A 288,358-nucleotide genomic window follows, 5' to 3' on the forward strand; every position below is an offset into this window, starting at 1 on the left:
CTTCCTCTAATGGGTATACACATATTTTAGTTGTTGTTGATTATGTTACTAATTGGGTAGAAGCTATTCCAACTAGTAGTGCTGATCATAACACCTCTATTAAGATGCTTAAAGAAGTTATTTTTTCGAGGTTTGGAGTCCCTAGATACTTAATAACTTATGGTGGTTCACATTTTATTCATGGTGCTTTTCGTAAAATCTTGCTAAGTATGATGTTAACCATAGAATTGCATCTCCGTATCACCCACAGTCTAGTGGTCAAGTAGAATTGAATAATAGAGAGCTTAAATTAATTTTGCAAAATACTATTAATAGATCTAGAAAGAATTGGTCCAAGAAACTTGATGATGCATTATGGGCATATAGGACTGCATATAAAAATCCTATGGGTATGTCTTCATATAAGATGGTTTATGGAAAAGCATGTCACTTACCTCTCGAACTAGAGCATAAGGCATATTGGGCAATTAAAGAGCTCAATTATGATTTCAAACTTGCCGGTGAGAAGAGGCTTTTTGACATTACCTCACTTGATGAATGGAGAACCCAGGCCTATGAGAATGCCAAACTGTTTAAAGAAAAAGTTAAGAGATGGCATGACAAAAGGATACAAAAGAGTGAGTTTAATGTAGGTGATTATGTTTTGCTATACAACTCTCGTTTAAGATTTTTTGCAGGCAAACTTCTCTCTAAATGGGAAGGTCCTCACGTCATCGAGGAGGTCTATCGTTCCGGTGCCATAAAAACAACAACTTCGAAGGCACAAATCCGAGGGTGGTGAACGGTCAAACAATCAAACATTATATCTCGGGTAATCCTATACATGTTGAAACTAATGTTATTGAAACTGTAACCCCGGAGGAGTACATAAGGGACACTTTCTAGAACGTTTCAGACTCCGAAAAGGAATAGGTATGTGGTACGGTAAGTAAACGACTCCAAAACAGTTCTAATAGCATTTTTTTTCTTTGTTTTGGAATATTTAAGAAAATAGGAAAAATAATAAGTAGTCCGGGAAGGACACGAGGTGTCCATGAGGGTGGAGGACGCGCCCCCTACCTCGTGGGCACCTCGTGTGCTCTTCAGACTCTGTTTTCTTGCACGATACTTCTTTTGGTCGGTAAAAATTCATTATATAATCTCCCAAAGGTTTTGACCACCGTATCACGCAAATATCCTCTGTCTTTGTTTCGAGCTGTTTTTCTAACAGATCTAGATCACCATGACGTCTCCAAGTGCCCCAAGGACAAGTTCTTCGATAAGGTTATTAACCCCTACCTCGCGGAGGTGCTGCAACACCCTCAAACCATTGAGATGCGTGAGGGGTTGCTGCACATCCGCGATGTCGAGGGACCAAGGAGGACCGGAAGCGTGGAGACAAGACTCGAAGCAATGGAGAAACAAGTTTTCAAGTGCCAGGAGATGGTGGAACATGGACTCGACACCAACCACATAATGATCACGGAGTTCACCAACACCGCCAAGCTAGATGCCAGAAACATCGGGGAGACCATCTTCAAGCTTCACGAGAAAATTGAGCATCTCCAAGCCCAGATCTATGACCTGTAAAACCAAAACTATGAGTATGAATATAGATTCAAGAGGATGAGTTTGGTTGCAGATTCCAGGATCCCGGAGGCTCGGTCATCCTTCTATGATGGTGAGCCTATGCCTTGGAATATGGACGACAAGCCTACATCATCAACAACTCCCTCATCACTACCTCCGAGGAAGGAGACATAAACACATGGGTATGGGCACTCCCCTTGGCAACTGCCAAGCTTGGGGGAGTGCCCCGGTATCGTATCACCATCACACTTTTATCTTTACCGTTTTCTTAGTTCGATCCTTTTGGTAATATCTTGATCTAGTAGAATAAAGTTTTAGTATGATCTAGTTTTGAGTTTTTGCTTTATGATCCTTCTATCAATCGAGTCTGTGAGCTATATATAATAAAGATTAGTGCTGAGTCAAGGGCTTGATTATCTTGCTATGATCTTGAGGGAATAAAATAAAAGAGAAAGAGAGGTTTTCACATATAAATATACTATCTTGGACATCTTTTATGATTGTGAGCACTAATTAAAATATGACATGCTAAAAGGTTGAGGTTGGACAAGGAAGACAACGTAATGGGTTATGTTTTCTTACACCTAAAATAAATTATATTGTCATGGATCATCCAACATGTTGAGCTTGCCTTTCCCTCTCATGCTAGCCAAATCTTTTGCACCAAGTAGAGATACTACTTGTGCTTCCAAATATCCTTAAACCTAGTTTTGCCATGAGAGTCCACCATATCCACCTATGGATTGAGTAAGATCCTTCAAGTAAGTTGTCATCATTGCAAGCAATAAAAATTTCTATCTAAATATGTATGATTTATTAGTGTGGAGAAAATAAGCTTTATACGATCTTATCATGTGGAAGAAATAAAAGCGATGGACTGCATAATAAAGATCCATATCACAAATGGCAATATAAAGTGACGTTCTTTCGCATTAAGATTTCGTGCATCCAACCATAAAAGCACATGACAACCTCTGCTTCCCTCTGCAAAGGGCCTATCTTTTATTCTTGTCTTATACTTCATACAAGAGTCATGGTGATCTTCACCTTTCCTTTTTACATTTTATCCTTTGGCAAGCACAATCTATTAGAAAGATCCTAATATATATAGCTAATTGGATGTGAGTTTTCATGAACTATTATTGTTGACATTACCCTTGAGGTAAAAGGTTGGGAGGCAAAACTATAAGCCCCTATCTTTCTCTGTGTCCGATTAAAACTTCATACCCATAAATCACTACAAAAAAATACACTTCCATGATGATACATGTTTGTCACAGTAAGTCGCATTTTCTGTCATGCATGTACATTCATGACGATTTTATGACAGAATCAAGATAGTCATACCTATGCTGTCATAGAAATGTTCCATGACATTACCAAAATTATCATCATGGAAGTGTCCACTTCCATGACGATAAATCCCGCGTCACAGAAGTGCTTTCATCAAGGGTGACCGACACATGGCATCCATCGTAACGGAACGCCGTTAAGCTATCGGGTCGGGTTTTGGATCCGATAACCTGTTAACAGCCCCGACCAATGGGGATTTTCCACGTGTAAAATCATCATTGGCTGGAGGAAACACGTGTCGGCTCATCGTTGGGACAGATGTCATCCACTCATTGGACAGAAGGCGCCTATGATACGTCGACACATGGCACGGACCAATAGAGGCCCAGTCCTATGAAAAGGCCGGCCAGTTTGACTTGGTCAAAAGGTGGCGGGTCGGCCCATGTAAAGCCTGTTAATAGCATGTTCGCATATAGCCCATTTACAGCCTGCTAACCCAAGGCCCATTACGCCCTATCCGAATTAGGCCCAGTAGCGTCATCTGGGCCACCCAATATGATTCCAGCCTGTTTTCACTTCTGGCCCATGTATGGCCCATGACGTCTTTTGGCCCATATGAGGCCCTATGTAACTCTTGGCCTATTAATGGCCCGTGGTGAAACTGGCCCGTAATGAACAGTGTATCACTTTACACCCATTAACGGCCCGTGGTGAAACTGGCCCGTAATGAACAGTGTATCACTTTATACCCATTAACGGCCCGTTATTCCGTTGGGCCGTTTCCAGCCCATGTTATCTTTCGGCCTTCTCAGAGCCCATTTATTCTTGGGCTCATTTCCAGCATTCGTTTACTTACGGCCCGTTACTGTCATTTTCTGCTTGTGGGCCAAATTCAGCTAGTGGTTACAGTCGGCCCGTTTGTGGTCCGTTAATACGTTGGGCCGATTTCATAGCATCATCAAATACGGCCTATTAACGATGGCCCGTTATGGTCGGCCCATGAACGGACGATTCCAACTCTAGCCCGTTTACGGCCATAATGCAGTCTGTTTGGCCCATGTTTAGCCAATCGATCATACGGCACATATAAGGCCCATTGATGATACGGCCCGCAGAAGGCCCGTTGTTTCTACGGCCCGTAGAAGGCCCATTGTTCTACGGCCCGTAGAAGGCCCACTGTTTCTACGGCCAGTAGGAGGCCCAGTGTCACTACAGTAAATATTAGCCCATGGTTATTGTGGCCTAGTTTTAAAAAAATAGGTTATTGCAGCCACAAGCTAACCGCGGAAAAAGAACTTCAATGACTACAAGCAAACAAATAAACAAGACAACAAGGAAATAAATAAGCAAGCAACTAACGCTAGGCTATCACGACTATTACACATATTACATCCACTGGGCATCAAAGTTCGCCACCAGTGCAAATATAGGGAACAAAGCAGCATATCATATACACTGGTTGTCAAAGTTGGCGACCAGCGCAAATAAACGCCATAGCAAAACAAATCCGGAACCAAAACCACTTCAGAAGATCTCAAGAAACAATATACTGGGTAACCATAATGCTGGCAAGATGCTTAGCAAGCCTATTAACTTTCTCTTGTTTGGCGCTTAAATCCTCCAGCGCTTGCTGTTGCACCAGAAAATATGCATCTGAATTCTGCAGGGACTTCCTTAGTCCTTCAGCTTCCTGTCGTAGCACATCTGATCGATGTCTTTCAACTTGAAGTTGAGACTCAAGAAGACGAACTGATTCAGGCAGCGAGTTCGAAGAGCTTGTGCCAGCAGTAGTGGCCAGTAACTCGAACACTACATCAAGACAGGACTTTTGGGTTCCCTCACTGTCGTCAAGATAGTTTTTATCAGCTTTCTTGGAGACCAACATGGATGTCTCACTATCTTGAACCTTATCTGCATTACTTCCTTTACCATTGGATAACATGGTACTGTTCTCCAATATTTTGTCCGCATTCTAAAAGAGAAACAAGCAGACACATCACATGTTTACCTATGTACCATGGTCATTTTGTTAAATGAGTTCAGTAGTAAAGTGGACAGGATAACAGCATGAAACAAACATATATCTATGTACCATGGTCACTTTATGGTCTATATCATTCTAGTTTTTGTTGCCAAATCAAGATAGAGACACAGTTCAAATAATATTTGTTCAAGACAAAGCAGAATAGATATAATATAAGTGTGGGTAACTATAGAGCAATAACAACACTTGTAATGTGCATGACATGAGAACATAACTGTTTATTCAATTGAAACTGAAATCAACATAGAGCAGGTTACAAAAGCAAACCAGTTAAAGAAACAGGTTTAAAACATACCTGTTGCGCCATTGGAGTTTCAATTCCATCCTTCAAATTTGAAAATAGTTGGTATGAGTAAATACAGTAATGCAAGAGCAAAGGACTATGAACCATAGCTACAGAACCTGGCCTGAGAACAAATCTTCTTCTCCTTTAAGCGTTGAGTTGGGATTCGGAGTGGTGGTCCTCGTGCTTTGGGCACTGCAGTTCCCTTACTAACTGCTCATGTTTGGGTGCTCTGTGGTGGAGACGGTGCTATGTCAACTGGAATTGGGTTACTATTTGCCGGGGTTGGGGTTAGAAGGGGTGTAGCTGGTTCTCTGTCCAACTGGGTAGGGGTACAATCTGTGAGAGTCTGGGTTATGTGTGGTGGATCTGGTCCTTGGGCAAGTACAACCGTGGTTCTATCTGCATCAACTAGTAGCACTATCTTTTCTGAAGACCGTGTTGTTACTCCCTTAGATACTGCCATCACGCTCTCCAATTCAAATGGCTGATAAACAAGAAAATTAATTGAAAGTATAGACATTGTATGATAGACAGGTGCAATGGATAGTGGGGAATAAAAGAGGGCATGAAATAATTCATATTTATGTTGTCTAACCAAACATGATAGCATGACACAATTTCACATATATGATGGCTAACTAAACAGGATAGCATGACACAATTTCACATTATGATGGCTAACTAAAAAAGATGGAAAGACATAGTTCAAAATATGAGACTATGTAAACAGGCTGACATGACATAACTATATAATGTGTTTATTAAATAGGTTGGCATGCCATAATTCACATACATTCACGGATAGAATGCCATAATTCAAAATATGATGACTGTAAACACTAAACAGGATGAGATGATATAACTATATGATGTCTTTATTAATGGGTTGCCATGCCATAATTCAGATAGATGATGTGTATGTACTATGTAAACATGATGGCATGATATAATTCAAATATATGATTTATATAGTAAGCAAGTAAGCAGATGGCAATCCATATATGATGTAAAAACTAAGCAATGCAAGGCAACATGCATGACATGGGTAATATAACCCTGCCAAGTTTGAGCATAGACCTCAGGGGGGAAATAGGACTGGCCATCAGTCTCTGAATCCTCCTCTGAGGAGCTCTCTGTAACCAGCAAGATGTCTGCTTCAGCAGGTAGCATTGTCTGCTCTGAATACCTTGTTTTCACTCCAGATACTTCCATCACCGCTTCAAATGGCTGATGCACAGGAAGAGTAGTTGAATATACAAACGTTGTCGACAAATGGAACACGTAATACAAAAAAATGATAGCATGATATAATTCACATACATGATGATTGGCTAAACAGCATGGCATTGCATAATTCACATATATAATGCCTTTGCAACAAGATAGCATTGTATAATTCACATATATAATGTCTTGCAACAAGATGGCAATGCATAATTCACATATATGGTAATTAGACACTGAACAGGTGGCATTCACACAAAGCATGTCTAAACTAATCAAATGACATAGCAATGCGAGACACCATACGCATGATATGAGCAACATAACCCTGCCAAGTTAGAGCATACACCTCGGGGGGGATAGGACTGGTCATCTGTCTCTGAATCCTCCTCTGAGGAGCTATCCGTAACCAACGAGATATGCGCTTCGTCAGATAGCATAGTCTGCTCTGAAGACCTTGTTTTCACTCCAGAATTTGCCATCACCATGTCAAATGGCTGATGCACATGAAGAGCAGTTGAATGTACTAACATTGTTGACAAATGTAATATGTAACGAAAAAAAGGATGGCCTGATATAATTTACATATAAGATGACTGGCTAAGCAGGATGGCATTGCAAAATTCACATATATGATGCCTGGCTAAACAAGATGGCGTTGCATAATTCACATAAATGATGAATAAACTAAACAGATGGAATTCGCACAAAGGATGTCTAAACTAAGCAGATGACATATTTGATGTATAAAGTAAGCAATGCAAGACACCATATGCATGATATAACCAACATCAGCATGCCAAGTTAGAGAGAAGACCTCAGGGGGTAAATAGGAGTTGTTCTTGTCTTCTCCTTCTGAATCCCCCTCAGAACAGATATCTTCCTCTTGATTACAATCCGAAATGCGTGGAGGGGGGCTGCCTTTGCGCCTACCATGGAGCGACGTCTGCACAAAATTTTATTGCCACGCAAGGCTCGTCTCTTTTGCTCTACATGTTCAGTTCCATTGTTTACAATAACTGTCATCCATAGGAATAAAACATAGTGAGATTATGTAAGGAGTGCATGCAGAAATCCAGAGTGATGGTAGCAACCTGTGTATAGACCCAAAACCAATAATAGCAGGCAGATAATGGCTTCAGTTAAAAAATACAGATAATGGCTTCTTTACTATTTGTTTCCCACCCAACATGAAACTCATAGTAGACACCGGAGATTAACCAGATAGTAGATAGATACTATTGATAGCGGCCCCGATATGTACCCCACAACCATTTAAAAACTCAAGTTTGACCATTAGTTTGGAGCTGACTCAGAGTCTAATCGGTGGACAGGATGATAAAGTAGCATGTAATATTAAGCGATGCATAACGTAAGCAGACACGAAAGAGTGCGACCTCTCTTGCGGACCCGTGTAGTCCTCGAGGTCATCTGCTCGGTTGATGATGGTAATGCAATTTTTATGGCTGCCAGCGGCGGGGAAGAAGATCTGAGGCGGCAAAAGACAGTCTGGAGGCCGGATCCCTGCTGTGCTGGACCCTTCTGTCGTTGGAGCAGCTGAGCTGGGGTGGACGACGGCGCAGCAGGAGCGGGACAAACCACACAAGGTTTTCTTTGACAACTATCTATAAGAGAAGTAATTCTGTAAGGGCTCGTTTGAATTGGAGGATTCCAACAATGCAGGGATAGGAAATAGACAAGAATAGGATAGGAATGCATGTGCAAAACAGAGAATTTAAAAACACAAGATTTCTGCCAATCTGGGTGTTTGATTCACAACAATTGGAAGATCACAGGATGCAAAGAAGCATGGTGAGATTAAGTCAAACCACAAGAAAATGTACGGTTATAATGCTATTATGCTACTATCTCTTAGTCTTGTGCTTCATGAATAGGAATTTGAAAAGGAGGACAAGTGAAAATTAAAATTCCTACGTTTTTTCTTTCAAGGAGACACTAAAGGAACAAATCTGTGTGCTCAGTGGACAATATATATAACATGTAGAGTAAAAAAGAGATGCAACAAGTGTACAACCTCTTTGGTGAAGCCATGTCGATCTCAGCATGATTGGGTTGGCCGGTGAGGATGCTCCAGCTGACTTTGCTGTCAGAGAAGGGGAAGAAGATCTTAGGCATCTGGAGATGGAGCCCGAGGTACTACTCCGCTGTGATGGAGGGTTTCGTCGTTGGAGCAGCTCTGATGAGTTGTACGACGCCGAGGCTGAAGCAGGACAAGAGAGACAACGAACAACGTTAACCTGAGTGGAATTCTAATAGCATCTCCAATACATGACGTAAAATACATAACCACAAAGTGCTAGATGTAAAATACATCAGCCGCTCATCTCTGAACTTAACTGTCGAAACTGAACTTAACTATCGAAACTGAACTTAACTGTCGAAACTAAACTTAACCGTCGAAACTGAATTTTGCTGTCGAAACTGAATTTTGCTGTCGAAACTGAACGCACTAGCAAGGTGAGGCTACACGTCGGTCGACTGACTTTTTCATCTTTGGTCAGTTGATTTTGCAGCCATTGGATACGAAATCAAGGGCCTGCGGTTCATCTTCAACCTCCACCCCCCTGAGCCGCCAGCCACCACCGGCCAAACAGCAGCCCCCCGCCGCTCGCGGCCGGCGGTGCGCCGCCCTGCCCATCCCGAAAACACTCCCCACCGACGGTCCACCGCCGCCCCGGCCATCCCTCTAGGCCCCCCCGTGCCGAGCTTTTTCTCCGGCGATCCCCACGCCACCACCCCGCCAATGCACCGTCACCGCCGGCGACCACCGCCCCCATCCTGAACCCTAAGATAGATAGTGGGGTACCTCTCCGGCGAGCCCCCTCCCTGCTGCGGCTAGTTCTTCCTTCACCCCGGCGAGCCCCCCACCCCCTGAAAATCGACTGACCCAAAAGTCGAATCAGTCGACTGAAGTGTAGCTAAATCGGAGCAGCATCACAAGCAAGGGCAAGAGCGAGAGCAGAGGCGTGAGCAAGAGCAATAGCAAGAGCAGACCATGCAGGGGATCGAGAGCAAGAGCAGAGCAGCAACACGAGTGAGAGCTAAAGCAGCAGCAGCTCCTATTGATGTGGACGTCGCCGCCGAGGGAGCGACGCCGGGGAGGAAGTGGCCGGCAACGCCGCCGTGGATGGAGCCGCCGTGTCGGCTCGGGACCGAGCGCCGGCAGCACAATGAGATCGAATCAAGAAGAAAATGCGGTGATTAGTGTACAACCTCTTTGGTGGCGCCGATTAGGCCACAGCTTCATCCGAGGAAACGGTGATGATGATGCTCTTCCGATGGTGCAGGTGAAGACGGCGGTGTGGGAATGGAGGTGGCGCGAAAGACGAGGGGAACGTCGGGGCAGCTCCTTGGAGGTGGAGGACGGGGTGGCTGAACCGGCGGGACGATGAGATCGACGACAGATCCTCATCTGGTACGGTGGATGAGGGACGTCAAGGTGTTGCTGTGGACGACATCGTCGGGGAAGAGGCTCCGGCTGGGTGGCGGACGGAGCAGGGTGTGGGGTTTCGTCGCGGGTTTTCGCGGCCTCAGTGTACGAATGGGTGGGCGGATGGGATGGCAGTGGGGAACCATGGCTTAGAGACACGCTTGTCCGAAATGTGGGGTAAGTTACGAAAGTACCCCCACTGATTTGAGGCGGTTCTTTCGGTTCAGGGGTACCACGGGCATTTCACGTGTCGGGATTTCACAGGAGGTGGGAGTTTTCGCGCGTGTTGTAATTTCAGAATAGCAAGGCGCGGGTTGAGATGGAGGGAGTTGTCGGAGCACAACGAGACAAAGATATATCTTAAATATTTCGGGCTAACAAGGCGCGGGTTGAAATTTCCGGACAAGCCTAACGTGTACTGTACCAAATCAATGCACACTACAAATGTCATTCAAAACTTTGAATTCATGTTATGTTCAATTAAAATATTTCGCTACGTGTATAATGCATGCAACCTACTACTCAAATGAATGTTTTAGTGCATTCCAAACGTATATACTACCGCTTCAATATGAACTAAATTTGAATTTGTTTCTCTATTTGAATAAGATCTACAGTAATGATTGTTGTGAAGTCAAAGCATTTGAATTCATTTCTCTGTTTTAATAAGATCTACAATCATCATTATTGTCAAGTTAAACGATCGTTTGTGTATTATCTTCACAGCACACCACATGATTAGTCTCGAGTTACATATGAACTATGTGTACTATATGAACTCGAACTAGATTTTTTGAATCCACTTTATTTTGATTTCAAATCACATTACATTTCTAGCTCTATCTAGATCTTCATAATCTAAACCATGTCTCATATGTATAATGTGTTTATCACATTATGTATGGTGCCCCGCCCCCTACGCCTACAAGTATTTAGATGTGAGTTGCAAACACCACACATTACCACAAATTCAAATAAAATGTGAGAATGTTCGATATATAGTATTGTTTAGATTGTTCAATATTTAGTTGTAAGCTGCAAATGCCACACATTATCACAAATTCAAATAAAATGTGAGATTGTTTGATGTATAGTATGGTTTAGATTGTTCGGCATTTAGCTGTGAGTTGCAAACGCCATGCTTTATCACATTATGGTATAACATGTGCACAGCACGTGTATCACCGCTATATTCATGCATGCAATGTTTAAAACACTATGATCTCCTATTCAAATATATGAATCCGCTTTCATATCAAATTATGATCTTTGTTAGTCTCTTACACTGATAACCCACAAGTATAGGGGATCGCAACAACTTTTGAGGGTAGAGTATTCAACCCAAATTTATTGATTCAACACAAGGGGAGCCAAAGAATACTCTCAAGTATTAGCAGCTGAGTTGTCAATTCAACCACACCTGGAAACTTAGTATCTGCAGCAAAGTGTTTAGTAGCAAAGTAATATGATAGTGATGGTAATGGTAACAAAAGAGTAATGAAAGCAAAGTAATGTTTTTGGTATTTTGTAGTGATTGTAACAATAGCAACGGAAAAGTAAATAAGCGTAAACTAGTATATGGAAAGCTCGTAGGCATCAGATCAATGATGGATAATTATGCCGGATGTGGTTCATCATGTAACAGCCATAACATAGGGTGACGCGGAACTAGCTCCAGTTCATCAATGTAATGTAGGCATGTATTCCGAATATAGTCATACGTGCTTATGGAAAAGAACTTGCATGACATCTTTTGTCCTACCCTCCCGTGGCAGTGGGGTCCTTACGGAAACTAAGGGATATTAAGGCCTCCTTTTAATAGAGAACCGGAACAAAGCATTAACACATAGTGAATACATGAACTCCTCAAACTACGGTCATCGCCGGTAAGTATCCCGATTATTGTCACTTCGGGGTTAACGGATCATAACACATAATAGGTGACTATAGACTTGCAAGATAGGATCAAGAACACTCATATATTGATGAAAACATAATAGGTTCATATCTGAAATCATGGCACTCGGGCCCTAGTGACAAGCATTAAGCATAGCAAAGTCATAGCAACATCAATCTCATAACATAATGGATACTAGGGATCAAACCCTAACAAAACTAACTCGATTACATGATAAATCTCATCCAACCCATCACCGTCCAGCAAGTCTACGATGGAATTACTCATGCACGGCGGTGAGCGTCATGAAATTGGTGATGGACGATGGTTGATGATGACGACGGCGACGAATCCCCCTCTCGGAGCCCCGAACGGACTCCAGATCAACCCTCCCGAGAGGTTTTAGGGCTTGGCGGCGGCTCCGTATCGTAAAACGCGATGAAATCTTCTCTCCTATTTTTTCTCCCCGAAACTCAATATATGGAGGTGGAGTTGGAGTCGGAGACGTAACAGGGGGCCCACGAGGTAGGGGGCGCGCCCTAGGGGGCAGGCGTGCCCCCCACCCTCGTGAGCAGGGTGTGGGCCCCCTGGTCTTCATCTTTGGCGAGGATTTTTTATTATTTATTGTAAGGTATTCCGTGGAGTTTCAGGTTATTCCGAGAACTTTTATTTTCTGCACATAAAACAACATCATGGCAATTCTGCTGAAAACAGCGTCAGTCCGGGTTAGTTCCATTCAAATCATACAAGTTAGAGTCCAAAACAAGGGCAAAAGTGTTTGGAAAAGTAGATACCACGAAGACGTATCAACTCCCCCAAGCTTAAACCCTTGCTTGTCCTCAAGCAATTCAGTTGACAAACTGAAAGAAATAAAGAAAAACTTTTACAAACTCGGTTTGCTCTTGTTGTTGTAAATATGTCAAGCTAGCATTTAAGTTTTTAGCAAAGATTATAACTAACCACATTTGCAGTAATTCTCATATCTCATAATTACTCATATCAGTAGCATAATCAACTAGCAAGCCATAATAATAAATCTCGGATCACAACACTTTCTCAAAACAATCATAATATGATATAACAAGATGGTATCTCGCTAGCCCTTTCTGAGACCGCAAAACATAAATGCAGAGCACCTTTAAAGATCAAGGACTGACTAGACATTGTAATTCATGGTAAAAGAGATCCAATCATAGTCACACCCAATATAAATTAACAGTAATGAATGCAAATGACAGCGGTGCTCTCCAACTGGTGCTTTTTAATAAGAGGATGATGACTCGACATAAAAGTAAATGGATAGGCCCTTCGCAGAGAGAAGCAGGGATTTCTAGAGGTGCCAGAGCTCGGTTTTTAAATAGAGATAATTAATATTTTGAGCGGTATACTTTCATTGTCAACATAACAACCAAGAGATGTCGATATCTTCCATGCTACACACATTATAGGCGGTTCCCAAACAGAATGGTAAAGTTTATACTCCCCCTCCACCAGCAAACATCAATCCATGGCTTGCTCGAAACAACGAGTGCCTCCAATATACATCAGGTCCCAGGGAGAGTTTTGTTTGCAATTATTTTGATTTAGTTTGCATAAAGCATGGGACTGGGCATCCCGGTGACCAGCCATTTATCTCGTGAGTGAGGAGCGGAGTCCACTCCTCTTGAGAATAACCCGCCTAACATGGAAGATACAGACAGCCCTAGTTGATACATGAGCTATTCAAGCATACAAAACATGATATTTATTTGAAGGTTTAGAGTTTGGCACATACAAATTTACTTGGAATGGCAGGTAGATATCGCATATAGGAAGGTATAGTGGACTCATCTGGAATAACTTTGGGGTTTAAGGGATTGGATGCACAAGCAGTATTCCCGCTTAGTACAGGTGAAGGCTAGCAAAAGACTGGGAAGCGACCAACTAGAGAGCGACAACAGCCGTGTACATGCATTAAAATTAATAAACATTGGATGCAAGCATGAGTAGGATATAATCCACCATGAACATAAATATCGTGAAGGCTATGTTGATTTGTTTCAACTACATGCGTGAACATGTGCCAAGTCAAGTCACTTAAATCATTCAGAGGAAGATACCACCCTATCATACCACATCATAACCATTTTAATAGCATGTTGGCACGCAAGGTAAACCATTATAACTCATAGTGTAACGCCCCGGACACACCCGCCGATGGTCGTTACTCCTGGTAGGATCTAGACTGGCCCCACAGATCAATACTAGTCTTTTCTGCGCACTTTGTCCTCACTCGTGCGCACCCGGGAGCAACTTCCCGGTCGGTCACCCATCCTGACACTACTCCAAGCTGAGCACGCTTAACTTTGGAGTTCTGTCCGAATGGGCTCCCGGAAAAGAAGGAATTCCTTATTGATATGAGTAGTCTATCATCCCTAATAAGTCAGGCTATCACATACACCACCACTCAGAGGAACCGACGTCCTCGTCGGTCCACAGGAATGTTCCCTCTTGGCACATACGTCTGTGCATCCAGTCCGGTACATGTGCCATGACGGGTGCCATGACGGGTCACAAACGTCATGAACAACATGACTGCGCATCTATCCGCAAACATCCGTGTAACCGCGAGGGTCGGTTCTGATACCAACTTGTAACGCCCCGGACACACCCGCTGGTGGTCGTTACTCCTGGTAGGATCTAGACTGGCCCCACAGATCAATACTAGTCTTTTCTGCGCACTTTGCCCTCACTCGTGCGCACCCGGGAGCAACTTCCCGGTCGGTTACCCATCTTGACACTACTCCAAGCTGAGCACGCTTAACTTTGGAGTTCTGTCCGAATGGGCTCCCGGAAAAGAAGGAATTCCTTATTGATATGAGTAGTCTATCATCCCTAATAAGCCAGGCTATCACACATGGCACAAGCAACTATGATCTCTAATTGTCATTGCAAACATGTTTATTCATAACAAGCTGAATCAAGAACAATGAACTCATCATATTTACAAAAACAAAAGAGGTCGAGTTCATACCAGCTTTCTTATCTTAGTCAGTCCATCATATATCATCATAATTGCCTTTCACTTGCACGACCGAACGATGTGAATAATAATAAGAGTGCACGTGCATTGGACTAAGCTGGAATCTGTGAGCATTCAATAAACAGGAGAAGACAAAGCAATATGGGCTCTTTTGTCAGATAAACAATAATGCATTAAGAGCCACTTCAACAATTTAATTATGGTCTTCTCCTATCGACCCCCAAAGAAAAGAAAATAAATAAAAAGAAGAACAGGAAATCTTTTTGGGTTTTCTTTTTAGCTACTACTACAAGCATGGAAGGTAAATTACTACTAATTTTTTTGTTTTTCTTAAGGTTTATTAAACACACAACAAGAAAGCATAAAAGTAAATAAAACTAGCATGGATGATACAATGAAAAAGTATGAGCACCAACATCTAGCAATGAGTGTGTGTGAACATAAATGTAATGTCGGCGGGAAATACGTACTCCCCCAAGCTTAGGCTTTTGGCCTAAGTTGGTATATGGCCACGGCTGGCCTGGCTGATATCCATAATAATAGTTGTTGGGGTCGTACTGTGATGCAGCGGCTATCGCCTCCTGAGCTGCAGTGTGGCGACGAGCGGCCTCCGGTCTCCTCTCGTACTCATCTGCCTCCTCTCTGGTAATAGTATATCCTCCTCTTGCCTGATAATCAAAGAAAGCAGGAGTAGGGAGAGTAATATGGACAGCATGGCGTTTCTCAAAGATTAGTCGGTACTGGAGAGGTGATTCGTTCCTCTCGACAAAATGGTGGTGAACCATAGCATTAAAATCTAGATAGGCAGGAGGTAATTCAATATCATCTTCGCGTACATCTATACCAAGAAAATTAGCTACGCGGGTTGCATAAATTCCACCAAAGAAATCTCCATTACGTCTATTATGATGCAACCTACGAGCTACTATGGCTCCCATATGATAATATTGGTCTCCTGACACAGCACTCCTGAGAATGCTAAGGTCAGGGACACACATGTGACATGCTTCATCCTTAGCATTTATGCATCTACCTATGAAGAGAGCAAAATAATGTATAGCAGGAAAGTGAATGCTCCCTATGGTAGCTTGTGTAATATCTCTAGATTCTCCCACAGTTATACTAGCAAGAAAGTTTGTAAATTCAGATTTAGGAGGATCCCTAACACTACCCCATTGTGGAAGTTTGCATGCAGTGGCAAAATCCTCTAATTCCATGGTATAAGATTTATCATAAAGATCAAACAGGACAGTTGGAGAGTTACGTGAAGTGGAAAATTCAAACCTCCTCACAAAGGAACTAGTGAGGTTATGATACTGACTGCACTTCTCTTCCTCGAAGCTCACAAGATCAGCATTACGCAAATATGCGTTGAATTCTTCTTTTATTCCCACTTGATCCATAAAATTTTCAGTAGGCCACTCACAAGGACGCACTGGAGCGTCTCTTGGTGGCTCTTCGTCAGCATCACGCATTGCAAGCCTGGGTCCTTGCTTCTTTGAAGAACCACCTTGGAACATTTTCCTAAACATTTTTTCCTCTGAAAAATTCTGAAAATTTTTAGTAACTTCAAAATAAAATTAAAACGAACTCAATAATATTGATAGAAACTACTCCTACAAGTGCCTAGAGCCTATATCATGCGTCAAAACTACTTTTGACCATATAAATTTGACATGCAAGCTCAAGAATAGGGTCACTTAAGCAGCAAAAATTTGCAATGAATAAAGCACTAGAACAAAAACTAATTGGACCAATGGAGGAGTCACATACCAAGGAACAATCTCCCCAAGCAGTTTTGTGAGAGGTGCTTTGAGCAAGGAGATCGAAAATGGCAGCAAAGAGGGCTGGAACTCGTGCTTGAGTTGGTTTTTCATGTTTGTGGGAGGAAGAAGAAGAAGAGGATGGGTGCAGGAATAAGTGGAGGGGGGCCACCGTGGGCCCATGAGGCAGGGGGCGCGCCCTCCACCCTCGTGGCAAGGTGGCTGGCCCCCTGGTGTGTTCTTTGTTCCATAAATCCTCAAATATTCTAGAAAAATCATATTTAATTTTCAGGGCATTTGGAGAACTTTTATTTTTGAGGTATTTTTATATTGCACGGATGATCAGATAATAGATAGAAAATTATTTATTTTATTTTATTTCAACTAAATAACAGAAAGTATAGAGAGGGTACAGAAAGTTGTGCTTCTAGTTTCATCCATCTCATGCTCATCAAAAGGAATCCACTAACAAGGTTGATCAAGTCTTGTTAACAAACTCATTCCGATTAACATGAAACCGGAGAAATTTCGAATAACACTAGGTTACCTTAACGGGGATATGCACATCCCCAATAATAAGTATATCATATTTCTTCTTGACAGTAGGAAGAGGAAATTCAAAACCTCCAAATATAATCGATGAAAATTTTCCAATAGAGTTGATTCTATGAACTTGAGGTTGTTTCCTCGGAAAGTGTACCGTATGCTCATTACCATTAACATGAAAAGTGACATTGCCTTTAGTGCAATCAATAACATCCCCTGCAGTATTAAGAAAAGGTCTTCCAAGAATAATAGACATACTATCGTCCTCGGGAATATCAAGAATAACAAAGTCCGTTAAAATAGTAGCGTTTGCAACCACAACATGCACATCCTCACAAATACCGACAGGTATAGTAGTTGATTTATCAGCCATTTGCAAAGATATTTCAGTAGGTGTAAACTTATTCAAGTCAAGTCTACGATATAAAGAGAGAGGCATAACACCAACACCGGCTCCAAGATCACATAAAGCGGTTTTAACATAGTTTCTTTTAATAGAGCATGGTATAGTGGGTACTCTGGGATCTCCAAGTTTCTTTGGTATTCCACCCTTAAAAGTACAATTAGCAAGCATGGTGGAAATTTTAGCTTCCGGTATCTTTCTTTTATTTGTAACAATATCTTTCATGTAATTAGCATAAGGATTCATTTTCAGCATATTAGTCAATCGCATACGCAAAAAGATAGGTCTAATCATTTCAGCAAAGCGCTCAAACTCCTCATCATCCTTTTTCTTGGATGGTTTGGGAGGAAAAGGCATGGGTTTCTGAACCCACGGTTCTCTTTCTTTACCATGTTTCCTAGCAACAAAGTCTTTCTTATCATAACATTGATTCTTTGATTGTGAGTTATCAAGATCAACAGCAGGTTCAATTTCTACAACATTATCATTACTAGGTTGAGCATCATCATTAACATTTTCATTAGGTTCATGTTCATTGCCAGATTGTGTTTCGGCATCAGAAATAGAAATATCATTTGGATTATCAGGTGGTTCAGCAATAGGTTCACTAGAAGTTTGCACAGTTCTATCATTCTTCTTTTTCTTCCTTTTAGAAGAACTAGGTGCGTCAATTTTATTTCTCTGAGAATCTTGCTCAATTATCTTAGGGTGGCCTTCAAGATACAAAGGTTCCTGAGTCATTCTACCATTTCTAGTAGCCACTCTGACAGCATAATCATTTTCCTTACTATTCATTTCATTGAGCAATTCTTTTTGAGCTTTAAGTACTTGTTCTACTTGAGTGGTAACCATAGAAGCATGTTTGCTAACAAGTTTAAGTTCACCTTTGACATTAGCCATATAATCACCCAAGTGTCCAAGCATATTTGAATTGTATTTCAATTGTCTACCAAAATAAGCATTAAAGTCTTCTTGCTTAGCCATAAATCTATCAAACTCATCTAAGCATGGGCTAGCAATCTTAGTAAGAGGGATTTCAACTTTATCATATCTATAGAGAGAATTTACCTTTACTACCTATGTCGGGTTATCGAGGTCTGGAGGTTCTTCAATAAATAAAGGATTAAGATCATATGTTTCTTCGACAGGCGGTAAATTAAGACCATGTATTTCTTCAATAGGAGGTAAATTCTTAACATCGTCAGCTTTAATACCTTTTTCTTTCATAGATTTCTTTGCCTCTTGCATATCTTCGGGACTGAGAAATAGAATACCTCTCTTCTTCGGAGTTGGTTTAGGAATAGGCTCATTAATTGGAGCAGGAGCTAGCTCAGGAGCTGGCTCAGGAGGTGCCCAATTATTTTCATTTGTCAGCATATTGTTCAATAAGATTTCAGCTTCATTTGGTGTTCTTTCCCTGAAAAGAGAACCAGCACAGCTATCTAGGTAATCTCTGGAAGCATCGGTTAGTCCATTATTAAAGATATCAAGTATTTCATTTTTCTTAAGAGGATGATCAGGCAAAGCATTAAGTAACTTGAGAAGCCTCCCCCAAGCTTGTGGGAGACTCTCTTCTTTAATTTGCACAAAGTTGTATATTTCCTTTAAAGCAGCTTGTTTCTTATGAGCAGGGAAATATTTATCAGAGAAGTAATAAATCATATCCTGGGGACTACGCACACTACCAGGATCAAGAGAATTGAACCATATCTTAGCATCACCCTTTAATGAGAACGGAAATATTTTGAGGATATAAAAGTAGCGAGATCTCTCATCATTAGTGAACAGGGTGGCTATATCATTTAATTTAGTAAAATGTGCCACAACAGTTTCAGATTCATAGCCATGAAAAGGATCAGATTCAACCAAAGTAATTATATCAGGATCGACAGAGAATTCATAATCCTTATCAGTAACAAAGATAGGTGAAGTAGCAAAAGCAGGGTTAGGTTTCATCCTAGCGTTTAGAGATTGCTTATTCCATTTAGCTAATAACCTTTTGAGTTCAGTTCTATTTTTGCAAGCTAAAATGGCAAAAGAAGCTTCTTGATCAAATAAATAACTCTCAGGAATACAAGTGATTCTTCATCATCATAATCAGATTCCATATTTTCAATTTCTCTAGCCCTAGCAAGTTGTTCATCGAGAAAATCACTAAGTGGCATAGTAGTATTAGGCATAGAGGTAGTTTCATCATAAGTATCATGCATAGCAGAAGTGGCATCATCAATAACATGTGACATATCAGAACGAATAGCAGAAGCAGGTGTAGGTGTCGCAAGCTTACTCAAAACAGAAGGTGAATCAAGTGCAGAGCTAGATGGCAGTTCCTTACCTCCCCTCGTAGTTGAGGGATAGATCTTGGTTTTTGGATCTCTCAAGTTCTTCATAGTGTCTAGCAGATATAAATCCCAAGTGACTCAAAGAATAGAGCTATGCTCCCCGGCAACGGCGCCAGAAATTAGTCTTCATAACCCACAAGTATAGGGGATCGCAACAGCTTTCGAGGGTAGAGTATTCAACCCAAATTTATTGATTCGACACAAGGGGAGCCAAAGAATATTCACAAGTATTAGCAGCTGAGTTGTCAATTCAACCACACCTGGAAACTTAGTATCTGCAGCAAAGTGTTTAGTAGCAAAGTAATATGATAGTGATGGTAATGGTAACAAAAGAGTAATGAAAGCAAAGTAATGTTTTTGGTATTTTGTAGTGATTGTAACAATAGCAACGGAAAAGTAAATAAGTGTAAACAAGTATATGGAAAGCTCATAGGCATCGGATCAATGATGGATAATTATGCCGGATGTGGTTCATCATGTAACAGTCATAACATAGGGTGACGTAGAACTAGCTCCAGTTCATCAATGTAATGTAGGCATGTATTCCGAATATAGTCATACGTGCTTATGGAAAAGAACTTGCATGACATCTTTTGTCCTACCCTCCCGTGGCAGTGGGGTCCTTACGGGAACTAAGGGATATTAAGGCCTCCTTTTAATAGAGAACCGGAACAAAGCATTAACACATAGTGAATACATGAACTCCTCAAACTACGGTCATCGCCGCTAAGTATTCTGATTATTGTCACTTCGGGGTTAACGGATCATAACACATAATAGGTGACTATAGACTTGCAAGATAGGATCAAGAACACTCATATATTGATGAAAACATAATAGGTTCAGATCTGAAATCATGACACTCGGGCCCTAGTGACAAGCATTAAGCATAGCAAAGTCATAACAACACCAATCTCAGAACATAATGGATACTAGGGATCAAACCCTAACAAAACTAACTCGATTACATGATAAATCTCATCCAACCCATCATCATCCAGCAAGCCTACGATGGAATTATATTACTCACGCACGACGGTGAGAATCATGAAATTGGTGATGGAGGATGGTTGATGATGACGACGGCGATGAATCCCCCTCTCCGGAGCCCCGAACGGACTCCAGATCAGCCCTCCCGAGAGGTTTTAGGGCTTGGCGGCGGCTCCGTATCGTAAAACGTGATGAAATCTTCTCTCCTATTTTTTTTCTCCCAGAAACTCAATATATGGAGGTGGAGTTGGAGTCAGAGATGCAACAGGGGGCCCACGAGGTAGGGGGCGCGCCCCCCACCCTCGTGAGTAGGGTGTGGGCCTCCTGGTCTTCATCTTTGGCGAGGATTTTTTATTATTTATTGTAAGGTATTCCGTGGAGTTTCAGGTCATTCCGAGAACTTTTGTTTTCTGCACATAAAACAACATCATGGCAATTCTGCTGAAAACAGCGTCAGTCCGGGTTAGTTCCATTCAAATCATACAAGTTAGAGTCCAAAACAAGGGCAAAAGTGTTTGGAAAAGTAGATACGACGGAGACGTATCATACACCCACACAATCCTCTAACCTTTGTAGCTACCACTAACTTTCTCTCGTGCATGCACCCGCCCTCCTCGCCCTCCCCCTCCCTCAGCATTCTATACACCGGGCACATTCATTTTTTCCTTTAGGTCGTTCTCCCAGAGTCTCCACAACACCTTTCTGACACACGCCGATCGATAAACCTCTCCAGCGATGCCTGCCTACAACATACACACACACCTTCAATCTCCTCCTTTACGTGTCCTTGCCTCGTGTCTCTCATACGGTCAGACACACGTGTAAACTCTCGCCCCTCTTTTCATCGATCTCACAACCGCACACTCCTCCCCCTATCTAGCTAGTAGTTGGGCCTCTCGCACCACCTCCTAGCTCCATTCTCTCTGTCTATCCGTCTCGCTGGGCCTTATTTGCCTCTAACAAATGGATGTACACCGACCGATCTCTCGCTATACATATAGCTAGCTAGGTCCTTATAACTCGTTTTTATCCACACGTTAATCGATCTACCTCATTAGTTGTGTCTCTCCCTTCCTCCGACGAACAACAATTGATCTACCGATCTAGTTAGGTTTGCTTACCAAACACATGGTTCCCCTTCATCATCCATGGATGCGTCCCGACAGATCTATCACGCACAGGCACACACAGAAACACATCCCCACTCTTATTGATAACATTTCAGTTCCATCCTCAGTTTGTCTAGTAGGCCTCTCCCACCATCTTCGAGAAGCAACTCCATCACCCATCCAGCACTCTACCCCTCTCCCTCTCTCTCCCTCCCTCCCTCTCTCTCTCCTCTCTCTCTCTCTGTCCCATCATATTTCCCGTCCTTCAGTTATGTATGGATGTCGACCGATCTCCCTCAAGACATAGCTGGGTCTCTCCTTCTCAACACATATACGAGTCGTTCTACCTCTATAGTTAGGCCTCTGCCTACCCCTCCCCCCACCCCCCTCCCACCCCCCACACACACACACCGATACATCGAGCGCTCTAGTCATGTCTCCCTGCCACACACAAACTTGACATGTGCCCTCTAACGTTTTGGTAGGCCAGTCGCCCTATATCTTTGACTTGCACACACACAATTTCGATGGCTCTCTTCATCAACCTCGCACCCACCCACTTGATCCTCTCTTCGACTCTATCGATAGCTATGACCCCTCCCTCTCTTCTCGTGGATTGCCCGACCCTCTATGTATGATATGGATAGGCCTCCATTTCACACACATTGCATGCAAAATTTTGTTTGAGATGTCATCGACACATATTCCCACAAATAATTCATGAAATCAACCCCCCACCCCACCCCCACCCCAAAACAAAAAACACTCACGAACGTGGTTTGTATCTCTCACACACACCCACGTAGGTGGGGGACGTGCACGAAGAGAAGAGGTGCATGCACGGCGCACGTACTCCCGTCTCTTTCCCAACCACACCCGCGCGGGTACACGGTGGAGCTCATTTCTGTACGAAAAAGGCAGCCCACGTGGTAATTTGGCACGTGTACTGGTTGTCCACTTGGTGGAGGGAGGATCGTCTACCACAGGTGAACAAACAAATTGTGACTTGACGTTTTATGTTAAAAAAAGAGGCAAACCATGTGGGGCCTACCTTAGAGGCAAGGCTCTATACACTGGAGTACTTTTGATGTGTCCTGTCAACTCGCAGAACGAGGAGAAGCTTGCTTAGTACGCTGTCTCCCCCGTTCGTAAATATAAGTCTTTGTAGAGATTTCACCATGAACCACATGCGGATGTATATAGATGCATTTTAAGTGTAGATTCATTCATTTTGTTCCGTATGTAGTGGAATCTCTACAAAGACTTATCTACTAGTAATAGCTAGCCCCCACTACTAGGAATTCTCTATCCTCTCCTTGAGCCACATCATCAAAATTGATGTAGCCAATAGATGAAGTAAATCAGTCCATAATAGCCGTCTGAACTAGACGTTGAGAGGCTCCGCACTAAGCCACATGCAAGCATGCAGAAATACCATGGCACATGCATGTGAGTGGGTTTTAAATCACATCAACATGTATGCATGCAATCATGCACCGGTAGCATGCATGTAAGAGCTTTTAAGTCCCATTAACATGTCAAAAAGAAAAATATAATCCCATTATGCAGTAGGAGTTGGCTGATCTTTTTTCCTTACGTGGGATGATCATGATGATGGGAGTTTATTTAGTTTGGCTACCACATTTGTCATGCGGTTATAGAGTTTTTTTAGTTCTATGAAATCGATAATTTTGCGCAGAGAGATATACCGCTGTTCCGCGGCAACGCACGGGGACTCATCTAGTAATATTTAGGAACGGAGGGAGTACTATGTAAAGAGTTAGGTGTCGCACTGTGATAGTGTGAGGTGGGCCATGTAATCACCGAGCCTGCGTGTTTTCACTGCTCTTGCACGCCTCCGCTGTAAGAATGGAGAAAATTGTAATCTAGTAGTAGTACCTCCTTTCGCCGAAAGCGTGGGACATCCAGCAGTCCTACCACCTCAGTAATAAAGACCAATGAGCCATCAAATCACATAGACCCAGCAGTAAGTTGGATGGACGAAGCAACCATCACTCTTGCACCAGTGAGAGGTCGCGTCCGCTCTACCCGGGCATGAATGCGGCATCGATTCTTTGGAGTGGCGCTGACCGTTTTGGGCGGGAAGCGCGCGCGGGCGATGGAGGGGCTTTGGGTGGGCCAGGCTGGTCAGGAGCGGGAGTGGTAGCTGTCCGCATGTCCCTACCGGACACGCTCGGAAACGAGAGGATGCACCGACTCTCGCGGCTAAAATCGTACACTACACAACATCTCTCTGTAGGAGTAGGTCGATCTGTCGCTCTCTCTAACACACACATGATGTTAAACACACACACACACGCACGCACGCACCTTGGTCCCGTTGCACCTTCTAACGTGACTTATTACACCTATACGGAGGGAGTAGTAAGTATACGAGATACGGTGGCACACTGACTTAAGACGAATACAAGTGCCCAAAATTTGTGTGCATGTTATAATAAGGATTCACTTAAAATAGTACGTGAGCGAACAGAGGGATCAATTGGACAGTGTTCCCGAGCAGTAGCAAGATGTGTGAGGTAAGAAACACCGCTGGCGCTTTTAATTTTTCTTATTAATTTGTTTGTTTCACCCTCTGACTGGTGGGACCCAACGTACTACGTGGAGAGAGGTAAGGTGACTAAGGCTGCATTATTTCTGCACCACTGTGGATAGTCTTACCACCAAAGCCACATGACACGATTATGATTGAAATCCCAATGACTCCCACACACGCACACAAAAAACACGGCATGCTTGTCGCACGAATGCAGGAATGTATAAAAAGGTTATTTCCCTCTCGTTGAACATAATGGGAGGGTTGTGTAGCTGGTTAGCATGTTCGCTCATCAAACTTGAGGTCTCGGGTTCGATAACTACACTTGAGCATAATTTGTGCCAGGAGGATTCTTTGACTGGACAAAATGTTTCTAGGGTTTGCACGCTTCGCACTCTCTCTCCATCATATATATACACGTTGGAGCCTCAGCGCTTGTAGTTGCTCTCTTCACACTCTCTCGCCCTCTCCCGCTAGAGCCTCAGCGCTTGTAGTTGTTCTCTTCACACTCTCTCGCCCTCTCTAGATCTAAACAAGACTTCATTGGCCTCTCTCTCCCCTCACTGCTGCTCAAAGAGCCGGCAGGATCCGTCCGCCGGGAAGGGAAGGAGGCTTAACGCTGTCACCATCGGCGAGGGACTACCGGCGTAGCTATTCACTTTCCACCCAGCGGCGGCGCGGGAGGGCCTCCGACCCCTTCTTCTTCGCCGCCGTCCCGTCGCCCACCAAATCACGCCCCAAGAACCTTAAGGTATAATTTACTTACTCCACATGCATTTCTCTAGCTGCATGTATACCATGAATCTAGGACGTGGTTCAAAGAGGAAAGGAGTGGGGGAAAGTAGTGGGAAAAGTTGTATATAGCATGAATCTAGGATGTGGTTCAAAGAGGAAATGAAGGGGGAAAGTTGTATAGCGTGAATCTAGGATGTGGTTCAAATAGGAAAGGAATGGGGGAAAGTAGTGGGGAAAGTTGTATCGCATAAATCTAGGACGTGGTTCAAAGAGGAAAGGAAGGGGCGGAAGTACTAGTTCAAAAAGGAAAGGAAGGGACAAGGCTGTAGAGTTTGAGCAGGACTAGATTTGTTGCGCTCGCATAGGGAAAGGTGTCTAAAGATAACAAAACTGGGACCAACACAAATATGCTCCTTGGTTGTTTCTTCTTTGTTGCAACAGACTATGCATGACCACAGTACATCGGTAGATGCACATGGTGCTGGTGCGTCCACTGTCCTGTGCAACTCATTAGCTGTTGTTAATCTAAGGCCCTGTTTGGTTAAAAACTCCCTAGTCCCTACCTGCTTGGTTCCAGGGACTAAACATGGACTAGAGGTTATTAAATGACATGCTAAAAGACCATGTTACCCCTAGTAATGAACTAATAGAGACAAGGTGCGATGCGTGGTAGGGGCAACTGTTGGAAAAAGTCCCAAAAAGACTCCCTCGAGGTCTTCTTTCTTTAGTCCCAAATGCCCACTTTTAGTCCCTAAAAGTCCCTCCTATTTGGTTTAGATGGGACTGACACGGAGTTTTTTTAATCCCTACACCAAAATGTCCCTGTGAACAAACACCCTCTAATAATGCCGCTGGAAAATTGATGAAATGCCACAGTTAAAAGCAAATTACATGTTTAACGAATTTTATTGTTAATATAATCTCTATGTTAATATTAATCAATGCCACCGTTTGAGAAATGCTACGGTCTTGCTTTCTTTCCCATTTAGATAAGGTAGATGCTTCTTTTTGTTGGCTTCTGTGTCATCCACCGTTATTGACCACTAATTGTTTCCTTTGCACCTCTGTGTAAACAGGGTTATCTACTTCACCTCGTTGCCATTGTGACCTTTTGTTGCACTGCACAAAACACTTTTGTTTTAAGAGTGTTTTATGCAGTTCAACCAAAATGTCACACCGACACGTTGCTTGATTGCTTGATCTTAGTGGAGCTGCACAAGAGGAGATCTTACTTCCTATCCGTTAAGGCGAATTTGGTTCAGATCTTCTTCTTGTGAGTTGTTTGAATTCCGCATCATGAGAGATCAGTACTAGCCTTCTTTCACATGATTTTGCAGTGTGCTTTCATATGTTGTGCTACTTGTACGATAATGTTGCTTGATTTTAGTGAACTGCACAAATGGAGACAAGACTTCCAATCTGTATGTGCACCGTAATATCCCATTGAGGTAAGATAAGGATATTTCACAACTGCTGGCCTGTATTTTGCCACTTTCATCAGAAAATTAAGTTTAGTACTATACTTGTGCTCCCTAATTGACATGCCAAATCTTACATTGAAGGCGAAGCTTGTCTGTTATTGAACCAAGTGATGAAGGGGAAGAACAAGCGAAAGAAAAACAAAAATCAACTCCCGGTGCTGTAATGAAGCACTGGAACTGTGATGACACAAGTAATGATATAGTTTTGCATCTTAATTTATTGCTATGGCTGGAACGAGCAATTGTTTTGCCACTGATTTGATGCCACTCTTAATGTAATATGTAATTATCTCAACTTGTGCAAACAGGGATCTTCTTTGAAGATACCATATATTTTAGTGGAACTGCACAAGAAGATGTTGGAAACATTAAACTAATCGAGGAGTATATAGTAAGCATGGACACCACCGTAGATAGCAACAGATGGTTCCGAAGAAGTGCTTCATCTGTATGCTCTACACAATAAGCCTCCTGACAAAGGTTGGTACTCGCCCACTGATTTCATCCATATGATTGAGCTTTGTCATCTCTATTGGTGTTGTGCTACTGTTTAGATATTGTCATGAAAAAGTGGTATTGTCCTTGAGAAGTGCTTCATCTGTGTTGTTTTAAATATTTCCTTTCCTTTTTTTCGAGCAAACAGGGATGCTAGCATTTAGTAGTCCTCTTGTCTTTGCACAATAGGATCATCTTCCTCTCAAGAAGAATATGGAGTACATGAAGTGACTAGTTCCGATTATGCCAGGATGAAGAAGCCATGTCTATCTTCTCATTAGAAGGAGCAGTTGAAGGATGGTTACATTACTCCCCACAAGACCAAACTAACTTCAGCTCAGAAGGACTGACAAATATCAATTTTTTTGCTGTGATGCACGAGTACAATGTTGTTCTAGGATTCTTTCTGGTGAGTTCCATTTTTCTAAAAGTGTGCTCTACATGGTATGTGCCTGTTGAAACTGTCAATTCATAGTATAGTTTGCTTTATACTAATCACTTTTTTGTATTTTTGCAAACAGGGGTGCTCAGCTTGATTTCAATGGGAACTGCACAAAATGTTCATGAATACATCGAATCATTCATTTCCACCACAAGAAAGGAGGTGCCGATAAGTTCAAGGCGTTGCAACATATAAGGGCGAAAACTTACAAGCTACACGCGAATTTGGTTGGTTTTGGTGGAATTGCACAAAAAGAATAGCTGGTTTATTTAGCATGAGGTGCCATGTCAATGTCTGAACTGATGGCAAACCCTGCCCATTCCAAAATCGTAGGCATTTGATATTTTGGAATGGGACAACCTTGTCAAATTTTGCTCATTGATTTTAGCAAGACATGCGTTTGATATTTTTGAATGGGACACCCTTTGCTGTCAGCAGCGTCGATCAATTTTTTTCTTTTTTCTTTAGTTGTGAAGTAAATATTGCCTGTGACATGTGAGTCGCTGAGATGCATTATCATCGATTGTTTTTAATGTTCTCTATGAATTGCCAGGCCTGTGTGTTTGATTGCAATGTACAGAAACGCTAAAAAGCTGCTCAAACTCTTTCTACTCCTTCTGTTCCTTTTTACTTTGCACATTGTGAAAGTGCATACTTTTTTGTATAAGATTGGTCAAAGTAGAGATACTTTGACCGCAGACAAAACTTGTATGCAGACTAGAAAGGATCGGAGGGAGTACATGTGAAACTGCTGTAAACGAGGTGATCACCCTGGGAATAATGCTAGTACGTATTGTTTTGCATCTTCATCCAATGCCAGTGATACAGGAATTCGAACTAATTGACATAAATTCATTCATACACTGTCGGATTTCATATAAACATGTCGGATTTCATTACATTTCATACATTTTTCAACTAAAAAGGGGTGCGTTGGAGGTATAATTAATTAACCGAAGCTACCCACCTGTGTCCCGCTGAGCCGAACAGAACCTTCAGTGACTTAACTGCAGGTGCAGTTGCGTAACTAACATGTGGCCTGTTGGGCCCACATGTCAGTCAGCCAACTGCACCAGCAGTTAAGTAGAAGCAGCGTTCTTCTCCAGCGCAGCTCTCCGACTCCACGTCACCGCCAAGAAGCTAACCGGCCGTCAATGGTCAACCCGCCTAGCTTGGCTTCAACCGGATGGTAGCAGCGGTGGCCTTACTTGGACCTAAGCGGCAGCGACCTACCGTGTTCTACTCTTCCTCGTTTTCTGTGTGGCGTGGCCTCGTTGCCAGCGGGGCGGGGCCTCGGTGGAGCCGGCGATGTCCTCTGTCTCGTTGCCGGCAGGGTGGGGCCTTGGCTGAGCCGGCAATGTCCTCTGCCTCATTGTTGGCGGGGCGGGGCCTCAACGGAGCCGGGGGTGTCCTATGCCTCGTTGTTGGCGTCGCGGGGCCTCGGCGGAGCAGGGCCTCGTCGACGCCAGCGGAGTGGGGACTCGTCGGAGCCTGCATTGTCCTCTGCCTCGTCCTCAGTCTCGCCAAATAGCACCTCGCCCGCTTCATCGCCCTCGTAGCTAGCCTCTTTGTAGGCGGCCGCAGCCTCCGCCACCTGCATGCGGTACCGTCAGCACTCGAGGCGGCCCTTGCGGGCGGAGCGGTACGAGTCGAGCAGTGCCTCCTGCTCCTCCCGCTCCGCGGCGATCTACTCCTCCGCCTGCAGGTGCTCCTGGAGGAGATGGTGGTTGTAGGCGGCGTCGGCATGCGCCTCCCGGAACTGCTCCTCACGCATCTGCCTCATCCTGTCCATATATTGGGCACGGGCCTCGTTGATGGTCATGGTGCAATGCACCAGCGAGGATGGCGCGGAGGAGGGGGTTGGCGCCGGATCGTCGACTACCATGTTCTCCATTAGGACATCGTTTTCCTCCAGCTGCCTGTCGGCCAGCCGGTCGGCAGCAATGGCCGCCATCTCCTTGTGGTCCGTCGTCCGCCCGTCCCGAAGAGCGCTGGAGCGTGAGGAAGCCATGGTGGGTAGTAGTGGTGTGGATAGGAGGAATGGAATGGATGCGGATGACTGCGGCTATGGCCGGCGCAGCAGTTTATATAGCAATGGTGGGCGGGCGGAGGGACGGACGTGTGGCGCCGGAGTAGCCGCCTCTGCAACCGCGTATCATTAATGTGGGCGGCATATGGACGGACGGCACTTGTGTCGTTTGAAGGCGGAGCAATCGCCTGCACCGGGAAGCGGGGCGGGCGGCGCTGACTGTTTCGGGCGGAAAGCGCGCGCGGGCGAGGAGATGACTTTACTTGGAGAGGATGACAATGGGGACCCACCAGGTCCATAGCCTCACGTACGCAAGTGCCTCCTTATTATATATATATATATATATAATTTATTTTGCTTCCTCCTGGTTTCTTGACATCATGGTCTCACACCATTGTCAACCTATGTAGTACTCCCTCCTTTCCGGTTTATAGGGCTTATCTCAAAATTTTAGTTTTTCCATTTTATAAGTCTCAATTTGGTTGTTCCCCATCACATGTTCAGACTTCAAGGTGCATTAAATCATTGCATGCAAGTATTAAGAGAAAACTGACCAATGCATGCATGCATTGCAATTAATGCATTAGTAAACATAATTTTTTGAGAAAAACAAGAGTATTAATTGGGTGCTTTTGCAAACTACAAAAAATATTCCACCACTCATAATCTACCTTGGTTGGTGAGATTTTTGAATTAAGCCTTATAAACCGGAAAAGAGGGAGTAGTCAATAAACGAGAGAATTGCACAAGAAGCGGCCGACAGCTGGGACCAAGCAGCTCAAGCAGTATTTGTGTTTTTGAGGTGTGAGCACTACAGAGTTTTTCGATGTTTAGCCCAGATATTAATTTTTCTCCTCTGAACAACAACGAAAACATCACTGCAGGTATTAACTGGGCGGGCTGTGGCCCGTCTAGCCCAGGCCAGATATCCAGCCCAGATATTAATTTTTTTCAAGCTGAAAATGGCTAGCCCAGCTATACTTTTTTTAGGAATACCCAAGCAAGGTCAAGTTGTTATTCTTCGCTCTGCTGGGCTGCAAATCTTTCCTAAAGGGATGCATTAGGAGTAACAAGAAAATGGGCTTTAAGTAATAATAAATGGGATGTAATAATAAAAACTAGGGAGTAACTATAAAAAATGCACCAAACACGTGATTACTTTATAAAATATTATTTTTGGATACTGAAAATTTTAATTTCATTAATTGTTGCGAACGCAATGTTTCGTTGGATTTGTACGTAATATAAATTTATATTGAAATTGTATTTAATCTGACTAGAAATTTTGGGATAAAAATATTTCGGATCCCATCAAAATGTGGGAAATTTTATTGAATTCTGTTTTGAACGGTTGGTTGAAATGGGTTGTACTTTTAACAAACTGTAAATGGGCTGTAGTAAATTCCATTAGAATTCAAAAATGGGCTACACATTCTTACAAATCTCAAATGGGCTATAAGTTCTCTGCCACACACTTCTGGCCTTACTAAGTTGACGCGTCCCTTAAAAAAACAGAGTTGACGCATATGCAAGGCTTTGTCAACTTATAGTCAACACACGGTTCTAGCGGCAGTGGTCGTTGGATGTCCATCCAACGGATGCCGTGCTTCTTCTTCAATCTCGGATATTCTAGCTTCACCCGCCCAAAAAATGATTCCTCCCCCTGACATCTGGGGTGCACCGTTTCGGAAGCTGGCCTGTGGGCCTACTAAGTTGACGTACCAAGGGCTTTGTCAACTTAGTCAATATAAATGATTCTATCTGCAGTGGCCGTACGATGTCCATCCAACGGCCGTCGTGCTTCTTAAACCTCTGATCTTCTTGCTCCAGCCGCCCAAAGCAGCACCGGTCGTGTCGCCTGCTCCTGCCTCTCGTGGCCGGCTGTGCTGCCGCAGAGGCCTCACCGCCCCCTACTACTCCCACCGTTGGCCAGGCCATCCCTCCACTCACCCACACCCCCTGTTATTCTACGGCGACGGCAGCGCAGCCGAACCAGTGAACCATCGTACTCCTCTCCGCGTGTGCATCCACTGCCGCGTCTTCCCCGGCTCCGCGTCGTCCCCTTCCTAGGCCTCGCCGTTGTCCACCGCTCTGGTGCTCTCGGCGCGGCGTGGTCAACGTGGTCAAGGAACGACTTCCATCGGACGTGGACTGTACGTGGAGAGGCTGACAGCTGGGTCCATGGCAGCCGCAAGGAAGTGCCTCCTTATTACACGCAAAATAATTATTCCTCCACCTGACAGCGGGGACCCACCGGATGGGCCACCGTATTTCACAAAAAATGATTCACCCCCTGACTGCTAGGACCCACGAGCTACATCTTCACACGCAAGGAAGTGCGTCCGGAAAAAAAACGATTCGCCCCCCTGACTGATGGGACCCACCAGCTACATCTTCGCACACAAGGAAGTGCGTCCGAAAAAAATGATTCGCCCCCCGACTGCTGGGACCCACCAGCTACACCTTCGCACGCAAGGAAGTGCGTCCGGGCAAAAAAAAGATTCGCCCCCTGACTGCTGGGACCCAGCAGCTACACCTTCGCACGCAAGGAAGTGCGTCCAGGAAAAAAACCAAACAAAACGATTCGCCCCCCTAACTGCTGGGACCCACCAGCTACATCTTCGCAGGCAAGGAAGTGCCTGACAGTCGGGACTCGGGACCCACCTGGTCGAAGCGTACGTAGCGTTGTCATTCTGGTCGCAAATGTGTACGTACATACTGGTCGATGTAGAGGCGTGCACGTGTCGTAGTAGGGGCGCGCACGTGTCGTAGTAGGGGCGCGCATGTAGCATGTACACATACGTACAGCGGCCAGGGTGCAAGAAAGAAAATACGGCCACGTATGTGTACATACGGGCAGGGTCTCGAACGCCTACTCGCGCATACGTACGGCCATGGCTCGTGTACATGGCTGGGTCGGAACGGAGAAACGACGTCGTCGCTGTGTTCATGGGGAGGCAACGGAATGCGTCGTGTTCATGGGGAGGAAGCGGAATGCGTCGTGTTCATGGGGAGGCAACGGAATGCGTCGTGTTCATCGGGAGGCAACGGAATGCGTCGTGTTCATCGGGAGGCAACGGAACGCGTGGGAGCCAACCGGCTGGGTCGAAACGGAATGCGTGGTCGTGTTCATAGGGAGGGCTTGGACGAAACAGGCGATGGAAATTAGGCCTAGCGTACCGCAGAACGGAGGAAACAGACCTCCTACGGTCGAAATGGGGGTCCTGTTGATCGGGAGGGGTGTGGCGTACCGCAAAACGGAGGAAACGGACCTCCTACGGTCGAAACGGGGGTCTTGTTGATCGGGAGGGCTGTGGCATACCGCAAAACGGACGAAACAGACCTCCTACGGTCGAAACGGGGGTCCTGTTCATCGGGAGGGGTGTGGCGTACCGCAAAACGGGACTCCACGGGATATTGTTCATCTCCACCGTCGACCTCCTCCAGCCTCCACGGGCTACCGTCGACCTCCTCTAGCCTCCACGGGCTCCTGTTCATCCAGCCTCCACCGCGCGCTACTCCACCGGCTACTGTTCAACCACCCCTCCACCGTCTACTGTTCATCCATCCCTCCACACCACGGGGTCCTGTTCAACCACCCGTCCACGGGCACCCCTCCACCGTCTACTATTCATCCAGCCCTCCACACTACGGGGTCCTGTTCATTCAGAGGCAATGCCACCGCTCACTGTTCATCCAACCCCCCCCTCCAACGCTCACTGTTCATCCAATCGATCGGTTTCAGTTAGCAGCAGTAGCGAAGGAATCGCTCGATCGGGTTCAGTTAACAGCCATCGATCGATCGCTCGGGTTCAGTAACGCGTAGCCTGCAGTGCAATCGCTCGGGTTCAGTTAGAGCCCAACGCCTCGCTCAGGTTCAGTTAGAGCCAACGCCTCGCACACACGCGCGTACGTGTACGAGAGAAACGCGCATCGCTCGGCCCCCGACCTCCCATCATAACTGGGAACTCCCTGAAATTTTCCTCGCCCTCGCTTCTACCACGGTTTTTTCCGTCATGGACAGTCCAAAGAATGTCATGCAGCTACGTCTCCGGCCCGCCCAGGACGAAAAGCCCATTTTCTATCATGATTTTTTGTCACAGATGTAGGAGCCCACCACATCTATGATAATACCGGGTTTTGTCACAATTATCGTCATAGAAGTGTCATATGTATGACAGAAAAAAAATTGTTTGGCCCAAAATGTCACGGATGTGTCTTTTTTTTGTAGTGAATATTGCGTGAGTATTAGCAATTATGAAAGACTAAATGATAGTTGAGTATGTGGACTTGCTGAAAAGCTCTTATATTGACTCTTTCTGATGTTATGATAAATTGCAATTGCTTCAATGACTGAGATTATAGTTTATTAGTTTTCAATGAAGTTTATGATTCATACTTGAAACTTTGAATGAATTGTTACTTTATCATAAGAGATCATATAACAATATATATATATATATATATACATATATATACATAGCCGGTCTATTCTGGTAATATTATCAGAATAGTTATTTTTATAACACTTCCGCACTGCACGCTCAATGCAAGTGCACGTCATTGTTTGAACCAAGTGTGTTGCAGTACTCACACAAGTGAACTTCGTGTCGAAAAAAACTGCACGCAGTGTTTTTCTGGTACTGTTTTCGCTCTAATTTTTTAACCGTTTATCGGAACGAGGCGTATAACATATCGTTGAAAAGCTATTGATTAGGCGCAACTTCGCCATGTTGAACACTTTTCGAGATTCCTCTCGGTTTAAGAGCAGTTTCAAAAATGGTATGGCGGATGACGAGTGGCAGCAAGCGTATTTTCGTGATTTTTTCTAAACCGCTCATCGGAATAAGGCAAATGATATGTCGTTGGAAAGATATTGTCGAGGCGCATCTTTTTCGTATTTATTATTTTCTCTAATTCGTTACGGTTTAAGAGCAGTTTCGAATTTACTAAATCGCGAAATTACGTTTTTTTTTTGAAATTTTCGGTACTGTTTTCGCTCTATTTTTTGAACCATTTGTCAAAACCAGGCGTGTAATACATCGTTGGAAAGCTATGGACAAGGCGCAACATTCATATATAGAAATGGTTTTGAGATTCCTTACGGTTTTAAGTTAATTTTGAAAATGGTGCGGCGGATGACAAGTGGCAGCGGTCATTTTTCGCAATTTTTTTACAAACCGCTTGTCGAAATGATTCAAATGATACGCCGTTGGAAAGATATCGACGAGGCGCAAATTTTTCATGTAGAACACTCTCTCTAATTTCTTACCGTGTAAGAGCAGTTTTAAAATTAGCGAAATGCGGACACTATTTTTCGCGACACTCAAATCGACGAGTGAACTTCATCCGACAGAAAACCACACTGCTTTTAGACTGAAAATGCACTGCATCAGACAGTCAAGTGAACTTCATGGTTTGTTTCATCATTTTATTAAAAGTTAAGTTTACTTTTTTCTCTTTTTTTCTAACGAGTGGACCGTAGGGACTAAGCGAGTGACCTACATCCGATAAGAAGAGAACTTCTTCGAGATGTTTTTGTTTCTGTTGAATTTCTTTTAGTCTCATCCGAACTATTCGACGTGCGTACCGCATCAGACAGAAAACCGCACTGCATCAAAGAGTCAAATGAACTTCATGAATTCTTTTGTCGGACGTAAATTTTTCTCAGACGAGTTTTTGTTGTCTTTTTTCAATATTTTCTATGAATGAGAGTGGACCGCAGAGACGAGGGCAAGTGAACCTCAACATATATCCAAGTGAACGGCACTACTATCTTGTTGTTTCGCTAAATTTTTCGCACTTTCATCTTGGGAACAAGTGAACATCGTCGCTCTCAAAAATGAACCACATCCGAGGACCAAGTGCACTGCATGTGTTTGACGGAATCGACCGAGTTTTGAAACACACAAGCACATCGTGCACTTCATAGTATCGACCGAGTTTTGAAACACACGAGCACATCGCACACTTCACACACCAGCCGTGCAAACCGCAAGCAGTTCCCAAACGGACTGCATATACTTTTACAAAAAATAAATGCATTTGACTGAAGTGGACCACAGTACTCCTCAAAGTGGTCTGCATCAACCTTTTTTTCATGAAAAATGAACCTCTCCAACATACCAAGCGGACTGCATGCCGCGACAAGCCGAGCTGCAAGCCGAGCCGCGACGAGCTGCACGCCACGCTCTTCATCGTCGTCGCGCGTAGGTGCAGCCAGTGGGCTGGACCAGTGAGAGTGTCGTACTGCATGCCGCTGGGGGGAGGACTGCGTGTGCCAGCGAGCTGCACGACCATGTGGGTGTCGGCAAACTGAAAGCATTCGCGAGCTGAACCGCCGGTCTACAGAGCCCTTCTGGCCAACTACATCTATGCAGGGGAGAGGCAGATTCTTGCCAGTGAACTGCAAGGCCAACCTAGAATCTGTTCAACACACAAACAAAATTAAAATCAAGGTGCGGCGCACTGCTCGCGGCATCCGACTGCACTGCACATCCAAAGTTCAGAAAAAAGGAAGAAAAACTTTCTGAACTGAACGGGTTCGTCACTGCTGTTTGACCTTCACCGCGTGGGATCCCAAGCACGATCGGGAGGAGGGCAGAAGGTCGCCGCTGGGGAACGAACCACCACGCTGGGTATGGACTGCAGCAGGCGTCACAGCCAACTGCCACCGTCGGGGTAGCGAACGTCTGTAGCAGGAGACCATGGCGCCCGAGACCTTGCACGCCATGTCTGTAGCAGGAGACCATGGCTCCCACGTCTGTAGCAGGAGACCATGGCGCCCACGTCTGAACAAGCCATGGTGCCCGAGACCTTGCACGCGAGCCACCGGGATGGACGCGTCGTGGACCTCGCCGGGGTGATTTTGCACTCCTCGCGCCGAGAGTGGAGGTCGGGGTTTGACATGGCAAGGAAGGGAAGGCCGTCGGACACCCCCACGCCCCTCTGGATGCGCTCTATGGTGGTAGGCAGGAGGTGGAGGAACTGGGAGGGGAGAGTCACCGGCGACCGTCGAGCTCACCGGCTGACCATCCGATCTGCGAAGCCAAGTTACCCTTCATATGGGGACGGAGAGGACGCCCCCAGGATGTCTTGGCGTGGATCCGTCGTCGAGCAGCCGCGGGAGGATAACGACAGGGCGGATCCAGCTGCTCTCGGCCAAGTGGTTGGCAGGGACGGCGACGCGCGGATTCGACGCCGACCACGCGTGGGAGGACTGCGATGGGCGGATCCGGTGGCTGGCCTGCGCGGGGGCAGGTCGGCGTGGAGGGTAGGTGGTTCGAGGTGGTGCGGTGGCGCAGGGGGGTGGAGGTGGCGCGAAGGTGTAGGGGAGGGAGGTGGCGTGGCGGTGAGAGGTCGCCAGCCTGGGGACGCGACGGTGGGTTGGTGGATCGGGGGCTGGGGCATGGGAGGAAGAAGGTGGAGGGGATAGGGGAGGAGTGGGTGGAGGTGGGGTGGGTTTCTTTTTTTTGCGTGGGTTAGTCGGGGTGTTATCAGAATAAGACGAAAATGTTATTAGAATAAGGTCTTAAGGGATGTTATTAGAATAGACCCATCATATATATATATATATATATATATGTTGCTATTATAAAAATGATCATGATGCCATCATGTTCGTATTTTATATTATCGACACCTCTATCTCTAAACATGTGGACATATTTTTCGATATCGGCTTTTTCTTGTGGACAAGCGAGGTCTAAACTTGGGGGAGTTGATACGTCCATTTTTCATCATGCTTTTATATCGATATTTATTGCATTATGGGTTGTTACTACACAATATGTCGCAATACTTATGCCTATTCTCTCTTATTTCACAAGGTTTACATGAAGAGAGAGAATGCCCGCAGCTAGAATTCTGGACTGGAAAATGAGCAAATATTAGAGACCTATTCTGCACAACTCCAAAAGTCCTGAAACTTCACGGGAGCACGTTTCAGAATATATAAAAAATATTGGGCGAAAGAAGTACCAGAGGGGGGCCACCCACCCACCCATCATATGATTCACGTTCGATATTTTGATGAGATGTATGTTGTCTTTCCTCTAGTGGTGTCATGTGAACGTCGACTACATGACACTTCACCATTGTTTGGGCCAAGGGGAAGGCATTGGGAAGTAATAAGTAGATGATGGGTTGCTAGAGTGACAGAAGCTTAAACCCTAGTTTATGCGTTGCTCCGTAACGGGCTGATTTGGATCCATATGTTTCATGCTATGGTTAGGTTTACCTTAATACTTATTTTGTAGTTGTGGATGCTTGCAATAGGGGTTAATTGTAAGTGGGATGCTTGTCCAAGGAAGGAAAGTACCCAAGCACAGGTCCACCCACATATCAAATTATCAAAGTACCGAACGTGAATCATATGAACGTGATGAAAACTAGCTTGACGATAATTCCCATGTTCCTCGGGAGCGCTTTCCTTTATATAAGAGTTTGTCCAGGCTTGTCCTTTGCTACAAAAAGGATTGGGCCATCTTGCTGCACCTTATTTACTTTTATTACTTGTTACCCGTTATAAATTACCTTATCATAAAACTATCTGTTACCGATAATTTCAGTGCTTGCAGAGAATACCTTACTGAAAACTGCTTATCATTTCCTTCTGCTCCTTATTGGGTTGGACACTCTTACTTATCGAAAGGACTAGGATAGATCCCCTATACTTGTGGGTCATCAATGTCCTATTTACTGAAGTAGATTGCCAAGTGTTTCGTAGAGATAATCATAAAATGGTCTTTACCGGTATACGTAGAGGTGATCTATACATTGTTGATTTCACTAAAAAGGCTCAACCTAGAACTTTCTTAATTGCTAAATCTTCTAAAGGTTGGTTGTGGCATAGAAGGTTAGGCCATGTGGGCATGCGAAATCTTGATAAGCTTATTAAAGGTGATCATATCTGTCATGGTTTTGTCACGGCAGATGTCCTAGAGAAAGGACTTAGTCGTGGAGCCATCGCGACGGGTTAGCTTGAAGGGGTTAAAGCGGACACAAGGACGCAAGTGAGTTTATACTAGTTCGGCCCCTTCGATGAAGGTAAAAGCCTACGTCTAGTTGTGATGGAATTGATGGGTGTTTCGATGACTAGGGAGCAAACAAGCTTCGCCTATGTCTCGAGTTGTTGTCTGTTGTCCTTGAACCGCTGCCGGGTCGTCCCCTTATATACATGGGTGACGCCCGTCGGTTTACAGAGTCCCAACACCGGCTCATAGATGTGTCCGGTTTGGTCTCTACTTATTCCTAACTTACAATACAAGTTACATATTCCCGCCGGTTTACGGCTATAGGCTCTCAACCGATTATGGGTCTTGAGCCCTCATCTACCTTCATGGGCTTTAACATACTTAACTGCTGATGAAGTTAACCCGGCCCAGATAGGCCGGTTTACGCCCAGTAGTAATATCCCCAACATTAGGCCCCGGATTGATTTGAACAGGTTCATGTCAATCCTTAGCAAAAACTTCAGCTTCAACATCTTCTTGTAGTTTGGTGAACCGCCATGATGTCATCTTCTCTGATTGCTGTAAACCGGTGTGACGTCATCTGTCATCAAGAAACTATCCATGATACCTTCTTGTTTAATATATCTGCGATAATCGAGGCGATAGCTCTGTTTCCAAACTTGTGGCCCCTTGATTTTCGCGCCTGACCCATGTCCCTTGCTTTATAAATAGGACCGAAGGGTCATTTCTTTTTCCCCTTCGTGCCCTTCTGCTTCTTCTTCCTCGCGTCGCCCAGCTTCAGAGCTCCGCCGCCGCCGTCGACCTCTGCACCAGCTTTGGCCGCTGCATCGACCTGAGCGTACTAGAGCACCACGGCGACCTTCCGCTCCTTCCTCAGCTCTGGTAAGTCTTCTATCCTTTTCATCATAGATCTGTTCTAGGGTTTCCATGTTCTCTAACGTTCGTCGCTTGTTTCTTGTTCATGTGATAGATCCTTAGACGAGTCTGTGAATCTTCACTCTGTGTAGCAGTAGTTTTTATCCTTCGTTTTCACTTTCGCATATTAAGACCATAGATCTTATCCGTACCTTTGCTTATTGATTCGGCACTGCTCCTTTTGGGCTTTGAATATTTATCTCCTTTATAAACATGTTCCAGATCCAAAGCTGTAGTATAATCTTGTGAAATCTGTTTTTGCGTACTTACTCATCTGCAGTCTTGACTGTTCAATGCTTAGATCAGGCGGTTTAACTTTGTAGAAAAATTTGACAAACCGGTATATACCATTAGTCCCCTTGTTGAACCGCCAGATGTTGGTTGCTTCATGAAACTCCGGTTCAGATAGTTCTGTCTCCGGTTTAACAGTGCCCATACCAACGTACCTTGATCAAGTGCATTTTTGAACCGGGATCTTCTACCTTGTAGATTCCACCATGGCCAAGCAAGTGTATGAGTGCAATTGGGTCCCTTCTCGCGTCACAGAGGATCAACTGGACGATTTAGTCCTGATTGGCGCCTTGGGCAGCAAAGATACCATCCATTGGAGGGCTCTTGGCAAAGAATGCCCCCCCCACACCTCGTGAAGGAGAGGTTGTTGTTTTCGTAGATCACCTAGCCCGGGGCTTTAAACCGCCCGGTTCTAAATTTTACCAGGATGTTTTAGCTGATTTCCAACTCCATCCGCAAGACACTGGCCCCAACTCTGTTACAAATATGTGCCACTTCCAAGTGCTCTGTGAGGTGTTCTTTCAAGAGGAACCCACAGTGGAATTATTCAGAGATCTTTTCCATCTAAACCGCCGTACTGAGTTTACTGATGGCTCCAATACGGAGTTGGGTGGCATGGCGATTCAAAAAAGGAAAGAGGTCACATACCCTCACGCCAAGCTGCACAGTCACCCCAAGGAGTGGAATCAGACATGGTTCTACTGCAAAGACACCTCCCCTGCTGGTGAGAATCCCTTGCCTGGCTTTCGTCCAGAGCGGCTCAGCAATACACACCCTTTTCCTCAAAGATTGACTGCCCAGGAGAGAAGCAAATATGCTCCCCAACTGTCAAAGCTCAGAGCCTTTATGGCCAACGGTTTGACAGGGGTTGATCTCGCTCGCTGTTGGATATCATGGAGCATACTGCCCCTTAGTCAGCGCTCCGGTTTGATGTGCGAGTATACTGATAGTGTTGATGACCCACTGCGACACTCAAAACTCCAGCTCTCCGGTGAAGAAATCACAGAGGCTGTGCGTAAAATACTGAATGAACCGGAACACGTCTGCGCTAGAACCGGCCTGCTTTCCTTCTGTGCTACCAACAAACCGCCAGCTGTAAGACTTTGATTTTTTTCTTTGCTGAATTTGGTTTATTTTCCATGCGTCTTATTGATGATGATATTTGTCAGGATGATGCCGAAGCCAGCCACGCGGATGTTGCAGAGGTAATTATTCTCTCTTCCGATTCAGAAACTTTGCCTTCACAAAAAATCCGTCAGGCAAACCGGAAAGTTAAATTTTCTCATCCTCTTGCTTATTTGGATCATAAACTTCTTATGAAGACTCAACAACACGAAGCTCGCCGCACCACCCGGCACAGCGGCCAGATAGTTACCTCCGCCGATTTACCGAACAGTCCGGTTCAGAAACGTCATTCTGAGGTCTCTAATTCGCTTGTCAGTGCTTGTCCTAAAGCGGGCTGCTTTCATCAATCTCTTAATCCGTCTGACTCCGATTACCAGGTTATTTCCCACTCATCTTCTGGCGAGTCATCAACTAGTCAGCTCCCGCCGCTCAAAACGATGCTTGGGTAAGCTATATTTATTGTGATGTTTGCAGTACATTGCCTTAGAACACATGCTATATTTAATTTGATTATTCTTCTCAGGGCCAAACCTAGGCCAAGCAAGAAGGCCCGCCTGGACAAAGCGGCCGAAGAAGATGTCATTCTTGAAGCGGCTATCTCTGAGGATATTCCCAACAATCCACCGCAGCCAGATGATGATCTTATTGCTGAAGAGAGACCTACTGATACCTCAGGTCCTATCCATCAGCCCATAGGTTCCATCCGGATTGAAAGCTCCACCGGTCCAGCAAAACCTACTGACAAGCCAACAGCTCCAGTGCAAACCGGTGGTACCAAGGATGATGAGGTTGTCATTACTGGCACTGGTCATACTGAGCCAAGCAATCCTGTCGCTTTATCCAAACATTCTGCCAAGGGAGAATTTGCTGCTTTTGGCAAAGGCACGTGGAACACTGATCTGACGGCTTACGCTGCTCTGAACGCCCAAGATATCCATTCCAGCTATCTGAACCGGCTGTATACCAGCCGTGACTACGAAGCCGTTCTGGTTAATATGATGAAAGATAAATATGAGGTAACTTCCATATGCTCCTTCCTGCTTGTATGCTTTGATTCTTGCTGACTCTCCTAGCCCCCAAGGGCCAGTTTGAACTATCCTTTCAAACCGGGACTTAATAATATAAATCTCGATACTTTGAAATTTGCTGATGTAGCCCCCAAGGGCCGGTTCAACTTAGCGTAGTTAAACCGGTACTTTAAGTAACTGAAACTGCCGTATCAGAATACATATGATCAAATAGCCATTAGCCCCCAAGTGCCAAGTTGAATGCTTGTATTGATCTTGGGACTTTGTAAACAATTTTGAAAGATGAGGATCGAATATGCATTAGCCCCCAAGTGTTAAGCGCATAACTTGTTATGTGGTTGGTACTTGAATCCTTCTACCGATTCGTTGAAACATATATCTGTATGCCTGCAGGCGGAGCTGAAGGTGAAAGAAAACCAAGTCATCGATCTTCAAGAAAACCTGAAAACCCAACAAGCTGAAACCTCCAAAGCAAAAGAGGAATTGGCCAGTGCTTTAAGCGCCATGGAACAACTTAAGGAGAACTTCAAGAAGAAACGGGCGGATTGGGCCACTGAAAAGTCCGCTTTGATCAAACGAGCAGAGGATGCCGAGGCTGCACTAAAAGCAGTGACGGATGAACTGACCAGCATAAAGCGGCACGTTCATGCCATGACCACTGCTATCTTTTGTAAGCCAGCTTGCCTTCTGAATTGGCTCTGCCTTCTTACAGAGTCGCCGGTTTATTAACCCTTTATGGTATTTCAGGGACACGCATTGGTCATTTGGGGTCAGACGTGCGGAAGAAATTGAAAGCCGCCTATACATTGGTTGAACAATTGTATACTGGTGCCCAACGGATCATTTGTACCGCATCTCATAACAAACCGGCGCCCAGTTTGATTCAAGATACTCTGATGAAACTGTCAGTGCTTCCTACCCGTGTTGAAGAGCTGAAGAAATCTGCTGCTCAAACCGGTGCAATCAATGCTTTAATCCGGGCAAAAGCCTGGGTGCTGGATTTTGATCCTATTGAAGCGGCTCAGGGTTATCCCAGCTTGAAGGAAGACGGGTCAGAATTTGGTGAAGCGGATTTGCGAGCCATAAACCGGGAGGTACGTCCGCTAGCTTGTCAACTGGCTGAGGAAGTAGATTTGTCTCATTATCAAGCCCAATATGACAACCAGAACAAGCGAATAGCTGCACCAATCCATGAATCGGAAAATCTGATCCCTCCAATCCGTAAGCATACTTACGCTCCCGATATTGACCCGTCTTCGCTAATCCATGACGAAGCTGTTTTTCAAGCATTAATGGGAATCGACTGGACAATTGTGGATTTCCAGCCACCGGGTAGAGAAACGGAAGCTGAAGCGGCGCAGGATGACCCGCAACCATCAGGCCAGGCTGGTGGCCAAGCTTAAACCGGAAGCCGGTTTTAAAACTGCCTCTCCTTTGTGAAAAACAATTATGTTATTATGGGCACCATGTTGCCTTGTAATAGGCTAGCTGATACCTTTGTTGTTGATATGCCTTCGTGCATAACTTGTTCTTCCTGTGGTAATGAACTTTCCAAAATACTTTCTGAAATAAGAAATTCGTTAAGTGCCACCGCGGTTGTACCGTCAGGCGGAATATGATGTCTGTATATATAAAGTCAAAACATCCAAAACAAAATTTTAAGTATATGATCAAAATTTTGAGATACATAATACCTGCCACCGTTGAGTGTGAAGTTGGCTTGGCCAACCTTGAAGCGGAGTTTTGCAAACCCACACTGTTGGAGGAAATAACAACTCCTGTATATGTATATGACGCTGGTTACCATGTAAACCGTGCCGGGTTATAATAAACATCGTGTTACTCCATAAGAGGATGTTAACAACAAGGATCAAACCGGACAAATAGTCTCCGGATTGACGTGAACTGTGTTTCGTCAATTGATTGGTTAAAAAACTTTGTCGGTTTAAAGAACACAATAAAAAGCAAAAAACCCCCTTCAAAGAAAAGTATGAAGCAAAAGCAACGACAAAAAGGTTTGCCAAAAAAGATTTATTTAAGCTGATCAAATGGCGTAACCATGGCCAAACACGACCAAGCTCCCGTTAGGTGTAACTATGGTTCTAGTTAGCCAGGTCCCCAAGTGATTCTTGTGGCATTTATGCCGACCAAATGGCGTGGTCATGGTTCGGGTTCGACCAATCCCCCAAGTGATTCTGTGGCCTTAGGCCGATCAAGAGGCATGACTGGTTTAGACATGACCAAGTCCCCAAGTGATCTGGTGGCTTTCGCCTATCAAGAGGCATGGTATTGGTTCGGACACGACCAATCCTCCAAGTGATATAACACGATGCTTTTAGCAAAGCGAACTCAAGGGGTAAACCGGAGGCCGCTTTAGAGCAACTCCGTGTAACCTCACATGATGTAAAAGAACAGATACCCCACTTTAGCTGAGGTTCCGGTTTATTATCATAATATATACATTGTCGTAATATGTACATAAGTATAGCCAATGGCTCAGGTATAGTAAGGTCGAAGATGAGCTATATTCCATGGCCTGCTAGTCTCCTCCTCTGATGTACGTGAGTCCTTATGCTCTCGAATATCGATCAGATAGTACGACCCATTGTGCAGATTCTTGCTGACCACGAAAGGCCCCTCCCAAGGTGGGGATAGCTTATGCATACCAGTCTGATCTTGGATGAGCCGAAGCACCAAATCTCCTTCCTGAAAGGCTCTGGTTCTGACTCGGCGACTGTGATAACGACGAAGATCCTGCTGGTAAATCGCCGATCGGGCGGCTGCGATGTCACGCTCTTCATCCAACCGGTCCAAAGCATCTTGCCGTGCTGTCTCGTTGTCCGCTTCAATATAAGCCGTGACACAAGGTGAATCATGACAGATATCACTGGGGAGAACCGCCTCCGCTCCATAAACCATGAAGAACGGTGTGTATCCTGTTGATCTGTTGGGTGTTGTATTGATGCTCCATAACACAGATGGTAATTCTTCTACCCAACAACCCGGCTTCTCTGCAAAGGAACCATGAGTCGGGGCTTGATGCCTCTCAAGATCTCTTGATTAGCTCTTTCTGCTTGACCATTGGACTGTGGATGTGCCACTAATGAAACGTCGAGCCGGATGTGCTCCCGTTCGCAGAACTCCTTTACAGCACCTTTGGACAAATTGGTACCATTATCTGTGATAATATTGTGCGGAAAACCAAACCGGAAAATCACCTTTTTGATGAACTAAACCGCCGTGGCCGCATCACACTTGCTAACAGGTTCTGCCTCCACCCACTTTGTAAACTTCTCAACCGCCACCAGGAGGTGGGTCTTCTTATCTTTGGACCTTTTGAAAGGCCCAACCATATCCAGCCCCCAAGTCGCAAACGACCAAGTAATTGGAATCATTCTCAATTCTTGAGCCGGTACATGAGCACGTCTTGAAAACCTTTGACAACCATCACATCGTCTGACCAGATCCTCCGCATCAGCATGAGCAGTTAACCAATAGAAACCATGGCGGAACGCTTTAGCCACCAGAGACTTTGAACCGACGTGGTGACCACAATCTCCTTCGTGGATCTCACGCAAAATTTCACGGCCTTCTTCAGGAGACACGCAACGTTGAAAAGCTCCTGATACACTGCAATGATGCAACTCACCGTTGATGATAGCCATGGACTTGGATCGCCGGATTATCTGCCGGGCCAGAATCTCATCTTCTGGCAACTCGCTCCGGTTCTTGTACGCCAGGTAAGGAAGCGTCCAATCCGGAATAACATGAAGAACTGCTACCCATTGAGCCTCCGGATCAGGAATAGCCAAATCCTCTTCACCAGGGATCTTCACTGATGGGTTGTGCAGCACATCCAGAAAAACATTGGGCGGGACCGGTTTGCGCTGAGAGCCCAGCCGGCTTAAAGCGTCCGCCGCTTCATTTTTCCGCCGGTCCACGTGGTCCACCTGATAGCCTCTGAAATAACCTGCAACAATATCTACCTCACGATGATATGCTGCCATGAGTGGGTCCTTGGAGTCCCAAGTGCCAGACACTTGCTGAGCCACAAGGTCCGAGTCACCGAAGCACTTAACTCGACTTAGATTCATCTCCTTAGCCATCCAGAGACCATGGAGCAAGGCTTCATACTCAGCTGCATTGTTAGTACAAGGGAACATTAAACGGAGAACATAACAAAACTTATCACCTCGTGGGGAAGTTAATACGACTCCAGCCCCCGAGCCTTCCAACTGCCTGGATCCGTCAAAATGGATGGTCCAATACGTATGATCCGGCTTTTCTTCAGGTGCTTGCATTTCCGTCCAGTCATTGATGAAATCAACAAGTGCTTGAGACTTAACTGCTGTCCGAGGCACATACTTCAAACCGTACGGCCCCAACTCTATGGCCCACTTTGCAATCCGGCCAGTTGCTTCCCGGTTCTGGATGATATCTCCCAAAGGAGCAGAACTGACTACCGTAATTGAGTGCCCTTGGAAATATTGCTTAAGCTTCCGGCTTGCCATAAAAACTCCATACACCAGCTTCTGCCAATGCGGATACCTTTGTTTGGACTCAATGAGCACCTCGCTGATATAATAGACCGAACGTTGAACCGGGTGCTCCTTACCTGCCTCTTTTCGCTCCACCACAATAGCTACGCTGACCGCTCGAACATTAGCAGCAACATACAGCAGTAACGGCTCCTTGTCAATGGGAGCGGCGAGCACAGGCGGATTGGCCAATTGCCGCTTTAAGTCTTCAAATGCTTCATCAGCAGCAGAACTCCAGACAAACTGATCCGTCTTTTTCAACATCTGATACAAAGGGATTGCCTTCTCACCCAGGCGACTGATAAACCGGCTTAGCACAGCAATCCGGCCTGCCAAGCGTTGAACATCATTGATACACTTCGGTTTAGGCAGGGAGGTGATAGCCGTGATCTTCTCCGGATTAGCCTCAATTCCCCTGTTGGACACTAGAAAACCCAATAGCTTGCCCGCTGGTACACCAAAGACACATTTGTCCGGATTAAGCATCATCTTGTATGTTCTCAGGTTATCAAAGGTTTCTCTCAAATTATCAATCAGAGTCTCCTTTTCCCTGGATTTAACCACGATATCATCCACGTAAGCATGTACATTACGGCCAATCTGCTTGTGAAGACAATTTTGTACACACCGTTGGTAAGTTGCCTGGGCACTCTTGAGCCCGAAGGGCATAGACACATAGCAGAAGGCTCCAAAGGGAGTTATAAATGCTATCTTCTCCTGGTCCTGAACTGCCATTTTGATCTGATGGTAGCCAGAATATGCATCCAAAAAACTTAAACGCTCACAACCCGCCGTAGCATCAATAATTTGATCAATACGGGGGAGGGCAAAAGGATCTGCTGGACAAGCCTTATTAAGATCTGTGTAATCCACACACATGCGCCAGGTGCCGTTTTTCTTAAGGACCAGCACCGGATTGGCAAGCCACTCAGGGTGGAAAACTTCAATAATAAAGCCAGTTGCTAAGAGCCTGGCTACCTCTTCTCCAATCACCTTGCGTCTTTCTTCATTAAACCGGCGGAGGAACTGTTTCACCGGTTTATATTTAGGATCCACATTAAGGGTGTGCTCAGCGAGTTGCCTCGGTACACCTGGCACGTCAGAGGGCTTCCATGCAAAAATGTCCCGATTCTCACGGATGAACTCGATGAGCGCGCTTTCCTATTTTGGATCCAAGTTGGCACTGATGCTGAACTGCTTGGACGAATCGCCAGGTACAAAGTCAACAAGCTTAGTTTCTGCTGCCGATTTGAACTTCAGGGCCGGATGATGCTCCGTAGTTGGCTTCTTCAACGGAGTCATGTCCGCCGGATCAACATTATCTTTATAGTACTTCAACTCCTCGGTGGCACAAACCGACTCTGCATAAGCCGCATCTCCTTCCTCGCATTCCAAAGCAATTTTGCGGCTTCCGTGAACCGTTATTGTCCCTTTGTGACCCGACATCTTGAGCTGCAAATACACATAACAGGGCCGAGCCATAAACTTGGCGTATGCCGGTCGCCCAAACAGGGCATGATATGGACTTTGGATTTTCACCACTTCAAACGTCAATGTCTCTGATCTGGAATCATGATCATCCCCAAAGGCCACTTCCAGAGCTATCTTACCAATGGGATATGCTGATCTGCCAGGCACTACACCGTGGAATACTGTATTAGACGGTTTGAGATTCTTATCTGTTAGTCCCATACGATGGAAGGTTTCATAGTATAGGATGTTAATGCTGCTCCCTCCATCCATGAGCACCTTGGTGAACTTATAACCTCCCACCTGAGGCGCCACCACCAGAGCTAACTGACCCAGATTATCGACCTGGGGTGGGTAATCCTCTCTGCTCCATATGATTGGCTGTTCAGACCAACGTAGATAACGGGGTGTGGCCGGTTCAACAGAGTTGACTGCCCGTCTCTGAACCTTCCGGTCTCGCTTGTCCAAGCTAGTGGTAAAGACATGGTACTGCCCACTACTCAACTGCTTTGGGTTGCTCTGGTAACCTGACTGTTGCTGCTGTTGGTTGTAACCACCCTGGTTGTTCTGATTATTTTGACCATTATGTCCGCCCGGATTACCATTAAATCCTGAACCGGAACTTCCTCCACCGTAACCCGGCCCGGACCCTGAGCCACCACCAGATCCGTGATCATACCGGAAATTATTAGAATTCTTGAACTCCTGCATAATAAAGCAATCCTTCCAAAGGTGGTTTGCTGGCTCCTCCTTCGTCCCATGTCTTGGACAGGGCTGGCTTAGCAGATAGTTCAGGTGGTTTGGGTTAGGGTTGGGTGTTCCACTATGATTTTTTGGCCTACCCTTGCGCCGCTGGCCATTGTCCTGTGCGTTGGTATTAGCCACAAAATCCATGTTACCATCCGCTTTACGCTTGCCTCCTCCGCCATTGCCTACCCAGTGATGCTGCTGACCTTTGGAGCTGCTATTCTTCTTCCCCTTCCCTGTCTTGTCATCATCAGATTCGGGATCCTTGGTACTATCAGAATCAGCATATTTTACCAAAGCGGCCATGAGAGTCCCCATGTCAGTGCAATGACGCTTCATCCGTCCTAATTTCAACTTCAGGGGCCCAAACCGGCAGTTGCCTTCTAGGGTTAATACTGCAGTGTCAGCGTTGATGCGGTCCGAGGAGTGCAACACTTGTGAAACCCGGCGCACCCAATGAGTCGTTGATTCTCCTTCCTCCTGGACGCATGCAGCTAAGTCCACTGTCGACATAGGCTATTTACAGGTATCCTTGAAATTGTTGATAAATCGGGCTCGCAATTGGGCCCATGAACTGATAGAATTAGCTGGCAGGCTTTTTAACCAAGTACGGGCCGTTCCTTCAAGCATCATGGTGAAGCATTTCGCACACGCCGTGTCATCCACATCCAACATCTCCATGGCCATCTCATAGCTCTCCACCCATGTCTGTGGAGGTTGATCTGCCGTGTAATTTGGAACCTTGCGCGGGCCTTTGAAATCCTTGGGCAGGCGCACATTGCGTAAAGCGGAAATAAGGCAAGGCACCCCCAAAGAACTAGAAGTAACACCAGGTTCGATCGAGATGGTTGGACGAACCGGCATGAGCTGCCGAGCCTGATGATGTGTGGCTAACTCGGCCTCCCTGCGCGCTTGGGCCCGGTTTACTACTTCCTGAGCGTCATCAGCACCACCCGTCGGGTTGTTGCCACGGGGTGCTCCACGTCGTTCATTACTCGACACTGCTGGCTCATCCATATGTCTGCTATAGCTCCGGCTTGGACGGGGGGTCGAGTGGATCCGGTCGCGGCTGTACGAGTATGCTTCCTGTTGGGCCAAAGCTGTCCTCAGAAGTTCCTTGACCCGTCACGTCTCTACTGCCTGCGGCGAGTCACCTTCAATTGGAATGGCCTCCAGTCATGCAGCAGCGGCAACAAGATTGTCCATTGGGTTGGAGTAGTGACCCGGAGGTGTTAAAGCATCCTGAGGTATAACGGTGTTTTGACGAGGTGGATCCATCTGACGGGGCTGAACCGGTGCATCGGTCCCAGGGGCTTCTGCCCGGTTCCCCTCCAGCGGATTGCCGGCTCTTGGCCCTGGAGTGTTAAAAAGGTCTCTAGCCTCGAAAATCGGAGGTAAGCGGGATCGGTGCTTCCTCCTCATGACTTCATGCGACGCGCTCTGGTCCAACATAAGCATGTAGGCCTGTGCGTCTAAAGCGGCCCGCTTTGCGGCCATCCTGGTATCCTCAGCTGCCAGATCCGTCTTGGCCTGGGTGATTTGTTCCTTTACCTTTGAAATCTCCATGTTGTGAACGTCCTGATCTGGCGGATTAACTTCTGCCATAAGCACAGCCAACACATCAAATAGTTCTGATAGAACCTGAGCCGGCGGGCGCACAGGGCCTCCTGCCCCGGCAGCCGTCGTCGCTGCTGAACCGGAGACCGTTGCCACGGCTGTCGAAGAATGAAACGCTGCTTGTGTTCCGGTCATGAATATTCCAACCCGGTTAGGCAGATCGGAGGGGTCCGGAATACTGTCGCCATCGGAACAGCTCTCAATCCGGCCATCTTGTAGCTGATAAAGAGATTTGGTTTCTCCGGCCGAAGATTCGTCACCGGAACAAACGACAGTCGCCCCGCGAAGCTCCGATCTGTCCTCATGACTTCCTCCATGGATCACTCCCACGAAGGTACGCTTCATGGCCGGTTTAACCCGGGCGGATTGCGCACGCTGAGCCGTCTCGACGAGATCGGTGCAGATGTCTGGCTCAGGGCCCGGTTCTCCGATCTTGCCAATGAAAACGTGAATGCTACCAAAGGGGACCCGGTACCCGTACTCAATTGAGCCAGCCTCGGGGCCCCAGCCTGCGTCGTCGATGTAGAGCTTGCCACAACGACTCTTAGTCATCCGGCCTACAGCGTAACCCTCGAGTCCTTCAAAGCGGCCCTCCAAGAACCGGAAACCATCGTGTGATAGCCCCACGGTGGGCGCCAACTGTCGTGGTTTTGTCACGGCAGATGTCCTAGAGAAAGGACTTAGTCGTGGAGCCATCGCGATGGGTTAGCTTGAAGGGGTTAAAGCGGACACAAGGACACAAGTGAGTTTATACTAGTTCGGCCCCTTCGATGAAGGTAAAAGCCTACTCCTAGTTGTGATGGAATTGATGGGTGTTTCGATGACTAGGGAGCAAACAAGCTTCGCCTATGTCTCGAGTTGTTGTCTGTTGTCCTTGAACCGTCACCGGGTCGTCCCCTTATATACATGGGTGACGCCCGTCGGTTTACAGAGTCCCAACACCGGCTCATAGATGTGTCCGGTTTGGTCTCTACTTATTCCTAACTTACAATACAAGTTACATATTCCCGCCGGTTTACGGCTACAGGCTCTCAACCGATTATGGGTCTTGAGCCCTCATCTACCTTCATGGGCTTTAACATACTTAACTGCTGATGAAGTTAACCCGGCCCAGATAGGCCGGTTTACGCCCAGTAGTAATATCCCCAACAATATCCTTGGAGTGAAAGATGTTATATTTGACAAGGATAGATTGTGCAGTGCTTGTCAAGCAGGAAAACAAGTTGGAGGAAGTCACCCCGTGAAGAACATCATGACCATGAGAAGACCGCTCGAGCTACTTCATATGGATCTTTTTGGTCCCAATGCCTATAAAAGTCTCGATGGAAACTCATTTGGTCTAGTCATAGTTGATGATTTTTCGAGATTTATGTGGGTGGGTGTTCTTTCTTGATGATAAATCACAGGTCCAAAATATCTTCAAGAACTTTGCTAGGAAGGCCCAAAATCAATTTTAAGTGAAGATCAAGAAGAATCGTAGCGACAACGGAACGGAGTTCAAGAACACTAATGTGGATACCTTTCTTGACGAAGAAGGGATTTCACATGAGTTCTCGGCTACGTACACGCCTCAACAAAATGGAGTTGTTGAGAGGAAGAACCGGACCCTTGTTGAGATGGAGAGAATGATGCTTGATGAGTACAAGATGCCAAAACACTTTTGGGCAGAAGCGTTTGAGACAGCTTGTCATGCAACAAATCGCTTATATCTTCACAAGCTACTCGGCAAGACAGCATACGAGCTTCTCACCGGTAACAAACCCCAAGTTGGATACTTTCGAGTATTCGGCTCAAAGTGTTACATTCTTGATAAGCATCGTCGTTCTAAATTTGCTCCTAAATCTCATGAGGGTTTCCTACTCGGTTATGGCTCAAACTCTCACACCTACCATGTCTACAATAATTTCACCTGAAAGGTTGAAGAGACGGTAGATGTGAAGTTTGATGAAAATAACGGCTCGCAAGTAGAGCAATTGCCAATTGATGTAGGAGACAAAGATCTTTCGGAAGCAATCCAAGACTTGTCTATTGGCAAGATACACCCAGTGGAGGTGAAGGAGAGTACCTCGTCCATCCAAGTGGGAGCTTCTACCTCACGACAATGTGAACCAAGAGTTGACACGGAGGCATCCACAAGTGGGACACGCCAAGATGAAGAGAACGAGGAAGTACACCAAGATTAACCTCATCAACCTCCTTCTCCACCTCGACAAGAGAATGACAACGTCAACAATGAAGAAGGCCAAGAGGAAGAACAATATGATGAAGAAGATGTTCCACCCTGACCCAAACAAAAGTCTCACGAGTTAGAGTAAGAGTCACAAGAGACCATCCCATCGAACAAATCTTCAATGTTATCCAAACCAGGAGAATCACTCGCTCTAAAACTCATTTGGCAAATTTTTGTGAACATTATTCATTCATCTCTAGAATTGAACCTATGAAGGTTGAAGAATCATTGGAAGATCCGGATTGGATAAATGCCATGCATGAAGAACTACACAACTTTGAGAGGAACCAAGTGTGGACATTGGTTGAGAAACCCGACAACAACCACAACGTCATCGGTACCAAATGGGTGTTTTGCAACAAGCAAGACAAAGATGGACAAGTCATTCACAACAAAGCACGTCTCGTTGCCCAAGGTTACACTCAAGTCGAAGGTATGGACTATGGTGAGACATATGCCCGCGTTGCTAGACTTGAGTCCATCCACATCTTACTTGCCTATGCTAATCACCATGATATTACCTTCTAAATGGTGAAATTGAGGAGGAAGTTTATGTTAAACAACCTCCCGGCTTTGTTAATCCTAAGAAACCCGACCATGTTTACAAACTTCACAAAGCTCTTTATGGTCTTAAACAAGCTGCTAGAGTGTGGTATAAATGCTTGACCAAGTTCCTTATTGAAAAAGGCTTTGAGATTAAAAAGATAGATTCTACTCTTTTTACTAAAGGGGTTAATGGTGAATTATTTGCGTGCCAAATTTATGTTGATGATATCATATTTGGTTCAACTAACCCTCATTTTAGTGAAAAGTTTGGAAAGCTAATGTCGGAGAAGTTTGAGATGTCTATGATGAGTGAACTCAAGTTCTTTCTCGGGTTGCAAATCAAGCAAACTAAGGAGGGTACCTTTGTTTCCCAAACAACGTATTCCAAGGACTTATTCAAGAAGTTCAACATGCAAGAATGAAAATGTATGAATACACCCATGCCTACTAGTGGACATCTTGACCTGACTAAGGATGGTAAACCAGTTGACCAAAAGTTTTATCACTCTATGATTGGTTCATTGTTATATCTATGTGCCTCCCATCCTAATATTATGCTAAGTGTGTGCATGTGTGCATGTTATCAAGTGGCCCTCAAAGAATGTCATCTTAAGGCTGTGAAAAGGATAGTGAGATACTTAATACATACACTAAATTTTGGCATTTGGTATCCTAAGAGGTCTTCTTTTGATCTTGTTGGCTACTCCGATTCGGACTATGCCAGTGAAAAGGTTGATAGAAAATCCACTTCGGGTACTTGTCAATTTCTTGGTAGATCTCTTGTGTCTTGGTCTTCCAAGAAACAAAACTCGGTATCCTTATCCACCGTTGCTACCTCTTGAGCACTGTGTTGGTTTTCCGTTGAAGAGGAAATGGTGATGCAGCAAAGTAGCGTAAGTATTTCCCTCAGTTTTTGAGAACGAAGGTATCAATCCAGTAGGAGGCCATGCACGAGTCCCTCGCACCTACACAAACAAATAAACTCCACGCAACCAACGCAATAAAGGGGTTGTCAATCCCTTCACGGTCACTTACGAGAGTGAGATCTGATAGATATGATAAGATAATATTTTTGGTATTTTTATGATAAAGATGCAAATTAAAGAAAGCAAAATAAACGAAAAAGGAAATAGCTTGTTGATGGAAGATTAAAATGATGGAAAATAGACCCGGGGCCATAGGTTTCACTAGTGGCTTCTCTCGGGAGCATAAGTATTATGGTGGGTAAACAAATTACTATTGAGCAATTGACAGAAACAAATTACTATTGAGCAATTGACAGAATTGAGCATAGTTATGAGAATATCTAGGTATGATCATGTATATAGGCATCACGTACGAGATAAGTAGACCGACTCCTGCCTGCATCTACTACTATTACTCCACACATCGACCGCGATCCAGCATGCATCTAGAATATTAAGTTCAAGAGAACAGAGTAACGCTTTAAGCAAGGAATATGCTCCGGAGAAGGCATTTCAGAGTCCAAAACGATGACTACAACTGCCTACTCTGCCACCATCCGCCTGAGGAAGATATTGTTCACCTCTTCTTCGCCTGCCCCTTCAGTCAGAGATGTTGGGATGCTTTGGGGATACAATGGCCAAATGACACTGACTGGGTCAGAATGCTGCATGAGGGCAAGGCCAGATGGGCTAGGCCGATGTTCTTGGAAGTTTTTGCAGTGGCAGCCTGGGGGATCTGGAAGGAGAGGAATGATAAACATTTCAGAGGAATTCAACCTTCATTTGATTCTTGGAGGAGCAGATTCAAGCAGGACTTTGCCATGCTGGTTCATAGATCAAAGCAAGAGCAGGGCCCTTGCATTCTATCCATAGTTAGCTTGCTTTGATTTTACCTTATGTCTGTGTTAGGATACTAACCTAACCCCTCCCCCTCTCTATGTAACTTGTACAGTGCTGGACACTCTAACCCCCCCTAATTTTGTCTTATTAATATAAAAGGCAGTGAGAGAATCTCACTGTCATCAGTTCTCAAAAAATGCTTTAAGCAAGATGACATGATGTAGAGGGATAAACTCATGAAATATGATGTAAACCCCATCTTGTTATCCTCGATTGCAACAATACAATACGTGCCTTGCCGCCCCTACTGTCACTGGGAAAGGACACCTTAAGATTGAACCCAAAGCTAAGCACTTCTCCCATTGTCAAAAAAGATCAATCTAGTAGGCCAAACCAAACTGATAATTCGAAGAGACTTGCAAAGATAAACAATCATACATAAAAGAATTCAGAGAAGATTCAAATATTTTTTAAAGATAAACTTGATCATAAACCCACAATTCATCGGTCTCAACAAACACACCGCAAAAGAAGATTACATCGAATAGATCTCCACAAGAGAGGGGGAGAACTTTGTATTGAGATCCAAAAAGAGAGAAGAAGCCATCTAGCTAATAACTATGGACCCGAAGGTCTGAAGTAAACTACTCACACTTCATCGAAGAGGCTATGGTGTTGATGTAGAAGCCCTCCGTGATCGATACCCCCTCCGGCGGAGCTCCGAAAAAGGCCCCAAGATGGGATCTCGTGGATACAGAAAGTTACGGGGGTGGAATTAGGGTTTTGGCTCTGTATCTGGTAGTTTGGGGGTACGTAGGTATATATAGGAGGAAGGAGTACGTCAGTGGAGCAACGTGGGCCCCACGAGGGTGGAGGGCGCGCCTGGGGGGTAGGCGCGCCCCCTACCTCGTGCCTTCCTGGTTGATGTCTTGATGTAGGGTCCAAGTCCTCTGGATCACGTTCGTTCCTAAAATCACGTTCCCGAAGGTTTCATTCCGTTTGGGCTCCGTTTGATATTCTTTTTCTGCGAAACTCTGAAATAGGCAAAAAAATAGCAATTCTGGGCTGGGCCTCCGGTTAATAGGTTAGTCCCAAAAATAATATAAAAGTGTATAATAAAGCCTAATAATGTCCAAAACAGGATATAATATAGCATGGGACAATAAAAAATTATAGATACATTGGAGACGTATCAAGCATCCCCAAGCTTAATTCCTGCTTGTCCTCAAGTAGGTAAATGATAAAAACAAAATTTTTGATGTGGAATGCTACTTGGCGTAATTTCAATGTAATTCTCTTAATTTTGGTATGAATATTCAGATCCGAAAGATTCAAGACAAAAGTTCAATATTGACATAGAAATAATAATACTTCAAGCATACTAACTAAGAAATTATGTCTTCTCAAAATAACATGGCCAAAGAAATTTATCCCTACAAAATCATATAGTCTGGCTATGCTCCATCTTCACCACACAAAGTATTTAAATCATGCACAACCCCGATGACAAGCCAAGCAATTGTTTCATACTTTTGGTGTTCCCAAACTTTTTCAATCTTCATGCAATACATGAGCGTGAGCCATGGACATAGCACTATATGTGGAATAGAAATGTGGTTGTGGAGGAGACAAAAAGGGAGAAGATAGTCTCACATCAACTAGGCGTATCAACGGGCTATGGAGATGCCCATTAATAGATATCAATGTGAGTGAGTAGGGATTGCCATGCAACAGATGCACTAGAGCTATAAGTATATGAAAGCTCAACAAAAAGAACTAAGTGGGTGTGCGTCCAACTCGCTTGCTCACGAAGACCTAGGGCATTTTGAGGAAGCCCGTCATTCGAATATACAAGCCAAGTTCTATAATGAAAAATTCCCACTAGTATATGAAAGTGATAACATAGGAGACTCCCTATCATGAAGATCATGGTGCTACTTTGAAGCACAAGTGTGGTAAAAGGATAATAGCATTGTCCCTTCTCTCTTTTTCTATATTTTTCATTTATTTATTTATTTGGGCCTTTTTTTATTTAGTCCGGAGTCTCATCCCGACTTGTGGGGGAATCATAGTCTCCATCATCCTTTCCTCACTTGGGACAATGCTCTAATAATGATGATCATCACACTTTATTTACTTACAACTCAATACTTAGAACAAAATATGACTCTATGTGAATGCCTCCGGCGGTGTACCAGGATATGCAATGATGCATGAGTGACATGTATGAAAGAATTATGAACGGTGGCTTTGCCACAAATACAATGTCAACTACATGATCATGCAAAGCAATATGACAATGATGAGGCGTGTCATAATAAACGGAACGGTGGAAAGTTGCATGGCAATATATCTCGGAATGGCTATGGAAATGCCATGATTAGGTAGGTATGGTGGCTGTTTTGAGGAAGGTATATGGTGGATGTATGATACCGGTGAAAGGTGTGCGGTATTAGAGAGGCTAGCAATGGTGGAAGGGTGAGAGTGTGTATAATCCATGGACTCAACATTAGTCATAAAGAACTCACATACTTATTGCAAAAATATATTAGTTATCTAAACAAAGTATTACATGCATGCTCCTAGGGGGATAGATTGGTAGGAAAAGACCATCGCTCGTCCCCGACCGCCACTCATAAGGAAGACAATCAATAAATAAATCATGCTCTGCCTTCATCACATAACGGTTCACCATACGTGCATGCTACGGGAATCACAAACTTCAACACAAGCATTTCTCAAATTCACAACTACTCAACTAGCATGACTCAAATAGCACCATCTCCATATCTCAAAACAATTATCAAGTATCAAACTTCTCATAGTATTAAACACACTCATAAGAAAAAAATATTAATCTTGAATGCCTAACATAATTAAAGCAAATTACCATGCTGTTTTGTAGGACTCTCAAAATAATCTAAGTGAAGCATGAGAGAACAATAGTTTCTATTAAACAAATCCACCACCGTGCCCTAAAAGATATAAGTGAAGCACTAGAGCAAAACTATATAACTCAAAAGATATAAGTGAAGCACATAGAGTATTCTAACAATTTCCGAATCATGTGTGTCTCTCTCAAAAGGTGTGTACAGCAAGGATGATTGTGGAAAACTAACAAATAAAGACTCAAATAATACAAGACGCTCCAAGCAAAACACATATCATGTGGTAAATAAAAATATAGCTCCAAGTAAAGTTACCGATGGAAGTAGACGAAAGAGGGGATGCCTTCCGGGGCATCCCCAAGATTTGGCTTTTAGGTGTCCTTAGATTATCTTGGGGTGCCATGGGCATCCCAAGCTTAGGCTCTTGCCACTCCTTGTTCCATAATCCATCAAATCTTTCGCCCAAAACTTGAAAACTTCACAACAAAAAACTTAAAGTAGAAAATCTCGTGAGCTCCGTTAGCGAAAGAAAACAAAACACCACTTCAAGGTACTGTAATGAACTCATTATTTATTTATATTGGTGTTAAACCTAATTTATTCCAACTTTTCTATGGTTTATAAACTATTTTACTAGCCATAGATTCATCAACATAAGCAAACAACACACGAAAAACAGAATCTGTCAAAAACAGAACAGTCTGTAGTAATCTGTAGCTAATGCAAGTTCTGGAACCCCAAAAATTCTAAAATAAATTGCTGGACGTGAGTAATTTATCTATTAATCATCTGCAAAAATAATTAACTAAATAGCACTTTCCAAATAAAAATGGCAGCAATTCTCATGAGCGCTAAAGTTTCTGTTTTTTACAGCAAGATTAAAAAGACTTTCCCCAAGTCTTCCCAACGGTTCTACTTGGCACAAACACTAATTAAACACAAAAAACACAACCCAAACAGAGGCTAGATAAATTATTTATTACTAAACAGGATCAAAAATCAAGGAATGAAAATAAAATTGGGTTGCCTCCCAACAAGCGCTATCGTTTAACACCCCTAGCTAGGTATAAAAGCAAGGATAGATCTAGGTGTTGCCATAATAATAGGATAGATCACTAAAACTCATTTTATGTTCTCTACGTTTGGCAGCAAGTTTTCTTTGAGGCAAGCAAAAGTAATCAAAAGGGCTAAATTTAATGGGACCAAAGTCCCCAAGATCAACTTTAGGAGGAATAGGTTCCTCCTTTGGCCCTTCGTATTGCACAACCAATTCATCATTATAAGCATTCTTTTGACAGAACTTTGTGAGCCTATATTCGAGAGAATATCCTAGCTCATTATTTCGAATAGCCAAATCATTATTAAGTTCAGAAATTCTATCAACTAGAACATTGGTAGGAACCCTTTTTCTAGGATTTTCATTGAAAGAAACAATGTCTAGAGATTGAAAACGCATTATTTCTTCTTGATCAAAAAGGATAGCCTCTATGGGAGGACGGCCAGCGTCCATCCTATAATGCGCAAAGATTTCTTTGGCCTCTTTTATTATAAATCTAAACTCATGAGCCAAAAATATAGTAGTGGCACGCTTAACAGAAGAATGCTCAATATTAGAAAAATCTAGGAAAATCCTTTGTATGCAAGGATGCATGTGCATAAATTGTCTTTCAAGTTCAACTACAAGCATGGCGATAGCGTCCGCAAGATTAGTAGTGCTGTGAAGAATAGAACTACCCATAGTAGGCAAAGCACCGGCACAAGTAAAGAAATCTTGGATAACTCCTTTTCCAATAATATTACCACTACCAATTTGGAATTTTTTTTGTATGTAAGATAGGGGGTTCTTCAGCAGGAGCATCCGAATTTTCTATGATATTATTATTGTCCAAATCGACAATAATTTCCCCAATTTCAGACATAACAGCAGAAGGTGCAAGGGGCAAAAAGAAGGAGGAAGGCGAACGGAAAGAGGGGGCGAATAAAGCGGCAAGGATGAAGTGGGGGAGAGGAAAATGAGAGTCAAATGGCAAATAATGTAATGCGGGAGATAAGGGTTTGTGATGGGTACTTGGTATGTGGACTTTTGCGTAGACTCCCCGGCAACGGCGCCAGAAATGGCTCGTTGTCGGGAGTCAAATCTTGACTTGACTTTGCGCGAACCTCCCCGGCAACGGCGCCAGAAATCCTTCTTGCTACCTCTTGATCACTGCGTTGGTTTTCCCTTCAAGAGGAAAGGGTGATGCAGCAAAGTAGCGTAAGTATTTCCCTCAGTTTTTAGAACCAAGGTATCAATCCAGTAGGAGGCCACGCACGAGTCTCTCGCACCTACACAAACAAATAAACTCCTCGCAACCAACGCAATAAAGGGGTTGTCAATCCCTTCAGGGTCACTTACGAGAGTGAGATCTGATAGATATGATAAGATAATTTTTTTGGTATTTTTATGATAAAGATGCAAAGTAAAGAAAGCAAAATAAACGGAAAGGGAAATAGCTTGTTGACGGAAGATTAATATGATGGAAAATAGACCCGAGGCCATAGGTTTCACTAGTGGCTTCTCTCGAGAGCATAAGTATTACGGTGGGTAAACAAATTACCGTTGAGCAATTGACAGAATTGAGCATAGTTATGAGAATATCTAGGTATGATCATGTATATAGGCATCACGTACGAGATAAGTAGACCGACTCCTGCCTGCATCTACTACTATTACTCCACACATCGACCGCGATCCAGCATGCATCTAGAATATTAAGTTCAAGAGAACAGAGTAACGCTTTAAGCAAGTAATATGCTCCGGAGAAGGCATTTCAGAGTCCAAAACGATGACTACAACTGCCTACTCTGCCACCATCCGCCGAGGAAGATATTGTTCACCTCTTCTTCGCCTGCCCCTTCAGTCAGAGATGTTGGGATGCTTTGGGGATATAATGGCCAAATGACACTGACTGGGTCAGAATGCTGCATGAGGGCAAGGCCAAATGGGCTAGGCCGATGTTCTTGGAAGTTTTTGCAGTGGCAGCTTGGGGGATCTGGAAGGAGAGGAATGATAAACATTTCAGAGGAATTCAACCTTCATTTGATTCTTGGAGGAGCAGATTCAAGCAGGACTTTGTCATGCTGGTTCATAGATCAAAGCAAGAGCAGGGCCCTTACATTCTATCCATACTTAGCTTGCTTTGATTTTACCTTCTGTCTGTGTTAGGATACTTACCTAACCCCCCTCTCTATGTAACTTGTACAGTGCTGGACACTCTAACCCCCCTAATTTTGTCTTATTAATATAAAAGGCAGTGAGAGAATCTCACTGTCATCAGTTCTCAAAAAACGCTTTAAGCAAGATGACATGATGTAGAGGGATAAACTCATGCAATATGATGTAAACCCCAGCTTGTTATCCTCGATGGCAACAATACAATATGTGCCTTACTGCCCCTATTGTCACTGGGAAAGGACACCGCAAGATTGAACCCAAAGCTAAGCACGTCTCCCATTGCAAGAAAGATCAATCTAGTAGGCTAAACCAAACTGATAATTCGAAGAGACTTGCAAAGATAACCAATCATACATAAAAGAATTTAGAGAAGATTCAAATATTGTTCATTGATAAACTTGATCATAAACCCACAATTCATCGGTCTCAACAAACACACCGCAAAAGAAGATTACATCCAATAGATCTCTACAAGAGAGGGGGAGAACTTTGTATTGAGATCCAAAAAGAGAGAAGAAGCCATCTAGCTAATAACTATGGACCCGAAGGTCTGAAGTAAACTACTCACACTTCATCGGAGAGGCTATGGTGTTGATGTAGAAGCCCTCCGTGATCGATGCCCCCTCCGGCGGAGCTCCGAAAAAGGCCCCAAGATGGGATCTCATGGATACAGAAAGTTACGGGGGTGGAATTAGGGTTTTGGCTCCGTATCTAGTAGTTTGGGGATACGTAGGTGTATATAGGAGGAAGGAGTACATCGGTGGAGCAACATGGGCCCCACGAGGGTGGAGGGTGCGCTTGGGGGGGGGGGGGGGGGGGGGGGTAGGCGCGCCCCCTACCTCGTGCCTTCCTGGTTGATGTCTTGATGTAGGGTCCAAGTCCTGTGGATCACGTTCGTTCCGAAAATCACGTTCCCAAAGGTTTCATTCCGTTTGGACTCCATTTGATATTCTTTTTCTGTGAAACTCTGAAATAGGCAAAAAACAGCAATTCTGGGCTGGGCCTCCGGTTAATAGGTTAGTCCCAAAAATAATATAAAAGTGTATAATAAAGCCCAATAATGTCCAAAACAGGATATAATATAGCATGGAACAATCAAAAATTATAGATACGTTGGAGACGTATCAATCGCCAAAGCGGAATACATTGTCGTTGGTTCATGTTGTGCTCAATTACTTTGGATGACCCAAACTCTTAAAGATTATGGGATCTGTAAACATGTTCCATTGCTTTGCGACAATGAAAGTGCTATTACGATTGCTCACAATCCCGTGCAACATTCTCGAACTAAGCATATTGAAGTTTGTCATCATTTCATTCGAGATCATGTTGCTAAAGGGGACATTGATCTTAAGCATGTTCGTACCGACAAGCAATTGGTGGATATTTTCACCAAACCGCTTGATGAGAAAGTATTTTGCCATTTGAGAGGTGTATTGAACATCATTAATGCTTCAAACTTGGAGTAGAAACCCCACTTGGATACATGCAAGGAATGAGCCTTTGACTAATCCTTGATATTTCTCTTATGATGATGATCATATGAAAGATCGAGGATGTCGCCTAGAGGGGGGTGAATAGGCGCTTTAAAATAATTACGGTTTAGGCTTGAACAAATGCGGAATAAGCCTAGCGGTTAATTTGTCAAACACAAAACCTACAACAACTAGGCTCACCTATGTGCACCAACAACTTATGCTAAGCAAGATAAACTACTAGGTGATAGCAAGATATATGATAAGAAACAATATGGCTATCACAAAGTAAAGTGCATAAGTAAAGGGCTCGGGTAAGAGATAACCGAGGCACGCGGAGACGATGATGTATCCCGAAGTTCACACCCTTGCGGATGCTAATCTCCGTTTGGAGCGTTGTGGAGGCACAATGCTCCCCAGGAAGCCACTAGGGCCACCGTAATCTCCTCACGCCCTCGCATAATGCAAGATGCCGTGATTCCACCAGGGGACCCTTGAGGGCGGTCACTGAACCCGTACAAATGACAACCCTTGGGGCGGTCATCGAACCCGTACACTTTGGCAACCCTTGGGGGCGGTCACCGGTACCCGTCAAATTGCTCGGGGCGATATCCACAACCTAATTGGAGACCCTGACTCTTGCCCGGAGCTTTACACCACAATGATTGAGCTCCGAACACCACCAACCGTCTAGGGCGCCCAAGCACCCAAGAGGAACAAGCTCAAGGGAATCAAGCACCCAAGAGTAATAAGCTTATCAACTTGTAACTTCCACGTATCACCATGGAGAACTCAAACCGATGCACCAAATGCAATGGCAAGGGCACACGAAGGGCCCAAGTCCTTCTCTCCCAAATCCCACCAAAGAAACTAATGCTAGGGAGAAAAATGAGAGGAAGAACAAGAAGGAGAACACCAAGAACTCCAAGATCTAGATTTAAGGGGTTCCCCTCACATAGAGGAGAAAGTGATTGGTGGAAATGTCGATCTAGATCTCCTCTCTCTTTTCCCCCCAAAACAAGCAAGAATCCATGGAGGGATTGAGAGATTGCAAGCTCGAAGAAGGTCAACAATGGGGGAAGAACACGAGCTCAAGAGATGGGGTCCAAAGGGGAAGAAGACCCCCTTTTATAGGTCCCCACGAATCTGCCCGTTATGTGCAGAAAGCTGTAGAACCGGTGCATGAACCGGTACAACTGGTCAAAGCAGAGGAAAAACTAACCTGTAGGAAAAAACCCTAAGCGGTACAACAGCCTGGGGAAGAGATAGTACCGGTTAAACTGAACTAACCGGTACAACCGCTCCACAACCGCCCAAGAACCGCTCCACAACAGAACCCAGACCGGTGGTAGAGCGGTACAGGGCCGGTACAATCTTCGGACCAATTCTGGAGCGTTACAACCGCTCCAAACACCGGTTGTACCGGTCAACCGGTACAACCTCTCTAAGGGCCAGTACAACCTCTCTATGTAAAACAGGTAAGATCAAAACAACCACATCTTTTGCATACGAGCTCCGAATTCGACGAAATCAAGTTTGTTGGAAAGCTAAAGACAAGAGCAAACACTATCTTGGTAGAAATATCAAGAAATAGCAATTGAGAAAAAACCCAAAATAAAATGGTGAGAACCCTTTCTCAAATAAGACTGGTAAAAACTCCAACACCAAAAACACAAAAGAAGATGCAAATGAAATCGGTTTTCGATGAACTCAAGCTTGTCATGAAGATGACCATCAGCTCTGAATCTCACAAGGAGAAGAAACAAACAAGAACCAATAAATATGATGAAAGGATGCAATGGTTTGAGCTCTCGATGAACGATACGATCAAGCTACTCACTAGAGAGCCCCCCTTGATAGTACGGCAATCGATCCTACAATTCGGTCTCCCAACTACCACCACGAGACTGGTAAAATAGAAAACCTATCAAGGGAAAACCTTTGCCTTGCACATAGTGCACTTGAGCTAGATGATGAGGATCATGACTTCCTCAAGTTGGACCATCTTTCTTGATTGTGTTGGCTCGATGAAGACTAGTTGATTGCTCCCCCATACTCCACTATGGGTGAGCCACTCTTCAAGACATCTTCACAAGTCTATTGACACCACAATGGACGACATGCTTCAAGCACCATGATCTGTGGCGCCCCGAGACCGATGTGCCAGGTGTCCTCTAGTTATTCGCTGTTGTTGCCTTGTCTTTTGCTTGCGTGTTGCATCTTGCCATGTCATCATTGCATTGCATCATCATGTTTTCAAAACTTGCATCCTCCGGGTCTCCTCGTTCTCTCCGTTGTCCGTTCTGAGCCCAGACACACTTGCACGCGCCCGCGGCACGTCCGAAATATTATTTTATAAGTGGCCAGAAAATGTTCTCGGAATGGGTTGAAAGTTGGCATGCGGTGTTGTTATGTTGTAGGTAGGCCGCCTGCCAAGTTTCATCGCATTCGGAGTTCGTTTGATAGCCCAACGATAACTATAGCGGCAATATAGCGGTCTAACGTCGGACGTTTTCGGTCTCCAGAAACAACCGCCGGGCCTCTTCTTCTCTTCTCTGCTCTCAGACCACCTAGTTCCCCCTCCGTTGCAGACCACACGATCGCGATCCGAGGGTCCAAACGGAGCAAACCCCTCTCCAAACCCTAATCCTATCCCACCTACTATAAATAGACCACTTCCCCTTCCAAATCGGGTCCAAAACCTAGCCTAGCCCATTCCCAAACCTCCAGCCGTCCGCATCAACCTCGAAACCGTGCCGCGCCGACTAACCAGATCCACCACCTCCTCCTCATTTTCCGGTGAGCTCCCACCCTCCACCCGCCACTTGGCCGCGCCACCATGCTGCCGGCAGCGTCGCGCGCCCGCCCAACCAGATGAGGCCACGTCGCCCCTGGGTCTCCCCTCCACCGCGCGGCCCTGCAGGCCCACGGGGAGCCCATCCCTGGGCCCGTCCCAAGCCCGACCGTTGTGCCCCGTCGCCTCGCTTGAGCTAGATCGGGAGAGCTCGATCCCGAGCTCCCTGCGCCGCCGCCTGACCTCTCGCCGGAGTTGAGGACCCGAGCACCCTGTCTCTCTCTCCCTCCCCTGCCTCCTTCTTCATCTCTCTCTCACAGAGCTCTCTCTCTCCCCGTGTCGCGCAGATCCTCGTGTTTCGTCGCGCCGCCGCATGGAGTTCGCCGGGAGCTCGCGACCCCCGCCGTTCTTCGCCCGGATCTGTGCCGCCCTCGCCGTCCTTGCCCACATCCGGTCAGATCCGGTGACCAGGGGCCGGATCCACCCATCCCCGTCGCCTGGAGCCGCCAAGTTCTGCTCCTGCCTCTTGTCGAGAGGAGGAGGCTGCAGTCGTCGCAGCCGCGTTGACCACTCCTCTGCTTCCGCTCGCCCCCGCACGATCCATCCAGCGCCCAGGCCCAGCCTCCCCTCCAGCTGCGCGTGGCCCGAGAGCCCATTGTGAGCAGCTCCCTTTTGGCCTAGTATAGTTTTTTTCCAACTGCTGTGATTTTCTCTTTTATCCAGTAAAGACAGAATTGCATAAAAACCCCTCTTGTTTCATGCATATAATAACTCATCATTTATGCACCAGATAAAAATGTATTATATATGAAAAATGCTTAGAATTATGTGTAGGTTAATTATATCCAACTTTCATCTATGTTTAAATGTTTAAAATGCCGTTTGTTTAAATTTGCTTAAATAACTTGCTAAAATGATTTAATTCATAACTAAATTTAACCGTAGCTCGAATTTAATAAACTTTATATGTATATGGGGTAGAAAAATGCCTAGTTTAACATGGTGTGCTTGTTTTGCATGTTTAACAACCTAAAATTGTGTTTAGGGCAGAACAGTACCAAATCTATAATATGCATATGGGGATTTACCGGAATTGTTGTTCGTTGTTTCCGGCCTCATTTAAACTTGACTAGATAGGTAGTTTCATTTGCTTCACCCTCTTGCCATGCTAACAACATTTAATCTTGTTGGGTACATAAACGAGAGAGAACTAAATAAGTCATGTGGTGTTTTCTTCAATATGCAACTCCGTTGCATAATGAGCTCCACTTAATTTGTAATTTGTTTGTGCACTTTGCCATGCCATGCTTCCTTAAACCGGACATGCATCATACTTGATTGTGCATCATGCCATGCTTGTGGTGGTTGTTTACCATGTTGTTTGCTTCTTTCCGGTGATGCTTCTTCGGGTTGGTTCTGATAACGTCGCTTGTGAGGAACCGTTCGACTACGTTCGTTTATCTTCTTCATGGACTCGTTCTTCTTCCTTGCGGGATTTCAGGCAAGATGACCATACCCTCGAAATCACTTCTATCTTTGCTTGCCTAGTTGCTCGCTCTTTTGCTTGCCTATGCTGCGATACCTACCACTTGCTTATCATGCCTCCCACATTGTTGAACCAAGCCTCTAACCCACCTTGTCCTAGCAAACCGTTGTTTGGCTATGTTACCGCTTTGCTCAGCCCCTCTTATAGGGTTGTTAGTTGCAGGTGAAGTTTGAAGTTTGTTCCTTGTTGGAACATGGCAATGTTGTTCCTTGTTGGAACATGTTTACTTGTTGGGATATCACAATATCTCTTATTTAATTAATGCATCTATATACTTGGTAAAGGGTGGAAGGCTCGGCCTTATGCCTGGTGTTTTGTTCCACTCTTGCCGCCCTAGTTTCCGTCATATCGGTGTTATGTTCCCAGATTTTGTGTTCCTTACGCGGTTGGGCTATTATAGGAACCCCTTGACAGTTCGCCTTGATTAAAACTTCTCTAGAAATGCCCAACATTGGTTTTACCATTTGCCACCTAGCCTTTTCTTTTCCCTTGGGTTCCGCAGAATCAAGGGTCATCTTTATTTAAACCCCCCTGGGCCAGTGCTCCTCTGAGTGTTGGTCCGACCGAGCAGACTGCGGGGCCACCTCGGGGCAACTTGAGGTTTGGTTTTACTCGTAGGATGTCTCATCTGAGTGTGCCCTGAGAACGAGATATGTGCAGCTCCTATCGAGATTTGTCGGCACATTCGGGCGGTGTTGCTGGACTTATTTTACCATTGTCGAAGTTTTCTTATAGAACCGGGATGCCGAGTCTGATATGAATGTCTCGGGAGAAGGTTTATCCTTCGTTGACCGTGAGAGCTTGTGATGGGCTAAGTTGGGACACCCCTGCAGGGATTGAACTTTCGAAAGCCATGCCCGCGGTTATGGGCAGATGGGAATTTGTTAACGTCCGGTTGTAGAAAACCTGAAGTTGACCTTAATTAAAATGCATCAACCACGTGTGTAACCGTGATGGTCTCTTTCCGACGGAGTCCGGGAAGTGAACACGGTGTTGGAGTAATGCTTGACGTAGGTTGTTCTAGGATCACTTCTTGATCATAGTTTCTCGATCGTGCTTTGCCTTCTCTTCTCGCTCTCATTTGCGTATGTTAGCCACCATATATGCTAGTCGCTTGATGCAGCTCCACCTCATGCCTTTTACCTTACCCATAAGCTTAAATAGTCTTGATCGTGAGGGTGTGAGATTGCTGAGTCCGCGTGACTCACAGATACTTCCAAAACCAGCTTCCAGGTGCCGTTGAACCGTGCAGATGACGCAACCAAGCTCAAGGAGGAGCTCAATGAAGACCTTGTCCTTTGTGTTGTTTCGTTCCAGTTGAGCAGTAGTGGAGCCCAGTTGGGGTCGATCGGGATCTGTGTAGCATTTGGGGTAGTCTTCTTTTATTTTGGTTCCGTAGTCGGACCTTGATTGTATTTGGATGATGTAATGCTTTATTCATGTATTTTTGTGAAGTGGCGATTGTAAGCCAACTATGTATCTCTTTCCCTTATGTATTACATGGGTTGTGTGAAGATTACCTCACTTGCGACATTGCTTTCAATGCGGTTATGCCTCTAAGTCATGCTTCGACACGTAGGAGATATAGCCGCATCGAGGGCATTACAATTTGGTAATCAGAGCCTTCCCCGACCTTAGGAGCCCCCCTGCTTGATCGAATTAGCTGGTGTTGTTGAGTCTAGAAAAATGTTTTGAGTCATTTAGGAATTATATATCGGAGAGTCTAGGAATTCTTTTTACTCCCCAGTCCCTTCATCGCTCTGGTAAGGCATCCTGACGTAGAGTTTTGACTCTTCTCTTCTCAAATTTCACTAAAAAAAATTTAGGATCACGCGGGTATCTTGGAATCGTTCCGATGGTTTTGTGACGAGAACATTGTTCTTGGTGCCTCCTGACATTTAGGGGTTGTGGCAGTGTCCCGGGGAGTTGAGCTCCGAGGTGTTGTCGTCACAATTTTATCGTTGCAGTTCTGGAATACCTGAGTTTAGTTTCACCGACATCGAAAATCTCTTTTATGCAGTTGTTGGTGGGATAACCTCGATGCCACCCAGTACTGGGGCGGGAGTTCGGGAGTATTACCATAACTCGTATAACGGATGCTTTTTGAAGGTTGAGGTAGACGATTTCCGAAGGTTTCTTGGTTATGTGTTGAAGGATGGATACAGCTGGATGTAGGATTTGCTAGTTTTGGGTGAGATATTATGCTTCCCCTGTATCCCCAACACTTGATTGCATAACCGAAAAATTTCGGGAGTTTATAAGTGGGAATTCAAGTAGCTCTTAGGATATCTTTCCGACAGACGTATGATATGAAATTGGGGTTCGATGTCTAGTGGTCCGCCTATTCACGGTTGGTTTTACAGTGGTCTTGTTGTGTCTTAAAGAGTCCTTGGCTATGCCGACTCGGGGACGCTTCGTATGTCATGTGCACTGCCTTGTACATGATGGTGCTGTACGATCGAGCCCGTGTAGGCCCCACCACGAAAACTTCGGACGAAATCTCTATCATATGTTTGTTCCGGCTTATTCTGCAAGCCAATCCTTTGTTTTGTTTTGAGTTGTGGTATTCGAGTTGCTTCAATGTCAAGTGTTGATTCCATACCTTCCCCAAATGGTGTTCTCATACTCCTATGTGAATACTAATCCTTCATGATCATCGAGATTGTCATGTCAATCCTTTTCAACCGGTGTGCTTCTCTTCAAGTGGGTCAAATCTTCAATTTCGCAAGATCAATTATCAGTCCTTCTCAACGTTGTTGTTTCATCTGTCCTCAAGTTGCCTTTGTTTTTCCCACCCACCCACCCTTTTTCTTCAAGGATTCAGATTTCTTAATCACTATCCATTTTATTGATGGAAGTCCTCCATTCTATTTCCTTCATGTTCTTATCCGGTGTTTCTCATGAAGATGCTCTACTCGTTCTTCATTCTCCATTCTTTTCTTCTCCGGTGGTTTCAATTCAAGTTTTCTGTGTTGATCATATTCTTTTCCTTGCTTCAAATGCCTTCTCATACCGGTGCACCTCATAATATTTCACTTCTCGCTATTCATTTGTTCCGGAGTGCTGAAGATATCTCAGAAGGCTCGTTTTTCATTCAAGATCCGTTCAAACCTATTTTCGAGGTTGTTATCTCATTCTAGCCATTTAATCTACGGTGCATCTCTCTCTTTTAAATCTGTTCAACGGTGTCTTTTGAGTGGGCCCTAACCCACAGGTCTTTTCTAGGATCTTACCTGACTCTTCTTATTTTCCCGGAGCTATCCAAATTTCTTTTCGAAGTGTGACGTAAGAATGAATTTTCATCAGTCAGAGGGTTTCTCCAAGATCTTTCAAATTCTTTTCATCGTTGGCTCAACCTTTATTCTTGACTCTCGGAGTGCCTAAATTATTCTTGGTGGTGTTTCTCGTAAGTCATTCTCAGAATTGAAGACCGAAGAAGATTTCCTCTAAATCTTGCTCCTTTCTCTTCAAGATTCATAGCTCTAGCTTGTACCATCCTCTCATAATTGTTTCGATTGTGAGAATTCTTTTCACCTATCCGGAGCAATTCAAGATTCTGTTCAGTTTGTTCATCCGGAGTCCATCATCTCAGATTTATTCATTCTCAGCTTTCAGCTCTCTTTCTCCAAATCTTACCGGTGCATCATTCAAGTTTTCTCTAATCAGTCGTGATCTCTTCGTTCTCATGATCTAAATTCCCTCAAGCACTTCGTGCATTTGCATAATTCTTCCCGGTGTTTCTTTATATTTTTCTTTCGTTTTTTTCAATTCTTACGGTGGTTCGTTCAAGATTTTTTTTCCTTCTTCTTATCCATATCAATTCATTCATTGTTTCAATTCTATTTTTCTTCTTTCATATTTTATTCGTTGTTTCAACCCTTCCGGTGGTTCGTTCAATACCTTCCCAAGTCTGATGCTATATCTCTCTTAATCCTTGATACGAGAATAAGTAGTGTGCCAAATCCATTGTTTGTCATCAATTTAAATTGGTGAAGGATAAGCATAATGTAATTCTTATTCTTGTTTCATCCATATGTAATCTTTCCCCGGAGTTTGTTCACGATGATTAAATTCTTGGGTTTCAAGTGCTCATCTTCTTTTCCCGGAGATCCAAGACTTCTAATTATATCACCACGAGCTCCATCTAAATCAATCGCAAGGTTTCACCTTGTATTTTCAACTTCTCTTTCTTTCGTTTGATCATTCTTTTGTTTACCGGATTCTTCATGAGGCTCTACATGATGGTTCACAAGGATTTATATCCCTTCTCCAAGTGTTCATTGAGATTCTTTTCTAGAGCTCAAGCATTCTTCATCTTGCTATCCGGAGTACAATTCTTTCTTCCATGTATCATTGGAGGTGGTATTATGTCATTCTTGATAATTTGAGTTCATGTTTCATGATTCACATGTTGTTAAGAATGAGGTATTTTAAATCCATCCTCTTCGTTGGAGTTATCTTGGGTTATATTTTCACCTAAAGCTTCCCTAAGGATTGTTGCTATTATGGTGCTTATAATGATCCAAGTTTCTTCATTTATCCTCTCGGGTATAAGTTTCTCGTCTCCTTGTTCTTATCAATCCAATCTCTTTTTCCGTAGTGGCAAGTTGTCACCTCCTAAATTTGAGACGTTTTTTAGTTGGAAATATGCCCTAGAGGCAGCATAATAAAATTGTTATTATTATATTTCCTTGTTCATGATAATCGTTTTATTATCCATGCTAGAAATTGTATTGATAGGAAACTCAGATACATGTGTGGATACATAGACAACACCATGTCCCTAGTAAGCCTCTAGTTGACTAGCTCGTTGATCAATAGATGGTTACGATTTCTGCATACAGATCATACGGGACTTTCCTGACCATGGACATTGGATGTCGTTGATAACGGGATCACATCATTAGGAGAATGATGTGATGGACAAGACCCAATCCTAAGCCTAGCACAAGATCGTGTAGTTCGTATGCTAAAGCTTTTCTAATGTCAAGTATCATTTCCTTAGACCATGAGATTGTGCAACTCCCGGATACCGTAGGAATGCTTTGGGTGTACCAAACGTCACAACGTAACTGGGTGGCTATAAAGGTGCACTACGGGTATCTCCGAAAGTGTCTGTTGGGTTGGCACGAATCGAGACTGGGATTTGTCACTCCGTGTAACGGAGAGGTATCTCTGGGCCCACTCGGTAGGACATCATCATAATGTGCACAATGTGATCAAGGAGTTGATCACGGGATGATGTGTTACGGAACGAGTAAAGAGACTTGCCGGTAACGAGATTGAACAAGGTATCGGGATACCGACGATCGAATCTCTGGCAAGTATCGTACCGCTAGACAAAGGGAATTGTATACGGGATTGATTAAGTCCTTGACATCGTGGTTCATCCGATGAGATCATCGTGGAACATGTGGGAGCCAACATGGGTATCCAGATCCCGCTGTTGGTTATTGACCGGAGAGTCATCTCGGTCATGTCTGCATGTCTCCCGAACCCGTAGGGTCTACACACTTAAGGTTCGGTGACGCTAGGGTTGTAAGAGATATTAGTATGCGGTAACCCGAAAGTTGTTCGGAGTCCCGGATGAGATCCCGGACGTCACGAGGAGTTCCGGAATGGTCCGGAGGTAAAGATTTATATATAGGAAGTCCATTTCTCGGCCATCGGGAAAGTTTCGGGGTCACCGGTATTGTACCGGGACCACCGGAAGGGTCCCGGGGTCCACCGGGTGGGGCCACCTATCCCGAGCCAGGGCCCCGGGGCGAGTCTCAGCCCTGGTGGGTGGTGCCACCTGCCCCGGGGGCCACATGGGCTGTAGGGGGTGCGCCTTGGCCTATATGGGCCAAGGGCACCAGCCCCAAGAGGCCCATGCGCCAAGAGATAAGGGAAAGGAAGAGTCCTAAAAGGGGGAAGGCACCTCCGAGGTGCCTTGGGGAGGATGGACTCCTCCCTGGCCGCACCCTTCCTTGGAGGAAGGGCCAAGGCTGCGCCCCCCCTCCCCTTGGCCTATATATAGTGGGGGGAAGGGAGGGCAACCATACCTAAGCCCTGGCGCCTCCCTCTCCCTCCCATGACACCCTCTCCCTCCTCGTCTCTTGCGGTGCTTGGCGAAGCCCTGCTGGAGTACCACGCTCCTCCACCACCACCACGCCGTCGTGCTTCTGGATGGAGTCTTCCCTAACCTCTCCTTCCCCCCTTGCTGGATCAAGGCGTAGGAGACGTCACCGGGCTGTACGTGTGTTGAACGCGGAGGTGCCGTCCGTTCGGCACTAGGATCTCCGGTGATTTGGATCACGACGAGTACGACTCCTTCAACCCCGTTCTCTTGAATGCTTCCGCTTAGCGATCTACAAGGGTATGTAGATGCACTCTCCTTCCCCTCGTTGCTGGTCTCTCCATAGATAGATCTTGGTGACATGTAGGAAAATTCTGAATTTATGCTACGTTCCCCAACAGTGGCATCATGAGCTAGGTCTATGCGTAGTTTCTATGCATGAGTAGAACACAAAGTAGTTGTGGGCGTTGATTTTGTTCAATATTCTTACCGTTACTAGTCCAATCTTGATTCGGCGGCATTGTGGGATGAAGCGGCCCGGACCGACCTTACACGTACTCTTACGTGAGACTGGTTCCACCGACTGACATGCACTAGTTGCATAAGGTGGCTAGTGGGTGTCTGTCTCTCCCACTTTAGTCGGATCGGATTTGATGAAAAGGGTCCTTATGAAGGGTAAATATCAATTGGCATATCACGTTGTGGTTTTTGCGTAGGTAAGAAACGTTCTTGCTAGAAACCCATAGCAGCCACGTAAAACATGCAAACAACAATTAGAGGACGTCTAACTTGTTTTTGCAGGGTATGTTTTGTGATGTGATATGGCCAAAAGGATGTGATGAATGATATATGTGATGTATGAGATTGATCATGTTCTTGTAATAGGAATCATGGCTTGCATGTCGATGAGTATGACAACCGGCAGGAGCCATAGGAGTTGTCTTTATTTATTTATGACCCGCGTGTCAACATAAACGTCATGTAATTACTTTACTTTATTGCTAACCGGTAGCCATAGTAGTAGAAGTAATAAGTTGGCGAGACAACTTCAAGGAGACACAATGATGGAGATCATGATGATGGAGATCATGGTGTCATGCCGGTGACGATGATGATCATGGAGCCCCGAAGATGGAGATCAAAAGGAGCAATATGATATTGGCCATATCATGTCACTATTTGATTGCATGTGATGTTTATCATGTTTTTGCATCTTATTTGCTTAGAATGACGGTAGTAAATAAGATGATCCCTCATTAAAATTTCAAGAAAGTGTTCCCCCTAACTGTGCACCGTTGCGGAAGTTCGTCATTTCGAAGCACCACGTGATGATCGGGTGTGATAGATTCTTGTGTTCGAATACAACGGGTGTTGACGAGCCTAGCATGTACAGACATGGCCTCAGAACACATGCAAACACTTAGGTTGACTTGACGAGCCTAGCATGTACAGACATGGCCTCGGAACACAGAAGACCGAAAAGTCGAACATGAGTTGTATAGAAGATACGATCAACATGAAGATGTTCACCGATGTTGACTAGTCCGTCTCACGTGATGATCGGACACGGCCTAGTTGACTCGGATCATGTAATCACTTAGATGACTAGAGGGATGTCTATCTGAGTGGGAGTTCATAAGATGAACTTAATTATCCTGAACATAGTCAAAAGGTCTTCGCAAATTATGTCATGGCTCGCGCTTCAGTTCTACTGTTTAGATATGTTCCTAGAGAAAATTTAGTTGAAAGTTGATAGTAGCAATTATGCGGACTAGGTCCGTAAACTGAGGATTGTCCTCATTGCTTCATAGAAGGCTTATGTCCTTAATGCACCGCTCAGTGTGCTGAACCTCGAACGTCGTCTGTGGATGTTGCGAACATTTGCCATACACATTTTGATAACTACGTGATAGTTCAGTTAAAACGGTTTAGAGTTGAGGCACCGAAGACGTTTTGAAACGCCGCGAAACATATGAGATGTTTCGAGGGCTGAAATTGAGATTTCAGGCTCGTGCCCACGTCAAGAGGTATAAAGACCTCCGACGATTTTCTTAGCCTGCAAACTAAGGGAGAAAAGCTCAATTGTTGAGCTTGTGCTCAGATTGTCTGAGTACACCAATCATTTGAATCGAGTGGGAGTTGATCTTCCAGATGAGATAGTGATGTTTCTCCGAAGTCATTACCACCAAGCTGCTAGAGCTTCATGATGAACTATAATATATCAGAGACATATATGATGATCCTTGAGCTATTCGCGACACCGCAAAAGTAGAAATCAAAAGGGAGCATCAATCGTTGATGGTTAGTAAAACCACTAGTTTCAAGAAGGGCAAGGGAAAGAAAGGGATACTTCATGGAACAACAAATCAGTTGCTATTCTAGTGAAGAAACCCAAAGTTGAACCCAAGCCCGAGACTAAGTGCTTCTGTAATAAGGGGAATAGTCACTGAAGCAGAATTACCCTAGATACTTGGTAGATGAGAAGGCTGGCAAGGTCGATAGAAGTATATTGGATATACATTGTGTTAATGTGTACTTTACTAGTACTCCTAGTAGCACTAGGGTATTAGATACCGGTTCGGTTCCTAAATGTTAGTAAACTCGAAATAAAAGGCTGCGGAGTAAACGGAGACTAGCTAAAGGTGAGCTGGCGATATGTGTTGGAAGTTTTTCCAAGCTTGATGTGATCAAGCATCGCATGCTCCCTCTACCATCGAGATTGGTGTTTGCATTGAGCATAGACATGATTGGATTATGTCTATCGCAATACGGTTATTCATTTAAGGAGAATAATGGTTACTCTGTTTATTTGAATAATACCTTCAATGGTCTTGCACCTAAAATGAATAGTTTATTGAATCTCGATCGTAGTGATACACTTGTTCATGCCAAAAGATATAAGATAGTAATGATAGTACCACCTACTTGTGGCACTGCCACGTAAGTCATATCGGTATAAAACGCATGAAGAAGCTCCATGTTGATGGATCTTTGGGCTCACTCATTTTTGAAAAGTTTGAGACATGCGAACCATGTCTATTGGTGTATATGCATGAAGAAACTCCATGCAAATGGACCGTTTGGACTCACTTGATTTTGAATCACTTGAGACATGCAAATCATACCACATGGGCAAGATGACTGAAAGCCTCGTTTTCAGTAAAATGGAACTAGAAACCAACTTGTTGGAAGTAATACATTTTGATGTGTGCAGTCCAATGAGTGCTGAGGCATGTAGTGGATATTGTTATGTTCTTACTTCACAGATGATTTAAGTGGATGTTGAGTATATTTACTTGATGAATCACGAGTCTGAATTATTGAAAGGTTCAAGTAATTTCAGGGTGAAGTTGAAAGATCGTCGTGACAAGAGGATAAAATGTCTATGATATGATCGTAGAGATGAATATCTGAATTACGAGTTTGGCACAGAATTAAGACACTGTGGAAATTGTTTCACAACCGATACAGCCTGGAACACCATAGTGTGATGGTGTGTCCGAACATCATAACTGCACCCTATTGGATATGATGCATACCATGATGTCTCTTATCGAATTACCACGATAGTTTATGGGTTAGGCATTAGAGACAACCACATTCACTTTAAATAGGGCACCACGTAATTCCGATGAGATGACACCGTATGAACTATGGTTTAGAGAAACCTAAGCTGTCATTTCTTAAAAGTTTGGGGCTGCAACGCTTATGTGAAATTTTTTCAGGCTGATAAGCTAGAACCCAAAGCGGATAAATACATCTTCATAGGACACCCAAAACAGTTGGGTATACCTCATGTCTCAGATCCGAAACCAATAAGGGATTGTTTCTAGAATCGGGTCCTTTCTCGAGGAAAAGTTTCTCTCGAAAGAATTGAGTGGGAGGATGGTGGAGACTTGATGAGGTTATTGAACCGTCTCTTCAAGTAGTGTGTGGCAGGGCACAGGAAGTTGTTCTTGTGGCACCTACACCAATTGAAGTGGAAGCTTATGATAGTGATCATGAAACTTCAGATCAAGTCACTACCAAACCTCGTAGGATGACAAGGATGCATACTACTTCAGAGTGGTACGTAATCCTGTCTTGGAAGTCATGTTGATAGACAACAATGAACCTACGAGCTATGGAGAAGCGATGGTGGGCCTGGATTCCAAAATGGCTCGAGGCCATATAATCCGAGAGAGGATCCATATATGAAAACAAAGTGTAGACTTTGGAAGAACTACTTGATGGTCGTAAGGCTGTTAGGTACATATGAATTTTAAAAGGAAGACGGACAATGATGGTAAGTATCACCATTAAGAAAGCTCGACTTGTCGTTAAGATGTTCTCCGACAAGTTCAAGGAGTTGACTACGATGAGACTTTCTCACTCGTAGCGATGCTAAGAGTCTGTTGGAATTATATTAGCGATTACTACATTATTTATGAAATCTTGCAGATAGGATGTCAAAAACCATTGTTTCCTCGACGATTTTCTTGAGGAAAGGTTGTATGTGATACAACCGGAAGGTTTTGTCAATCCTAAAAGATGCTAACAAGTATGCAAAGCTCTAGCAATCCTTCTAAGGACTGGAGTAAGCATCTCGGAGTTGGAATATATGCTTTGATGATGATCAAAGATTTTGGGTTTATACAAAGTTTATGAGAAACTTGTATTTCCAAAGAAGTGAGTGGGAGCACTATAGAATTTCCGATGAGTATATGTTGTTAACATATTGATGATCGGAAATAACGTAGAATTTCTGGAAAGCATATAGGGTTATTTGGAAAGTGTTTTTCAATTGAAAACCTGGATTAGGCTACTTGAGTATTGAGCATTAAGATCTATAAGGATAGATCAAAACGCTTAATAGTACTTTCAAATGAATACATACCGTGACAAGATTTTGAAGGATTTCAAAATGGATCGGCAAAGAAGGAGTTCTTGGCTGTGTTATAAGGTGTGAACATTGAGTAAGACTCGAAACCTGACCGCGGCAGAATAGAGAGAAAGGACGAAGGTCGTCCCCTATGCTTTAGACATAGGCTCTACAGTATGCTATGCTGTGTACCGCACCTGAAGTGTGCCTTGCCATGAGACAGTCAAGGGGTACAAGAGTGATCCAAGAATGGATCACAGGACAGCGGTCAAAGTTATCCTTAGTAACTAGTGGACTACGGAATTTTCTCGATTATGGAGGTGGTAAAAGAGTTCGTCGTAAAGGGTTACACCGATGCGAACTTTGACACTAATCCAGATTATTCTGAGTAGTAAACTGGATTCCTATAGTAGAACAGTTATTTGGAATAGCTCCAAATAGAACATGGTAGCTGCATCTGGGAGATGACATAGAGATTTGTAAAGCACACACGGATCTGAAAGATTCAGAACCGTTGACTATAACATATCTCACAAGCATAACATGATCAAACCCAGAACTCATCGAGTGTTAATCACATGGTAATGTGAACTAGATTATTGACACTAGTAAACTCTATGGGTATTAGTCACATGGGGATGTGACCTTGAGTGTTAATCACATAGCGATGTGAACTGGATTATTAACTCTAGTGCAAGTGGGAGACTGTTGGAAATATGCCCTAGAGGCAATAATAAATCAGTTATTATTATATTTCCTTCTTCATGATAATCGTTTATTATCCATGCTAGAATTGTATTGATAGGAAACTCAGATACATGTGTGGATACATAGACACCACCATGTCCCTAGTAAGCCTCTAGTTGACTAGCTCATTGATCAATAGATGGTTACGGTTTCCTGACCATGGACATTGGATGTCGTTGATAATGGGATCACATCATTAGGAGAATGATGTGATGGACAAGACCCAATCCTAAGCATAGCACAAGATCGTGTAGTTCGCATGCTAAAGCTTTTCTAAATGCCAAGTATCATTTCCTTAGACCATGAGATTGTGCAACTCCCGGATACCGTAGGAATACTTTGGGTGTGCCAAACGTCACAACGTAACTAGGTGGCTATAAAGGTACATTACAGGTATCTCCGAAAGTGTCTGTTGGGTTGGCACGAATCAAGACTGGGATTTGTCACTCCATGTAAACGGAGAGGTATCTCTGGGCCCACTCGGTAGGACATCATCATAATGTGCACAATGTGATCAAGGAGTTGATCACGGGATGATGTGTTACAGAACGAGTAAAAGGGACTTGCCGGAAACGAGATAGAACAAGGTATTGGGATACCGACGATCGAATCTCGGGCAAGTATCGTACCACTAGACAAAGGGAATTGTATACGGGATTGATTAAGTCCTCGACATCGTGATTCATCTGATGAGATCATCGTGGAACATGTGGGAGCCAACATGGGTATCCAGATCCCGCTGTTAGTTATTGACCAGAGAGTTATCTCGGTCATGTCTGCATGGTTCCCGAACCCGTAGGGTCTACACACTTAAGGTTCGATGACGCTAGGGTTACAGGGAATAGATATACGTGGTTACCGAATGTTGTTCGGAGTCCTGGATGAGATCCCGGACATCACGACGAGTTCCAGAACGGTCCGGAGGTAAAGATTTATATATGGGAAGTCCTGTTTTGGTCACCGGAAAAGTTTCGGGTTTTATCGGTAATGTACCGGGACCACCGGGAGGGTCCTGGGGGTCCACCAAGTGGGGCCACCAGCCCCGGAGGGCTGCATGGGCCATGTGTGGGAGGGGACCAGCCCCAGGTGGGCTGGTGCGCCCCCCCACCAAGGCCCAAGGCGCAAGGGAGAGTGGAAGGGGGCAAACCCTAGGCTCAGATGGGCCTAAGGCCCACCTAGTGGTGCGCCCCCCTCTCTCCCCCCTTGGCCGCCCCCCTAGATGGGATCTAGGGCTGGCCGCCACCCCTAGGGGTGGAAACCTAGATGGGGGCGCAGCCCCTCCCCTCCCCCTATATATACTTGAGGTTTTGGGCTGCCATAGACACGATTCAATCTCCTTGGCGCAGCCCTACCCCTCTCCCTCCTCGTCTCTTGCGGTGCTTGGCGAAGCCCTGCTGGAGTACCACGCTCCTCCACCACCACCACGCCGTCGTGGGCTGCTGCTGGATGGAGTCTTCCAACCTCTCCTTCTTCCCTTGCTGGATCAAGGCGTAGGAGACGTCACCGGGCTGTACGTGTGTTGAACGCGGAGGTGCCGTCCGTTCGGCACTAGGATCTCCGGTGATTTGGATCACGACGAGTACGACTCTTCAACCCGTTCTCTTGAACGCTTCCGCTTAGCGATCTACAAGGGTATGTAGATGCACTCTCCTTCCCCTTGTTGCTGGTCTCTCCATAGATAGATCTTGGTGACACGTAGGAAAAATTTTGAATTTATGCTACGTTCCCCAACAGGCTTATCCAACTTTGGGGTGAATGTGATCACGGGATCCTAATGTTAGAGTTAGTAAATTCATTAACCCAAATGAAAGAGAGATCAGAATCCCAGAGTAAAGATCGAGGAGTAAAATATCCTAATACCACCCATATGGCGACGTGGGCCCGTAAGACACACATCCATGATAGTAAAAGTTTTTGCAGTGACTAGACTCAACTTCGGCCAAGGAGTTGTAAAGGGGGCTATCCTACAGGCAGTCGGCTCTGATACCAACTTGTGACGCCCTCGATTCAATCGTACACTAATCATACACGCAAATGTGTACGATCAAGATCAAGGACTCACGGGAAGATATCACAACACAACTCTAGACACAAATTAAAATAATACAAGCTTTATATTACAAGCCAGGGGCCTCGAGGCTCGAATACATAAGCTCGAATACACCAGAGTCAGCGGAAGCAACAATATCTGAGTACAGACATGAGTTAAACAAGTTTGCCTTAAGAAGGCCAGCACAAAAACAACAACGATCGAAAAGGCAAGGCCTCCTGCCTGGGAGCCTCCTAACTACTCCAAGTCGCCAGCGGCCGTCATGTAGTAGTAGTCACCCTCGGGGTAGCAGTAGTCATCAGTGGCGTCATCTGGCTCCTGGGATCCGTCATCTGGTCGCAACAATCGGGTATGGGGAAAAGGAGGTAGCAAAGCAACCGTGAGTACTCATCCAAAGTACTCGCAAGACTTACATCAGATCTAAACTAAGTATGCATCTGTATCAAAGGAATGGGTTGTATCTGTGGACTAAACTGCAGAATGCTAGAAAAGAAGGGGAAAGCCTAGCCTATCGAAGACTAGCATCTTCAAGCATCTTCAAGCATCTTCCAGCATATAGAAGAGTACATATCGACATAATGTAAAGTAGTAATAGTGTTATCAACCTCGGCCAAAGATCCTTTCTCGACTCCCTGCGAGAAAGCAAACCCAGAGCCATACTATCCATTTCTCATTCACAATTCATTTCTCATCACAAGTATCCAGTTCTAGTTGTATCGATCAGGATACAACTCCAAGTGTCCGTTACCGTAGGACAGGCTATCGATAGATGTTTTCTTCCCTGCAGGGGTGCACCAACTTACCCACCATGCTCGATTAACTTCGGCCGGACACACTTTCCTGGGTCATGCCCGGCCTCGGCCAAACAATACGCCGCAATCTGACCTAGGCTTAATAGAGAGGTCAAGCACGCCAGACTAAACCTATGCTCCCAGGGGTCTTGGGCCATCGCCCCGGGAACTCCTGCACGTTGCGTGGGCGGCCGGTGAGCAGACCTAGCTACCTCCTTAAAAAGGTAGGAGCTTACCAGTCCAACCCGGCGCGCGCCGCTCAATCGCATGACGTCTATTAAGCTTCGGCTGATGCATACGACGCAGAATGCCCATACAATGCCCACGTGATGGTTAGTGCTATCAGGCCAGAGGCTCCTCGGATCAAATATCCAAACCGTTAGTGCGTTGGCAGTGCGGTCACGAGCAGAGACTCACGAAAGATGTGACCCCGTCGCCCCGTCTCGAGTACTTGCGGCAAGGGCTAAGGATGCCCGGCCACGCCTCGTAAGTATCTCGCGGGCACCTTCTAGGTTAACCCGACTGCACATCACTCGCTATTAAGCTAGCGTGGGTACCCCTCAGGGCCGACCCGTCCTTAGTAACATGGCTCAGTGCAAAGTCATAGTAACCATAGTAACTGTGTGTCTAACACCAAGGGGAAAACCCGAGGAATCACCCCCAGTGAATTCCACTCGATGTTATCATCAAGGTGAACGTAAGAGGATCCACCCTCGAGATTCACACTTGAGGGGTTGCACGACAGAGCCGTAATGGAAGTGGTTAAGGAGGAAATCCCCCTCGATGACCACGACCGGATAGCTACACTACAGAGATCTCATCAAGAGTGATGTATGAGGTTCCACCCTCGGCACTCGATAGTAACTCTACAGAGTTGAGCAACAAAAGGGGAAAGTGATGTGCAGTGTCGGGGCCTGGACGTCGATCACGTTCATCGAGTCATCGAACATAAAGCGGGGCAACTGGGACAAGGTGGGGGTCACTGATGGATCTCTAACCAACCTATACTAAGCAGTTTGGGATAAGCAGGTAAGGTATGAAAGCAGGTAACAAAAACAGGCTATGCATCAGAGTAGGATCATACATAAAGCAGTAGCAGTTCTAATGCAAGCATGAGAGGGAAAGAAATGGGCGATATTGGAATGCTCAAGGGGGGTTTGCTTGCCTGGCTACTCTGGCAAGGAGGGGTCGTAGTCGACGTAGTCGATCACAAGGGCATCAGCAGCGGTCTCAGGGTCTACCGGAGAGAAGAGGGGGAAGAAACAGTAAATACAAAGCAAAAAGATGCATCACTAAGGATTACATGACGACAGGCAGAGATAGGGTTGTCCTAACGTAGTACTACATGTTGCAGACGGAGGGGATAAATATCCGAGGATGAATCCCCGGCGTTAGACGAATTTCGGACAGATGAAAGAGAGGGGACGGTTCCATATTCAGCATGCTAGGGGCATGTGACAGGTGAATGGACCACGCATTCGGATTCGTGGGTTTTTTCTGAGCAACTTTTATATAGAAAACATTTTCATCGGAGTTACGGTTTAATTTCTACGAATTTTCGAAGTTTTAAACATTTTTGGAATTAATTAAATTAACAAAAATGAAAATATGATGTCAGCCTGACGTGTTGATGATGTCAGTAGTCAATAGACTTGCTGACCAGGTCAAACTGACCAGTGGGTCCCACCTGTCATAGAGAGGGGCTAACAGGGGGTTTATTTTAATTAAACAAGGTTAATTAGCAGTAGGGCCCCACATGTCTGTGAATAATTAGGTTAACTAATTATTTTTATTTATAAAAACATTTCAATTAAATTAATTGTGCGGTGGGGCCCGCTTGTCAGTGACACGTGGCTGCCCAGTCAGCAGTTGACTGGGTCAACCCAGTCAACTGGTGCCCGTGGGGCCCACTGGCAGTGAGCCAGGGGTGGGTCCGGCTAGCCACGTCGGCGGAGGTAGGCGCCTCGCCGCCGGCGACGCTAGGATGCGGCGAGCCGCTTGGGCCTCGTCAGAAACGTGCTAGGGGCGACCGTTTCACGTGATGTTGGCACCGTTCGAACACGCGCATGACGGCGCATCGACAGGGGGCGGTGGAGTCGCCGGAGTTGGCCGGAGCTGCGCCAACGAGCAGCGAGGGCGGCGGTCGCGCTCGGGCGACGATGAGGATGGTGCTATGGGACACTGTTTCGCGCGGTTTTGCCTGCGTTCAAACAGGTACTCCTCCGCGTGTCGATCTGCAGCGTCGGAACGGGCGGAGGTGGCCGGCAGAGCCGTCAGCGATGAGCAAAGGCGGCGACGGCGGCTTCGCGCGCGGACGGGTTCGGTGTTAGAGAGCGCAAGTGAACAAAGTAAACAACTAGGCGGGGTCTACGGCGCACAAGGAGCACACCAGGGCAGTCGGCCGAGCTCGTAATGGCTCAGGAGCACAACAACGACAACAATGGTGGCGGCCGAAGCACGGTTGTGGTGGCGGTTGCGCACGTGCGCGAAGGCGAGCAGGAAGAGGAGGGAGGAGAGGCGGAGCTCACCGTGCGGGTGCAAGGAGGCCCCGTGAGTGAACGGGAGCGCAGAGGGAGGCCGCGGTCAACGGGAACCACCGGCAGCCGAGGCGGAAGGGGACAAGGTGGATCCGGCGCTGTGGTGCCTTCCGTCTCCAACGGCGGGCACCGATTGACATGGAGGAGGACAGCGGACGCCTACGGCATGTTGGCGATACGGGGGGATGACGGTGGCCGTGAGGTTGATGCGGCGACAGCGGTGAGCGCGCTCGGGCAGTGGGGAGAAGGAAGCGAGCGAGCGGGAGGAGAGGGGAGAGGTGGAGAGGACGAGGGGGGAAGTGGGATAGATAGGAGAGGAGGGGAGCGAGGCGTCGGGGCCTTATCCCCTCGCCGGCGTCGGGGCCTTATCCCCTCGCCAGCGTCATGGAGTATGGGGTGGCGCGCCCGGTCTGGCGGGGACGAGAGGGACGCGCCTGGTCGGAAAAACAGGGGGAGGGGGAACAGTACCAGGGAGAGGTAGGTGGGCCGGCCTGGGTGAGGGGGAGTTGGGCCGGCCCAGGTGGGCTTGTCCCCAGGGGGCAGGGGCACTTCTCTCTCTCTCTCTCCCTTGCTTTTCCTTTTTCTTTTTTAAAGCTTTTTCTGTTTTAGCTATTTTAGGTCACTTAGGCATTTTGCAAAAATGTTGGTTCACCACCAAGATTACCAGGAGAATATTTTACACATGATGAACATTTTAGTTTTCATGTTTGAGCATTTTGAATTTCACTCATAATTTGAAAATGAATTCAACTGGAATTTGAAAGAGAGAGGAGACAATGATGATCAAACACTTGTTTAGCAAAATTATTAACTTAACCCTAGGGGTTACTGTAGCATCATTACACCGGGGTGTTACACATCCATTATCAAGAACACGTTCCTTTCCTCCAGCCATGTAGCCGCGAAGATTTGCCATAAGACCAAAATGTCTCATAGACTCATCGAGATCAAAGTCACTATCATCATTCTCATCATAGTATCCACGTTCAACATCGTCTTGTGATTGATCAATTCCTATAGAGAGTTATTCATTAGATATGTGATCATCACAATATGTTCATCTTTATGAATTCTAATGGCTTCGGAGATGATATTGCTAATGATTCCAACATCTCCTTTGTCACGCATGAGGTTAGTAAGCTCAAATAAACAATCACCAAACTTAGGATCATTGGAATTCATCTTACTCAAAGCAATAGACTTGTGAAGAATCTCATCCAAGTTTCGCATGGACTAATTTGGAAATCGTTCCTCAAGAAAGGTGTAAGCACAATCAAGAGTAGGCAAGCTAGAAATCAAGTTTCTAGGTAATCCTCTAGTGATTAAATTAACAGTTCTAAGATTATGGATCATGTTAGTAGACTCATCAAGGGTAGGATGCAAGGGGTCAACAAGGCGCGCACAAGGAGTAGTAATGTACTTGTTCAAGTGATATTCATTGAAAATCTCAAGCATCTCAATTTTCCACTCATGAAAGAACTCTCCATCAAGTATAGGCACTCTAGTCTAAGACTCCCCAACGTAAACTCATCCATCTTCCTCCAATGGTGATTAAACCAAAGCAATGGAGACCAATGCACTGATACCAATTGTAGGATCGAGAAGAGGTGTCTAGAGGGGGGTGATTAGACCCTCACCAAAGAAAAGTAGCAGTTTTTAATTTCTTTAAGTCAAGGTGGAGTTTTAGCACAAGTTTAAACATTCACAATACATTTCAAGCAAGCATGGCAAGAGTATAAGAGCAGCGGAAAGTAAAGCATGCAACTTGTGTCGGTGTACAAAAAGAGGGGTACACTTTTTGTACCCCTATAACTGTGCATGGGCAGTCTGAGCCGCGGATACCACCACACCAAGCAAGGCAAGGGAGGTGAGCCAGGGTAAGACTGAAGCTCAAGAGAACTAGAACGGACGCCAAGGCCAAGACCACGAAGAGCAAAGGGGATGAAGCGGACTCCCCCGGCAAGATCCTTTCCGGGAGACAGTTTTAGCAACCCTAGCAAGACCCTTGCCGTGGCGACTCGTCCTGCGCCTACGAAGCAAATCACCCTTGAGTCCACTGCCCCCAAAGGGCAAGGATTCGGGAGACATCCCCGTGGCGGCATGCAGATCTTTGTGAAGACATTCAAGATCAGATAACTAAACCTCCACCACTGCATGCATGCAGCTACCGACCCAACCAACTGGGCAGGCACCTGCGTGGCGGCATCCAGATCTTCGTGAAGACCCACCATTGCGCCACCTCAGCTGCCTGCCTACCTACGTGGCATCGCAGGCGTCGCTGGCCAGGGCGCGTGTCGACACAAGAAGGAACGGCGACGGACAAGACAAGTCTCTCCCCGTCCCCGATAAAGCAAGGACACCTAAGCAAGACGCATTAAATGCGCCTTGTCATGTAATGCGAGGGATAACCTCGCATCACCGTACCCTTTCCACCTCCTGTGTGCCACTGTGGCAACCCCTTTTTCTATAAAAGGAGGCCCGAGGCGACCAGGAGAAGGATTCAGCTTTTTGGAGCTCCTCACGCCCCATAGCTAGCTCAAGAACATAGATATACAATCCACCAAATCAGGAGTAGGGTTTTACGCATCCTCGCGGCCCGAACCTGGATAAATGAACCGTGTGCTACCTGTTAGATCCGCTCTTCTCACGACTCCACGCCCCACTAACCACAGTAGGGATTCTTGTGATCCCATAGGTGTCGTTCCCACCGACAACTTGCAAGAAAGTAAAGGGATGGGATTGGAGTGTGCAAACGCAATTGGAGACACGGAGATTTTTGGCGTGGTTCCGATAGGTGGTGCTATCGTACATCCACGTTGATGGAGACTTCACCCCATCAAGGGTAACGGTCACGCGAGTCCACGGAGGGCTCCACCCACGAAGGGACTCCAAAGAAGCAACCTTGTCTATCCCACCATGGTCATCGCCCATGAAGGACTTGCCTCACTTGGGTAGATCTTCACGAAGTAGGCGATCTCCTTGCCCGTACAAACTCCTTGGTTCAACTCCACAATCTTGACAGAGGCTCCCCAGTGACACCTAACCAATCTAGGAGACACCACTCTCCAAAAGGTAATAGATGGTGTGTTGATGATGAACTCCTTGCTCTTGTGCTTCAAATGATAGTCTCCCCAACACTCAACTCTCTCTCACATATTTGGATTTGGTGGAAAGATGATTTGAGTGGAAAGCAACTTGGGGAAGGCTAGAGATCAAGATTCTTGTGGTTGGATTGGAATATCTTGGTCTCAACACATGAGTAGGTGGTTCTCTCTCAGAAAATGTATGGTAGAAGTGTAGGCACGTTCTGATCTCTCTCTCCACAAGTGGAGGAAGGGTGGAGGGGTATATATAGCCTCCACACAAAATCTAGTCGTTACACACAATTCACCAAACTCGGTGGGACCAAATTGAGAAACTCGGTCAGACCGATATGGTTCAAAATGTGAACGTTAGAGTTTTCGGTGGGACCGATATGATCAACTCGGTGGGACCGATGTGCTAGGGTTAGGGTAAAACCTCAACTCGGTTTGACCGATTACACAAAGTCGGTGAGACCGATTTTGGTAATAAGCAAAATAGAGAGTTGGCCAAGCAAACTCGGTGGGACCGATTGCATATCTCGGTGAGACCGAAATAGTTCCAACAGGCAACAGAGAGTTTGCAAGCCCATCTCGGTGAGACCGAGATCCCATCGGTGGGACCGAACTGATTAGGGTTTCTGGCAGTGGCTATGTCAAGTCAACTCGGTGGCGTCGGATAGATCGAGTCGGTGGGGCTGAGTTTGACTTTTGGCTTGGGACATATGTGGAAATGAGAAAGTGGTTGAGGACTTTGGAGCATATCACTAAGCACTTTGAGCAAGCAAAGCCATTAAGCAACACCTCATCCCCTTTTCATAGTATTGGCTTTCCTATGGACTCAATGTGATCTTGGATCATTAAATGAAAAATGTAGAGTCTTGAGCTCTTGCCAATCCTTGTCCTTAGTTTCTTGAAGGGGCTCCACATCCTCTTGTCCATGCCACTCCACTATTGAACTCATCTGAAATATACTAGATAGAAGTATTAGTCCAACAAGAGATATGTTGACATCAATTGACAAAATCACCCAGTGAGCACTTGTGCTTTCAATTGGATCTGGTGGTTCTGGACTCTACGGCGACTGGATGAATATTTCGTCGAACTTCCATTGGGTTTTTGGAATATTGGGGTATTTATAGAGCAAAGAGGCGGTCCGGGGGCACCTGAGGTGAGCACAACCCACCAGGGCGTGCCTGGGCCTCCTGGCGTGCCCCGGTGGGTTGTGCTCTCCTCGGAGCACCCCCCAGGGGTAGCCAGGGCCCATTACGTGTCTTCTAGTCCATAAAAAATCTCCGTAAAGTTTCGTGGCACTTGGACTCCGTTTGGTATTGATTTTCTGTGATGTAAAAAACATGGGAAAACAGCAACTGGCACTTGGCACTATGTCAATAGGTTAGTACCAAAAAATGATATAAAATGACTATACAATAAACATCCAAGATTGATAATATAACAGCATGGAAGAATAAAAAAATTATAGATACGTTGGAGACGTATCAGCATCCCCAAGCTTAACTCCTACTCATCCTCGAGTAGGTAAGTGATAAAAATAGAATTTTTGATGTGGAATGATGCCTAACATCTCATATCATATTGTTTCTTTATAACATGGACATTTGGACTTTTATATTGTTCAAAGCAATAGTCTAGTTTTGACATGATAATTTAAATACTCAAGCATATCAACAAGCAACCATGTCTTTCAAAATATCAATGCTAGAATAAGTTATCCCTAGCCCATTATGCTCAATCATTGATCCATTCATAAACACACCCGCATATTAGCTACACCCAATACTCAAGTACGATCATATTGCCTCCTAGTTGGTGCTTTTATAAGAGAAGATGGAGACTCAAATTCAAAATAAAAATTGCATAAAGTAAAAGAAAGGCCCTTCCCAGAGGGGAGTAGGGATTTGTAGAGGTGCCAGAGGTCAAAGCGAAAAACTTAGAGATAAAAATATTTTGGGAGGTGTATCCTTCCCACCAACAAAAACGACTTAGAGTTCCCAACACTTTCCATGCTAGATATATCATAGGCGGTTCCCTAAACAGAAAATAAAGTTTATTCCTTTTTCAACCATACTTTCACTTTCCATGGCTAGCCGTATCCACGGTTGCCCTCCATACCAACACTTTCCAAGGAATTCATTATTTGACAACATAAAGTAAATTCATTTTTCATTTTGGGACTGGTGTAGGATCGAAAGTATGTCTAGAGGGGGGGGGGTGATTAGACTACTTGACCAAATAAAAACTTAACCTTTTCCCAATTTTAGTTCTTGGCAGTTTTTAGCTATTGTAGGACAAGTCAAGCAATCATCACACAATTCAAGCAAGCATGCAAAGAGTATATTGGCAGTGGAAAGTAAAGCATGCAACTTGCAAGAATGTAAAGGGAAGGGTTTGGAGAATTCAAACGCAATTGGAGACACGGATGTTTTTCCCGTGGTTCGGATAGGTGGTGCTATCCTACATCCACGTTGATGGAGACTTCAACCCACGAAGGGTAACGGTTGCGCGAGTCCACGGAGGGCTCCACCCACGAAGGGTCCACGAAGTAGCAACCTTGTCTATCCCACCATGGCCATCGCCCACGAAGGACTTGCCTCACTAGCGGTAGATCTTCACGAAGTAGGCGATCTCCTTGCCCTTACAAACTCCTTGGTTCAACTCCACAATCTTGTCGGAGGCTCCCAAGTGACACCTAGCCAATCTAGGAGACACCACTCTCCAAGAAGTAACAAATGGTGTGTTGATGATGAACCCCTTGCTCTTGTGCTTCAAATGATAGTCTCCCCAACACTCAACTCTCTCTCATAGGATTTGGATTTTGTGGAAAGAAGATTTGAGTGGAAAGCAACTTGGGGAAGGCTAGAGATCAAGATTCATATGGTAGGAATGGAATATCTTGGTCTCAACACATGAGTAGGTGGTTCTCTCTCAGAACATATGAGTTGGAATTGTGTATGTGTTCTGATGGCTCTCTCCACGAATGAAGAGGAGGTGGAGGGGTATACATAGCCTCCACACAAAATCCAACCGTTACACATAGTTTTCCAATCTCGGTGGGACCGAATCAACAAACTCGGTCGGACCGAAAAGGTAAACCTAGTGACCGTTAGAGATTTTCAGTGGGACTGACATGCAACTCGGTAGGACCGATATGGTTAGGGTTTGGGCATAACGTAATCTCGGTGAGACCGATTACACAAACTCGGTGAGACCGAGTTTGGTAATAAGCTAACCAGAGAGTTGGTCAGGTAAACTCGGTGGGACCGATTTGCTCTTTTGGTGAGACCGAAAAGTTACAAAAGGGAAACAGAGAGTTTACATTGCAATCTCGGTGGGACCGATTCACTCTTTCGGTGAGACCGAAAAGTTACGAAAGGGAAACAGAGAGTTTGCAACCCCATCTCGGTGAGACCGAGATCCCTATCGGTAGGAACCGAATTGCTAGGGTTTGGCAGTGGCTTATGACAAGTGAAACTCGGTGGCGCCGGATAGAAAGAATCGGTAGGACCGAGTTTGGCTTAGGGTTTAGGTCATATGTGGATATGGGAAAGTAGTTGAGGGTTTTGGAGCATATCACTAAGCACATGAAGCAAGAGGCTCATTAAGCAACACCTCATCCCTCCTTGATAGTATTGGCTTTTCCTAAAGACTCAATGTGATCTTGGATCACTAAAATATAAAATGAAGAGTCTTGAGCTTTTGAGCTTGAGCCAATCCTTTGTCCTTAGCATTTTGAGGGTTCCACTTTCACATCCATGCCATGCCAATCATTGAGCTTTCCTGAAATAGTCATCTTGGAATAGCATTAGCTCAATGAGCTATATGTTGTTATGAATTACCAAAACCACCTAGGGATAGTTGCACTTTCAATCTCCCCCTTTTTGGTAATTGATGACAACATATAGATCAAAGCTTCGACAAATGATAATAAGCATGAAATATATCGTCGCTTTGAGAAGTATCTGACAAGTAAGAGCTCCCCCTAAATTTGTGGATATTTAAAATTTGCTTTGGACTGCAAATGCACAAAGAGTTAGAGTCATGGGTTACTCTTCCATGTCACATACATCTTGGTGGAGCGCTTAAAACGATAAGAATGAAATACATGCACTCATCACCAAGAATAGTGAATGATCACATAAAATAGATAAGATGATAATATTAAGCAAACATTAAGTGTAGCTTATGATCAAACATATGATCATCAATGTCTCACGAGCAATGACATAGTATCTCACACAAAAGCAAACAAAGTTCAAAAAACCACCAAATAAAACAAGAGAGAATAAAAGGAACACTCTCTCTCGAAGCCTATGATCTATACATTTCCTCCCCCTTTGGCAACAAGTTACCAAAAAGTTCCTAGAAAATGCATAGTGCTAAGTCGACACTCAGGCTTGATTTTCAGGTGGTGGTGGAGTCCGGAGCACTCCAAGGACGAAGCCTTCTGTAGACGTGGTCAGAGTCGAGGCTGAAGTGGACGCTGGAGCTGGTGGAACTGAGGCTGTAGCTGGTGCAGACGTGGTGGCTCTGGGGTCAGCAACTGGCACTGCAGACGACCTCGGACCTCGTGGCACTCTGGCAAAGGCATCAGTTGTAGTCTTGCCTCTCCTCTCTTGCATGTCATCCTGGAGCTGCTCCACTGCAGTCTGAATCTCTGTCACTTTGACATCCAAGTCATAGAACTTTTGTTCCATGATCCTCTCTAAGCTTGCCTGGTTCTGAGTTAGGGTGGCTAGTCCTTGCTCAATCCGCAGGGTGGATGCAATCAAGTAACCAAGCTGCTCCTGTTTGGTTTTCAGGAAATATTCAGATGCCTCCTCTTGAGTAGGCATCTTGGCAGCTTTCTCCTTCCTCGCCTTCTCCTTCTTGGCTTGTGCTTGGGCAGATGATGGCTCATTCTCAGTCATGACCACTTGATTATCTTCAAAGTCTAGACGGATGGGCAGGTGTTCCTTGTCCAATAAGTATATGCCCGTGCCCATCTTAGAGTTGATGAGCTCCTGAATCTGTGGGGCATATCCACAGCTCCTCTTCTGGTCTGCTGCTGTCCTCTTGATTGTTTCAATCATAAGGCTCATGACTTTGAATTTCTGTGGCAGGTCAAAGATATGAAGCAAATTGATCGCATGGCCCCTGATCATCTTGTGATCTCCAGACTTGGGCAATAGGGTGTGCCTAAGAATCCAGTTGATGGTTGGCAGCCCTGACAGAAGATAGTGTACTGAGCCAAACTTGAACGTATCAAGTGCTTCATTTGGAGTCTCCTTGTACATGTTTGACATTGAGTTGTGGTCCATCTTCTTCTTGGCATAAATGTCCAAGTCATCGTCATGCTCTTCTGGGGCATTAATCAGCTGAGCCCATTCAGCAACTGTAGACTGGTACCTCGTACCCTCTGACATCCATACAATCCTGCCATCTGGATAGAAATGGGCTGTGGAGTAGAACTGCATGATAAGTTCCTCGTTCCACTTTGTGAGCTTCTGCCCAACAAAGTCCTCTACTCCACATGCCTTGAAGCTGTCCTGCACTCCAGGGTAGTACTCTTTGTTGTCCTTGATGTATTGCCAATCAACCCATCTCATATCACAGACAATTGGCTTCTTGTCTAGCAGCACTATCTCATAAAAGTCTTGCTGCTCCTTGGTGTGAAACCTGTAGTCAACTGCAGTCCTTCTCCTTGAAACATACGGGTCTGCTTCTCTCCACTTCCGGAGCCCTGAATCTCTCCTGAGTTTCATATCCTCAGCCACAGGATGAGCATCGTTGTGGTCTGGGATCTTGGGCTTGAGCTTTCTAAGAACATTCTCTCCTTCTTCTTCTGTAGCATCAAGCACTGGGGCCTTGTTCTTCTCAGTAGCTGGGATGCTTCTTGTGTTCCTCTTTAGCTTTGGCTTTGGAGCTGGCTTGGCCTTGGAAGCAGCTGCCCCTGTTCTTATGGCATCACCCATCAGCTTGGGTGCCTTAGGTGCTGGTGCAGCTACCTCTTCTTCTTCCTCCTCATCTTCCATGATGGAAGCCTTGCCAAGCACTCTGGCTACAGTTTTCTTCACCCTTTCTTTCCTCTTCTTGCCTTCAGCAGCAACTGGCTCAATGGGAGTGGGCTTCTCAGTTGAAGCTCTGGCCTTTTACATAGGCTGCCTGCCTGCTGGCCTTTTGATCTTCATCCCTGGTTTTATGCCCTGTGCTGACTCAACTCTCTTGGAAGTTGCTTCCTCTTCTGCCACATAATCCTCATCTTTTGAGTCTGAGGTTCTCTTCTTTCTCTGTCTTGTGGCAGCTTTAGGCAGATTGCTAGGGGTGCTCCTGCTGCCATCATCTGAGGAACTTGAGGGACTAGTGCCCTCACTCATCTACACTTGCTGCTCTGACAAGTTCTGGCTATCACTTTGGTCTGACATGATGCAAACTCTGACTGCTGACCCTGTGAATAGGTTATAGATGAGATAGAGTGGATAAGCATCACAAAATACAGAGATTTTTGCAAAAGAATAATTCAAAAACTTAGTTTTAGTTTCCCACTGAAAGCATCTCGGATCTACCGATTTCTAAACTCGGTGATACCGAAGCAGTTTTGGCACCTAAACTAGTGAACTCGGTCAGACCGAGTCACACTTCGGTGGCACCGAGACTGCTAGGGTTTCACAGAGTTCCAAAATCGGTCACACCGATAAGTAATTCTCGGCCAGACCGAGTCTCACTTGTGCAATGGCATAAGCCAAATCGGTGGGACCGAGTTTTTCAACTCGGTGGGTCCGAGATGGTTTCGGCGGAAACCTAACCCTAAAATTTTCGAATTAAACCTAATCTACGAGTTCATTGACTGGATAGAAGTTTAACAAACGTGGGAAGAATCATGATGATCACAATGTGCTAAGAATCGGATTGGGGAATAGCACAAAGATCGAGTCCATACCCTAGTTCGGCGGAGACTCGCTACGGCGGCAACGGCGGGGTTGAATTTCCGTTGACGGCGACGGAGACCAGCGACTGGAGGCGGCTGGCGGCGAGGAGACGATTCGGAGACCAAGTTGGCAGAGCAGGCTATCGCGCGGGCGAAGGGGTTCGGAGAACTTTCCAAATTTTTTCCCATGACTATATATAGCCCGACCCTGTCGGTGTGACCGAGTGGAACAACTCAGTGGCACCGAGATGCAAAATTGTATACAGTTGTTGCAACTCGGTGTGACCGAATGGTTCAAATTGGTTGCACCGAGATCGAAAACCTAGATCAACTTAATGATCTCGGTAGGACCGAAAGTAGGGTATCAGTCAGACCGAGAATCATAAAGAGGTTTTGGAAGTTTAAGTCTATGACGAATCGGGGACTCCGAGCGCTCCTCACACAGAGTGGTTCTAATCTGACTTGATCAAATTTTGTGATGTAGCATGAATAGAGTTTGAGACGAGAAAAGCATAGATAGCTAGAGGAGGTTCTTAGGCATTCTTGTCCATCCACTTGGCAAAAGGAAATAAAACCAAACAATCAAAACAACAAGTGGATGTCCTCGAATGAGTAAAATATGCAACCAGCATGCTCACACAATAAGATGGCAAATGAAATATGTGACAAGGCATGCACAACCAATTCTAGCATCTATCAAGCAATTTGTGATGACAAGGTCATCTATATATGAGTATATTGACTTAGGAGTCAAGTGAGAACACTTGATCATAGGTCATACTCATCGTTTAAGCTCAAGTGGGGTTACCACTTTCACATAAAGCATTGTTGTGTTCACATCTTTAGAGTTGCTTTAGCTCAAGTCTTAGAGTAAAGCTCCCCCTAGATGTGATATCCCTCCTTAGAGGGATGAACTAACCTCGGGTTTTGTCGATGATGACTTCATGTAGATGTTGAAGATGTGGATGCTCAATGTTGATGTAGATCACTTGGAGCTATCCATTTGAGTGAATTGCACTTTCAATACCTACATGGGTTAGTCCCACAAGGAACAAACAAGGATATCCATAGACATAGAGTGATGCACACACAAGATGATGTCCATGAAAACTTTTAGGTTACCTTGTCCCTTGTCTTACCAACAAGAGGGTTTGTGACTCCTTGAAATAGTGCAAGATGTGGAAGTTGATTGCACTTGTTCTTGCCAAAATGATAAGAGTGAAGTATGTTGGCGGAGTCACCCTCAAGAACTCTCTAGTTCTTCTTCTTTTGGATCCACACCATCTTGATGGGAATCCTTGGAGTTGTAGTCGTACTTGATGAAGTGGAACTTGAAGTAGTCTTGGGAATCCACTTGACTAAGGTCTTAGGAGCTTCTTAAAATGCATCAATTTCCTCTTGAAGCTTGTCCTTGCCTTTTTGCTTGTAGTCTTGTGGTGGAAGATCATCTTGAGCTTGTGTCCCCTTGAAAGAAGTATCATACTTCTCTTGTTGAGGAACAAACTTTGTCTTGGGGTATTGATCTTCTTCCCACTCAACTCCATTGGCATTGAACTTTCGTTCAAAACCAACACCTTGATTCTTCCGGTGCATTCCTTGCTTGCGCACAATTTCCTCGAATTGCTTACTCCCGGCAAGGCTTTTGTACACTCCTTTCTCTATAATTCCCTTCAATAAGCTATTTTCTTGCTCAAGTGTAACTTGGCTAAGAGAATCATTAGTGGAATCAAGAGAACTACCAGAAGCAACAATATTGGATTTAGCATGATCATTGTTACTGCTAGAGGAAGAATCTTTCTTGTTCTTGTTACTAGACTTGACTTGAGGCATGTAAGTGGATAAGAGTAAACGCTTGGCAATGTAAGAAGAACTTTTCTTGCGGAGTCATCATTGATTGCTTTTAAGAACTCATGCTCTTGCTCAAGATTGAGCTTTTCAAAGCGTAATTTCTCATGAGCTCTTAAAAGTTCTCGATGATCTTCGAAGATAGTTTCATGAGCTAACTTAAGAGTGTTTAGTTCTTTAGTTAGAGCCTCAATCTTCTCCTTATCATTGTCATTCGTTTTATCTTGATTAGCATGATTAATTGACGTTTCATCATAGTATTCATCACTAGAGTTGTCAACAAGCAAATCATCACCTAACAAGTCATCTTCATCACTATTGAAATCAACATACTCGGGGTGTGTTACCTTAGGACCTTTGGCCATGAAGCATCTTCCAATTCCTTCATTTGGTGAGTCAAATATGTCATAGGAGTTGGTTGACACAAGTGCTAGACCGGCAACACCTTCATCTTGAGTATCTTCGGAGTCGGAGTGATAACTTCTCTCGGAGTGGCTGTCAGAGTCGGAGCCGGATACCCATTCACCAACATGAGCTTGATGTCTTCGTTTTGCATAGCTCCTTGATGATTTTTCCTTCCTTTCCGAATCCTTGCTTCTCTGTGAGTATCTTCGTTCATAACGATCATCTCTACTCCTTCTCTCTCTTGGTGGTGATTCTTTGCTTCTTCTTTTTGGAGAATCTTCTCTTCTCTTGTAGGGAGCCGTACACTCATTGGAATAGTGTCTAGGTCTTCCACAACTGTAGCAGTTTCGCTCTCGACTAGAAGATCTTTTGTCATTGTAGGACCTTGACTTGAAGCTTCTATCTTTGCTTCTACTCTTGTAGAACTTGTTGAAGTTCTTCACCATTAAGCTCAATTCTTCATTGAAGTTTTGTTTCTCACTTGATGATGTAGGGGCTTCACATGAGGCTTTGTAGGCACCACTTGATTTGTTGTGAAGTTCCTCTTTATCCTTAAGTGACATCTCATGAGCAACAATTCTTCCAATCACCTCCGTTGGCTTGAGATCTTTGTAATTGGGCATCATTTGGATCAATGTGCACACGGTATCATATTTTCCATCCAAGGCTCTTAGAATCTTCTTGATGATGAATCTATCGGTCATCTCTTCACTTCCTAAGCCGACAATCTCATTTGTGATGAGAGCAAGCCTAGAGTACATTTCAGCGACACCTTCACCATCCTTCATTTTGAACTTGTCAAGTTGACTTTGAAGCACATCCAACTTGGATTCCTTGACGAAGTCGGTACCTTCGTGCATATCAATCAAAGTTTCCCAAATTTCCTTTGCATTCTCAAGACGGCTGATTTTGTTGAATTCTTCGGGGCACAATCCGTTGAAGAGAATATCACAAGCTTGAGCATTGTATTGCAACATCTTCAACTCATCCGCGGTAGCTTCAAGGTTTGGTTCTTTCCCATCAAAGAAGTCACCTTGCAAACCAACACACACAATAGCCCAAACGGCGGGGTTATGTCCAAGAATATGCATTTTCATTTTATGCTTCCAACTAGCAAAATTAGTACCATCAAAGTAAGGACCTCTACGGTGATAATTTCCCTCGCTAGACACCATACTCTCCTAGGTTGTGAAACCAAGGCTATGACCACCAAAAGCTATGGAGATCAAAGCAAATGGAGACCAAAGCTCTGATACCACTTGCAGGATCGAAAGTATGTCTAGAGGGGGGGGGTGATTAGACTACTTGACCAAATAAAAACTTAACCTTTTCCCAATTTTAGTTCTTGGCAGATTTTAGCTATTGTAGGACAAGTCAAGCAATCATCACACAATTCAAGCAAGCATGCAAAGAGTATATTGGCAGCGGAAAGTAAAGCATGAAACTTGCAAGAATGTAAAGGGAAGGGTTTGGAGAATTCAAACGCAATTGGAGACACAAATGTTTTTCCCGTGGTTCGGATAGGTGGTGCTATCCTACATCCACGTTGATGGAGACTTCAACCCACGAAGGGTAACGGTCGCGCGAGTCCACGGAGGGCTCCACCCACGAAGGGTCCATGAAGTAGCAACCTTGTCTATCCCACCATGGCCATCGCCCACGAAGGACTTGCCTCACTAGTGGTAGATCTTCACGAAGTAGGCGATCTCCTTGCCCTTACAAACTCCTTGGTTCAACTCCACAATCTTGTCGGAGGCTCCCAAGTGACACCTAGCCAATCTAGGAGACACCACTCTCCAAGAAGTAACAAATGGTGTGTTGATGATGAACTCCTTGCTCTTGTGCTTCAAATGATAGTCTCCCCAACACTCAACTCTCTCTCATAGGATTTGGATTTTGTGGAAAGAAGATTTGAGTGGAAAGCAACTTGGGGAAGGCTAGAGATCAAGATTCATATGGTAGGAATGGAATATCTTGGTGTCAACACATGAGTAGGTGGTTCTCTCTCAGAACATATGAGTTGGAATTGTGTATGTGTTCTGATGGCTCTCTCCACGAATGAAGAGGAGGTGGAGGGGTATATATAGCCTCCACACAAAATCCAACCATTACACACAGTTTTCCAATCTCGGTGGGACCGAATCAACAAACTCGGTCGGACCAAAAAGGTAAACCTAGTGACCGTTAGAGATTTTCAGTGGGACTGACATGCAACTCGGTAGGACCGATATGGTTAGGGTTTGGGCATAACGTAATCTCGGTGAGACCGATTACACAAACTCGGTGAGACCGAGTTTGGTAATAAGCTAACCAGAGAGTTGGTCAGGTAAACTCGGTGGGACCGATTTGCTCTTTCGGTGAGACCGAAAAGTTACAAAAAGGAAACAAAGAGTTTACACTGCAATCTCGGTGGGACCGATTCGCTCTTTTGGTGAGACCGAAAAGTTACGAAAGGGAAACAGAGAGTTTGCAATCCCATCTCGGTGAGACCGAGATCCCTATCGGTAGAACCGAATTGCTAGGGTTTGGCAGTGGCTTATGACAAGTGAAACTCGGTGGCGCCGGATAGAAAGAATCGGTAGGACCGAGTTTGGCTTAGGGTTTAGGTCATATGTGGATATGGGAAAGTAGTTGAGGGTTTTGGAGCATATCACTAAGCACATGAAGCAAGAGGCTCATTAAGCAACACCTCATCCCTCCTTGATAGTATTGGCTTTTCCTAAAGACTCAATGTGATCTTGGATCACTAAAATATAAAATGAAGAGTCTTGAGCTTTTGAGCTTGAGCCAATCCTTTGTCCTTAGCATTTTGAGGGTTCCACTTTCACATCCATGCCATGCCAATCATTGAGCTTTCCTGAAATAGTCATCTTGGAATAGCATTAGCTCAATGAGATATATGTTGTTATGAATTACCAAAACCACCTAGGGATAGTTGCACTTTCAACTGGGCATCCCTAATACCTTTGCCTTACCGATGTCGCTTGAAGCTACGTCGGTATTTCCCCAAAGAGGAAGGGATGATGCAGCACAACGGCGGTAGGTATTTCCATCAGATATGAACCCAAGGTTATCAAACCAGTAGGAGAACCAAGAAACACAATGTAAACAGCCCCGGCACACAGATAACAAATCCTTGCAACCCGACATGTTAAAGGGGTTGTCAATCCTGGAAACTTAGTATCTGCAGCAAGGTATTTAGTAGCAAAGTAATATGATAGTAATGGTAATGGTAGCAAAAGGTAACGATAGCAAAAGTAATGTTTTTGGTATTTTGTAGTGATTGTAACAATAGCAATGGAAAAGTAAATAAGCGAAGAACAATATATGGAAAGCTCGTAGGCAATGGATCAGTGATAGAGAATTATGCCGAATGTGGTTCATCATGTAACAGTCATAACCTAGGGTGACACAGAACTAGCTCCAATTCATCAATGTAATGTAGGCATGTATTCCGAATACAGTCATACGTGCTTATGGAAAAGAACTTGCATGACATATTTTGTCCTACCCTCCCGTGGTAGCGAGGTCCTAGCGGAAACTAAAGGATATTAAGGCCTCCTTTTAATAGAGTACCGGACCAAAGCATTAACACATAATGAATACATGAACTCCTCAAACTACGGTCATCACCGGAAGTGGTCCCGATTATTGTCACTTCGGGGTTGCCAGATCATAACACATAGTAGGTGACTATAGACTTGCAAGATAGGATCAAGAACTCCCATATATTCATCAAAACATGATAGGTTCAGATCTGAAATCATGGCACTTGGGCCCTAGTGATAAGCATTAAGCATAGCAAAGTCATAGCAACATCAATCTCAGAACATAGTGGATACTAGGGATCAAACCCTAACAAAACTAACTCGATTACATGATAAATCTCATCCAACCCATCACCATCTAGCAAGCCTACGATGGAATTCCTCATGCACGGCAGTGATCATCATGAAATTGGTGATGGAGGATGGTTGATGATGACGAATGCGACGGATTCCCCTCTCCGGAGCCCCGAACGGACTCCAGATCAGCCCTCCCGAGAGAGTTTAGGGCTTGGCGGCGGCTCTGTATCGTAAAACGCGATGAATCTTTCTCCTTTATTTTTCTCTCTCCGAACACGAATATATAGAGTTGGAGTTGAGGTCGGAGGAGCTCCAGGGGGCCCATGAGGTAGGGGGCGCACCCAAGGGGCAGGTGCGCCCCCACCCTCGTGGCTAGAGTGTGGGCCCCTGGTCTTGATCTTTTGCCAGTATTTTTTATTATTTCCAAAAATAATCTCCGTGAAGTTTCACGTCATTCTGAGAACTTTTGTTTCTGCATATAAATAACACCATGGCAATTCTGCTGAAAACAGCGTTAGTCCGGGTTAGTTCCATTCAAATCATGCAAGTTAGAGTCCAAAACAAGGGCAAAAATGTTTGGAAAAGTAGATACGACGGAGACGTATCAACTCCCCCAAGCTTAAACATTTGCTTGTCCTCAAGAAATTCAGTTGACAAACTGAAAGTGATAAAGAAAAACTTTTACAAACTCTGTTTGCTCTTGTTGTTGTAAATATGTAAAGCCAACATTCAAGTTTTCAGCAAAGATTATAAACTAACCATATTCACAATAACGCTTAGGGCTCATGTTTACTCATATCAATGGCATAATCAACTAGCGAGCAATAATAATAAATCTTGGGTGACAACACTTTCTCAAAAAAATCATAATATGATATAACAAGATGGTATCTCGCTAGCCCTTTCTGAGACCGCAAAACATAAATGCAGAGCACCTTTAAAGATCAAGGACTGACTAGACATTCTAATTCATGGTAAAAGAGATCCAGTCAAGTCATACTCAATGTAAACTAACAGTAATGAATGCAAATGACAGTGGTGCTCTCCAACTGGTGCTTTTTAATAAGAGGATGATGACTCAACATAAAAGTAAATAGATAGGCCCTTCGCAGAGGGAAGTAGGGATTTGTAGAGGTGCCAGAGCTCGGTTTTGAAATATAGATGAATAATATTTTGAGAGGTATACTTTCATTGTCAACATAACAACCAAGAGATGGTGATATCTTCCATGCTACACACATTATAGGCGGTTCCCAAACAGAATGGTGAAGTTTATACTCCCCCTCCACCAATCAGCATCAATCCATGGCTTGCTCGAAATAGCGAGTGCCTCCAACTAACAAGAGTCTCAGGGGAGTTTTGTTTGCAATTATTTTGATTTGATTTGCGTAAAGCATGGGACTGGGCATCCCGGTGACCAGCCACTTTCTCGTGAGTGAGGAGCGGAGTCCACTCGTCTTGAGAATAACCCGCCTAACATGGAAGATACGGACAGCCCTAGTTGATACATGAGCTATTCGAGCATACAAAACAGAATGTTTATTTGAAGGTTTAGAGTTTGACACATACAAATTTACTTGGAACGGTAGGTAGATACCGTATATAGGTAGGTATGGTGGACTCATATGGAACAACTTTGGGGTTTATGGGATTGGATGCACAAGCAGTATTCCCGCTTAGTACAGGTGAACGCTAGAAAAAGACTGGGAAGCGACCAGCTAGAGAGCGACAACAGTCATGAACATGCATTAAAATTAATCAATACCGAATGCAAGCATGAGTAGGATATAATGCACCATGAACATAAATATCGTAGAGGCTATGTTGATTTTGTTTCAACTACATGCGTGAACATGTGCCAAGTCAAGCCACTTGAATAGTTCAAAAGAGGATACCACCCTATCATGCCACATCACAACCATTTTAATAGCATGTTGGCACTCAAGGTAAACCATTATAAGCTCCTAGCTAATTAAGCATGGCATAGGAAACTATGATCTCTAATTGTCATTGCAAACATGTTTATTCATAATAGGCTGAATCAGGAACGATGAACTAATCATATTTACAAAAACAAGAGAGGTCGACTTCATACCATCTTTTCTCATCTCAATAAGTTCATCATATAATCATCATTATTGCCTTTCACTTGCACGACCGAATAGTGTGGATAATAATAATAGTGCACGTGCATTGGGCTAAGCTGGAATCTGCAAGCATTCAATTCAAGAGAAAAGACAAGGTAATATGGGCTCTTTTTCAAATCAACAATAATGCATATAAGAGCCACTTTAACAGTTTAATTATGGTATTCTCCTATCGACCCCCAAAGAAAAGAAAAGAAATAATACTATTTACACGGGAAAGCTCCCAACAAGCAAAAAGAAGAACAAGAAATCTTTTTGGGTTTTCTTTTTAATTACTATTACAAGCATGGAAATTAAATCTAGCTAAAAGATACAACTATTTTTTTGGTTTTTCTTAATGTTTATCAAACACACAAGAAGAAAGCATAAAAAGAGAAAATAAACTAGCATGGATATTACAATGAAAAAGTATGAGCATCGACATCTAGCAATGAGTGTATGAACATAAATGTAATGTCGGTGGGAAATACATACTCCCCCAATCATAGGCTTTTGGACTAAGTTGGTCTATGGCACGGATGGCCTGGCGGATATCCAAAGTTGTAGTTGGGGTCGTACTGAGTTGCATCAGTCATTGCATCGTGGGCTACAGCTTGGAGGCGAGCTATCTCAGCCCTCCTCTTATACTCTTCCGCCTCCTCTCTGGTTATAAAATATCTCCCTTTTTCCTGAAAGTCAAAGAAAGTAGAAGCAGGGAGAGCGACGTGATAGGTGCGTCGTCTGTCAAAGATCAGTCGGTACTGGAGGAACTGATCATTCCTCTCAACAAACTGATGACGAACCATAGCCTCATAATCCAAATAAGCAGGGGGAAACTCAATATCATCCTCACGTATGGTTATGCCAAGGAAATTAACTATGCAGGTTGCATAAATTCCACCAAAGAAATCTCCATTAAATCTATTAAGATGCAACCTACGTGCAACAATGGCTCCCAAATTATAAGATTTATCTCCTAACACAACACTCCTAAGAATACCGAGGTCAGGGACACACATGTTACATGCTTCATCTTTACCGTTAATGCATCTACCTATGAAGAGAGCAAAATAATGTATAGCAGGAAAGTGAATGCTCCCTATGGTTGCTTGTGCTATATCTCTAGATTCCCCCACAGTTATACTAGCAAGAAAATCTCTAAACTCATATTTGCGAGGTTCACTAGCACTACCCCATTATGGAAGTTTGCAAGCAGTGGTAAAATCCTCTAAGTCCATAGTATAAGAATTTTCATAAAGATCAAACAGGACAGTTTGAGAATTGCGTGAAGATGAAAATTCAAACCTCCTCACAAAGGAACTAGTGAGATAGTGGTACTGGCGGCACTTTTCTGCCTCGAAGCTCACAAGATCAGCATTACGCAAATATGCGTTAAATTCTTCCTTAATTCCTGCTCGATCCATGAAGTCCTCTGAAGGCCATTCACAAAGCCGCACTGGAGCGTCCCTTGGTGGCTCATCATCAGCATCACGCATTGTAAGCCTGGGTCCTTGTTTCCTTGAAGAACCACCTTGGTACATTTTCCTAGACATATTTCTTCCTCTGAAAATGTAGCGACCAGACCTCAAACGGTCCAATCTCTGTGCTCCGGTGTCATCCCTGGATCAGTAATGCTGACACCACACAGTACTTGATGGATTTATAACAGAGTAGCAATCACACACTTATTACACCGAGTGTCTCAAAAGAGAACTTATTACAATAAATATGGCTTAAGGCCATCTAAATACGATAACATCGGAAGGCTTGGAAGATAAGTGAGTCCATCAACTCCAACGGCATCACTGAGTATAGAAACACGACCTAAAGGCACCTTACTCGTTGTCTGAAAAGTCTGCAACATGAACGTTGCAGCCCGAAATGGTTCAGCACATGGAATATGCTGGCAAGGTAACACATAGAGAACAATGGAAGAATAAAGCTATACTACATGCATATTTGGCTGGTGGAAAGCTCTATGGTTACAGTTATGCGTAAAGCCAAATTTTCCCTACTACAAAGGAATAAATTTTATTTAACTATCATGGTGGTTGTTAAACATTGAGAGTGTAGACACGCTCTCAATCCCAATTAAACATCAACATTAAAACCCCAACAAATTAATTAGAGTAACATGATGAGATTCACATGATAATCCAAGTATTAGATACTCAAGATGTCCATAACCGGGGACACGGCTAACCATGATTAGTTTATACACTCTGCAGAGGTTTGTGCATTTTTCCCCACAAGACTCAATCTCCTCCGTTGGGATTCTCGCACTACATGGTGTTTGAGAAACGGATGAACGAGACATAGTCTTTCATAAGCGCTAACACCTTACGAACGGGTAGACCGTTACACCTACTTTCCCCTACATCTGCTAGTCTACCACTGTAAGAGTTCGCACAACTTAGTCAACTATGCTAGAGCCCATAGTAGCTTGTGGCTGCACATGGAAGTTTCTAGTATGAAATAATCTCATGATCCCTTTGAGCCTGGGTGGCGGTCCAAAAGAAAAACATGCAATCACTGGAATACCCAGGTGCCTCAATCCACCCAGATGTGTATTTAAGTTGCCACCTTAGATAAACCATTAATTTAACAAACTCACATCTGTCATGGATTTCACTCACCCAATCCACGTCTACTAGCATAGCATGGCATAATAAGCAAACATAGAAGTAACTCCCAAAGGTTTGATAATAAAATAGGTAATAGGTACTACCTCAACTACTTCCCAAACCCACAATTTAATTAGATCCTATTCACGCAATGTGTGAGGATTGATCTAATGCAATAAAAATTGGGTAAAAGGAAGTATGATCAAAGTGTTACTTGCCTTGCTGATGATCCGTGAAACCTAGCGATTCTAAGTAGCAAGCGGCGCACTCCGGGTACTCTATCGCAAACAAACAAGCATACAATAAGTACTCAACTAATGCACAGGTAAAACACAAATAAGAGATCTAACCAGAAAGTTCAACTTAAGAACTCCGGTTGGCAAAAAGAATCAAATCGAACGGAGCAACGAAAGACAAACGGCAAAAGAAACAAGCTTCATTTACTATTCTAGATCTAGGTCAAATTTTAGAGAGGCAAAATCTTGTTTGAGTTGGATAAACGGAAAGAGGGTTTCGAGACGAAACTCCAGGCGCTTGAATCGCCTGATTCCGAAAAACGAGCGAAAAGTTATATACTAGAACGAAAATCGGATCAGAAATCGCGATCACAAAAATCACGGATTTAATCCGAGAAAAAGAAAAACGATGAACAGATTAAAAAACGAATATCGTTATCTGGTTCTAAATGGCGAACGCATTCGTTAAAATGAACGAACGAGCGAACGTTCGCTAATTAACTAAACCGAAAAAACCGATCTATAAAAAAAACAGATCTAAAAAAACCAAAAAAAAAACGACGGAAAAACCGAACGGTTTTTCTAAAAAACGACGGCGGCGGTCAACCTCGGCCGCGGCGAACTCCGGCGGCGGCTTAGAGCGGCGGCGGCGGCTTAGGGCGGCGGCGACTTAGGGTTTGGGGCGGCGGGGCGCGGCTTTGGGTTGGCTCGGCCCGGGGTCGCGCTATATAAAGCCTCCCCCCGGAGGAGTCCGGGCCGGATACGGCCCGTAGGTCGGTTTGCGCGTTTTTTAAAATAATTATGCTCAAAAAAAACAAAAGGAATACTAAAAGGACTCCAAAAATCCCAAAATAAATTTTCCCCGGCTTCTAAAATCAGGTCGCATAGGATGAACATTTATTTGGGGCCTAAATGCAATTTTGAAAAACACGCATTTTTCCTAAATTCAAATAAAATAGCAAATAAATCCAAAATAAAATCTTATTTGATTTTACTATTAAATCCTCAATATTTCTTTATTTTGGGAAAGTCATTTTATTCCCTCACTCATATTTTTATAATAGAAATAATTGAAGATAAAATAAATAAAATAAAATGATCCTATTTTCAAAATTTGAGAAAGCTCAAATATGAAAATAACGAAATCCCCAACTCTCTCCGAGGGTCCTTGAGTTGCGTGAAATTTCTAGGATCAACCAAAATGCAATAAAATATGATATGCAATGATGATCTATTGTATAACATTCCAAATTGAAAATTTGGGATGTTACAAACCAACCCCCCTTAATATGAATCTCGCCCTCGAGATTCGGGTTGGCTAGAAAATAGGTGAGGGTGGTCCTTCAACAGGTCTTCCTCTCGTTCCTAGGTGGCTTCATCCTCCGTGCGGTGGCTCCACTAGACTTTGCAAAACTTGATAACCTTGTTGTGGGTGACTCGGCTGGCATACTCAAGAATCTTGACTAGTTTCTCCTCATAGGTCAAATCACTGTCCAACTGAATCGCTTCCAGCGACACTGTGTCTCTCAGCGGTATATCAGCCATCTCTGCGTGGCACTTCTTCAACTGGGAAACGTGGAACACGTCGTGAACTCCTGACAATCCTTCGGGCAATTCCAACTTGTAGGCCACTTCTCCCATATGCTCCAAAACTTTGTATGGTCCTACCAAACGTGGCGCTAACTTTCCCTTAACTCCAAAATGCTTAACTCCTCGAAGTGGAGATACTCGAAGATAAACTCGGTCTCCGACTTCGTAAACTGTCTCCTTGCGTTTAGAATCTGCGTAGCTCTTCTGCCTGGATTGGGCTACCTTGAGACTATCACGAATCTATTTTACTTTCTGTTCAGACTCCTTAATCAGATCGGGTCCAAACAACTGGCGGTCTCCAACTTCATCCCACGACAATGGGGTCCTGCACCTCCTTCCGTACAAGGCTTCGAAAGGGGCCATCTTCAAACTAGATTGATAACTGTTGTTATAAGAGAACTATGCATATGGAAAATTCTCGTCCCAACTAGATCCGTAATCTAGCGCACAAGCTCTCAGCATATCCTCCAAAATCTGATTGACTCTCTCGGTCTGTCCATGTGTCTGCGGATGGAAAGCTGTACTGAACTCTAGCCTGGTACCCAAAGTTTTATGCAACTAATTCTAGAACTTTGAGGTAAACTGGGTCCCTCTATCTGATACAATGCTCCTTGGAACTCCATGTAGACATACAATCCTGGTCATGTATATCTTTGCTAACTTAGCACTGGTATAGGTAGTCTTCACTGGAATGAAATGAGCTACCTTTGTCAAACGATCGACTACAACCCAAATCGAGTCATAGCCTGAACGAGTTCTGGGCAATCCTGTAATAAAATCCATGCCTAGCTTATCCCACTTCCATTCGGGTATCAGCAATGGCTGTAGCAATCTTGCTGGCTTCTAATGCTCTACCTTTACTCTCTGACATACATCACAAACTGCTACATACTCCGCAATATCCTTCTTCATTCCGGTCCACCAGAAAGTATCCTTCAAATACAAATACATCTCGGTATTTCCTGGGTGAATCAAATATGGTGAATCATGGGCCTCTTGCAGAATTAACTTCCTGATCTCCGAATCATTAGGCACATAAACACGGTCTTCAAACCATAAGGTATCGTGTTCATCCTCACGAAATCCTTTAGCTTTTCCCTTGCTCTTTTTCTCCTTAATAGAAGCGATCTCCTTATCAGTCTTTTGAGCTTCTCTGATCTTATCCATCAAAGTAGACTGAATCTCCAATGCTGCTACATAGCCTCTCGGGACTATCTCCAAACATAGCTCACGAAGATTCTCGACTAACTCTCTTAGTAAATCTCCCATCATTAAGGTGTTGACATGGCTTTTACGGCTCAATGCATCGGCTACTACGTTAGCCTTTCCAGGGTGATAATGCAATCTCATATCATAATCCTTGATGAGCTCCAACCATCTCCTTTGCCTGAGATTTAACTCCTTCTGCGTGAAAATATACTTCAAACTCTTGTGATCCGTGTTCACCTCACAATGGTTTCCAATGAGAAAATGTCTCCAAGTCTTCAATGCATGCGCTACGGCTGCTAACTCCAAATCATGCGTGGCATAATTTAACTCATGAGGCTTAAGCTGTCGTGAGGCATAGGAAACAACTCTTCCTTCCTGCATAAGAACTGCTCCAAGTCCTCGACGTGAAGCGTCGCAATACACCTCATAATCCTTGGTCTGATCTGGCAAAATCAACACTGGTGATGTAACCAAACGTTTATTCAACTCCTGGAAACTGGCCTCATATTCCTTGGTCCATATGAACTTGGTATCCTTCTTCAATAACTCCGTCATAGGCTTTGCAATCTTCGAGAAATTTTCAATGAATCTCCGGTAGTATCCTGCAAGTCCAAGAAAACTCCGGATCTCTCCAACTGTTGTTGGCGCTTCCCAATTTGTCACAGTGTCAACCTTAGTGGGATCTACTGTTATACCTTCTCCGGATATAACGTGTCCGAGAAATCCAACTTCCTTCAACCAAAACTCACATTTGCTAAACTTGGCATATAACTGATGTTCTTCGAGCTTACCAAGTACCAAATGCAAATGCTCCTTATGCTCCTCTTCATTTTTCGAGTAAACCAGGATATCATCAATGAACACTACAACGAACTTATCCAAAAACTCCATAAACACCTTGTTCATCATGTTCATAAAATATGCAGGTGCGTTAGTCAGACCAAATGACATAACCGTATACTCGTACAGCCCATACCTAGTGGTAAAAGTTGTCTTAGGTATATCATGTTCTTGAATCTTCAACTAATGGTATCCTGATCACGGATCGATCTTGGAAAATACCTTAGCTCCTTGCAATCGATCAAACAAATCATTGATCATCGGTAGTGGGTACTTGTTCTTGATGGTTACTTCATTCAATCCTCAATAATCAACAACCATCCTTAACGATCCATCCTTCTTCTCCACTAGAAGTACTGGCGATCCCCAAGGCAAAGAACTTGGGTGAATATAACCTTTATCCAGTAACTCCTTAATCTGCTTCTTAATCTCTTCCAAATCCTTTGCGGGCATCCTGTATGGTCTCTTAGATATTGGCCCTGTGCCTGGCAAAAGCTCAATCAAAAACTCAATATCTCTATCCGGTGGCATGCCTGGAAACTCTTCTGGAAATACATCAGGGAAATCCTTCACTATTGGTACTTCCTCCTACACAACTCCTGTTAACGAATTTACTTTGAGTCCTTTTGGGCACATGCCGTGATACACACTTGATCCTTCTTCCTTCTGGGGTGGTAAGCAAAATTGACTTACTGGCGCAATCGATGTTTCCTCCATACATCGACAGCCAATCCATACCCAGAATTACATCCAAACCTTGTGATTCCAAAATGATCTAATCTGAGGGAAACACATGCCCACCTATACTCAATGGCACTTGAAAACATCCCTTACTAGCCATATACTCTGCTCCTGGTGAGCTTACTAGCATAGGTGTTCTAAGAACTTTGGTGGGCAGGTTATACTTATCCACAAATCCCCTTGATATGTACGAATCCGATGCACTAGTATCGAAAAGAACGAGTGCAGTAAATGACTTAACCAAAAATTTACTGATTACTGCATCCGGCTGCTCTTCAACCTCCTCCATGTTAACGTGGTTCACCTGTCCCCTGTTGAAAGGGTTCGGCTTCTTCCCAGAGCTTCCATTGCCATTTCCATTCTGGGATTCAGGACATTCATTGGCATAATGTCCGGTCTTCTAGAACTTGAAGCAAGTGACTTGGCTCAGGTCTCTCTTGGCTGGGGTTGATGGGTTGGTGCGGTTCTGGCCATTGCTTCCTCCATTCCCATTACCATTCTTGCTGCCATTATGATTATGCGAGCTACCTCCTCCATGGGTATGCTGAAAATGTCCTCCCGGTCTAGGGGTAAAACGTGGCTTCTGCTGAGCTCTAGAATTGTGCTTCCCTTGTCCATACTTCCTCTTGCGATTCTCAATCTGCTGCTTCTTCCCTTCAATCTTGAGAGCACGATCTACCAACTCCTGGTAGTTGTTGAAAGTTGCTACCATCAACTGGATGCTCAACTCATCATTCAGTCCTTCCAGAAACTTCTCCTGCTTAGCTGCATCCGTAGCAACGTCATCTGGGGCATAACGTGCTAGCTTACTAAAGTCCTCCACATACTAGCCAACTGTTCGTCCTCCTTGGCGCAAGTTGCAAAAATCTCGCTTCTTCATGGCCATAGCTCCTGCTGAAACATGGGTAGTACGGAAAGCCTGCTGGAACTGGTCCCATGTGACAGTGTCGATAGGGAAAGTGGCGGTGAAATTCTCCCACCATGATGCTGCGGGTCCTTCAAGCTGATGTGCGGCAAACTTCACCTTTTCCGCATCTATGCATCCTGCCGTGGTCAACTCCCTTGCTGTCTTGCGGAGCCAATCATCTGCTACTATCGGCTCGGTGCTACTGGAAAACACCGGCGGATTCAGCCTAAGAAAACGGGCTAAGTGATCAACAAGTGGTGGTGGTGGGTTGTTGTTGTTCTCCTGATTCTGATTCTGGACTAGCAACTGCATCAATGTATTCTGCTACTGGATCAACTGGGTGAGCTCCGGTGGGAAGGTAAATCCGGGGTCACGTCTCGGAGGCATCTGAGGGTTTAGAAAAGATGAGATTTAAGACTAGAGAGGGGTCTAGAGAGAAAACACTACCCATATGCACATGAGGCAAAGGCAAACAATTCACTTCATTCAATCAAACAAGGGCATACAATCGATCTAACTATCGCAAAAGTGCTCGGACTACTATATTTACATGGTGGAATACTACTACTGATTTGGTGGTCTACTAGAAATATTCTTCGGTGGCAGACTCCATGATATCTGCTCCAGCTTCATCAACATAGTCATCATCGCTATCATCTGGATCCGAGTCGGTGTCGTCCATAATGATGTAGTCTTCCGAGCGAATCTCCTTGGGTTCTTCGTCTTCTTCTACTGGTGTAGGGCCTCCCATAAATATTCCAATCTTCTTGATCAGATCGTCATTCTTCTCCACTAATACTTTGATTTCCTCTTCATAATCTTCATGTGTAGCCTTCTTCCTCCAGTTCCTTGATTCTTGTCCTCGCCTTCTTCTGATCTATCATGTCGGCGCACATCTGGTTCTCCTGACGTCGAATGTGCTGGTTTAACTCCTGGATAAAAGCTGCAATTGATCTATCCTTCCTGGTGCTGATCATCTCCCAGTGCTCATCTCGGTGCCCACAAATCTAGTAGATAGTATTCTTGAGATCATTGCGATAAACTTCTCCAATGCGTCCCATGGCGATGTGAGCTGCCATGGTCTTTCCTAGACTCCAGGTTGGTGCATCAAAGGGAAACTCTATGGGCTCAGTGACTGGCATAAATGTCCTTCCTGGAACTTGAACTTGAATCATCCAGCGCTCTTCTTCAGGTAAAGTGGCGTTGTAAGTCCCGGTGAAGCTTGGTACTCCTATGTTCAGACATCTAGTGACTTCCTTCAAGTGACGTCCAAAGGGTGTATCTTCATCCGGTTGCGTGAACTTGTTCCTTGCATCCGCCATCCTAAAGAGTAGAAAAGATGAGGAGTCAGAATGAGAAGAGTGAGTAGTGATCTAGGGCTTTAGCTTAGTGGTCGAGTCCTACAGTCAGCGTGTGCTCTGATACCATCTTGTAGCGATCAGACCTCAAACGGTCCAATCTTTGTGCTCCGGTGTCATCCCTGGATCAGTAATGCTGACACCACACAGTACTTGAAGGATTTAAAACAGGGTAGCAATCACACACTTATTACATCGAGTGTCTCAAAAGAGAACTTATTACAATAAATATGGCTTAAGGCCATCTAAATACGATAACAACAGAAGGCTTGGAAGATAAGTGAGTCCATCAACTCCAACGGCATCACTGAGTATAGAACCACGACCTAAAGGCACCTTACTCGTCGTCTGAAAAGTCTGCAACATGAACGTTGCAGCCCGAAATGGGTCAGCACATGGAATATGCTGGCAAGGTAACACATAGAGAATAATGGAAGAATAAAGCTATACTACATGCATATTTGGCTGGTGGAAAGCTCTATGGTTACAGTTTTGTGTAAAGCCAATTTTTCCCAACTGCAAAGGAATAAATTTTATTTAACTATCATGGTGGTTGTTAAACATTGAGAGTGTAGACACACTCTCAATCCCAATTAAACATCAACATTAAAAACCCCAAAAATTAATTAGAGTAACATGATGAGATTCACATGATAATCCAAGTACTAGATACTCAAGATGTCCATAACCGGGGACACGGCTAACCATGATTAGTTTATACACTCTGCAGAGGTTTGCGCACTTTTCCCCACAAGACTCGATCTGCTCCGTTGGGATTCTCGCACTACATGGTGTTTGAGAAACGGATGACTGAGACAGTCATTTAGAAGCGCTAACACCTTACGAACGGGTAGACCGTTACACCTACTTCCCCATACATCTACTAGTCTACCACTATAAGAGTTCGCACAACTTAGTCAACTATGCTAGAGCCCATAGTAGCTTGTGGCTGCACACAGAAGTTTCTAGTATGAAATAATCTCATGATCTCTTTGAGCCTGGGTGGCGGTCCAAAGGAAAAACATCCAATCGCTGCAATACCCAGGTGCCTCAATCCACCCAGATATGTATTTAAGTTGCCACCTTAGATAAACCATTAATTTAACAAACTCACATCTGTCATGGATTTCACTCACCCAATCCACGTCTACTAGCATAGCATGGCATAATAAGCAAACGTAGAAGTAACTCCCAAAGGTTTGATAATAAAACAGGTAATAGGTACTACCTCAACTACTTCCCAAACCCACAATTTAATTAGATCCTATTCATGCAATGTGTGAGTATTGATCTAATGCAATAAAAACTGGGTAAAAGGAAGTATGATCAAAGTGTTACTTGCCTTGTTGATGATCCGCGAAACCTAGCGATTCAAAGTAGCAAGCGGCGCACTCCGGGTACTCTATCGCAAACAAACAAGCATACAATAAGTACTCAACTAATGCATAGGTAAAACTCAAATAAGAGATATAACCAGAAAGTTCAACTTAAGAACTCCGGTTGGCAAAAAGAATCAAATCGAACGAAGAAACGAAAGACAAATGGCAAAAGAAACAAGCTTCGTTTACTATTCTGGATCTAGGTAAAATTTTACAGAGGCAAAAACTTGTTTGAGTTGGTTAAACGGAAAGAGGGTTTCGAGACGAAACTCCAGGCGCTTGAATCGCCTGATTCCGATAAACGAGCGAAAAGTTATACTAGAACGAAATTCGGATGAGAAATCACGATTAGAAAAATCGCGGATTTAATCCAAGAAAAAGAAAAACGACAAACAGATTAACAAACGAACGTTCCTTATTTGGTTCTAAACAGTGAACGCGTTCGTTAAAACGAACGAACGAGCGAACGCTCGCTAATTAACTAAACCGGAAAAAAACTGATCTATCGAAAAAAACGGATCTTAAAAAACCCGAAAAAACCGACGGAAAAACCGAACAGTTTTTCTAAAAAAATGGCGGCGGCGGGCAGCGGCGGCGGCGGCTTAGGATTTGGGGCGGCGGGGCACGGCTTTGGGCTGGCTCGGCCCGGGGTTGCGCTATATAAAGCCTCCCCCCCGGAGGAGTCCGGGCCGGATACGGCCCGTATGTCGGTTCGCGCGTTTTTTTAAATAATTATGCTCAGAAAAAAAACAAAAGGAATACTAAACGGACTCCAAAAATCTCGAAATAAATTTTGCCCGGCTTCTAAAATCAAGACGCACATGATGAACATTTATTTGGGGCCTAAATGCAATTTTGAAAAACGCACATTTTTCCTAAATTCAAATAAAATAGCAAATAAATCCAAAATAAAATCTTATTTGATTTTACTATTAAATCCTCAATATTTCTTTATTTTGGGAAATTCATTTTATTCCCTCTCTCATATTTTTATAATAGAAATAATTGAAGATAAAATAAATAAAATCAAATGATCCTATTTTCAAAATTTGAGAATGCTCAAATATGAAAATAACAAAATCCCCAACTCTCTCCGAGGGTCCTTGAGTTGCGTGAAATTTCTAGGATCAACCAAAATGCAATAAAATATGATATGCAATGATGATCTATTGTATACCATTCTAAATTGAAAATTTGGGATGTTACAGAAAAATTTCTGAAATTTTTAGTAACTTCAAAATAAAAGTAAACCAAACTCAACAAAATTGATAGCAACTACTCCTAAAAGTGCTTAGATCGTGTATCATGCATTGGAACTACTTGGAACCACATAAATTTGACATGCAAGCTCAAGAACAGGGTCACCTAAGCAGCAAAAATATGCAATGAATAAAGCACTAGAACAAAAACTAATTGGACCAATGGAGGAGTCACATACCAAGGAACAATCCCCCAAAGCAGTTTTTGTGAGAGGTGCTTTGAACAAGGAGATCGAAAATCGCAGCAAAATGAGCTAGAACTCGTGCTTGAGCTGGATAATGGTGTTTGTGGGAGGAAGGAGTGTGTGGGTGCAGGAATAAGTGGAGGAGGGCCACCGCGCGCCCTCCACCCTCGTGGCCACGTGGATGCCCCCTGCTGTGTTCTCAGTGCCAAATATTCTCAAATATTCCAGAAAAAATCATATTTAAATTTCAGGGCATTTGGAGAACTTTTATTTTTTGGGGTACTTTTGTATTGCATGGATAATCAGAAAACAGACAGAAATTAATATTTTTGCTTTATTTAATATAAATAATAGAAAGTAGAAAGAGGGTATAGAGAGTTGTGTTTTCTAAATTCATCCATCTCATGATCATCAAAACGAATCCATTAACAAGGTTGATCAAGTCTTGTTAACAAACTCATTCCAAATAACATGGAACCGGATAATTTTCGAATAACACTAGGTTACCTCAACGGAGATATGCACATCCCCAACAATAAGAATATCATATTTTTTCTTGAAAGTAGGAAGAGGAAATTCAAAACCTCCAAAAATAATCAATGCAATTTTTCTAATAGAATTGATACTGTGGACTTGAGGTTGTTTCCTCGGAAAGTGTACCGTATGCTCATTACCATTAACATGAAAAGTGACATTACCTTTGGTGCAATCAATAACAGCCCCTGCAGTATTCAAAAAGGGTCTTCCAAGAATAATAGACATACTATCGTCCTCAGGAATATCAAGAATAACAAAGTTCGTTAAAATAGTAACGTTTGCAACCACAACAGGCACATCCTCACAAATACCGACAGGTATAGCAGTTGATTTATCAGGCATTTGCAAATATATTTCAGTAGGTGTCAACTTATTCAAATCAAGTCTACAATATAAAGAGAGAGGCATAGCACTAACACCGGCTCCAAGATCACATAAAGCAGTTTTAACATAGTTTCTTTTAATGGAGCATGGTATAGTGGGTACTCCTGGATCTCCAAGTTTCTTTGGTATCCCACCTTTAAAAGTATAATTAGCAAGCATGGTGGAAATTTTAGCTTCCGGTATCTTTCTTTTATTAGTAACAATATCTTTCATGTACTTAGCATAAGGATTCATCTTGAGCATATCTGTTAATCGCATACGCAAAAAGATAGGTCTAATCATTTCAGCAAAGCGCTCAAAATCCTCATCATCCTTTTTCTTGGATGGTTTGGGAGGAAAAGGCATGGGTTTTCGAACCCATGGTTCTCTTTCTTTACCATGTTTCCTAGCAACAAAGTCTCTCTTATCATAACGTTGATTCTTTGATTGTGGGTTATCAAGATCAACAGCAGGTTCAATTTCTATATCACTATCATTGCTAGGTTGAGAATCAACATGAACATTATCATTAACATTATCACTAGCTTCATGTTCATTACCAGATTGTGTTTCAGCATCAGAAATAGAAATATCATTTGGATTCTCATGTGTTTCAGCAATAGGTTCACTGGAAGCATGCAAAGTCTTATCATTTTTCTTTTTCTTCCTTTTAGAAGGACTAGGTGCATCTATATTATTTCTCTGAGAATCTTGCTCAATTCTCTTAGGGTGGCCTTCAGGATACAAAGGTTCCTGAGTCATTTTACCAGTTCTAGTAGCCACTCTAACAGCATAGTCCTTATTCTTACTATTCAATTCATTGAGCAAATCAATTTGAGCTTTAAGTACTTGTTCTACTTGAGTGGTAACCATAGAAGCATGTTTACTAATAAGTTTAAGTTCACCTTTGACATTGGCTATATAATCACCCAAGTGTTCAAGCATATCAGCACTGCGTTTTAATTCTCTACCAAAATAAGCATTGAAGTCTTCTTGCTTAACCATAAATTTGTCAAACTCATCTAAGCATGGGCTAGCAAACTTAGTAAATGGGATTTCAGCTTTATCATATCTATAGAGAGAATTTACCTTTACTACCTGTGTCAGGTTATCAAGACCATGTGTTTCTTCAATAGGTGATGGATTAAAACCATATATTTCTTCAATAGGCGGTAAATTAAGACCATGTATTTCTTCAATAGGAGGTAAATTCTTAACATCTTCAGCTTTAATCCCTTTTCTTTCATGGATTTCTTTGCCTCTTGCATATCTTCAGGACTGAGAAATAGAACACCCCTTTTCTTCGGAGTTGGTTTAGGAATAGGCTCAGGAGTTGGCTCAGGAAGTGTCCAATTATTTTCATTTGTCAACATATTATTCAATAGAATTTCAGCTTCATCCGGTGTTCTTTCCCTAAAAACAGAACTAGCACAACTATCCAGGTAATCTCTAGAAGCATCGGTTAGTCCATTATAAAATATATCAAGTATTTCATTTTTCTTAAGAGGGTGATCAGGCAAAGCATTAAGTAATTGGAGAAGCCTCCCCCAAGATTGTGGGAGTCTCTATTCTTCAATTTGCACAAAATTATATATATCCCTTAAGGCAGCTTGTTTCTTATGAGCAGGGAAATATTTAGCAGAGAAGTAATAAATCATATCCTGGGGACTACGCACACAACCAGGATCAAGAGAATTAAACCATATCTTAGCATCACCCTTTAATGTGAACGGAAATATTTTAAGGATATAAAAGTAGTGAGTTCTCTCATCATTACTGAACAGGGTGGCTATATCACTTAATTTAGTAAGATGTGCCACAACAGTTTCAGATTCATAGCCATAAAAAGGATCAGATTCAACCAAAGTAATTATATCAGGATCAATAGAGAATTCATAATCCTTATCAGTAACAAAGATAGGTGAAGTAGCATAAGAAGGATCATATTGCATTCTAGCATTCAGAGTTTTTGTTTAGGCTTAGCTAATAATTTCTTAAGATCACTTCTATCATTGCAAGCAAGAAAGTATCTTTTAGTTTCTTCATCCATAACATAGCCCTCAGGCACAACAGGTAATTCATATTTATTAGGAGAGCCTTCATAATAACTTTCATCAGTATTATCAGTTTCAATAATTTCATTCTCTCTAGACCTAGCAAGTTGTTCATCAAGAAATTCACCCAAGTGGCACAGTAGTATCAAGCATAGAAGTAGTTTCATCATAAGTACCATGCATAGCAGAAGTGGCATCATCAATAATATGCGACATTTCAGAATTAATAGCAAAAGTGGGTTTAGGTGTCGCAAGAGTACTCAAAACAAAAGGTGAATCAAGTGCAGAGCTAGATGTCAGTTCCTTACCTCCCCTCGTAGTTGAGGGATAAATCTTGGTTTTTGGATCTCTCAAGTTCTTCATAATGATAAGCAGATATAAATCCCAAGTGACTCAAAGAATAGAGCTATGCTCCCCGGCAACGGCGCCAGAAAATAGTCTTGATAACCCACAAGTATAGGGGATCGCAACAGTTTTCGAGGGTAGAGTATTCAACCCAAATTTATTGATTCGACACAAGGGGAGCCAAAGAATATTCTCAAGTATTAGCAGCTGAGTTGTCAATTCAAACACACCTGGAAACTTAGTATCTACAGCAAGGTATTTAGTAGCAAAGTAATATGATAGTAATGGTAATGGTAGCAAAAGGTAACGATAGCAAAAGTAATGTTTTTGGTATTTTGTAGTGATTGTAACAATAGCAACGCAAAAGTAAATAAGCGAAGAACAATATATGGAAAGCTCGTAGGCAATGGATCGGTGATAGAGAATTATGCCGGATGTGGTTCATCATGTAACAGTCATAACCTAGGGTGACACAGAACTAGCTCCAATTCATCAATGTAATGTAGGCATGAATTCCAAATATAGTGATACGTGCTTATGGAAAAGAACTTGCATGACTTCTTTTGTCCTACCCTCCCGTGGCAGCGGGGTCCTAGCGGAAACTAAAGGATATTAAGGCCTCCTTTTAATAGAGTACCTGACCAAAGCATTAACACATAATGAATACATGAACTCCTCAAACTACGGTCATCACCGGAAGTGGTCCCGATTATTGTCACTTCGGGGTTGCCGGATCATAACACATAGTAGGTGACTATAGACTTGCAAGATAGGATCAAGAACTCTCATATATTCATGAAAACATAATAGGTTCAGATCTGAAATCATGGCACTCAGGCCCTAGTGACAAGCATTAAGCATAGCAAAGTCATAGCAACATCAATCTCAGAACATAGTGGATACTAGGGATCAAACCCTAACAAAACTAACTCGATTACATGATAAATCTCATCCAACCCATCACCGTCCAGCAAGCCTACGATGGAATTACTCACGCACGACGGTGAGCATCATGAAATTGGTGATGGAGGATGGTTGATGATGACGATGTCGACGGATTCCCCTCTCCGGAGCCCCGAACGGACTCCAGATCAGCCCTCCCGAGAGAGTTTTGGGCTTGGCGGCGGCTCCGTATTGTAAAACACGATGAATCTTTCTCCTTTATTTTTTTCTCTCCGAACACGAATATATAGAGTTGGAGTTGAGGTCGGAGGAGCTCCAGGGGGCCCACGAGGTAGGGGGCGCGCCCAGGGGGGCAGGCGCGCCCCTCACCCTCGTGGCTAGGGTGTGGTCCCCCTGGTCTTGATCTTTTGCTAGTATTTTTTATTATTTCCAAAAATAATCTCCGTGAAGTTTTAGGTCATTCCGAGAACTTTGGCTTCTACATATAAATAACACCATGGCAATTCTGCTGAGAACAGCGTCAGTCCGGGTTAGTTCCATTCAAATCATGCAAGTTATAGTCCAAAACAAGGGCAAAAATGTTTGGAAAAGTAGATACGACGGAGACGTATCAGGCATCCCCTTCAAGAAAACCGTTTTCAAAGATAGAATCTAAAACTTGCTTGAAGGAAGAAGGTAAACCATCATCAAAACTTTTCAAGTATATCTCTATCTGGTATTGGGGCACATAGCTAGCCCGAATTCTCAACAACCTATCCCAAGCATCTTTCAAATATTCATCAAGTAAATAACGAAAAATTCCGGAATGATCTTCATCACAGTGTTTAAGATTTTCCTTAACAACCCTGGTAGATCATTCCATAGCATCATTGTTTATGAGCTTAGAGAGGACAGAGGGGCTATCCAATGTATTAAGACTCGGGAGAAAACTCTTATCTCTTTTAAGATTGGACATGGCAAAAAATGGCGAACGAAAAAGAGAAACGAATAAAACGACAATTTTTTGTAGAATGGGGAAGAGGAAAACGAGCGGCAAATGGCAAATAATGTAAATTGCAAGGAGATGAGATTTCTGATTAGGAACCTGTTATATGTTGAAGATCCTCCCCGGCAACGGCGCCAGAAATTCCTTTTGATGTCGCTTGAAGCTACGTAGGTATTTCCCCAAAGAGTAAGGGATGATGCAACACAGTGTCGGTAGGTATTTCCCTCAGATATGAAACCAAGGTTATCGAACCAGTAGGAGAACCAATAAACACAACGTAAATAGCCCCTGCACACAGATAACAAATCATCACAACCCGACATGTTAAAGGGGTTGTCAATCCCTTTCAGGTAACGGTGCCAGAGATTGGTGCGTGACGGGAGAAAGTTGTAATAGATTGAATAAATAGATTACAAATAAAATAAAGTGCAGCAAAGTATTTTTGGGTTTTTGTATTAATAGATCTGAAAATAAATGCAAATAAAAGTAGATCGCAAAGGCAAAAAATATGAGAAAGAGACCCGGGGGCCATAGGTTTCACTAGTGGCTTTTCTCGAGAAAAATAGCAAACGGTGGGTGAACAAATTACTGTTGGGCAATTGATAGAATTTCAAATACTTATGATGATATCCAGGCAATGATCATTATATAGGCATCATGTCCAAGATTAGTAGACCGACTCCTGTGTGCATCTACTACTATTACTCCACACGTCGACCGCTATCCTGCATGCATCTAGTGTATTAAGTTCATGGAAAACGGAGTAATGCAATAAGAACGATGACATGATGTATACAAGATCTGTTTATCTATATGGCGGTAGATGTAGATCTCGTCGTTTTATCCTTAGTAGCAACGATACATACCTGTCGGTTCCCTTTCTGTCACTGGGATCAAGCACCGTAAGATCGAACCCACTACAAAGCACCTCTTCCCACTGCAAGATAAATAGATCAAGTTGGCCAAACAAAACCCAAATATTGGAGAATAAATACGAGGCTATAAGAGATCATGCATAAAAGAGATCAAAGAAACTCAAGTACTTTCATGGATATAAAAAGATAGATCTGATCATAAACTCAAAGTTCATCGATCCCAACAAACACACCGCAAAAGAGTTACATCATATGGATCTCCAAGAGACCATTGTATTGAGAATCAAGAGAGAGAGAGAGATGAAGCCATCTAGCTACTAACTACGGACCCGAAGGTCTACAAAGAACTACTCACGCATCATCGGAGAGGCACCAATGGAGGTGGTGAACCCCATCCGAGATGGTGTCTAGATTGGATCTAGTGGTTCTGGACTCTTCGGTGGCTAGATGAATATTTCGTCAACTCCCCTAGGGTTCTGGAAATATTGGGTATTTATAGAGTAAAGAGGCGGTCCGGGGGGACCCAGGATGGGCACAACCCACCAGGGCACGCTTGGGCCTCCTTGCGCGCCCTGGTGGGTTGTGCCTCCCTCAGGGCACCCCCAGGTGCAGCCAGGGCCTGTTGTGTTCCTTTTGGCCCATAGAAATTCTCCGTAAAGTTTCGTGGCATCTGGATTCCGTTTGATATTGATTTTTTGCGATGTAAAAAACATGGAAAAAACAGCAACTGGCACTTGACGCTATGTCAATAGGTTTGTACCAAAAAATGATATAAAATGATTATAAAACATCTAGGATTGATAATATAACAGCATGGAACAATTAAAAATTATAGATACATTGGATACATATCACTTACTCTCGTGCAATGACAAGTGAATAAACACTCATCTTGAGAATAACACATCTAGCATGGAAAATATTAGCCACCCCTCACCACTCTGCGAGCGAAACAAACACACAAAAGAGAAGTTTATTTTGAAACTTAGAGATGGCACATACAAATCTGCTTATAACGGCAAAAGAATACCACATATAGGTAGATATAGTGGACTCATGTGGCAAAACTGGGTTAAAGGTTTTTGGATGCACAAGTAGAGATCATACTTAGTGCAAAATGAAGGCTAGCAAAAGATTGGGAAGCGACCAACCAAGAAACGGGTAATCTCATAAGCGAGCATTAAGCATAATTAACACCGAATAATGCACCACAAGATATAATTTCATTGCATAATTATTGACTTTCGTGCTTGCATAGGGAATCACAAACCTTAACACCAATATTCTTACTAAAGCATAATTACTCATCAACATACACTACTGCAGGATACTGCTAACGCGACACTGTGATCAGAGACCCTTTGCCGAAATTGTGTGCGATGCAATAATCGCAAACGTTGGTGTAGAAAACCCGTCAAAAAAGTTGCAAAACGTTTGCGATGGAGGATGCATCAAACACGGTTCAGATTTTATTTGCGTGTGCGATGCAGGACACACGGTTAATCCATTCAAACTGTCTGCAATGAGGCAGAACAACAGAAATGGCCAGCCATAACAATGTGTGTGCGATGCAGGACACACAGTTAATCCGTTCGAACTGTTTGCGATGAGGTAGAACAACAGAAACGGGCAGCCATATCAATGTATGTGCGATATACGCCATACGGTTAACTCGGACAAATTGTTTTCGATTAGGGAACACAACAGAAATGGTTCAACTTAACAAGATGTGTGTGATATGCGGCATACAGTTCACATGGATGAACTGTTTGTGATGAGCCAAAAGAACACAAATGAGTCATGTAAACAAGATGTATGTGATACGTGGCAAACAGCCGACTCGGATGAATTGTTTGCGATGAGAAATTACAACACATACGGTCAATTTAGTTACTTCGTGTGCGATTATGTGTGTACACTTTGAAAAATGCAAACTAGTTGCTTGCGGTGGCGGAGTATCGCACACGATGCATCGGCGAGTACTCGTGTGCGATGATTAGTATGTTACACATATGTTTTCTTATGTTAACATGTGTGTGAATTTGCAATATGGACAGTTAATCTGCAAATGCCGTCTGGTCATCAGGCACACGCTTAAACTCAATGAACTGTGTATGATACTAATACTTTCCATGAAAATTTATGAACTTGGGTAACATCATTTGAGTAACATATATATAGTGGGTTACACTATTCGACAAAAGGATGATCTTCGTAACACGGTTTTGACAACCATATGGTCCATATCTACATACTTAACATAGTAACAACTATCACATTTTAAGAGTCTAAGTGCCAACAACCATATAGTCCATATCTACATACTTAACATATATAGTAACAACTAGCACGTTTTAAGAGGCTGAGGGACGACAACCACAACTATCCACTGGAAGCAGCTTGATCACGGCGACTCGGCATCTCGTCAATGAAAAGGAAGAGCCCTCCTGTGCCTTGGTAGATCATGAGTAGAATATTGTCTCCAATTTTCCAATATGGATGCATTGCCACGAGAAGCGAGAACTTGTTAATTTGAATGGTTCCATTTCTGCGGGAAATGCAGTACCTTGCAATCACTTTGGCGTTATTAGCAGTCACAAGTGTAATTCGACCACGTCGGGAAATCGATCCAGGAACTGCTATAGGGGGCAATTTCTGTTGACATGTAGAATAAAAAACAATTGTAACATATTGTTGAAGATATATATAGTTTATGAGCATCAACATTAAAATAAGACCTTTTACCAGTGTTTTGTGCACACAATTGGTCTTGTTCAGTGTGTGCACCATAGGTCTAATTAATCCCATCCAAAATCCAACGTTCATACGCTGTGCTATCTTTGTCAGATTATCAACAAAGTTTATGACATGCTTCAAGTCCTTCCTGTGAAATTTGGTACGCTTAGCAACATACAGATCGTTCACTATGCATCCAACATATCCTGCTTAAAAGGTGGAAAGGTATTATTTATTCAGAACATGGCAAAAGAATATATAGTGCGCATAAATTGGTAAATAGAATGTGTTACTGCCTAGGAACGGAGTCATAATATGATATCATAATTGGTGACTTAAATAGTGATCAATTGGTTGCTTAAATAGTAATATGACATCAAGGAGAAAGTTGAAAGGACACTAACCTCGATCAGACTTTGATCGGCTGATGACGTTGGGGAACTAAACATCCATGTTAATTAGACCAGGCTGTGGTGCACGCACTAGAATTTTATTGCCAACTTTCAGTTCATAACACTTAGACATTTTTCTCCAAAGGTCCGCATTAAAATAGGAGTTACCATCTTTCTCAAGTTTTACGCTAACCGTCATTGTAAATCCATGATGCATTGTCAATATGACATCCTGGGAGTCATCAGCAAAGTAAAGCCCAAGATTTCCTTCTACTCCTGTTCTTGCAGAGAAAGGGATGTACTACTTGAAATGAAAATTAAGATTGTAAATTAGATATATTGAAATAACAAAGCAAGATGCAAATATGGGAGTAACTGATAGAACAGATCCATATATATATATATAGATAGATAAAAGAAAAATACAAAAATATAGAATTAAAGATAGATAACGTAACAAAGATTTGATGCAAATATATAGATAATGTAGCAATAGACGGTATATGTTCACAAATTTAGGCCATGCCGACCATGGTAGGTTGAGATTGAACATACTGAGCGCTCCCTGAAGTCATTCGGAATGGTGAGATAAAACTTCGTTTCCGACTGGCCATGACCATAGTTGCCCGATTTGTGCTCGCACTGTGGACACATGAATGAACACCCATGAATCAACTAGAACAAAAATGATTCCATGGTGATTTCTGCCGGTTGATTAACAACGACGGACGGACTGCGATAAGAGATGAGTGAATATTTCACTAATTAAGTTGATTACCTTCTCCATGATAAAAATCCCCAACCCAATCCCACAGAAAACCCCAGTCGACCAGAGTCTAGAATGTCGGTGCAGATTGGCGGCGGAAAGCGGTGGAGGCAAAATCCGGTGTCGTTTGGAGCGCGACCTACGCCCGTCGCCAACAGCCGTCGAGCTTAGGGTGCAGAGTTGCGGAGGATTCCGCGGTGAGTGAGTGGGGACGAAGTGGGCAAGGGTTTTCTTTTCCTTTTGCATATGTGAGTGAACACACATGGTTCGCAGAGGCGACGGAGATGAATCGTGTGCGATAGTAAATCACTAAGATTGAATGGGAATCCAAATTTCCTTTGTCCTTCATCCATGAGTTTTTCTTCTATGATGAACATAAACCCTGCTAATCACCGTGTTCAAATTTGACACTTTTCCGGGTTCATTTACAATATTTAGGGGATTATGTGCATTTTGTAGACATTAATGCATGTAATTAAAATTCAAACAATCGGTGCATGAAAGGGTGCACAAGAATGGTCTGGAAAACCATGCTCGTGCTATTTAGTACATTCTCATGCCATTTACAAGGAATGGGCAGATATTTCAAGGAAATTTGTAGCAATAGTCAACCATAAACGCGTCGTTTACTGGGTTAACAACTACACAAAAATGAAATACATGCTTGGAAAACACATGACGCCTGGTGTGGTGCCATGGTATGACCTCACCATGCCCTGGTAAAAATGTTTTTTTCAACGATCAACATACCACCTCAAATGCAACGTGTTCAAATTTGACATTTTCCTGGGCTCATTCACCATATTTAGGGGAATATGTGCATTTTCTAGGCATTAATGGACATAATTCAAATTCGAACAATCGGTGCATGAAAAGGTGCACAAGAACGGTCTGGAAAACCATGCTTGTGTTATTTAGTACATTCTCACGCCTTTTACATGGAATGGACAAATATTTCAAGGAAATGTGTGACAATAGTCAACCATAAATGCGTCCTTTACTTGGTTAACAACTGTACAAAAAATGAAACCCATGGATGGAAAACACGACGCCTGACGTGGTGCCATGATATGGCCTCACCATGCCCTGGTAAAAATTGGAGAATGTTTTCCTTATATCATGATGCACGCCTTTCATAAATTGAACCATCACTGAGGAAGTTTCATGGTTTCAAGGGGGAAATCACCAAGATTGAAGGGGGGTCCAAATTTCCTTTGTCCTTTGTCCTTTCTCCACGAGTTTTTTCTACGATGAACATACAACCTGCAAATCACCGTGTTCAAATTGGGCACTCTTGCGTGTTCATTTGCCATATTTAGGGGATTATGTGCATTTCCTAGGCATTAATGCGCATAATTCAAGTTCAAACAATTGATGCATGAAAGGGTCCACAAGAACGGCCTAGAAAACCGTGCTCGTGCCATTTAGTAAATTCTCATGCCTTTTACAAGGAATGGACAGATTTTTCGATGAAATGTGTGGCAATAGTCAACCACAAATATTTGTTTGTTGGGTTTTTAACAATAGAAAAATTAAATAAATACTTAAAAAACATGATGCCTGATATGGTGCCATGGTATGACCTCGCCATGCCCTGGTAATAATTTGAGAAGGTTTGGCTTATGTCGTCATGCACGCCCTTCATAAATCGAACCATCACAGAGGAAGTTCCATGCTTTCGAGAGGGAAATCCTCAAGATTGAAAGAGAATCCAAATTTTCTTCATTCTTTGCCCTGGAGTTTTTTTTCTACGATGAACATACACCCTGCAAATCACCGTGTTCAAATTTGGCATTTTTCCGGGCTCATTTACCATATTTAGGGGATTATGTGCATTTTCTAGGCATTTAGTGCATATAAATCCAATCCAACTACAGGTGCACGGGTGTGATGTCAGGGACGTGGATTGCCATTCGATCGCAGCGCATCCAACGGTGCACACGCGCGATCCGCGTGGCTGGGTTTCGGCCAATCATAACGCAACACACAATAGGCTCAGCGCACACTATTTCAGGAAGCGACTGAGATGAAACGTGTGCGATAATGAACGAGCAAAAGTTTAAGGGAAGGCAAATTTCTATTGTCGTTTGTCGTTGAGCTCTTGTATACCACCGCACTGTACGGCTGCCCGGCCCCTCCGTCCCAGAGCTCTCTCCAGGCCTTGTCCATGGCACCATGGCGCACAGTAACTGGTAAGGAAGCGATGGCATCCCGCCGTGCCGCGTTCCTCCCCGCCCATGACTGCACACATGGTAAGGAAGAGATGGCATCTCACCGTGCCGAGTTCATCGCCGCCGGCGGCCAGACAGTTACATGGGCGGACTTTGAGGCTGCCATGGCCGAATGGGTGGTGGATCTAGAGGCGGCCAAAGCCGCACAGAAGGAGCGGAAAAGGCAGAAAGTAGTCAAGAAAAGAGAGTCCCGCCGCCGCAAGAAAAAAGGGGCCGCACGCCGTGGTGAGGAGAGCTTGGCGGAGACCGAAGCACGATGAGCTGCCACCTACAAGGCCGGGAAGGAGAAGCCGGCGTCTGGCCAGCATGCCCTGATGGCAGCATGTGAGAAGTAATTTAAGTTTGTAGTATTAGAGCAAATTACCAGTAGTACTTTAAGTTTGTAGTATTAACATACAATGTCGGTAAGAACATCCTTTGAGGGCTTTGAGCGTTGATTAGCATGTGTGCCCGTGTGCGTTTTTTGCGTTAATCATTAGAAGATCACAAAACACACGGTTTCTATGCCGTAACTGTCTGCGTTTTTTTGCGTTAATGACCCAAAATTTAGTTGCCTATGCAATATTCCTAATAAACCAGGCGTACCATTGACCGAAAAAATCAAGTACACATGTACATTTTTTGGAGACGGGATCTGCCAACTTTCTTTTTTCTCGCACACAAGTATTTTACGCGCTTCGTCTGCGTTGTGTGTCTTCTCTCGCCCCCCCCCCCCCCGCCCAAGTTTCAAGTTTCGCATCGAAATTTTCATTAGGTGCACGATTTTAGAATTTATTCCTCCAACCACATCCCCATCCCCTTAGTATCCCCCTCCCTCGCCCCTCCCCCTACCGGCATCTCAAACCGCCGCTGCCGCCGCAACCACAACTTCAACCACATCTACGTTCTGCTCGGATCCAGTCAGGTAACCCACCGATCTCTATCACATCCCCGGCCTGATTGCTTAAATGGCGCCTATGAAACATCCTCATGCCTCCAAATCCCCCCCCCCACCGGGAGCTGATGGCGGTCCATGGTGCGATGGCCGCTGTGCGTGTTGACCCGGAGGACTACCTTGTCTCCGCTGCCGCCGCCGACATGGTGCAGGCTTTGGCCCAAATGAAGTCCCCCAGCGACTACCCCCAGGACTTAACAGGTAAGATCTGACCAGCTAAATCTTACCAATACCACTTGCAATGACTATGATTTGTATGGTTGATGTATTAAGCATGTTCGTGCCTTGTTTATTTCAGTACTGCACACTGTGTGATGTTCAAATATTACTGTGTCCAGCTCAATTTCACCAATACCAGCAACAAACCTACAATACATGACTCAGGATATCACTAGAGATGCTGCCCATTTGCTATTTTTAGTGGATGCTAACCCTGTTGTACTTAACATGCCTATCCATGTACTTACGCAGGGTCATAACGACCGATGCTTTTGTTTGCTGTTGAGGTGAGCCGCATCCCATGTCTTACAGTATTTCACATAATTTGTGCAATTGCAGTTTAACTTCTACCATTTACTGGTTGCATGTAGGTACACATGTCAGTGGCACTGATCCACACTTCGACCAGGAGGAACAGCTCGCCTCCGCTGTCGCTGACTTTGGGCGAGCTCTGGCCAAGATGAAGTGCCCCAGCAACTACCTCTCAGGACTTGCCAAGTATGTACTCACCAGTTCAATCTTACCAATACCCGTTGCACTTAATGGCTATGTTCTATACGGTCGATGTATTAAGCATGTTTTAGTAAACATGCCTAACACGTTTTTGCTACTTTCCCTACCTTTTTATAGACATCTGGGCCATTCTCTGCTCTGGCAGCACCTGCCTTGTGATGTTTAACTATGCCAATTGCATTTTTATCAGTACCGGTTTCAATGTCTATTAAGCTTGTTGCAATTAACAGTTGAATCCATTTTTAAATAGTTGTATTTCAATGGTTACAAACTTACAAAACATGACTTAGGATGTTGTTAAGCCTATTGCAATTAACAGTTGTATCCATTTTTTAATCTGTCCATTTGCTACCATGCTACTCTCCGCAATGAAGATATACTAGAGACGCTGCCCCATTTGCTATTTTTGGTGGATGCTAACCCTGTTTTACTTAACATGCTTGTCCATGTACTTACGCAGGGTCATAACGGCCGATGCTGTTGTTTGCCATCAAGGTTAGTTGCATCCCATGTCTTAGAGTATTTCACATCATTTGTGCAATTGCAGTTTAACTTCGACCATTTACTGGTTGCCTGTAGGTACACATGTCAGTGGCACTGATCCACGCTTCGACCCGGAGGAATAGCTCGCCTCCGCCGCCGCTGACTTTGGGCGGGCTCTGGCTAAGATGAAGTGCCCCAGCAACTACCTCTCAGGACTTACCAAGTATGTACCCACCAGTTCAATCTTACCAATACCAGTTGCAATTAAAGGCTATGTTTTGTACTGTCGATGTATTAAGCATGTTGTAGTAAACATGTCTAACACATTTGAGCTATTTCCCTACCTTTTTATAGATAACTGGTCCATTATCTACTCTGGCAGCACCTGCTTTGTGATGTATAACTCTGCCAATTGCATTTTTATTAGTACCGGTTTCAATGGCCATTAAGCCTGTTGCAATTAACAGTTGTATCCATTTTTAAAGAGTTGTATTTCAATGGCTACAAACTTACAAAACATGAATTAGGATGTTGTTAAGCCTGTTGCAATTAACAATTGTATTCATGTTTTAATCCGTCCCTTTGCTACCGTGCTACTCTTTCAAAATGAAGATATCACTACAGATGCTGCCGTTTTATTACCATTTGCTATTTTTGGTGGATGTTAACCCTGTTGTAGTTAACATTGGCTTTCCATGTACTTACACAGGGCTACAATGGGCAATGTTGTTGTTTGCCATCGAGGTTAGCTGCATCCCATGTCTTATACACCATCTATTCCTAAATAAAAGTATTTTAGAGATTCCTATATAGACTACATCAGGAGAAAAATGAGTGAATCTAGATTCTAATCTAAACTATATCTATAATTCTATATGCATCCGTATGTAGTTCATATTGAAATCTCAAAAAAAAACTTGTACTTAGGAACATAGGTAGTTGTATTTTACATCATTTGTGCAATCTCAGTTTAGCTTCTAACATTTACTGGTTGCTTCTAGGTACATATATGAGCGGTATTGATCCATGCTTCGATCCCTTCTGCGTATGGGGCAATGAGATATTCATGCACAAGCGTCAAGTGTTGAAACTAAGGAAGATTGTTAGGCAAAAGAAACGGGTGATTGGAATTAAGCTCTTTATTTACACTTTGTCAAAGACAACAATGAACTTTAGGATGGTAAGTAATGTGTGGCCTTTCCCCCCTGCCCACAACAAGTTACTCTATTAGTCCTCAGTATCTGATATTTTTTCTCTTTTCAGTGGTTCCCGAAGTTATTTACCGGTGATTACCTTGCAAACTACATGACCGAAGTGGAGGCAAATAAGGTTAAAGTATATAATTCATGCTACCATGATAATGCTCTAGAAGTCTTCCTGAAGGTGGTGAAGGATGGGCGGGCGATCATCACAAGGGGTTGGACAAAAGTGGTTCGTGCCTATGGCATGCAGGAAGGCACATTATGGGCATTCCGCTTCTTCAAGACCGTCGGCAGTCAAAATGATATACACTTGTCTCTTCACCTTTACCTCCTTTAAATATTGTGGTTCATCATAGTTAATTGCTGCCTAATCCTGTAATTATTGAACATATTGTACTGGCAACTTTATTTATGGATTCGTTGTTGAACCATTGTGCTGAGAATTTGAATTGCACATTTCATACTTCAAAATTTCCAATTAGAACAATAAATTACAGGTAAAAATAAAAAGAGAACAGATGGTCATGGAACTTTGCAAACGGTTCTGGCAGTAAAAGCGCTTGTGATGGATAGCCCAATGCCACACAGTTTTCTACATCAAATCGTGTGTGATGTAGTTAATGAAAGCAAACAGTTAACCAAGGCAGACCGTGTGTGATAGTTACACCTTTCACACACGAGCGTATACATAAAACCGTGTGGGATGTACATCCGAACGGAAACGTCCTCCCTGGATTGACTGTGTGGGATGTACATAAGAATGGAAACGTATTCCTTGGATTGACTATGTGTGATATACAAACGAACGGAAATGATTTTCTGGGATTCACCGTGTGGGATGTACATACCTACGGAAATGATTTTCTTGGATTACCGTGTGGGATGTACATACCTACGGAAATGATTGGGTTTCGATGCCTCACCCGATCGCACACGGCCCCAGCCTGGGTCCCAGGAGGGCCTATCCCCGACGATTTCTGGGTCGTGTGGGAAGGACACCCTATCGCACACACTCACTTGGCGACGGTTCCAAATGTCGTTGCGGAAAGGGGTTAAAAACCGTTTGTTTAGGACCGACGCGCACGAGTGATAACTCACATATCACATCAACATATCTCAAAACTATTACTAAGAATCAAGTTTAGTTTGTCCAATGATCTTCATGAAAGTTTTTATTATATCCTTATTGAATATCTATCACTTTGGGACTGATTTTTATGTGTTGCTTTTGGCAAGCTCAAACAAATATAAGTGAAGATCATGAGCATAATATTTCTTTCTTTCTCTCAAATTAATTTAAGTCAAACAAGAGATAATTTCTTGAAAATTTTACTAACTCTCAAATAAATCTAAGCGAAGCAAGAGAGCATTTCTTCAAAAATACTAAAGCACACCATGCTCAAAAAGATATAAGGGAAGCACTAGAGCAAGTCCATAGCTCATTAAAAAATGTAAGTGAAGCATAGAGAGCAATTCTAACAAGTCATGACATAATTTTGGCTCTCTCAAATAGGTGTGTCCAGCCAGGAATCAATACTTAATACACAAAATAAAGAAAGCAAAGACTCATATCATACAAGACGCTCCAAGCAAAACACATAGTATGTGATGAATAAAAATATAGCTTCGAGTAAAATATCGATGGTCGTTAGAAGAAAGAGGGGATGCCACGCGGGGGCATCCCCAAGCTTAGTTGCTTGCTCTCTTTTGAATAATAGCGGGGGATGTCGGGGCATCCCCAAGCTTAGGCTCTTCTTACTCCTTACTTCTTCATCCATCGTAAGATAACCCAAAATTTGAAAACTTCAATCACACAAAACTCAACAAAACCTTCGTGAGATCCGTTAGTAAAAGAAAGCAAATCACTACTATAAGTGTTGTACCAAACCAATTCATATTTTTTATTTTGCATTATACTACTGTATTCCAATTTTCTATGGCAAAAACTCATCAAATAAAACCATAGAGCCATCAAAATAAGCACATAATGCAAAGAAAATAGAATATGTCAAAATAGAACAGTCTATAGCAATCTTCTATTTTGAATACTTCTGCAACTCCAAAAATTCTGAACAATTAGGACGACCTAAGAAATTTGTATATTGATCTACTTCAAAAGGAATGGGTATTTTATCGCTCTCTGGCTAAAAGTGAGAATTATTTTCGTGAGTGCAAAAGTTTCTGTTTTTCCAGCAAGATCAAACAACTATCACCCAAGAAGATCCTAAAGGCTTTACTTGGCACAAACACTAATTAAAACATAAAAAATACAACCATAACGGTAGCATAATTGGGCTAACACTCAAGAGCAGAAAACAAAAAGCAAAAATAAATTTTATTCATTGGGTTGCCTCCCAACAAGCGCTATAGTTTTACGCTCTTAGCTAGGCATAAAGCAAGGATCTAAGTTTTGTCATCTTTGGTTCAAGATCCATAAGATGATCTCATAATTGATTCATAAGGTGGCCTAATTCTTGTTCTAGGAAAGTGTTACATACCCTTCCTCAAAGGAAATTGGAACTTAATATTGCATTCTTTCATATCAATCACGGCACCGATAGTGCGTAAAAACGGTCCGCCAAGAATAATTGGACAAGACGGATTGCAATCAATGGGCACATAATTCCTATTTGAAAGAATAAGAACATAATTAATTCTTCCCATAGGACTTTTAATAGTAGAATCCGCCAAGTGCAAATTTAAAGAACATTCTTCAAGATCGGTAAGACCAAGCACATCACATAAAGATTTCATAATTGTAGAAACACTAGCACCCAAGTCACACAAAGCAAAGCACTCATAATTTTTAATCTTGACTTTGATAGTAGGTTACCACTCATCATGCAATTTTCTAGGAATTGAAACTTCTAATTTCAATTTTTCTTCAAAAGCTTTCATCATAGCATCAACAATATGTTTAGTAAAAGCTTTATTTTATTCATAAGCATGAGGTGAATTTATCATGGATTGCAACAAAGAAATACAATCAATCAAAGATCAACTATCATAATTAAAGTCTTTGTAATCCAAAAGAGTGGGCACATCACTAGTTAAAGTTTTGACCTCTTCAAACCCACTTTCATCAATTTTCTCAACAAGATTTTCACCCTCCATAATATTGGGACGCCTTTTACCTAAAGACTCTTCTCGAGTCCCTTTTTCATCAATCTTAACTTTAATAAACAAGGAATCAATAGAAGAAACACCAATCATTTTAAGATCTTCATCCCTTTTGCGAAAGAAATCAATAGAAAACACTTTTTCTAAAAATTATCTTTTAGCTCTAAGCATAGCGGTTCTTTTCTTACTTTCATCCATAGAAAGATAAAGAGCTTTAATTGTTTCATCTACTTTAGTCACAAAAAATTTCATCTTGCGATTTTCCATATCATGAGCAATTATATCAACACTTCTAGACAAATCATCAATCTTACTCAACTTTTCTTCTATGGAAGTGTAGAAAACTTTTTGCGTGTTGATAAATTCCTTAATATTATTCTCAAGATCAGAGGTGTTCCTATTATTATTTTATGATTGATTTGTTGGGGATCGTTGCAGAAATTAAAAAAAATCTACGCATCACCAAGATCAATCTATGGAGAGACTAGCAACGAGAGAGAGGGTAGTGGATCGTCATACCCTTGAAGATCACGATGTGGAAGCGTTACAAGAACGCGGATGAAGGAGTCGTACTCGTAGAGATTCAAATCGCGGTTGATTCTGATCTAAGCGCTGAACGACGGCGCCTACGCGTTCAACACACGTACAGCCCGGGGACGTCTCCTCCTTCTTGATCTAGCAAGGGGGAAGGAGAAGTTGAGGGAGAGCTCCGGCAGCACGACGGTGTGGTGGCGGTGGAGCTCGTGGTTCTCCGGCAGAGCTTCGCTAAGCGCTACGGAGGAGGAGAAGGTGTAGGAAGGGGGAAGGGCTGCGCTAGGAGAAGGGGTGCGGTTACCCTCCCACCCCCTACTATTTATAGGGGGAAGGGGAGAGGGGGTCGGCCCCATAGATCCATCTAGAGGGCGGCGGCCCCTCGGGGGGGCAGCGGCCCCCTTAGGGTTTCCAACTAGGGGGCGCCCGCCCCTTCGGGGGGGGGGGCAATGGCCCCCTAGGGTTTCCAACCCTAGGCGCCTTGGGACCTTGGGGGGCGCACCAGCCCACCAAGGGGCTGGTTCCCACCCAACTATAGCCCATTAGGTCCTTCGGGGTAGGTGGACCCTCCCGGTGGACCCCCGGAACCCCTTCGGTGGTCCCGGTACAATACCGATAAACCCCGAAACCTTTCCTGTGACTGAAACTGGACTTCCCATATATAAATCTTCACCTCCGGACCATTCCAGAACTCCTCGTGACGTCCGGGATCTCATCCGAGACTCCGAACAACTTTCCGTAACCACATACAATTCCCATTACAACTCTAGTGTCACCAAACCTTAAGTGTGTAGACCCTACGGGTTCGGGAACTATGCAGACATGACCAAGACATCTCTCCGGCCAATAACCAACAGCGGGATTTGGATACCCATGTTGGCTCCCACCTGTTCCATGATGATCTCATCGGATGAACCACGATGTCAAGGATTCAATCAATCCCGTATACGATTCCCTTTGTCTACCGGTATAGCACTTGCCCGAGATTCGATCGTGGGTATACTGATACCTTGTTCAATCTCGTTATGGCAAGTCTCTTTACTCATTCCGTAACACATCATCCCATGACCAACCCCTTATTCACATTGAGCTCATTACGATGATGTCTTACGGAGTGGGCCCAGAGATACCTCTCCGTCATACGGATTGACAAATCCCAGTCTCGATTCGTGCCAACCCAACAGATACTTTCAGGGATACCCGTAGTGTACCTTTGTAGCCACCCTGTTACGTTGTGACATTTGGCACACCCAAAGTACCCTTACGGTATCCGGGAGTTGCACAATCTCATGGTCTAAGGAAAAGATACTTGACATTAGAAAAGCTTTAGCAGACGAACTACACGATCTTGTGCTATGCTTAGGATTGGGTCTTGTCCATCACATCATTATCCTAATGATGTGATCCCGTTATCAATGACATCCTATGTCCATGGTCAGGAAACCGTAACCATCTATTGATCAACGAGCTAGTCAACTAGAGGCTCACTAGGGACATGTTGTGGTCTATGTATTCACACATGTATTACGATTTCCAGATAACACAATTATAGCATGAACAATAGACAATTATCATGAACAAGGAAATATAATAATAACCATTTTATTATTGCCTCTAGGGCATATTTCCAACAGTCTCCCACTTGCACTAGAGTTTATAACCTAGTTACATTGTGATGAATCGAACACCCATAGAGTTCTGGTGTTGATCATGCTTTGCACGTGGAAGAGGTTTAGTCAGCAGATCTGTGACATTCAGGTCCATATGCACTTTACAAATCTCTATGTCTCCATCTTGAACATTTTCACGAATGGAGTTGAAGCGACACTTGATATGCCTGGTCTTCTTGTGAAACCTGGGCTCCTTGGCAAGGGCAATAGCTCCAGTGTGGTCACAGAAGAGAGTCATCGGGCCCGACGCAATCGGAATAACTCCTAGGTCGATAATGAACTCCTTCATCCAGATTGCTTCATGTGCTGCCTCCGAGGCTGCCATGTACTCCGCTTCACATGTAGATCCCGCCACGACGCTTTGCTTGCAACTAAACTGACTGCCCCACCATTCAAAATATACATGTATCTGGTTTGTGACTTGGAGTCATCTAGATCTGTGTTGAAACTAACATCGACATAACCCTTTACGACGAGCTCTTCGTCACCTCCATAAACGAGAAACATATCCTTAGTCCTTTTCAGGTACTTCAGGATATTCTTGACCACTGTCCAGTGTTCCATGTCGGGATTACTTTGGTGCCTTCCTACCAAACTTACGGCAAGGTTTACATCAGGTCTGGTACATAGCATGGCATACATAATAGACCCTATGGCCGAGGCATAGGGGATGACACTCATCTTTTCTCTATCTTCTACCGTGGTCGGGCATTGAGTCATGCTTAATCTCACACCTTGCAACATAGGCAAGAACCCCTTCTTGGACTGATCCATATTGAACTTCTTCAATATCTTGTCAAGGTACGTGCTTTGTGAAAGACCAATGAGGCGTCTCGATCTATCTCTATAGATCTTGATGCCTAATATGTAAGCAGCTTCTCCAAGGTCCTTCATTGAAAAACACTTATTCAAGTAGGCCTTTATGCTTTCCAAGAGTTCTATATCATTTCCCATCAATAGTATGTCATCCACATATAATATGAGAAATGCTACAGAGCTCCCACTCACTTTCTTGTAAACACAGGCTTCTCCATAAATCTGCGTAAACCCAAACGCTTTGATCATCTCATCAAAATGAATGTTCCAACTCTGAGATGCTTGCACCAGCCCATAGATCGAGCGTTGGAGCTTGCATACCTTGTCAGCATTCTTAGGATCGACAAAACCTTCCGGCTGCATCATATACAATTCTTCCTTAAGGAAACCATTAAGGAATGTCGTTTTGACATAAATTTTCCATATCTCATAATCATAGAATGTGGCAATTGCTAACATGATTCGGACAGACTTCAGCTTCACTATGGGTGAGAAGGTCTCATCATAGTCAAACCCTTGAACTTGTCGATAACCCTTAGCGACAAGCCGAGCCTTATAGATGGTTACATTACCATCCGCGTCTGTCTTCTTCTTAAAGATCTGTTTATTTTCTATGGCCCGCCGATCATCGGGCAAGTCAGTCAAAGTCCATACTTCTTTTCATACATGGATCCTATCTCAGATTTCATGGCTTCAAGCCATTTGTTGGAATCCGGGCCCGCCATCGCTTCTTCATAGTTCGAAGGTTCACCATTGTCTAACAACATGATTTCCAGGACAGGGTTGCCGTACCACTCTGGTGTGGAACCTGTCCTTGTGGACCTACGAAGTTCAGTAGCAACTTGATCTGAAGTTTCATGATCATCATCATTAACTTCCTCTCTAGTCGGTGCAGGCACCACAGAAACATTTTCTTGAGCTGCGCTACTCTCCGGTTCAAGAGGCAATACTTCATCAAGTTCTACTTTCCTCCCACTTACTTCTTTCGAGAGAAACTCTTTCTCTAGAAAGGATCCATTCTTGGCAATAAAGATCTTGCCTTCGGATCTGAGGTAGAAGGTATACCCAATAGTTTCCTTGGGGTATCCTATGAAGACGCATTTTTCCGATTTGGGTTCGAGCTTTTCAGATTGAAGTTTCTTGACATAAGCATCGCATCCCCAAACTTTCAGAAACGACAGCTTAGGTTCCTTCCCAAACCACAATTCATACGGTGTCGTCTCAACGGATTTCGACGGAGCCCTATTTAAAGCGAATGCGGTAGTCTCTAAAGCATAACCCCAAAATGATAGCGGTAGGTCGGTAAGAGACATCATGGATCGCACCATATCCAATAGAGTGCGATTTCAATGTTCGTACACACCATTACGCTGAGGTGTTCCAGGCGGCGTGAGTTGTGAAACAATTCCACATTTCCTTAAGTGCGTGCCAAATTCGTGACTCAAATATTCCCGTCCACAATCTGATCGTAAGAACTTTTTTTCCTATCATGTTGATTCTCAACCTCACTCTGAAATTCCTTGAACTTTTCAAAGGTCTCAGACTTGTGTTTCATCAAGTAGACATACCTATATCTACTTAAGTCATCAGTGAGGGTGAGGACATAACGATAACCACCACGAGCCTCAACACTCATTGGACCGCACACATCAGTATGTATGATTTCCAATAAGTTGGTTGCTCGCTCCATTGTTCCGGAGAATGGAGTCTTGGTCATTTTTCCCATGAGGCATGGTTCGCACGTGTCAAATGATTCATAATCAAGAGACTCCAAAAGTCCATCTGCATGGAGTTTCTTCATGCGTTTGACACCAATGTGACCAAGGCGGCAGTGCCACAAGTATGTGGGACTATCATTATCAACCTTACATCTTTTGGCATTCACACTATGAATATGTGTAACATCACGTTCGATATTAAATAAGAATATACCATTGACCAGTGGGGCATGACCATAAAACATGTCTCTCATATAAATAGAACAACCATTATTCTCAGATTTAAATGAGTAGCCATCTCGCATTAAACGAGATCCAGATATAATGTTCATGCTCAAAGATGGTACTAAATAACAGTTATTGAGGTTTAAAACTAATCCCGTAGGTAAATGTAGAGGTAGCGTGCCGACGACAATCACATCGACCTTGGAACCATTCCCGACGCGCATCATCACCTCGTCCTTCGCCAGTTTCGGCTTATTCCGCAGCTCGTGTTTTGAGTTACAAATATGAGCAACCGCACCGGTATCAAATACCCAGGAGCTACTACGAGCGCTGGTTAGGTACACATCAATAACATGTATATCACATATACCTTTGGTATTGCTGGCCTTCCTATCCGCTAAGTACTTGGGGCAGTTCCGCTTCCAGTGACTGTTTCCCTTGCAATAAAAGCACTCAGTCTCAGGCTTGGGTCCATGCTTTGGCTTCTTCCCGGCAAATGGCTTACCGGGCGCGGCAACTCCCTTGTCGTCCTTCTTGGAGGTTCTTCTTACCCTTGCCTTTCTTGAACTTAGTGGTTTTATTCACCATCAACACTTGATGTTCCTTTTTGATCTCCACCTCCGCTGATTTCAGCATTGAATATACCTCAGGAATGGTCTTTTCCATCCCCTGCATATTGAAGTTCATCACAAAGCTCTTGTAGCTAGGTGGGAGCGACTGAAGGATTCTGTCAACGACAGCATCATCTGGGAGATTAACTCCCAGCTAAGATAAGCGGTTGTGCAACCCAAACATTTTGAGTATGTGCTCGCTGACAGAACTATTCTCCTCCATCTTACAACTGTAGAACTTGTCGGAGACTTCATATCTCTCGACCCGAGCATGAGCTTGGAAAACCATTTTCAGCACTTGGAACATCTCATATGCTCTGTGCTGCTCAAAACGCTTTTGGATCCCCGGTTCTAAGCTGTAAAGCATGCCGCACTGAACCAGGGAGTAATCATCACTATGCAACTGCCAGGCGTTCATAACGTCTTGAGTTGCTGGGGAAACAGGTGCATCACCTAGCGGTGCTTCAAGGACATATGCTTTATTGGCAGCTATGAGGATAATCCTCAGGTTACGGACCCAATACATGTAGTTGCTACCATCGTCTTTCAGCTTGGTTTTCTCTAGGAACGCGTTGAAGTTGAGGGCAACATTAACATGGGCCATTTGATTTACAAGAAAAATTGCAAAGTTTTAGACTATGTTCATGATAATTAAGTTCATCAAATCAAATTATTTAATGAACTCCCACTCAGATAGACATCCCTGTAGTCATCTAAGTGATACATGATCTGAGTCAACTAGGCCGTGTCTAATCATCACGTGAGACGGACTAGTCATCATCGGTGAACATCTTCATGTTGATCGTATCTTCTATACAACTCATGTTCGACCTTTCGGTGTTCCGTGTTCCGAGGCCATGTCTGTACATGCTAGGCTTGTCAAGTCAACCTAAGTGTATTACATGTGTAAATCTGGCTTACACCCGTTGTATGCGAACGTTAGAACCTATCACACCCGATCATCACGTGGTGCTTCGGAACAATGGACCTTAGCAACGGTGCACAGTTAGGGAGAACACAATTGTTGATATTTTAATGAGGGACCATCTTATTTATGCTACCGTCATTCTAAGCAAATAAGATGTAAAAACATGATAAACATCACATGCAATCAAATAGTGACAAGATATGGCAAATATCATTTTGCTCCTTTTGATCTCCATCTTCGGGGCGCCATGATCATCATCGTCACCGGCATGACACCATGATCTCCATCATCGTGTCTTCATGAAGTTGTCTCGTCAACTATTACTTCTACTACTGTGGCTAACGGTTAAAGAATAAAGTAAAGTAATTACATGACGTTTATGTTGACACACAGGTCATAAATAAATTAAGACAACTCCTATGGCTCCTGCCGGTTGTCATACTCATCGACATGCAAGTCGTGATTCCTATTACAAGAACATGATCAATATCATACATCACATATATCATTCATCACATCCTTTTGGCCATATCACATCACACGACATATGCTGCAAAAACAAGTTAGACGTCCTCTAATTGTTGTTGCAAATTTTTACGTGGCTGCTATAGGTTTCTTAGCAAGAACGTTTCTTACCTACGCCAAAACCACAACGTGATATGCCAATTTCTATTTACCCTTCATAAGGACCCTTTTCATTGAATCCGATCCGACTAAAGTGGGAGAGATAGACACCCACTAGCCACCTTATGCAACTAGTGCATGTCAGTCGGTGGAACCTGTCTCATGTAAGCGTACGTGTAAGGTCGGTCTGGGCCGCTTCATCCCACGATGCCGCCGAATCAAGATAAGACTAGTAACGACATGTAAATTGACAAAATCGACACCCACAACAACTTGTGTTCTACTCATGCATAGAAACTACAAACAGACCTAGCTCATGATGCCACTATTGGGGATCGTTACAGAAATTAAAAAATTTCTACACATCACCAAGATCAATCTATGGAGAGACTAGCAAAGAGAGAGAGGGGAGTGCATCTTCATACCCTTGAAGATCGCGATGCGGAAGTGTTACAAGAACGCAGATGAAGGAGTCGTACTCGTAGCGATTCAGATCACGGTTGATTCCGATCTATGTGCCGAACGACGGCGCCTCCGCGTTCAACACACGTACAGCCTGGGGACGTCTCCTCCTTCTTGATCCAGCAATGGGGAAGGAGAAGTTGAGAGAGAGCTCCGGCAGCACGATGGCGTGGTGGCGGTGGAACTCGTGGTTCTTCGGCAGAGCTTCGCTAAGCGCTACGGAGGAGGAGAAGGTGTAGGAAGGGGGAAGGGCTGCGCCAGGAGAAGGGGTGCGGTTGCCCTCCCACCCCCCACTATTTATAGGGGGAAGGGGAGAGGGGACCGGCCCCCTAGATCCATCTAGAGGGGGGGCGGTGGCCCCCTAGGGTTTCCACCTAAGGGGGCGGCGGCCCCTCGGGGGGCAGCGGCCCCCTTAGGGTTTCCAACTAGGGGGCGCCCGCCCCCAGGGGGGCAACGGCCCCCTAGGGTTTCCAACCCTAGGCACCTTGGGCCCTTGCGGGGGGCGCACCAGCCCACTAAGGGGCTGGTTCCCACCCAACTACAGCCCATTAGGTCCTTCGGGGCAGGTGGACCTTCCCCGTGGATCCCCGGAACCCCTTCGGTGGTCCCCGTACAATACCGATAAACCCCGAAACCTTTTCGGTGACTGAAACTGGACTTCCCATATATAAATCTTCACCTCCGGACCATTCCGGAACTCCTTGTGACGTCCGGGATCTCATCCGAGACTCCGAACAACTTTCGGTAACCACATACAATTCCCATTACAACTCTAGCGTCACCAAACCTTAAGTGTGTAGACCCTACGGGTTCGGGAACTATGCAGACATGACCGAGACATCTCTCCGGCCAATAACCAATAGCGGGATCTGGATACCCATGTTGGCTCCCACGTGTTCCACGATGATCTCATCGGATGAACCACGATGTCAAGGATTCAATCAATCCCGTATACGATTCCCTTTGTCTACCGGTATACCACTTGCCCGAGATTCGATTGTCGGTATACCGATACCTTGTTCAATCTCGTTACGGCAAGTCTCTTTACTCGTTCCGTAATACATCATCCCGTGACCAACCCCTTAGTCACATTGATCTCATTACGATGCTGTCTTACCGAGTGGGCCCAGAGATACCTCTCCGTCATACGGAGTGACAAATCCCAGTCTCGATTCGTGCCAACCCAATAGATACTTTCGGGGATACCCATAGTGTACCTTTATAGCCACCCAGTTATGTTGTGACGTTTGGCACACCCAAAGTACCCTTACGGTATCCGGGAGTTGCACAATCTCATGGTCTAAGGAAAATATACTTGACATTAGAAAAGCTTTAGCAGACGAACTACACGATCTTGTGCTATGCTTAGGATTGGGTCTTGTCCATCACATCATTATCCTAATAATGTGATCCCGTTATCAATGACATCCTATGTCCATGGTTAGGAAACCATAACCATCTATTGATCAACGAGCTAGTAAACTAGAGGCTCACTAGGGACATGTTGTGGTCTATGTATTCACACATGTATTACGATTTCTGGATAACACAATTATAGCATGAACAATAGACAATTATCATGAACAAGGAAATATAATAATAACCATTTTATTATGGCCTCTAGGGCATATTTCCAACATGATTTCCATAGGAATTACCATAATTATTAGAGGAATTACTAGGAAAAGGCCTAGGATTAAAATTACCTCTATAAGCATTGTTGTTGAAATTATTTCGAGAGATAAAGTTCACATCTACGGCATCACTTTTTTGCTCAATCAAAGTAGACAAAGTCATATCATTAAAATCAATAGGAGTACTTATACTAGCAACCATTTTCATAAGAGCATCAACTTTTTCACTCAACAAAGAAATTTCTTCAACTGAATTAAGTTTTTTACTAATAGGAGCTCTTTCGGTATGCCATTGCAAATAATTTTCCATAATATTATGAAGCAATTTGGTAGATTCACCCAAAGTAATTTCCATAAAAGTACCACCTGCGGCGGAATCTAAAAGATTACGAGAAACAATTCAACCCCGCATAAAATTTTTGTATGATTATCCAAAGATTTAACCCATGAGTCGAGTAATTCCTTAGCATCATTTTCATCCTTTCCCGACATTGTGCAACATGCTCATGTTCATGTTGCTTGAAATTCATGATCTGGATTCTAAGGGAAATAATTTTTGCGGGGGGGAAATACTTAGTGATGAAAGCATCTTTGCACTTATTCCAAGAATCAATACTATTGCGAGGCAAAGAAGAGAACCAAATTTTTGCAGAATCACGCAAAGAAAATGGAAATAATTTCATCTTAACCACATCATTGTCCACATATTTTTTATTTTGCATATCACATAATTCCACGAAGGTATTAAGATGGCATGTAGCATTGCTACCTATTGAGCACTGCGTTGGTTTTCCCCGAAGAGGAAGGGATGATGCAGCAAAGTAGCGTAAGTATTTCCCTCAGATTTTGAGAACCAAGGTATCAATCCAGTAGGAGGCTACGCGCGAGTCCCTCGCACCTACACAAAACAAATAAATCCTCGCAACCAACGCAAATAGGGGTTGTCAGTCCCTATAAGGCCACTTACGAGAGTGAGATGTGATAGGTCTGGTAAGATAATATTTTTGGTATTTTTATGATAAAGATGCAAAGTAAAATAAAGGCAAAGTAAATAATAAAGGAAATAACTAAGTAGTAGGAGATCAATATGATAAAAATACACCCGGGGTCCATAGGTTTCACTAGTGGCTTCTCTCGAGAGCATAAGTATTCTACGATGGGTGAACAAATTACTGTTGAGCAATTGACAGAATTGAGCATAGTTATGAGAATATCTAGGTATGATCATGTATATAGGCATCACATCCGAGACAAGTAGACCGACTCCTGCCTGCATCTACTACTATTACTCCACTCATCGACCGCTATCCAGCATGCATCTAGAGTATTAAGTTAAAAACAGAGTAATGCCTTAAGCAAGATGACATGATGTGGAGGGATAGACTCATGCAATATGAAGAAAACCCCATCTTGTTATCCTCGATGGCAAAAATACAATATGTGCCTTGCTGCCCCTACTGTCACTGGGAAAGGACACCGCAAGATTGAACCCAAAGCTAAGCACTTCTCCCATTGCAAGAAAGATCAATCTAGTAGGCCAAACCAAACTGATAATTCGAAGAGACTTGCAAATATAACCAATCATGCATAAAAGAATTCAGAGAAGATTCAAATATTATTCATAGATAGACTTGATCATAAACCCACAATTCATCGGTCTCAACAAACACACCGCAAAAAGAAGATTACATCGAATAGTTCTCCACAAGAGAGGGGGAGAACATTGTATTGAGATCCAAAAAGAGAGAAGAAGCCATCTAGCTACTAACTATGGACCCGTAGGTCTGAGGTAAACTACTCACACTTCATCGCAGAGGCTATGGTGTTGATGTAGAAGCCCTCCGTGATCGATGCCCCCTCCGGCGGAGCTCCGGAACAGGCCCCAAGATGGGATCTCGTGGATACAGAAAGTTGCGGCGGGGGAATTAGGTTTTTGGCTCCGTTTCTCATTGTTTGGGGGTACGTAGGTATATATAGGAGGAAGGAGTACGCCGGTGGAGCAACAGGGGGCCCACGAGGGTGGAGGGCATGCCTAGGGTAGGCAGGCGCGCCCCCTTCCTCGTGGCCTCCTCTTTTCTTTCTTGACGTAGGGTCCAAGTCTCCCTGGTCTTGTTCGTTGAGAAAATCACGTTCCCGAAGGTTTCATTCCGTTTGGACTCCGTTTGATATTCCTTTTCTTCGAAACCCTAAAATAGGCAAAAAATAGCAATTCTGGGCTGGGCCTCCGGTTAATAGGTTAGTCCTAAAAATAATATAAAAGTGGATAATAAAGCCCAATAATGTCCAAAATAGTAGATAATATAGCATGGAGCAATCGAAAATTATAGATACGTTGGAGACGTATCAAGCATCCCCAAGCTTAATTCCTGCTCGTCCTCGAGTAGGTAAATGATAAAAACAGAATTTTTGATGCGGAGTGCTACTTGGCATAATTTTAATGTGATTCTTCTTAATTGTGGTATGAATATTCAGATCCGAAAGATTCAAGACAAAAGTTCATATTGACATAAAAATAATAATACTTCAAGCATACTAACAAAGCAATTATGTCTTCTCAAAATAACATGGCTAAAGAAAGTTATCCCTACAAAATCATATAGTCTGGCTATGCTCTATCTTCACGACACAAGATATATAAATCATGCACAACCCCGATGACAAGCCAAGCAATTGTTTCATACTTTTGACATTCTCAAAACTTTTTCAATCTGCACGCAATACATGAGCGTGAACCATGGATATAGCACATCAACTAGGCGTATCAACGGGCTATGGAGATGCCCATCAATAGATATCAATGTGAGTGAGTAGGGATTGCCATGCAACAGATGCACTAGAGCTATAATTATATGAAAGCTCAAAAAGAAACTAAGTGGGTGTGCATCCAACGTGCTTGCTCATGAAGACCTAGGGCAATTTGAGGAAGCCCATCATTGGAATATACAAGCCAAGTTCTATAATGAAAGATTCCCACTAGTATATGAAAGTGATAACATGAGAGACTCTCTACTATGAAGATCATGGTGCTACTTTGAAGCACAAGTGTGGTAAAAGGATAGTAACATTGTCCCTTCTCTCTTTTTCTCTCATTTTTTTATTTGGGCCTTTTCTCCTCTCTTTTTTATGGCCTCTTTTTTTATGTGGGCTTCTTTGGCCTCTTTTATTTATTTATTTTTGTCTGGAGTCTCATCCCGACTTGTGGGGGAATCATAGTCTCCATCATCCTTTCCTCACTGGGACAATGCTCTAATAATGATGATCATCACACTTTTATTTTTCTTACAACTCAACAATTACAACTCGATACTTAGAAAAAAATATGACTCTATATGAATGCCTCCGGCGGTGTACCGGGATATGCAATGATGCATGAGTGACACGGATGAAAGAATTATGAATGGTGGCTTTTCCACAAATACGATGTCAACTACATGATCATGATAAGCAATATGACAATGATGGAGTGTGTCATAATAAATGGAATGGTGGAAAGTTGCATGGCAATATATCTCAGAATGGCTATGGAAATGCCATAATAGGTAGGTATGGTGGCTGTTTTGAGGAAGGTATATGGTGGGTGTATAATACCGGCAAAAGGTGTGCGGTATTAGAGAGGCTAGCAAAGTTGGAAGGGTGAGAGTGCGTATAATCCATGGACTCAACATTAGTCATAAAGAATTCATATACTTATTGCAAAAATCTACAAGTTATTGAAGCAAAGTATTACGCGCATGCTCCTAGGGGGATAGATTGGTAGGAAAATACCATCGCTCGTCCCCGACTGCCACTCATAAGGAAGGCAATCAAAAAAATAAATCATGCTCCGACTTCATCACATAACGGTTCACCATACGTGCATGCTACGGGAATCACAAGCTTCCACACAAGTATTTCTCAAATTCACAACTACTCAACTAGCACAATTTTAATATCACCATCTTTATATCTCAAAACAATTATCAAGTATCAAACTTATCATAGTATTCAACACACTCATAAGAAAGTTTTATTATTAATGTTGTATACCAAGCATATTAGGATTTAAAGCAAATTACCATGCTATTTAAGACTCTCAAAATAATCTGAGTGAAGCATGAGAGATCAATAGTTTCTATAAAACAAATCCACCACCATGCTTTAAAAGATATAAGTGAAGTACTAGAGCAAAATTATATAACTCAAAAGATATAAGCGAAGCACATAGAGTATTCTAACAAATTCCAAATCATGTATGGCTCTCTCAAAAGGTGTGTAAATCAAGGATGATTGTGGTAAACTAACAAGCAAAGACTCAAATAATACAAGACGCTCTAAGCAAAACACATATCATGTGGCGAATAAAAATATAGCTCCAAGTAAAGTTACCGATAGAAGTAGACGAAAGAGGGGATGCCTTCTGGGGCATCCCCAAGCTTTGGCTTTTAGGTGTCCTTAGATTATCTTGTGGGTGACATGGGCATCCCCAAGCTTAGGCTCTTGCCACTCCTTGTTCCATAATCCATCAAATCTTTACCTAAAACTTGAAAACTTCACAACACAAAACTTAAAGTAGAAAATCTCATGAGCTCCGTTAGCGAAAGAAAATAAAAGACCAATTCAAGGTACTGTAATGAACTCATTCTTTATTTAGATTGGTGTTATACCTACTGTATTCCAACTTCTCTATGGTTTATAAAATATTTTACTAGCCATAGATTCATCAAATAAGCAAACAACACACGAAAAACAGAATCTGTCAAAAATAGAACAGTCTGTAGTAATCTGTAGCTAGCGCAAGATCTGGAACTCCAACAATTCAAAAATAAATTGCTGGACGTGAGGAATTTATAAATTAATCATCTGAAAAAATAATTAACTAAATATCACTTTCCAAATAAAAATGGCAGTAGTTCTCGTGAGCGCTAAAGTTTCTGTTTTTTACAGCAAGTTCAACAAGACTTTCCCCAAGTCTTCCCAACGGTTCTACTTGGCACAAACACTAATTAAACACAAAAAAACACAACCAAAACAGAGGCTAGATAAATTATTTATTACTAAACAGGAGCAAAAATCAAGGAATAAAAATAAAATTGGGTTGCCTCCCAATAAGCACTATCGTTTAACTCCCCTAGCTAGGCATAACAAGCAAGAATAGATCTAGGTATTGCCATCTTTGGTAGGCAATCCATAAGTGGATCTCATAATAGATTCATAAGGTAATTTAATTTTCTTTCTAGGAAAGTGTTCCATGCCTTTCCTTAATGGAAATTGGAATCTAATATTTCCTTCCTTCATATCAATAATTGCACCAATCGTTCTAAGGAAATGTCTACCAAGAATAATAGGACATGAAGGATTGCAATCTATGTCAAGAACAATAAAATCTACGGGCACATAATTCCTATTTGCAACAATAAGAACATCATTAATTCTTCCCATAGGTTTCTTAATAGTGGAATCCGCAAGGTGCAAGTTTAGAGAGCAATCATCAAAATCACGGAAAACCTAACAAATCACACAAAGTCTTTGGAATCGTGGAAACACTAGCACCCAAGTCACATAAATCATAGCATTAATGATCTTTAATTTTAATTTTAATAGTTGGTTCCCACTCATCATAAAGTTTTCTAGGGATAGAAACCTCCAATTCAAGCTTTTCTTCATAAGAGTGCATCAAGGCATCAACGATATGTTTAGTAAACGCTTCATTTTGACTATAAGCATGAGGAGAATTTAGCACGGATTGCAACAAGGAAATACAATAAATAAAAGAGCAATTTTCATAGTTAAATTCCTTGAAATCCATAATAGTGGGTTTAGCAACATCTAGGGTTTTAATTTCTTCAATCCCACTTTTATCAACTTTAGCATCAAGATCAACAAATTCCGAATTCTTGGAACGCCTTCTAGGTAAAGGTGGATCATATTCAGTCCCATCATTATCAAGATTCATATTTCAAAACAAGAATTTAATAGGGGACACATCAATAACTTTTAGATATTCATCTTTATTTTCATAGGAACTAGAAGAACACGCTCTTATAAAGGCATCTTTCTTAGCACGCATCCTAGCGGTTCTTTATTTGCACTCATCAATGGAAATTCTCATGGCTTTGAGAGACTCATTGATATCATGCTTAGGTGTAATAGATCTAACTTTCAAAGAATCAACATCAAGAGCAATTCTATCAACGTTCCTAGCCAAATCATCAATCTTAAGCAATTTTTCTTCAACCATAGCATTAATATTCTTTTGCGAAGTAATAAATTCTTTAATATTAGATTCAAAATCAGAGGGCATATTATTATAATTTCCACTAGAATTGTTGTAGGAATTACCATAATTATTAGAGGGATTACTAGGATAAGGCCTAGGATTAAAATTTCCTCTATACGCGTTGTTACCAAAATTGTTCCTACCAACAAAATTCACATCCATAGATTCATTATTATTCTCAATCAAAGTAGACAAGGTCATATCATTAGGATCAGAAGAAACACTCTTATTAGCAAATAATTTCATAAGTTCATCCATCTTTCCACTCAAAACATTAATTTCTTCTATCGCATGCACCTTTTTATTAGTAGATCTTTCAGTATGCCATTGAGAATAATTAACCATAATATCATCTAGGAGTTTAGTAGCTTCTCCTAAAGTGATTTCCATAAAAGTGCCTCCCACGGCCGAATCTAAAAGATTTCTAGAAGCAAAATTCAATCCGGCATAAAAATTTTGTATAATCATCCACAAATTTAAACCATGAGTAGGGCAATTACGTATCATTAATTTCATTCTCTCCCAAGCTTGTGCAACATGTTCATGATCAAGTTGTTTAAAATTCATAATATCGTTCCTAAGAGAGTTGATCTTAGCGGGAGGAAAATACCTAGAGATAAAAGCATCTTTGCACTTGTTCCATGAATCAATACTATTTTTAGGCAAAGACGAAAACCAAGCTTTAGCACGATCTCTAAGCGAAAAAGGAAATAGCTTCAATTTAATAATATCATTATCCACATCTTTCTTCTTTTGCATGTCACACAAATCAACGAAGCTATTTAGATGGGTAGCGGCATCTTCACTAGGAAGGCCGGAGAACGGATCTTTCATGACAAGATTCCGCAAAGCAGTATTAATTTCACAAGATTCAGCATCGGTAAGAGGAGCAATCGGAGTGCTAATAAAATCATTGTTGTTGGTATTGGTGAAGTCACACAATTTAGTATTATGTTGAGACATCGTGACAAGCAAGCAAACTAACACACAAGCAAACAAAAAGCAAGCGGACAAAAATAAGCAAATAGAGAGGGAGGATAGAGAGAGAGGGCGAATAAAACGGCAAGGGTGAAGTGGGGGAGAGGAAAACAAGAGGCAAATGGCAAATAATGTAATGCGGGAGATAAGGGTATGTGATGGGTACTTGGTATGTTGACTTTTGCGTAGACCTCCCCATCAACGGCGCCAGAAATCCTTCTTGCTACCTCTTGAGCACTGCGTTGGTTTTCCCCGAAGAGGAAGGGATGATGCAGCAAAGTAGCGTAAGTATTTCCCTTAGATTTTGAGAACCAAGGTATCAATCCAGTAGGAGGCTACGCGCGAGTCCCTCGCACCTGCACAAAACAAATAAATCCTCGCAACCAACGCAAATAGGGGATGTCAGTCCCTATAAGGCCACTTACGAGAGTGAGTTCTGATAGATATGATAAGATATTATTTTGGGTATTTTTATGATAAATATGCAAAGTAAAATAAAGGCAAAGTAAATAGCAAAGAAAATAACTAAGTAGTAGAAGATCAATATGATAAAGATAGACTCGGGGCCATAGCTTTCACTAGTGGATTCTCTCAAGAGCATAAGTATTCTACGGTGGGTGAACAAATTATTGTTGATCAATTGACAAAATTGAGCATAGTTATGAGAATATCTAGGTATGATCATTTATATAGGCATCACGTCCGAGACAAGTAGACCGACTCCTGCCTGCATCTACTACTATTACTCCACTCATCGATCGCTATCCAGCATGCATCTAGAGTATTAAGTTAAAAACAGAGTAATGCCTTAAGCAAGATGAAATGATGTAGAGGGATAGAATCATGCAATATGAAGAAAACCCCATCTTGTTATCCTCGATGGCAACAATACAATACGTGCCTTGCTGCCCCTACTGTCACTTGGAAAGGACACCGCAAGATTGAACCCAAAGCTAAGCACTTCTCCCATTGCCAGAAAGATCAATCTAGTAGGCCAAACCAAACTGATAATTCGAAGAGACTTGCAAAGATAACCAATCATACATAAAAGAATTTAGAGAAGATTCAAATATTATTCATAGATAGACTTGATCATAAACCCACAATTCATCGGTCTCAACAAACACACCGCAAAAAGAAGATTACATCGAATAGTTCTCCACAAGAGAGGGGGAGAACATTGTATTGAGATCCAAAAAGAGAGAAGAAGCCATCTAGATACTAACTATGGACCCGTAGGTCTGAGGTAAACTACTCACACTTCATCGGAGAGGCTATGGTGTTGATGTAGAAGCCCTCCGTGATCGATGCCCCCTCCGGCGGAGCTCCGGAACAGGCCCCAAGATTGGATCTCGTGGATACAGAAAGTTGTGGTGGTGGAATTAGGTTTTTGGCTCCGTTTATGATCGTTTGGGGGTACGTAGGTATATATAGGAGGAAGGAGTATGTCGGTGGAGCAACAGGGGGCCCACGAGGGTGGAGGGCACGCCTAGGGTAGGCAGGTGCATCCCCCTACCTCGTGGTCTCCTCTTTTCTTTCTTGACATAGGGTCCAAGTCTCCCTGGTCTTGTTCGTTGAGAAAATCACGTTCCCGAAGGTTTCATTCCATTTGGACTCCGTTTGATATTCCTTTTCTTCGAAACCCTAAAACAGGCAAAAAACAACAATTCTGGGCTGGGCCTCCGGTTAATAGGTTAGTCCCAAAAATAATATAAAAGTGGATAATAAAGCCCAGTAATGCCCAAAACAGTAGATAATATAGCATGGAGCAATCAAAAATTATAGATACGTTGGAGACGTATTAGGCATCCTCATCAGGAGTACCGGAAATTGGATCCTTCATAACAAGATTCAGCAAAGCAGTATTAATATCACAAGACTCCGCATTAGTGGCAGGAGGAGCAATCAGAGTGTCGATAAAATCATTGTTGTTGGTATTTGAGAAATCACATAACTTGGTGTTCTCTTGAGTCAAGATGACCACACAACAAGATTGCACTCAAAAACAGATCCAGCAAGAAAATGGCGAACGGAAAAAGAGGGCGAATAAAACGGCAATTTTTTGTGAAGTGGGGGCGAGGAAAATGACAGGCACATGGAAAATAATGTAAATTGTGAGGAGATGAGATTTGTGATTAGGAACCTGGTATATGTTGAAGATCCTCCCCGGCAACGGTGCTAGAAATTACTTTTGATGCGGCTTGAAGCTACATCGATATTTCCCCAGAGAGGAAGGGATGATGCAGCACAGTAGCGGTAAGTATTTCCCTCAAATGTCAAACCAAGGTTATCGAACCAGTAGGAGAACCAAGCAACAGAACGTAAAAAGCACCTGCACACAAATAACAAATCCTCGCAACTCGACATTTTATAGGGGTTGTCAATCCCTTCCGGGTATGACGCCTCAAGATAGGCAAACGGACGTGAGATAAATTGTAGTAGATTGATAGATCGAATGCCAAATAAAATAAATAAGAATAAAAGCAAAGGAAATAGATCGCAAAGGCAAATAATATGAGAAAGAGACCCGTGGGCCGTAGGTTTCACTAGTGGCTTCTCTCGAGAAAAATAGCAAACAGTGGGTGAACAAATTACTGTTGGGCAATTGATAGAACTTCAAACAATCATGACAATATCGAGGCAATGATCATTACATAGGCATCACGTCCAAGATTAGTAGACCAACTCCTGCCTGCATCTACTACTATTAATCCACACATCGACCGCTATCCAGCATGCATCTAGTGTATTAAGTTCATGGAGAAACGAAATAATGCAATAAGAATGATGACATGATGTAGAAAAGATCTATCTATATAGAGATAGACCCCATTGTTTTATCCTTAGTAGCAACAATACATACGTGTCGGTTCCCCTTTTGTCACTGGGATCAAGCACCGTAAGATCGAACCCACTACAAAGCACCTCTTCCCATTGCAAGATAAATAGATCAAGTTATCCAAACAAAACCCAAATGTCGGAGAAGAAATACGAGGCTATAAGAGATCATGCATAAAAGAGATCAAAGAAACTCAAATACTTTCATGGATATAAAAAGATAGATCTTATCATAAACTCAAAGTTCATCGATCCCAACAAACACACCGCAAAAGAGTTACATCGTATGGATCTCCAAGAGACCATTGTATTGAGAATTCAGAGAGAGAGAGAGAGAGAGAGAGAGGAAGCCATCTAGCTACTAACCACGGACCTAAAGGTCTACAAAGAACTACTCACGCATCATCAGAGAGGCACCAATAGAGGTGGTGAACCCCATCCGAGATGGTGTCTAGATTGGATCTGGTGGTTCTGGACTCTGCGGCGACTGGATGAATATTTCGTCGACTCCCCTAGGGTTTTGGTAATATTGGGGTATTTATAGAGCAAAGAGGTGTTCTAGGGGCACCCGAGGTGGGCACAACCCACCAGGGCGCGCCTGGGCCTCCTGGCGCGCCCTGGTGGGTTGTGCTCTCCTCGGAGCACCCCCCAGGCGCAGCCAGGGCCCATTACGTGTCTTCTGGTCCATAAAAAAACTCCGTAAAGTTTCATGGCATTTGGACTCCATTTGGTATTAATTTTCTACAATGTAAAAAACATGGAAAAACAACAACTGGCACTTGGCACTATGTCAATAGGTTAGTACCAAAAATGATATAAAATGATTATAAAACATCCAAGATTGATAATATAACAGCATGGAACAATCAAAAATTATAGATACGTTGGAGACGTATCAGCTATATATCAAATGTGACAACGTAACTGGGTGATTATAAAGATGCTCTACAGGTGTCCCCGAAGGTGTTTTTTGGGTTGGCATAGATCAAGATTAGGATTTGTCACTCCGAGTATCGGAGAGGTATCTCTGGGCCCTCTCAGTAATGCACATCACGATAAGCCTTGCAAGCAATGCGACTAATGAGTTAGTTGCAGGATGATGCATTACGGAACGAGTAAAGAGACTTGCCGGTAACGAGATTGAACTAGGTATGAAGATACCGACGATCGAATCTCGGGCAAGTAACATACCAATGACAAAGGGAAAGACGTATGTTGTCATTGCGGTTTGACCGATAAAGATCTTCGTAGAATATGTAGGAACCAATATGAGCATCCAGGTTTTGCTGTTGGTTATTGATCAAAGATGTGTCTCGGTCATGTCAACATAGTTCTCTAACCCGTAGGGTCCGCACGCTTAACGTTCGATGACGATTTGTATTATGAGTTATGTGTTTTGGTGACCAAAGATTGTACGGAGTCCCGGATGAGATCACGAACATGACGAGGAGTCTCGAAATGGTCGAGAGATAAAGATTGATATATTGGACGATAGTATTCGGACACCAGAATGGTTTCAGAGTGTTTCGGATATTTATCGAAGTACCGAGGGGTTACCGGAACCCCCCAGGGAAAGTAATGGGCCACATGGGCCATAGGGGAGAGAGAGGACAGCCCACAAGATGTGGCGTGAACCCCCCATGGGGAGTCCGAATTGGACAAGGGGAGGGGGCGCGGCCCCCCTTTCCTTCTCCCTCTCCCTCTCCTTCCCCCTTCCCCCCTCCGAAAGAAGGAAGGGAGAGCCGACTAGGACTAGGAGTCCTAGTGGGTTTCCCCCCACTTGGCGCGCACCCTAGGGCCGGCCTCATCCCCTCTCCTCCTTTATATATGGGGGCAGGGGGCACCCCAAAGCACATCAATTGTTTCTTAGCCGTGTGTGGTGCCCCCTCCACAGTTTAGTCCTCCGGTCATATTGTCGTAGTGCTTAGGCGAAGCCCTGCGCGAATCACATCACCATCACCGTCACCACGCCGTCGTGCTGACGAAACTCTCCCTTGACACTTTGTTGGATCAAGAGTTCGAGGGACGTCATCGAGCTGAATGTGTGCTGAACTCGGAGGTGTCATACGTTCGGTACTTGATCGGCTGAATCAAGAAGACGTTCGACTACATCAACCGCATTAAACTAATGCTTTCGCTTTCAGTCTACAAGGGTACATGGACACACTCTCCCCCTCTCGTTGCTATGCATATCCTAGATAGATCTTGCATGATCATAGGATTTTGTTTTGAAATTGCATGCTACATTCCCCAACAGGCGCGTTGGAGTTGCTCTAACTGCTAGACCTTCAGGAGTGGAAGTATCACTATGAGTAATCTGATGCCTAATCCACCAACGGTAGGTCCACGCATTTCTATCTTGATTGGTGGTGCGGTTCGGCCCCGCTGGCGGCCTCCTTTCCGGCTCTTTTTTCTTATTGCCTGAACCCTGAGATCTCTATCTCTGAGCTCTTAGGTAACAACTTGGACCTGGAGCTTCGCCGGTCCCTTTCTCCTAAAGAGTTGGATGATTGGCAGCGTCTCGTTGCCCTCTTCCCTGTGCTCTCAGAGGAGGAAACCCCCGTGACTTGGACCTATAGTGCGTCTGGGCACTTCTCTATTAAATCACTTTACGCCAAGATTATTTCTGGTTCTAATACTTCCAAGTTCAAGGTGATCTATCGGGCTCGCATTCCTCCTAAGATTAAGGCCTTTTTGTGGCAAGATTTTAGAGGGCGTCTTCCGAAGGCTGACCAGATCCGTAAACGAAACGGTCCGAGCTCCGATAGATGCGTCTTATGTGGTCAAAGGGAGGATACGGACCATATTTTCTTTAGTTGTGTCCAGGCCAAACTTTTTTGGTGCTTCATTAGGTTCTGGCTTCATGTCTCCTGGAGGCCTGCTTCCTTCTTAGACCTTCATCTTTTGGCCTCTAACATGGTTGGGGTGGAGAGGAGAATGTTCTGGGTGGGGTTCGCAGCCATGTGTTGGACCCTTTGGACCACTAGGAACAAGTTTACCATCGACCATATATTTCCTGCTAAACCCTCTGATTGCTTATCTAAGTCGTGCATATTCCTGCAGCAGTGGAGATTATTGACTAAGGAGGCGGGCCGGGATGCTTTTGATGTTATGGCTACCAAGATCCGAGCTACTGCCACCTCTCTTCTACACCTTCAGTCTGGCGGCTAGGATTTGGTGGTCCTTTTGTCGTCTCTATCTTACTCTCTGGCCTGCGTGCCGTGTACTGGCCTGGGAGCCATGTATGTTTGCTTTTCCAAACTTTCTCATTGGGCGTTGATACTCTTCTGCGTGTTATGCGATGTGGCTACGTTGTTAACTCTGCCTGGTGGCTTTATTTATAAAGTCAGGCTTTGGCCTTTTCTCTAAAAAAATAAAACAATAAGCACTTGTTTCCTGTCTAGATTTTGATTTAAAATAGGAAGCGGAAGGAGGTGCTCCCTGATAATCAAACACGAGTGAAGTTACTAATATGGTCCAGAATCACTCCCGAGTCGCTCCCGTCGGCGACTCCGGGAGCCAACCCTAGCGCCGCCTCTTCTCGACCCCGCCCCGGCCTTCCTCCCCTTGCCGCCGCTGGTGGCGTCATCGGCCAAAGGCCGCGTGGCATAGGTGGCGGCGGGGCGCCTTTCTCCCATGCGCTGCAGGTGTACATCGCAGGGCGCGACCTTCCACGTCGACGACGTGGGTCATCGGGCCCTCCCCCCACCCCTTGGAAGGCTGGCATCCCGGTGGTGCTGCTCCCCCTCCCCGCGGCGGCTCGTGGGGTTCCGGGGTCTGGGGGACTCGCTGGCGGCGGATCTGGTTCCCCAGCCCAGATCCGGGTGGTGGCGGCGGTGACCTGGCTAAGGCAATGGTGTCGGCGAGCGCGGGTGGTGGCGGGAACCTGGCTAAGGTGGTGGCGGTGACTCGCGGCCAGGTTGCTTCTTTCGGGGTGGCAGAGCGCTGGGCGTCTATGGCTGGGTGGCGGGCTACGACTTCGGCGGCGCGCCGCAGTGAAGGAAATATGCCCTAAAGGCAATAATAAAGTTATTATTTATTTCCTTATTTCATGATAAATGTTTATTATTCATGCTAGAATTGTATTAACCGGAAACATAATACATGTGTGAATACATAGACAAACAGAGTGTCACTAGTATGCCTCTACTTGACTAGCTTGTTGATTAAAGATGGTTAAGTTTCCTAACCATAGACATGAGTTGTCATTTGATTAACGGGATCACATAATTAGGAGAATGATGTGATTGACTTGACCCATTCCGTTAGCTTAGCACTTGATCGTTTAGTTTGTTGCTATTGCTTTCTTCATGACTTATACATGTTCCTATGACTATGAGATTATGCAACTCCCGTTTACCGGAGGAACACTTTGTGTGCCACCAAACGTCACAACATAACTGGGTGATTATAAAGGTGCTCTGCAGGTGTCTCCGAAGGTACTTGTTGGGTTGGCGTATTTCGAGATTAGGATTTGTCACTCCGATTGTCGAAGAGGTATTTCTGGGCCCACTCGGTAATGCACATCACTATAAGCCTTGCAAGCATTGCAACTAATGAGTAAGTTGCGGGATGATGTATTACGGAACGAGTAAAGAGACTTACCGGTAACGAGATTGAACTAGGTATTGAGATACTGACGATCGAATCTCGGGCAAGTAACATACCGATGACAAAGCGAACAACGTATGTTGTTATGCGGTCTGACCGATAAAGATCTTTGTAGAATATGTAGGAGCCAATATTGGCATCCAGGTCCCGCTATTGGTTATTGACCAGAGAGGTGTCTCGGTCATGTCTACATAGTTCTCGAACCCGTAGGGTCTGCACGCTTAACGTTCATTGACAATATAGTACTATGTGTTATGTATGTTCGTGACCGAATGTTGTTCGGAGTTCTGGATAAGATCACGGACATGACGACGAACTCCGGAATGGTCCAAAGATAAAGATTGCTATATGGGATAATAGCGTTTGGACTCCGGAAGGGTTCCGGAATTCACGGGAAGGGGTTCCGGATGTTTCCCGAAATGTTTGGGTACGAGAACACTTTATTTGGGCCAAAGGGCAAAGCCCACAAGGTTTTTAGAAAGCGCAAAAGGAAATTTTGCCGAGTCCAGGGGCCAGATGCCAGGGTCCCTGGCGTCTGGGTCCAGACGCTGGGAACCCTGGTGTCTGGCCCTGGAGTCCGAGAAGGACTCTTGCCTTTCAGGTGAAACCGACTTTGTGGAGGCTTTTACTCCAAGTTTCGACCCCAAGGCTCAACATATAAATAGAGGGGTAGGGCTAGCACCCAAGACACATCAAGAAACACCAAGCCGTGTGCCGGCAACCCCATCCCCTCTAGTTTATCCTCCGTCATAGTTTTCGTAGTGCTTAGGCGAGGCCCTACGGAGATTGTTCTTCACCAACACCGTCACCACGCTGTCGTGCTGCCGGAACTCATCTACTACTTCGCCCCTCTTGCTGGATCGAGAAGGCGAGGACATCACCGAGCCAAACGTGTGCAGAACTTGGAGGTGCCGTGCTTTCGGTACTTGGATCGGTCGGATCATGAAGATGTACGACTACATCAACCGTGTTGATAAACGCTTCCGCTTACGGTCTACGAGGGTACGTAGACAACACTGTCCCCTCTCGTTGCTATGCATCACCGTGATCCTGCGTGTGCATAGGAAATTTTTGAAATTACTACGTTCCCCAACAGTGGCATCCGAGCCAGGTTTTATGCGTAGATGTTATATGCACGAGTAGAACACAAGTGAGTTGTGGGCGATACAAGTCATACTGCTTACCAACTGTCACACTTTGGTTCGGCGGTATTGTTGGATGAAGCGGCCCGGACCGACATTACGCATACGCTTACGCGAGACTGGTTCTACTGACGTGCTTTGCACATAGGTGGCTGGCGGGTGTCAGTTTCTCCAACTTTAGTTGAACCGAGTGTGGCTACGCCCGGTCCTTGAGAAGGTTAAAACAACACTAACTTGACAAACTATCGTTGTGGTTTTGATGCGTAGGTAAGAACGGTTCTTGCTTAGCCCGTAGCAGCCACGTAAAACTTGTAACAACAAAGTAGAGGACGTCTAACTTGTTTTTGCAGGGAATGTTGTGATGTGATATGGTCAAGGCATGATGCTAAATTTTATTGTATGAGATGATCATGTTTTTTAACCGAGTTATCGGCAATTGGCAGGAGCCATATGGTTGTCGCTTTATTGTATGCAATGCAAACGCCCTGTAATGCTTTACTTTATCACTAAGCGGTAGCGATAGTCATAGAAGCATAAGTTGGCGAGATGACAACGATGCTACGATGGAGATCAAGGTGTCGCTTCGGTGACGATGGTGATCATGATGGTGCTTCGGAGATGGAGATCACAAGCACAAGAAGATGATGGCCATATCATATTACTTATATTGATTGCATGTGATGTTTATCTTTTATGCATCTTATCTTGCTTTGATTGACGGTAGCATTATAAGATGATCTCTCACTAAATTAGCAAGATATAAGTGTTCTCCCTGAGTATGCACCGTTGCAAAATTTCTTCGTGCTGAGACACCACATGATGATCGGGTGTGATAGGCTCTACGTTCAAATACAACAGGTGCAAAACAGTTGCACACGTGGAATACTCAGGTTAAACTTGACGAGCCTAGCATATAACATATACGGCCTCAGAACACGGAGACCGAAAGGTCGAGCGTGAATCATATAGTAGATATGATCAACATAGTGATGTTCACCATTGAAACTACTCCATCTCACGTGATGATCGGACGTGGTTTAGTTGATATGGATCACGTGATTACCTAGAGGATTAGAGGGATGTCTATCTAAGTGGGAGTTCTTTCATAATTTGATTAATTGAACTTTAATTTATCATGAACTTAGTCCTGGTAGTATTAGCATATCTATGTTGTAGATCAATAGCTCGTGATGTTTCTCCCCATTTATTATTTATATGTTCCTAGAGAAAACTAAGTTGAAAGATGTTAGTAGCAATAATGTAGATTGGATCCGTGATCTGAGGTTTATCCCCATTGCTGCACAGAAGAATTATGTCCTTGATGCACCGCTAGGTGACAGACCTATTGCAGGAGCAGATGCGGACATTATGAACGTTTTGACAAAAGCTCGGTATGATGACTACTTGATAGTTAAGTGCACCATGCTTTACGACTTAGAACCAGGACTTCAAAAATGTTTTGAATGCCACGGAGCATATAAGATGTTCCAAGAGTTGAAATTGGTATTTCATACTCATGCCCGTGTCGAGAGGTATGAGACCTCTGACAGTACTTTTCCTACAAGATGGAGGAGAATAGCTCAACCAGTGAGCATGTGTTCAGATTGTCTGGGTACTACAATTGCTTGAATCAAGTGGGAGTTAATCTTCCAGATAAGATAGTAATTGACAGAATTCTCTAGTCACTATCACCAAGTTACTAGAACTTCGTGATGAACTATAATATGCAAGGGATGACGAAAGTAATTCCCGAGCTCTTCGCGATGCTGAAATCGACGAAGGTAGAAATCAAGAAAGAGCACCAAGTGTTGATGTTTAACAAGACCACTAGTTTCAAGTAAAGGGACAAAGGGAAGAAAGGGGAACTTCAAGAGGAACGGCAAGCAAGTTTCTGCTCAAGAAGAAGCCCAAGTCTGGACCTAAACCTGAAACTAAGTGCTTCTACTGCAAAGGGACTGGTCACTGGAAGCGGAACTACCCCAAGTATTTGGTGGATAAGAAGGATGGCAAAGTGAACAAAGCTATATTCGATACACATGTTATTGATGTGTACTTTACTAGTTTTTATAGCAACCCCTCGGTATTTGATACTGGTTCAGTTGCTAAGAATAGTAACTCGAAACGGGAGTTGCAGAATGAACAGAGACTAGTTAAGGGTGAAGTGATGATGTGTATTGGAAATGGTTCCAAGATTGATATGATCATCATCGCACACTCCCTATACTTTCGGGATTAGTGTTAAACCTAAAATAAATGTTATTTAGTGTTTGCGTTGAGCATGAATATGATTGGATCATGTTTATTGCAATATGGTTATTCATGTAAGTTAGAGAATAATTGTTGTTCTGTTTACATGAATAAAACCTTCTATGGTCATACACCCAATGAAAATGGTTTGTTGGATCTCAATCGTGGTGATACACATTTTCATAATATTGAAGCCAAAATATGCAAAGTTAATAATGATAGTGCAACTTATTTGTGGCACTGCCGTTTAGGTCATATTGGTGTAAAGCGCATGAAGAAAATCCATGTTGATGGGCTTTTGGAATCACTTGATTATGAATCAGTTGATGCTTGCGAGCCATGCCTCATGGGCAAGATGACTAAGACTCCATTCTCCGGAACAATGGAGCGAGCAACATATTTGTTGGAAATCATACATACTGATGTATGTGGTCCGATGAGTATTGAGGCTCACGGCAGGTATCATTATTTTCTGATCTTCACAGGTGATTTGAGCAGATATGAGTATATCTACTTGATGAAACACAAGTCTGAAACATTTGAAAAGTTCAAAGAATTTCAGAGTGAAGTGGAGAATCATCGTAACAAAAATAAAAGTTTCTACGATATGATCACAGAAGTAAAATATTTGAGTTACGAGTTTGGCCTTCAGTTAAAACAATGTGAAATAGTTTCACTACTCACGCCACCTGGAACACCACAGTGTAATGGTTTGTCCGAACATCGTAACTGTACTTATTTGATATGGTGCGATCTATGATGTCTCTTACCGATTTACCACTATCGTTTTGGGGTTATGCATTAGAGACAGCTACATTCACGTTAAATAGGGCACCATCTAAATCCGTTGAGACGACACCGTATGAACTATGGTTTGGCAAGAAACCTAAGTTGTCGTTTCTTCAAGTTTGAGGTTGCAATGCTTATGTGAAAAAGTTTCAACCTCATAAGCTCAGACCCAAATCGGAGAAGTGTGTCTTCATAGGATACCCAAAAGAAAATGTTGGGTACACCTTCTATCACAGATCCGAAGGCAAGATATTCATTGCTGAGAATGGATCCTTTCTAGAGAAGGAGTTTCTCTCGAAAGAAGTGAGTGGGAGTGTCGGTGTCAAAACTGGCGGATCTCGGGTAGGGGGTCCCGAACTATGCGTCTAGGCCAGATGGTAACAGGAGGCAAGGGACACGAAGTTTTACCCAGGTTCGGGCCCTCTCGACGGAGGTAAAACCCTACGTCCTGCTTGATTAATATTGATGATATGGGTAGTACAAGAGTGGATCTACCACGAGATCAGAGAGGCTAAACCCTAGAAGCTAGCCTATGGTATGATTGTTGTTGCCTATGTTGTCCTACGGACTAAAACCCTCCGGTTTATATAGACACCGGAGAGGGTTAGGGTTACACAAAGTCGGTTACAATGGTAGGAGATCTGTATATCCGTATCACCAAGCTTGCCTTCCACGCCAAGGAAAGTCCCGTCCGGACACGGGACGAAGTCTTCAATCTTGTATCTTCATAGTCCAGGAGTCCGGCTGAAGGTATAGTTCGGCTATCCGAACACCCCCTAATCCAGGACTCCCTCATTATCCCCTGAACCAGGCTTCAATGACGACGAGTCCGGCGCGCAGATTGTCTTCGGCATTGCAAGGCGGGTTCCTCCTCCAAGTACTTCATAGAAGATTTTGAACACAAAGATAGTGTCCGGCTCTGCAAAATAAGTTTCCACATATTGCCATAGAGAGAATAATATTTACACAAATCTAATCTGCTGACGTATTCCGTAGCGTGACACACCACGGCCAAGCCTTTATCCGAGTCGTTTCATTATCCCACCTCAGCGCGTTATGCGAGGCGGTTTCCTTGGCACGTCTTGTCAAAGCAGAGATCGTGTCCCCTTATTCCGGGACTCTCATGAATACGGGCGTGGGTAACCCAACCGCGCCATTGATTACGGCGCTTGGAGATAAGCGAGTTTTACCAGGCTGGTGGGGACACATAGTTGCGTCCACCCATATAAGGGGATAAGGATCCACCTTTTCACCTACGCCTTCTTCCTCCTTTGCCTATCCATTCTCGCGCACTCAAGCTCCAGCGCCCAAGTCCGCACTCCCACCTCAACCTTCTCCAGCCATGTCTGGAGCGGGAGGCAAGTGGATGGTCTCCTCCGTCACGGAGGGACATATCAAAAAGCTGAGGAAGGCCGGATACCTGTCTAACGACATCGGGCACCGGCTTCCCGAAAAGGGGCAGCTCATCCCCACCCCTAGGCCCCATGAGAGTGTGGTATTCCTCCCCCATTTCCTCCGTGGACTGGGCTTCCCTCTTCACCCCTTTGTCCGGGGGCTCATGTTCTACTACGGCCAGGATTTCCACGATCTGGCCCCGAACTTCGTCCTCAACATCTCGGCATTTATCGTCGTGTGCGAGGCTTTCCTCTGCATCCGCCCCCATTTCGGCCTATGGCTCAAGACTTTTAATGTCAAGCCGAAGGTGGTGCGCGGCAACCAGGCGGAGTGTGGAGGCGCTATGGTTGGCAAGATGGCCAACGTCTTATGGCTCGAGGGCTCCTTTGTGGAGACCCTGAAGGGGTGGCAAGCGGGGTGGTTTTACATCACCGACCACGTGACCCTGAATGGGTCGCACCCCCTGAGTTTCGGTCTGGACCCCCTATGCGTCTCACCTCCTGGAAGGAGACGGGCCTGTCGTGGGGTAAGAAAGGAGAGCTGACCGGACTCCAAACATGCATCCAAACCCTGGTGGACAAGAAGCTCAAACTAGTCAACGTAGTCCAGGTTATGCTCATCCGCCTGATCCTCCTGTGTCAACGACAGGCTTTCCACCTGTGGGAGTTCGATCCGGCGCGACACCAAACTCTGAGCAGGCTCTTCGACACGACGTACGAAGATGCCTGGAGGGTGCTTTTCAAGGGCGCCGAGGCCCCCGAATATGCTTCCGAGGATCGCGAATTCAGTACACAGCATCACGCTCATGAGGTAAGCTGTTCATTTCCTTTTATAGGGTATTAGGTTTTCATAGTTTGACTCCATGCGGGATCTAAGCTCCCTTACCTTTGACAGGATTGGCAGGTGACGTCCGGACGGATCAACTGTCCGGCTCCCTTGCCCGAAGGCCCAGCGGACGCTCGCTTGGCAAAGCTGCTGGTTCCGGCACCCTATATGGTGCCGGAGAAGAAGGCCGCGAAAAGGGCCACGGGGACTTGAAAGAGTGCCCGGCGCCAGGAGGTGTCGGATTCATCATCCGGCGGTTCCGAGGAGCATTCCTCCCGTGAAGACGAGGAGGAAGAAGAAGAAACCTCTCCCCCTCCAACGGGAGGAGAGAAGAAAAGGAAGGCCGCCATCTCTAGGGAGGCCGGAGGGTCCTAGAACGGGAAAACCCTTCCTCCGGACTACTCCACCAACGCCGACGACGGAGAAGAGGAGTGGCAGCCCAGGGCCAAGCCCCTGGCGAAATTGTAAGTATCCAGATACTGGAGTAACTCATAGTATTCGTTTATTGCACAGCTTTCCCTTATGTCGAATGTGTTTATGCAGCCCACCCAAAGACCGGCTCGACGCGTCGTCGAGCGGCTCACTTGACTCGTCGGATGTGAACTCGCTTCCGATGGCTTCCTCCCCCCGCCCTACGGACGACACCGAAGTGTTGTCCCAACAGGTTCCAGGCAGGGAGGAGGTGGTCCTGGAGGCGCCGCAAGGCGACCTCCCAGACTCCAGGAGTAAAGGGGATGAAACCCCCCGGGGCTCCAAGTCCGTCTCAAGGCCGGACACTGCTCCGAAACCTTCAAAGGTTCTAAGAGGAGCGAGCCCACCGTGCCGGTGACCCCCGTCCAACCGGGGGCGCTGGACAATCTATTGGAGGTGCTCGAAGGCGCCTCCATCGACGAGGGGCACCGCACTATTATGAGTGCGGTGGTCCAGAAGGTTCAGTCCGCCAAGAGCGGACTAGCTGAAGCTTGTACTAGCCTTTTGACAGGCTTTGAGGTAAGTAAATAATGTGTAAATAATATTACCGCATAGGCAGTAGCCCCTGATGCTCTGTTGGGCGTTCGCGAAGAAAAGTCGAATAGAGGATCAACAATTCGCAGGAGTCTAACAAAGGAGTCAATATGTGTATGCAGGCTTCTCTGCTAGCGTCCGCCGCACCGATTGCGGAAGTGGACACGCTGAAGCAGAACCTCGAGAAGTCCGAGCAAGAGCTCGGGCGTGCCAAGAAGCGGCTCGAGGAGAAGGAAGGTAAGAAATACCTTGTTTGAATGTATATATAAAAAAGGTGCAATTGCAAAAACTGATAGGACTAACATGGCTATTGTAGGGGCCACGTCTGAGGTGGTGACCCTTAAGCAAGCGCTGCTCGAGGCCGAGAAGAGTGCGGCCGCGGAGCGCACCCAGCGGGAGAAGTGTGAGGCCGAGATTTGCAAGGTGCGGCAAGAGCTCCGGGTTCTCATGAAAAAACATGAGAGTTTGGAGCTTGACTCAAAGACGCGAGCGTCCGAGCTCGCGGCGGCTATTGAAAGTGCCAAGTCTGCCAAGACTGAATCCCAGAAGACCCTCCACGAGTTGGATGAGGTGAAGAAGATAGCGGCGGGTAAGGCATTCTTTATGCAAATCAAACATATAAACGTGAGTTACTTGTTACTTACCCGAATCCGGAGCTCTCCAGGAGCGTTCGCAGATCTTCCCCGGAGCGTGTCTGATGCCGCCGCATTCTATCGAGCCGAGGAGGGCAGCTTGACAGAGAAGGTGTTCTGGTCTCAGTATGCTGAGGCCGGACACCCAGTGCCCCTGAGCGACCAGTTGAAGCAACTGGTCGAGCTCCACAAGGCGGCCGAACAGGCCATGAAGGGCCTCCTAGTTCGGCTATGGCCTGGAGAGGCTCTGCCTGGGAGCTATTTCGAGCTGGTGCGGCGGCTGGTGGAGGCCTGTCCAAGGCTCGAAGTCATCAAGCGTTCCGTCTGCATCGAAGGTGCTCGTAGGGCCCTTGCCCGTGCTAAGGTGCACCGGGCAAGTTGGATGCTGAGAAGCTTGTGAAGGACGGGCCACCGCCGGGGAAAGAGCATCGCAAGCCCGAAAATTACTATGAGGATGTTCTGAAGGGTGCCTGCCTTGTGGCGGATGAATGTTCTAGGGATGTAATTTTTGAGTAAAACTCGCTCGTTTTTGTCCTGTGTGCTGAAAACTTGTTCATATGCATTGAGCAATGCTGTTTGAATTTAAAATATTACCTTCTGTGCGGCTGTTTATCAATTCTGAGAGATGGCGAGTCGTCGGCTTCTACCCCTGTGCCGCTAGTGCTGGGGTGTTCGGGGATAAACCTGAGCGCTCTTTTTTCCCATGTTTGGGTCCTTCGAGGGAGGCGCTCAGCCCAACGAACAAGGCAATCGGACTATAATGCGTGAACACTCTCACTTAGCCATAGAATTCTATAATTTTAAATTTCGGCGAAGCCCCTAGTATTCGAAAGACCGAGTTCGGGGCGCTATCCACGCCTTGGCCGGACAGAACCGACTCCTCGCCCTAAGCGGCATAAGTCTTTAGGGACTCGAAAAAACCTCTCGAATAGCGACCAGCTCTCGCCTCATCATGACAGTCAGTTTTAGCTTTGTCCACTAAGGTGCTTGGCCCAGCTCAACTAGGGCACAATCACAGTGGTTCTCCTAGTGCTACCTTAGCCGATATAGCGGAATGTAAGGCACCAAAACATAGGAGCCGGGCAAACCCAACTATTGACCCAAGACATGATTCGGAGCCGATGCATATAATGCTATAGGTTTGGGGTGCCGCACTTGTGAAAGTGTTCGGACTTCTCACACCATATTGAGGGGTACTAAAGCCCCTGGCGTATTTTGGCCGTACCAAATTGTACAGGTGCAACATGTCGTTAAGGAACATATATTTATAAAAAGGTAATGCAAAAATAGACAAAAGCTATGCATTGTTTATTAAAAATAGCTGTGATCAAAGAAGAATGATACAAATAATGTGATAAACCAAAAGTTGGACTATTTAACATGTCTGCTCCAGGGGCAAGCTGCGGAATAGTATGTGAAACAGGTATACTGCTCGTGATAGAGACCACCTGTGAGTTCCATAATACGGCATGGCGTGTCTGCCTCCCTGGTTCTTGCATCGTTTGTGCGGCAATTGAACTGCCGGACAGGCCTTCCATAGAATGGAGTCCTGAAAGTAAGAGAAAATTAAAAAATCGGCAGCCCCTGGTGCAGTTTAAGCCGCGTTTCGGGCGTGCCGTGATGGTGCCCCTCCCCCTGTTCCCATGGTATTTTTAGAGTGTAGTTATGTACGCGAAGCACTGATGTCGCCTTTTTGCAAGGGTTGGGGTTGGGGCCGCATTGCTACGCCAGCTCGGAACGTGCCAGGCGGTCTTGTTGTAGGTTACTCTGGGCATGCTTGACGTTGTCCGGACGCTTAATGGCCGGACTGGAGAACTTCCTGGAGAGTCTGCTTTGTGCTTCCGCTGCAAGGGCCGTCGTGTGCTCCTCCGTTCAGATAGAGCGTTCGGTGTTTCCATTGACCGTAATTACTCCTCGAAGGCCTGTCATGTTGAGCTTAAGGTATGCATAGTGCGGTACCGCATTGAACTTGGCGAATGCGGTCCGTCCGAGCAGTGCGTAGTAGCCACTGCGGAATGGGACTATGTCGAAGATCAACTCCTCGCTTCGGAAATTATCCGGAGATCCGAAGACCACTTCAAGTGTGACTGAGCCCGTACAGTTGGCCTCTACACCTGATATTACGCCTTTAAAGGTCGTTTTGGTGGGCTTAATCCTCGAGGGATCTATGCCCATTTTTCGCACTGTATCCTGGTAAAGCAGGTTCAGGCTGCTGCCGCCGTCCATAAGGACTCTAGTGAGATGAAATCCGTCAATAATTGGGTCTAGAACCAATGCGGCGAATCCGCCATGACGGATGCTAGTGGGATGGTCCATTTGGTCAAAGGTGATCGGGCAGGAGGACATTGGGTTGAACTTTGGGGAGACTGGCTCTACCGCGTATACGTCCCTTAACGCGCGCTTCCGCTCTCTTTTGGGGACGTGGGTTGCGTATATCATGTTCACCGTCCGCACTTGTGGGGGAAAACCCTTATGTCCACTGTTGTTCGGCGGCCGGGGCTCCTCATCGTCATCGTTATGTAGCCCCTTGTCTTCATTTTCGGCATTTAACTTGCTTGCCTGCTTGAACACCCAACAATCCCTGTTGGTGTGATTGGCCGGCTTTTCGGGGTGCCATGTATCTGGCACAAGCGGTCGAGTATTCGGTCCAAACTGTACGGGCCCCTAGGATTCCTTTTGAATGGATTTTTCTGCTGACCGGATTTAGAGCCTCTGAAACCGGCATTAATTCCCGTATCCTCAGCATTGTCGCCGTTAATGCGGCGCTTCTGCTTGTTGCGACGCGACCTGCCACTACTGTCCCTGGTATCCGAATTACCAGGGTTCTTGGCCATATTGTTGCGACGAGAAAGCCAGCTGTCTTCTCCCGTGCAAAAGTGGGTCATGAGTGTCGTGAGTGCTGCCATAGATTTCGGCTTTTCCTGTCCTAGGTGTCGGGCAAGCCACTCGTCACGGATATTGTGCTTGAAGGCTGCTAGGGCCTCTGCGTCCGGACAGTCGATTATTTGATTTTTCTTTGTTAGGAACTGTGTCCAGAATTGCCTGGCCGATTCGTCTGGCTGCTGGATTACGTGGCTTAGGTCATCGGCGTCTGGGGGTCGCACATAAGTGCCCTGGAAATTGTCGAGGAATGCGGCTTCCAGGTCCTCCCAACAACTTATTGACCCTGTTGGCAGGCTGTTAAGCCACTGCCGAGCTGGTCCTTTAAGCTTGAGTGGGAGGTATTTGATGGCGTGGAAATCGTCGCCGCGGCCATATGGATATGAAGGAGATAATACTCGATCCATACCGCAGGATCTGTTGTGCCATCATATGATTCGATGTTTACGGGTTTGAAACCCTCAGGGATTTGATGATCCATTATTTCGTCTGTGAAGCACAGTGGGTGTGCGGCGCCTCTGTACTGGGCTATATCATGACGTAGCTCCAATGAGCTTTGTCTACTGTGTTCGGCCTTGCCGAATTTGTGGCCGGCGTGACGGTTACCGTCTCGAGCCGTGGGGCGCCCACGCGATCCGTAGATCGATCTTGTTTGCCTTGCCTTGTCCTCCAACATATCTCGTAAGTCCGGTGCATATTCCCGTGCCTTGGTACGGGGTGCGGCTTGGGTGGAGGGCCGAGAGGCCTCTCTGTCGCGGCCACGAGGTGGCCGGTCGGCCGCATCAAGTGCTTCCTCCTCTAATCGGGGTAGCAACCTGCGCTTTGGGTAGCTCTTGGAGGGGCGTTCGAGTTTATGCTCTTCGGCCGCAAGGACTTCAGTCCATCTGTCGGCTAGCAAATCTTGATCAGCTTTAAGTTGTTGCTGTTTTTTCTTGAGGCTTCTTGCCATGGCCATAAGCCTGCGCTGAAAACGCTCTTGTTCGACGGGATCCTCTGGCACGACGAATTCGTCATCGTCGAGGCTTGCCTCATCTTCAGAGGGAGGCATATAATTATCGTCCTCGACCTCTCTGTCAGCCGCTCTCTCATGAGGGCTGGTTTCTCCATCCTCCTGTGCTAAATCTTGCTCGGGGGGATGTTCTTCGCCGCTTTTCGGAGTATTATTATCTCCCGTGCTGGAATCGCCGTGTTTGTTTTGGCGGGATTTTGAGCGGTGCCGCTGACACTGGCGCTTAGGCTGTTTCTTGGAGGGGTCATCCTCCGCTGTTCCATCGCCATCTCCTTCTTTTGGGGTGTCCACCATGTATATGTCATATGACGAGGTGGCTTTCCAGGGCCTAGTAGGCGCTGGTTCTTCATCATCTCCTTCATCGGCGTCCATACCGTCGATGTCTTCGGAGTCGAAGTCGAGCATGTCGGTTAAATCGTCGACAGTGGCTACAAAGTGGGTGGTGGATGGGCTTTGAATTTCTTCATCGTCCAAATCCCAACCTTGCTGACCGTAGTCCTGCCAGGGCTCTCCTAATAAAGAGAGAGACTTCAGTGTCTTCAGAATATCACCGAAAGGCGAGTGCTGAAAGATGTCCGCGGTAGTAAACTCCATAATCGGCGCCCAATCGGATTCGATCGGCAAGGGCGCGGAGGGTTCGGAGTCCGGAGAGGAGTCCGGCTCCTTGGAGTCATGATTTTCACAGAGTACGGGGCTGGTGTTCGGCTCAATCGCCGTTGGGATCGCAGCCCTCGAGGTGGCATCCAACCGCCTATCCTCGATCGGCGTAGTTGGCTCCGACTTAAGGGTCAAAGGTGATGCGGGTGCAGCCTCCAGGGCACTGTTCGGCGGCAGAGCTAGATCATGCTCGTCGGGACAGTGCGGCGCGCACGGCAGTGGCTCGAATCCGTCGAAGATCAAGTCCCCACAGATGTCAGCCGTGTAGTTTAAACTTCCAAATCTGACCTGACGGCCAGAGGCGTAGCTTTCGATCTACTCCAGATGGCCAAGTGAATTGGCCCGCAGTGCGAAGCCGCCGAAGACGAAGATCTGTCTGGGAAGGAAGGTCTCACCCTGGACTGCCTCGCCATTGATGATCGTAGGAGCCATCAAGCCTAACGGCGACGACACAGAGGAACTCTCAATGAAAGCACCAATGTCGGTGTCAAAACCGGCGGATCTCGGGTAGGGGTACCGAACTATGCGTCTAGGCCGGATGGTAACAGGAGGCAAGGGACACGAAGTTTTACCCAGGTTCGGGCCCTCTCGATGGAGATAAAACCCTACGTCCTGCTTGATTAATATTGATGATATGGGTAGTACAAGAGTAGATCTACCACGAGATCAGAGGGGCTAAACCCTAGAAGCTAGCCTATGGTATGATTGTTGTTGTCTATGTTGTCCTACGGACTAAAACCCTCCGGTTTATATAGACACCGGAGAGGGTTAGGGTTACACAAAGTCGGTTACAATGGTAGGAGATCTGTATATCCGTATCGCCAAGCTTGCCTTCCACGCCAAGGAAAGTCCCTTCCGGACACGGGACAAAGTCTTCAATCTTGTATCTTCATAGTCCAGGAGTCCGACTGAAGGTATAGTTCGGCTATCCGAACACCCCCTAATCCAGGACTCCCTCAGGGAGAAAAGTAGAACTTGATGAGTTAACTGTACCTGCTCCCTTATTGGAAAGTAGTTCATCAGAGAAATTTGTTCCTGTGACTACTACACCAATTAGTGAGGAAGCTAATGATGATGATCATGTAACTTTGGATCAAGTTACTACCGAACCTCATAAGTAAACCAGAGTGAGCTCCGCACCAGAGTGGTACGATAATCCTGTTCTGGAGGTCATGTTACTTGACCATGATGAACCTATGAACTATGAGGAAGTGATGATGAGCCCAGATTCCACGAAATGGCTTGAGGCCATGAAATCTGAGATGAGATCCATGTATGATAACAAAGTATGGACTTTGATTGACTTGCCCAATGATCGGCGAGCCATTGAGATAAAATGGATCTTCAAGAGGAAGACGGACGCTGATAGTAGTGTTACTATCTACAAAGCTAGAATTGTCGCAAAAAGGTTTTCAACAAGTTCAAGGTGTTGAATACGATGAGAGTTTCTCACTCGTATCTATGCTTAAGTCTATCCGAAACATGTTAGCAATTGCCGCATTTTATGAAATCTGGCAAATGGATAAACAAAACTGCATTCCTTAATGGATTTATCTAAGAAGAGTTGTATATGATGCAACCAGAAGGTTTTGTCAATCCTAAAGGTGCTAACAAAATATGCAAGCTCTAGCGATCCATCTATGGACTGGTGCAAGCATCTTGGAGTTGGAATATACGCTTTGATAAGTTGATCAAAGCATATAGTTTTATACAGACTTGCGGTGAAGCCTGTATTTACAAGAAAGTGAGTGGGAGCACTACAACATTTCTGATAAGTATATATGAATGACATATTGTTGATCGGAGATAATGTAGAATTATTCCGCAAAGCATAAAGGAATGTTTGAAAGGAGTTTTTCAAAGAAAGACCTCGGTGAAACTGCTTACACATTGAGCATCAAGATCTATAGAGATAGATCAAGACGCTTGATAAGTTTTTCAATGAGTACATACCTTGACAAGATTTTGAAGTAGTTCAAAATGGAGCAGTCAAAGAAAGAGTTCTTGCCTGTGTTACAAGGTGTGGAACTGAGTAAGACTCAAAGCCCGACCACGACAGAAGATAGAAAGAGAATGAAAGTGATTCCCTATGCCTTGGCCATAGGTTTTATAAAATATGCCATGCTATGTACCAGATCTATTGTATACCCTACACTGATTTTGGCAAGGGAATACAATAGTGATCTAGGAGTAGATCACTGGACAACGGTCAAAATTATCCTTAGTGAAATAAGGATATGTTTCTCGATTATGGAAGTGACAAAAAGGTTCGTCGTAAAAGGTTACGCTGATGCAAATTTTGACACTGATCCAGATGACTCTAAGTCTCAATCTGGATACATATTGAAAGTGGGAGCAATTAGCTAGAGTAGCTCCGTGCAGAGCATTGTTGACATAGAAATTTGTATAATACATACGGATCTAAATGTTGCAGACCCGTTGACTAAACTTCTCTCACAAGCAAAACATGATCACACCTTAGTACTCTTTGGGTGTTAATCACATAGCGATGTGAACTAGATTATTGACTCTAGTAAACCCTCTGGGTGTTGGTCACATGATGATGTGAACTATGGGTGTTAATCGCATGGTGATATGAACTATTGATGTTAAATCACATGGCGATGTGATCTAGATTATTGACTCTAGTGCAAGTGGGAGACTGAAGGAAATATGCCCTAGAGGCAATAATAAAGTTATTATTTATTTCCTTATTTCATGATAAATGTTTATTATTCATGCTAGAATTGTATTAACCGGAAACATAATACATGTGTGAATACATAGACAAACAGAGTGTCACTAGTATGCCTCTACTTGACTAGCTCGTTGATCAAAGATGGTTAAGTTTCCTAACCATAGACATGAGTTGTCATTTGATTAACGGGGTCACATCATTAGGAGAATTATGTGATTGACTTGACCCATTCCGTTAGCTTAGAACTTGATCGTTTAGTTTGTTGCTATTGCTTTCTTCATGACTTATACATGTTCCTATGACTATGAGATTATGCACCTCCCGTTTATCGGAGGAATACTTTGTGTGCCACCAAATGTCACAACGTAACTGGGTGATTATAAAGGTGCTCTACAGGTGTCTCCGAAGGTACTTGTTAGGTTGGCGTATTTCGAGATTAGGATTTGTCACTCCGATTGTCGAAGAGGTATTTCTGGGCCCACTCGGTAATGCACATCACTATAAGCATTGCAAGCATTGCAACTAATGAGTTAGTTGCGGGATGATGTAATACGGAACGAGTAAAGAGACTTACCGGTAACGAGATTGAAATAGATATTGAGATACCGACGATCGAATCTCGGGCAAGTAACATACCGATGACAAAGGGAACAATGTGTGTTGTTATGCAGTCTGACCGGTAAAGATCTTCGTAGAATATGTAGGAGCCAATATGGGCATCCAGGTCCCGCTATTGGTTATTGACCAGAGAGGTGTCTCGGTCATGTCTACATAGTTCTCGAACCCGTAGGGTCCGCACGCTTAATGTTCGTTGACGATATAGTACTATGAGTTATGTATGTTGGTGACCGAATGTTGTTCGGAGTTTCGGATAAGATCACGGCCATGACGAGGAACTCCGGAATGGTCCGTAGATAAAGATTGATATATGGGATAATGGTGTTTGGACTCCGGAAGGGTTCCGGAATTCACCGAAAGGGGTTCCAGATGTTTCCCGAAATGTTTGGGTACGAGAACACTTTATTTGGGCCAAAGGGGAAAGCCCACAGGGTTTTTGGAAAGCGTAAAAGGAAGTTTTGCGGAGTCCAGGGGCCAGATGCCAGGGTCCCTGGCGTCTGGGTCCAGACACCGGGAACCCTGGCGTCTGGCCCTGGAGTCCGAGAAGGACTCTTGCCTTTCGGGTGAAACCGACTTTGTGGAGGCTTTTACTCCAAGTTTCGACCCCAAGGCTCAACATATAAATAGAGGGGTAGGGCTAGCACCCAAGACACATCAAGAAACACCAAGCCGTGTGCCGGCAACCCCGTCCCCTCTAGTTTATCCTCTGTCATAGTTTTTGTAGTGCTTAGACGAAGCCCTGTGGAGATTGTTCTTCACCAACACCGTCACCACGTCGTCGTGCTGCCGGAACTCATCTACTACTTCGCCCCTCTTGCTGGATCGAGAAGGCGAGGATGTCACCGAGCCGAACGTGTGCAGAACTCGGAGGTGCCGTGCTTTCGGTACTTGGATCGGCCATATCATGAAGACGTACGACTACATCAACCGCGTTGATAAACGCTTCCGCTTACGGTCTACGAGGGTACGTAGACAACACTCTCCCCTCTCGTTGCTATGAATCACCGTGATCCTGTGGGTGCCTAGGAAAATTTTGAAATTACTACGTTCCCCAACACGCAGCTGCTGCAGGGCGGCTTGGGGCTGCCCCTCGGGGTCCTGACGTGGATGTGGGTTGTCACAACGTGGTGGTGGCTCATGGTGGTCATCTGGGTCATTTCACGACGGCTACTGGACTTCTCCGGTGTCGACCCATCGGTGAGCGGTCTGTGTCGGCTTTCGATTCCTCTCCTCGTCGTTCAGGCACTACCTTCATCGAAGGGTTGTCCCTCTCCCAGCTGCGGTCCATTACTCATCTCACGCTCGATGTCGTGGTTCTAAGTCTGATAGTAGAATGGGGGGTAGGAATGTAGAGGAAAGATCCTAGCTATGGAGGAGTTGTACACGCAAGTGTTACGAGTTCAGGCCCTTCTCAGAGGAAGTAATAGCCCTACGTCTCGGAGCCCGAAGGCGGTCGACTGGATTATAAGCGTGTGAGTTACAGGGGGTGCGAGCCCTTGTCCCAGAGGAGGGGGGTAGCTTATATAGAGTGCGCCAGGACCCCAGCTCCCCTCCGATACATAGGATTCAATGTACATAAAGAGCTGGCATTACAGGTAACGCCTGTATTGAAGTGCTACAAATGATCATTAAATATATGAGTAAATACCCGACCGTTGCTGCGCAGAGTGGCTTTCGGTCTTCTTATATGTCGAGTGGTTTCATGGTCGAGTGACCTGGATAAAGAGAGGTCTCCGAGTGAATGGTAGGTCGAGTGGACTTCACTCGACACCTTTGCTGGATCCCTTCTTCTGATTCTTGAACTTCTTTGTTCTTAGGACAAGGACCTTGGGTACGATGTATAGGTCAGGCCTATTACCCTACCCCAGGTTCGTGTCCTCATCATTAGCCCCCGAATGGATCGAGGTTTGAGTGAAAAAGAAGGATGGAGTTCGCCTTGCTTTTGCTCTTGCTTTGCCTTGTCTTTATCTCCTGGTGGAGGCCAGTTGTTAGAACTTCAGCTTCGTTTCAGTCGCCTTGATCGATTCAAAAATTGCCGACTGGCTTATACAATGACATCCGTCGAGTGACATCTTTGACATGAGATCTTTGGCGTGATCGATTGTAGAGGATCCCAGATTCCACGAGATTCGAAATTTTGGTGGAAGCGCATCAGGCGGAGCGCTCCGCGGTAAGTGGAGTAGATAAATAGGACATTTCGATTTCTGCGCCACCTTTTTCGCCATGTATCCCGTGTGCGACTGTTGGGGGGATTTGACATGATCGCTCGGGCCCACGTGCCAGCCACTCGGAAGTAGGCCTTTAAAAGCGGCGAGGCCGAGGCATTTGCACTGTGCGCATCCATTTCCCTTCTTCTTCCCCTCGCATCTCCACTCCGTCTAGCCCAACCACTCTCGACGTCGCTGCTCCGCCGCTATGGGGAAGGACAAAACGGCGGCGCTAGAGCGTGCGAACACTACAAAAAAATACACTTCCGTGATGATACGTGTTTGTCAGAGTAGGTCACGTTTTTTGTCATGCCTGTACATCCATGACAAATTTATGACAGAATCAAGATAATCATACATGTGTTGTCGTAGAAGTGTTCCATGACATTACCAAAATTATCATAACGGAAGTGTCCACTTCCATGACGATAAATCACGCGTCACAGAAGTGCTTTCGTCAAGGGTGACCGACACGTGGCATCCACCATAACGGAACGCCGTTAAGCTATCAGGTCGGGTTTTGGATCCGATAACCCGTTAACAGCCCCGACAAATGGGAAATTTCCACGTGTAAAATTCTTATTGGCCAGACGAAACACATGGCAGCTCATCAGTGGGTCAGATAGGCACCTATGATACGTCGACACATGGCACGGCCCAACAAAGGCCCATTCTTGTGAAAAGGCCGACCCATTTGACTTGGTCAAAAGGTGGCGGGCCGGCCCATGGAAAGCCTGTTAACGACCTGTTCGCATATAGCCCATTTACAACCCGCTAACCCAAGGCCCGTTACGCCCTATCCGAATTAGGCCCAGTAGCATCATCTGGGCCATCCAATATGATTCCAGCCTATTTTCACTTCTGGCCCATGTATGGACCATGACGTCTTTCGGCCCATATGAGGCCCTATGTAACTCTTGGCCTATTAACGGCCCGTGGTGAAACCGACCCGTAATGAAAACTGTATCACTTTACACCCATTAACGGCCCGTGGTTAAACTGGCCCGTAATGAACAGTGTATCACTTTATACCCATTAACGGCCCGTTATTCCGTTGGGCCGTTTCCAGCCCATGTTATCTTTTGGCCTTCTCAGATCCCATTTATTCTTGGGCTCATTTCCAGCATTCGTTTACTTACGGCCCGTTACTGTCATTTTCTGCTTGTGGGCCAAATTCAGCCCGTGGTTACAGTCGGCCCGTTTGTGGTACGTTAATACGTTGGGCCGTTTTCATAGCGTCATCAAATACGGCCTATTAATGATGGCCCGTTACGGTCGGCCCATGAACGGATGATTCCAAATCTAGCCTGTTTACGGCCATAATGCGGTCTGTTATTGGCCCATGTTTGGCCAATCGATCATATGACCCGTATAAGGCCCATTAATGATACGGCCCGTAGAAGGCCCATTGTTTCTACGGCCCGTAGAAGGCCTACTGTTTCTACGGCCCATAGAAGGCCCACTGTTTCTACGGCCCGTATGAGGCCCAGTGTCACTACAGTAAATATTAGCCCATGGTTATTGTGGCCTAGTTTTAAAAAATAGGTTATTGCAGCCACTAGTTAACCGCGGAAAAAGAACTGCAATGACTATAAGCAAACAAATAAACAAGACAACAAGGAAATAAATAAGCAAGCAACTAATGCTAGGCTATCACGGCTATTACACATATTACATCCACTGGGCATCAAAGTTCGCCACCAGTGCAAATATAGGGAACAAAGCAGCATATCATATACACTGGCCGTCAAAATTGGCCACCAGTGCAAATAAACGCGGCAGCAAAACAAGATCATAACTAAAACAACTTCAAAAGAGCTCAAGAAACGTTATCCTGGGTACCCACCATGCTGGCAATAAGCTTAGCAAGTTGATTAGCTTTGTCCTGTTTGGCACTAAAATCCTCCAACGCTTGCTGTTGCACCAGAAAGTATGCATCTGAGTGCTCCAGGGACTTCTGCAGTCCTTCCGCTTCTTGTCGCAGCACAGCTAATCGATGTCTTTCAACTTGTAGTTGAGACTCAAGAAACCGAACTGATTCAGACAGTGAGTTTGAATAGCTTGTGCAAGCGGTAGTGGCCAGTAACTCCAACACTAAACCAAGACAGGATGTGTCACTATCATGAACCTTATCTGCATTACTTCCTTTACCGTTTATTAATAAGGCACTCTTCCCCAATATTCTGTCAGCATTCTAAAATAACAAACAAGCAGACACATAACAAGTTTAGCATGTACTAGTATATGAAACTCATTTCGGTGAACCAGTTCATTAGTAAGGTGGACAGGATTAAACTACCAAGTCTTCTATTGCCAAGTAATAGTACATAATAAAAGCATCAAACAAACATATATCTATGACCTATGGTAGCAATGGAATCTTAAATTAGAACATTTGTTCTTCAGGTTTAGGCACTTGTTCTACATGAACAGAGTACAGTAAGACGCAAGAATATAATACTTAAAAATAGAAAATGAGCTCATAGACCTTACCACATTCTTGGTTCGTGACCAATACAGAACAAGGCGTTCCCAATTATCATCCAGTAAATGTGTCTCAGGAGAACGTAAGGGAATTTGATGAGTTTCTTTGCCGGTGAAGTACGTTTTCTTCAGGTAATTCCGATATTGCCACCAAGCATTCTTGAAGATAGCAGAGGTATTAGCACAGGTTACCTCATCCTGAGTTTCCAAATTGGTCCTTCTCTATAGAGAAAAATGGGAAAATTTGCTGTATTATAACCATCATGGAGGTAGGATGTATGGGACGAAGCAAAGTAATTGCCATGAATAACATTACTTACACATAACTCCTGGACAAACACCTGCAACTGGCATTTTCCTTCATCTTCAGTATAATATTTCCAAGATGGGAAGATATACACATACGATTTAACAACATCAAATGCGATAGATGCTAAACTATGACTAGCTGGTTGTGCTTCCTCCACAGGAATAGGCGTACAAACTGGTGGAGTTGGGGTTCGCCGTGATAGTACAGGCCCTTTGGGCACTGGAGCTGCCTTACTAACTGCTCTTGTTTGGGAGCTCTGTGGTGGAGATGGTGCTGTGTCAACAGGAACTGGGTTACTATCGGCTGGGGGTGGGGTTAGATTGGGTGAAGCTGGTTCTCTGTCCATCGTAGTAGGGGTACAATCTGCGAGAGTTTGGGTTATGTGTGGTAGGGCTGGTTCTTGTGCATGTACAACCGGGGTGCTATCTCCACCAAGAGGTAGCACTGTTTTATTTGAAGACCGTGTTTTTAGTCCGCTAGATACTAGCATCACCCGCTCCAATTCAAATGGCTGATAAACAGGAAACATAGTTGAATGTACAGACATTGTATGAGAGACAGATGCAATAGATAGTGTGGAAAAAAGAGGTCATGAAATAGTTGACATGTATATTGTTTAACTAAAACGGGTAGCATGACATAATTTCACATATATGATGTCTATCTAAACTGGATAGCATAGCATAACATAATTCAAAGATATGATGAATAACTAAACAAGATCGCATGACATAATTCACCTACATGTTATCTAAGTAATCAGGATCGCATCATTTAATTCACATATGTGATTTATATGCTAAACAGAGGGCATTCAATATGATGTCTGAACTAAGAACATGGTGTTGAATATTGTGTATATGATGTCTAAACTATGCAATGCAAGACACCGTATGCATGATATGAGCAGTATAACCGTGCCAAGTTAGAGCATACACCTCAGTGGGGGAATAGGACTGGTCATCTGTCTCTGAATCCATCTCTGAGGAGCTATCGGGACCCAACAAGAGATCTGCTTCGACAGGTAGCACTATCTGCTCTGAAGGCCTTGTTTTCACTCCAGATTTTTCCATCTCCCACCCAAATGGCTGATTCACAGTAAGAGTAGTTTAATGTACAAACATTGTCGACAAATGGAAATGTATTGAAGAAAAGGATGGGCAAGATATCATTCAAATATATGATGCCTGGTTAAACAGGATGGCATTGCACATTTCACATATATTATGGCTGGCTAAAAGACATGAGACCGCATAATTCCCATATATGATATAGAAACTAAACAGGTGGCATTACAGAACATGTCTAAACTAAGCAGATGACATATATGATGTCAAAAGTAGGCACTGCAAGGCAACATATGCATGATATGACTAACATCATCATGCCAAGGTAGAGAAAACACCTTGGGGGTAAATAGGAGTGGTCAGCGGCGTCCGAATCCGTCTCAGAACAGATATCTTCCTCTGGATTACAATCTGGAGAGGGGTGGGGAGGGTTTGCCATTGAACCCACCATGGAGCAATGTCTGCATGACATTGTATTGTCGCGCAAAACTCTTCTCTTTTTATCTACATGTTCAGTATGACTGTGTACAATATCTGACATGCATACAAAAAATATGGTGAGATTATGTAAGGAGAGCATGCAGAAATTTAGAGTGATGGTAACAACCAGTGGATCGATGTTTTTCTATTGAACCAAAATAGTCCTAATGGATCAACGTGAATGTATAGTAATAAGTGATGCAACAAGTGTACAACCTCTTTGTCGTAGCCGTGTCGACCTCAACATCATTGGGTTGGTCGCTGAAGCAGTTGAGGCAGAGTTGGCTGTCGGAGGTGTGGAGGAAGATCTAAAGAATCTGTAGACGGCGTCCAGGGCACTGCTCTGTTGTGATGGATCGTTCTATTGTTGGAGTAGCTCCGATGAGCCGTAAGACGTCAAGGCTGAAGCAGCACAAGACAGACATCGTCAATCTCAAGTGGGATTCTAATAGCATCTCCAATAGATGATTTAAAATGGATGTAAAATTAACATCACCAAAAACCACCTGACTACAACAGATGAGGTAAAAACTGTTGACTCTGAACTTAACTGTCGAAACTGAAAATTACTGTGGAATCTGAATGCTATTGTCGAAACTGAACGCAATGGTAGCAGAGAGGCACTTGACATGTAGTTTAGGGAGGGCCTGCAGTTCATCTTCAACCTGCACCCCCCTGAGCCGCCAGCCACCACCGGCCAAACCTCTGGCCCCAGCGCCGCCTCGCCGCCCTGAAACAACTCGCCACCGCCGCCCCGGCCAGCCCTCTAGGCCCCCCGCCCCCACCCTAAACCCTAAGATAGATAGTGGGGTACCTCTCCGACGAGCCCCCGTCCCCGCTGCGGGTGGTTCTTCCTTAAATCCGGCGAGCCCCCCCAACCCCTGAAAATCGACTGACCCAAAAGTCGATTCAGTCGACTGAAGTGTGGCTTAATCGGAGCAGAGCAGCAGCACGAGCGAGGGGGAGAGCAGCAGCAGCAGCTGGGCGAGTGAGCGATCGAGCGAGAGCCGGAGCAGCAGCAGCAGATCCGGCTGGTATGGACGCCGCCGCCAAAGGGGACTCGCACTGCGGGAGAGCCGTCGTGGAGATGTCGCCCATGGCGCCGGCTTCAAGGTAGCCGCTCCATGGGGGTGCGGGATGGAGCATCGTCGGCGCCGGGAGGTCGAGTTAAGGAGAAGGTGTGATGTGATGAGTGTACAACCTCTTTGGTGGCGCCGAGTAGGCCTCGGCTTCGTCCGAGGAGTCGGTGAGGATGCTGCGGTTCTGGTGGAGCAGGTTAAGGCGGCTCTATGGGGATGGAGCAGCCGCGATAGACGAGGCGATCGTCGGAGCAGCTCCTTGGAGGTGGAGGACGGGGCGGCTGAACCAGCGGGACGGCGAGATGGACGACGGATCCTCATCCGGGGAGGTGGACGAGGGACGTCGAGCTATTGCGGTGGACGACATCGTCTGGGAAGAGGCTCCGGCTGGGCAGCGGTGACGTGGCGGACGGAGGAGGGTGGAGTTTCGTGGCTGGAGTGGAGAGGTTATGGCGGCCTGGGATTTCAAATGGCGAAAAGGGGGCGACGGGAGGGGGTGAAGCATGACTTAGGAACGCGCTTGTCCAAAATGTAGGGTGTGTTACAAAAGTACCCCCCCCACACACACACACCGATTTGAACTAGCGGCCCTTTCGGCTCAGGGTTAGAAGGGGGATTTCACGTGTCGGGATTTGGCAGCTGGAGGGAGTTTTCGCGCGCGTTGTAATTTCGGGATATCAAGGCGCGGGTTGTGAAGGCGCCAGTTTTGGGAGCACGATATCTGAATTTTCGGGATATAACAAGACGCGGGTTGAATTTTAGGGACAAGCCTAACGTGTAGTAATATTGTACTTGTATACATACCAAATCAATTCGCACTTCCCTCAACCAAAAAGAAAACGAAAAAAATAAAACTATTCACACCACACAAAGAGAGAGTCTTGCCCCGTTTTACTATACAAATGCTATTCAAAGCTACTCCCTCCTTCAATATATATAGGGCCTAATGCATTTTTCGATGCTAACTTTGACCAAATATTAGAGCAATGATATATGACATGCAACTTACACAAAGCACACCGTTAAATTCGTCTATGAAAGGTTCTTTCAATGATATAATTTTCACATTGTGCATGTCATGTACTATTAATCTTGTCAATAGTCAAAGGCGGTCTTAAAAATCTCATTATGCCCTATATAGATGGAAGGAGGGAGTATGAATCCATGTCATGTCCGATAAATTTTTTTCGCTTGTTGTATAATGCATGTAACCTACTCATACCAACATTTTAGTTCATTCCAAATGTCTATACTACCGCTGCAATTCGAACTAAATCTGAATTCGTTTCTCTATTTCAATAAGAATCTACAATCATGATTGTTGCCAACTTCAACCATCATAGTTTCCTTGCTATCCGCCAGATATAAATCAGACAGCCTATAATGCAGGATGGAAGGCACACCATCATCAACAACTCCGTTTTTTATAAGAGTAGAGATAAAATATATTAAATGTAGTATACCATGTTCATAACCACACCATGTGTATCACCGTTATATATATTCACACATCCGTCGGTTTGAAACACTATAATAAATTCTTCAAATATCTGAATTCGCTTTTTATAATGAAGTATATATGATCTCTATTCATCTTTTACACCCACACAACCCTCTTATCTTTGTAGCTAGCGCTAACTTTTTCTTGTTCATGCACACGCCCGCATCCCTCTCACCCTCCCTCAGCATTCTCTAGCTCCATCGCGCAAATCGTCTTTTCACTTTAGGTTGTTCACCCACGGTGTATGTAGGCCCCCCAGCTCCTTCTTTGTGGCACACATTGATCGATATGCCTCTCTAGCCAGGTGTGCCTAGCACAAACACAAGCTTCCCCTCTTCTATTGTCACCGTCCATGCCTTACTCCCACCACTCTTTTCATCGTTCTCGTACTCGCACACTCCTCCCCCTTGATATAGTATGCCTCTCATACCACCTCCTACATGCATCCCTCTCTCTCTCTATCCTTCTCCTCGTGCCTCATTTGCTTCTAACACACACATGCATGTATACCGATCGATCTCCCAACATATACCTAGATCGACTTTAACTACCCCCCATCAATCGACGTACCTCACAAGTTATGTCTCTCCTTTCTCTTACAAAGGGCGATTGATCTTCCTATGTAGTTACGTTTGCTTACCACAGCCACATCGTCCCCCCTCATCATTCGTGCATGCCTCCTGACCCGTCTCTCACACGCACGTGCACAGACAACAAGCAGCCATTTCCTCTCTTATTGATATTGCGGGCGTGCCCTCCGTTTGTCTAGCAAGCCTATCCCACCATTTGTTAGGAGCAACTCCACTACCACCCCCTCCAACACTCTAGCTCTGTCTCTCTCCCAACCTTATTCATCTCCTATACATATGCATGGATGCCGATCGATCTCCCTTAATACATGAGGCAGATCGATCTCCTTAATACATGAGGTAGCCCTCTCTCCTCCTCCTCACATATACTAGCCATTCTACCTCTATAGTTAATTGGGCCTCCCTCTTCCCCCACCACACACCGATAGTCGAGCGCTGCAGGTAGGTATCCATGCCACAGAGACAAACTGCACATGTCCCATCTCACGTTCCAGTAGGCCAGGCACTCTATATCTTTGATGTGGGCACACACAAATTCGATGGGACTCTTTATCGATCGCGCGCGCGCACACACACACACATCATCCCTCTCTTCGATTCTATGGACACCTCAAGCCGATGATACCTCCACTCTCTTCTCGTGGATCGCCCCCTCTATATATATGGTATATCCAGGACTCTATTTCACACACATTGCATATGTTGAATTTTTTGATTGACCCCCCCCCCCCACAAAAAAAACTCTCAAGAACCCACACACTATATCTCTCTAGGTTTGTATCTCTCTCACACAACCCCACGTTGGTGGTGTACGTATACAAGAAGAGAATAGGTGCACCGTGCACGTACTCACGCTTCGTGCCCAGCCACACCCGCGCGGGTACATGGTGGAGCTCATTTCTCCGTAGAAGCTGAATTTGTTTTTTAAACATCAAGTGGCCAGAGACTCGAAAACTTATTTGCCCATTAGTGACTTGTCAGGGCGGTGGATTTTAGTTTGTACGATAATGCTGCATCCACCAAAAGTAACGAAAGTTCTTATGTAAACTTCCTAGTAATTCCCTCTTCGTAGGTGCAGCATTACTCCTAACATTTGTAATATCAGTTTGAAACTTGTAATATTGCCGTGTCCTATTCCTGCATTTTTAAAATCATGCGAATCAAACAGGTCCTGAGTTGGTGATGATGTTGTGCCTCCCATCTTTCACCAATAGCCATCGGATCTAGATCTGCCGCATACAAACCAAGATTCTCCATTTTTGCAAAAAGATGCCCGCACTTGTTCCCTATTTACAAACAACTCCTTGTCTCTCACAATCAGCCTCATCTCCTCCCCACCACATCTAGGAGTAGAAGTCCGTGGAAAAATCTGGCACGATGGCCGCTGTCGGAGCCGTCCAACCCCAATCTTGGTGTTCCGTGCAATGCACGGGCATCTACGCACGGGAAATTATGTCGAACAGGGCTAGTTGTAAGCAGGCTAGCTCTACAGCCATGATGATAGTGACTGCAGACGGTGAGGCTGACTATGGTATGCCGAACATGGCGCCTATACTCAGGTGTCATCTCCGGCGCAGGGTCTTGTCACTTCACTGTGAGGAGCAGCACATAATAATGTGACCAACGGGTAGTACAGTGCTAGTACTCCTACTACTACATTGGTAGTACTACTACTAGTACTAGTAGCACCACCGTCTGGATTTAGGAGTACTACCACGTCCATCTGGATTTTAGTATTTGACTAGCAATATCTAGTAATGCATGTCACCAAAAATGTACTACTCCCTCTGTAAATAAATACATGGTGTTTTATTCCTATCGGCGAGAGAACTTAATGTTTTTTGCTACTCCTAACTAGAGTACTAATAGGATTACATGCAATGAACTAAACACTGCATGTCATGTTTGGTAGTCTCAAGTCATTGAAAGCATGCACGGCCCACATCTCTCATTGGTTGATATGTCATGAAATAAGAAACAAGGAGGGAGTTAATGCACCATGCCTAAGTATTTTGGGATTATTTGGTTTTCATAAGGTGACTTACACAACATTTTTGTTTACATGCATCAACATTTTATTAGTTAAATCAAAGGTCAAAACTTGGCGCAAAATGCAAAGGGGACCAATAAACGAGTAAACATCAAACTTCTCTCGTTTGGCCCCAACTAGAGGTCCGGTGAGATGACTATACTGCACCGACACGGAGGGGGACGCAGCTTCATTGACTTACGGCAACTGCCTTTGGGTGAATGACACGTGGCCCCAGGGGGTGGCTGGCCCACCTATCATACAGCCAAAGGCAGGTGCAGTAGAGGGCCGAGGAGTAGTACGAAATCCTATGCACCTACGCACGCTAACCAAGGGCCGAGTGATCACTCGAATCGCAAGATTAGTTGACTAGAAGCTACGCTAGACCCATGGAGGCGATGAGCGCGAGCATCAACCGGCTGTGCCAGATGGTCCACGACGCCGGCCTGCGGCCCGACACCGAGGAACGTCTCCAGGTAGTATTGCTTGAGGCCGCCAGGGCGAGGGGCCGCTTGGACGACAGCTTCGTCTCCTTGTTCGACGAGGTCCTCGTCAGTTTCCTCGACAAGTTCACCGTCGTCAAGAAGCTTGCGGACGACTTTGACGTAAGCCTCCAGCCGACGCGCCCAGGATCTGCGATGCCCGCCACCCTCAACGGCCACTATGGTAACAACCTCTTCGACGCACTGGTGGCCCTGCGACTGCCCGCCGTCACGCCGGAGAATGTCCACCTCGAGGTCGCGCTCTCCGCGCAGCGCCTGGCGCAGCAAGACACCATCGACATAATCACCCACTTCTACGTGCAAATCGTCCACAAGGACTACTACATGCAATAGGAGGATGATAGGACGCTGGCCTTCTTGGAGCGCAGGGCAACCTTGGACGGCACTGTTCAGAAGCACGTTGAGCTCGCCGCCAACGCCGCTGCTCCTCACACGTCGGTTGGTGACCCAGTGCACTAGGGCGTGAGGATGTCGTTGAACGCTGATGGATCCATATGTATTTTTATCTTTTCGTCAAATCCATGTAGTAGTATATGATACTACAGTAATTATCTTACCTTTCGCATCAACTTCATAATTTTCGTACGTACTCCATGCATGAACGGCGCCAGAACCAAACTTCTCATTACTCGAGGCAAAATCGTTATTTTCTATCTATCAGTCGCGCCATGGAGCAGAACCAAATTTTACAAGTTACGAGTTCAAAAGGAAAAGCCTGCCGTGTTCGCATCGCACCCCCACACGGTTGGTCCGGCACGCCGCTCAAGCGGGAATGCGTGCGGTGTTGCATTTTCACTTACAAGTGGGACCGCAGTTGAGCAAACCGACTATCGGCAAACCCCCACCCTGCCCACCGCGCGATGGCTGAGAAAACAAGAGGGAGAAGAGATGGATGTAGCACGGACTCCAAGAAAATTGGTGTCGGATGGGACTCGTGTGGGTGGCGTGTGCCGTACTGCTAGATGAGAATGGTAGTTATGGCCCATGCCACCCCACTATATTGAGCCTATATCGAGGTACGTAGAACAAATTTCCTGCAGTCTGTGCTCAACCCTCCTCTATTGTTGAGGATATAACCACTAAGGGTAAACCGCCCAGGAGGGGCCGGTTCACCTTCACCTATACTGAAGCCCAAGGAAACCCAGAAGATGGCGCTTTGCAGATAAGGCTTAGAGGCCCAGAGCCCGCAGGCGATTTAGGGCCCATGATAGTAAACTGCCATGATTGTATAAACTTGTATTATAAGATAGGAAAGAGGAGACCGAGGCGGACACTTCTATGAGCCAGCCTCGGGACTCTGTAGACCGGCCGGAGTCCTCCTGAGTATATAAAGGGGTGACCCGGCGGCGGTTCAAAGGGAGAGAACAACAACTTGAGAGCCAGACAAAGCGGATTCGCTCCTTGGCCTTCGAACCCATAGCAATACCAATCACAACTAGACGTAGGCTTTTACCTTCATCGAAGGGGCCGAACTAGTATAAACTCCCATGTCCCTTTGTCCGTTTTAACCCCTTCAAGCTAACCCGTAGCGATGGCTCCATGACTAAGTCCTTTCACGAGGACATCTGCTGTGACAAACCCACGACAGTTGGCGCCCACCGTGGGGCTATTGCACGCTGGTTTTGAGTTCTTGAAGGGCAGCTTTGATGGACTCAAGGGATATGCCGTGGGCCGGATGACGAAGAGTCGCCGTGGAAAGCTCTACATCGACAACGTAGGATGGGGTCCCGAGGCCGATTCAATCGAATACGGGTAACGGGTCCCCTTTGGTGGGATTCACGTCTTCATCGGCAAGATCGGCGAACCGGTCCCCGAGCCAGACATCTGCACCGACATCATCGAAAAGGCTCGGCGTGCAAGTTCTTCGCTGGTTCAGCCCGAGGCAAGGCATGTTTTCGTAGGTGTCATCCATGGATCGGAGTACGAGGACGGACCGGTCTCCGATGGAGAAACCGTAGTCTGCTGTGATGACGAGTCTTCTGGAGAAACCGAATCGCGTTACCAGTTGCAGGACGGCCGGATTGAGGGAGGATCCGAGGGCAACAGTATTCCGGATTTCCCCGGTCTGCCAAACCGGGCCGCCATCTTCATGGTCGGCACACGATCGGCGCCTCATTCATCTACCGCCGTAGCAGTGCTCTCCGGTTCAACAACGGCCACACCAGTAGGGGCAAGAAGCTCGGCACCGCCTCTGGCCCAAGTCTTATCTGATTTGTTAAACGCTCTGGCGGCACTGATGTCCGCAGAGGTAGACGCAGCAGCCAGGGATCAACACGATGCGGAGATTCTAAAAGTGAAAGATCAGATAGCCCAGGCTAAAGCGGACCTGGCAGCAGAGAACGCCCGGATGGCTACGGAGCGGGCCGAGTTGGAAGCACAGGCTTATCGGATTAGACTGGATCAGAATGCTTCGGAGGAGGTCATGAGAAGAAGGTATCGATCACGTCTCCCATCGGTTTATGAGCCGCAGAATCTTTTCAACACGCCAGGTGCAGGAGTTGGTATCCAACCCACGCTAAACCGGGCAGGGGCGCCGGGAGCAGGAGCGCCGGTTCAGCCGCGCGCGACGGACCTGCCTCGCCAGAACAACGTTGTACCATCAACGCCGCCCGGGCATTATTCCAACCCGTTGGACAACATTGTGGCCGCTGCTTCGAGTCTGGCGGCCCTCCCAACCGACGGCGAGTCACCAGTTGCAGTGGAAGCGCGTCGGGCTAGGAATCTCCTTCAGACAGCACTAAATCAATAGCAAGCATATTCACACAGCCGTGAGAGGATTCATTCCACTCCCCGTCCAAGCCGGAGTTATAGCAGACACGTGGAAGACGAACTGGCCGTGTCCAGTAGTGCACGCCGCTGAAATTCGCCACGGGGGAACAACCCGGCTGGGGGAGGTGCTAATGCGCAAGATGTTGTGGACCACGGCCGCGCACGTCGAGAGGCCGAGTTGACAGCTCGACACGAAGCACGACAACATACTCCGGTTCATCCCACTGCCTCCGTGGAGCCAGGGGTGATGTTCAGTTCCCTAGGGGTACCGTTGAGGGAGTCCTGGATTAGGGGGTGTCCGGATGGCCGAACTATACCTTTAGCCGGACTCCTGAACTATGAAGATACAAGATTGAAGACTTCGTCCCATGTCCGGAAGGGACTTTCCTTGGCGTCGAAGGCAAGCTTGGCGATACGGATATGTAGATCTCCTACCATTGTAACCGACTTTGTGTAACCCTAACCCCCTCCGGTGTCTATATAAACCGGAGGGTTTTAGTCCGTAGGACAACATACAGAACATCAATCATACCATAGGCTAGCTTCTAGGGTTTAGCCTCTCCGATCTCGTGGTAGATCTACTCTTGTACTACCCATATCATCAATATTAATCAAGCAGGACATAGCGTTTTACCTCCATCAAGAGGGCCCGAACCTGGGTAAAACTTCGTGTCCCTTGCCTCCTGTTACCATCCGGCCTAGACGCACAGTTCGGGACCCCCTACCCGAGATCCGCCGGTTTTGACACCGACATTGGTGCTTTCATTGAGAGTTCCTCTGTGTCGTCGCCGTCAGGCTTGATGGCTCCTACTATCATCGATAGTGATGCGGTCCAGGGTGAAACTTGTCTCCCCGGACAGATCTCTGTCTTCGGCGGCTTTGCACTGTGGGCCAATTAACTTGGCCATCTGGAGCAGATCGAAAGCTATGCCCCTGGCCATCAGGTCAGATTTGGAAGTTTAAACTACACGGCTGACATCCGCGGGGACTTGATCTTCGACGGATTCGAGCCACTGCCGAGCGCGCCGCACTGTCACGACGAGCATGATCTAGCTCTGCCGCCGAACAGTGCCCTGGAGGCCGCACCCGCATCGGCTTCGACCCTTAATTCGGAGCCCACTGCGCCGATCGAGGATGGGTGGTTGGACGCCGCCTCGGGGGCTGCGATCCCAACGACGATCGAGCCGAACACCAGCCCCGCACTCAGCGAGACTCGTGACTCCAAGGAGCCAGACTCCTCTCCGGACTCCGAACCCTCCGCGCCCCTGCCGATCGAATCCGATTGGGCGCCGATCATGGAGTTTACTACCGCGAACATCTTTCAGCACTCGCCTTTCGGTGATATTCTGAAGACACTAAAGTCTCTCTCTTTATCAGGAGAGCCCTGGCCGGACTACAGTCAGCAAGGTTGGGATACGGACGATGAAGAAATTCAAAGCCCACCCACCACCCACTTTGTAGCCACTGTCGACGATTTAACCGACATGCTCGACTTCGACTCCGAAGACATCGACGGTATGGACGCCGATGAAGGAGACGATGAAGAACCAGCGCCTATTGGGCCCTGGAAAGCCACCTCATCATATGATGTATACATGGTGGACGCACCAAAATATGACGACGAGGAGCGGAAGGACGCACCGAAGGCTTGTTCCCTCGAAAAGCAGTCAAAGCGGCGACGCAAGCGCCGCCCCAAATCCCGCCTCGGCAGAAATAACAATCACACAGACCCAGCGCTGGAGGAGGGCGAACCGCTGCCGGACCACGGTAATCCGGATAATCAAACCGAACAAGCAAATTCTATCCAGGATAATGGTCCGGACGACATAACGCCGGACAGGCACCCAGAGCAGCAGAATGCCTGTAAAAGGCTTGTTGCCACCGCGAGGAGTCTTAAAAAGTAGAAGCAAAGGCTCAAGGTTGCGCAAGACACACTCCAAATCAGATGGAGTAAAATACTCAACACAGCAGTGAGGTACGGCGACAATCACCCCTCCAAGAGCTACCCAAAGCGGAAGCTGCTACCTAAATTTGATGAGGAGGCCTCAGACCCCCCACAACCAAATATCAAAGCAGCCACCTGGCCGGATAAACGACCCCTCTACCAACACAGACCGGCATAGAATGCCACTCACAATACAACACGCGACCCATGCGAGGGCTCGCACCCAAAGGACGGCGCAACAAGATCCATCTATGGACCACGCAAGCGCGCCCCAGCATACAATGCAACACAACAAACATCCGAACAACGCGGTACACCCAGCTACAGGGGTGCCGCACACCCCCTATGTTTCACCGATGAGGTGCTGGATCATGAATTTCCAGAGGGATTCAAACCCGTAAACATAGAGACATACGACGGAACAACAGACCCTGGGGTCTGGATTGAGGACTACATCCTTCATATCCATATGCCTCGAGGAGATGATCTCCACGCCATCAAGTACTTACCCCTCAAGCTCAAAGGGTCGGCTCGTCACTGGCTTAAAGGCCTCCCCGAAAGCTCCATTGGAAGTTGGGAAGAGCTCGAAGACGCCTTTCAGGCAAATTTTCAATGGACTTATGTCCGACCTCCGGATGCGGACGATTTAAGTCATATAACTCAACAGCCCGGAGAGTCAGCCCGAAAGCTTTGGAACAAGTTTCTTACTAAAAAGAACCAGATTGTCGACTGTCCGGATGCCGAAGCCTTGGCAGCTTTTAAGCATAGCGTCCGTGACGAATGGCTCGCTAGACACCTTGGCCAAAATAAGCCGATAACGATGGCCGCATTAACAAACCTCATGACCCGCTTTTGCGCGGGTGAGGATAGCTGGCTAGCCAGATGTAGCACCAGCGACCCCAGTATATCTGAAGCTAGAGATGGAAACGGGAAATCACGGTGCAACAGCAATAACAAACGCCAGAATAAAGAAGACAGCACGAAGGGCACGGCAGTAAACGCCGGATTCAAAAGCTCTCGGCCAGGTCAAAAGCCTCCCTCTAAAGGCACCAGGGATGAACTGTCCAGCCTAAACAAAATTCTAGACTAAGTATGTTAGATCCATAGTACCCCTGGTAAACCTGTGTAACACCCCGGATGTAACTTTCCCAATTTGTACTCCAACTCTTGCCGTTTCCGGCGTTAAGTTAATTTATTATCTCGGGTTCGGGTCTTTGTTTCCATGTGTTGTTATCGCTGCCATGTATCTCATATCATGTCATCATGTGAATTGCATTTGCATACGTGTTCATCTCATGCATTCGAGCTTTTTTCCCATTGTCCGTTTTGCATTCCGGCGTTTCGTTCTCCTCCGGTGGTCATTTCTACCTTTCTTTCGTGTGTGGGGATTAAACATTTCCGGATTGGACCGAGACTTGCCAAGCGGCCTTGGTTTACTACCGGTAGACCGCCTGTCAAGTTTCGTATCATTTGGACTTCGTTTGATACTCCAACGGTTAACCGAGGGACCGAAAAGGCCTCGTGTGTGTTGCAGCCCAACACCCCTCCAATTTGGCCCAAAACCCACCTAACCCTGCTCCATCATCTAGAGCGTTCGATCATGATCGCGTGGCCGAAAACCGCACCTCATTTGGACTCTCCTAGCTCCCTCTACCTCTATTTAAGACCCCTTCCCCGAAATCCGGATCCCCCCTCGTCCGAAACCCTAAAATCCACCTCGCGCGCCGCCGGACACTTTCCCTGCCGACGGACGTGTCCGCCGCCGTGTCCGCCGCCACGTGGAAGCCTCCCATTCGCCGCCTCCCTCTCTCTCCACCGCCGCCGCCGGAGCCCGCCGCGGCCCGTGGCCGGCCCGCCCGCGCCCGCGCACGGGCCAGAGGAGCCGCCGCCGCCGCCTTCTCCCTCCTCCTCCAGGGCGCCTCGCCGCGCCGCCCTGCCTCGCGTCCGGCACCGCCGCACATGCCCGCCTCCTCGCCGCCCGGCCGCGCCGCCCCGCCGCGCAAGCTCGCCGCCGCCGCCTCCTCGTCGCTCCGGCCACTCCCCGGCCTCCTCCTCGCCGGCCCCGGCCACCACGAGCTCGCCGCTGAATAGTGCTCGCCGGATCCGACCTCGGTTCGCGTGCCGGGTCAAACCCTAGATCCGGTGGTAAAATTCGTCCAAGTCCCCGGATTTTCAGTTCAAGTGCCCCTGTTCATGGCCTCGTAACTTTGCATCCCTAACTCCGATTCATGCATATAGCATATCAAAATGTTCATCTCAGAGAGTACATCATTTCATTCCATTGCATCATTTTCATTTGAGTTAATCTTGATGCCCGAAATGCCGTTAGAAGAGGGCTACTTGAGATAATTGTCAGATCTGCTACTCCATTTAGCTTTTTGTCATTTTTGCCATGATTAATGTGTGCATGATATGCCCTGATGCTCTACATGTGCTTTGTTAAGGGTTTGTCATCTTTCCAGAGGTGCAACCCATGTATTTGTGTGATGTGTGTGGTGACTTGTGCAAACTTGCAAAGTGGTGCACTTGCTAATTCTGTTTTCAGGGACTTAGCAATTTCACCAAGTCCTGGAGTTGTTTATCTCATGATGCCATATGTTCATGTTGTTTCCTAGTGATCCGTGCCTCTTTTGAGGATGATCAGTAAGGATGTTTTGTTAATATTGTAGTACTCTATACATCCGTGTCTTTGTTTGTAATTATGGAGCACCCTAGCTTGAGTCAATCGAGCTCTACTTTTGCTACTTCGTGAATCTGGGCAGATTGTCAACTTGTTTGCAATTTTGCCAATGATGTTGTAGTTGATCCGTGCATGCTATGCTATTGTTCTTGCCATTTCTAGCTTGAATTTTGTGCCTTCTTGATGGGTATATGCTTGTCTTGCCATGACTTGCACCGTAGTGAGTGCATCGAGCTCGTAAACATGCCTACTTGAGTTATATTTCAGCATGTGTCAGTTTTTCACTAAGTCTGAAAACTGATTATGTTTTTGCTATGTTCACATGCTTGCAATTGTATTTTCTAATCCATTTTGGCTCAAGGTCACTAAGGGACTTTTGTTAAGCTATTTGAGTAGCTCCATGCCATGCTTTACTTTGCCATGTTCAGGTCCTGTAGCATGTAGTTTTGTTGCTCCGAAGAGTGCTACCTGATCTGAAATTCCAAACAAGTGTTAATTTCACTAAGTCTGAAATCTGTTTGCCATATGCATTTTTGCCATGCTTGTTTGAACCTGTTAATGGATGAATTGGCCGTAGCTCAGTGCTAGACTTTTGTTAAGAGTCTTGTGTGCATCCCTGCCATGTATTTTGTTGTCATGTTTGGGTGTTGTAGCATGTTCACCTTATTGCATTTAGATGGCTACTTGCTGTAAATCGCAGACCGGTGTCATTTTTGAATCGCTTGCCATTTCCAAACCGTAACTCCGATTCCGGCGTTCTTTATATCGTTTTCAAGAAATTTCATCTCATCTTTCCAGTGGCACACTTGGTTTTCCAAGTTGAGGCCAGGTTCATGCATTTCCTGTCATATCTTGCATTTCAAATCCCGCATCGCATCCCGCATAGCATACCATCTTTGCATTGCGTTGTTTGAGTTTGCACGTGGTTGATTATATCCTTGTTGCTTGTTTGTCTTGTTTGGGTAGAGCTGGGAGATGATTCGCTAACGAGGAGCCCGTTGAGTTTGCTTTCGAGGATCCAGTCAACTCTGACAACTGTGCAGGCAAGATGATCATACCCTCGAAATCACTACTATCTTTGCTATGCTAGTTTGCTCGCTCTTTTGCTATGCCATTGCTACGATGCCTACCACTTGTTTTCAAGCCTCCCATATTGACATGTCAAACCTCTAACCCACCTTGTCCTAGAAAACCATTGATTGGCTAGGTTACCGCTTTGCTCAGCCCCTCTTATAGCGTTGCTAGTTGCAGGTGAAGATTGGAGGCCGTTCCTTGTTGGAACATTTATTTACTTGTTGGGATATCATTATATTGCCATGTTATCTTAATGCATCTATATGCTTGGTAAAGAGTGGAAGGCTCGGCCTCTCGCCTAGTTTTTTGTTCCACTCTTGCGGCCCTAGTTTCCGTCATATCGGTGTTATGTTCCCGGATTTTGCGTTCCTTACGCGGTTGGGTTATAATGGGAACCCCTTGATAGTTCGTCTTGATTAAAGCTTTTCCAGCATTGCCCAACCTTGGTTTTACCATTTGCCACCTAGCCTTTTCTTTCCCTTGGGTTCTGCAGACTCAAGGGTCATCTTATTTTAACCCCCCGGGGCCAGTGCTCCTCTGAGTGTTGGTCCAACCGAGCGATGTTCGGGGCTACCAGGGGCAACTCTGGGCTGGCCTACCCGACGTCTGGCTCATCTGAGTGTGCCCTGAGATCGAGATATGTGCAGCTCCTATCGGGATTTGTTGGCACATTCGGGCGGTGTTGTTGGTCTTGTTTTAACCTGTCGAAGTGTCTTGAATTACCGAGATACCGAGTCTGATCGGAACATCTTGGGAGGAGGTCTATTCCTTCGTTGACCATGAGAGCTTGTCATGGGCTAAGTTGGGACTCCCCTGCAGGGATTTGAACTTTCGAAAGCTGTGCCCGCGGTTATGGGCAGATGGGAATTTGTTAATGTCCGATTGTAGATAACTTGAACCTTAATTAATTAAAATGAATCAACTGAGTGTGTTACCGTGATGGCCTCTTCTCGGCGGAGTCCGGGAAGTGGACACGGTGTTGGAGTAATGTTTGCGCAGGTGGTTCTCTAGTTTCTCGCTCGCGCTTTGCCTCCTCTTCTCGCTCTCTTTTGCGTATAAGCTAGCCACCATACTTGCTAGTCGCTTGCTGCAGCTCCACTCATATTTTACCTTGCCTTACCTATAAGCTTAAATAGTCTTGATCGCGAGGGCGCGAGATTGCTGAGTCCCTGTGGCTCACAGATTACTATTACACCAGATGCAGGGCCTGATGATTCCGCTCTAGGAGACGCGTTTGAGCTCATGTGGGAGTTCGACGAAGACTCTCAACGTTACTATGTTTCCTTTCCCGATGATCAGTAGTGGTGCCCAGTTGGGGGTGAACGGGACCGTTGTCGCATGTTGGGTTCTCTTTTATTTTGGCGCCGTAGTCGGGCCATGAGTGTTTCGATGATGTAATGTTATTTATGTACTTGATTGACGTGGCGAATGTAAGCCAACTATGTTATCTCCCCTTTATTATTCGTATTACATGGGATGTTGTGAAGATTGCATAACTTGCGACATATGCCTTCAATGCGATTATGCCTCTAAGTCGTGCCTCGACACGTGGGAGATATAGTCGCATCAAGGGTGTTACAACCTGCTAATCATACCCACAGAGAATGTTGGGTCTTCAAGCAGTCCGGCAAGCTCAACGCCGTACACAAGGGGGAGGATACACCAAGTGAAGACGAGGACGAGCCTCCCAAGCAAGACACTGGGGAACAAAAGAAATTTCCACCAAAAGTCAAAATAGTAAACGTGTTACACGTGATCAAGGGAAAAAACAATGCGGCACTCCCAAGAAAATATACCCAAGTGCCTGTCACTGCGAAGTCCTGCCACTGGTCTTCTCAACCAATCACTTTCGACCATCGCGATTACTCAGCAAGTATCCGGCGCGCAAGATGGGCTGCCCTGGTACTAGACCCAGTAATTGGCGGATATCACTTCACACGAGTCTTGATGGACGGTGGCAGCAATCTAAACCTAATATATCAGGATACAATCCGCGGGATGGGATTAGACCCAACAAAAATTCGCCATAGAAATACTACCTTTAAAGGAGTAACGCCAGGCCCAGGGGCTCGTTGTACGGGCTCCCTCCTACTACAAGTTATATTCAGCTCCCCGGATAACTTCCGTCGCGAGCATTTAACCTTCCACATCGCTCCGTTCAAAAGTGGCTATCAAGCACTGCTCGGACGCGAAGCTTTTGCTCGCTTTAATGCAATACCACACTACGCCTCCCTCACACTCAAGATGCCCGGTCCACGTGGCATCATTTCAGTGAACGGAAATATCAAGCGATCTCTGCACGCCGAAGAGAGTGGCAGCCGCACACTAAAAACGCCCGGACCAGCGAAAGCATCCAATAGGTCGTCAAGACCTCAGACACAACTAATCAAGTCCGGCGCCGCTACTTATACCTAATAAATGGTCACACCCCTATTTGTCAATACAAGGGGCTCAACGCGCGCAGACAAGGGGCAATTTCTTCTAATCTTGAATCATACATGGTTTCTTTAAAAAAACTATCTTTTTGCGCGAAACTTTTTCACCTAAATTCCTCTCTTTTACAGATGACCATCGTGCTACACCCATCCAGGATACGGCACAACGGAGACACAGGCACAAACATGTAGCAGGGACCCCTCCAAGGATTCTTTTTAGATTAAGACCCTGCGTAAACCTTTTTTACTGTCTCTTGTTGATACATATCCACCGTTGAGAGGGATGCCGATGTCTTGGCATGTGGCCACGCCAGAACAATGCACGTACCTGGACACAAGGGGCTTCTTACAAAGGCCATTATTGGCCCGGTTTATACCACAAAGACTGAATACCTTAGGGAGTGTTCGGCGTCGCGAGTTTGGCCCTATATGCATCAGCTCCGAACCATTGTCTTTGGTCAAATGTTGGGTTTGCCCGGCTCTTGTGTTTTGGTGCCTTACGTTCCGCTTTACCGGTTAAGGTAGCACCAGGAGAACTACTGCGATTGTGCCCTGGTTCATCCGGACGAGCACCTCAGTAGAGAAAGCCGAAAACTGACTGTCATGATATAGCGTGAGACTGGTCAACCACTCGATGACCTATTGGAATGTTAGAATTCCTCCGCCTTAACGAAGGGCCGTTTTCCGGCCAGGCATGTACGCCCCCCGGGATCGGGAGAGTGCGGAGCCACCAGGGGCTATCTAGTAGCCCCACTGTCAAGCTCCTATGGCTAAGTGAAAGTGCTAAAGCATTATAGTCCGGTTGCCTCGCTCGCTCTGCTATCACCTCCTTAATAGGACCAAGATGTTGGGTTAAGTGTGAACGCGTGTTTTTTATGAGCACCTCCGCATTATATGCGTGGGGGTTGAAGCCGACGGCTGCAATCTTTCAGGTTCTACACAGGTATACATAAACGGCCGCCCAGGAGGCATCATACTACTTTCAGGCAAAAGTATAAAAATAGCCTTATAAAAATTTATAAAAGCATTTCGCTTACAATGAGATTACATATCACTCAAACATAATATTTTTTGAGCACTGGGTCTCTATCAAACGAGCACCCTCAAGAACTTCTTCAAAGTAGTGCTCAGCAGCCATTCGGCCTATGGTCGAATCCCGCGCTGCAACAGTGGTAGCATCCATCTCCGCCCAGTATGCTTTAACACGGGCAAAGGCCATCCGTGAGCCCTCTATGCACGCCGACCTCTTCATCGCATTAATGCGTGGCACCACGTCAAGGAACTGCTGCACCAAGCTGAAATAGCTGTTCGGTTTTGGCCTTTCCGGCCATATCCACAACAGACCGCATGGCGAGTCCGGACAACCTATTCAGTTCGGCCCATTTGGCTAATTGGTCAGTCAATGAAAGCGAATGCTCGGGAGAATGGAATTGTGTCCAAAACAGCTGGTCCACTTCACGGTCCGTCTGACCTTGGAAGTACTTGGCCGCATCGGCAACGCTCACCGCCAAATCCATATACACATCCTCCAAACTCCACAGCCGATCCAGAGAGGCATACCGTGGATCTCCGAACTTCCTCCGCAACATAAAAGATTTCCCAGCCACAATATCCCCGGCTTCCCGCAGCTCCTCCTCCTTCTCCCTCATAGCAGAGCGGATGTCTTTTCTCATCGCAGCAGCCTTCTCAAGGTCCGATGCCTTCGCTAGGTTTTCCTTTTCAAGAACCCGGCAACGGTCGGCAGCGGCTTTTAATTCTATGGCCATCTTGGCCATCTTATCTCGGCTCTCGCCATGCGCGGCCTTCTCGGCTTTCAACTCTTCGGCCACCTTCAAAGCAGCCGCATTACCAACCCTCGCTTGTTCCTTGGCTTGGGCAAGTTCTGCCCGCAAGGCTTCAACAGTGGCAGCTCCATCTGCAGTCACAACATATTAAAGATACTGGCATCATGCTGCTCTTACTATGTGACGTTTACCAGATAATGACACTTACCCTGTGCCTCATTAAGCCTTTTGTTAACAAGCTCGATGTCGGCGTCTGCCGCATCCAACTGCCATTTTAAATGGGAAAACTCGCTAGTCCGGCTAGCCACCGGAGCTTCCATCACCTGCACATAGAGGTAGTTTGGTTATTACTTGGGAGCATGATCCTCTGTTCGTCGTCGTTTCCGACGACAACCAGAGTCTCAGGGGCTACTATCTACACAGGGCACACCTAGCATGTGCAGGACTATCATACATTATTTTACGTACCTCAAAGCCTGTCAGTAGACTCATAAAAGCTTCATGCAATCCGCTTTCGGCAGACGCGATTCTCTCCACCACCGTATTCATCAGCATACGGTGTTCATCTGAGATGGCCGCTCGCCCCACCAACTCCCTCGGAACATCCGATCGCACACTAGATGGTGCCGGACTCTTTTGTCTGCTCTCTTCGGGATCCGGACACTGGGAGCTTCGAGGGTCAATGGGATTATCTTCTGACCTCACCGGACTCGGAGAGGCCCTCCGCGATGACACTTCGGGGTCGCCCGCTTCCGGAGCGGAGGAGTCCGGAGGAGGCGTTTCGCTCTCCATCATCTCTGGAAGAAGATCCCCCGAAGACGAGCTCATTTGAGAGGGGCTAAGGCCCGAACTGCAAAAGATATATGCGGTGGTTATTTTCTCAGAAGAAAAAGATGGCATACCTGTGCTATTAAAGTATTTTGGGTCACTTACGACTCACGGGAGAATTGATCCCCCCGCGGACTTTGTGCGGCAAAAGCACCCCCCAAGGTAGGACCCTCTGTGGGAGACTTCTTCTCCCGTTTGGAAGCTTCGGCTTCCGAATCCCCAGGCGCAGTCCTTTTCCTCCTCCGGTCGTCTTCCTTCATGGAGATGCTCGCTCCCTCGGTTAGAATGGGCAGCGTTGGGGGCCTGCGTCCTCCCGTATTATCCTCCCCAGTATCTTCCTTCAAGGGCTCCGGGCAAGGTGCGACCTGGAGCATCTTTTCCAATACCGGACTGTCCAAACCCTCAGGGAGGGGGGCCGAACACCGAATCAACTTCGCCTTTGTTAGCCAGTCCTGGTCAAAAAACAAACTCTCAGAAATAACTTCGTAACAAATGAGAGATAGTATGTTCGGCCGGAAGATTCCTTACCTGTTCGGCGGCGCGGTTACTGCTTAGGCCCACGTCCTCGATGATTTCCGGACACTCTACCTGAGGTCCGAAGAATGACTTGTACATCTCCTCGTGCGTCAGGCCAAGGAAATTTTGAATAACACGCGGTCCCTCGGGATTGAACTCCCACAAGCGAAGGGGCCGGCGTTTGCAAGGCTGGACTTGACGAACCAGCATAACTTGTATTACCGCAACCAAACTAAAATCTCCATAGAAGAGATCTCGAATGCGGCTTTGCAGTATAGGCACGTCCTTGGCTGGACCCCAGCTCAGACCTCTGCTAATCCATGACATCAGTTGTTGTGGAGGGCCCGAGCGAAAAACAGGGGCGGCCGCCCACTTGGCACTTCTAGGAGCCGTGATGTAGAACCACTCATGTTGCCACAATTCAGACACCTCTGGAATGGAACCTTTGGGCCATGGAGCTCCCATCATCTTGCGTATTGAGGCACCTCCGCACGCCGCATGTTGCCCCTCGATCATCTTCGTCTTTACTTCAAAGGTCTTGAGCCACAGGCCAAAGTGAGGGGTAACCCGGAGGAAGGCCTCACACACGACAATAAATGTCGTGATATGAAGAAAGGAGTCCGGAGCTAGATCATGGAAATCTAGCCCGTAATAAAACATCAAACCCCTGACGAAAGGATCCAGAGCAATGCCTAGACCTCGGAGGAAGTGGGAGACGAACACGATGTTCTCGCTGGGTTCGGAGGAGGGGACGGCCTTCCCTCGGGCAGGCAGCCGATCCGGAACCTCGGCGGTCAGATATCTGGCCTCCCTCAACTTTTTGATGTCTTCTTCTGTGACGGAGGAAGGCATCCATCGGCCTTGAAGGCTAGATCCGGACATGATTGAAGGTTCGGAGCACCTGACCTGAACTTTGGGTGTTTGAGCTCGAGGTGGGGGAAGGATTCGATTGAGCATGGGAGGGAAAAAATAAAAACCTTGCCCCTTTATAAAGAGGGTGAATATCAAGCGTCCTCTCCGTGGCCGTTTGGACTTGCCTATAGTCTGGGAGTCCTAGAAGCGGTTGGGTTACCCACGCCCGTATTGATGAGAATCCCGGAATAAGGGGACACGATCTCTGCTTTAACAAGACGTGCCAAGGAAACTGCCTCGCATGACACACTGAGATGGGACAATAAAACGGAATACGTCAGCAAATTAGATTTGTGTAAATATTATTCTCTCTATGGCAATATGTGGAAACTTATTTTGTAGAGTCGGACACTATTCTTCGTGTTCAAAATCTTCTATGAAGTACTTGGAGGAGGAACCCGCCTTGCAATGCCGAAGACAATCTGCGCGCCGGACTCATCGTCATTGAAGCCTGGTTCAGGGGCTACTGAGGGAGTCCTGGATTAGGGGGTGTCCGGATGGCCGAACTATACCTTCAGTCGGACTCCTGGACTATGAAGATACAAGATTGAAGACTTCGTCCCGTGTCTAGAAGGGACTTTCCTTGGCATGGAAGGCAAGCTTGGCGATACGGATATGTAGATCTCCTACCATTGTAACCGACTTTGTGTAACCCTAACCCTCTCTGGTGTCTATATAAACCGGAGGGTTTTAGTCCGTAGGACAACATACAGAACAACAATCATACCATAGGCTAGCTTCTAGGGTTTAGCCTCTCTGATCTCGTGGTAGATCTACTCTTGCACTACCCATATCATCAATATTAATCAAGCAGGACGTAGGGTTTTACCTCCATCAAGAGGGCCCGAACCTGGGTAAAACTTCATGTCCCTTGCCTCCTGTTACCATCCGGCCTAGACGCACAGTTCGGGACCCCCTACCCGAGATCCGCCGGTTTTGACACCGACAACCGTGTTTAACTCCCGCATTGCGTAATGTGCGACTGCCCAAGGATTTCAAGGGACCTCGTAAGGTACCAAATTACACCGCCGATTTGCAGCCAAAGGCGTGGGTGGAGAGCTATGAGATGGCAATGGAGATGTTAGATGTGGATGAGGCGGTGTGTGCTAAATATTTCACCATGATGTTGGAAGGAACAGCTCGCACTTGGTTGAAGAGCTTGCCGACCAACTCTATTGGATCATGGGCCGAACTGAAGCACCGGTTTATCCAGAACTTCAAGGATACGTGTAAGGAGCCAATGTCGATTGTAGATCTGGCCACTTGTGTCCAAGAGGAAGGAGAGTCCATGACCCATTGGGTCAAACGGGTCTCGGCGATTTTGCATTCATCAGATCGTATCAATGCAGACACCGCAGTGTTAATGTTAGAGGGCAATTGCCGTTTCAAGCCGTTGAAACAGAAGTTGGGAAGGCTCAAACGTCACTGCAATGACATGTCAACACTCATGGCCGCTTTGGTTAAATATGCCAATTCAGATAATACCAAGGATCCGGATTCAGAGGAGGACAAGCCGGAGAAGGGAAAGAAGAACGGCGGGGCAAAAGGGCAGCACCACAACCAAGGAGGCCATGCGAATAATGGTAAGCGTAAAGCGGATAGTTCGGACTTGGTGGCTAACACAAATATGCAGCATCACAAAGGTAAACCGCCCCAGCACGGTGGAGGGATGAATCTGGAGCATTTGTTAAACCAACCCTACCCGAAGCATGGAACCAAGGACGCCCCTTCCACACATCTTTGGAAGGATTGTCACATAATGAGGGAGTTCAAAAACTCTGATCTATACCGGTATGATCAAGATCCGCCGGGCGGTTCAGGTCCAGGTTTCCATGGGGACGGCGGTTCAACCTCCGGATTTCAGAATAACCAGGGCCATCAGAGCAACCATGGTAATAACCAGCAGAATAACCAAGGGAATCAGCAACAGTCAGGTTACCAAAGTCACCCCAAGCAGTTGAGCAGCGGACAGTATCATGTGTTCACTACTAGCCTGTGCAAGCGGGATCGGAAGCTTCACAAGAGGGCAGTTAATACTATTGAACCGGCCATACCACGTTATCTACGATGGTCGGAGCAGCCCATTGTGTGGAGAAGAGAGGATCACCTGCCCCGGGTTGACAATCCGGGTCAACTAGCCTTGGTGGTACCACCTAAGGTGGGGGGCTATAAGTTTACCAAGGTTCTAATGGATGGAAGGAGCAGTATCAACATCTTGTACTATGAGATTTTCCGTCGCATGGGGTTGACAGATAAGAATCTTAAACCGTCAAACACTATTTTTCATGGTGTAGTACCAGGTAAATCGGCATACCCTGTTGGAAAGATTGCTTTGGAAGTCGTGTTTGGAGATGAGCATGATTCCAGGTCTGAAACATTGACCTTTTAGGTGGTGAAAATCCAGAGCCCATATCACGCGCTATTTGGACGGCCGGCTTACGCGAAATTCATGGCGGGACCCTGTTATGTCTATTTACAGCTCAAAATGCCGGGTTATAAGGGGACAATCAAAGTACATGGAAGTCGAAAGATTGCTTTGGATTGCGAGGAAGGTGAAGCGGCCTATGCTGAATCGGTTTGTGCTACAAAGGAGCTGAAATTCTATAAGGACAATGTTGATCCGGCAGACATGACCCCTCTGAAGAAACCCACAACTGAGCATGACCCGGCCCTGACGTTTAAACCGGCTAATGAGACTAAACTCATTGACTTCGTCCCTGGTGATTCATCCAAGCAGTTTAGTATCAGTGCCAATCTGGATCTGAAATAGGAAAGCGCACTCATCGAGTTCATCCGTGAGAATCGGGACATCTTTGCATGGAAACCTTCTAACATGCCAGGTGTACCGAGGGAACTCGCTGAGCACACTCTCAATATTGATCCTAAGTTTAAACCGGTCAAGCAGTACCTTCGCCATTTTAACAAAGAAAGACGCAAGGCCATTGGTGAAGAGGTAGCTCGGCTACTGGCAGCTGGGTTTATCGTCGAAGTGTTTCATCCCGAATGGTTGGCTAATCCGGTGCTTGTTCTTAAGAAAAACGGCACTTGGCGTATGCGTGTGGACTACACTGATTTGAATAAGGCCTGCCCGGCAGATCCTTTCGCTCTCCCGCGTATTGATCAGATCATTGATGCAACGGCGGGTTGTGAGCGCCTGAGTTTCCTGGATGCTTATTCAGGTTATCATCAGATTAAAATGGCAGTTAAGGACCAGGAGAAGACAGCCTTCATCACTCCCTTTGGAGTCTTCTGCTATGTTTCTATGCCCTTTGGGCTCAAGAGTGCCCAAGCAACCTACCAGCGTTGTGTGCAAAATTGTCTTCCCAAGCAGATCGGGCGTAATGTTCATGCCTATGTGGATGGTATTGTGGTGAAGTCCAGGAAGCAGGAAACCTTGATAGATGATCTCAAGGAGACGTTCGACAATCTTCGGGTTTACAAAATGATTCTCAACCCAGACAAATCCATTTTTGGTGTTCCGGCAGGCAAACTCTTGGGCTTTCTTGTGTCCAACAGAGGTATTGAGGCCAATCCGGAAAAAATCAAAGCAATCACATCCTTCGCTAAACTGGCGTGTATCAATGATGTTCAGCGTCTGGCGGGCCGGATTGCAGCCCTCAGCCGGTTTATCAGCCGTTTGGGAGAGAAGGCGATTCCCCTGTATCAGATGTTGAAGAAGACAGATAAATTCGTCTGGAGTGACACTGCCAATGCGGCATTTGAGGATTTGAAGCGGCAGCTGGCTGAACCGCCAGTCCTCGCTGCTCCGGTTGATAATGAGCCTCTATTGTTGTACGTGGCTGCCAATGCCCGAGCAGTCAGTGTGGCGATTGTGGTTGAGCATAAGGAGGCTGGAAAAGAATATCCGGTTCAACGACCAGTTTATTATATCAGTGAGGTACTGATCGAATCAAAGCAAAGATATCCGCATTGGCAGAAGCTAGTGTATGGAGTTTTTATGGCAAGTAGGAAGCTCAAGCAATACTTTCAAGGCCATCCTATCACAGTGGTTAGTTCTGCTCCCTTGGGCGATATAATCCAGAATAGAGAAGCAACTAGCTGGGTTGCGAAGTGGGCAACTGAGCTTGGTCCCCATGGTTTGAAGTATACGCCCCGAACAGCCATCAAATCTCAGGCGCTTGTTGACTTCATCAATGATTGGACCGAGTTACAGGCACCAGAGGACAAACCGGATAATACATACTGGGCCATTCATTTGATGGATCCAGGCAGTTGAAAGGCTCGGGGGCTGGGGTTGTCCTCACTTCCCCTCGAGGAGATAAGATTTGTTATGTTCTCCTCTTAATGTTTCCTTGTACTAACAATGCAGCAGAGTACGAGGCCTTACTCCACGGCCTTCGTGCGGCTAAGGAAATGAACTTAAGCCGGGTTTGATGCTTTGGAGATTCTGATCTGGTGGCTCAGCAAGTTTCTGGTACTTGGGATTCTAAGGACCCACTCATGGCGGCTTATAGGCGCGAGGTGGATATTGTAGCAGGTCACTTTAAGGGTTATCAGGTGGAACACATTGACCGGTGCAAGAATGAGGAAGCAGATGCTCTAAGCCGGCTGGGATCTCAGCGTAAACCAGTACCACCCAATACCTTTCTAGATATCTTGCATAACCCATCTGTAAAGTTGCCTACAGAAGAGGATTTAGCTGTTCCTGATCCGGAGGCCCAGTTGGTAGCCGTTTTACATGCCACTCCAGATTGGACGGTTCCATATTTGGCGTATCTGAACCGGGGCGAATTACCAAATGACGAACTTTTCGCCAGACAGATAGTCCGATGGTCCAAGTCTATGGTTGTTCACAATGGAGAGTTGCACCATTCTAGCGTTTCAGGCGTATTCCAACGTTGTGTTTCTCCTGAAGAAGGACAAGAGATTCTACGTGAAATCCATGAAGGGGATTGCGGTCACCATGCCGGTTCAAAATCCTTGGTGGCTAAAGCTTTCCGACACGGGTTCTACTGGTTGACAGCTCATTCTGATGCGGAAGACTTGGTAAAGCGGTGTGACGCTTGTCAGAAATTTTCACGTCGAGCTCATGTTCCGGCTCAAGAGTTACGCATGATTCCCATCACTTGGCCATTTGCTACTTGGGGGCTTGATATGGTTGGACCCTTTAAGCGCTCCAAGGACAAGAAGACCCACCTGTTGGTGGCGGTTGACAAGTTCACCAAATGGGTTGAAGCGGAGCCCATCAGTAAATGTGATGCAGCCACGGCGGTTCAATTTCTCAAAAAGATTATTTTCTGTTTTGGCTTTCCACACAGCATCATCACAAATAATGGTACGAACCTTTCTAAAGGTGAGATGGAGGAGTTTTGCCAACGAGAGCACATCCGGCTTGATGTAGCATCAGTGGCTCACCCCCAGTCTAATGGTCAAGCTGAGAGGGCGAATCAAGAAATCCTGAAGGGTATCAAGCCTCGACTTATGGTCCCTTTGAAGCGGACGCCGGGTTGTTGGGTGGAAGAATTACCATCTGTGTTATGGAGTATAAATACCACCCCAAACTGATCTACGGGATATACGCCTTTTTCATGGTTTACGGGGCTGAGGCTGTCCTCCCAAGTGATATTCGTCACGACTCGCCCCGGGTTGCGAATTATGTTGAAGCGGACAATGAGCAAGCACGCCAAGAGGCGCTGGACCTGTTAGATGAGAAACGGGACATGGCTTTGGCTCGGTCAGCGGTTTATCAACAAGACCTGCGGCGTTATCACAGCCGCCGGGTTAAGACAAGAACCTTTCAAGAAGGTGATTTGGTACTTCGGCTCATTCAAGACCAGACTGATATGCACAAGTTATCCCCACCTTGGGAAGGGCCCTTTGTGGTCAGCAAAAATCTGCACAACGGATCATACTACCTCATTGACGTTCGAGAAGACTCACGTAGCTCTGAGGAGGAGACCCGGCGGCCATGGAACATAGCTCTCCTACGGCCTTATTACACTTGAAGCCACAGGCTTTTCTTATGTACATATTTCAACAATGTATATATTATGATCAATTTAATAAACCGGCATGCTTGCTATTAAGCAGGATCTCCGCCATTTTTTCTTTAAATATCTGTTAACTTGGGGGCTTCAGCTAATAAAGCCAAGTACTACCTGTTAGCCCGGCTACCATGCCACCACCTAGCTTGGGAGCTTCACACCCAAGGGGCCAAAGAGAGTTTGACTGCTCAGAGCATGACTCAAACATAGGCACCCATTGAGCACAGCTCACAAAGTTACTTGGGGGATCTTTGTGTCAAATACCAAAGAGTTTGAAAGGACCCTTGTAGCTGGGTATCGACCCACGGCTTGGAAGCCTGGTGTGTTCACCTAAAACCCCGGGTTAACCTGCCTTCATCAAGTAAGCCACTCCTATCCAGGTAATCCTGGCACGACCAGTCGAACGTTTGACAGGTACCCTCATTGAGACCTTGAACTTGTCAAAGTTAAAACGATGATTGGTTAGTTGGAGGGCCATCTTAAAAGGCTTTGTCAAAATGGTTTAACTCAGTGGCCTGGCAGCCCATGAAAAGCCTCGATTTGGGCCTGGCAGCCCTTGAAAAGCCTTGACCATGGTTTTTGTTTGCTTCTTGCCAAGTTTTTGTTTTTTCGTAAGGTTTATGTTAAACCGGTGTTTCTTAACCTGGTATGGCTTACGGATCTTCTGTTAAAGCATACAATTAAAGGTAACCCGGCATCCTTCAAAACCGGTCTGGCTTTGACACCTTGTCTCCAGCAATCAGCCGGTGTTCATCACAACCCGGTTCTATATCATATATACCAGCATGGCATGGTGGAAGTTGGGTTTTCACCCTTCTTCAAATCACAATTGGTAAACCAACCGCAATGTTTTGTATCACAGGTATGATTTATTATTGCTGCAACCATAGTTGCTTACCAAGTTGTGTTGGGTATTTTGACCCGTCCGATGGTAAACCGCCCGGACAGATTTTTCTTATTCAGGCACAGGGATTGCATAATATTATGAAAATACATAAACCAGTACTGAAATTATCATGACGAATCAACACAAAGTGTATCCCAGTGCACGATGGCAACGGATTAAAGTATTTTCGCTAGCCTATTACAAGGCGCTTGAAGGCCCAAAAGTATGGTGTTTCCAACAGAACAAAGTTTATGTAGCATCACTCCGATTGCCGGATCAAGTCTCGTTACCACATTGATGCGAAGTTGATGGGTCATTTGGCGTCGGATCAGCCTCCTCCTCCCCACCTAGCGGCTGGAAGTTTGTGGTGGTCCAGTCAATCCGGGTTAAGGCCTGAAAGATAGCTTCCTCACTGATAAGTTCCGACGGATCAATGTCAGGGGCATAACTGTGCTTACGGATTGGCAGAATAAGATTTTGCGCCTCCGGTATGACAGCATTAACCCGTTTGTTGTTGGCATCATAATAAGACCAGTGAACAGTCAAGTTAGCATCTTCTGCCAGTTGACTCGCCAGAGGACGCATTTCCCTTGTCACTTTTTTAAGGGCTTCATCATCAAAATCTGCCCCGTTTTCTTGTGTGCTTGGAAAGCCTTTGGCAAGGTCAACCGGATCCAAGTCGGCTATCCACGCTTTGGCTCGGGTGAGTGCCACCAAAGCGCCAGCCCTGGCAGCAGATCGCATTACCTCTTCTATCTGTGCTGGTGCCATGGATAGCCTTGCCAGAGTGTCCTTGATCAGTGTTGGGGACGGATTGTCATAGGATGCTGCGCAGATAACCCGTTGAGCACCGGTGTATAGTTGTTCAAGCAGAGTATATGCTGCTTTCAGCTTCATCCGTACATCTGAGCCCAGATGAGTAATGCGGCTACCTGCAATGGTTTAAGAATTTCATATTTCAACCAGCACCTTACAAGATGGATATTTCAGATGCCTTGCTAGGAGTACTTACCAAATAATGCGGAGGTCATGGCGTTCACTTCACGCTTCAACCCAGAAAGCTCTTCTGCCACCGGTTTAAGAGCAGACTCGGCGTCTTCAGCCCGTTTCAGCAATGTACCCTTCTCAGTGTCCCAATTGGCACGTTCAGTCTTGAATTCTTCCTTCAGTCATTCCATGGAAGTTAAAGCGGCTCGAAGCTCATCTTTGGCTTTAGAAGATTCTTCTTGATGGGATTTGATACTCTCTTGAAGATCAGCAATCTGCGTCCATTGATGGTTTATATCAGCCTGCCACAATCAGAGGAGCATATCAATATTTTATCAAAAGTCCCGAGGATTAATACAAGTTTCAATCCTGGCACTTGGGGGCTAATGCGGATTGCTTCTTTCCTACTGCTTATTCAAAGTCCCGAGGATTAATACAAGTTTCAATCCTGGCACTTGGGGGCTAATGTGTATTTGTTCAAAAACTTAAAAGTCAACAATGTGCAGTTTGGAAGTTCAAAAGTCCCGGTTTGTCTTTACAAGCTAAACCTGCCCTTGGGGGCTACAAGATACAAGGCAGTGAAAATACAAAGATAAGGATGAAAATGTTTGCCTCATAGCATTCCTTCATCAGATTTACCAAGTCAGCCTCATTATCTCGGCTTGTATAAAGCCGGTTTAAGAATCCGGAATGAAGATCCTGGGCAGAAAGATTAGCATATTTTGACAAATCAGCTTCCATCTTCCCCTTGCCCATAGAAGTAAACTCATCCTTGGCGGTATGTTTTGCCAAGATAACTGGATTGCCCGGAGCAGTATAAGCAGTGCCAGTAACAATAACGTCATCTTCTTTGGCTGGGTTAGGAGTGGTAGCAGGGCTTGGCAGATTAGCAGTTGACCTTAGTGGATCAACAACCGGACTTGCAGGTATAGCATGTGGACTTGAGGTGCCCTCATGTGTGGCCGGATCAGCTTCCCGCGGATCAGCGTTGTTAGTTGGCTCCGGCAGGACAGAATCATCCATGATATTATCAAGATTTTTATCAGGATTTTCAGGAGTTTCCTCCGGTTCAACTTCGCCGGTAGGGGCACTGGTCTTGGCTTTCTTACTCAGACGAGCTTTAGCACTAATATTAAAACAAGGATTAGCATGATTAACCGAATTATGAAGGAGAAGGGAGGGCTGCATGTTTACCCAGGGACGGTTTTCAGTGGAGGCAGATGAGTGGTTGATGAACCGCCAGACGAATTAGAAGATACCTGGTAGTTTGAATCAGATGGATTGAGAGGGCATTGGAAGAAACCTTTCAAAAGGTAACGTTTTTCAGGAGAACAAGCAACCTCTGGACGACGTTTCCGGTTTGGTGTATGAGGTAATCCGGAAGAAGTGACCTGTTGACCACTGTGCCGGGTTGTGCGACGCCCTTCGGTTTGTTGTGTCTTCAAAGAAAGTTTTTGATCCAAATGAGCAACAAGGTGAGAGCATTTCACTTTCCGAACTGCACGGCGAAATCGTTGAACCGGCACAAGTTCTGAGTCAAAAAGACAAATTACCTCAACATGATCTGCATGGCTGGCCTCCGCATTATCCTGGGAGTAATCATTATCAGTAAAATATATGAATAAAAGTCAAGGGAGTCAAACTTTACCTCTTCAGCTAAGTCACCGACATCCTCTGGTGGTTCCGAAGACTCAGCGGTTTTCTTTTTGGCAGCTCTCTTGATGACCTTGGTCTTAACACGAGGAGCCTTAGCTGCTTTGTCTTGAGATTTCCTTTTCCAGACGGAGCTACTGGCTTGCGAGATTGCACAAAGGGTTATTATAGCAGTGTTAAAGCGGAGAAGGATCAGGAAAAGTACAAGGTTAAAGTCTTTACTGCTGGCGGTTTGTTGCAGGCATAAAAAGGACGCAGACCAATTTGAGTACATACGGTGAGCGGTTCGTCAAGTATTTTCTTTACACCTTCAGTGACTTCATCATCAGTCAGTTCTATTTCATTAAACCGTTGTGGATTATTGGTGTTGCCAGTATATTCAAACATCAATCTGGAGCGGCGTCTTAAAGGTAGAATGCACCATGAAATCCAACAGCGGACGAGATCAACACCAGTTAAACCGTTGGCGAGGAAAGCCCGGAGTTTGGTGAGTTGAGGTGCATAGGCTTGTCGATCTTTGGCAGACAATCTCTGAGGTAAAGGGTGATTATTGCTGAGCCGGTGCGGATGGTAGCCCGGTAAAGGATTCTCTTCAGCACGGGCAGTATTCTGACAGTAGAACTAGGTTTGGTTCCAGTCTTTTGGATGGCTATGAAGTTTGGCGTGAGGAAATTCAACCTCTTTCCTCTTTTGGATCAACACACCACCAAGTTCAGTATTGGGTCCGTCAGAAAATTCAGTCCGGCGGTTTAAGTGAAAGAGATCTTGAAAGAGATCGACAGTTGGTTCTTCTTGCAGGAAAACCTCCCAGAATACATGGAAATCACATATGTTGGACAGAGAATTTGGTCCAATACCTTGAGGATGAAGTTGGAAGCTGGCAAGAACATCCCGGAAATTTTTTGATCCGGGAGGACTGAAACCTCGAGCTAAATGTTGCATGAACACAATCACTTCTCCATCTTGAGGCTCAGGAGGGCACTCAGGGCCAGGAACTCGCCAATGGAGGACATTTTTTGAAGCTAAAGCGCCTGTGGTGACATATCCATTGATTTGCATTTCTGTGATCCGAGATGGAACCCAGTTGCAAGCAGCAAATTGCTTTGTCATCTTACAAAGTCTGTAAAAGGAAAATGGACGGTTTACGATTGGCGGTTCAGATGTGTTTGCCAAATGTTAAACCGGCAATTCAAGGTATACATATGAAGTGAACCAGGCATTGCTATTCAAGTCTAGATGGCGATTTAAGAGAGGGCTAATGACATATGAAGGGTTATCAATTACTAAAGGTTAAACCGCCGTTGGGAGGCAGAACCCAATCTGAAAATTTGCTAAGTGTTGCGGAAACAAGTTTCACAAGATGGTGATATAATTTTGGATCTACCGTTGTTCAAAAAACAAATTTTTCTAAGCCTTACAATGGTGTTAAAGGAAAAGCAGAGAGAGTACTGATGAACACTGACGAACACCGAAGAAACTTCGAAACCCTAATGAAGATTTAACAAGTAAAGGAAAGGAGTATTTACCAGAGACACGCAGCGGCGGAGTATCTTAAGTGATCTGGTATGAACAGGATGATGCAGCGGCCTAGTTGGTGCAGACTGGAAGATCGACGACGGCGGCGGCGGCGATGCTTGAGGTCTTCGGGTCGCGAGGAGGAAGACGATGCGAATAGGAAAGGGGGGAAATGGAATGCGCCCCGGTCTTATTTATAAGGGAAGTGGGATAAAATAGCAGGCGCGAAAATCGAGGAGTCGGGAGCGGTAAAAGAGGATGCAGCTGTCGCCTCGATCTTCAGGAATTAATTAAAGAGAAGGGAATCTTCATAAATCATTTTATACAGGGATGACGTCACAATGGTTTACTGCAGTGACAGAAGATGATGTCATGGCGGTTCACCAAAGTTCACAGGGAGAAGACAATATGGCGGTTTACGAGAATTGTCAGAAAATCAGGTAGTTTTTCTAAGGATTGAAGATTAACATGAACAAGTTCAAAATCAATCTGGGGCCTAATGTTGAGGATATAACCACTAAGGGTAAACCGCCTAGGAGGGGCCAGTTCACCTTCACCTATACTGAAGCCCAAGGAAACCTAGAAGATGGCGCTTTGCAGATAAGGCTTAGAGGCCCAGAGCCCGCAGGCGATTTAGGGCCCATGATAGTAAACCGCCATGATTGTATAAACTTGTATTATAAGATAGGAAAGAGGAGACCGAGGCGAACACTTGTATGAGCTAGCCTCGGGACTTTGTAGACCGGCCGGAGTCCTCTTGAGTATATGAAGGGGTGACCCGGCGGCGGTTCAAAGGGAGAGAACAACAACTTGAGAGCCAGACAAAGCGGATTCATTCCCTGGCCTTCGAACCCATAGCAATACCAATCACAACTAGACGTAGGCTTTTACCTTCATCGAAGGGGCCGAACTAGTATAAACTCTCGTGTCCCTTTGTCGGGTTTAACCCCTTCAAGATAACCCGTAGCGATGGCTCCACGACTAAGTCCTTTCACGAGGACATCTGCCGTGACAAACCCATGACATCTATCTCTCTTCTCAGCCAGCCAACGGACGCGCGGAGCCCATCATCTGTTTGCTCACATGTGGCCCCACATGTCAGTGAAAACGCAAGAGGACCCACTGAACCTGCACATCTTTCACCTCGACGTGGTGGTGATGAAAAACAAATCCAAAAAAGATCTTCGGTGGCCGCTTTTGGAGTTACTCAAGAGTAGTAAGATTCTATTTACAGTTTAACCCAAGATGCACATCTCGTGGCTTCAACTACCACTCTATTTTCTTTCATGACACGACCTGGATGCTAGATGTCCCACGTGTCGGCAAAAGGAGGAAGAACCCGACCAAATCTTCGGTTCTGCTCTCGGATTAGACTAGTTGTGCTAACTTAAAAAAATTATTGTGTACTCCCTCCGTTCCAAAATACTTGACTTCCATTTGTCCAAAAATGGATGTACCTATATACTAAAACATGTCTACATACATATATATTTTGACAAATAGAAGGCATGTATTGTGCAATGGAGGGAGTAGAATGGATGCAAGTTTTTGTATTGGGAAGAAGAGTACATCCATATATTGATAGAGCGCAATTTAGTAGATGTTCTATCACTTTTAGCTAGCACAGAGGCTAGAGATGAGATTAGTGCACTTGTTGATACTCCTACTAGAATAGAGGCTAGACATGAGACTAGATGCGAGGAAGCAACGTCTACTTCTTTACACTCGAAGAAGAAAGAAGCACGCAAGATCGAGCCTCTACGGATCAACAATGAATGCATCGAGAAGGCACTAATCCAACTTACAGGAGTAGTAAAATGTATTCTTGTGGTTCTTGTTTTCTTTGGTCTTGCTTTTCTAGTCAAAATTATCGTTGGAGTTTGTGCAAAACGGAGGTGCATTTGGGGTCGTGCGTTGGAGTTGGCCTTACAAGTGGGACCGCAGTTAAGGAAACCGACTATCGGCAAACCCCCACCTCGCCCGCCGCGCGATGGCTGAAGTTAGAGACACAACGAGGTTGAAGAGATTGCTCTAGCACAGACTCCAAGAAATAATATGGTGTCAGATGGATGTCGTGGTGGTGGCGTGTGCCATACTCCTGGACGTGAATGCTTGTTCTGGCCCATGCCACCCTACTACTCCTACTACTTACTCCTACTATATAGTACTAGTATCGAGGATTCGAGGTGCTGGTTATGTATAGCGAACACATTAACATATGGCTACAGTAAAAACACCCGCCCAACGCGCGAAGCATGTGAAGCTAGTACAAATTTTGAGAAGCGACTCAAAAGCCATTCATAAATTTAGTAAGTTTATCACACGCATATCATTTTATTACATACAACAGGTCATCAACCCACACCGACAACGAGGATACATTATAAATACTAAAGTTTTCACCACACAACAAATAACAAGCAATGCAATGAACTTCAACTCAACCATTCCTCGGTGTTGGAAACGCTTGCTTTGAACCACAAGTGATTCTCTGGGCCGGGCCATCGATTGTCGATCTGGAAACCAAAGTAGGACTGATCATCCAGGCTGAAGCGGCCTACTATATCAGTACCAGGGTAGGGAACCACCCAAATGTCCGAGGTATAGACACAGTTGCTTCTCATAAATGTGTCAACAGCAGTTGGATTGCCTTTCACCATCATCGGATAGTTTTGTCCAAGGAAGAGTGAGTTTTCTCCAAGACTATCAATTCTGTGCCAAGGAGAAGGAGTTGGTGCTAGCACACTATATCCATCCCGAATACCATGCAACGGGTGTTGGAATAGGTCCGGAGAGTGCGACCATGCGAGACACCTGCTTCCTTAGCAGTAACATCATCAGTGGGTTGTATACACACAAGAAGAGGTGATCCATCGGAATTAGTTGCCAGGTGCCACAGAGTATATGGGCGCTGCTCGTCCTCATGCTCGTGATCATCACCATCGTCATCTCCCCCTTGGTTATAAATTTTTTCAAGTATAGGTGGTGGGATGTTCACAGGACCTTGGAAACACAAGAAGAAGATTAATTAGTAAAGGGAAACTTGCTAACCCGCATGCATGTGGATGAAACAATTATAATTATGGTGGAAGACAAACGTACCGAAACTATGAGGATCCCATGCAAAAACAGTGCCACTAGTGGTGGCAGCAAACACAAGGCCCTCATATTGAATTGCATCACAGTACTCATCCGTGTACAGAAACTGATTTTTGAGCAATGTCCTTCGAGTCGAACCACAAAGGACGGCAACAAGCTTGTCGAAGATAGCAACAACTTGATAGTTGTTGTAATTCCAAGAGCGGTTGGGAACTCGACAAATTGCTATCTTCCGTAGAAGACAGTCACAATGATCGTATTTGAACGTGCGTACAATACCGGTGTGCTCAACCTCTGGGCAGTGTGCTGAGATTTTTGGAAGTGGAACCCGGTCACGAGTGTAGACATTCACAAGTTCCCACTCGCACTTGGACCCAATGTAAACAACCCAATCTCCATTTGCGCCCGCCCAAGCCTTGCCCTCAAGCGATGGCATCTTAACATCATATGTATCATTATCAAGCGGCATCAACTGGCACAGGGCGAGGCCTCCGTCGTGCCGGCGCCAGTCATCAGGGTCACGGCGAAGAAGATAGGGGAGATCAAACCGCTCCTTGACTCTTGGGTTCTTTGTAATGATGTTATTAGTTGAGTCGAGAATGGGCTTGAACGAACCTGCCATGCTAGCCAAGGTGATGACGTCGCACCGATCAATGAGTTCCTCCACCACCTCATCTTTCAGATCGGGGCAAGAATAACGGGGTCGTTTCCGGCATGTTCCCTCCATGGAGAAGACGATCGAACAATGGCAGAAGAAAGGGTGAAGGGCTGAAGGAAAATGGAGGAGGGAGAGGAAGAGCGTGCGATGGCAGTTCCAAATCGAGAGGGAAAGGCGAAGAGTCGGTGGACGGTTGCGAGTTTGCCACGGTTCACGAAGAGGCGCCCCGGCCTACACATTCGTTCGGAAATACTCCTACTACTCGCCGTCGTCTCACTGATATGTTGGAACGGGACCACATGTCAATGAAACATGGTGTGTAACTTCTCGTGCAAAATGCGATCTGGCCGCGTTGGCCCGAGGTGACGCATTAGTTATCGACCTTTATTTTTTAATGGCGTGCCGATCAGTTTTGAAGCACGACTAACTGGTACTGTACGTCGAGAGGATGACAGCAGGGACCCACCAAGGTCATGGCAGTACGCAAGCAAGTGTCTCCTTATTTCAAGCCAATAAAAAAATGGCTCCTCCTAGTGGATTTCTGACATCTGGGTCCCATGCCATTGTCAACGTAGTCAATAAACAAGAGAATTGCACAACGAGCGGCTGACACCAGGGACCCAGCAGCTCGCCCAGTTATTTTTGTTTTGGGTTAATTTGATAAATGCCACTCCAAATCTAGGTATCCGAGAAATGCCACTGCAATTTCCAAACTTTGAAAAATGCCATTTCATGCCATTTCTAGTGGCATTTTTCGAAGTCTGGAGTGGCGTTTTTCAAAGTTTGCAAACTGGAGTGGCGTTTTTCAAAGTTTGCAAAAATTGCAGTGGCATTTTTCAAAGTTTGGAAATTGCAGCGGCATTTTTATGAATCTCCATAATTGGAGTGGCATTTATCTAATTTGTTTTTGAGACGGAAGCAGGGTGTCAACTGGGCTGTGCGGGACACTCTGGCCTGTCTAGACAGCCTTTTCTGTTATGTTTACCACAGACCAGCCCACTAGTTTTTTTTTCTTTCTGAAAATGGATAGCCCAATTCTTTTGTGATTTGTCAACTAAGTCGCTTTATCAGGCCTGTTGGGCTGCAAATCTTTCAAGACGAGGAGAACTTCATTCGGTCGGCCGAGAAAAATGGCCTATCGGTAATGAGAAATGGGTTGTACATTTTTAAAACACATCAAATCGGCAATTATTTTCAAATATATTTTTTTTCATTTCAAGATTTTAAATTGCATTGATTTTTATGCGTGGAAAATTTATTGGATTTTATATTGATATACATTTATTTTTAAAACTAGTCTGAATGTGACTCGAAATTTTGGGATTAAAAACAGTTCAGACCGCACCGATATATGCAAAATTTCGTATAATTTTTTAACCGTGGCCACAATATGGGCTGTAATGCTAACATAAAGAATATGGGCTCCAAAAAACCCGTAAGAATTAGCAAATGGGCTGTAAATTATTTAAAATAATGGAAGATGGGACGTATGCTATTTTCCATAGATTTGAGGCTTTCCACGGATGGCATGTATACTGTTGGATGCCCATCCAACGGCCGTCGTGCTTCTTCAATCTCTGCTCTTCCTGCTCCAGCCGCTCAAACAAGCGTCGGCGGGACTGCCTGCTCCCTCCTCCCCGCGGCCGGCTGTGCTACCGCGCAGGCCTCACCGCCCCACCGTACTCCCATCGCTGGCCTAGCCATCCCTCTACTCACCCACACCTGCTGTTATTCTCCGGCGACGGCAGACGAACTAGTAAACCCTCCTACAGTCATACTCCCCTCCGCGTGGGAAACAAAAACAACGGCCGAGTCTTCCCTGCCTCCATGTCGTTCCCATCCTAGGCCTCGCCGTCGTCCACCGCCCTGGTGCTCTCGGCGTGGCGTGGTCAGCGTGGTCAACGACTGACATGCATCTGAAGTGGACTGTACGTGGAGAGGCTGAAAGCTGGGTCCACGGCCGCACGCAAGGAAATGCCTCCTTATTACGTGCAAAATAATGATTTCCTCCACTTGACATCTGGGACCCACCGAAACGGCCTCTGTATTTCGTGAAAAAAACGTTACCGCCGCTGACAGCTCGGACCCACCAGCTATATCTTCGCACGCAAGGAAGTGCCTCCTTATTACGCACAAAAAAATGAATACTCCCCCTGCTAGCTGGGACCCAATATAGTGGGCCTGCTAAGTTGATGGGGATGAAGGGCTTTGTCAACTTAGTCAATATGCACGATTCTAGCTCGACTGACCGTACGATGTCCATCCAACGGCCGTAGTGCTTCTTCAACCTCTAGTCTTCTTGCTCCAGCTGCCCAAAGCAGCGCCGGTCGTGCCGCCTGCTCCTTCCTCCCGTGGCCGGCTGTGCTGCCGCGGAGGCCTCACCGCCCCCATACTACTCCCACAGCTGGCCAGGCCATCCCTCCACTCCACTCACACACCCCCCCCTGTTATTCTGCGGCGGCGGCAGCGCAGCCAAACCAGTGAACCCTCGTACTCCTCTCCACGTGGGCATCCACTGCCGCGTCTTCCCCGGCTCCGCATCGTCCCCTTCCTAGGCCTCGCCGTCGTCCACCGCCGTGGTGCTGTCGGCGCGGCGTGGTCAATGTGGTCAACGATCGAATTCCGTCGGAAGAATACTGTACGTGGAGAGGCTGACAGCTGGGTCCACGGCAGCCGCAAGGAAGTGCCTCCTTATTACGTGGAAAATAATTATTCCTCCACCTGACAGCAGGGACCCACCGGACGCCCACCAGTATATCGTGAAAAAACGTTTGCCCCTGACTGCTGGGACCCACCCGACGGGCCACCGTATTTCGTGAAAAAAAACGTTCCCCCTGCTGTCAGCTCGGACCCACCGGAAGTGCCTCCTTATTACGCACAAAAAAATGAATACCCCCTACTAGCTGGGACCCACCTTGGTGGGAGGCAGACTTGTGGGCCTACTAAGTTGACGGGGACGGAGGGCTTTGTCAACTTAGTCAATATGCACGATTCTAGCTCCAGTGACCGTACGATGTCCATCCAACGGCCGTAGTGCTTCTTCAACCTCTGGTCTTCTTGCTCTAGCCGCCCAAACCAGTGCCGGTCGTGCCTCGTGCTCCTGTCTCCGTGGCCGGCTGCGATGCGGCAGAGGCCTCACCGCCCCCTACTACTCCCACCACTGGCCAGGCCATTCCTCTACTCACCCACACCCCCTGTTATTCTACGGCGATGGCAGCCTCACACCGCAGCGAACCAGTGAACCCTCGTACTCCTCTACGCGTGGGCATCCACTGCCGCGTCTTCCCCAGCTCCGCGTCGTCCCCTTCCTAGGCCTTGCCGTCCTCCACCGCCCTGGTGCTCTCGGTGCAGCGTGCTCAAGGAACGGCTTCCATCGGACGTGGACTGTACGTGGAGAGGCTGACAGCTGGGTCCACGGCCGCAGCAAGGAAGTGCCTCCTTATTACGTGCAAAATAATTATTCCTCCACCTGACAGCGGGGACCCACCGGACGGGCCACCGTATTTCGCAAAAAAATGTTTGCCCCTGACTGCTGGGACCCACTAGCTACATCTTCGCACGCAAGGAAGTGCCTGATAGTCGGGACCCACCTGGTTGAAGCGTACGTAGCGTTGTCATTCTGGTCATGAACGTGTACGTACATATATACTGGTGGATGTAGATGCGCGCACATGTTATAGTAGAGGCGCGCACGTACATGTACACGTACGTACAGCGGCCAGGGTGCAAGAAAGAAAATACGGCCACGTATGTGTACATACGGGCGGGGTCTCAAATGCCTACTCGTGCATACGTATGGCCAGGGCTCGTGTACATGGCTGGGTCGGAACGGAGAAATAGCGTTGTCGTCGTGTTCATGGGGAGGCAACGGAATGCTTCGTGTTCATGGGGAGGCAACGAAATGCGTCGTGTTCATCGGGAGGGCTTGGATGGAACAGGCAATGGAAACAAGGCCTAGCGTACCACAGAACGGAGGAAACAGCCTTGTGTTCGACCGGCCACGTTCGAAACGGGATCCTGTTGATCGGGAGGGGTCTGGCGTACCACAAAACGGAGGAAATTGACCTCCTACGGTCGAAACGGGGGTCCTATTCATCGGGAGGGGTGTGGTGTACCGCAAAACGGAGGAAACGGACTTGTGTTGGAGTGCTACGGTCCAAACGGGGGTCCTGTTCATCGGGAGGGTGTGGCGTACCGCAAAACGGGACTCCATGGGATACTGTTCATCTCCACCATCGACCCCCTCCAGCCTCCACGAGCTACTGTTCATCTACCGTCGACCTCCTCCAGCCTCCACCTGCGACTGTTCATCCACGGGCTCCTGTTCATCCAGCCTCCACCGCGCGCTACTCCACCGGCTACTGTTCAACCAGCCCTCTCCATGGGCTCTTGTTCAACCACCCCTCCACGGGCTACTGTTCATCCTGCCCTCCACGGGGTGGACCTGTTCATCCAGCCCTCCATGGGGTCCTGTTCATCCAGCCCCAACCGGCTCGATCGATCGGGGTCCTGTTCATCCAGAGGCAACACCACGGGGTCCTGTTCATCCACCCCCACCGGGAACTGTTCATCCAAACCCCCCTGCAACGCTCACTGTTCATCCAGAGGCAGCATCGATCGGCTTCAGTTAGCAGCAGTATAGAAGGAATCGCTCGATCGGGTTCAGTTAACAGCCATCGATCGATCGCTCGGGTTCAGTAACGCGTAGCCTGCAGTGCAATCGCTCGGGTTCAGTTAGAGTCCAACGCCTCGCTCAGGTTCAGTTAGAGCCAACGCCTCGCACACATGCGCGTACGTGTACGAGAGAAGCGCGCATCGCTCGGCCCCCGACCTCCCACCATAACCGGGAACTCCCCGAAATTTTCCTCCCCCTTGCTTCTACCATGGTTTTTTTCATCATGGACGGCCCAAAGAATGTCATGCAGCTGCATCTCCGGCCTGCCCAGGACGAAAAGCCCATTTTCTGTCATGATTTTTTGTCATAGAAGTAGGAGCCCACCACATCTATGATGATACCGGGTTTTGTCACAATTATCGTCATAGAACTGTCATATGTATGACAGAAAAAAAATTCGTTCGGCCCAACATGTCACGGATGTGTCTTTTTTGTAGTGGAAGAAGGCGACGGGGCGACGAAGAACAAAGATGAATCAGGGGTCTTCATCGCCCTCGGGGCTGCCGTTGGGTTGGATCCAAGGAGACTGGATCCGATCTTCACTTCGGCAAGAGGACTTGGATGATATGGCCGAGTTAGGGCTGATCGTCCATAGTCTGCGCGTCTGCCGAGGGGGGAAACGGAGCTGCAGCCATGACCGGGTGAGTGTGTTCTGCTCGCCACTCATGTCGACCGAGGCTTCTCGCGTCCACCACACCCCTTCTTTCGAGGTTTCCTGAATTTCTTTGGTGCCCAACTCCACCATTTTACTCCCAATACCATCACATATCTTGATGCATTCATCTCCATGTGTGAGAATTTCCTGGGGTGCCGACCGCACTGGGGTCTTTTCAAGCACATCTTTACCATTCGATCCCAAACTGTGAAGAAAGCGAACTCGAATGACGAGAAGACCCGGTTATACAGATGTGTGGGGTCTGGGCATTCAGAAGAGGAAGAGGAGTTCTTTTCCCTCGATGACTCTTCGGAGTCGGTCAGGGGCTGGCAGTCGACCTAGTTCTACTACCAGGATATCGCGACCCCAGGCCAATCGACCGGGCTCCCCCTTTTCTCTTTTGACCGCATTCAAACTCCATCTTCATTGAAAGTGACCGCTGCGGAGAAGGCGGAGACAGGCATGCTAGTCGAGAAAGTAGTCCAACTGATCAACCAAGGTGTCACCGGTATGGACCTGCTCGAGGTGTTCCTCAGTCGGCGGATCCAACCTCTCCAAGCTCGTGACCACTCCATGTGGATGTACTCCGGGGCTGGTGACACTGCTCGGGTTCATCCGGAGGAGGTGGAGGCCAAAACAGTGGCCAAGTGGTTGATGGGTATCACCGGAAACAAGGACAACCCCAGGGGTGCTAGGAGAGTCGACCCTTTCAGCAACAGGAACCTGCTAGACAAGGTCTGGTCATCATAACTGAGTTTTTGAACGTATTTTCTGACTGACTGTTGATCCGAATGACTTATGATTGGTCCCTTGTTTTGCAGATCTACACGGAGATGTATTTAATGCCCAATGGTGAACAAGCTCTGGAGCAAGACCAAGAGGGCGAGGACAATGCCGAGGAGAGCGGCGAGTGGGAGTTCCCTGCTGATGATGATGAAGACGAGAGCGACGAGTCGGACGATGAGGAAGTTGCTGACTTGCCGCCTTGTTCTGAACATCAATCCAAGCTGCGCCATGATCCCGCGAGCAAGCGCGGAAAAGCTGTGGCGTCGAATGCTCCATCTCACAAGAGCGCCCGGTCCTCGACTCCAGAATTGACTGAGAAGGTCACCAAGCAGCCCAAAATTAATCCTTTGAAGACTCGGAAGACCTTGCCTAGAATCAAGATGGACGTCCCTATTGCCTCTGGGTAAACATTCTTCTCGTATTTTCTTGTTCCGACCGATTTCCTGTTCCGACCGGTTTTCTTGTTCTGACTGAGTGGATGATGAACCTGTATAGCCCGACCTCTGCTGCGACTGATATGGATATTGACAAGACTCCAGCCGACGAGGAAGCTGATGACGCCGTCACCTCCAAAGCCAGTAAGCCTGCCCGATTCGAATTCATTAGGTCGATTGGATGGTTTGTCAGTTATCCTTATGGCTTTCTCTGTTTATTGCAGTTCCACGAGACGTTGTTGTGCTCCCAGACGATGAAGAAGAAGTACCGCTGAGAGGGAGGAGGAGGAAGGACAAGGAACTGGGCGGGAAGGCGCCTGAAGTCCAGGTTCTTTGGTCAACTGGGACGCCTGGGACGACGGTCGAGCGCTCGACAGATCCAGCTCGAACCAACGTCACCTTCGATGTTCCGCTGTCGACTGATTGCCCCTCAGGATCAGCTGCTCAGACTTCTGTTGCGCCGATACAACTCTCTGCTTCAGATCCGGCGGCTGCTTCGATTGCTCTGCCTTCATCACTTTTTACTGCATATCAAACTCTGGACGATCCACCGGCTGCTGCCAAGGAAGCTCTTCTTCAGTTGAATCTTGTGATGGGGCAAATGAAAGTGGTGCATGAGGCTAGTCAGGTAGCCTTCAACGCCGAAGCTGCTCTGCAAGACAATGTCCAGGTTAGTTGATTTTCCAATCGACCGTATTTCTTGTCTGATCACCCACTGGGGTGTGGCTGTTTTGAAATTGTATGTCTCTTTGTGTCGATTCAAGCTGAATCTTTGCACTAGTGGGGCCACGCTGAGTGCACCCACTGGGTGTAGTCCCCGAGACCATAGTTGACTACGGGTAGTCGACTGTGGTCTGAGAATAGGAACTTTCTGGGCAAGCCATGCCCCCATTGTGGTCAGTTCGGCCATATGGGTTATAACAAGTGCCCATCATTTCAGCATACGAAATACAGTGTTAATTTATAAAGGAAGGGCAGACTGAAGATGGGCATACATGTCGGCTGATTCAAGTGTGTGAGGTGTGTCATTCAGCATCAGGGCGTCAAACTTAGACAGATCCATACTAGTAGCCCCAATATTACTACTGCTCACCTCACCAACAAGTATACTTGTTTTGATTAGACCTGGAGGACAACCAGCCTTATTATTAACTCAGATAACCTGAAGGTAATTTACACTATGCAGGATGGAGGACAATCAGCGGGTGCGGCAGCAGCAATCTTCGACGATTGTTTTCATTATGCTTGTGATTTTAGTATTACTAGATTCGAACATTGCAATAGAGAAGCAAATAAAATAGCTCATGAGCTTGCTAAATTAGCTAGATTTTCTTTGACTTCTGCCTGGTTTGAGGAACCGGTAGATGAGATTGTAACGATCCTCATGAACTACTAGTTCACAAACTAAAAGGAACGAAAAGTCTAACGCCCACACGTGTGGGAGTTAGCCAACTCGCACACACGCATCTGTAGCCGTCCAGTAGCTGCTGCATGAATCTTGACACGATCTGGCTGATTTCGTGTGTCACGTAGGACAAGTCGATTGTGTGTTGTGTAAGAGGGGTCGCCCGCATGCTGGTTTCCCCTCCGCGGTCAACGGTTGCCACTCAGGGGCGTGCGGTGGGACTGCGGTTGCGCCCGCACGCGTCGCCCGAATGCGGTTGCCGTCTAGCACGGCTCTCTACTTCACACCCCCATCGTGCGCGGTTCCATTTACTCCCCCCACTTCTCTACTCACCCAACCCACCATCCGCAACAGTTCATTCGATTGGAGGAGAAGCCGATAGGAGGAGGAGGCGGAAGAGTCGACGGCATTCGCGGCCGTCGGTGGGGCTCGCCAGACTAGAGAGTCTTCGCCGGAGTGCCCGTAGCTTGAAGGTAATGCTCCTCCCCGCGCTAACATTCCTCCCTGTATTTCCCCCTCTCCCCTTTGCGGTAGATTTCTCCGCTCGAGATTCATAGTGATTACGGCGTAATCACGTTGCTCCGGCGTTCCCGTCGGCGGCGGAGTCCCATGTTTGCCGTTTAGGATGGCATTGCGCAGGTTCGTCGCCGCCGCGGTGGCAGTGATGTCGGTGTGGCTCACCCTGTCCGCAACCACATCCGAGTGTTGCGGTTCGATTTGAGCCGGCATTTTTGTAGTTGTTAGTCATGCATTGCCTTGAAATGCTGTTGCCATTGGTGCAGGAAGTTTTTTGTTGGTTAATTTCAGGGTTTGATAGTTGGGATTGAACCCTAGATCTAGGTAGTTGTGTTTCAAAGTGAATTACAAAGGCAGCCATAGTAGTTCCAGGAACTGTATGCACTGGATGTCAACTAATTTTCTGATCAACCGTGTCAATTGCCACAAACATGCTTGCCATGTGGCAACTAATTTTGTGAACACACAATGGCTGTTGCCATCTTGTAGGCAGCATAATGAGGTAAATTCACTGTATTGTAGACTGAATTTGCGTTTTGCCTTTTGACTTGTGATATATGAACATACATGGCAACTCGTTTTTAATACGAGGTCATGGTGTGTGTTGCCAGATTACATGCTGTGTGGTGGATGTTTTATGCACTTTTTGAATTGTCCTGCACTTTTGGCATGGCAACTTGAACCTATCACACTTGCCTGTGAAGATATGGCAACTCATTTTTATATCAGGACAGGGTGTCAGTTGCCACATTATATGTTTGTGCATTGTAGTATGTGTCCCTTTTTATTTCTAGTTTCTTTTGCGTTAACATGGCAACTTCGAGTAGGGCGTTTTGGTGCCCAGGCTCATCTGCACCCGGTTAGAAAAAAATTCGTAAAAAATCAAAATAAATTCAAAAAATTCCAAATAAAATTTGTGTGGTAGACAATTTGGTGCGTAAGGCCCGCTCCAAATTTCAAGTCATTTGGACATATGAGCAGCTCTCAGCAAAAAAGACAAATTGGACTAAAATAGTACTGTCGGCGTTCTGGGAACGGGGGTCCCCAAACTTGCCTGCCTGCGGCCTGCGGCGTGGCTCAAAGGGGGGCCCAGCATGGCCCATCTTCATCAACACAGACCCAAGACCCTCGCGAGGGGCCAAGCCTTGCGGGGCGGATGACACAGAGCTTCCTCAGGCACGGCCTCATCAGGCTGGCTCGCGAGGAGGCGGAGAGATCAAGGCGGGGTACCTCACGAGGTGCCCGTGACGCAAGCCATGACGACCAAGGGTGCCAGGCGGGCGCCAGCCCACGCAGTGTCCTCCTTTCCTGTTTGGTGCAAAGGGAGCAAGCGCAGGCAAGAGCATCAGGCAAAGGCACCCGTTTCGGTGCAACGAGACCAAGACCAGTCCAATGGCAGGGAGGAAGTCATTGTGGAGCCCAAGCCAGTGTCACCACCAGAGCCTTTGGCAGGCGAGGACCAACTTTAGTCAGGATAAGTGTACCAGATGTTCCCCTTCAAAATGGCCAATTGTTGGCGCCCTTCCCGCTCAATATTTGGGAAGAGGCCCAGGGCCTTTGCCTATAAATAGGACTAGCCACCCCTAGGGTAGGGGGATCGAGATCGGAGAGAGAATCGAGAAGAGAGAGAGAGAAGGGTGACTGAACTCCTCCTAGCAGTTCATCCCCTCAGCCAAGAACAGACCCTCGCGAGGCTGTTCTTCCTTGTATTGCTCATCATCATCAGCCCAAGAGGCAATCCACCACACCACACACTGGAGTAGGCTATTACACCACAACGGTAGCCCGAACCAGTATAAACCATGTGTCTCTTGTGCTGTTCTTTCCATAGCTTAGATCTTAGCGAGGCGGAGGGGCGCAGGTAGGTAGAAGGCGAAATCTCCGCGCGCACCCCAGTGTTCGAACCTCAAGGGTCTGCCAGAATCCGAAATCCGACATTTGGCGCGCCAGGTAGGGGTGCGCCGGAATCCACCTTCTACCGCTTCGTGTCCCGTCGCGTCGTCATCACCATGTCCGGTGACCAGGCGGGCAACCCAAATCCTTGGGCGGCGTGGCCCGCCAGCGCAGAGCCGCTCGCCTCGGGCGACCCCATGCCCCAGGAAGCTCGCGGTCCGCAGGGCGCTACGGCCGCGGGCGACGCGGATAGGCTTCGACAGCTCTCACACCGCGGCAGGCGCGGTCGGCAGCAAGGGCCTCCAATCACGCCGCGACCATGACACCGTACACCCGCCGGGAGCAGGAGAACTCGAGGGTCGCGCTCACGGTGGCCCGAGAGCTGCTGCAGTGCAGGCTGCTCGAGGGCGGCCGCGACGTGCTGCTGGAGCGGGCGGCAGAGCTCCTGGGCTTCGCCGCCTCGGGGGCTCACCCCTTCTTCACCCAGCTCCCATCTCAAGCCCAGGGCGGCCCGCGCGGGGGCTCCGCGCGCGCCCGCGGGCTCCAAGGCTACTCCAACGCCAGCGAAGCTGTCGGCACCGGACCGGCGGCGGCCTTCCCCCGCTCCCGGTCCGCGAAGAAGAAGGACTCGACACGACCCACGGCCCTAGTGGACAGCCACGCTACCACCCCACGGTGGGCGCGTCAAGCAGAGCTGCATGGCACGCGGAGCACTACGGCGTGGCCTTCGGGATGACGGCGCCAGAAGAATACGTGCCCCACATGATGGACCAAGGGCACCCTCACGAGGGCGAACAAGGCTCGCTCCTCAGCCCAAGCTGGGGGGACGAGGCGCTAGAAGCTGAGCTCTTCCAGGAGCACCGGGACGGTCCCACCGGCCACGCTGGAGGCAGCGATTATTGGGTACCGCTAATTCCTCAGGAGCAGGCATACGCTAATCATGGATCGCAGGAGGTGCAGGTCGCCACAACGAGCAGCTGCCCCGCTCCCACAGTCTCCTACCCCTCGGGAGGAGGGCGCAGGGGGCTGCAGGAGAGGGGCCGAGATCCGACATCACCACCGCGGCGCTCGGAGCAAGGTGTTCTCAGGAGGTAGGCCCTCTGCTGGGGAGGTGCCTCAGGGCCTGCCCCTGGCGGAGGACCCGTGGTCGTCGGGGGAACCGCTGGCGACCGCTCTACCCCATCGGCGGCGTCCTGGTTTCCGGTCGTCGTTGATGGCACTAGAGTGTGGCGCAAGGCGGGGCCCTCGTCTGGCGATATGAAGCAAGGCCGGTACCTGTGAAGAAGGCCCAGTGCCTGTGAAGCTCATCGCCCCGTGACACTCACGTAATAATGAGAGGGGTTGTACACACCCCGGAGTCTCAGGGGTGCCGGCCTCAGGCCCTGGGGCTCCCTCCCACGCCCAGTGGCAGCACTTAGCTCCGCACTGGTGAGAAGACGTCCAAGACTAGATTAGGTGCCAGACGCGGCCTTTTGTCTGCTTTCATTGCTTTTCCCTTTTGGTTGTCACTTTCCCCCGCTGGATTTAAGTTGGATTCAAATTTGAGATTTGCGTGTGTTCGGGGATGGGGTGCTTAGTCTCGTTCGAGCAATTTCTCGCGTTTTGATTACCACTTCGCCTCAGCTGCCTCCCCTCGTGAGCCCCTCGTGAGCCGGGTCAGGCCCAGCTTGCGCGCAGCCCAGACTGCCGCCGCCGCGTCCTCTCAGGAGGGTTTTTTACTGCAGATCCTACGGATTCGATAAGGGAACACTCGGGACACCACAGCCTCCCACAGGCTACCTCAGGGCCCGCACGGGACAAAGGTAAACTAGCCGACCAGCGCGTCGCTTAAGCCAACCACTTGGCGCGGGCGCATGGGCAATGTAGCGTCTACTAATACAATGAACACAAGTTTTACATGAGGGGCTCCCCCTCCAAAATGCTCTCACAACCATCAGGCCAAAACCTGAGTTCTATTCATGCAGGGTAAGGAAGCAGGAATGATGCACAATCAGTCGGATAAATCCCCCAATGCGTCCTCAGGAGCACCACCCGAACCGTTGATGGCGTCGCTGGACTCACCATCGCTGCCTGCGTCGCCACCAGCGGCGGCAGGGCCGTTCACCACACCGCCCTCGTCGGCAGCCATGATCACGCCGTCATTGTCCGAAGCGAAGGCCCTGACAAGAGCATCCACATTGTCTTCCACCCAGTGCGCCAGGTCGTCTTGGACGGCCTGGCGCACTGGGGCGATGGCGGTGTCGAAATCGAAGTGGGGATCCATGTTCCGGAGATGGCTGAAGACGCGAGAAAAGGCGCGCCCGAGCAGGGCGCGGCTCCTCTCCTCCACCAACCTGTCAGCCCTGACCGACCGCGCCTCCAGCTGCGTCACCACGTCGGTGAAGAACTGAAGGTTGCCGGCATAGTTGACTGCGTGCGGTTCGCCAATAGCCACCTCGCAGATGTTTCCCAAGGCTGTGTTGGCTCTCTCCCGGAGCATGGTGAGCATGGGGTCGTGCTCATGCTCCAGGATCCGCCGCTGACGTATCTTGTCCGCATTCTAGCGCGCGACGACCTCAGCCTCCTCCACCCACTGGCGAAGAAGGAGCACCTCAGCCTGGGAGGTGGTTGACTCCCCTTGCGCTACCTCAAGGGCGGCCCAAAAAGCATCGGCCCGCCGTGTCGCTTCCTCCAGCTTGGCCCTCAAGGCAGCAGTCCTACCTTCAGCCTCGGCCCGGATCAACCCCAGCCTCTCCTCGAACTCGTGCTCGAGGTTCAAGCGCGCCATCGCCACCCGACGTCCGACCTCCTCCAGGACACGGGCTTCCCGTGCAGCGACATCATCCTCCGCCTACGTCACCAAGCGCTCCCTCATCTCCAGACGCTCGTACTCGCGGGTACGTTCGGCGGCTTCCAGCGTCAGCGCCTCCTCACGCTTCTGGAGCTCTGTTGGGTCGCCAGAGGCCACCTTCATCAACGCGAGGGCTGCCTCGCGCAGCTCCACTTGCTCCTCCAGTGAGTGGCACCAGGCCAGGAGCTCCCGAGCCCGCTCCTCCGCCGCCTCTCGCCGCCGGTCAGCTTCCCGGGCCTCCTCAGCGGCCCAAGATCGGGCCTCCCGAGAGGCCACCAGCGACGCCTTGGCCTTTGCGTCGTCAAGATCGCGCTAACGGCGCGCAAGGGCGATGGCGCCCTCCAGCTCGCGCCTCTCTGCAGCCAGGCGCAGGCCCTCGGCCTCAAGGCGCGCGTCTTCATCAGCAAGCTCCTCACCAAGCAGGCTCACCGCGTCAGCCGCCCTTCGAAGGAATCCCTGGCGAAGAGCGCGACGCTCCCGGGCGCGCTCGAGCACGTCTTCCACACCATCATCTGCCCCAAGCAAGCGCCGGGGGCCACGAATCAGCACTCCCCCTCCGGGCAGGGGGCTGGGGGCTGGCACCCTCGCGACGGCCGGGCACGCCACGCCAGAAGCCCGGCCTGGAGCCAGCCCGTCCCTAGATGAAGAGCGCAGGGAGCGCCTTAGCCAATCGCAGTCCACGACCAGGCGAGAAGCCCACGGCAGGCTGGCTATGCCACGAGAAGGCCCACGAAGGAGGATCGCGAGGTGCGCAGGGGCACGATGCGCCTCGGGACGGTTCGCCTATCCGATCGCCCTCACCACAAGGGCTCTGCTACTCAGAGCGCTTGAGGACGGTGGAGGGGCGAAGCCAAGGGGGGACGGCACCTCAGCCACCTCCGCGAGCTCGGCTGGAAGGGGCCTGCGGAGCAAGGATCAGTAAAAGCAACAGAAGGATCGGGAGCTGGGAAAGGAGAAGGCTTACTCATCAGTGGCGAAGTACTTCCTACGCTTCAGTAGGCGACAAGGGTAATCATCGCCCAGGGCCTCCCTTCTCTTCCGGAGGGCCTCAAAGTCCACGCGGAAGCGGCCCAAGAGTTGAGCGCAGGGATCAACCTGCGACGAAGACGGAGCATCAAGGCGATCCGCGTTAGGGGCGCCTGCCTGATGCACGCTGCCAATCGCCTCGCCAAGAGAAGTGGCTGGAGCCTCAGGGGCCTCAGTCGCAGGCGCTGAGGGCAGCTGCTTGCCACCCTCAACCTCAGCGGCATGGGCCCCAAGAGCTGCTCCCTCATGAGCGTCGCCCGGCGCTGTCACCCCGCCGGGAGCCCCCTCGGCCTCTGGCGCCTCATGCCTCCCTGCTCCGCCACTTGAGGAAGAGTCGCCTTGGCCGACTGGAAGGGCAGTCACCATCACTGGGTTCTTGCGAGGCCCCTGGAGGCTGGCGGGGCGTGGCCCCCACTCATCAAAGATATGCATCTGACTCACAAAATCGCCCCTGTTCTGGCAGAGGTACAACAAGGCCCCTCCCTGCTGGATGCTGCCAGGGTTGGGGTCCCTAGTCAGGATCAAGAGCACTGTCCTCAGCACTTCAAGCGTCAGGTCCTCTTCCTGGAGCCTCATACGATCATCACGCCCGCTGAAGGCCCACATCCGGCGGGAATGGCGTTGGAGAGGAGCAATGTGGCGAAGCAGGAAATCCTTCACCACCTTGGGCGCTGTCACGCCAAGCGACCTCAAGAACGCGAAGCGGTGCCAGACGAAGACGAGTCGGGGGCTCTCAAGCGTCTCCTGGCCCCAGCCCGAATTGGGGACAGCAGGCGAAGTTGGCTCCGATAGCAGGGGGCTGGGCACCCCTACATCCACATACAGCCACCGCTCGCGGAACCCAGCCGCGGGCGGAGGGAGCCTGAAGTCAATCCCTGAGGCCGTTGTCTCAGACGCGGCAGCGAAGCTCACGCACGCCGAGCATTGGGTAGGGTCGACAAGACGCAGAGACAAGAACTGGCGCAGCAAGGCAACCGAAGGAAGGATGCCCATCATTGCCTCGCAAACAAAGGCAAAGACTGAAAGAAGGGTGATGGATTCAGGACCCAGATGCATCATGTGGATCTGATACAGGGAAAGCACGGCATTGAAGAAATCAGAAAGGGGGGGAACCAGACCCGCCCACAGGGCGTCGGCGAAATACTGGACCTCGGCGACTATCCTGTCGATGGAGAAGTGAGACGCGGGCCAGGCCATCGTCCTCCCGCATTCATTGAAGATAGTGGCCAGAGCCGAGCTGACCTTGCCCAAGCCCTCGGCGGGGGCCGCCAATGGCGGCGAGCAAGGCGGAGGCATGGGTTTCTTCCCTCTTCCCTTCTTCGTCGGAGCCATGGCGATGGGAAGCGGGAGGGAAGGTTTGAGATTGGGTTGAAAACAGAAGCTGGAGTTCGAGCGGAGGAAGGACAGAGGGCGCTCGAGCAACAGAAAGGGGAGCGGCTGTGTACGACTACGAGTCCGCCTAGCATGGCGCAAAATAAGGGGGGCGTGGGGGAATAGTGCCGCCCACGCCCAATCAACCGCCACGCGGCGCCCAAGGCCGCAGGCTGTTAGGGCCCGCGGCGCTTCGCCCTTGCCCTTTCGCCTCCCTGCACGGCCAAGTCCGGGCGCGCCTTGGGCCCGGGGGCTAATGTCAGCGTTCTGGGAACCGGGGTCCCCAGACTTGCCTGCCTGCGGCCTGCGGCGTGGCTCAAAGGGGGGCCCAGCACGGCTCATCTTCATCAACATAGACCCAAGACCCTCGCGAGGGGCCAAGCCTTGCGGGGCGGACGACACAGAGCTTCCTCAGGCACGGCCTCATCAGGCTGGCTCGCGAGGAGGCGGAGAGATCAAGGCGGGGTACCTCACGAGGTGCCCGTGACGCAAGCCATCACGACCAAGGGTGCCAGGCGGGCCCGCGCAGTGTCCTCCTTTCCTCTTTGGTGCAAAGGGAGCAAGCGCAGGCGAGAGCATCAGGCAAAGGCACCCGTTTCGGTGCAACGAGACCAAGACCAGTCCAACGGCAGGGAGGAAGTCATTGTGGAGCCCAAGCCAGCGTCACAACCAGAGCCTTTGGCAGGCGAGGACCAACTGTAGTCAGGATAAGTGTACCAGATGTTCCCCTTCAAAATGGCCAATTGTTGGCGCCCTTCCCGCTCAATATTTGGGAAGAGGCCCAGGGCCTTTGCCTATAAATAGGACTAGCCACCCCCAGGGTAGGGGGATCGAGATCGGAGAGAGAATCGAGAAGAGAGAGAGAGAGAAGGGTGACTGAACTCCTCCTAGCAGTTCATCCCCTCAGCCAAGAACAGACCCTCGCGAGGCTATTCTTCCTTGTATTGCTCATCATCATCAGCCCAAGAGGCAATCCACCACACCACACTGGAGTAGGGTATTACACCACAACGGTGGCCCGGACCAGTATAAACCCTGTGTCTCTTGTGCTGTTCTTTCCATAGCTTAGATCTTAGCGAGGCGGAGGGGCGCAGGTAGGTAGAAGGCGAAATCTCCGCGCGCACCCCAGTGTTCGAACCTCAAGGGTCTTCCGGAACCCGAAATCCGACAAGTACATGAACAGTAAACATTTTTACAGACCCCCAATTTGTTTTTTTTTGCTGAGAGCTGCTCATATGTCCAAATGACTTGAAATTTGGAGCGGGCCTCACGCATCAAATTGTCTACCACACAAATTTTATTTGGAATTTTTTAAATTTCTCTAATATTTGTTTTGATTTTTTTCATCGACGTGGGTGCAGATGAGCTCGGGTGCAGAAATTGATTTTCGGCAACTTCAACATTTGTTAAATTGCCTTATGAACTGTAGATTTTTAATGAGGCCAATGTGTTTAGTTGCCACATTTATTGTTGGACAGTCGTAGGGGGTGTGGGTGTTCATTGTTATGTACTGTCTCAAAATGCTATTTTGCGAGCAGTGCAGGAAGTTTTTTGTTGACGAATTTCAAGTTATGATAGTTGCCAATGAACCCTAGATCTAGGTAGTTTTATTTCAAAGTGCAGTAAGAAGGTAGACATCATAGTTTCAGTAACTATCTGCACTGGATGGCAACTAATTCCTTGATCAACTGTGTCAGTTGCCAGAAATATGTTTTCCATGCGGCAACTATTTTGTGTGCACACACTCTGGCTGTTGCCATGCTGTAGGCCTGATAAAGTGTAGTAAATAGGTAGCCATGGCAGTTTTAGCAACTATGTGCACTGGATGGCAACTAATTTCCTGATCAAATGTGTCAGTTGCCGCACAGTATGATTTCCATGTGGTAAGTATTTCTGATAACACACTAAGGCTGTTGCCATGATATAGGCGGGATAATGTGGCAAATTTACTGTACAATACACTCACTTTTTGTGTTTGCCATACTGACTTGTGATATCTGAACATATTTGGCCATACTACATGGCAACTCATTTTTTAATATGAGGTCAGTTTGTGAGTTGCCACATTACAGGTTGTTCAGTAGATGTTTTCAACGCTTTTTGAATTATCTTGCATTTTAACATGGCAATTTCAACCTAGTACATTCGCCTTTGAATACATGACAACTCATTTTTTGTATGAGGACAGAGTGTGAGTTACCACATTATATGTTGCCACATTATATGTTACCACAATATATGGCAATCTAGTACTTTTTACCACTTTTCAATTGAGCCCACGTGGCAAATACATTCTGTTAGGTGGCAACTGCTTACTTCATACTTTCATTTTCACCCTGACATTTTGCATTGTTCTTACATCAGCAGAATGGCTCGCGGCGATCATCAAGACGATGATGATGATTTCATGGAGTTACCGCGGCAGAATCGCGCAACTAGACGGACAACAGACAGCGATGAGGTAACTATCCACCCCCAGCCCCCCCCCCCACAGCCACCCTCCCCCATATGTTTTCAATGTCATGTTGAGTTCGCAATCGTCTGATAGGGACTAAATTTTCATGATGGTGAAACATGGCAACAAATGATCATTTCTCTGTTTTGCAGAAGAAGAAACGTAATCGCAATAGGGCTTAACAGGAACGCCTGACTATATTGACCGAGGGATTCACTGACGACCAGAAGGGAGCTGCTGCTGAGTTGGGAATGCAGGCTCTGATGGATGTTCGGTGCAAGAATCTAGTGAACCCTGTATGCGACTGGCTCGGTGAGATTTACAAGCCCGCCTCCAGGGGATTTGTGATTCCAAGACGTGGGAGACTGCTGTTAGATGAGGAATCCGTGTACTGCACGTTGGGTGTGCCCCGTGGAGAAATGTGACGCCCCCGATTCAATCATACTCTAATCATACACGCAAACATGTACGATCAAGATCAGGGACTCACTGGAAGATATCACAACACAACTCTACAAATAAAATAAGTCATACAAGCATCATATTACAAGCCACGGGCCTTAAGGGCTCGAATACAAGAGCTTGATCATAGATGAGTCAACGGAAGCAACAATATCTGAGTACAGACATAAGTTAAACAAGTTTGCCTTAAGAAGGCTAGCACAAAAGTAGCAACGATCGAAAAGGCGAGGCCTCCTGCCTGGGACCTCCTAACTACTCCTCGAAGCCGAACTCCACGTAGAATCATCCTCGGGATCCTCTGGCTTCTGGACTCCATCGTCTGCTCGCAACAATCGGTATAGGAAGGGGGAAAAGAGGGAACAAAGCAACCGTGAGTACTCATCCAAAGTACTCGCAAGCGAGGAGCTACACTACCTATGTATGCATTGGTATCAAATGGCAAAAGGGGGTATCATATGTGGACTGAACTGCAGAATGCCGGAATAAGAGGGGGATAGCTAGTCCTTTCGAAGACTATGCTTCTGGTAACCACCATCTTGCAGCACAGGAAGAGAGTAGATGGTGAGTTCACCAAGTAACATCGTGTAGCATAATCCTAACCGATGATCCTCCCCTCATCGCCCTGTGAGAGAGCGATCACCGGTTGTATCTGGCACTTGGAAGGGTGTGTTTTATTAAGTATCCGGTTCTAGTTGTCATAAGGTCAAGGTACAACTCCAAGTCGTCCTGTTACCGAAGATCACGGCTATTCAAATAGATTAACTTCCCTGCAGGGGTGCATCATGTTTCCCAACACGCTCGATCCCCTTTGTCTGGACACACTTTTCTGGATCATGCCCGGCCTCGGAAGATCAACACGTCGCAGCCCTACCTAGGCACAACAGAGAGATCAGCACGTCGGTCTAAATCCTATGGCGCAGGGGTCTGGGCCCATCGCCCATTGCACACCTGCACGTTGCGTACGCGGCCGGAAGCAGACCTAGCCCCCTTAATACAAGCGCGAGCTTACGGTCCAATGCGGCGCGCGCCGCTCAGTCGCTGACGTCACGAAGGCTTCGGCTGATACCACGACGTCGAGTGCCCATAACTGTCCCCGCGTAGATGGTTAGTGTGTATAGGCCAGTGGCCAGACTCAGATCAAATACCAAGATCTTGTTAAACGTGTTCTCTTGAAATAACCGCGAACGCTGACCAGGGCCAGGCCCACTGAGGGAGTCCTGGATTAGGGGGTATCCGGATAGCCGGATTATATCCTTTGGCCGGACTGTTGGACTATGAAGATACAAGATTGAAGACTTCGTCTAGTGTCCGGATAGGACTCTACTTGGCGTGGAAGGCAAGCTAGGCAATACGGATATGTATATCTCCTCCTTTGTAACCGACCTTGTGTAACCCTAGCCCCCTCCGGTGTCTATATAAACCGGAGGGTTTTAGTCTGTAGGACAACATACAATCATACCAAAGGCTAGCTTTAGGGTTTAGCCTCTCCGATCTCGTGGTAGATCAACTCTTGTACTACTCATATCATCAAGAATAAATCAAGCAGGACGTAGGGTTTTACCTCCATCAAGAGGGCCCGAACCTGGGTAAAACATCGTGTCCCCTGCCTCCTGTTACCATCCGCCTTAGATGCACAGTTCGGGACCCCCTAGCCGAGATCCGCTAGTTTTGACACCGACATTGGTGCTTTCATTGAGAGTTCCACTATGCCATCGCCGTAAGGAGGGATGCCTCATCTCGTTGTTAAAAACAACATTACCGTCGGGGGAGCCCTGGCTGTCGGCCAAACTCTCCGGCTGGGTAGTTTCATCATGACCGCCCGTTCGGCCGCTGCACCGACGATGACTTCTCGGGTCATCGAAAACAGCCTCCACATCGACTCGGAATTCGCCGAGCAAATGGACCCGATGGAGCTCTCTTCCCTAAATGAGCTCTTGGATCGCATCATCGCCTTGGGAGTCGCTACGGACTACGATCGGATTGGGCTTAAACCCGATCAAAGGGAGATTAATTCTCCATCGGTCACCCATCATGTTGCGGTGGTGGAGGAGCAACGCGGTGATTCTTCCTCTATCTTGAGGACTAACTATGTCCGGATTCCTGAGCTCTCCGAGCCGGATACCCGTTCACAGGAGGACATCACCCAAGCCCTGAACCTAGAGTCAGGCAGCGGGCCAGACTTATCGGACAACACTTCGGAATCCGAACTGCCAAGATTGGAAACTCCTCGGCCCCTGGGTCTCAGATCGGGTAGGGGTTAGGACTCAAAGCCACCCACCCACCCAGACATAAACGATCTTTCCCATATCAGGCCAGAGCCCCACGAGACAGTACATCATTATTGGGCCAGATTCCTCCTTGTGATGAACAAGGTTAAGGACTGCCACGAGGAAGACGCAGTCTCATTCTTCTGCAATAATTGCACGGACAAGGGAATCCTTAACGCCTTGAGTCGCCGTGGCATATCACGCTTCGCTGACTTGGCGTCCATAGTACGAAAGTACTGTGCGATGGAAAGCGCCTGGAAAACCGAAACAAAATTTTGGGATAATCCGGTTCAGTATATACACCCAGTCCGAAGTAAAAGGGTGCACTATCATAAGACACCCGAGTTAGTTACAAAGAAACAAAAACCCTCTACAGGGCATGGAACCGTATTGGAGGGATGGCTTAACGGACCCTGCAAAATTCATAGTACAGCAGATACCATACCAACACATAGCCTTAGAGCATGTTGGATACTCCGGCAGGTGGCCAAAAGTGGTGAGGATCTTCTTATCCCAAATGCCACAGAGCACCATCCCGGAGATAATAATACGCTATTAACAGTTTTTGAAACTTTCGCATCAAACAATAGGCGCAAGCGAACACTCCGCAGCCTCGCCGAAATCTGCCACGTGGCAGCAATGAATCCATGGAGTGACATCGCTATTACCTTCAATGCCAGTGACGAATCTAAATTCCAAACTGCCCGAGCACCAGCTGCACTGGTCCTCAGTCCAATTGTGGATGGCTTTCGACTCACCAAAGTACTCATGGACGGCGGCAGTGGATTAAACCTCATCTATGAGGAAACTCTTCAAAAAATGGAAATAGATTGGAACCGCATCGAGCAAAGCAGCACAACCTTCAGAGGAATCATCCCCAGCCGGGAAGCACACTGTGCTGGGAAAATCACACTAGATGTGGTATTCGGCACGCCAGAGAACTATAGGTCTGAAGAAATTACATTCCAAGTGGCCCCGTTCAGTAGTGGATACCACGCTCTTTTAGGGCGGGAGGCGTTCACAATCTTCCAAGCCATACCCCATTATGGGTACATGAAGCTCAAAATGCCCGGGCCCAACGGAATCATCACTCTCGCTAGCGATCCGGACACAGCGCTCCGCGCCGAAAACAAAACAGCCGCATTGGCCCTCGAGGCATTATCCGAAGCCCTTTTGGCCGAGGAATTAACTGCGCTACGCTCCACAGTGGACAGGGACGACGTAATACTTGACAAGAGATCCAAGCCCACCTCTTTTAAACCAGCGGACGAAATAGTCAAATTCCAAGTCCACCCAACGGACCCTACAAAAACAGCCTCCATCGGGGCACAGTTAAACCCCACCATTGACGCCGCACTACGAGAGTTCCTGTGCGAGAATTGGGACATATTCGCCTGGCATCCCTCAGACATGCCAGGAATCCCACGCAGGCTGGCCGAGCACAGCCTCAATATACTAAAGGGATTCAAGCCGGTCAAGCAGGCTCTTCGGCGTTTCTCCGAACCTAAAAGACAGGCCATGGGAGAGGAACTAGCCAAGTTATTGGAGGCCGGATTCATCAGAGAAATAAAACACCCGGACTGGCTAGCAAACCTGGTGATGGTACCAAAGAAGGACAAATCCTGGCGCCTATGTGTCGATTTCAAGGACCTCAACAAGGCCTGCCCAAAGGATCCCTTCCCCCTCCCCCGCATTGATCAAATTATCGATGCTACAGCAGGACACGAATCATTGTGTTTCCTCGACGCATGCTTCGGCTACCACCAAATCAAGATGGTGGAGTCCGACCAAGTTGCAATGGCATTCATCACACCATACGGCCCCTTCTATTTCAACACAATGCCTTTTGGGCTCAAAAACGCTGGCACAACATATCAGCGCATGATTCAGACATGTCTGGAGAAACAAATCGGCAAAACAGTAGAGGCATACGTAGATGATGTGGTCGTCAAAACCAAACACGTCGACTCTCTGATAGACGACTTGAGGCTCACATTTGACAACCTCCGAACATATGACATCAAGCTCAATCCAGAAAAATGCGTTTTTGGCGTACCGACCGGAAAGCTCCTCGGCTTCATTGTCTCCAGTAGAGGAATTGAAGCTAATCCGGCCAAAATCTGAGCTCTGTCACAGTTGGCTACCCCAACGGACCTCAAACAAATCCAAAAATTAACTGGATGTGTGGCGGCTCTAAGCCGCTTTATCTCCCGCTTAGGAGAAAAGGCATTACCCCTTTATTGCCTCCTTCGGCGCACCGAACACTTCGAGTGGACAGACGCTGCCACAGCCGGATTGGAAGAAATAAAAGCCATACTAGCAACCAACCCAATCCTGGCCGCGCCAAACATCGGCGAACCAATGCTATTATACATTGCGGCAACTCATCAAGTTGTAACGTAGTGCTCGTCGTCGAACGAGAAGCGGACGGACATAAATTCCCTCTTCAAAAACCGGTATATTATGTATCCACTGTCCTCACTCCATGCAAATCACGGTACCCACATTATCAAAAGATAGCCTATGCGGTATTCATGGCATCCCGGAAACTGCGACACTACTTTCAAGAGTGTTCGATTACAGTAGCCTCAGAGGTGCCACTCAATGATATTATAAACAACCGCGACGCCACGGGTAGGATTGCCAAATGGGCCATTGAGATCCTCCCGTTCGACATAACATACAAACCTCGGCGAGCCATTAAATCGCAAGTATTGGCCGACTTTGTCGCTGAATGGACGGAAGTCGGACTCCCTAAAGAGTACGGTGCATACTCCAACTGGACTATGCACTTCGACGGCTCCAAAATGCTGGCTGGACTGGTGGCTGGTGTCGTCCTGACGTCCCCAACCGGAGATACAGTTCAATACGTACTACAGATACTATATACAGACTCCAACAATGCAACCGAATATGAAGCCCTGTTACATGGTCTTCGGATGGCAGTTTCCATGGGCATTCAGCGCCTGGAGGTGCATGGGGATTTGAACCTCGCAATATCCCAAATAAATGGAGATTTTGATGCCAAGGATCTGAAGATGGCGGCCTATCGTAACGCCGTCCTAAAGATGTCAGCTTGGTTCGAGGGGCTCGAATTTCACCATGTGGCTTGGGAAAACAATCAGGCGGCGGATATCCTCGCCCGCATCGGCGCAAAACGCGATGCGGTCCCCCCCAACATCTTTTTAGAGAGGTTGTTTAAGCCATCCGTGGTATGGGAAGGGGACACCGGTAATATTAGTCCGGACCCAGCCACAATGCTCGATACCGAACACTCTGACATAATCGGAGGCTCTGCCACCGAAACAACACCTTCAGCCCACGTAATAATGGCCATCATAGCCCCGTGGACAGAACCATTCCTGGCCTACCTAACTAGGCAGGAACTTTCGGAGGACCAAAATGAGGCACGCTGCATAGTGCGGCGATCTAAGGCCTACAGGGTCCCTGAGGGAGAACTGTATAAAAAAAGCACTACCGGAGTCCTTCAAAGGTGCATCTCCGAAGAGGAAGGGCAGAAACTTTTGGCAGAAATTCACGCCGGACTCGGCGGCCACCATGCCGCAGCCCGGGCTCTTGTAAGCAAGGCCTTCCGTACAGGATTCTATTGGTCGACGGCCCGGGCAGACGCACAGGACTTGGTCCAACGTTGCGCCGGTTGCCATCTTTTTGCAAATCAAAGCCACATGCCACCCACCGCCCTCCAAACAATCCCCATTACATGGCCCTTCGCGGTCTGGGGGCTTGAAATGGTTGGACCCCTTAAAGGCGAAACCCACAAGAAAAAATACTTACTGGTCATGGTGGATAAATTCACCAAATGGATAGAAGCCAAACCGGTTAAAACAACCGAATCTGGACCGGTGATAGACTTCATATCCGGGGTCGTACACCGTTATGGTGTCCCCCACAGCATCATCACTGACAACGGCACGAACTTCACGACCGATGAGGTAAAACTCTGGTGGAGCAACATGGGCATCAAACTCGATTATGCTTCCGTCTATCACCCACAAACCAACGGCCAAGTTGAGCGAGCAAACGGTCTTATCATGAGCGGCATTAAACCCAGATTAGTGCAGTCCTTAACGGAGTCTAACACGCACTGGGTAGAGGAGCTCGACTCCGTACTCTGGGGGCTGCGGACCACGCCGAATCGCAGTACCGGATATACACCCTTCTTTATGGTGTACGACGCAGAGGGGGTCTTGCCCTATGACATAATTTATGACTCACCTCGAGTGCGCATGTACGAAGAAAGAGAAGCCGAGTTCGATCGGCAGGACAGTCTGGACACCCTGGATGAGGAGCGCGACGTGGCAAAAGCCCGTTCCGCATTTTATCAGCAACAGGCTCGCAGATACCAAAGCAGAGAAGTACGGGCCAAAACTTATAATGTTGGCGAGTTAGTTCTACGCCTTCCAGAAAAGAAAAAGTCCAAGCTCGAGGCCAAATGGGAAGGTCCCTTCATTATTGACCAAGTTCTGACCGGTGGAGCATACCGTCTGCGGGACGCATCGAATAATCGACTTGAGCCGAACCCATGGAACGCAGCCAGGCTCCGAAGATTCTGCGCCTAGCGCCGGACTATATGTTCGTCTCCTTCCTCTGTCCATTTTTTGCATATACATTACCTGTCTTGTTTCTCTTTCTTTCTTTCGTTTATTCTTTCTCTAGGCCTTCAAGGGCCAACTTGTGCCTCGCTTGCACATTATAGATGCGCTAGCCGCGCTCATCATACCTGGGGGCTTCTTACACAGAAGCTTAAGTATTTATATGGGCTTCATGCCCCGCACATGTGTTATTCTTCCGCATGTACCTTTTTCGCCATTATATGCATCGATATGACTTAAGTTTTGGCCAAGCTGGGTTGCCTGGCTCTTGTATTTATGCCCTACGTTCTTGTTAATTCGGCTAGGATATAAGGGGAGCTCCTCTGCGATTGTTACTGCCGGGTCAGCCGGATGTGTACCTCAGACTGGGTGAAGCCGAAAGCTAGCGTTCTTAAGGGAATATTCAGTCGGTGAACAAAAGATGATTTTTATTTTCCATACATGCCCCCTGATGTTTTTACCTGTGTTTCCTCTCACAGTCCGGACATGCACTTTAGGGCATGCCTACCCAGGGAAAGGAAACCCTTAACGGAACTATTCTCCCTGGAAGATGTTTCTTACTACCCATGTAATATAACATAACTAGTTGGTCACTTGTCTGTTCAAGCACTAATGACCCCTATGCCTGGTCTCCACGCATACCCCGGTTCTTATATAACTGAGCGGGTATTCAGATACACTCCCGACTATCTGGTCCCGAGGTCGAAGAGAAAAGGTCCGCCATGACAAATGATCTACAATCCGGCTAGAAGGCATTATACATGTCACTTTAATTACATAGTCATGCAGACTGATTAAATTCCTCTTCTATGCCATCCAACAGGCGGTCTAGCCTACAATCCTGTTGGGAATACTTTGCGGCTAATTCTACTTGCCCATAAACTAAGCTAACGGGGATCTCTTTCCCGTCGGGCCCCACAGGTCCGACCTCGGCCATGTGATTTGGGTCAGCCTTGGTGTACCGCGTCTTCACCATGGCCCAGGCTTCCCGGGCACCTTGACGACAGGCAGATATCTTCCGTAATCGGAGGCGCTGCCGTGCTCCCCTGAGCTTCTCCGCAAGCTCTACAATGCCTTCTAGCAGGGAGACGGATGGCCACAAGGCCTGGGCAATACCTTGCATCACCTGCCGAACTTGTTCGTGCAGTTGCGAGAGCTCGGATAGAAGATCACCCGCAGACCCGGGCATCTCCTCCGCGGGACGACCCGTCAGCATACTTGCAGACATAACTCTATTAGCCGGCTTCTCCGCCGTTCCCTTTTTTAAGGGTTCGTTCAAGCACTTACTAAATATGCCGCGTCGAAGCCGCTTATTCTCCTTCTCGGAGTCCGCAAGCTGGGCCCGAACATCTTTCAATTCCACGCTCAGCTTGGTATTGGCGTCTTGGAGATTGTTTTTCTCCCGCCTAACCTCAGTCAGCACGCGTTCGCCAGCCTTTAGCTGTCGTACGGTATGCTGGTTCTCCGAATTCATCTACAGCATCTATTGTTAGATCTACAGCCAGGCCGCACGCTATACGGTACCTGATGGTGTCCTGGACTAGGGGGTACTCACCACGTCATCTCCCGATCTATTAGATTGGGCCGAGGACCCCCATGGCCGTATACTCATGGGCCAGTTCGGACAGCTGCCGCATACAAGGAAGATTCCACAAGACTTGGCGATCAAGACAAGGACTCCTCCCCACCGGCGTATTCGGCTAGGACTCTTGTTATCCTAGGCCTCTGGTGCATTATATAAACCGAGGCCAGGCTAGTCGATAGAGATATACAACATACAATCATACCATAGGCTAGCTTCTAGGGTTTAGCCTCTCTGATCTCGTGGTAGATCTACTCTTGTACTACCCATATCATCAATATTAATCAAGCAGGACATAGGGTTTTACCTCCATCAAGAGGGATTGAACCTGGGTAAAACATTGTGTCCCCTGCCTCCTGTTACCATCTGCCTAGATGCACAGTTCGGGACCCCCTACCCGAGATCCACCGGTTTTGACACCGACATTGGTGCTTTCATTGAGAGTTCCGTTGTGTGTTCGGCCAAAGGTTGATGGCTCGCCTACAGATCAACTGCGACTTCGGCATCTTCGTCACCAGCTCGACTGGTCACCTTGGTTTGACCAAGGACTGCACCCTGCCTCCGATCGTCATGTTCGGATGAGGGCCTTTATAAACATCAACTCCGATCTCTATCAAGATCATGGAGGAATCATCCAGCGAGCCCGGGGGCTCAACGTCAACATTGCCCTCGGGCGACCGTGCTGTTTTTCTGGACAGCAAACTTATGTCCGCCGCCACCGCCTCCTCAAGTGTCCTTTTAACGATTGCTTTGGTGTAATTGTGCGGAATTGAGTCTACAACAACCCTGGAAAATTTCGTCGAGTTCTGATGGAGGAATCTCTGACAATCCATGATATACCGGAGCCCTGTCAAATCTGGACGGGAATCTGGACGAGTTTAGGGCGTGGTGTCCAGCTTCTAGCTCGGATGTCCTTTGGAAGATCCAACCTTTGATCGGCTGCGGAATTCCTATATCTACCACCTCTCAAAATTTCAGCTCGATCCGACTGTCCAAACTCCGGGAACCTTCCGATTAGTGCATCACTTTTCGGATCTGTTTTCTGCGCGAGAACGAATCCGACCCGAGTTCGTCTTTTTTATGAACGGGATTTCGGACATCCTTTTTGAAGGAAGTTTTGTATGGGGTATTGTGTTTTGTTCCCGAACACATCCCACTAACTTTAAGATCTTTTGAACATGATCTTCAACATCATGCTGGTGTCAAACCAGTCCGGCAATATTGCTCCACGGCTGCCAACCTGCGCTAGACACGTCGTCACTTTGTTGAGCCGAGCTCAATTTCTTCGGATCATCATCTCGGCAAGCCGAACAAGAGTCCGGCATCGCAAAGGATAAATCATCACCAACATCGCCGCCCCACGGATTACACGGAGCGGGCATACCGGCATCGTCGCACGGTCGCTTCATCAAGCCGGCATCGACCACGTCACGACCTGCATCGGCAGGGCCGCACTATTGCTTCTTCAAGCTGGTGTCCATCACGCCAACCTACTTCGACTCATCGGCTGACATCGAGGCTTCGTCATCTCGGCTGGACCAGGGGCTTCGCCATCTCTTCATCAACCTACTCCGGACACTTCGGCGTCACTAGCCGACCAGCTCCGTCACGTTAGCTGGACCGAGGGCTTTGCCTCGGCGAGCCAACCTTTGCCAGCATTGCCATGCCGTCGTTTTATCGCCCATCAAGCAATGGGTGTGCAGATCGAGTCCCAATTTTGGGAATCACCTTCCTTCGGATTGCTACAACAAATAAACCAGGTGCTATCAATCCTAGTATTTTTTGCTTGTTTGGGTTCATTTTTCCCAAGGAATTATTACTCTGGTTTGTCCATCATATGTACACAGGTCTATCAAATGGTGGCTGCATTAACGACAGTCGCATGGTGGTTCGGTCAGTTTCCATACATAGTCTGGCGAACGCCGCATCCGGAGCTCGGACCGACCTGTGAATTCAGGCTTTGCCACGCCTTACCGCATCACGCTGACGCCCTGCATCGACATTGACTTCGGCGCCAGGCCATATTTATTTTATTACTCACTTTGCATAAATTATTTATTATGCAACGATTTTTTTAATTATCATTATTACTATTATCTCTGGTTTGCACTATTTTTTGTGCACAGGAAAATGATCCGGGGACTTCGGCGTCACTCTGTCGGTCTGCACTGACCGTGCTATGTCACCACTTCGGCGTGTCGAGCTCTCCGCTCCGCCACCTCGGGACCGGCTTGGGGGATGGAAACTTGTCCCACATCAAGCTCGGACCGCGTCATCAATACCGAACACATTAACCAGCTAAGTCGCTTTCATGCTCAAAGCTTTAATTTCTAACTTGTGTTCGGTTCGACCAAGCATTATACTTTTTTGGAAAAAAGTTGCTTGTAAAAAATTTCCGTGTCCAAACTTTGTTTGTGACGCATAAATTCAAATACCCAATTCGTTTGGGGGCTTCCTTCATGAAGCTTTTCCTCTTGCATATGATTATACTTGTACGGCTTCGTTCCTTGTTCGTGTATTACACCATAATATGCACGATATTGACTTAAGCGATTTGCAAGTTGGGTTGCCTCGCTGCTGTGTTTACCCCTACGTTCCCGATTGTTCGGCTAGGGAGTAAAGGGAGCACCTCTGCGATTGTCACGATCAGGTCATCCGAGCCGGACCTCAGACTGGGTGAAGCTGGAAGCTAGCGCTCTTATAGTTTTCAATGATGGTCGGCACACAACGGAACTCATGAGTACAAAAAAAATCTATTGCACAAGTCTCATAATAACAATGAGCACCGAAGAAAGTTATCGGTGGGGTACTATTTTCTTCGAAGATGCTTCTTACACTTCGCAGTAATATAGCATAAGTTCCCTGAGCGCGCTTTGTCTGTTACAGCCTTATGGCCTGATTGCCTGGTTATTGGAAACACCGTTGATATTCTCGACAGATGGAGTACATAACACTTTTCGGTCCTTGACCGAAGAGGGAGAAGCCGACGGTCGGTTAAGACGCGTTTAAAGTTTGGTTGAACATAGATATGATATAAGTACTTCGGTACATGCAATCATTCTTTTACCCAAGTCACTTGGGGGCTCTTAAATTTATACGAGCCGTTTTATGATAAGTGTTCTTCTTCTTAGTCGTTGCAAAGTTTTATTATTGTTATTATTATTATTATTATTATTATTATCATCTATTACTCCTTTTTTCGACACAAGCATGTGGTAACTAGCCGGGGAGCCTAATTTCTCTCTCAAAGCCGCTAGAGTTTAGATTGCTAAACTGGCCTAATGAGAAGTACTCCGCCCTCGGGATAGGAGGTTGAAGCCGTAGACTGACCCGCTTGAAGTCTTGAGATAGGATGTATCATGTTAAAGCACGACAGAAGCACTTCTTTTGCTAAGGCCAATTTTCAGATTGGCACCGTACACTTGATCTTGTTCGGACGTCAAGTTTTTACTGACGTTTTTTGGTTTTCCAAGCTTATGGCACTTTTAAACTATTTGTGTGTTTTCAGCACAAGTCTCGCAGTGCAACGCCGGACACCTTTAGAGATTCGGCAAAAACATTCTCGGATATTTCTATATATGCATCGGTTTCGAATTGTGTCTTCGGTCAATAGTTGGGTTGCCCGACTCCTGCGCTTGCCTCCTACGTTCTGCTTTGTTCGGCTAGGTGTGCAAAGGGAGAACCACTGCGATTGTGCTTCCATCTCACATGGTTAAGCACCTCAGTGGAGAAAGCTGAAAACTGACTGTCACAATAAGCGTAACCTGGTCAGCGATCCGATGACGGTGTTAAATGACGGGCCATTCATAACAATGGCCGAAGTGTTTGCGGCTTGACCTCGACTGTCGCCGAACACTACCGGGGGCTATTAACTGGCCTCCCAAACTAAATCCTCGATATTTTGCTCTTACATTGGAGCTGAGGTTTCATGATCATGCTTAGCATGACAACCCAAAGAAAGGAACTGATAGTGGGATTATTTTCTTTGGAAGACATTTCTTCTGTTAAACAGTAATATAACATATCTCTCTGCGTACCTTTGTTTATAAAACCGTATGGCCAGATTGCCTTGTTTGTTGTAAATCTTTGCCCTCATAAAGGCTTCATAAAGTAGGACAAACACTCCTCGGCTATTGGCCGAGGAGGTGGAAGCCGATGGTCGGTCAACAAAGTTTGGTACAATGCGGATCGGAGCCTTAATGACGTAAAGTACTTGGAAACATAGAGTCATTACACATAATTTGTGATTTTACTATGGATATCAATCCTTAATTAGGCCACCCGTGCCCGCATCAGGGCTCGGGGGCTACTGGGCTTCGGGCTTATTATTTACAAATATTAAAGGGGCACATCGATCCCCTGATCTGGTGTTGCCACCCGACCAGTGTCTCGGGGGCTACTGCATTGCCTGTCCAATGCAGAAAATTTTAAGTGTAATACAGTTTCCGAGGAGATTTTGATCCTCGGGTTGGTCGGCCGCACCCAACCTGAGTCTCGAGGACTGAGCACGCCGCTTTTGTGTCCCGAAGTATTCTGCCGAGCTAGGACTTGATCCTCAGACCGATTTTGCAAATCAACCTGAGTCTCAGCGGCTACTAGGATCAGCGGTCTTATGTCATCCTTCATGTGCATCTCGGGTTTTAGACCGATACCCACCTTGAGGGCTACTGGCTATATATCTCGGCAGAGAATAAATTGCACCAATCAAAAATATTGACAAAAATCGGCCCACATTCGGGGTGCCCTCGGAAGCAGTTCGGCATAAAGCTCGGGCGCTAGTGGCTGGCTCCATAGAGGGCATTTCCGGCATTAAGCTCGGCTAAACTCCTTCAAACTTCTTTGAACCAAGGTGATTTACGACACCTCGGATACAGTCCGGCGTTGGAGCTCGGATACACAGTCCGGCGTTGGAGCTCGGATACAGTCCGGCGTTGGAGCTCGGATACATAGTCCAGCGTTGGAGCTCGGATACATTCCGGCGTTAGAGCTGGGAAGCGGTCCGGCATTGGTGCTCGGCTGCAAAAGATACCTCGAATGCATTCCGGCGTTGGAGCTCGGACGCAAGAGGACGCTGCCGCCAAGGAACAACTTCAAACCCGAGGTGTGGCATAAAAATAACAAGGCATTGATAAAGGCCGGAAACTTAAAGGGGCTCCTCGGATACCCGACATGTGAACTCGTCGAATGCATTTCGGCAATCCTCAAGATCAAAGATGAGAAGATTTGTTGAACCAGTTTTCAAGACCGACGACCGAAGATGAAGAACGGTTCAAAAGAATCGAGGAGCGTCCCTAACTTGAAGATCGGTTCAGGGGGCTACTGATGGTGTCCTGGACTAGGGGGTACTCACCACGTCATCTCCCGATCTGTTAGATTGGGCCGAGGACCCCCATGGCCGTATACTCATGGGCCAGTTCGAACAGCTGCCGCATACAAGGAAGATTCCACAAGACTTGGCGATCACGACAAGGACTCCTCCCCACCGGCGTATTCGGCTAGGACTCTTGTTATCCTAGGCCTCTGGTGCATTATATAAACCGAGGCCAGGCTAGTCGACAGAGATATACAACATACAATCATACCATAGGCTAGCTTCTAGGGTTTAGCCTCTCTGATCTCGTGGTATATCTAATCTTGTACTACCCATATCATCAATATTAATCAAGCAGGACGTAGGGTTTTACCTCCATCAAGAGGGCCCGAAGCTGGGTAAAACATTGTGTCCCTTGCCTCCTGTTACCATCCGCCTAGACGCATAGTTCGGGACCCCCTACCTGAGATCCGCCGGTTTTGACACCGACAGTACCCATCATTCTTTGAAAGAAATGTTACCAGCTTGGGACTTTTTAGGTTCCTTCAATGTGGCAACGGCGGCCTGAAGTTGGGCCTTGCATTCCTCTAGCTCCTATGACAGTCGAGTATTTTTCTCTGTAAGAACATGCACAATAAAGATGATCCTTAAATCAGTTCTGTTAACTGTTTCAAGTCTCAGGGGCTACTGATACATATAATCGTCAGATTTACTTACCCGTACATCCTTTACATAGTGGTCCGTGGCTCTGGCTAGACCATCTTGAGCAGCACAGAGGTACGCCTCTCCAGAATTGAAGGCATCAAATGCCTCTGGTGAGAAGCAAGCGTCGCGGAGTACGGCCCGGCGACGCCTATGATTCATGGCACTCTCCACTTCTGAATTTGTAGCGGATAATATATCTACATCCTCTGTAGGGGGATTATCCGGCGTCCGCCCCATATCGTCTTCCGCCTCTATGTCCGGTCCTGGAGCCCGACTGGTGGAAGCGTGATCAGCAGCATCACCGGACATATTTCGGCGAGCGTTTTTTCTGTTAAAGAAACATGGACGTCATTACATTTAGAGAAAGACGACAACCACGGAGCGGGGTTTCTGTTATACCTTTGCGTCGGCGTCTCCGTCCTGACCGCCTTCCTTTTTGGCATGCCCGGCCTCGGTGCCTCTTGTTGGCGAGTTGCTGCGGGTTCGGCAGGGCGTCCCGAATGCCTTCCCTGTAAAAACACCATATGTATATGGTAGGTGAAGTGTCTAAAAGGGGATCCTAGTTTTTGGAGTTGGGATTTTTGGTTTTTCCTACGTGCGACGCAGGAAGCAGTCCGGGATAGTCGGCCGTAATGGCCACCATGGCGTCATCGTAGCTTAATTGATAGAACTGCCAGTCTATCAGCTCCACGAATATGTCTGGATCTTCTTCGAGTCCGGAATCGAGGGCCCGGTCAGGGTCCTCTGGTTGTGGGGATGGGCTGCTGACCTCCTTTATGGCTTTTTGCAGTTCCTGTCGCAAAATGGCAAGGTGAGTATCTACGACAATGAATGCGGGAAGAATGGGAATAAGGAGATATAACTCACCCAGCTTGGAGGGTTGTACATGGAAAATCCATCCCGTGGCCTGATGCGGATGAACTCCTCTTCCTCTCCTCTGAACAGTTCGGACAGAATTTTTGCTAAAGCGGCGGCATTGTCCGGACCCTTACGCCCGCAACGGGTGGCGTCATATTCCCCGTTAAAATACCACAGGGGGTGCCCTCGATATTGAAGTGGATGCACTCCCCGCATTATGCATATTGACATGACCTCGATTACTGTCAATCCTGATTGAGCCAGCGCTTTAATCCAATTCATCAAGTAAAGGACTTCTCCGTTGTCTTCCTCCTGGGGGCTCCGTGGGCGCGAACTTCGGCGTTTCTTCAGAGGAGCATTGCTGAACTCAGGAAGACCCCACCGAACAGGGTCCGGAAGGGGGACGTCCTCCATATAAAACCATTCTGAAGGCCAATCTTCGGACATCTTCTTTGGAGTACCGGACAGGTATCCGGTTCCGGCGGTGCGCCATATTTTGGCTCCGCCCACTTGATAAAGTGACCCCTTCTGTGTGCGAGGGACGAGGCAAAATAACCTTTTCCACAGCTCGAAATGAGCCTCGCAGCCCAGGAACAACTCGCAAAGGGCAACATAGCCGGCGATGTGTAAAATGGAGGCAGGGGTGAAACTATGCAATTGGAGGCCGTAGAACTCCAGGAGCCTACGGAGAAACGGATGAATCGGAAATCCGAGTCCCGTGAATAAATAAGGGACAAGGCATACCCGCTCCCCCGTAGAGGGGCTGGGGAAGCTCTCTGCTTGCTCCCCGCCATTGTAGGTGGCAAGCCCGGCTCGGACGGGCACCATATACGCCGGAGGGAGAAATCCCTTAGTCTGCAGTTCGACTAATCGACTGTGTGGGACTGAACACCTCTCCCAATCACCGGGCTTAGGGCTACGGGGGCGGGAGGAGAAGTTGCGAAGGTCGGCCATGCTGCAGTGGATCTTTCTGAAGCACGTTCCAATGGATTCTCGCTAGGGGAGGATAGTATGGATTGGATCTAAGAATCTCCATCCCTTTAATAGACAATTTATTTGTCTGGCTAGGGGGGCGAATGTAAAAACGCCCCGGCGCCTCGCATTCATTCGACGCGTGGAAGATAGCCCTTATTGGGCACAGACGCCAAGAGATTCAGCATTTATGGGACCGGACACTACTTTACAAACATTTGAAATATGGAGAAGAACCCGCCTTGCAATGCCGAAGACAACACTGCGCGCCGGACTCATCGTCATTGAAGCCTGGTTCGGGGGCTATTGAGGGAGTCCTGGATTAGGGGGTATCCGGACAGCCGGATTATATCCTTTGGCCGGACTATTGGACTATGAAGATACAAGATTAAAGACTTCGTCTCGTGTCCGGATAGGACTCTACTTGGCGTGGAAGGCAAGCTAGGCAATACGGATATGTATATCTCCTCCTTTGTAACCGACCTTGTGTAACCCTAGCCCCCTTTGGTGTCTATATAAACCGGAGGGTTTTAGTCCGTAGGACAACATACAATCATACCATAGGCTAGCTTTTAGGGTTTAGCCTCTCCGATCTCGTGGTAGATCAACTCTTGTACAACTCATATCATCAAGAATAAATCAAGCAGGACATAGGGTTTTACCTCCATCAAGAGGGCCCGAACCTGTGTAAAACATCGTGTCCCCTGCCTCCTGTTACCATCCGCCTTAGATGCACAGTTTGGGACCCCCTACCCGAGATCCGCCGGTTTTGACACCGACACCTACCTCTCTCCTAGGTGGTCTCAACCTGCCCTGTCGCTTCGCCACAAAGATCCACACAGAGGGCCGTTGGGAAAGTATGTCCTTCCAGACCCCAATTCGTGAATCAACCACGGGTACTCCTCGAGCCGACCCATCTTTTGTCACCACAAGTATCATATATTATGAATAAGCATATACCCGTGATCAACACCCGACGTGATCACGGCCCAATAGTATAGCATGGCAGACAGACAAGAATGTAGGGCCACTGATGATAAACTAGCATCCTATACTAAGCATTTAGGATTGCAGGTAAGGTATCAACAGCTGGAGCAACAATGACAGGCTATGCATCAGAATAGGATTAACGGAAAGCAGTAACATGCTACACTACTCTAATGCAAGCCGTAGAAAGAGAGTAGGCGATATCTGGTGATCAAGGGGGGGCTTGCTTGGTTGCTCTGGCAAGAGAGAGGGGTCGTCAACACTGTAGTCGTACTGGGTAGCCGCGGCGTCGGTCTTGGTGTCTAGCGAGAGAAGAGGGGGGAAGAAACAATAAATATAATGCAAACAGATGCATAATGATGCATGACAAGACAAGTAGCGGTGCTAGGGGTGCCCTAACGCAGTATGAGGTGATACAGGCGAAGGGGTGAAACATCCGGGAAAGTATTCTTTATGCTTCGCGTTTTCGGACAGATTAACCAGAAGGGGGAAGTTGTGTGTTCGCTATGCTATGGATGTGTGGCGGACGAACGAGCTGCATATCCGGATTCGTCTCGTCATTCTGAGCAACTTTCATGTACAAAGCATTTTGATCCGGATTATCGTTATTTTTCTATGATTTTTTGAAGTTTTAAATGATTTTCTAAAATCACTGAAATTTGGCTAAGTCCTCAGTTTCAAACATTATTTGGCTGTGTTCCAAAGGCTATATCTAGAGTCCTGTTCATCCTATGGATTAGTGCCTTATATCAATTCTGAGCACCTTGCTGTGATCTACATGACAGTACCAAGTCCATCTACGTTAGTGTCCATTTACTTGTTCATCAACAGGACTAAAGTGGCTATGAAAATAAAGTTGTTTTCCAGTCTTTTTTAACAGAACATTGAACTTTGTGATTTTCGTAGGAATTAATCCACGCATCGAAAGGGTTTGGTCCAGTGGGATAAAATGGAGTTTGTCAAGTATACTTTCTACTCATATTTTCTTTAGCCCTGTTAGTAGTTGTTTAGTCGCAGTTTATGGCGGCCGAGGGGGTTACTCGATGTAGAAATGAAAAAGCTAGCTAGGCTGCTACAGTAGCTAGTAGCAACAATAGTTTCAGCAGAGCAGCAGTGTCATGAAAACGAGCTTCGCGGGACGCGGCGCTGCACGGCGTACACGTGGGCCTGCAAAACGGGGCCGGGGCGGCGCGGCTAGGCACGGGCAGGGGCACGGCCCAGGTGCAGCCAGGCATGGCCCCGGCGCGGGACAGCGAGACGACGGGCGCGTAGCAGCGGCAGCTGCGGGTGAGCAGAGACGAGCGAGCACGACGGCAGGCGACGTGATGCGGAGCAGGGCGCGGGCCGCGGTGGTGGAGCAGCAAAAGCGATGGTGGGCTTGACGGGTGCGGCAGGGCGCCACCATGGGGATGCCAGGGAGGCGATGCGCGGCTGGAGCGCGGGCGCATCGGGCGGTAGAAGTGGACGGCAGTGACACGAGCGGTCGCGGGCACGGGGTGCGTGTGCAGCGGCGACCTACAACAACAGCAGCAAGCACGGCGAGGCGACGCGGGATGGCGGGCACGTAGTACGCACAAGTAGCAGAAGCAGCGGCGGCACGTACAGAGGAGCTCGGGCTCCGGCCGTGGCGACTATAGACGAACACGAGGGCGGTGACAAACTGCACAGATCGAAGGGGAGAAATGAGGGGGTGGAGGAGGAGCTCACCACGGGGCTTGTGGACACCTCGGTTGCCGTGGGGATGGACCGAAGCAGCGGTGGCGACGGCGAGATGGGGTCGGCCGGAGGAAGAAGAAGGGCTCGATCCCGGTGATGGAGTGGATGTCGGCTCGAGCTCGTGGACGAAGATGATGAAGCGGATGACGACAGAGAGCGTGGACAAGGTCTCATGGCGCGGGGATGACAGAGAGCGCGCGGACGATGACGACCATGCCCACAAGGCTACGGTCGTGGGTTGCGGGGATGAAAGCGAGCGAGGAAGAGAGGGAATGGGCGCTAAGGTTTGTCCAGAGGCGTCGGGGTGCTCTTATCCATCGCGGGGACTCGCTAGATGATCAACACGGCGACATCCACGGCCATGGAGGCGTGGATGTGCGCCACGACGCGCCCCTGCTTCCTCCACTATACAGGAAGGAGAAAGCCTCAAGATGGGCTAGGCCATTTACTGTAGCTATGGGCCAAAGTGCACAGTAGTTAGGTTCCTTCTACATTTACTATTTTTTGTTTTCTATTTTCTCTACAGTTTTCTATTTATTTTATCTATCAAACAAACTTTCTCAAAAGTGCCACTTAGCACAATATTACTAGGTAGCATTTTAAAGCAGCACACAAAGTTACAACTTATTTTGAAAAGGTTGGATATTTATCTAAATTGGAACGGTAAATTTAATTGTTGCTAACTCTGTTTTAAATAGGTTAGGGTCATTTTGTTAATTCAAAATATGTTGGATAATTTATGAAAAGTAGTTAAGGAATATTTTCAACCCATCCTACATTTTTATTTGAATATTTGAATATTTAATAATTTGACTTGCATTTGAATTTTAATTCGAGTTCGTTTTGGATCAAGGTGAGGTTTAGAAAATTAATCGTGATGACATGGCGCCATTAGTGTGTGGTTACTATAGCTTAACTACCCGGGCGTTACAATTCTCCTCCACTATAAGAAATCTCGTCCCGAGATTTAAGAGGTGGAACAAGGGGGAAAGGGTCTGGTTACGTAACTCTAACAAATCTCCTCGATCTTGCCTGCTCTTCTCAAAGAGGTTGTTCTTTCTCGTTGATGTCTTAATCTCCCTGCTTCAGGACATCATGATGAACTCAACACCTTTTCTTCGGAGTCTTCGTCGTACGTACAAAGGACAAGGGGTAACTTTGGAAGAACGGACCGCTACCCTGTTGCTTTTTTGGTAGATAACATCAGGGAAGGTGGCAGAAAGTAACTCTCGAATTGAAACTTAAGAAATTAACAAGAGCAAAGTAAGAAGGTGCAAGATAGGAGTTTCAAGCGCATAGGCAATCATTCGTTGCCTAAAACAAAGTGTGAAAGGGGTTCAGAGCAATGGGAATAAGTATTGCGTCTGATACCAGAATAGATCACTAGGAAGGTGGCCCGTGAATTACATACGAAGCCAAGCGGGTGGAATAACTTTGGAAACAGGGGTGTCGTGGAATTAACACGTCAGATGTCCTAGGGTGAGGACTTAGTCGTGAGGCCAGCGCATCTTTGTGGTAGCTTGAGAGGCGTTGAGCGGAATCGAGAAACGCAACACAAGACAGGGATTTAGACAGCTTCGGGCCCCAGGAAACATCATCCGGTAACAACCCTACATGCTGTTTGAGGCTAGGTCTCATTATCATCACGAGGGAGTCACCGTAAACCGGCTCTCCTCTTTGTGTCTAGCCCTAAGATTGTTTCTTCTTGCTTGTAGCTTGTCCCTTTGAGGAGCCCTGCCCCTCCTTATATATGTTGAAGGGGCGGGTTACATGTGGAGTCCAACTCGGACTTTAACTTAAACTATTTTGACTTCCCTTCCTGGGCTTCTTAACGTCTGCCGGTTTAACATTGTTCTGCCGGTTTAACATTGTTCTGCCGGTTTAACATTGTTCTGCCGGTTTAACATTGCCTTCCGGTTTAACATTGTCTGCTAGTTTAACATTGTCTGCCAGTTTAACACCAGCCGGTTTACCGTCTGTCTTAGCCATCTGTCTTGACTCTCTGTTCTTTAACTCTCCGCCAGTTTACCATCCGCCGGTTTACAACTCCAGCCGGGTCATACCGCGGGGTATATCCCCGACATTAGCCCCCAGTTTAATTTGGATTTATCCATGTTAAACTGATCCTGGGTATCTTTAAATCCTTGTCATTTACTTCTAGAAAATCCGATTCAATAGACCAGCTTCATAATTTGTTGACATTGGTTTGTCATAGATAAATATTGTGAAGAATAACTCCTTTGACTCCAGCTCACAATGCTTAACAAAAATATTGGCCTTTGAAATACTCATCTGATCTGTAGCCGGTTTAAGAATGTAGAACTTGCCGGGTTGAGAATGTAAAAATTGTGCCGGTTTAAAATGTAAAACTGTGCCGGTTTAAGACTTGAACTTGCCGGTTTATCATTACCGGTTTACAAATATTGATGGCACCAGGTCATAATTGTAGTTAACATGAAGCTTGAAAATATACCTCTTATATGCCTATCACTTGTAGCCCCCAAGTCTTAAGAAGGTAACATAGCGACAACTTAAGACTTGCTTCAATATGAATGTCACAAGTTTGAAGAAATCCAGGTTGTTCATTTCAATCACCAGTCAGAACTGAGTATTCCACATATGTAGCCCCCAAGTGCCGGGTTGCCATGCTTGCAGCAACCTGAGACTTGAAATTGCTAACCTCCAAGGGCCGGGTTATTATGCAATAATGAGCAGGGACTGTGTAAATATGATCATGTAAACTTGAGCAGCAATATGTAGCCCCCAGGGGCCGGCTCAATAAGATAATATTGAGCTGGGACTTGATATATTCTTCAATGAAAATAACATCATATGATGTAACCCCCATCATGGGGCTTGAACCCACGTCCACAAGGTTAAGAGCCTTGTGCTTTTACCAAATGAGCAGTGGATCCTTCAATAATAGATGAAAATCTGTGTACCTTGAATTGTTGACAGGAGCAATTGGTAGCCCCCAAGGGCCAGCTTATTATGATGTGATGAGTCGGGTCTTCAATAAGTGAGCAAACAATGACTTTGCATTAGCCCCCAAGTGTCATGGTACATGCTTGCAGCGACATGAGACTTGTGTATTTGATGTAATTTCAACTAAAATAATATAGCCCCCAAGTGACGGGTCGTAAGCCTGCAGCAACTCGGGACTATTCCTTCAATTGTAGAATAAATCATATCTATTGATAATATGATAGCCATTTGCGCTAAAGCGACTTTGAAAACCTTAATCATAATACTGGTTATTAATAACCATAATAAAAATCCAGCCATGTTGGCTATTTGAATAATATACCCAATGATTTATAAGCGCATAATTCCAATGGCGCAATCCAAATATATACTGGCGACTTATAGTCCAAAGCCAGGTCGGGTCAATAAACACCGGATTATAAGTAATTGTTTACTGACAACTTGTAGTTGAAAGTCGAGCCGGGTTAACGAACACCGAGTTAATTTGATGACTGATAGTCATGCCGGGTCAATAGACACCGGTTCAACATAAAATTTATCAAAAGAGAAAAAATCTTGACAAAGGCAAATAAAACCGTGTAGTCGAGGCTTTTCAAGGGCTGCCAGGCCCAAATTCGAGGCTTTCAATGGGCTGCCAGGCCGCTGAGTTAAACCATTTGACAAAGCCTTTTAAGATGGGCCTCCAACTAACCAATCGTCGTTTTAACTTTGACAAGTTCAGGGTCTCAATGAGAGTAACTGTCAAACGTTCGGCGGGTCATGCCAGGATTACCTGGATAGGAGTGGCTTACTTGATGAAGGCAGGTTAACCCGGGGTTTTAGGTGAATACACCAGGCTTCCAAGCCGTGGGTCGATACCCGGTTACAAGGGTCCTTTCAAACTCTTTGGTATTTTACGCAAAGAGCCCCCAAGTAACTTTGTAAGCTGTGCTCGATGGGTGCCCATGTTTGAGTTTGTGCTTTTTGCAACACTCTCTTTGGCCCCGAAGTGAATTCATGTTGGCCTTACGCCGATCAAGAGGTGTAGCTATGGTTCAGATATGACCAAGCCCCCTAGTGATATCCCTTTGTGGTTTCAAACCGATCAAGAGGTGTAGCAATGGTTCAGATATGACCAAGCCCCCTGGTGATTTTTCTGGTAGCCTTGCGCCGATCAAGAGGTGTAGTTATAGTTCGAATACGACTAAGCCCCCAAGTGATCAATATATGAGAAGCCAATAAGGCATGATACCCATGTTTGAACCGCGCATCATGGCAGCAGATCCTCTTCGACAACTTTTAATTTTTTGCAAGAGATAAATTCTTCTTGAACCGGGATTTTGAACCGGATATTGAGAGCATCAGAGCTTTATGGGAGACATCTTTCCCTCGAACCGGATCTTAAACCAGAGTCTTCATTTTCAGCCAGAAATTTTCTGACGGCCTTTAAACTCAAACTTGCGAGAAGTTAATTCTCTTTTTTTTGAACCGGAAATTCTTAAACCGGATTTGAGAACCTCAAAGCTTGGGAGATAAATTTCCCTTGAACCGGATTTCAAACCGGAATCCTTCTTTTTTAAGCCAGAAATTTTCTGATGGCCTTTAAACTTGCACCAATATGGCGGTTTAGGGTCCTGCATTAGATAACTTTGCAAGCCGGAGTAATTACTTTTTAAAAAAAGCAATATATAAAAAATATACTAGATGGATTTCACCTGATACGCCAGGCCAGAAATTATCCACCGCAGAGTTGATCATCACCACGGTGAAGCTGAAATCAATCATGGGCGGGTCGACCGTGGGAGCAGACAGTGAGTCGACTGCGACATTATAAACCGGTGCGGACGGGCGAGTCAATCACAGGCTCATTCCCAGTGAGGTGATGTAGATCAAGCTGCATGGGCGGCGGTTTGCGCTAGTCAATTCATCGGGTAATATGTCACGCACTATCACCGGGTGGAATATTATCAGCGCAAAGTGAATAATTATCCTGATTCAACCGGACAACAAATGAGTTATAGAAGAAGAGCATCATTTATGATAATTTCCAGCGTTTATTTAGCCACACTCTTAAGGGAGCTGAGTTGTTCAGAACATATTCTTCGGGGTCATGTTTGACCAATCCGTCTTCCATCTTCCAACAACTTGGTGTAGTGCTTTGGCGGCGGAGCTGGTCAGCGGCACAAGGCCGGCTTATCACGTTGTAAAGGCGGCTCATGGATGGCAAATCAAAGCAGAAGGAAAACCGGCCTGGCGGGTGACCGTCTCGGCGAGGCCGGCTGGACTGCGGCTCAAGTGGCGATACAGAACAAGGTCGACTCATCTCGCGGCGACAACTGCAGCAAAGACCCGGCCTAGGGGCCACCGAGGTCGAGGGCAACCCGGTCGGGGCGGCCCGCAACGTTCGGAGACCGGCAGTTGGTAGACTCGGCAGCCGGCGGCTCAAAGCAGCAGCGGCGGCACCCACGGGTCGACGACGGTGGCAGGCAACTTGGTGCGGGGCTGACGGCGGCAGAAGGTGATCCGGCGCAGTAGCGGTTCAGAAGCACTGCAGTAGCGACGGCAAGGTCCAGGCCGGCCGTAATGGCTCGGAGGCGCCACGATGACTTGAGTCTTGTGGGTAGCATTAAGCTTGAGATTTTGCGTAGGTAGCATCTAGTACTTTGCAGTAGTAGTTTGACAAATCTCTGAAGTTTGGGACCTGGGAGCCTTTGCATGTGGTATCTGCGAATGTAAGTCGTTGTTTCAGGAGCTGGCCGTATATACAACATCCATCTTTCCTTTTCTTATGAACGGAGTACTTTGCTCTCCTTCTTTGGTCTTCGCAGTGTGTCTCTCTGTAGTTAACGGCAGCCTGTGACCCGGTGCGGGGGTACGAGGCAAGCAGCGGATTCGGCGGCTCGACTTGGTAAATGTGAACGCAGCACAAGCGACTTGCGCGGTCAGAACGCGCAGTGGTGCAACCCGGCAGAGGCAGCAGCCGGCTATGCAATGAACCGGCGGGAGGCATGGTAGTGGCAGGCGACTGGTCAGGCTCAGCAACAACCCGGCGAGACATGATGGCTCGGCGGTTTGAGGCCTGAGACGAGGCCGCTCTAGCGAAGCGGAACAGCAAGGCAGGGCTGCGGCGGCGACTTACCTCCGTCACCACCGTGGCCTGGGGACAACGCGAGGTTGAGACACGGCGGCAAGCTCGGCGCGCTCGGACTCGGGTGGCTCGGCGCGCTGTAGCTCGCTCGCGAGAAGCAGCAGAGGAGTCTCGAGGCGCTCGGCGATTTGAAATAGAGGAGGTAACCCGGCTCCGGGCGGAGTTATGCACACCGGCCATGACTATGGCGGCGACTCGCGGTGCGGCGGGTTTAGCAGAATCCGGTGAAAGCGGCGGCTCGGGGCCAGCAGCTCCAAGGTGGACGAAAGCGACGGCTCACGGGCAGTGGCCCGACGGACACAAACCGGATGCATGGGGCGGCCTTCTGAGGGGGGGCGAGAGGAAACATAGGTGGAACTCTGGCCGGTTTAGTGCGGCAGAGAGGCGCCCGCGAGGCGAGACCGTAGTGGCCGAGGCAGAGTCATGCGGGCGAAGGCGTGACCATGGCATGAAACGGGTTGAGTGCAGCAGTGGCTTGTAGGCGGAGTGAGAGTCAGGTGACCCGCCGGCCAGCGGCGACTCGGAGCGAGTTGGCGCGGCGCGTGGGCGGCGGTTTGGGCAGGCGGGTGCAGACTCCATGGTCAGCAGAGGAGGCTGGGCACGGCCGGGCGATTTTACGGATGCGCAGACCGGGTCAGAGGCAATAAGAGGCCATGGCAACTTAATAGCGGCGGATCGGAAGCAGATGCGGAGCTAGGCCCAATCCGGATTGGAAACAGAAGGAAGCCAGGCGTCTCTTGGTGTAGCGGCGACTTGGAAGCAGTGTCAAAGTAAAATCCATCCGGGTCGTGGCCGGCTCAATCTTTGGCTTTGAATGTGAGCTAGCATGCTTGGCAGACTTACGTGAGGAAATTTTGTGGCACACATCACGTCCTTGTCCTTCCCATCTAATTTAGGCTTTATGCATCTGTTCAAAGACAAAACTGCAAGCAAGGCACTGCCAAGCAAGGAAAACCTGGGTCGTGTAGCTACTTTGAAGTACAGCCGTCTGACCCGGCGGCTCGGAGATAACTCGGCGGCGGTTTATGGCGATGTGAAGCAGTCACGTTTGGGCGCACCGGCCACAACTGTAGATGAGACGGGGCCCTGGGCAGAAGCGAGGCGGCCGGCGGTTTGTCCAAGGCTGAGTCGGCACTCGTGGACCAGCCTGACCACCACGTGAGGAGCAAACTGCAGTAAGACTCTCTTGATTGATGATGATCTGATCAGAAGCAGCTGCAACGGCGATTTAACGGAGAACAGCAGCGGTCAGTAGGTGTAGTGGAGACAAACCGGAGGCGGAGCGAGGTGACTCGGTCTCGGCGGATTGGTACAAACTCAGAAACCGCGACAGCGGATACGAGCAGCAGATACCATTGTGGTCCTCTTCTTTCTTTGCTTTTTTCGCTTCAACATGCAAGGAGCAAAAATAGTGCTCAATTGACGAATTGACTTTGGTCCTCACGTGAGCAGACAGGTCTCTGCAGCTGTCCTCAATCCATCGGATTGACCGATCAGTGTAGACGCGTTCGGCGGCGCCTACGACAAAACCCTAGCTTCCTTTGAACTAGATCTTCTAAATCTTGTGTCGACGGTTCGTCGATGATGTTATCTTCAGTACAGCCTTTTTTTCATCTGGTACGTCGCGAACTTTTCAATCCATAGAAAAGATCCCTCCAAGAACTCAACACCACCGTGCGTGGGCCCCACGGTGGGCGCCAACTGTCGTGGAATTAACATGTCAGATGTCCTAGGGTGAGGACTTAGTCGTGAGGCCAGCGCATCTTTGTGGTAGTTTGAGAGGGGTTGAGCGGAATCGAGAAACGCAACACAAGACAGGGATTTAGACAGCTTCGGGCCCCGGGAAACATCATCCGGTAACAACCCTACATGCTGTTTGAGGCTAGGTCTCATTATCATCATGAGGGAGTCGCCGTAAACCGGCTCTCCTCTTTGTGTCTAGCCCTAAGATTGTTTATTCTTGCTTGTAGCTTGTCCCTTTGAGGAGCCCTGCCCCTTCTTATATATGTTGAAGGGGCGGGTTACATGTGGAGTCCAACTCGGACTTTAACTTAAACTATTTTGACTTCTCTTCCTGGGCTTCTTAACGTCTGCCGGTTTAACATTGTTTTGCCGGTTTAACATTGTCTGCCGGTTTAACATTGTCTGCCGGTTTAACACCAGCCGGTTTACCGTCTGTCTTAGCCATATGTCTTGACTCTCTGTTCTTTAACTCTCCGCCGGTTTACCATCCGCCGGTTTACCAAGTCCCAGCCGGTTTACAACTCCAGCCGGGTCATACCGCGGGGTATATCCCCGACAAGGGGTGTGCAGAAGAATCAGGTTTCGATCCTGTGGAACTATGGGTTATGGGCCCACCATGTGAGTTAACGGTGGGAAGGGCGGTGATGTCTTGTATGACCATGTAGGCAAGACATGTCAGCGGATAGCCTGTCAGTTATGTTGGTAACAACGTCGGTACCAAGGGCGAGGGACAAAGAGAACCATCTTCCTGCTCGTTGAACGAGGCGGACCAATAGGCAAAGTTCTCGACCATCGGTGGTTACCGGAATGTCATCAACAATAGTAACAGGGTCTTACCGACACGGTTGTACACCTAGGTGTTTACATAAGCAGAAGAATATTACTTCTTAGATCATATAGATCACCGGAAAGGTTAAACAAACCAATGTAAAGGAAATGTGATCATCAGATTAAACAGAATAATGGAAAGGAAAATGTGTTTAAACACATATTTCAAGGGTATATCCTTCCCAAGGACAAGCAGAGCAAGATATCCATGACAGGATATAACGTAGAAAACCCTTTAGGAAAGTGGAGAGAATTTTCATGACATTACCCATACAACGGTGTTTGTATAATTGAGTAAGAAACTTTTAGCATTGGGCTTCAAATGTTCTTGTTGAAAAAATCAGAGTTCCACAGACATGCTTCGAGATAGCATCGACATGGTCTTCAAGCAAAGATCAAACTTGGATACACAATGGATTCATCAGGAATAACTCATAGAATAAGTCTGACAATTTCCTCATGGAAGAATGGCTAACCTTGCTAAAAAGGAAACTATAACAATAGGTCCTCCGACCAGGTGTGCTAAGCATGACATCACCTTACCGGGTCATATAAAGACCAACGTTATAACTCTTGGAAATATGTTCCAGCCATCATATCTAACCGAGATTTAGATCTGATTAGTGTCAGGATACCTCAGACTCAGGGTGCCTGAAAAGGAGAGGTGCAACACAATTGACAAGATGACACTGTAAGATTCTCGGAAAATGAACTATATGAGCGGGTTCCCGAAACAATAGTTCATCATTAAACCAAGGAAAGGATGAGGGGGAGGCTGATGGACTCAGCGACAATTCATGGAGAATTCCACACGGATGGATTTCCACAATTATGTGCACAAGGAGATGACATTTGAAAATTCAAATGATATAACGTTGTATGCCCGAGGAAAACATACACAATTAACCATTGGTTGAAAAGTGCACCCATAGTATGGGCTTAGGTAGCATGACTGGTGTTATAATGGTGATTCGATAACCAATGGTCTAAGAATGAAATGTCAACCATTAAGTTCAAAGCAATAGGGTTGCTAGAAGGAAGGAATCCAAACGACACAGTTCAATTGTTGGAATCAACACGGGGACCAAGAAAGAATGGTGATGGTGAGAAGTATCACTATACCAAGAATTCTTAATAGGTGGTGAAATTCTCACGAAATCCTTGACATAAAAGATGGTAATACTCCAAGGTAAAGAACAAATGTTGGATAGCAAGGATCTTAAGGTATAACACGAAACACGAACAAGTTTGTGTTGAACAGAAGGCAATAAAGTGGTCGATGATAACACAAATCATCAAGGGCAAGGATGGTATTTCTCTTCTTAAATTCAATTGATATCCTGGAAGAGCTCAGAATGTTGATGATGATCACGACAAATTTGTCGAGAGGTTTCAAGAAGATGTAACCTATCGGTGATGACATCAAGTCAACGGAATGATGAAGCGAAAAGTTCTTGAAACCATGGGTATGACACAAACTCGAAATCAAGCTTGTTGTTTAAGGTGAAAGGGGATGATGAGGAAGATCGACGTAAGCTTAGCTATCGTCGCAAATTGGTGCTCCGAGAATAAGGACCATGTAGCACAGTTAAAATCATCACGACAATGATATAGCCAAACAGGCTAGGAATGGCTTGAAGGATTATTAAACTCATAAGCAACGAAGAATTACTAAAGAGTTATAGAATCGGAGTGCGGAATAGATTCACTTATTGGTGTTCTCGAGTGACAAACAACCCAACACCCATGAAGTGAAAATGAGAGGGAAAGGTAGTACTTCATCAAAAGTTTCATAAGATGTAGTGCAATGGCATGATATCCTCGAGATACCAGGGGTAATACTCGAAGGTAGATCATAATAGAGGTTGGGCAGGCATATTGATCTGTAGAAGACAAGTGCTTTAACTTGTCCGAGAAATGGGATCAAAGAAGAACAATCATGGCCGGAACCACGGTTGAAAAGGATTAAACATAGATACAAGACAAATTTATCACAAGGGGATTATTATTATTACAAGAAGCTTCGATGATAAGTTCCACATTGGGTCCATGGGCATGAACGCAAAGTTCAAGGTCGATTCCCACTTCTCCAATGCTTAACCTTTCATTCACTTCTCACTTTTCGAAGAAGTTGTAATGTTTAAATTTTATCTAGCAAAACACCAGAAGAGTATGACTCGTGATAACTCCCAGGTTTACCCGGATCTGGGAAGGCATATAGGTTTGACCCTTAGGGGCATCTTGGGAACTTATACCACAAGATCAATAGTAAATAACACAAGCTCGAAAGTAGAGCATGGTTGACAAGGCAGAGGATACAATTTACCAAAGGCATTATATACCCGTGGAAAGGCTCACAAGGTTATTGAATATTAAGGACGATGTCGGATGAAATCCAGCAATGGATCTGACGATCCACAACGGAGCTGATGTGAGTATCGATACTCTACCAGAAGAAGAAAGAATGCAAGGGGATCAGATGGTAGAAACAACTGACTAACTCAAAGCTCAATTGCACAGGAATTATGATTCCAAGTCAAGGGATTAGAAGCAGTGCTCTGAATAGGGACGGATAAGTTGAATAGTCTTAGAGGTACAATCATCGGCAATTTGATTGGTCGAGAACAACTCATGTTTAAAATGACGTCTGAGCCGAAAGGATGAATTCTAGGAACTGATTGAGGACTGCGAGCATTCGCAACATATTAAATCAATGGACTCAATGATAGTGACAAAGGCTGCCAATAAGATTACTATACTTATGGGCTTAACCATAATGCAAGCAAGCAAGAATTTCAAGAGCAATAAGTGCTAAGGATTTTCGGAAGATCGAATATTATTTCGAAGACCTTAGTGAAACACATAAACAACTGGGAAGGGCGGATACTCGGTAAGTGCGAGGAATTATCCATAGGGTATTCAAGTGGCTTAGAACTGCAAGGCAGTAGGCACAAAGTATTCTCGGAACAATAGAGAGAATTTTTGGCGTATCTTGTAATAACAAGATCAATGGGATTTGAAAGGGCAAGTGTATGTAGTTATCCATAGTGATACAATAGTAGTAGGGAATTTGCAAAGGCGGTGGGCACAACTGTCTTGAGTGAACATCGGAGATTATCTTCGGAATCTTCTGGTGCAGCAGGCAATCATCTGTAATAAGGGGAACTCCAGATGGACGTTGTAAGTGCATCTAGTGCCACCCCTAGTTGGTTTTGGAGTATTTACGACAAACCTAGTTGAGGGACTAATGTGTTTGTGAGAATTTCAGGAAAACACAGGTAGAAGTCCCTCATTGATTCGGTTTTACTACCAGAGATGACCCCTAAAAATGTACGAAGACATTGAAGACAATGGTGGTTTATGAAGATATTCATATTGAAGACAATGACATGAGAAGACTCCCTATGAAGCTTTTGGAACTCGAAGACCTAGATCCTTCGTAGTTTTATTTCATTCATGTTGTGTCATAGGAACCACCGTACTGTTAAGTGGGGTCGAAGAGAACCAGTCAGAATGACTGTAGTGATGCCTAAATTCAAATCCTATGTCTTCGAGCGAAGCCTATGAGAGAAAATCTTGTCCAGAGTCAGACAAGTCAGCTTTACTTGTAGCCCAAGTAAAGTTGCCGTGTGAGTTCAAAATCCGACCGTTGGTACACGTGTCAGTTCCTTAGTGACCCAGGGTCATTTCGGACAGATCAGGTCGGGTTGCCAAGTGGCTATAAATAGTCCACCCCCCACAACCTTAAAAGGGTTGGCTGCTCAGAATTCAGTGCACGGCTTTTGTCGTTTGAGAGCAACCCACCTCGAAGCCTTTGAAAGAAAAAATTCCCAGTGAGGAGAAAAGCCCTAACCAACCAGAGCCAGAGTAAATTGGGCATCACTTAAGTCTTCGTGTCTGTGTGATTTGAAGACTTATTACACTTGAGGACTGTGCATCCTCCAGACGGTTAGGCGTCGCGTTCTGAGCATCCAAGAGAAATTGTGGATTGTCAGTGAACGAAGTCTGTGAAGGTTTGGGAGTCTACCTTGAAGACTTACCTGAGTGATTGGGCGAGGTCTGTGTGACCTTAGCTCAAGGAGAAAACGGTGAGGACTGGGTGTCTTGGACTAAGTGTCCTTGACTGGGTGTCCGGGACTGTGTGTCCTTTGGTTTAAATACCTAGCCGCTCCAACCAGACGTACAGTTGTCACAGCAACTGGAACTGGTCCAACAAATCATTGTCTTCAACGTGTCACTGGTTTCATCTTCACTTCCTTTTACTTACAGTTTTTCATTGTGAAGCCATTACATGCCTGCTTTACCGTTTGTCTTCACAACATGAATGTATGATCTGTTTGGCTTCATAACTTCTTCCTACCTGATCCTTATTACACTGAAGCTGTTTGTCACTGCGCTTTCACTCTATTGAATACATGACCATGGCTGGCCTAGTGTAATCTAACTTCCGCTGCATAGTAATAGGCATAATCTTCACTGTTTGTCTTCATAACTCTTACGTTTTGAAGACTTTCATAAAAATCGCCTATTCACCCCCCCTCTAGTCGATATAACGCACTTTCTGACGTGATCACGAGATCCTAATGTTAGAGTTAGTAAAACCATTTAAACCCGAATAGAAGAGATATCGGAGTCCCAGAGTATACACGAGGAATAAAAGATCCTAATACCACCCAAATGGCGACGTGGGCCCGTAAAGCACACAACCATGTTAGTAAAAGTTTTGTAATGTCTAGACTCGACTTCGGCCAAGGAGTTGGAAGGGGGGGTTCCTACAGGCAGTCGGCTCTGATACCAACTTGTGACGCCCCTGATTCAATCGTACACTAATCATACACGCAAACGTGTACGATCAAGATCAGGGACTCACGGGAAGATATCACAACACAACTCTACAAATAAAATAAGTCATACAAGCATCATATTACAAGCCAGGGGCCTTGAGGGCTCGAATACAAGAGCTCGATCATAGACGAGTCAACGGAAGCAACAATATCTGAGTACAGACATAAGTTAAACAAGTTTGCCTTAAGAAGGCTAGCACAAAAGTAGCAACGATCGAAAAGGCGAGGCCTCCTGCCTGGGACCTCCTAACTACTCCTCGAAGCCAAACTCCACGTAGAATCATCCTCGGGATCCTCTGGCTTCTGGACTCCATTGTCTGCTCGCAACAATCGGTATAGGAAGGGGGAAAAGAGGGAACAAAGCAACCGTGAGTACTCATCCAAAGTACTCGCAAGCAAGGAGCTACACTACCTATGTATGCATTGGTATCAAATGGAAAAGGGGGGCATCATATGTGGACAGAACTACAGAATGCCGGAATAAGAGGGGGATAGCTAGTCCTTTCGAAGACTATGCTTCTGGTAACCTCCATCTTGCAACACAGGAAGAGAGTAGATGGTGAGTTCACCAAGTAACATCGTGTAGCATAATCCTAAGCGATGATCCTCCCCTCATCGCCCTGTGAGAGAGCGATCACCGGTTGTATCTGGCACTTGGAAGGGTGTGTTTTATTAAGTATCTGGTTCTAGTTGTCATAAGGTCAAAGTACAACTCCAAGTCGTCCTGTTACCGAAGATCACGGCTATTCGAATAGATTAACTTCCCTGCAGGGGTGCACCACATTTCCCAACACGCTCGATCCCCTTTGTCCGGACACACTTTTCTGGGTCATGCCCGGCCTCGGAAGATCAACATGTTGCAGCCCTACCTAGGCGCAACAGAGAGATCAGCACGCCGGTCTAAATCCTATGGCGCAGGGGTCTGGGCCCATCGCCCATTGCACACCTGCACGTTGCGTACGCGGCCGGAAGCAAATCTAGCCCCCTTAATACAAGCGCGAGCTTACGGTCCAGTGCGCCGCGCGCCGCTCAGTCGCTGACGTCATGAAGGCTTCGGCTGATACCACGACATTGAGTGCCCATAACTGTCCCCGCGTAGATGGTTAGTGCGTATAGGCCAGTGGCCAGACTCAGATCAAATACCAAGATCTCGTTAAACGTGTTCTCTTGAAATAACCGCGAACGCCGACCAGGGCCAGGCCCACCTCTCTCCTAGGTGGTCTCAACCTGCCATGTCGCTTCGCCACAAAGATCCACATAGAGGGCCGTCGGGAAAGTATGTCCTTCCAGCCCCCAATTCGTGAATCAACCGCGGGTACTCCTCGAGCCGACCCGTCTTTTGTCACCACAAGTATCATATATTATGAATAAGCATATACCCGTGATCAACACCCGACGTGATCATGGCCCGATAGTATAGCGTGGTAGACAGACAAGAATGTAGGGCCACTGATGATAAACTAGCATCCTATACTAAGCATTTAGGATTGCAGGTAAGGTATCAACAGCTGGAGCAACAATGATAGGCTATGCATCAGAATAGGATTAACGGAAAGCAGTAACATGCTACACTACTCTAATGCAAGCAGTAGAAAGAGAGTAGGCGATATCTGGTGATCAAGCGGGGGGCTTGCCTGGTTGCTCTGGCAAGAGAGAGGGGTCGTCAACATTGTAGTCGTACTAGGTAGCCGCGGCGTCGGTCTCGGTGTCTAGCGAGAGAAGAGGGGGGAAGAAACAATAAATATAATGCAAACAGATACATAATGATGCATGACAAGACAAGTAGCGGTGCTAGGGGTGCCCTAACGCGGTATGAGGTGATACAGGCGAAGGGGTGAAACATCCGGGAAAGTATTCTCGGTGTTTCGCGTTTTCGGACAGATTAACCGGAGGGGAAAAGTTGTGTGTTCGCTATGCTAGAGATGTGTGGCAGACGAACGAGCTGCGTATCCGAATTCGTCTCGTCATTCTGAGCAACTTTCATGTACAAAGTATTTTGATCCGGATTACCGTTATTTTTCTATGATTTTTCGAAGTTTTAAATGATTTTGTAAAATCACTGAAATTTGGCTAAGTCCTCAGTTTCAAACATTATTTGGCTGTCTTCCAAAGGCTATATCTAGAGTCCTGTTCATCTTATGGATTAGTGCCTTATATCAATTCTGAGCACCTTGCTGTGATCTACATGACAGTACCAAGTCCATCTACGTTAGTGTCCATTTGCTTGTTCATCAACAGGACTAAAGTGGCTATGAAAATAAAGTTGTTTTCCAGTCTTTTTTAATAGAACATTGAACTTTGTGATTTTCATAGGAATTAATCCACGCATCGAAAGGGTTTGGTCCAGTGGGATAAAATGGAGTTTGTCAAGTATACTTTCTACTCATATTTTCTTTAGCCCTATTAGTAGTTGTTTAGTCGCAGTTTATGGGCAGCCGAGGGGGTTACTCGATGTAGAAATGAAAAAGCTAGCTAGGCTGCTACAGTAGCTAGTAGCAACAATAGTTTCAGCAGAGCAGCAGTGTCATGAAAACGAGCTTCGCGGGAGCGACGCTGCACGGCGTACGCGTGGGCCTGCAAAACGGGGCCGGGGCGGTGCGGCCAGGCACGGGCAGGGGCACGGCCCAGGTGCAGCCAGGCATGGCCCCGGCGCGAGACAGCGGGACGATGGGCGCGTAGCAGCGGCAGCTGTGGGTGAGCAGAGACGAGCGAGCACGGCGGCAGGCGACGCGATGCGGAGCAGGGTGCGGGCCGCGGTGGTGGAGCAGCAACAGGGATGGTGGGCTTGACGGGTGCGGCAGGGCGCCGTCATGGGGATGCCAGGGAGGCGATGCGCGGCTGGAGCGCGGGTGTATCGGGCGGTAGAAGTGGACGGCGGTGACACGAGCGGCCACGGGCACGGGGTGCGCGTGCAGCGGCGACCTACAACAACAGCAGCAAGCACGGCGAGGCGACGCGGCCTGGCAAAGGTCCGACGCGGGGTGGCGGGCACGTAGTATGCACAAGTAGCAGAAGCAGCTACGGCACATACAGAGGAGCTCGGGCTCCGGCCGTGGCGACTATAGACGAACACGAGGGCGGTGACAAACTGCACAGATCGAAGGGGAATATGAGGGGGGCGACGGACGAGCTCACCACGGGGCTTGTGGACACCTCGGTTGCCGCGGGGATGGACCGTAGCAGCGGTGGCGACGGCGAGATGGGGTCGGCCGGAGGAAGAAGAAGGGCTCGATCCCGGCGATGGAGTGGATGTCGGCTCGAGCTCGTGGACGCAGATGATGAAGCGGACGACGACGGAGAGCGTGGACAAGGTCTCATGGCGCGGGGACGACGGAGAGCGCACGGACGATGATGGCCATAGCCACAAGGCTACAGTTGTGGGTTGCGGGGATGAAAGCGATGGAGGAAGAGAGGGAAAGGGCGCTAGGGTTTGTCCAGAGGCGCCGGGGTGCTCTTATCCATCGCGGGGACTCGCTAGATGATCAACACGGCGACATCCACGGCCATGGAGGCGTGGATGTGCGCCACGACGCGCCCCTACTTCCTCCACTATACATGAAGGAGAAAGCCTCAAGATGGGCTAGGCCATTTAGTGTAGACATGGGCCAAAGTGCACAGTAGTTAGGTTCCTTCTACATTTACTATTTTTTGTTTTCTATTTTCTCTATAGTTTTCTATTTATTTTATCTATCAAACAAACTTTCTCAAAAGTGCCACTTAGCACAATATTACTGGGTAGCATTTTAAAGCAGCACACAAAGTTACAACTTATTTTGAAAAGGTTGGATATTTATCTAAATTGGAACGGTAAATTTAATTGTTGCTAACTCTGTTTTAAATAGGTTACTGTCATTTTGCTAATTCAAAATATGTTGGATAATTTATGAAAAGTAGTTAAGGAATATTTTCAACCCAGCCTGCATTTTTATTTTATTATTTGAATATTTAATAATTTGACTTGCATTTGAATTTGAATTCAAGTTCGGTTTGGATCAAGGTGAGGTTTAGAAAATTAATCGTGATGACATGGTGCCATTAGTGTGTGGTTACTGTAGCTTAACTACCCGGGCATTACAAGAAATCAAAGTCACGTATGAGGTCAATAATACGATTGAGAAAACTTTGTTTGCCTATTTGTTTCCTGGGATGACATCCATGCCGAACACGACCGTGCTGGCAAATTCGCTGGAGGGCATGAAAACCCATGGAGAAGTTTTTAAGATGAAGATACTCATGTACCTGATCTCAGTTGTTTTTGCGCCGACCACATATCTTCGTCCAAGTAACTAATGCTTCCCCATCCTGGTGAATGCTCTATCTCTACTCCTTCATTTTTCCTTCAATCTTTTGACTCCTATGTCGTCTGTAAGCTAGTCACTGCCCGTTTTTTGATGTTTACCCATTTTGATTTCTGATGCAGCAACTTCTTGTCCTGAAATTTGTGTTGTGCAGGCAAAACTGAAAGAAGTGAAGAACATGAATTGGTGTAAGTTCATTGCGGACTTCCTACATGATGCATTCTCAAACAAGATGTACCAGAAGGGTTGTCGACTCCATTTAATGGTATTTTTGTTCTACTCTTTTGCAAACACTCCTAGCTCCTTGAGCATGCATGGCAACCATGATGGTGACATTGTGGCAACTACCATCATAACAAGATGGAAACTGCCAACATAACTAGATGGCAACTACCATCATAACAAGATGGCAACTACCATCATAACAAGATGGCAACTGCCAACATAACTAGATGGCAACTAACAGAAATACATGGCAACTCTTTTCTTTCTTCAGCCCTCCAACTTGATGATTGAAGGAACATACGTTAGCTTCTTTTTTGTAAAATACCATGATGGCAAGTGATTTTTTTTCTTTTTACATTGTTGTACATCAGCTCATGTACGTCGATCGTCTTGATCTGTCCACTATGGACTTTACTGGGATAGGAGGCCCGCTGCCTCCACACAAGTTTGGTATTTCTGCGTGGACTTACGATGCTGTCAAGGCTATGCTTGCTGCGGACAAGATAACTGATACGAAATACGGGAAACTGCAGGTTAGTTCTGGCTTCTTTCTTTGCATGACATTCTTTCAATTTTGACGTTGCATAACATATGAAAAAATCCCCATACGGCAACCGTCTGTGGCTAACAAGAGATGACTACCTTGTTAGCCATGGCTGTCTGCGCATGGTATCCATGTCTTACGCCACATGGCAACTCTGCCATCCATTTTGAAACTTCCATCCTATTCCTCTTTTTTATTTTTCATTTTTCAATACATGAACTGTTAGTTAGTGTTCATTGTTTTCTCTCTTTACATGCTAGCTGTTATTTTTGGTTTTTTCCAGCTGATGCCAAGCATGCTATAGACTACAACGTGTTTGGTGGGCCTCAAAACTTTGGAAAGTGGATGGACGTGCACTCAGCTCCATCTTGTCCTGTTGAGGTAATCAAGGATATATATATATATGGTTGTGTTTGGTTTATTTTGATCTTGTGCACGTGACTTTAATACGGTTGGTTACTGCTGCTTCTTGTTTCGTGCACAGGCGAGGGCACCTGTTGAGCATCTAATTGGGCAGTTTGCATCCGGAATGACCAGCTTGCTCGGGAAGTTGGTTGAGGGTTGGACGTCCCTTAATGGCTCTGACAGCGACACGGTTGCGAGGCAGTTCACTCCATTTGTTGCAGAACGGACACATCGGCCAACTGGTTGTCGTGGTCGGTACGACTACAACAGCTCGCAGGAGCTTCCTGACACACAAGATGAACTAGATGGAGATGCTGCTCTCGACAAGGACGATGATGATGACATGGAGAACGTGCAACATGACACCGACGATGATGAACATGTTGAAGTTCGTGCAAGTGGTAAGAAGGGCAAGGGTGCACGAGATGTCCCCTCACCAGAGAAAGTCAAAGAACAGGCAACTGCAAGAGGCAAGGGGTGTCGCCCTCAAAGAGGGGGAGGGATCAAGAGGATGTTGGGCAGGGCTCTCCTGTCAAGAGACCTAGGACCGATCCCTTAGCTGCTAGGAGGAGGTTCGACTTCTATTTTAGTGTTTTGTTTTGTCTCTCCTTTCGAACAGACTGACCCCCTTTTTCCATTTGTTTTGCTAAGCGTGGCAATGTTTTTCATGTCTGACACTTGGTACCCTTTTCTTGCCACTTCCTTATATGTGCAGCGAGGCGACAGCCGGTGGATGAGCAGTTACAAAGAAACAAGCACCAACGCCAACCCGTGTTTCTGCTCGATTGAACAAGGGTGCCCCTATTGCTGGTGACACGCCTTCCACTAGGTCATCTCCTCGTACGTCAACGTCCAACACCGGTGATCCTGTCGTGTTGCCAGATTTGAGGAAGATAGTCAAGAAGTAGGTTATCCCTGTTCTTTTTCATTGCCATATTGCTATATTTTTGCTTTTCAATGCAGCTGTTCAGCTTGCCACGTGGGCTACTGCCATCAGTCCCACATTGCAACTGTTGTTTCTCCCATGCTCTATTTCTTTTTACTACATGGCAACTCCTGCTTGTTTTGCATGGCAACTGCTAACTAGTCAAGATGGCAACTCTTATTCCACCTACATGGCAACTACCAGCTTTTCCATTTTTGTTTGTGCACTCATCCACACCTAGTTTTGAAATGGCAGCCCTGGCACATCACACATTTCTTACATTTTTTAAGATGTGTATCATGGCAACTCCTGCTTGTTCTGCATGGCAACTGCTAACTAGGCCACATGGCAACTCTTATTCCACCTACATTTGCAATTATCAGCTATTCATCTAACAATGTTCGTGTTTTTTTTCAGGGTGAAGAAGACTACCACACGCGTGACCAAGCAGAACCCCAGAGACCCACTCGAACGTATACACTCAAAGTTTTCAATAGGTGGCAACTCAGACGTTCATGAGGCGCCAGTGGACAAACCTACTGCTGCAGTGTCCACTGTTCCCACTAGCTCTGATGCAAGCGGCCGAGCACCTCCGCCGGTTGCAGATGTGCAAGCTAAGACAGCAGGCATCCGTACATCTGGGAGTGACGAGTTGGTATCTGCCAGGACTGTTGAAATATTGCCCACTCTGCTAGCAATGAAGGATGCTGTTGTGAGCCATGCCACCCGATCAGCAAGTGTTGAAGTGGACGCCCCCCAAGATCAACCTAAACAAGGAAGATTTCCGCTCATCTGACACGGATTCCAAGCGGGTGGGTGGTGGCACTTCTGTGTCCACGAAAGAAGGGGCTGAGGCGACAGTTCATAATGATATGCCATCCACAGGTGAGACTCTTGGCACAACAGCTCCAGCTTCTGGTGCTCCAGAGGTTGCTAAGGTGTCCGTTACGTGAGCTGGTCTTCCACTTAGGCGTCGTAGCCCCCGCAAGCAATCTGCAGACATACCCAACGCGCCGACTGTAGCTAGGAGCAGCAGAGATGGCTCTGGTTATGTGCCTGCGTCCACATTGTTCCCACCACCTGCCAGAAACAATGTTATGGAGAGAACGGAAGACCGGAGTACAACCGACCCAGGTGGCAAGCCGGGCATGACTGACGAAGGTGAACATGCGGAGCAGATTGCATCTTTACCCTCCGTGGATAACCCTAGCTTAAATCTGCGCACTTCTAAGCTCCCAGTCAACATCGATGTCCCCTACAGCCCAAACAAGATTGTCAAGAAAGCTGCGACTGATACCGCTGACAGCACGCCCCGCCCTATGAATAAGCCCGATGATTCTGCAGCGGCCGATGCAGAAATGTTTGTTGATCTTTCACCCTTGGATTCTGCCCAGCAAGTTATTCACGGTCTGGCCAGTAGGCAGGAGAGGCACCCAATGGCCTTCACCCCATCGAGCTTTAGCCTTGGCATCAGTAAGGATCAACCAGTGGTGCAAGATCCTACGCCAGTTGCCTTTGCTTTCCCGGCAGGCATGGCCCCAATGATGGCGCAGCCAATGGTTGAGGGCAAGAATGCTGTCAAGTTCGCAGAGCCGGTTGTGCAAGGTACATTTCTTATGCGTTTATCATTTTCGTGCATACATCTTTTTAGTCTGACTTTTGTCCCAAGCATTTTTTTGGGTTCTCACTTTTGTGATGGCAAATGTTATCTGATGGACATGGCAATTGGATTTGCTTGCACACTGTCACCTACATTTTCTGTTGCCATGCTACATTTTCCATTCTGCAAGCACATGGCAACTGGAGTTCATACAACATGGCAACTGTAGTTGTTGTCACATGGCAACTACAATGCATTGCACATGGCAACTCCCTACTTTCTGTGCCTACATTTCATATTCTGCAACCTTTCTTTTCACACTAAATTTATTTTGTTTTCGAGGTATGCTAACCCACTTTTTTGATCCTTGCAGCCACCCCTGAGGAGATTACGCCGTCACTTGATGAAGCTTACCGCAGGATTGAGGAGGCAGCATTGCAGAGGAGGTCCTCACGAGGTCAGGGCCAATCAAGTTCCAATGTGCCTGCTGAGTCGGTATCTGAGGATACCATTAGAAGTGCAACCCCTGGTTCTGTGAGGCAGCGTAGGGTAGTTCACGCGCCACCCGCGGATGATTATGAGCCGGAAGTCAAGGCCACAAAGGATTAGAACCAGCTGTACGACATTGTCAAGCGCTTTGGAAATGCGAGGTCCAACAGCAATCACATGAAGGAGCTGAAAGCGTAATGACCACACCCACATAAACCTCTCATTTGCTTTTCTCTTTTTACTATTCATCCTTTTGCTATTTGTAGATATGCCCCGTTTTATGTTTTATTTTCTTTTTTACTTAGTAGCCATGATTCTTTCATGTTATATCATTTTCATACAGCTCATGTTTGGACAGAACCAAGATCATACAATGTGATGTGACGTACGTTGACCTGGGTGATCTTGCCGAGTCTGTGAGGCCACTCGGTAAAATGTCAAAGAATGTAGTTGCATGTGGGATTGACATCATCAACAGGCATATGGATATGTCTCCCGACAAAACAATCATGCAGTACACTGTGATGTGCAAAATATGGGATGGTGACTTCCACCACAAAATCCTGAGGAAGCATTTTGCTGCGCATGGTGATTTCAAGCTCACAATGAAGAACTGTGTGAGTACTCCTACCTTTTTGCACATTTTTTCCTCCCATGTTATTTTTTTGCCAGTAGCTATGCTTTAGATGTGGGCTTCACCCTGTTTTGTGGTAGATGTTTCATGTGGCAACAGCTGCCATGTAATATGACTTCTGATTTGCTTTCTTAATACAACCCATGTGGCAACTTCAAACTAAAATACATGGCAACTTTGTTCATACATGGATGGCAACTTCTTTTTAATTACCCACTGTAACTAAACATTATACGTTGGTCTACTTTTTCTGGATCCTTGATGCTTTTATGTCACTCATGTGCCTGTTAGTGTAATCGGTGATATCTTTATATGTCATTTTCCCAACTACATCATTCATGTTCTTAATGTGAGCTCTACTTCTTCTTTTCCTTCATTTTTTTGCTTGCAGGTCTTGTTCCCCATGTTCCAGGAGCTTGCACCACAGGACCCACATGACAAGTGTGGTCACCACTACGCGATTTGCCTTGACCTGAAGAACCAACGTTTTGAGGTGCTTGATTCAATGCGTTCAGAAGCTGATGCAGACCTTACTACGCATGCTGAATACTTCATCAACAACCTCAAAGAGACATGGAACCATCACTATGAACACTCAAAGGTCCAGATCAGACATTTTCCAATTGAGTACGTGGCGACTACGAAGCAAGGAAACCGATATTTTCTCATCTTTTCTTCATGTGTCCTCTAAACCAATGCTTACCCTTTTTTGTCACCTCTGAATTGAAGTTTACGATTTTTCTCTCCATTCTTGTGAGCTAACCTGACTCTTTTCTTGTTTAGGCACGACTGCGGCTTCCACACATTGGAATACCTTGCAAAGTGGGAAGGTCGACGGGTTCCTGTCGTCACAGCTGCAATGGTCGTCGAGCTCCGCAAAATTTACACATGGAACTGGTTGATGAATGAAGATTTCAACACGCGGTCCAACGCATGTGAGTTCATAGAGGAAGCTGTGAACAAAGCTGCCAAGAAGTACAAGTGATCACGTGGTGCTCCATACCGAACGCCTACCTTACATTCTGTTGTCGAGGAATGTAAGGTATTACCTTGTTTTTTCAAAACTATGTCCGTGTAATATGCTATTACCGCATCTCCTCATAGCCTAGTATACAGTGGTGGCGTGTGAGTGACATTTGAATAGTTTGTAATATATGTGTGGATGTGAACCTACTTAGGTGTGACAGCAGATACGTTTATGTGTTTTCAGTATTATTTATGCGCTTGTGGGTTGGTAGTACCAGTATGGTGTTTTGAATGCGTCCTTGATGTCTGAAAACATGGAAAATGTAGTTGATTCGTCATGGTTAGTGAAAGTTATCGTTCTTTCTTGTTTGGCTTTTTGGGTTTTTTTGCACTGCTAATTGTACCGGCTAGCATGGTAGTTTGATCACGCAGCTGTAATCTGTGCGGTTGCTGCATGAGACCGTTTCAGCTTGTTTCCCATAGTTTGCACCACAGTACAATATATGTGACTAAAATGTGCTGACTGAACATGGAAATCTACGCGATGAAGATTCAGTACAACTAACATGGCATGTTCAGTACAACTAACATGGCAAATTCAGTACAACTAACATGGCAAATTCAGCAGAAATGGCATGGCAGATTCAGTAGAAATGGTATGGCAGATTTAGTAGAAATTGCATGGCAGATTAAGTTCAAGTAACATGGCAAATTCAGTGTCATAGACATGGCAACTACAGCTATTCGTTCATGGCATTTTTACTTCAAATTCTGATGCCCCTGAAGAGTCATTCTCCAATTTTTACAAAATTTAGAACATCTAGATTACAAAAAAATGTCACCATGGACCAAGTCACAGTGCTCCAATGTTGTTTATGGATTGCCCGTCCCTTTCTTTGGTTTCTTGTGTTTTGCTTGAATCTCCAGTCCCGATTTGTATCTTATCTCTTTTGGACGCCCTTTTGTGATGGAACGGGGTGGGTTCCTAACCTGTGTTTGTGTGCTTGCTGTTCCAGATCCTACCTCCGAGTTTTCAGATGATGGCCCCGTGGATGAAGGCACACTTGATGTGCGGGGGAACCTGTGTAAGGCTTCCTCAGCTTTCCTCTTCTTGATCTCATCAAGCTCTCTTTTGAGGGCCTTCCTGTGTTTTTTTGCGACCCTTGTTGTCTCATCACTCTTGCACGCTTCATCAATTAGTTCAGCATAGTTCTTTGTTAACACAACGTGCCTCACGGCTTCCATGGTTGACTCTGGTCTCTCGTCATGCACGTCCAAAACTGCGTTTGATGTCTGCGGCACCAATGTGTCGTCAGCGTCCCAAGTCCATCGTCGCCTTATGAAATGGCGAGGCATTCATGTCACCGCGTTCATGTCCATTACTTTTAGAATGTGACAGCACACAATCCCGTCCCGTTCGAATTTGCAGCATTGGCAGTAGTATTTGTTGGGGAACGTAGCATAAATTCAAAATTTTCCTACGTGTCACCAAGATCTATCTATGGAGAGACTAGCAACGAGGGGAAGGAGAGTGCATCTACATACCCTTGTAGATCGCTAAGCGGAAGCGTTCAAGTGAACGGGGTTAATGGAGTCGTACTCGTCGTGATCCAAATCACCGATGACCAAGTGCCGAATGGACGGCACCTCCGCGTTCAACACACATACAGCCCGATGACGTCTCCCATGCCTTGATCCAGCAAGGAGAGAGGGGGAGGTTGAGGAAGACTCCATCTAGCAGCAGCACAACGGCGTGGTGGTGATGGAGGAGCATGGCAATCCTGCAGGGCTTCGCCAAGCACCGCGAGATATGAGGAGAAAGAGAGGGATGGTTGCACCAACAGGCAGAGATCAGATCGCGTGTATTGGGCAGCCCCTAGGCCTCATATATATAGGGGAAGGGGAGGAGGGTGCGCCCCCTCTAGGGTTCCCACCCCTAGAGGGGTGGCAGCCCTAGATGGGTCTTGGGGTGGCGGCCAAGAGGGGGAGAGGGGGGGCGCCCCCTAGGGTGGGCCTTAGGGCCCATCTAAGCCTAGGGTTTCCCCTTCTCCTCCTTTGCTGCACCTTGGGCCTTGTGGGAGGCGCACCAGCCCACTCAGGGGCTGGTCCATCACCACTCTTGGCCCACGCAAGCCTCCGGGACTGGTGGCCCCACTTGGTGGACCCCCGGGACCCTCCCGGTGGTCCCGGTACGTTACCGATAAACCCCGAAACCTTTCCGGTGACCAAAACAGGACTTCTCATATATAAATCTTTACCTCCGGACCATTCCGGAACTCCTCGTGACGTCCGGGATCTCATCCGGGACTCCGAACAACATTCGGTAACCACATACAAACTTCCTTTATAACCCTAGCGTCATCGAACCTTAAGTGTGTAGACCCTACGGGTTCGGGAGACATGCAGACATGACCGAGACGTTCTCCGGTCAATAACCAACAGCGGGATCTGGATACCCATGTTGGCTCCCACATGTTCCATGATGATCTCATCGGATGAACCACGATGTCAAGGACTTAATCAATCCCGTATACAATTCCCTTTGTCTAGCGGTACGATACTTGCCCGAGATTCGATCGTCGGTATCCCGATACCTTGTTCAATCTCGTTACCGGCAAGTCTCTTTACTCGTTCCGTAACACATCATCCCGTGATCAACTCCTTGATCACATTGTGCACATTATGATGATGTCCTACCGAGTGGGCCCAGAGATACCTCTCCGTTTGCACGGAGTGACAAATCCCAGTCTCGATTCGTACCAACCCAACAGACACTTTCGGAGATACCTGTAGTGTACCTTTATAGCCACCCAGTTACGTTGTGACGTTTGGCACACCCAAAGCACTCCTACGGTATCCGGGAGTTGCACAATCTCATGGTCTAAGGAAATGATACTTGACATTAGAAAAGCTTTAGCATACGAACTACACGATCTAGTGCTATGCTTAGGATTGGGTCTTGTCCATCACATCATTCTCCTAATGATGTGATCCCGTTATCAATGACATCCAATGTCCATGGTCAGGAAACCGTAACCATCTATTGTTCAACGAGCTAGTCAACTAGAGGCTTACTAGGGACATGGTGTTGTCTATGTATCCACACATGTATCTGAGTTTCCTATCAATACAATTATAGCATGGATAATAAACGATTATCATGAACAAGGAAATATAATAATAACTAATTTATTATTGCCTCTAGGGCATATTTCCAACAGTATTCGCCTTCGCTTATCGATGTCTTCACAAAGTAGTTCCTTCCCTTGTCCGGGTCTTCAGGTTCTGAATCCGACATGCCCAGGATAGAACACACCTTGAATGTATGTTCGTCCACCTGGAAAGCCGTGTATATGCTGGCACGCTTTACTTCTTCCTGGAATCTGCAAGTTTTGTGTGGTTTTGTTAAACTCCTATGTGAAGTTTTTTGTAGCACCTTTTATTGTTGTGGCCAATGGAATTACAATTCATTTAAACATGGCAACTACAGTTCATTAAACATGGCAACTGCAGTTAATTAAACATGGCAACTGCAGTTCATCTAAACATGGCAACTACATAACAACTTCATTTTGGCATTTGCATTCCATGCCATCATGGCCAGTGGAATTACAGTTCATTAAACATGGCAACTACAGTTCATTAAACATGGCAACTGCAGTTCATCAAACATGGCAGCTGTAGTTGAGCAAACATGGTAACTGCAGTTGAGTAAATGTGGCAAACTACAGTTCATTAAGCATGGCAAACTGTAGTTCATTAAGCATGGCAACTAGATATCATGGTTACTCTGTACCTAATGGCTACTTTTCAACAAAATCATCATTTTTTAAATAAGCACTTCAACTGCATTGCATTCTACATGGCACCTACTACCTTCATGCTTGTGCAAATAAGATTGTAGCATGACTGACTTACTTGTTAAAAATCATGTTGGTGTATATCTTGCTCATCTGCCTCTCCATTGGTAAATACGTTAGCAATTTTGGCTGCTTGAGTGCGGTGTTTGCTTCCTGCTGTAGCTCAGATCCCAGTATTTTTTGTTGCAAAGCGGTGTATTGCTTGGCAAACTGCAGCAATGAGTTGCCAGGGCTCACGTACCGCTTCAAAACAGCATTGAACCCCTCACTGAGCTGTGTAGTCTGCAGAAACGGGAAGAAGCACTGCATGAAGTAGGCCGGCACCCAGTACATTCGCTTCTCCCACAAGCTAGCAAGCGTCTCGTGGTCTTGGACTTGATATGTTTCAATCATAGCCATCCAGCTCCTTTCAAACTCCTCCACCGTCAAGTTGTGGTCCATGCACAGCTCGAATGCCTTCTACAGCTCTGGACGGTCAGCAAAGAACGGTCCTAGTGTCTCCTCAGCCTTCTTTATAATGTGCCACCTGCAGTGCATGTGCACTGCCAACGGAGAGACCTCCTCTATGCCTGCACGCATGCTAAAATCCTAGTCTGTTATTCTGTTCATCGAAGCAAGTCCACACATGCACTCCAAGAAGGTCTTGAACAACCAAGTGTACACATCCGTGTCTTCGTTCCGAATGAGCCCGCATCCGAACTGCAATGACTGATTGTGGTTATTTATTCCTATGAATGGAGTGTTGGGGAACATAGTAATTTCAAAAAAATTCCTACGCACACGCAAGATCATGGTGATGCATAGCAACGAGAGGGGAGAGTGTTGTCTACGTACCCTCGTAGACCGACAGCGGAAGCATTATGACAACATGGTTGATGTAGTCGTATGTCTTCACGGTCCAACCGATCAAGCACCGAAACTACGGCACCTCCGAGTTTTAGCACACGTTCAGCTCGATGACGATCCCCGGACTCTGATCCAGCAAAGTGTCGGGAAAGAGTTCCGTCAGCACGACGGCGTGGTGACGATCTTGATGTTCTACCGTCGCAGGGCTTCGCCTAAGCACCGCTACAATATTATCGAGGAGTATGGTGGAAGGGGGCACCGCACACGGCTAAGAAAACGATCACGAGGATCAACTTGTGTGTCTAGGGGTGCCCCCTGCCCCCGTATATAAAGGAGCAAGGGGGAGGCCGGCCGGCCCTAGGGCACACCAAGGAGGAGGAGTCCTCCTCCAAGTAGGAGTAGGACTCCCCTCTTTCCTACTCCTACTAGGAGGGGGAAAGGAAGGGGGAGAGGGAGAAGGAAAGGGGGGGCGCCGCCCCTCCTCTCCTAGTCCAATTCGGACCAGAGGGGGAGGGGGCGCGCGGCCCACCCTGGCCGCCCCTCTCTCTCTCCACTAGGGCCCATAAGGCCCATTACTTCTCTCGGGGGGGTTCCGGTAACCCTCCGGCACTCCGGTTTTCTCCGAAATCACCCGGAACACTTCCGGTGTCCGAATATAGCCGTCCAATATATCAATCTTTATGTCTCGACCATTTCGAGACTCCTCGTCATGTCCGTGATCACATCCGGGACTCCGAACTAACTTCGGTACATCAAAACTCATAAACTCATAATATAACTGTCATCGAAACCTTAAGCGTGCTGACCCTACGGGTTCGAGAACAATGTAGACATGACCGAGACACGTCTCCAGTCAATAACCAATAGCGGAACCTGGATGCTCATATTGGCTCCCACATATTCTACGAAGATCTTTATCAGTCAGACCGCATAACAACATACGTTGTTCCCTTTGTCATCGGTATGTTTACTTGCCCGAGATTCGATCGTCGGTATCTCAATACCTAGTTCAATCTCGTTACCGGCAAGTCTCTTTACTCGTTTAGTAATACATCATCTCGCAACTAACTCATTAGTTGCAATGCTTGCAAGGCTTATGTGATGTGCATTACCGAGAGGGCCTAAAGGTACCTCTCCGACAATCAGAGTGACAAATCCTAATCTCGAAATACGCCAACCCAACATTTACCTTTGGAGACACCTGTAGAGCTCCTTTATAATCACCCAGTTACGTTGTGACGTTTGGTATCACACAAAGTGTTCCTCTGGCAAACGGGAGTTGCATAATCTCATAGTCATAGGAACATGTATAAGTCATGAAGAAAGCAATAGCAACATACTAAACGATCGGGTGCTAAGCTAATGGAATGGGTCATGTCAATCACATCATTCTCCTAATGATGTGATCCCGTTAATCAAATGACAACTCATGTCTATGGTTAGGAAACATAACCATCTTTAATCAACGAGCTAGTCAAGTAGAGGCATACTAGTGACACTCTGTTTGTCTATGTATTCACACATGTATTATGTTTCCGGTTAATACAATTCTAGCATGAATAATAAACATTTATCATGATATAAGGAAATATATAATAACTTTATTATTGCCTCTAGGGCATATTTCCTTCATGGAGCGCATGGCATCTTGTACATATTAGTGAGATATGTCGTGTCGAATGAAATGCAGTCTCAGAAATGTTTGTAGGCTCTTCTTGCAGCACCATCCACCCAATACATGTTCCTGACACGGTCCTCGTCGTCCAATCTTATCCTGTAGAAGAAATCTTGATCTTCTTTTGCTTTCTCATCGAAGTAGGCTATCGTGGCTTCTATGTCAGCCAACTTGCTTTCTCTATGGTACTTTGCCTTTAGGTTTGTGACGTCTGCTGGTAGGTAGGGCATGCTACTCAGATACCCCTTTTTGCTGTGGATGAGGGAAAGTATCTGCACCATTCTTGATGGACTGACGTTACAATCATGTAGCAGCTTTATGAATTTCTTCTCGAGGGGGGTGAATCATCTGTGGGCGGTCAGATATTTTACCAGGTCAAACTTCTTTATTAGCTCATGGCTGTGCTCGTAAAAATATTCAGTGACCACCCACTGTGCTCCATCTACGTTCAGCTTACACCGGACAGGGCATTCCGTCTTGACAATGATACCTCTCTTTCGTTCCGGAACGACAGGCGCATCACCTTTGCCCTTCTTGTTTCTTCGTGCCTTGTAGCACCTCATCTCACCTCTGCTGTACTCGTTAGTTTTTTTAATTTTCCTATGGTATTCGGTGTTGACCGCAAACCCATGAAACTTTGCATATATCTGGTAGAATTCCTTTGCATCTTCAAACGAATCAAATCTCTGCCCAAGATACGGTGGCTAGGGTACCATGATTTCTGATTGTCCACCATCTTCATCCCCTTGTGCTTCGTCATCGGTTTCATCATTCACTTCAGTATCGGCGGCTGTTTCATCTGCTTGAGTGTTGCTTGTGCTGGTGTGCACAGGTGTGCTTGTCGGTATTGCTGGCACGATTGCCATTTCCGACACTGACTTGGCATTGTTTGTGGCATGAGTGTTGGCTGGCTGGTGGAATGCGTCTTTCATGCGCTCAGAGCTTCCCGCAGTAGATGTCCCCGTGCCGCTGTTAATTGTAGTTGAAGGTCCTGCGATAAAAAATCAGGTACAAGCGTAAGATTTTGCTTGAATGTCATGTTTATCGTAACGGAGTACAGCAGCTGCATGTGATTTTGCATGACATCATTCACACAGCAAGCCGTGAATCTGCATATGGCCATGCATGACAACTGTGATTATCCAGCAATGGAAGCTACAGTCCAACCACATGGCAACTACCGTTGCCAACACATGGCAACCAACGTCTTTTAGCATCAGAACTTGTAGCATATAGCAATGGCAGATATAGTCCAACACACATGGCAACTACTGTTGCCAACACATGGCAACCAGCGTCTTTCAGCATCAGAACTTGCAGCATATAGCACTGACAGATACAGTCCAACATACATGGCAACTACTGTTGCCAACACATGGCAACTACTGTTGCCAACACATGGCAACCAGTATACTATAGCATCAAAACTTGTATTCTAGGCTTGAGCTCAATACGCAAATGTGAACAATCATGAATGTGGCACACACTCTTATAGCAATTGACAAATCCCGAAGACAATATACGACTCTTTGCACATGACCACTTCGTAGCATTTTTGTTTGTTTTTTCCACCACCACCGTTACAAATCTACTTTTCTTCACATGTTATTCCCCACAAAAGCAAATGCAGTACTGTTTTCTGTTTTCACTTTTTTTACCTTGTTGTGTCGCATGTGCCGATCTTGTGTGGTCTGTCATTCCAATTTGATGTGCTCTATCTACAATAGCGCTTTCCTGCAACTATGAAGCTTGCCATGAGACGTTTGCCGATGTGGTTCCACCGTAACAACCTGCGATCATGGTAGCAGTTGGTCATTGCATGGCAACTGTAGTTTGTTCAACATGGCACATGTAGTGGTCCAACCATGCCACACAGATTTGTTCACACTTGTCATCCACGGTTGTTTAGACATTCCAGTCACATTTTGATTATACATGGCAACTGCAGTTGTCCAGGCATGGCAACTGCAGTTTGTCCAGCCATGGCAACTGCAGCTATCAGATATGTTCCTTTCTCCTAACTCACTGTCCACAACTTCACTTTCATGCACTCATCTGTGTATGACGTTGATGGCAGGTACATGGTTGCCGCCTGATGCCACGTGCTGCATGAAAGTCCTACATTTTTTTTCGATATAACTCGTGAGTCGTTTGCCATCCTTGCAAGTTTAATTTCATGTCCACAACAGTAAGTTTCTTTTTCGTATACGTTACCTTGATTTGCCACATTAGCTAGCTGAAGTTGGTTGCTCGTACATTTGTCAGCGTTAGCGCCCTGTGACGAAACTTGCCATGCTGCCCCCCTGATTGTGGTTTGGTCATAAGAACCTGCTAAAAATAGATTGTAGGACATAAGTAGAATGACATATTCATCGTCACGAACATGGCAACTGTTTCTTCTTTGTTTATCATGCATCGTACTGATGCCCGCGTAGTGCTCTAGTAGTGGCAGCAATGGCCCTGAAGAAATGAGTTGATTGTACTCTGCTGCATCCCAAGGTGGCATTTCCGGCCTTTGAGAAAGCCAAGGATCAGTGTCATCTTCGTGATTCATTCTTCTGCCTTTTCTTTTCTGCCACTGTGTTTTAGTCACTGCATGAACAAGAAAGCATCAACAATCCGCAAAAAGCGTTCTTGCTGTTTGCACGTAGAAGATAACACGGCAATCTCATAACATTTCTTGTGTAGGCAACCAACACCTCATGGCAAGTAGGACATGCACATTCCATTCTCTTTTCTGAATTCTGGATGCCATCTATCATTTTGAAGCGATGGCAACAGAAATTAAAATAGGATGGCAAGCAATAAGATAACATGGTGGCAACTACGGACAATGATAGATGGCAACTGACGTTAGATACAAGTGGCAATTATTTTTCCTCCCTCCCCATGCCAAATTCCTCCTTTCTCTCCCTATTTATAGTGATTCCTACACACGCTTCATTACCAACTACTCGCATCAAGCCAACCCAGAAGCTTGGCACAAGTCTAGCATAGTATATGACAGATTTGGCGTATGTTGGTGGGCAAATGCAAAGACACATAAATTCGTGGGGTGTTTGCCCTGATAGCGTGGATCCAGTCGCCATCTTCGTGGGAAAATTTGCAATTTCAGATTTCTGGACAAAAGACGGTCGAGAAACAGAAGGAGATCGGAGATCCAACTGTTTAGCTCGTCGTCTTGAGAGGGCGGGGTTGGGGTGGGAGGGGATGGGGGTGGGGTGGGTGGTTAGCGGTGGGAAGGCGCTAGGGATCTGCTCTGGTTGCCATGGCAACTAGAGAAGGAAGGCGGCGGAGGTAGGGGATCGAGAGGTGCGAGACAATGGCGGCAGGGCGGACTGGGGATCGAAAGGAGCCCGGGACGGCTGGCGTGCTGGGTCGTGCGGGCAGCGCGGTCGTTTGGCCCGGACGTGTGGGCGGTTTTGCCACACACCGGATGTGCGAGCTGTGGCTGCGCGCGCCCGGACGCGGTCGTGCGGGCGGGTTCTTCTCCATGCCACACAAGACGTGCGGCACAACCACCCGTACACCACACGTGTGGCAGTTATCGGTGTCCAAAAGAAAACATCGGTTGCGTTTGCAGTTCTCGACGAAATTGGTGTCTTTGCGCTTAAAAAAAGGTTATTTCTTCAACGGCGATAAGCAATGGCAGGGAGGTGGGGATGATCTTACCCAGTTTCAGGCGAAGAGGATGCTGGAGAGCCGGCGGGACTGTGGAGCTCTTGGTCAATACACACGCGCTTGTGCTCGTTACGGAGGGTCTCCGCCTGGATGCGCTTCAGGTATGTGTCGGAATCGCCGTCGCCGGCCATCGCGAGGTCGGGGGTGGGCCTACGAGAAAGAGTGGCATGGCCGAAAATGATACGTAGTCGGTCTCTCCCTCTCCCTCGATTTGGGCTGGGCTTTGACGGGTGTTCTTTTACCATCGACTACGTGCCTCCGCAGAACACCCTTCTTTCTTCTGGGATGCCCCCTATAATTTTCTAAAAATAAATTATCGCCATGTAAGAAGAGAAAAGAAATCAGACATAGTTTTCTATTTATACTAGCAAAAAAAGTCCGTACATTGCAACGGAGAAACAAATACCACACTCCTTTAACCCAATAACCATGAGTCAAGACCCCAATAGGTCCACGTCTTTCCTTTCAACACATGACATCCCATCTGTGTTACCACTTATCCTCCTTCCCGCCCTCGTCAATGGTGGCCCCGGTGCTCACACAATCACTACGTGTTTGGATGTTGTCAATCTTAAGGCGTCTCTCTCTCGGCATAAGATAAGAAATCGATTTTTTTTCCGTGAGATTTTGACAAGGCGTGCATGCGGGGTTATAGATGGTTTCTTTCATCTCTAATTCTGGTTTTGCTAAGGTGTTTATTTTCAATCTGGATCGTCACCGGCATGAAATAGAGACGGATCATGCGCTATTGATTAAGGTTGCACCCTAAATAGAATTTTTAAAATGGTTAACAGATAAAATAACACCATATTCAGATTATATGCATTTTCTAATCAAATTTTATATGACATGTTAAATTTGGAGCTAGCGTTTAAAAGATATAGAAAATTTTAAAAAGCATTTGATATTTACTGCGGGTTGATTAACCCAATTATCAGGGGTTTCCGACAAAAGAGGAAATCTACTTAAAACTGACTCGCGGTTGATTACCAGAAACATCAGGTGCTTTTCTGGAAAATAATGTGACGAACCAAGAATACTTATTTTCTTTATTATTACCTTCGTCATGGTTTATTGGTCCCCTTACTATTTTAAATTTTATATATTTTAAAAATTGATGACTCAATCTTTATTTTTCTAATTATGGTATTATATTATGTAAACTTGAAAAATGTAAGTTCTATAGATTTAAAATTTTGAATTCAGCATCCGTGGTTTGAAACTTAAAAACACAAAATATCAAATTCAAATTTTGAATGTTGTAAGTCCAGAACTGAAACTTAAGAACCGTTTATTTTATTTTATTTCGTATACAGAATTGGAATATTTAAATATCTTACAGACTTGTATTGGGCCACATACACACCAGTTACCAGTAGCACATCGACTGATTCCCCCATCTGAATGTACTGGGGCTTCAGGTAGCCAATACAAGTTTCAAAGCTATGTAAATATCTTAGACACTAGTATTGGGCCACACACAAACCAGCAACCATTAGCAGATCAAACTGATTCCCTGTTTGAAAGTGTTGGGGCTTCAGGAAGCCAGCGTAGTCCTTGGGCAGTTGTCGATGGAGCAAGCCAGGACATCTCGGTAATCCCGCGAAATTGTGAAATGATCATACACATTGCCATCACGGCTTTTCTTGTACTCAAACAGCAAGGATGACTGGTTGAAGGCCGTGAGCTTGACGAACCCGAAGTCGAAATCCCTGAAGTGACTCCACTGGATATTTGATGTGGTGAATGCTGAATCTGAAATGCTAGCGCCAGCACCACCAACAACCACATGTGTTGTTGCCTTGAACGGGCCACTGTAATGATCCGATGCATCAACGGCGCATTGGCTCTGCAACCAATTAAAGATTGTAACAGGACATATAAGATTGTAACAGACTAACTCTTAAAAATATACTGTACAGGATATGTAAGCTTTATGCCTGTAAACTATAATATTTACAGCAGCATTACCAGCAATAGTACTTACTGGACCTTGTCATTTGAACCAAGTGCAAATGCAATATTCTACAGAAAACTTCAGTCTGGTGCAAATGAAAACTAGGGACATACCTGATAGACTGGACATGTCCTTTCATAGTTATGGACATGACCGTAGAAGGCGAGATCGACCTTGTACTTCTGCCAGAGCTCCTGCAGAGCTTCTCGTCCCATTGGTTCCTCGAATGTGCCCTCTGTCTCATAGTAAGTGCAGGATGAGTACCCAAGAACAC

At 46.2% G+C, this 288,358-nt stretch overlaps 2 protein-coding genes across 2 annotated transcripts in view; both read right to left on the minus strand.

The window, feature by feature from the left end:
• Positions 1-35,575: 35,575 nt before the first annotated feature.
• LOC125508043 lies at positions 35,576-37,119 on the minus strand. The gene is made up of 2 exons (XM_048672602.1): positions 36,241-37,119; positions 35,576-36,104 (listed from the first exon to the last, which is right to left on the minus strand). The coding sequence occupies exons 1-2, from the start codon at positions 36,428-36,430 to the stop codon at positions 35,605-35,607; spliced, it is 690 nt and encodes a 229-aa protein (XP_048528559.1). The 5' UTR covers positions 36,431-37,119; the 3' UTR covers positions 35,576-35,604.
• A 250,282-nt stretch (positions 37,120-287,401) lies between these two features.
• The window catches only part of LOC125555716 (probable inactive purple acid phosphatase 1), a gene marked incomplete at its 5' end in the record, with an annotated part of 2,334 nt that continues 1,377 nt past the window's right edge, over positions 287,402-288,358 (minus strand). The window contains 2 exon segments of the mRNA XM_048718576.1: positions 287,402-287,976; positions 288,198-288,358. The exon segment at positions 288,198-288,358 is cut by the window's right edge and continues 149 nt beyond it. Of these exon segments, the coding sequence (XP_048574533.1) occupies positions 287,665-287,976; positions 288,198-288,358 (473 nt within the window).

Source organism: Triticum urartu, chromosome 5 (genome assembly GCF_003073215.2).
Source record: "Triticum urartu cultivar G1812 chromosome 5, Tu2.1, whole genome shotgun sequence".
NCBI lineage: Eukaryota > Viridiplantae > Streptophyta > Magnoliopsida > Poales > Poaceae > Triticum > Triticum urartu.

Excerpts from the sequence above, each read along its gene's own strand:
- LOC125508043 (XM_048672602.1), bottom strand. The coding sequence starts at position 36,430 with ATGGTCTCCTGCTACAGACATGGCGTGCAAGGTCTCGGGCGCCATGGT. Across the intron at positions 36,105-36,240 it reads TGGGATCCCACGCGGTGAAG|ATTCTAGGTTGGCCTTGCAG; the intron begins GTCAAACAGCAG and ends TGTGTTGAACAG.